Genomic DNA, 278,471 nt, shown 5'->3' with positions numbered 1-278,471 from the left:
TGGTCTTAGGCTGAGGGTGTAACTTCTCGTTTCATGACCGTTTGTGAACAGGGATGGGACACTGTAATCCATGTGCAGCCCACGTGGATGCCTGGACAGGGCAGGCATGTGGTGAGAGGCCGGGGGAGGGGCGAGAGGTAGGCCGGAGCTAGGGGGAGGTGCCGAGAGGTAGGCTGGAGCTAGGGGGAGGTGGTGGGGGGAGGAAGAGTCTGGAGAGGCCTGGAGGCAGGGATGCACACAGTCTGTGGTCAGCTGGCTGACCTGATGTACCTGGGGCCCTGAGTCCAGGGCCCTGTCACCGTCCCTCCAGTCCCTCTGGGAATCCAGAGCCGTAGCATCTGGGTGTCGGGAAAGTCTGATTGAGCCACATGCTTCCTGCTCTGATGGATACACACACACACACACACACACGACACCTGCTGCTGCTCCCAAGCACAGGGCTTCAGGCAGACTCGGCCCCGGAGAGCTTACTCTGTAACGGCCACCCACTCAGTGAGTGCTGCCTGGCTCAGCAGGGCAGCTCCAGCCCCGGGCTTTTGTAGGGGCCCAGTTGGGGAGAAATTTACTGTCACTGCTGGGTGAACACCGCTGGGCTGGTGGTGGGCACAGGACTCAGCAGCTCAGCTTAGGGCTGGAGGAGGGCTTCCTGGAACAGGCACTGGCACCCTGGTAGGCGGGCAGATGGGTGCAGGAGAGCGGGGCACAGCCCATCATCTCTCAGCCCCTCTCCCCCTGCACAGTCGTTGGTTCTTGAGCTTCGGCACTGGCCGGGGCAGGACACGGTGGCAGACAGATGCAGGAGAGTTTGGAACGCGCGTGTTTATTCGTCCACGTGAGAGGGCGAGCTTGTGTGGGAGAGCCTGCGTGCTTCTTCCTTGCTCAGCCGCGTCGATTCCCACTGCCCAGTAGCCACACTGCACAGGTGGGAGTTAGGTCAAGGTCAGCGGGGTTTTCCCGGTAACCCTGAGGCCCCGGGGCTGCAGCCGTGGTTGTATCAGACATGGCTCCCTCCTGCCAGTCGGAGCTCACGGGCCACAGCAGGCAGTGGCAAGGAAGTCTGTGGATCCAGTGAGCGTGAGCAGGGCTGGGCAGGGGGAGCCCCCAAAACCAGGGGTGTCCAGAGGCATTAGCCCAAGGAAGGGGCGAGGAAGAACGTTCCCAAGCAGGGGACGGATGCAGGAAGGGGCCAGGAACTTGTGTGCTGAGAGGAGGCAGCAGGGAGGGAGAGCCCCATGCGAGGGGACCGAGGCAGGGTGGGGGTGGGCAGGTGGGGCCCGAGCAGCAGAGGCTTGTGGGACACAGGAGACCCCGAGAGGGCTAAGCAACAGGGCCTGGGCGGGGGGGCTCCTTCTGAGTCTGGGGCTGTGTGAGCCTTCAGGCTGGTGCCAGCGGGTGGGCGGCAGAGGGGCCTGGGAAGGAGCAGGGGACGGTGGTGTGGACTGGGGGTGGAGAGCCTGAGGCCTCCAGACCCCGCAGGTGCCAAGAAGCCGGTTAGGTCTGGGTTGGGGACGGGGGAGACACAGAGGCCCCCAGGGAGGGAAGAGTGGGGGGCGGCCCTGCAGTCCCTGACCTCTCTCTCCTTCCCCCCAGAAGCCCCTGCAGCAGCTGTGGAACGCCATCCTGCTGGTGGCCATGCTCCTGTGCACAGGCCTTGTGGTCCAGGCCCAGCGACAGGCGTCGCGGCAGAGCCAGCAGGAGCCCGGAGGCCAGGTGGGAGCCAGCCCCGGGGCGCCCTGGTGCCTGGGGAGCGTGCCAGGCCTGGGGACTATGCCTCTGCTCCCCGTACAGGTGGACCTGTTCCAGCGGCGCGTGGTGCGGAGACTGGCATCCCTCAAGACGCGGCGCTGCCGCCTGGGCAGGGCTGCGCAGGGCCTGCCGGGGCCCGGCACCGAGACCTGTGCCGTGTGCCTGGACTACTTCTGCAACAAGCAGGTTGGCTTGGGCAGAGACCGCCATCAGCTGACCTGGGCTGCCCCCCACCCTGCTCCCGAGAGACCTCAGAACCTGCCCAGCAGCTGTTCTGCTCGCAGGCCCCACCAGAGCTCCAGGAAACAGAGCTGGGGGAGGGGTGCAGGCCACAGGAGCCTTCACCCTCCCAGCTCGGGCGCCGCTGCGGCCTGAGCCTTTGTCCTCTGCCTGCCCTGCAGTGGCTTCGGGTGCTGCCCTGTAAGCACGAGTTCCACCGGGACTGCGTGGACCCCTGGCTGATGCTCCAGCAGACCTGCCCGCTGTGCAAGTTCAACGTCCTGGGTGAGCACCAGGGGCGGGGCTCTGGCCCAGCCCGCCTGGTCCCCACCTGACGCCTCCCCTCCCTGTTCTTCCTCTTCCTGGCAGGGAACCGCTACCCAGACGATTAGCTGCCCGGGCAGGGACTCTGCACGTGGGGACGGACCCCTCTCGCCTGCACCCCGGCCTTCAGCCTGGGCTCCTGGGACAGGACAGCAAGCCCTGTGGATGGGAGGACTAGGGCCCTGCCACGGGGCAAGGCGTCCCACCTTGGGGCCTGCAGCCCCAGGCCAAGGATGGAGGGTCAAGACCCGCCGGAAAGGAAGAGGGGGCCATTCTCTGCAATCCTGAGACATCTGTCTGCCCCTCTCACAGCAGCTCCCGGATGACGTGGGGCTGGCGCCGCTGTCCCCTGTGGCCTGTCCGGGTGTTTGTGGGGGCTGAGGGTATGGCGGCCAGGTTTTAGGCTTATTTATTGGGGGTGAATTTGAAGCAAGAGCTGTCTGGCCTAGGGGCACTCTGGTCTGACCGTCTTCCAGGACACATCTTGGCCAAGGCTGTGATGTTGAATCCTGAGCTCCCCCTACCGCCTGCCGCCCTGGGCACTGGGAGCTGTGGGCCCCGCTGCCTGTCCAGCTGGGTCCCTTCTCAGGCTGGGTGGGACCAGAGGCCTTAGACACCATGCGGCCCTGGACCTGCTAAGTTGGGGCTGTGAGTTGCTGTCCGGGATACTTGAAGCCACAGGATCAATGTGGTGCGTCTTCCAGGGGCATCTGTTTTTGTTTTGTTTTTTAAGAGTTGCGGTAGGGAAGGTTTAATATTAAAATAAATATGGATATATTTTAACATAAGATGTGAAGTCTGTGTGGATGTTTTAAGATTTTGAAGGGCCTGGCATTCTGGCATAGTGGGTAAAGCCGCTGCCTGCAATCCCAGCATCCCATATGGGCATGTGGTTTAAGACCTAGCTGCTCCACTTCTGATCCAGCTCCCGGTTGATGGCCTGAAAAAGCAGCGGAAGATGGCCCAAGTGCTTCGGCCCCTGATACCCATGTGGGAGACCTGGAAGAAGCTCCTGACTCCTGGCTTTGGCCTGGCCCAGCCCTGGCCATTGCAGCCATCTGGGCAGTGAGCCAGCAGATGGAGGATGTCTCTAATTCTGATTAAAAAAAAAAAAAAAGATATTTGGGGCCGGCACTGTGGTGTAACAGGTAAGGCTGCCACCTGTGGTGCCAGCATCTAATAGGCGCCAGTTTAAGTCCTGGCTGCTCCTCTTCTGATCCAGCTCTCTACTATGGCCTGGGAAAGCAGTAGAAATGGCCCAAGTCCTTGATCCCCTGCATCCACCTGGGAGACCCCGAGGAAGCTCCTGGCTCCTGGCTTCAGATTGGCCCAGCTCCAGCTGTTGCAGCCATTTGGGGAGTGAACATGCAGGTGGAAGACCTTTCTATCTATCCCTCTCTCTGTCTGTAACTCTACCTCTCAAATAAATAAAATCTTTAAAAAAAAAAAAAGATCTTAAAAAAACATGTTGAGGGCTGGCACAGCGGGTTAATCCTCCACCTGTGGTGCCAGCATCCCATATGGGCACTGGTTCTAGTCCCGGCTGCTCCACTTCTGATCCATCGCTCTGCTATGGCCTAGGAAAGCAGTAGAAGACGGCCCAACTGCTTGGGCTCCTGCACTCGTGTGGGAGAGTAGAAGAAGCTCCTGGCCCCTGGCTTCAGCTCAGCTCTGGCCACTGCAGCCATTTGGGGAAATGAAACAGCGGATGGAAGACCTTTCTTCTCACTGTCTGTAACTCTGCCTCTCAAAATCTTTCTTAAAAAAAAAATCACCTTGGATTCCACTGCCTGTGGTAGCTGGAATTCTAGGATTGCCCCCCAAGACCCCCTAACCCACTTCACCGTGAGCACACCTCGTAGAATCTCTAGAATGGTGACCAAGGGATCTTACTCCCATCACTGGGTTATGTTACAGGGCACAGCAGACCTGCAACTAGGGGGGAATCGATGCAGGCGGAATTCTCTGCTGCCGGCTGGAGGGCCGAAGGGAGGCAGAAATGCAGACCCCAGTCCTCCAGCCACGAGCGCAGACCTCTGCCAGCCCCAGGATGACCTGGGAGTGAGTGCTTCCCCCAGGACCATCAGAAAGGAACGCAATCCTGTGGATGCCTTGATGTCAGCCATCTAGGACACCAAGCACAGGGCCCAGGTGCCCTACGGAACTGTGACCCAACAGACGGGTGCTGGGTAGGCAGGGGCTGAGGCAGCTGCCCCTGGGGGCCTAACCCACAGAGGGAGCCCCCTGGGGGGCCTAGCTCACAGAGGGAGCCCCCTTGGGGCTGGCCCTAGCTCACAGAGGGAGCCCCTGGGGACTGGCCCTAGCTCACAGAGGGAGCCCCTGGGGGCCTAGCTCACAGAGGGAGCCCCTGGGGGGCTGGCCCGCCCCGTGAGGGCATCCTGGCCTCTCAGATGCAGCAGTTGGCTAGCGCCTGCCATGCTGGCTTAGCCACACACAGCCCCTCGAGCCTTCTGCGTCCACTGAGCCACTCTACCTGGCAGCCTCCACGTCATGTGTGCACCTTGACAAGTCCCAAGCAAGGTCTCTGAGCCTGTCCCGAGGTGGCTCAGGGCAGGTGGCGGCTCCTGGAGGAACACCGGATTGCCGCACACTAGGCATCGTTAGTGGCACCAGTGCCCGGTCACAGGGCACCCTGGGGGGTAGGGCTTCAAGGTGGGTGGCCCAGTAAACGCAGGCCTGGTGAAGGGGTCCAGCTGTGTAGCTGGGCAGGGCCTGTCTCACCATCAGTGGCCTCCTGGGGTTCTGCCTTGCCAGGGCCCTGCTGGCTAATGACCTGCACGGCTCCCGGCCAGGACAGGGAAAGAAGGGCTTGTCCCAGGCTCAGCCACAGTGGGAGGAGGCCAAAGTCATGGTGGGCAGATGGCTGGGGCTTTTATTATCACGGGGGTTGCCAGCCACCTGTCCTCCAGGCCCACCCGTTGTAGGCTACATGGGCCGCTCCTGGGCCTGGTGAGCAGAGCTGGCCTGGCTCTGGCCCGGTGAGAGTCTCCTCCTCAGCCTGGCCAAGGCCCGGATGGGGTTCTGGGTGCAGATGGCCGAGTGGGTCCCCCCCTTCAGGGAGGACTTGCTGGGCTGCTGCGGTGGGGACGCTCGGGCCGGGCCTGGCAGGGGCCTGCCTGGACTGCCTGTTCTGCCAGGGAAGTGCCGCCTGCCCATGGGCCTAAGGGTGAAACAGACCACAGGGTCCTCTGTGAGCCAGGGGAGCCACCATTCTCCCCCTCCCCCGTGTGCCCGCCTCCCGCAAAGCCGCACTCACCCCGGGGAGGCTCTTGGGGCCTGGGAGCCCTTGCTGGGAGAGGACCGGAGCTGGTCCTGCGGGATCAGCTGCAAAGAAAGCCAAGTTCAGAGAGGCCGAGGAGTCTCCTCCCCGCTGCACGGGGAGAGCGTCCCAGCCAGGGAAGCGAGGGAGGGCCCGGTGGAGGGCTGCCTCCTGCCAAGGCTCCTGACTGCACTTGAAATAAAAGCAGGGAGGGATACAGGGGGCCTGGAACTGGAAGACACTGGATCAGCAGCACCTCACACCCTTTCCTCTTCCTTTTTTCTAAAGGTTTATTCGTTTATTTGAAAGGCAATTACAGAGAGAGACAGAGACCTTCCATCTGCTGGTTCACTTCCCAAATGGCCACAACAGCCAGGGCTGCTTCAAGCCAAAGCCAGAACTCCATCTGGGTCTCCTACACAGACGGCAGGGGCCCAAGCACTGGGGCCATCTTGTGCTGCTTTCTCAGGCGCATTAGCAGGGAGCTGGATTGGAAGCAGAGCAGCCGGGAAGCCAGTCGGCCCTCACATGGGATGCCGGTGTCACAGCTTAACCCGTGCACTCCAACGCTGGCCCTGCTCACTCCTTCCTGGAATGGGGAAGATGTCTCACAGAAGCGTGGCCTAGGAGCTGGCACCATGGCAACACTGGTTAAGCTGCTGCTTACAATGCTGGCATCCTCCATCAAGTGCCTGTTCAAGTCCTGGCTGTTCCACTTCCAATCCAGCTCCCTTCTAACACACCTGGGACAGCAATCAAAGATGGTCCAAGTGCTTGGGCTCTGGCCACCCATGCAGTCACTGGGGGAGTGATCCAGCAGGTAGATCTTTCTCTGTCTCTTCATCTCCCTCTCTGTCTCTCTCTGTCTCTGTCTCTCTCTCTCTCTCTCTGATGTTCTGCCTTCCAAATAAATAAATGGCCAGTGTTGTGGCACAGCAGTTGAAGTTGCCACCTGTGACGCCAGCATCCCATAATAGTGCCGGTTGGAGTCCCAGCTGCTTCATTTCTGATGCAGTTCCCTGTTAACATGCCTGGGAAAGTAGCAGGCGATGGCCCGAGTGCTTGAGTCCCTACCACCCACATGGGGAGACCCAGTGGAATTCTAGGCTCCTGGTTCAGCCCTGGCCATTGCAGTCATTTGGGGAATGAACCAGTAGAAGGAAGACCTCTCTTTGTTTTCGCTCTATACCTCTGCCTTTCAAATAAATACAGCTTTAAAATTAAATAAATAAATCTTCAAAAAAAAAAAAAAAAAAAGCCTGGCCTAAAGCCACCCGAGCAGAGGTGGGCTCTCCACAGGTTCCCAGGGTGCGACCTCTGCTGGGTAGGGGCCTCTTCCAAGTCCCCAAAAGCCCTGCCTCTCAGGCCCACCTTGAGGCCCCCCTGCTGGGCCACCTCATGGATTCTGGACAGCATCGACTGCAGCCGCTCGTTCTCCTCCTGCAGGACCCGGACGCGGACGCTGTTGGCCTGCACCTGTCTCTCCATGTCCTCGGTGACGTTGCCGGAGCCTGCAAGGACGTGACCCTGTGCCCGGTGGACCGGGGCCTTGGAGGGCAGGCCCAGGGCAGGTGACGGCGAGACCCCCCTCCACTTCCCCACCTCTGTGCCTGTTGGGAAAGTGACCACTGCCTTCTAGAATCTGAGAGCTCCTGGGCACCCTCGCAAGCTAGCTGGCGTGTGAACCTCTCCAGGGGCCACCTGCCTGGCAGGCCAGAGAGAGGAAGGCACTTGTCCAGAGTCACACAGGCCTGAGTCACAGAGTTCAGTGTGCGTGTTCTGCCTACTGCCTGGTGCTGCCCGTACCAGCTTCCCAGTTCCTGGTTTGTAAAAGAGGGGGCTGCTCCCCCTTGGGGCACGCAGTGCTCAAGGGTGACGATGTGACTCCCTAAATTGCAGGTCCCCCTGACAGCTCCCGCAGTGGGTTCACTGGTGGCTGCGGAGGGCTGGGGGGCCCGGGAGAGACCCAGGTCACTGGACGTCCACTATGGGTTCCTAGCAAAACTGTGCTGGGGTTGGGGGGTGGTTCTAGGATGCCAGACAGCTGGGGGCTGCATGCTGGGGACCAGCCCCGTGGAGTGGTTTAGGGAGACAGCAAGGGGAGGCAAGCAAGGACTGCACAGGCTGCCACACCTGGGTCTCGATTGTGGGCAGCCATGCCTCCTCTGAGTTTCCACGCCCCCATCTCCACAAAGGAGTGGACAACAGGGGAAGCCCATCAGGGCCTTGGCAGCTCTGGAGGGGCCACACTGCTGGCTGCCGCTGCCCCGGCTCTGCCCACCTCACGGCAGGCCAGGAGAGCCCTCGGCTGCCCTGCCCTGGCCCTGGCGTACCCCCGGCCGCACCCCTGGGCTCCTACTTTGGATCTGGGACTCCATGGGTCCGTGCAGGTCCGGAAAGGCCACCAGCAGCCGCTCCCTCTCCTTCAGCGCCGCCAGCTCCTGCTCCAGCTCCGAGATGGTCAGCCGCAGGTCTGTGGCCGTCTGCTCTAGCTCCTGCTTCTCCCGCTGCAGGCTCTGCAGCAGCTCCTGCGACAGGGGAAGGCTCCAACCTAGCCCTGAGGATACCCCAGACGAGGGGCGGGCCCACGGGCATTGCGCTGGCCGGAGGCTCCCATTGGCACCTGCTGGGCCTGGAGCTGGCACTGGCCCTGCTCCCTGTCACTCTGCAGCTGCTCCTCGGCCTGGACCCGCTGCACCTCGGCCTCATCCAGGCTGCCCCGCAGCTCCTCGCGCTCCTGGTCCAGGCTGTCCAGCTGCTGTAGCAGGGCTCGCTGTTTGGCCTGCAGGGACTAAGCAGGAATGGACAGGCAGGGAGCTGTGAGGCCCGTGGGGCTAGGCCCAGCCACGCTGGACCAGGGAGGCCATGCTATCCATGACATCTGCCACACCCTTCCCCTCATGCCGGGTGTCAGGAAGACAGCAGGCAGGTGCACACCCAACTGAGCCAAGGCCAGGACCCTGGCTTGCAGCGCCCACCCCACAGAAAGCAGGTGGCTGACGGTCGGCCATGTCCCCTTAGTTTCCACTCACAGAGGAATCCTGGGAAACAGGCTTGCTTTTCCTTAGGTCCCCAATGCCACATCGGCCTGTGTCGCCGAAACCCCCATTTCCCGACACCCCCCGAGTGTACGGCAGGAAGAGCCAATGCTGGTTTGCTCTGAGCCCTGTTGGCCCTATCTCTTGCTAGCTGTGTGGCCCTGGACAACTCCCCTAACCTCACTGAGCCTCAGCGTCTGCATCCATAAACTAGGGATGACAAGAGTCTCTGTTTCCTACGACTGTGGCAGGGAGCGAGAAGGAGCTTGGAGGCCTGTGTCCGGGTCCCAGCACACACCTAGGCGTGGCGGCCACGACTGTGTGCAGGGCACTGAAAAACACCTGCCTGGGATAGAAAGGCTGTCCCTCTACCGGGTCCACACCTGACCCTGAGGATGCCTGCCTTGTCACCAGCCACTGGCGTCCAGCTCAAAGGACACCTCTTCCCAGAAGCAGCCCTGGGGTCCCCTGAGCAGGTGTGTCCATCCCTCTGTGGACCGCCGCAGCACTGCCCTGCCTCCCTAGCCACACCTGCCCATCCCCACCAGGTAGGGGGCTTCACTGGGCAGCATCTGTCGCTGGGTCACTCTTCTCCCAGGGCCCAGCTTAGGGCAATCTCCAAAAAGGGTGTCAAACTAGAACCTGGGCGTGTGCTGGGGAGGCCTCAGCCCCGTGCAGCCCCCGGGAGCAGGCGCCCAGGGCTCGCCTCACCTCCTGGTGGCGGACCATGCTGTCCACGCGCGCCTTCTCCTTGTCCAGCTCTGTGCTGGCCCAGTGGATCTGCTGCCTGGCCCCGTCCAGCTGCGCCGCCAGCAGCTGCACCTGCTCCTCCAGCCGCTGCACCTGCCTCTCGGCCGCAGCCCTGTGTTTGCGCTCCTCCAGCATCTGCTGGGCCTTTGCCTCTGCAGGAGTGAGCTGGTATGGGAGGGGGCGGGGCAAGGGAGCCGGGGGTGCGAGTCCCTGAAGGGGAGGGTCGCACCACGTCTCTGCGACCACATCCTCGGCCACAGAGTGGCCCCTGCCTGAGGTGGGATTGCAAAGCAGAAAAGTGTAGTCTGGGTGGGAGGTGGCAGCTCAGCTCAGGTCACCGCCCACCCTCCCGTGGTTCAGTTTCTCTGCACTAGGAGCTCAGGGGGCGGAACTGGAGGATGCGGATCCAGCTGCACCACGGGGCTGTGACGTGGCGTCTGATGGGCTCCTTACCCACGGCCTGCGTGGACTCCTGCTGCTGCTTTAGCTCTCCCTCCAGGGCAGCCACCTTCATCTTTAGGTCACTTGTTTCTGCGGCAGCCAAGAGAGAGGCCCTTCAGGGAGTCCCCTGGCCCGGCTGGCGGCCTTCATGCCCAGGGCTCCCTGCTGAGTGGAGGCAGCCATCATGGTGCAGGGGCCCCCAGAGCTTGTGGAAGGAGACTCTGGGGAGGTGCCAGGAGCCCTGGGCCTCCTGCACCTGCTTCTCCCTGCCTAGCCACCGGGTGTCTCCATCTCTGTGGGCCTCGGTGTCCTTCAGAGGTGGGGGGCGTGAGTGACTTGCCCATGCCTCTGAGGCCAGGTATCGATGGGTACTGGCCGACTTCCAGTGCCAGGAGGTGCCAGGGAGTAAGCTCCCCAGAGTGACAGGCGTGGATCCACACCCCAGCTCCCCCCCTTTCTGATGGCACAAGCCTGGGGCGAGCAGCGCACCCCGTTTCCTGGTGCTCCCCAGCTGGACGGAGCTCTGGCTGCGGACCGAGTGCCCAGCTGAACACACACACGTACCTTTCTTTACTGCCTTCCCTGCCTGCCTCTTGTCCATCCCCAACCCAGGTCTCCTCCACACAACCCACGGGTCCTTGAAGCCCTGTCTCAGGGCTCGCTTCCGAGATGCCCAGGCCAGGGCTGCGGCAGAGACCCAGGGCTTCAGGGGCACAGACCTGCGAGGAGTTGCTGCCTGTTGTCCTCCCATGCGGCCAGGCGCTGCTCGGCCTCCTCCACCTGCTGCCGCCCCCGCTCTTGCTCCTGCCGCAGCGCCTGCTCCAGCTCGGCCACTCGCGTCCCCAGTCTGTCCTTCTGCCCCTCGGCCTCCTCCAGCTGAGCCCGGAGCGGGCTGACAAGTTGAGTGAGGGCTCCCACGTGTTTACTGATGCGTGCCAGGTCTTTGCTCTGCTCCGCTGCCCAGTGGCCCATGGTGGCAGCCGGCAGCGGCCTCAGCCCCATGCTGTCCTGCACCAGCTGCTGGAAGTGGCCTAAGGACGAGGGCAAGTTCTGGCTATGACACAGGCTGATGACCACCTTGCCCACCTCCTGCAGGCTGCCCTGGACGCTGGTGCACGCGTCACAGGGCACCAGGGCCGTCTCGATGGTCTGGGAGTGGACGCTCTTGGTGTTCTCGGAGGTTCCGGCTGGACACCGCAGGGAGGCGCTCCTGGACAGGCTCTCCGGCTCTTGGCAGGTGGGGGTTAAGCCTGGCATTGGGGAGGGGGGCTTGCTGAACTTGGCAGTCATATATTCGGGGCTCCTGGCCGGCTCGCCCTCGGCTGTGGGCTTGGAAGTCGGGGCCTCCCCTTGATTTGCCCTTTTCTGTGGTCAGGGTAGAATAAAAGGGAAATCGAGTGAGGGAGACGGACCAGGGCTGGTGCTCTGGGGATGTCCTGTGACAGCCTCACCCGGCGCTCAGGCCCTCAGGTGTCACCTGCCACCAACATGAGTAAGATGGAACCTTCTCCCCCTTCTCCACTGCCTCACCTTCCAAGTCCAGGCCTGCTCTCTGCTGCCCAGCCCCAGGCCTGACGTGACCACACGCCTGGGGATGGGAGGGCAACGGTGACAGCAGTGGCTACAGGTGACTGGGCTCTGTGCTATTCTTGGGCCCCTGTAATCACTCTCAGCTTTAGTTTCTTCACCATCATGGTGGCAGTGGGTCTTCCCCTCCAAGAGGATTATGGGATAGCACATAATAAGTGGGGATCATAGTGAGCCCATTGTACAAATGAACAAACTGAGGTTCGAGGTAGGTAGGATTTTCCCCCAACATCCTTACAACATAAGTGGTTTCCCACTGGGCTTCAACTGAGTGGGCTCTAGAGTGGGCCCTGTTCCTGTGGGCCATGGGGAGGCAGAGAAGGACGTGGTGCCGTGCACACGGCGGTGCCGAGGGGGCGGGCAGGGCGTGAGGGTGCCTGCAGCCAGGGGATGAGGTGAGAGTGGGGCCGACCCACCTGGGAGGCCGTCTGCTGGCAGAGGGCGCCCAGCCTCAGCAGGCTGCTCCAGAAACGTCGGGCCGTGAGCCCCACGGACATGCAGGGCCCTGTAGCCCGCGTGGGAGGTACCACTTGCTCCAAGCCCAGGTTCTCCAGGTAACTGGCGCAGCTCTGAAGCAGCAGCAGGAGCCTGTGGGTAGAGACAGGGTTGGCTCGGGTCCCGCCGCCCTCACTCCGCAATACTGGCAGCCACCAGTTCCGGGGAACTGGCCCAGGCGTCGGGGACTTGGAGTCTGAGGATACGCTCGGCCAGGCCAGCTCCAAACATGCCAGGGGCTGCTTCCTCCAGGAGGCCCTCCCTGGCCCCATGCTCAGCTCAGGGCCTTTCTGGGCCTCCTGGATGGCAGTACTTCTGCCTGGCCGTTCCCCACCCCCAGTGGACCAGGGAGCTGTGGGAGGCCAGGCCTCACTGCACCTCAGTTGTATCCTGTGGGGCTGGGAAGTCCCGGGTGAGCAGCCACCTAACATCAAGTGGCCCAGAGCCTTTGTTTCATGGATGATGGAGCTGAGACCCCCGAGCAGGGCTGGGGGTGGGGTGAGCAAGATGAGAAGGAGTGCGCGTGCCATCCCAGGGCTCCTCCATGCTGAGCCCCTTCTGGGACCATGGAGACTTGGGGTGGGGGGAATCTGGTCTCTGTCCTCACTTCCAAGTGCAACATTAAGAGTCGGGAGCTCATTTCAAGGTAAAGGGTTGTTGCAAAGATAAGTCTGCATTTGCACAGGCACCGAGCTATTTTAAAGGTAGAGGTGTTGCATTTCCAACACTCTCGGGGCAGTAGGGACCTCACCTTGTTGCAGGTGCAGGGAGGTCACCCCAAGGCCCTGGGAGGTTGGGCAGAGAGGGCCTAGGGGAGGAGATGCCAGCCACCTTCAGGCCCTGCCCGCTCCAGGCCAAGGTGTCCTCTGTGAACGGCACAACAGTGCTTGGAGAAAGAGAAAGCGTCTGGAAAGAGGACAGCGCGTGGCCCTGACAGACAGACTGCTGTGCTGTGACCTCAGCCGTGACGCCACCCTGACGTGACGGATCACTTCAGACACGCCACCGCCCTCCAGGCTTCCCGGGCTGCCCTGGCCTCAGACCCAGAAACCTCCGCCGAGGCTAAGAGCATAAGAGCCCAGGGGCAGCTCCCCCCGGGAACTCAGAGTGGGGCTGGGAGGCCGGCAGGGCAGAGGGCACGTCAGTGACAGCCTCCCGCAGGAGAGCTGGGCTAACTGGACCTTCCTGGACCAGGAGGAGGTGCGCGAGCACAGGCCAAGGCCACGGAGGAAGGATGGCGTGTCCTCTGCTCACAACATTCAGCCACCCCCCCCCCCCATTACAAGCGGCGCTTCTGAACGGAGGGAGCTGGCATGGTGGCGCAGTGGGTTAGGCCGCCGCTTGAGATGCCAGCATCCCATGTTGGAGGAGTTCCGGTCTGAGTTCCAGCTGCTCCATTTCTGTGAGCCAGCTCCCTGCTACTGCTCCTGGGAAGGCAGCGGTGGATGGTCCCAGTACTTGGGCCCCTGCTGCCCACGTGGGAGACCAAGATGGAGCTCCTGGTTCATCCTGGCTTCGGCCTGGCCCAGCCCCAGTTGTCGCAGCCATTTAGGGAGTGAGCCAGAGATGGAAGAATCTTTTTTTCTCTCTCTCAATTCCTTTGTCATTCTGCCTTTCAAATAAATCATAAGCTTTTATTTTTTATTTTTTTAGAAACAAAGAATGGTCACCCTGGTCTCTCCATCCCCAGGCAGGTCATCTCACAGCTGCTGGAGCCCCTCTCACATCTTGGCTCCCGGTCTGGCTCCCAGGGCTCGATTAGCCCCCGAGCTCATAGGCACCGGCAACCTGGGCTGCAGTCCCCAGAAGTGGAAGGCTGGGGACCCTGTGAACTTTAAGGATAGCGCAGAAGAGGTGGGGCTGCAGGGGTGTCTCCTAGGGTCTTCCCAGCAGTGCCAGGATTTGGAAAAACATACCATGTGTCTGAAATGGGATTTGCACAGTGAACAGGACAGCCCGTGAGATGCCAAAAAAGGGGGGCCGAGTACAGAAATTCTGAGTAGCAGCTATGGTGGTGGCCCTGACACACAGAAACCCTGAGGAGGCAGCCAGAGTGGCCGAGAGCAGCGGTCAGCACTGTGGTGCCGCACAGACCAACTGGGGCTCCCAGCAGCCCCCCGAGGGGGCAGAGCAGGGCAGCGTGGCACAGCGCAGCCAATAAAAGGTGGGATTGCTTCGAGGATCTGAGCGGATCTGGCTTCCAAGAGGTGACCAGTGGTGACTGCTGTGGCCATGCCATTGCCACACCTGCAAGGGACTGCTGCGGCTGCCTCTGGTTTACAGGGTGGGTGGCTACTTCCCGCGAGGGCCAGGTCCGATCGGGGGAGGTCCTCACCTGTCGATGACCAGCTCCAGCAGCACAGCATGGGACAGCTGCGTAAATTCAGGGTCTCCCGGCACGTGGTCATAGTGCTCCAGCAGGGCCACCATGTCGAGGTCACAGGCCACACGGTCAGGGAACTTCCAGGAGGGGAAGCGCACTGGCCCAGCGCGGGAGAACACGTCCACGATGGCGCCCTGCAGGTCGGTGAGGTCCTTACGCAGGCTGTCCATGCAGGCCTGGCTGCCCAGCAGGTGTGCCATCCTCACGGCCCCTGGGGGTAGGCGGATGGGAGCCCTGTGAGCCAGTGCCCTGTGGCTGCTGCTCGAGCAACTGTCTGCGAACCCCGGCCTGCAGGGTTCCTGAGGGTCTGCCCCAGGCCCTGGGGAGAAGTCTGTTCCCCCAGCCCTGGGGCACACGGCCCTTCAGGACCTGATTCTGGGTGGTGGTGCCAGCCTCCCTCTAACCCACCTTATCCCACCGTCCAGGCTGCCAGAAGCACCTCCCAAGATCCCAAGAGCCTGGGTGCGCCAGGCTCCTGCTGGTTGCTGGGTGGCTACCTGTGAACACGAACGTGCCAGCCACCCTCCCCTCCCCGGGGTCAACCCTGGACAGGTCCACGGCCAAGCAAAACACAGTCACGGCTGCCGCGTGCTGGCCCACAGCAGGTCAGTGTCATCCCCTGCCAGCACCACTGCAGTGGCTTCCAGCGGCACCCCAGGCCCGCTTGCCCCAGGCTGATCCACGCCAGCTCTAGACGTCTAGGCCAAAGGCTATCTGATGGCTCCATGCTGGCCAGCAACCCCTCAGGACTCCCACGCTGCCCCGGCTCTTCTGTGCGTATTCCGGAGCCTGTGCACATCTGAAGACAGCAATTCAGAGGAACTGCCCGTGGCCCTCGACTCAGAAGGTAGAGAAGCAAGACGCTGTCCAGGCCCATCCCGGGAGCTGCATGGCTGTGTACACACTGAGCCCCGGCCCTCCCCACCCTGCGGGCCAGGGTCCCTTGGGCTTCATGGATTCCTAAGCAGTAGAAAGAAACCCCCTCCCCTTGCCCTACACCTCTCCCTGAAGGCAGGAGCTGCCTGGTACCTATTTCAGTCCATGGCCTCTTTTGTCCCCAGCATGTCCAGGCCTGGCTGGGGAAACCTCTCCCACCGAATCCACCCCAACCCCTTCTCAGGAAAGGGCACCCCAGTGTGCACCCTGGGGCTTGGCCCATGCCCAGACCTCACTGGGAAGCCACGCTTCTCTGCGTGATTCTGCTCCAGACCCCGCCATCTCCCCAGAGCACTGAACGGTTGCCCGCGTGCCTCTGCCTGGCACCGCCTGCTTGGTACGTGGCACCTGCCCGGTCAAAGGGCAACTGACTCCGGCCAGAGCTCTTTCACAGCTCTCTCCAGCTCAGACACTGCCTGGGGCTCTGGCCACTTCAGCGTCTCACCACCCAGGACGGGCTCCCTCCCTGCACTTCGTCTGGGACAGCTTCCCGAGGTCTCCCCCAACATGTCCCTTTCCAGGGACGTGGTCCAGGCCCCCCAGCTGGGTGAGGTCCCCTGGTGCACACGCTCACTGTGTGTATTGTGTCCTTTAGCCACACTGCCACCAGAAGGAACCATTACTGGAGTGACTGTTCCACTGTCGGTCTAGCTCCCCGTGAGAGCATGCACTGTGTTTTGAGTTCAGTGCAGTATGGCCTGGCCTCCTGGGCTGAGCTGGGGAGTTCAGAGGCACCTAGAGGTAGTACCCCAGGGATATACTGGACTCTCCCAGAGGACTGGGCCTGCCCTCACCTCCGCACAGGTGGAACTGGAGTGTCTGTGTCTGGAGCTAGCGGTGGCCTTTGGGGCTCAGGGTCAGAGGCTCATTCCTGGTGCCTGGCTTCCTGTCTCTGGTGCAGAGCTGCCCCCAGCAGCCCTTCAGTCCCTAGGAAGAGATGAAGTGAGTGAGTGCACAGTCAGGCAGGACCTCCTAGGGGGCAGCGGGAGGCCACCTGGGGAGAAGAGTGGGGTAAGGCAAAGGGCAGGTGCCTTGAGCCTGCCTTGCAGCTGAGCACAGAGGGCGTGATCTAACAGTGCTGGGTCTGATTAAAGGACCTACTGCGGGAATCCACTTCCTTTATACAGAAGGGGAGACCGACCAGCTCTCTGCTGTGGCCCGGGAGTGCAGTGGAGGATGGCCCAAGTGCTTGGGCTCTGCACCGCATAGGAAACCAGGAGGAAGCACCTGGCTCCTGGCTTCGGATCAGCGCGGTGTGCCGGCCGCAGCAGCCATTGGGGGGTGAACCAACGGTGAAGGAAGACCTTTCTCTCTGTCTCTCTCTCTCACTGTCCACTCTGCCTGTCCAAAAAAAAAAAAAAAAAAAGGGGAGACCGAGGTGCTCCAAAGTCAGGAGGCTGGTCCAGGGTCACTCGGAGAGCTGGGATTCTCGGCTGGCATTTCTGCTCTGCCCTCAGGCCACGCTGCTTCTGGGGAAGCAGTGCCCGAAAGCAGATGTCTAATCAAGCCACGTCTGAGATTTTGTTAGGTTTTTCTACTCCGCCAAGATGGCGTGCAGGAGACGTTACCTGAAAACCTGGCCCCCTGGGGACTGGGAAAAGAGCAAAAGCAAAAGGCCACTCTCACCTTCCTCCCTGACACTGGCCACGACACCTCGAGAGGCTGAAGACCCTTTAGACCCCTCTCCCTGGAAGGACCTTGCGGGACCACGTCCAGCCTTACGCCCGGTGGGGAGGGAATGTCACAGTGCGATGCCAGCTAGAGTCTGCACAAACAGCCTTGCTAAGCCCCTCGCGCTTGTTACTGTGAGATCACACTCTTCCGTCCTCCACAAGTGTCCCTAAAAACACACGGATTTCCCCCTTTATCTGGGTCCTCGTCTCTTGGGGTCCCCTCGTCACGGGACACATTTATTGCACAAATGCACTTGCTCTCCCTTTGTCATGGAGGCCTCAGCCATGAAGTCTGCAATGGGTGAGACAAAGACTTCTTTCTCTCCCCTACACCGCATTAAAAAGAGTAAGAAGAAACAGGCAAATTAACAACATCTTATCTAACCACATACACCCAAAGCCTTATCTTTAAAAAAAAAAAAATCATGGGCAGCAGTTTTTTCTATGATTATTTGTTTGCTTTAATCTACTTGAAAGGCAGAATCAGAGAGACGGCTCTTCCATCCATTGGTTCGCTCTCTAAATGCCAGCGACAGCCGGGGCTGGATCAGGCTGAAGCCAGGAGCCGAGACGTCGACCCGAGTCTCCCTTGTGGGTGACAGAGGCCCGAGCACTTGAGCCATCACCTGCTGCCTCCCAGGACACCCCAGCAGGACGCTGAGCTGGAAGAACAGCCAGGAGGCGGGCATCCCAAACCTTGGCGTAACCCACTGCACCGCACCTGACCCGACCCAAACATTATCATTTCAACACAAAATCAATATAAAACTGTTAGGGAGGTTGTTGGTGCTTTTTTTTTTTTTTTTAACATTCTTTTCATTGTTGTTAAGTCTCAAAGTCCAGTGTCTATTCGACACAGCACATCTCAGTTCGGACCAGATACCATTTCAAACGCTCAGAAGTCACGCGGGGGAGGGGCAGGTGTTTGGCCTAGTGGCTAAGATGCCCCTTGGGATGCCTGCACCCCCACATCGGCTCCACTCCTGAGTCCAGCCCCCCGCGAGTGTACACCCCGGGAGGCAGCAGGTGATGGGTCCTCACCTGACACGGGAGCCTGGCTCGAGGCCCCAGTTCCTGGCTTCAGCTCAGCTCCCGCCCTGGACACTGCTGGCGTTTGGGGAGTGAACCAGTGGATGACGAGCTCTCTGTGTCTGTCTCTCCAACAAAAACAACGCTTTTAAAAAGCCACGTGAACTGGCAACGACTGTGTTGTACAGTGCCACTGTAGAGGGTCGGACGCTGTGTGCTCATTCAGCACTCAGCAAGGATTTACAACCTGCTGGGCACAGTGTCAAGACTAGGACGGGGCCGGCTCCATGGTGCAGCAGGCTAATCCTCCGGCTTTGGTGCCGGCATCCCATATGGGCGCCGGTTCCAGTCCCGGCTGCTCCTCTTCCGATCCAGCTCTCTGCTATGGCCTGGGAAAGCAGTAGACAGTAGGCGATGACCCAAGTCCTTGGACTCCTGCATCTGTGTGGGAGACCAGGAAGAAGCTCCTGACTCCTGGCTTCGGATCGGCGCAGCTCCGGCCGTTGTGGCCATTTGGGGAGTGAACCAATGGAAGGAAGACCTTTCTCTCTGTCTCTTCCTCTCACTGTCTGTAACTCTACCTCCCAAATAAATAAATGAAATCTTTAAAAACACACACACACACACACACACACACACTAGGGACAGAGCAGGACGCACAGGGCGCTGTCATCCAGAAACCACTTACATACAGACATACGAGCACACACATACTCACATTCCACACAGGTGTTGCCTTGGCAACTGCCTCTCATGCGCCATCACTGCCCAAGAGATCTCAGGTCCCCAAGGAGTGAGGCAGAAACAAGGAAAAGAACAGGGAGAAATGGTGTGGGTTTCCTCGCTGGAACAGATGTGGATGGAGATAATAAAGCCAGCAAGATGCCCCAAGCTGCGAGGAAGTGGCAAAGCACCTGGCGCTCACGAGCAGACTCAGGAAGGCACCAAGAAACCCTGCCTTGTTCTTCCAGTACCTAAAGCTGCCGTCTGGGGCCATCGTAGGTACCAGCTCCCGTGAGGTTCCGGCTCAGACAAACGGCAGCAAACGGCAGAGCGTGGACACTACCCAAAGTTAGCTGACATCATCTTTCCCCCTGAAAATGGAATTTAGGCAGGCAGAAGGATGGCTGGAGAAGCGCTATGGGTGTGCTGAGTGGAGGAGCACTTGATGTGGACTTTCTGGGTCATTCGAGGTTCTTAAGGGGACCCGCCACCTCAGGTTGCCAGTTCTGCAGTGACAGCATCAATTGGGCCAACACTACCTGTAGTCAGAGCAGTCATCAACTCTGCCCCTCTGTAGTCCCTTTCGACTCCCAGAGAAGGGCAGGGCACTTGCCTCCACTCCTGATCAATACGCAAGCCCTTTCTCTTTCTGAGAACTAGTGCAATTCCCCACTGGTAAAGATAATTCCTACCGGGGCGGCGCTATGGCGTAGCGGGTAAAGCCACCTTCTGCAGTGCCAGCATCCCATATGGGCACCAGTTCAAGTCCCGGCTGCTCCACTTCCGATGCAGCTCTCTGCTGTGGCCTGGGGAAGCAGCAGAAGATGGCCCAAGTCCTTGGGCCCCTGCACTGACGTGGGAGACCTGGAAGAAGCTCCTGGCTCCTGGCTTCGGATCAGTGCAGCTCCAGCCATTGCGGCCAATTGCGGAGTGAACCAGCGGATGGAAGATCTCTCTCTCTCTCTCTCTCTCTCTCTCTCTCTCTGCCTCTGCCTCTCTGTAACTCTGCCTTTCAAATAAATAAAAATCTTAAAAAGTTATGCCTACCTCCCACCCAGTGTGCCACTATGAAAACACTTTCCAAACTTTATTTTTTTTAGAAATCAGATAATTTAAGGTCATACATCTAGTAAGTATTATAACTAGTTTTTCAAAGTATTTCATTCAAATCTTTGTAATCCAGTTAGCTTGAGAATCCTTTTGTTTTCCTTTTTTTCTTTCCAAAATTTATTTTTTTAAATTTATTTGAGAGGTAGAGTTACAGACAGTGAGAGGAAGAGACAGCGAAAAAGGACTTCCATCCGCTGGTTCGCTCCCCAGATGGCTGCAATGGCCGGAGCTGAGCCGATCCAAAGCCAGGAACCAGGAGCTTCTTCTGAGTCTACCACATGGCTGCAGGGGCCCAAGCACTTGGGCCATCTCCCACTGCTTTCCCAGACCACAGCAGAGAGCTGGATCGGATGAGGAGCAGCCTGGACTCGAACCGGCGCCCATATGGGATGGCAGCGTCACAGGCTGAGGCTTAGGCCACTACACTTTCCAAACTTTAAAACCAACAGGACAGCATTGTCCGTCTCTGACCTGAGACTGTCCATGGCACGTGAAGACAAAGCAAGAAATAACTCCCCACAAGTAGAGGCGTTAAACTCGGCCTGGATCGGGGTTCCCACTACACCGACTCGGAACTTCACTGGCATCGCTACATCGGTTGCCATGGTTACTGTAAGGGATAAACGACCTCATTCATAACAACTCCACATTAGCCACTTGTGACTGAGTCAGAGAAGCCAGCGTAGGGGAGAGGCCCGGAGAGAACGAAGCTGGGGGAGCAACTTTTCCTATCACCGCCCCATTTCACAGGTAGGAAAACCGAAGCCCTGGTGGTGGTGGGGGGGGTCAGCGCTCATTCCCGCCTTTCCGGAGCGGGGGAGACAGGACAGAGCCCAGAGGAACCCCAAGAGCCAGACCAGCCGGCGGGATTTCAGGTGTGGGCGTGGTTTGCAGCGCCGCACCTGTGGGAGCGAGGGGAGGAGCCTAAAGCACCTGCCGGGATCTGGGAAGGGCCGGCTCAGGAGGCCGCCCGAGGGACCTATAAAAAAGGCAGGCCCTGGGGAGGGGGGTTCAGGAAGGGGCCGGTGGGAGCAGAGGCATGGGATTTGGGAGGCCTGGAGGGGGAGAGTCTGAAGCGAAAGAGGGGCTTGAGGCGGCGGTCCTGGGGGGAGGAGAACCCCCAAAGTTAGAGGCCAATGCGAGGGGACGGGGAGGGGGATAAGAAAGCGGGGCTGGAGGGGTAAAGTAGCGGTCGGAGCCGCGAGGTGACCGCTAGGCCCCTCCGGCGGGTGATGAGAACTTCTCATCTCACCTGTCTCCGGCGTCGCAGCCTAGCCTCTGCGTCTGACCGGCTCATGGAACGGCCCCCGCCGCACCTGCGACTCCTAGGCGTCTCCGAAACCCCGAGCCTGGCGCCCTGACTGCTGCCATGGTAACGGCGTCGCGCGCCGCCGTGCCCGCGGGAGGGGCGGGAAGCGCGCCCCGGCCAGGGGGCGGGACCGGAAGTACGTCAGTTTCGCCTCCGCGGCGACGTCTCGCTCACGGCGACGTCTCGCTCGGTCGCCGCCATCTTGCGAGCTCTTCGTACCTCCCGAGCGTGGAGGCTGTGTTCCTAGAGCAAGAGTTACCGACAACCAGGCGGGCTGGCTGCCCTGAGCGTCGCAGTCATGCCGGCCGGACCGGTGCAGGCGGTGCCTCCGCCGCCGCCGGTGGTCGCCGAGCCCAAACAGGTACTGCGCCCCCGGCACCCCGACTGGCAACCCTTGCAAGCCTGCCTAGGCCTCGGCCCTCCCCTCCGGCGCGGGCGTTCGTTATTTTTTGCGGGAAGAAGTGGCCGCTTTGGAGGACTTGGCGGGCTTGGCGGGACTGCAGATCCCAGGAGGCGGCGAAATGAGCGCTCTAGGGCAGGGGTCCTCGAAGTAGTTTGGGGTCAGCAGCAGCGGCCCTGCCTGCGGGCTTTGTAGAAACGCGAACTCTCCACCTTGGATCTCCTGAACTGGAGCCTGCATGTGCATAAGGTCCCGGAGTAATCCGCTCGGGTGTGAGATGCGTCCATCGCGCCCACCCACTGGTGTGCAGCGTTTGGGCTCAATGGTCCCCAGTCGCTGCCCACTGCCCCCCGATCTGGGTGTTAGTGCTCAGCATCAAGTTCACCCTCACCCTGAGCCAGGTTCCGTTTTGACCGGGGTGAGTCACGATCCAGCCTGGATAGACAGGCAGAGGTGAATACACACATGGTTATTGTCCGGTTTGCTTGTAAGCGGTAACGGTGCAAGCCAGCCTGTAAAAGCTGAGGGCAGAAGATGGCACGCAAATAATTGCCACGTGATACGCCCTATGATAAAAAGTATCACGCACACAGGTAGTTGCAGGATGGCATGATGAGCCCCGTGATAACAGTAGCAGACAGTAATGACGTCAGTGTGGCTTGCCAGGGTAGAGGGGAGATGGAGGCTGGGAGGCCCATAGGAGTGACAGGCGAATTGTTTTTATTAGGATAAGTAGTTCTCCAGGTAGGTGATTAAGAAAGGGAATTAGCGGTCTTGATGCATTCGCCGTACCAGTCACCGCTTTGGGTTCATAACACAGCGGGAGCATGACCCTTCCCCAGGTACGTAAGTGCCTCTGTGCGTGTCTGGCGTTTTCCCAGCCCCTAGGGAAAATTGTCAAGGTGATGCCAGACAACGAGTGTGACAGACAGCAAAGCAAGAGTAGCCGGGGGGAGTGAACCACAGTGTGGCTGGGAGAAAGGTGGCGGCAGGTGCGGGTCTTAGGATTTGAGCTTTTTTTTGTGGACGGTGTAGAAAAGGAAGGGTCGCAAGCTGGAGAGTGACGTGTGTTTCAGAGTTTCAGCCAGGCAGGCTGTGATGTGGCCCGTCAGTAGGAAGGCGAGGCATTGTGGAGATGGTGTTGGGGGCCGGGCCTGGCGGGGCGGTGGGAGGGAGGAGGGGATGGCAAGAAAGGAATGGCAGATGGTGCCCACCAGAGTGCTCCGTTGGGATCTGGTTCTGTTCAGAGCCGTTAAGCTCTCCAGTCCTCAGTTTTGTCATCTGTAATGTGGGGTGGTAGAGTACTTGCTCTGTAGTGCTCTCGTGAGAGTCAAAACGATGTAAAGAGCTGGGGCTGCTCTGTGCTTGAGAAACGGTATGCCAGCGAACGTGGAGCCTAGGAAGGGCGAGGGGCCCCAAGTTTCTGGTCCGATTGACTGGGTAGCCAAGAGGAGAGTGGTTAGCTTTGAAAGGGCCCAGTCCTGTGTCTGAGTCCAGCCTGACGCTCTGGGACACTGGTGTGGGCAGGACTGTTGAGCCCAGCCTGGGAGGGGAAGCGGAGGGCACGGCTGTGCGGGCTGAATGAGGACAAATACCGTGAAAAGAACCTAGAACAGAATTGTGGGGGTCTCCACATTGTAGGGAGCCAGTCGGGAAACTTGGGTGGAGGGAGGAGTGAGAAGGAAGGACGTGAGGATGAGGCTTTGGGGGATGCGAAGGAATGGTCCCCAGTCCCACCCGGACGACCACCGACCACCACAGTGTGTGGCAGGCTGTGGGGGGTGGTGTTGACCTGGGCAGGAGCCCTGGGCTGGGGATCAGCAGGCAGGGGAGGAAGTGGGCAGGAGGAGGCGGCGGCAGGGAGTTTTCTGAGCCGAGCGGCCTGGCCTTTGTTTTACAAGGGGAAAAGCTGCTGGGGAGAGACTCAGGGATAGTCGATGTTGACTGTTGCGGTGGCGTTTCACAGAACATCTAGGCCTGAATGGTGGCTGAGACTGGAAGAGGAAGAGGGCAAGGGCATTCAAGGCCGAAGGAATTTCCCGTTTTCTTTATTCAACAAACAACTGAATACTCCGCATGGCACACAGTGCTGGAGGCAGGGTTGCAACACGGCCACCTGGATATTGGAGCGTGTTTCTCAGACGGTGGTCAGAGGCCTGTGTCTGAGTCACCTGGGCACTTGGTCACAATGCAGATTCCCGGTCCCATGGAGACGGGTAGCTGCAGGGAACCAGGGAGGCTGCTCTCGTCCCGGCTTCCTCCGGGGCAGCCTGTGCCGGTGCCATGTGTTCTTGCAGACAGCATCTGGGGAAAACGGAACCATGGGGATCCTGCCCCAAGCCAAGACCTCATTTGTTCTTCCTGTTTCACAGCCACCAGAAGAAGATGCATCTTCAAAGGAGGATTCCACCCCGTCGAAGCCCGTGGTGGGGATTATTTACCCTCCGCCCGAGGTCAGGAATATCGTTGACAAGACTGCCAGCTTCGTGGCCAGGTAACGTGGCTGCTCTGCGCGGTGGACCAGCACTCGAGTTGGCGCAGGATGGTGTGGGGTTTACAGGGGTGCTGTTGGCTCAGGCTTGCTCATTCATCTGAAACCACAGCATGGCCGTGGCGTCTCTGACACAGCACCATGGCCAGGGTGCGAGTCACGCCCAGCGCCACAGTCACAGGAGCTTCTGCCTGCAGAACAGGCGTGAGGACGTCCCTAGAACCTGCTGTGGTGCGGACGGTGTTGGTGTCCGTGCTGGAGCCATTGGCTTGAGGAGATGCAGCGGGGAGGTGACCGTTATGGTGCCAGGATCGCGCCCCACAGAGCTTCATAAGCCCCATTTGCTGAAGCGCATAACGTGCCATCTTGGGATTGCTGAAACAGAAGGCAGGTGATGGGACTGAGCCGCTGAGGTGCACTGAGCAGGTGTTGCTGTCTTCCTCGGTGGCATAGACATAGAGTGCCTGCCCCAGCCCGGACACTACACGTGCCCACGCAGCCTTCGGTAGAATCTCCCTTACAGCCGTTGCATTCACAAGGGCTACACACACCCTACTTTAGGCAGCCAGCAGCCCTGTTAAGCCTTTGGATGTTTTGTTTGTCCTCATAGTTTTCTTTTTCTTTCTTTCTTTCTTTTTTTTTTAAAGGCAGAGTGACAGAGATCTTCCATCTGCTGGTTCACTTCTTAAATGGCCACACACAGCGGCCGGGGCTGGGCCAGGCTGAACCCAGGAGCCTAGAACTCAATCTGGGTGTCCCACGTTGGTGGCAGGGACCCAAGCACTTGAGCCATCTGCTGCTGCTTTCCCAGGCACGTTAGCAGGGAGCTGCGTCCGAAAGGGAGCAGCCAGGACTCAAACCTGCACTCATGGAATGCTGGCATCACAAGTGGTGGCTCGACCCACGGTGCCACAACGCTGCCCACATCTCCAGTTTTTTTTGTTTTTTAATTCCAGTTAGTTGCAGTTGTTTTGAAGTGAGGTATCATAAGAAGTCTAGATTTCTGGCTTCTTAGTGAACTAGACGGCTCCTCTCCTGGAAGCAGTAGCTGGCCCTGAACAGGGGGCTGCCCTCGTTGAAGGCAGCTGCCCTCCAGGGGCCACTCCTTGAAGCAGCATCCCCATCACCATACGTCGTTTCATAGATGTTCCTTCCCTCCCAGCCTCCTAATAAATACAGAAATTGATTTTTACCCTGCTTGGTCTGCTTTCACGAAACAACAGAGTAATTGTATGGATTCGTCCCAGCACGTTTCAAGGGCTTAGATCAACCTGAGAATTCTGTCACAAGCTGCTCTGTGCCTGATAGAACATTAGGCTGCATCCGATTCAGGGCAGCAGGTGTTGTGTTTAAGATCAACATCTAGGGACAGGCATTTGGCACAGTGGTTAAAAAGCCTCTTGGGACATTTGTATCCCATATTGGAGTGCATGAGTTCGAGCCCCTACTCCACTCCCAGTTCCAGCTACCTGCTGATGCACTCTGGGAGAAAGCAGGTAATGGCTCAAGTGCTTGGGCCCTGCCTCCCACATGGGGAAGCCCGATTGAGTTCTGGGCTTCTATCTTCAGCCTGACTCAGCCTTGGCCATTGCCGACATGTGAGGAGTACATCAGTGATGGGGACTGACTGTCTTTCAGATAAATAAATAAAAATAGGATAAAGATTGACTGTGTCAGCAGCACCCTTTTCCCCTGATACTTTAAAAACAGAGTAAGTAGGAAAAGAGTGCTTGGTGAAGAATCCTCTGTCTCGCCAGCAGATAATCTCTGCCAACTGTGTTCATGTGTTCCTCTAGCCCTTGGCCTGCTTTGTACATCCCTGAGATGCCCACAGGTTCTCTCACATCATGCTTCCCCTTCTGCCCTGTGTTGCGAGCACTTCTCCGTGTTGCCCTGTGGTCTCTCCCTCTGCGGGGGGGATGCGCCGTGGCCAGGTGACGGGCCTGCCTGGCTCAGCCGTCTCCTCTCTCTTTCCTTTGAGATCACTTCCAGTGTTTCCGTTTGCCAAATGAAGCTGCGCGGAGCCTCTGGGTATTTTCTTTCCTTTGTAGGTTGTTGCCTTAGAAGAAAATCCTGTGTGGTACTTTACGGGCTGAAAGCATTTTTTTAAAGATGTCTTGGGATCAGCATTGGGGCGCAGTGTGGTTCGGCCACTGCTTACAACGCCAGCTCCCCATTTCAGAGCACCCGTTCGAGTCTCAGCTGCCCTGCTTCCCGACAGCGCCCTGCTAATGTGCCTTTGGAAAGTGGTGACTGATGGCCCAAGTGCTTGGGCCCCTTGCCACTCATGTGGGCTACCAGGTGGAGTTCCAGGCTCCTGGCTTTTTGCAGCCAATTGGGCAGTAAACCATTGGATGGAAGATCTCTCTTTCTTTCATTCTCACTCTGCCTTCCAAACAAATAAGTAAATCTCATTTTTTTTTAATGATAGGCCTGCAGTTTAAGGGGGAGAAAAAAAAACACTTCTTAAACATTTTGCCAAATAGCTTTCTAGTAATTTTGTGCCATCTTTTGCTGCCATGGCAATAAAAATTTTATCTGTCAAAGTTTACTTAAAACTATGCATACACCCCTACCTCTAGATGTGGATGCGAGCGCTATGGTAATTGCATTTCTGGGCACTGCTCAAATTGGCAAGCGTGATTTTGTTCACGTTGCAGCAGAGGGACAGACCAGTGTCTCGCCCTGGGGCAAAGCCGGCAGAACCCGGCTGCATGTTTCCTGCCTCGTAGGAGCTCATGGGAAAGACAGTAGAAGTCGGCTGAGTGTGGTTTGCCAAAAGGAATTTTTTTCTCTGGGTTAGGTTTTCCCTTCCCTGTTTTTTTCCTGTCTAAAAACTGAAGTAGAAATTACCCTTGAAAAGTCCCCCTGACTAGGTTGAGTCAGAATCATGTCTTTTTCTGCTGAGATGGACTCCTTGTGTTAGAGGATGTCGTTCTAAAATTCACAGTGAGCGAATCAGCAGCAGCAGAGTAGCTGGGAAGGAACAGATGTGCCTTGTGGTCGGTTCATTGTTCCAGTTGTTCCCAGATGTGGGGAGGTTATGGCTTAGGAAGCAGTGATGGAGGAGACAGGCTGGGCCTTCCTCCTGCCTGGGCATCTGCTGTGTCCGGCAGCCTGGTGTAGTGGAGATTAAGTGGGCGCTCGCCTTCCTCGTGTGGTCTGCCTTATGTAAGGGGGAAACGCATCTTCCCAAAGCAGGAGGTTCCGCTGGACTAGTGCACTGCCACATTGAGACCTCATGGTGTCAATCCAAGTACTAACCAGGCCCGACCCTGCTTAGCTTCCGAGGTCAGACGAGATCGGGCGGGTTCAGGGTGGTATGGCCGTAGACGAGACCTTATGGTGTTGGTCACTCCACAGGATGTGACAGGAACTTGCTGAAGCGCTAGCTCAGGTGTTGCTGGCTTTCAGTGTGGTACTGTGGTAGGGGTTGATGTGATTTTTAATGTGGTGCGCAGTGTTGCCTGCAGCCTGTCTCTGGCCTTCTCTGGCAGGACCAGGGTTGCGCCGGTGTGAGGAGAGTGGAGTGACCTGGCCGGCAGCAGCCCCACCTGGGGCTAAATCAGAGCTCCCCAAATAACATACCAGGGACATTTTTTCCATCATCCTGAAGTTTCCGAGGTAGGCAGACTGGGGGCCCATCCCAGGGAGATAGACAGTGGAGACACAGCAGCAAGTCTTAGCGCTCCGACCAGGCATGATCAGGTCATCTAATTCTCGTGTGTCTCAGTCCTTCTCATCACCCACCCAGAGGGCAGAGTCTCCATCTGGGGCTAGTATTTCTTCAAGCTTCTCTAACACTTGCTGTATCTCCCCTGTTAACTAAGAGAATTAGTCTCAGGAAACTTGCGGCTGAACATTGACAGTATTGTTTTGTTCTCATTGTATTCACTTTTGCTTACCTTTTGTTATAAAGGGTTACTTCAAGAAGTAATATGTATCTTCCTTTTTTTAAACAGAATTTTCTTCTGACTTTGTTTATTTAAAGATTTATTTATTTATTTGAGAGGCAGAGGCAGAGAGAGAGAGGTCTTCCGTCCATTGGTTCACTCCCCAAATGGCCGTACTGGCCAGAGCTGCAACAGTCCAAAGCCAGGAGCTTCTTCCGGATCTCCCATGCAGGTTCAGGGACCCAAGGACTTGGATCATCTTCCACCACTTTCCCAGGGCATAGCACAGTGCTGGATCGGAAGTGGAGCAGCTGGGACTAACTGGTGCCCATATGGATGCTAGCACTGCAGGTGGCAGCTTTACCTACTACACCACAGCTCCAACCCTGTCTTTTTTTAAAAGACAAAAGCAGGGGTGGGTATTGTGTCATAGCATCTCATATGGACGCCAGTTCAAGTCCCAGGTATTCCACTTTGATCCAGCTCCCTGCTAATTCACCTAGGAAAGCAGGGATTGGGCCCCTGCACTCACATGGGAGACCTGGAAGAGGCTCCTGGCTTCTATCTTAGATCTGGCCCAGCCCTACCCATCGGGGTCACTTGGGGAGTGACCTTGCGGATAGAAGATCGATCTCTCTCTCTCTCTCTCTCTCTGATCTTCCTCTCTCTCTGCCTCTGTGTGACTGCCTTTCAAATAAACAAAATGAATCTTTGAAAGGTAAAGAAGACAAAAGCAGTAGCGGTGGAGGTTTTGGAAGTGGCTGAATTGGCTGAGGAGCAGAACACGATGGAGGGCCGGGGTGCACTGTGGTGGAGTCGTCGGCCAGGAGGCCCTGAGGCAGATGGCATTGGCCGCTGGTGCCTGGAGGCTTGAGGGGCCAGTGTTTTGTGTCTGAGCAGTCACAAGGGTTCTTTTTCCCTCCTTCCAGAAACGGGCCTGAGTTTGAAGCCAGGATACGACAGAATGAGATCAACAACCCCAAGTTCAACTTCCTGAACCCCAATGACCCTTACCATGCCTACTACCGCCACAAGGTCAGCGAGTTCAAGGAGGGGAAGGCCCAGGAGCCCTCAGCCGCCATCCCCAAGGTTATGCAGCAGCAGCAGCAGGCCACCCAGCAGCAGCTGCCCCAGAAGGTTTGGAGCTCAGCCCCTACCCTACACTTCCCCGGGGCCAAGAGGGAGGTGAGCACGGGGATGGGTGCATGATTAACTGTGCGGTCCAAGCTGTTAGCCACCTTACACAGGTAGACCCGTAGAGTCTCTCCGAGAGGTCCCAGTGACAGTTGGCATTCCCTGAGCCCTGCTCCCCAGGATCCACGATCAGTGCCCTAGGAGCCGTGTCAGTGACTTCCCAGGGGTTGCGTGAGGTCAGCAGAGCGATTCTTTGACAGTTGAGGGTTTGGGGGGTGTAGCTACCCAAGGCTTTGACCGTGAGTGCTGTGGTATGGGAAGGACCTCCTACCTGGCTTTGCTGAAGGGAGCAGTGGGGCCTGTGGGGCCCTCCTTGTGCCATCCCTTCCCTTCAGTCTTTCCCAGGGCCCTCCCCTCTGACCGCCGTGCTGCCAGCCTCCCTGCGCTGGGCTCAGGAGGGTTGAAGCCGGCCCTAGGGACTGTTAAGTTGTGAATGAAGACAGGAAGGGCCAGCATGCTTTGCCTCCTGTGTGGAACCGGACTGGTCCCTTCCACCTTGCTGTACTCCGAACCGTGGTGGAGAAGACAGCCCCTTGTTTTGTAGTGGGATGTAAAGGCTGAAGTCGGGTTCTAAAACCTTGTGTTGCAACTTCCTGCTCCGAGGGCCTCAGGCTGCCTCCGCGTCCTCATTTGTAAGGAGGATTCACGGTACCTGGTGTATCGCCTTGTGGTTCATGTAGAGCTAGAGAAGCACTTGCCCACTGGGATTCCCTGCGTGTACGTGGTCCTTAATGCATTTCCATCCCCCTGCTCTAATAAGCCACGTTCCTGTCAACTCTTCCACCACCCGTTTTAGCCCTCGGTTTCAGGGCAGGAGCAGAGTTACAGACAGCTAGTTAAAGCTGTTCAGGAAGTTGAGGCCACAGTTGGCTGAGAAATTGATGTTCTTTTGAGTGAGAGCACTCTCATGCCAAACACCAGTGCTGTGTGCGTGAGAACGGACACACAGGGCCCACAGCTCTCCTGCTCAGGCGTGCTCCTCCCCGCTCCCTGGAGCCAGTGCACCCTGCGCCTTACACTCCTTCTGGGTCTTAGGTCCAGGCTCAGGTGATCCAAGAGACCATCGTGCCCAAAGAACCGCCTCCTGAGTTTGAGTTCATCGCCGACCCCCCTTCCATCTCAGCCTTTGACCTGGATGTGGTGAAGCTCACGGCCCAGTTTGTGGCCAGGAACGGGCGCCAGTTCCTGACCCAGCTCATGCAGAAGGAGCAGCGCAACTACCAGTTTGACTTCCTGCGGCCGCAGCACAGCCTCTTCAACTACTTCACAAAGCTGGTGGAACAGTACACCAAGGTGCTGTGCGGGAAGGGGGGCGTCTCACCTCTGGGAGCACTCAGTCCACCGGGGCATGGCTTCTCTGTGGGGCAGCTGAGCAGACCAGCTGAAGAAACGTGACATCTGTAGATTGATTCAGCTTTTCCTTTAAATGCAAATCAAACTACTTTTTCTACATAGAAGTGTGCCTGAGTTCAACGCCAGCTCCAGCTCGTGTCTCCTCTTGCTAACGCAGACCCTGAGAGGCAGCAGTAGTGGCTCAAGTACTCGGGCCCCGGCCACCCGTGTGGAGACCTGGGTTGAGCTCCTGGCCTAGCTCTGGCCATCGTGGGCATTTGGAAAGAACCAATGGGATAGGAGCTTCCTTTCTGTCTCTGCTTCTGAATTAAATAAATTATTTTTTAAAAAGTTGTATCCTAACAATACTGATAATTAAAATCATCAGATCTTTAATTCATTGCAAAGGAAATCAGTAACGATTGGTTTTCTTGTTACATTTTTAAAGAGATTTGTATATTTGAAAGAGAGAGCGAGATCCTCCATCCACTGATAGACTCCCCAGATGGCTGCAGTGGCTGGCCGTGGGCCAGGCAGAATCTAGGAGCTTCTTCCAGGTCTCTCCTGTGAGTGGCATGAGCCATTTTCCACTGCTTTTCCAAGCTGGTAGCAGATAGCTGGGTTGGAAGTAGAGCAGCAGGGACTTGAACAGGTACCCGTATGGAATGCTGCATTGCAGGAAGTGGCCTTATCCTCTGTGCTACCACGCTGGCCCCACTTGCTACACTTAGTGGAGGTTGTTTTCCTTCTCATTTCAGGGGGTGATCTGCACATCTGTTCTTGGTATCCACCAACAATGTATTAAAAGTCTAACGTGAAAGGACTTGGATTTTCTCCAGCTTCAGTCATGCCAAGCATATAACTAGAAAGAACTGTAAAAATGTGTGTGTTTAGAAAATAACCAAATCTAGGAGCTGTGAAGGTAGCTGAAGTAACAATTATTGAAGGCCAAAGCGTGGCTGTAAATGCGCAGTATCGGTTTTCAGTGGCTCTGGCTTCATTTCTCCTTTAACACTTCACAGTGTTAAAGGTCTCCAGACCCCTTTTCGTTTACTTTTATTTATTTATTAGAGATCCCACCTGCTGGCTTATTCCCCAAATAACCTGCAATGAAACTGGGAGCCAGGAACCCAATCCTGATCTCCCGCATGTGTGGCGAGAGCTCAGTTATGTGAGCCACCGTTGTGCCTCACAGGGTCTCCATTAGCCAGAAATAGAGTCAGGAGCCAGAGCCAGGTCTCACACCCACCAGGTACCTTGGAGTGGGACGGGGGCGTCTTAGTTGGCATCTTTCCAGCTAGGCTAAGTGCCTGCTCCCAGAACCCTCTTCATTCTGTTACTTTCCGGGTTCTTTCCTTCACCTTGAGTGTTGGCGTTTACTGCTGTAATTTGAGGGCACAGGTGTGTCTCGAGCCGTGGAAGACTTGGAGCAGATACATCCCGGGGCAGAGGTAGCGAGAGTGGTAGGGCTGGGCCACTTTGCTTAGAACACAGGCTGCGTGCGCTCTTTCAGTAAATGCGCACTGAGTGTCAGCCAGCACTTAAGGCGCTGGGATGTAACTGAACAGAGCCCCAGTTCCTGTCCTAGTGGAGTCTCTAGCTTAGTGAGGAGGAGACAAGTGCAGTGCCCATGTGCCTCAGATGGTGCTGCACACTGTGGGGAAGAAGGCAGGGGTGGGGCGGGAGGGGTGCTCCGTGGAGTCAGCAGTAGCCTGAGGAGCACTTGCAGAGGGACAGCAGATGGGTCTCCTGAGAGCAGCTGTGTTCTGGGTGGTCTACCAGGCTTCAAGTACGTGTTCCTGCTAATCCTTGGAACGACCTTTTTAAGTCGACGGTGCTGACTTTAGGTGGGGTTGTTGCTATTTTATAGAAGGAAACCAAGTTCCTAGGGCTGAGTAACTTGGCCAGAGTCCCACAGCCAGCTGGAGCTGGGATTGGGACCCAGAATCCCCCGCTTTCCCATCTCCTGCACCTGAGCCCAGGCCAGGAAGGCCCCTTCTTTGTCCCCGGTTGACATGCTGACAGGGGCTTTAACTCTTCCGTTTCAGATTCTGATTCCACCCAAAGGCTTATTTACAAAGCTCAAGAAAGAGGCTGAAAACCCCCGAGAAGTTTTGGATCAGGTAAACTCGGTGTGATTTCTTGCAAGCAGTTACTAATGGTACGAGCTCCACCACATGAGTTCCGTTTGGTGCTTGGACACAGGCCAGGCGGCAGCGCCCTGTTCCGCTGCAGGCTTGGAATGCTGGGGTGAAAGGCCTTGTGGCCACAGAACCAAAGAAACCTGGATCCCCTGTGTTTCCCAGCGTGGCACTGCTTTCTGTTCCACTGTCAGTTTTAACAGAGCTCCCTCTTTCTTCTCTGTCTCGAAGGCCATCCCCGGCCCTCCAGTGGCAGATGCCCTTTGAAGCCCTCAGGTTGTCAGAGTCCAGGAGGCACATTGGTGCTGGCTGGTTTTAATTGCTATGTGAAGGCTTCTGTTTCTCCCACTGCTGTTTCTCTTGAGGCCACAGGCTTCCTGGAGGTTTTGCCACCCTGGGAGGCCTGAGCTCCTTGCCAACTCAAGCAGAAATCTTGGGTCCCAGATGGAGGGTTTCTGTAGCATTTAGAATTTCCGTCCTGTCCGGACTCTGGGCTTGCTGTAGTTTGCTTCAGGAAGTTTCCTTTGAGGGCAGAGGAGCATCCTGCTCTTAAGGAGTTGCTGGCTTTGGTGGAGGCCCTGGGGGTTAGAGCCTCCCTGGGGGCTGAGCCATCCACCTCTGTGCCATGCTGTTGCCCCTCCCTGCAGGTGTGTTACCGCGTGGAGTGGGCCAAGTTCCAGGAGCGCGAGAGGAAGAAGGAGGAGGAGGAGAAGGAGAAGGAGCGGGTGGCCTATGCCCAGATTGACTGGCATGATTTTGTGGTGGTGGAGACAGTGGACTTCCAGCCCAATGAGCAAGGTAGGTGTGAGGAGAGCCTCCAGACGGGAGCCAGGAGCTCGGCGCCGGCCCTGCCCTGGAGACCCGGTGGACGTGTTCCCTGGGAGCAGCGGGATCCCCAGCGGCTTTTTCAGTGTCTGTCTCCTCTCTGTTGCCGGAAGACTTCATTTCTACCGCTTTGCCTGAGCTAAATCCTATAAACCAGATCGTGCTGGGCATCTGAGGGCAGAGAAATCGGACACATTCCCAAGCTCTCGCCTCCAGACAGATGGGCAAGGGGTGGCCTTTGGTAGGGCAGCCCTTTGACTTCGGCTCTCCCTGTTCCAGGGAACTTCCCTCCCCCCACCACGCCGGAGGAGCTGGGTGCGCGCATCCTTATTCAGGAGCGATACGAGAAGTTCGGGGAGAGCGAGGAGGTTGAGATGGAGGTTGAGTCTGATGAGGAGGATGAGAAACAGGAGAAGGCAGAGGAGCCTCCTTCCCAGCTGGACCAGGACACCCAGGTGCAAGACATGGATGAGGTGAGCTCCCGGGCGGGCCTGCGGGTGACCTCTCCCCTGCAGCTCCCGGCGGTCGGGCTGACGTCCACCAGGACCAGCGATGGCCTGGGAGGCGCAGGCCCGGCACGAGGCCAGGCAGCTGCTCAAGCCCAGGCAACTCGGAGCCTCTCTGCAGCTCTGAAAACAGGTGCATTCGCAGGCCAGGATCTAGAAGCTGTGCCGACCCTGTTCTGTGGCCTTCCCCTCGACCCAGAGGCACTGCACTCCCTGCCCCACTGCAGCCCTCGCCTAGGAGCTCCCTGCACCACCCCATGCGGGTGCATTTAGCCAGCCCCGGATGATCAGCAGTTCCAGAGCTGTTCTAAACGTGGTGTGCACTCCTTCCAGACGGCCCTGCCCGTGCAGCCCAGGCCTTCCGAGCAGCATAGTCTCCAGAGCTACCCTGCTCTCCCCCCTCCAAAAAGAATTTGTGTGCAGCCCGAGAAGAAAGGGCCCCTGTGTCTGTGGGAATTGACTTTTTCGCTCCCTCCCAGCATTGCCCTGTGAGCGGCTGCATTGAGTACTGACTCACGCCTGACACCCCTCCCCAGTGTGTTAAGTGCCCTTGGCCTCTTGGGACTGCCTGGTGCCAACTGCTGGAAGTGCCTGGGAGGAGTGTTAGCGCATGGCCCCCAGCGCTCCCATTCATGCTGTGAGGAAGCAGCTTGGCCTGCTGCCGGCTGGCCTCGGCTGCCCTGCGAGGCTTAGCACGTGGACATGGCCTGGCGGGGGCCAAGACTCTTTGCTATCCTCGGCTTCCGGGGCTTAGCCACAGGGAGGTGGCTCTGTGCCCTCTCTGAGACCTACCATGGCTTTGCATTTCAGGGTTCAGATGATGAAGAAGAAGGGCAAAAAGTGCCCCCACCTCCAGAGACGCCCATGCCTCCACCTCTGCCCCCAACTCCAGACCAAGTCATCGTCCGCAAAGACTATGATCCCAAAGGTATGGCTGCTCCCAGACCTGTGTGCCCTGCTCATTCCATAGACCGGGAGGTCTCAAGGCAGCCTTGTACAAGCACTGATCGCCTTCTCTAGAACAGGCCTCGTCACTTTTGGTGCCCTGGTGCCAGGCTCGAGGGTGGCACTGAGTGGATGTGTCTCACTTGAATGATGCATGAATGAAATGCCACCTCTTCACCAGGCCACACACACACACACACACACACCCCTGCGGTGTTCTCAGAAGTCTTTTCCTTTTAGCTTCCAAGCCCCTGCCTCCGGCCCCTGCCCCGGATGAGTATCTCGTGTCTCCCATCACGGGGGAGAAGATCCCTGCCAGCAAGATGCAGGAACACATGCGCATCGGGCTCCTTGACCCCCGTTGGCTGGAGCAGCGGGACCGCTCCATCCGTGAGAAGCAGAGCGACGATGAGGTGTATGCGCCAGGTGAGCTGGGGCCCTGCCCAGCCCGTGGCAGTCTGCGGGTCGCAGTTGCGTTGCTTTAAGCAAACAGGAAGCAGTGATTACGGCTACCAGCAGCTTTTGAGGGTGGATGAAGCCTTCTGTGTTACACAGGAGCTCTCTCGGAATGTTCCAGAGGCAGGCGCTGGTATAGATGACGGGCCCCTTACGGCTAGGAGGGGTGCTCCCTTCCCATGCTGCCCTAGCATGAGGACGCTGATGGCTGGGACACCGAGCTCCTTGGGGTGAAACCTGGTGGGCTGGCGCCTGCAGCACCGTAGGGAGGGTGTTGTGCCAGCAAGGGACCAGGCTTTTCGTCCTGACTGCTGCTCAGTCGTCTTGGCATCCTGTCCTCACAGCTGCTTTCTCTGGCCCACCTTCCCGTGTGAGCCAGGGATCGGACAGGCGCTGGCGCTGGGTGTTGAGGCGTAGGGCCAACTGGACAGCCTTCCCCAGCGCATGGGAGTGCTGTGCTGGGGCCCAGAGTCTGCCGCCTCTGCCCTGCGCACGAGGCAAGTTGCTGCCTTGTCAGCAGGCACTGAGTTTAGTTCTCATCCCTGCTGCCTGCCCCCATGTGTGACTGCGTGCAGGTCTGGATATTGAGAGCAGCTTGAAGCAGCTGGCTGAGCGGCGAACTGACATCTTCGGTGTTGAGGAAACGGCCATCGGGAAGAAGATCGGCGAGGAGGAGATCCAGAAGCCGGAGGAGAAGGTGCGGCTGCAGGGGATCCTGGTGCCCTCCCTGCCCTGACCTGCCCCGTCCGGGCTTAAGTCCCAGGAGTCCTGACAATCTCTGGCGTTGCTCTCCCTGGCAGGTGACCTGGGATGGCCACTCGGGCAGCATGGCCCGCACTCAGCAGGCCGCGCAGGCCAACATCACCCTCCAGGAGCAGATTGAGGCCATCCACAAGGCCAAGGGCCTGGTGCCAGAGGACGACACCAAAGAGAAGATTGGCCCCAGCAAGCCCAATGAAATCCCCCAGCAGCCGCCACCTCCGTCTTCAGCCACGAACATCCCCAGCTCAGCCCCACCCATCACTTCAGTGCCTCGCCCACCCGCGGTAAGCCAGCAGCCAGCCTGTGACTCACTTTAAGATTTATTTAATTTATTTATTTGAAAGGCAGAGAGAGAGAGAGGTCTTCATCCGCTGGTTCACTCCCCAGTTGGCTGCAACGGCCAGAATGCACCGATCCGAAGCCAGGAGCCAGGAGCTTCTTCCAGATCTCCCACGTGGGTGCAGGGGCCCAAGGACTTGGGTTATCTTCTACTGCCTTCCCAGGCCAAGCAGAGAGCTGGATGGGAAGTGGAGCGCAAGGACTCAAACCAGCGCCCACATGGGATGCCGGCACCACAGGCGGTGGCTTTACCTGCTATGCCACAGTGCCGGCCCCTGTAATTGACTAAAGAGTTCAGTCCCCGGGGTTGAATTCTGCTGACTGAGCGTGGCTGCTCTTTAACAGCAATTCTGAGTGCTCGTGAGTCAAGTTAAAAAGAACCCTTTAAATGGAGCACCTCGAAGCCAGTCTTCCATCCACAGGGGAGGATTGGAATGGGCAGGGAGCGAGTGGCAGGTGAGGAGCAGATCTGAGGTGGACGGGCCTCAGGGCTTCCTGCGTCTCAGGCCTGCTGGCCTCCAGGAGGCTGAGTCAGGGTCAGTGATGGACTCCACTCCGATCGTCTGAGTCCCGCGTGGAGAAAGTGGCCCTGGTTCTGTCGTTGCAGAGTTTCTCTCAGATGCCCCGTGTGAGACTGCAGTCTCTGGGCCACGCGGGGCAGAATCGGAGCTGTCCAGCGCCCGTTCTCAGAGCTCCAGGTGGCTCACTGCCAGCTGCACGTGCCCTTGGGGCCCAGTCTTGGCTTCCTGTGACCTCTGGGTCTCTTCCTTCTCGCAGATGCCACCTCCCGTCCGTACTACAGTTGTGTCTGCGGTACCTGTCATGCCCCGGCCCCCGATGGCATCTGTGGTCCGGCTGCCCCCGGGCTCGGTGATTGCGCCCATGCCACCCATCATCCACGCACCCAGGATCAATGTGGTGCCCATGCCTCCCTCAGCACCTCCTATCATGGCACCCCGGCCACCACCCATGATCGTGCCAACAGGTCAGTGTGTTGTGTCGCTCTCGTGGCCATCGGGTTGGGCTTCAGGCCAAGCATTGTCTGCAGAGCAGTGGCTGCTGGGAGTAGTGCCAGCTCTTCAGCTGGGTGTGCGGCCCAGTGGAGCAGTAGGGGCCGCAGCTCCTGGGGGAGATAGACTGAATTGTGCCTGTGCACCTGGGTCAGGCCCCAGGCAGGTGCCTGCTCCATACATCGGTCCTGCCCTTCCTCCAGTCCCTCGCTGCACAGTCTGGGCAGCCTCCCTGGGCCCTCTGCCAGGGAACCTGCTGGCTGCCAGACTCAGTGGAGAGTGGCACCTCACACCTGATAGGCCAAAAGACCTCACATCCTCACTAGCCCTGAGTCTGGGCCCCTTGTCCCCACTCACGGGTCTGTCTGTTCCTGTCCTTGCAGCCTTTGTGCCTGCGCCACCTGTGGCCCCTGTCCCAGCTCCAGCCCCAATGCCCCCTGTTCACCCTCCACCTCCCATGGAGGATGAGCCTGCCTCCAAGAAACTCAAGACAGAGGACAGTCTCATGTCCGAGGAGGAGTTCCTGCGCAGGAACAAGGTATGTGACCCCTGGGTGCTACCTGTGGCCTGGGGTGTCTAGGGGAGGGGCTGCAGTCTCACCCTAGTCACGTGGTGCCCGGCTGACCTCATTGCACTCCCGTGGTGTTGGCCTCCGGGGTCTGGGTTAGCCAGTGGAAGCTTTTGACTGATGGGACGCCCAGTAAACGTGGGTTAACACCTAGAGGAGCTGAGTGTGACAGTGTTGCTGGTCCCCTGGTGTGGCATCTCTGGAGGCCATAGGGAGAGCCACTGCACAGGGGCACAGCTCGGTGAGAGGGCCCTGGACACCTGAAGCAAGCCCGGGTGTGGTTCATGAACTCAGTGTGGCCTTTGCTGCAGTCCTCGCCCTTGCTGGGGTGCTAGAGTAAAGGAAGGTGGGAACCGTGGTGCTGCTGCACCCCAGGGAAGCTGCTGGGCTCCAGTGAGGAGGCGAGAAACAGCCGCAGCCCCTGACGGCTCAGTGCGTTTGACCAAATCTTCTGTTTTCATTCTTAAGAGAGTCCTGTTTTGGGCACTTAGCGAAGTGCAGGGGTGGAGCTCACCTTGGGACGCTTTTCCGTGTGGGGCTCACCGCAGGGCTCTGCCGTCGCTCTGATCAGCTCTGTTGTACAGGCAGTGCTCAGGCAGGCTGAGACCTCACGAGCCGAGTTGGGAATCGGGTCTGGATTTTACAGGCCACTTTTTTTTACACTTGTGCTTCTTTGGTGTCACAGAGCGTTCTTACCCAACCTCTTCATTTCAGCTCTAGACTCGCAGGAGGACTTGAAAACAGAAAGCACATCTTGATATGGGAGTGTGACTTGTACAATATGACAAGTGTGTCAGTAGAGAATCAGGCCAGAGCCGGGTGCCCTCAGGATGGCAGAACATAGTTCCTGATTGGCTCAGGGGTCCCCAGGCATAATGATCCCCTTCTGTTTTGCAGGGTCCAGTGTCCATCAAAGTCCAGGTGCCCAACATGCAGGATAAGACGGAATGGAAGCTGAATGGGCAGGTGCTGGTCTTCACCCTGCCTCTCACAGACCAGGTAGGGGTTGCTGCCACCAGCGGTATCACGTGCATGGGGACCAAGGGTTCAAGGGACAGCTTCCTTCTGCTGGCCTTTGCAAGGGCACGAATGACCTCTCCTTGGCCCCACAGGTCTCTGTCATCAAAGTGAAGATTCACGAAGCTACAGGCATGCCTGCAGGGAAACAGAAACTGCAGTACGAGGTGCGTCAGAGCGTGCCAGTCCCTTCCCTTAGGTCCCAACACTGCTGTGCCAGAAGCTAAGTCCCCCATGCACAGGGAGATGGGCAGTGATCCTCTGAGTTGTCCCGGAAGTGAAGGTGCTGGCGGGGGTGCCAGGGCTGCAGAGCGTGCCAGTGTGAGGCTCCGGCAGTCCATCTTGTGTGGAGTCCAGGGAACCCTCTGCCCTGAGGACTGGGGACAGGGATCTGGGGGTGTGCCTCGGGAGTGCTGTGCTAGGTCATGGACCCAGAGCTGAGGCCATCCCAGTCAGGGCAACCTCAGGTGGTGTAGTCCAGCCTTGCCTGCTTCCTGGTGGGTCACATAGTAGTGCTGTGTTCACCCTTTTGGACTTGACCAAATCCCGCCTTGGGCTTCAGTTTCCTCCTGTAAAGCGAGGCTGTTGCTCAGGTGATCTCCAAAGGTCTCCATGGCCTTGGTCGGGCAGTTTCTTGGGAAGTTGAGCTTTGAGCCAAACATTGACAAAGGGGAAGAGCGTCCATCAGTTGATTGGAAGGAAGGAAAAAGCATTCTGGGTAGAGCCAGAGCCCTTCAGTCCCTTGCCCCCCGCCTTCCCTCAAGCCCTCATGTTTGCTAGGTGTGCCATGCAGATGGACAGGCTACGTTGTGTGTCCAAGGCCAGGGACCTCACGCCAAGGCACACTGTCTCTTTCCAGGGCATCTTCATCAAGGATTCCAACTCGCTGGCTTACTACAACATGGCCAATGGCGCCATCATCCACCTGGCCCTCAAGGAGAGAGGCGGCAGGAAGAAGTAGAAGAGAGAAACCTGCTGTCAGGTCCCTGCTGTTTTGTGTCTCCTGTCCCCCACTCCAGTCCTAGACACACAGGCCCTCTCCGGACATTCAGAATGTCCTGCCGCATTTCATTCCCCGGACTCCTTCCCATGTTAGTAATAGTAGCAAGACTTTTGAAGCTACTCCCTGGGATCCCATTGTGTTAGGGTCTTGATTTGAAGGCACTCGTTAGTTGGAGCTGAGATCCAGGGATGGCGTACAGGATAGGTGCATTGTGCCAAGAGGCACTTGACTGATTGAGTATGGCTTTTATGGTCGTTAATGATTTTCGTATTTTGCTGTGGTCTAATAAACTTCTTGGATCTTTCTTGTGAAATCGGTGTAATGAGACTTGTCTCTTGGCCCGCGTGCCCTGTGCACACTCCAGGCAGTGGGAACTTGGCACAGCGCCACGTCACTCCTCTCTGCTCTAAGGATTCCTAGGGTTTATAACTTACCACCATCATATCTTTCGTGTAATAGAATCTCCTTATGCTTTTCAGAAGTGTTTTATTGTGTTGTCCTTGGAAAACACTGGAGTCCTACAAAGGTGTAGCCCAGTGTGCTTAACCGATTCACACAGGATGCCTTCGGCATGCCATGGCCCACAGAACAAGGATGGTGATGTGGCTCTTGGTCCATGGGGAGCAGTGACACATACAGGCCAGGGTCACCCATCACCTGACTGATTCTGTGACCCTGGGTAAGTGCCTTGCCTGGTGAGAGCACAGGGATATGGAGAGATTTCTTTAAAATGTATTTATTTATTCAGAAGTCAGGGCAACAGGGAGAGAAAGAAATCTTTCATTGGCTAGTTCACTCCCCAAAATGGCCACAACAGCCATGTCTGGGCCAGACTGAAGCCAGGAGCTAGGAACTCCATCCAGTTCTTCCACATGGTTGGCAGGGGCCCAATTTGAGTCATCATCTGGTGCCTTCCCAGGCTCATTAGCAGGAAGCTGGATTGGAAGCAGAGTGGCCGAGACTTGAACTGGTGCTCTGATATATGCGATGCTGGTGTCACAAGCAGCAGCTTAACTCTGCACCGTGTATATTTATTTAGTAAATTTTTAATTGTGCCAAGATATGTACTGCTGTAGGAATTATAAAATTTCATTTATTCCATACTGGTTTTTTTCTTTCAAGATTTATTTATTTATTTGAAAGACAGTTGAGGAGAGGCAAAGGCAGAGAGAGAGGAGAGAGAGGTCTTCCATCCATTGGTTCACTCCCCAAATGACAGCAACAGCCGGAGCTGTGCCGATCCGAAGCCAGGAGTCAGGAGCTTCTTCCGGGTCTCCCACGTGGGTACAGGGGCCCAAGAACTTGGGCCATCTTCTACTGCTTTCCCAGGCCATAGCAGAGAGCTGGATCGGAAGTGGAACAGCCAGGACTTGAACCAGCACCTGTATGGGATGCCAGGACTGCGGGCGGCAGCTTTACCCCCTACACCACAGCACTGGCCCTGTTATTCTGTTTTAAAGTCCTTTAATAATTTAACTCTCATAACCCTTGTGTGAGTCCTCCTCTAACACACGCATTTACTGAGGCACAGAGAGGGTGAGTCGCATCCCTACAGTCACACAGTACAGAGATGACGAGAACGTGTGTAAAGCATTCGTTACCAGCTCCTTAGCACGTTGGGCCAGACACAGGCTCTTATTTTGGAGTCAAGCCATCACAGGGAGGGAGGCACTGCTGTGGCTGTCCAGAGCCTGTTGATAACTCTCCTGTTGTTTTTTTAAAGATGTATTTATTTATTTGAAAGGCAGAGTTACAGAGAGACAGAGGCAGAGAAGGAGAGAAGAGGTCTTCCACCCACTGGTTCACTCCCCAAATGGCTTCAACAGCTGGAGCTGGGCCAGTCTGAAACCGGGAGCTTCCTCCGGGTCTCCCACATGGGTGCAAGGGCCCAAGCAATTGGGCCATCTACTGCTTTCCCAGGCCACAGCAGAGAGCTGGATCAGAAGTGGAGCAGCCAGGACTTGAACCAGTGCCCATATGGGATGCCGGCACTGCGGATGGTGGTTTTACCTGCTGCACCATGGCACTGGCCCTGATTACTCCCCTGGTTTTGAGAATAAAGCTCATTTCTGGCTTCATCTCACACTTGTGTAACTGCTGAGCCCCCAGTGCCTTGCATTTGCTTTCCCCCTCCTGGCTGCACCAACAAGTCATCTCAGAGCACCCTCAACCAGGCTCAAAGCTTCCAACTCCAAAACCCAGGGCTCAGGCAGCCTCTGCAGTGCGGGTCGTGTGGCTCCTTTATAAATGGCTGGATCCTTACACTGTTGACTTTGTTGATGAGATGTCATTTCTCACCCTCTCTGATGTCACTCCTCACCCTTGCTAACACTTGGGTCCAGTCTGGTTGCTAGAAGTTTGCCCTGGGGCCAGAGCCAGAATGGCTTCCTGAGTAGGCTTCATGGTTTGGGTACCTAAATCAGTCCACTGCTGCTTGCTTCTCCATGGCTAACACCAAGAAACTCCCTGAGCACCACCTGGGTCTGGTTCTAAGAGGGAAGGGGGTCAGGAGGTACTCCAAGCCCTGTTCTCTGGGAGTCCGTTCTCAGGGCACTCAAATCTGCAGACTGGCAGACCCCATGGGGCCTCCTGGGCCCAGTCTGTGACCGCAGGCCAGGAATGCTGCTGGGCGGAATGTGAGTGAATGGGCCCTTTGAGCCGCCCTCTGGCGAGCATGCCCAGTTTCCCGGAACTCCTGAATGAACATCTGTCCTGGCTCACTCAGTCATAGGAGGCCCACTGACCATGAGTGCTTGTGACCACCAGTGGCTCAGCATGCAGCCCGGTACCGCACTGCCTGTAAGGAGCGCCTTGCTGTGTTCAGAGCTGTTTGCTCAACTTGGCTGATTCTTGCTGCAGCCTCCTGAGGATGATCTGCTGTGTGTGTGTGTGTGTGTGTGTGTGTGTGTGTGTGTGAACTGAAAGACAGAGGGGCCTGTGATGGAACACAGAGGTTAAGCCAGCGTTTGCAACAGTGGCATCCCATATAAGGGCCAGTTCGCATCCTGGCTGCTCTACTTCCAGTGCAGCTACCATGCCTAGGAAAGCACACCTGCCACCCACATGGGAGACCCAGATGGAATTCTTTTTTAAAAAGGAAAAAGTTGTGGGGCAGAGATCTCTTCATTCCCCAAATGTCCACAACACCCAGGACTGGCCAGGCGCAGACAGGAGCTATGAACTCAATCCGGGTCTCACCTGGGGGCAGGGACGCAGTTGCTTGAGTCATCACCTGCCTCTCCTAAGGATGTGCATCAGCAGGAAGCTGGAGTCAGAGCGGTGTCGGGACTCAACCCCAGGCACTCTGTCGTGGCTCGTGAGTATCCCGAGTGGCCGCTTAACCACTGTGCCAAACACCCAGGCCTGACCCAGTTTTAAAATGAGTGGCCTGCTCCAGGTCACGTGGGTGGCAAGCCCTTCAGAAAGCCTGAGCCCCTCATCTGCTGGCGACCACACTGCCCTGCCAGACCAGAATGAAATCGGAAATGTTCCTGTTGGGAATGCTGGCAATGGCTGAAAGGCAGACTTGACCTCAGGATTGAATGGCGTTGAGTGCAGAGGGTTCCGGGATGCATAGTCGTTAAGGAATTTCACTTCCAGTTCTTGCTGCTTGAGACAAGTACTTACAGCCCAACAGAGGCCACTAACAACTGGACTTTGTCTTAAAATCATGCTTGGCATTAAAGAATACACAGAGTGGTTGTGTCAGGCATATACTTGAGTGGAACAGCAGTCATAATAAAAGGGTTGCCAAGAACTGAAGGGGAATATGTATTACCAAAAAACTAGACATAGATTTAAAAAAAATTTTTTTTTTAAGATTTATTGATTTATCTGAAAGAGTTACAGAGAGGCAGAGGTCTTCCATCAGCTGATTCACTCCCCAGATGGCTGCAATGGCCGGAGCTGGGCTGATCCGAAGTCAGGTGCCAGGAGCTTCTGGGTTTCCCACGTGGGTGCAGGAGCCCAAGCACTTTGGCTGTCCTCGCTGCTTGCCCAGGTGCATTAGCAGGGAACTGATTGAAAGTGGAGCAGCCGGGACTCGAACTGGTGCCCACATCGGTGCCGGCACTGCAGGAGGTGGCTTTACCCTCTATGCCATAGTGCTGGCCCCAGATTCAAAATTTACAGCAAAATGATTTTGTCCTTGCATTTCATTTTCCATGAACTTTTCTTTGAAGTACCCTCATTTCATTTATCCCTCTAATTAAAAATTCAGAAAAGCAGGATCAGCCGTGTGATACAGTGCATTAAGCAGCACTGGCATCCCATATGGGCGCTGGTTGAAGTCCTGGCTGCTCTACTTCCCATACAGCTCCCAGCTGATGTGCCTGGGAAGGTGGCAGAAGATGGCCCAAGTGTTTGGGGCCCTGCATCCACATGAGAGACCCAGATGAAACTTCTGGCTCCTGGCTTTGGCTTGGCCTAGCCCTGGCCATTGTGGCCATTTGGGAGTGAACCAATGGATGGAAAATTGATAGATCTCTTTGTCTTTCTCTTTGTTCTTTGTGTCTTTCCTCTCCTCTCTGTAACTCTGACTTTCAAATAAATCTTTTTTTTTTTTTTTTTTTTTTTTTGACAGGTAGAGTTAGTGAGGGAGAGAGAGAGAGAGCAAAAGGTCTTCCTTTTTCCCTTGGTTCACCTCCCAAGTGGCTGCTACGGCCAGTGTGTTGCGGCCAGCGCGCTGCGCCGATCCGAAGCCAGGATCCAGGTGCTTCTCCTGGTCTCCCATGGGGTGCAGGGCCCAAGCACTTGGGCCATCCTCCACTGCACTCCCAGGCCACGGCAGAGAGCTGGCCTGGAAGAGGAGCAACCGGGACAGAATCTGGCGCCCCAACTGGGACTAGAACCTGGGGTGCCGGTGCCGCAGGCAGAGGATTAGCCTAGTGAGCTGCAGCGCCAGCCTCAAATAAATCTTAAGAAAAATAAAAATTTTAAAAACCCTGGGAAAGTAAGTATAATATAGCTCATATTTAAGGGTATATATGAAGGCCAGCATTGTGGCACAGTGGGTTAAGCTGCTGCTTAGGATGCCTGCATCCCGTATCAGAGTGCTTGTCTGAGTGCTGGGTGCTCCATTTCCAATCCTGCTTCCCAGGGGATGGCTCAGATAGTTGAGTTCTCGCCATCCGTATGGAAGACCAGATAGAGTTGCTGGCTCCTGGCTTCAGCCCGACCCAGTCCCAGCTGTTGTGGCCATTGGGGGAGTGAACTAGTGATTGGAAGAGCTCTGTCTCTTTATGTCATTCTGCCTTTAAAATAAATAAATAAATCTGTTATTTAAAAGGGTATCTATATCAGTACACATAACTGGCCTAGAAGGTTTTCACAGTCTGCTTTGTAAAGATACTCATAAAAGTAAGATCTTAGACAATCAGGGTATGCACTTAACCATTCTGCATTTTTTTTAAATCATGCAAGCAAGATACACGGGGCTGTGCAGGTCATGAAGTAGGATGAGGGGACGCTCCTGATCCTTGTTCTGTCATTACAGACAAGCTACTGCTGTTGCCTTGAGCTGAGTTCAGTTCACCTTGTCAGTGCTCCCTCTCCCTGAGCTGTGGGGATTAGATCAGGACAGGTGAGTGACAGCTCCAAATGCAAGCTCCTCTCCACTGAACAGAGCTTCAAAAAGACTGCGTGCATCTACAAGGAATGACGTGAGGCCAGGAGCTGCCGCCACGAGGGGGACTAGCTAGTAGATGGAACAGTAGGAGGGAGGACAGAGAAAAGGAAAAAGAAAAATGAGGTCCAGGCGCAAGTAGTTAAAAACCTCTGGATGAAACTGCTGCTGAAGTTTTAGGCCACGGGACCCACTAAATGCAGTTTTGGTTTAAGCCTATTCGAGTCGTGTTTTCCGTTCCTTGGGCCAAAAGATTCTCCATGATGGGGCCAGTGTTGTGGTGCGGTGAGTTAAGCTGTCACTTGCAACACAGCCTTCCCACATCGGAGTGCGGGTTCAAGTCCAATCCCGCTTCCTACTAATGCTCCTGAAAAGCAGCAGATGATGTTTAAGTGCTTGGGCCCCTCCCACCCAGGTTGGGCAACCAGGTGGGAGTTCCTGACTCCTGGCTGTAGGCTGGCCTAGACCCAGCTGTTGTGGCCATTTGGGGAGTGAACTGGCAGATGGAAGACCTCTCTGTCCCTATCTTTGTCTCTATCTATGTCTCTGTCACTCTGCCTTTCAAATAACTTTTTTTTTTTTTTTTAAGATTTATTTATTTATTTGGAAGGCAGAGCTACAGAGAGAGATGGAGACAGAGAGAGACCTTCCATCTGCTGGGTCACACCCTAGATGGCTGCAGAGGCTGGGGCTGGACCAAGCCAAAGCCAGGATCTTCTGGGTCTCCCATGTGGGTGCAGGGGTCCAAGCACTTGGGCCGTCTGCTGCTGCTTTCCCAGGAGCACTAGCAGGAAACCGGATCAGAAGGGAAGCAGCTGGGGACTCGAAATGCTGGCGTCACAGGCAGCAGCTCAGCTCTCTCTGCCACAACAGCAACCACACTAAGTAACTTAAAAGGAAGAAAGTGGTGTTCTGAAAAGCGAAGCTGCTTATTGCAATGCTGGCACCCCACGTGGGCAGTTTCAAATCCCAGCTGCTGCACTTCTGTCCAGCTCCCTACTGATGCACCTGGGAAAGCAGCAGAGGACGGTCCAAGTGCATGGGCCCCTGCCACCCAGGTGGGTGACCCGGATGGTGGTCCAGGTTCCTGGATTGTCCTGGCCCAGCTCCAGCCCTTGCAGCCATTTGGGGAATGACTAGTAGATGGATGATCTCTCTCTCTCTCTGAACACCCAGTTATTATTTAGTTTAAATATTTATTCATCTTGGCCGGCGCCATGGCTCACTAGGCTAATCCTCCATCTGCAGCGCCGGCACACCGGGTTCTAGTCCTGGTTGGGGCGCTGGATTCTGTCCCGGTTGCCCCTCTTCCAGTCCAGCTCTCTGCTGTGTCCCGGGAGTGCAGTGGAGGATGGCCCAAGTGCTTGGGCCCTGTACCTGCATGGGAGAACAGGAAGAAGCTCCTGGCTTCAGATCGGCACAGTGCACCAGCCATAGCAGCCATTTGGGGGGTGAACCAACAAAAAAAAAGGAAGACCTTTCTCTCTGTCTCTCTCCCTCTCACTAACTCTACCTGTCAAAAAATAAAATAAAATACATATTTATTCATCTACTTGAAAGGCGGGGTGAGAGAAAGAGAAACACAGAGAAATCTCTGGTCACTGGTTCACTCCCAAATGGCCACAACAGCCAGGGCTGGGCCAGGCCGGAGCTTGGAACTCCATATAGGTCTCACACACGGGGGCAGGGGCCCAAGCATTTGAGCCGTCATCTACAATGAAGCACAAAGATCTGCCTACGATGAATGCATTAGCAGGAAGCTGGCGGGAAGCAAAGCAGCCAGGACTCAAACCGGCACTACAAAATTACGGATTGTGGCTGCTGCAGGCGGTGGTTTAACTTGCTACACCACAATGCCCACCCCTATTTTTTTTATTTAAAAGCATTTTTAATAAATGAGAGACAGAAACTTCCCACCTGCTGGGTTACTCCCCAACTGCCAGGAAGCTGACGACTCAATCCAGGTTTTCCATGTGGGTGGCAGGTAGCCAGCGTCACCTGTTATCTCCCAGGCACTCTCAGTATGGGGTGCGGGCATCCCTAGTGGTGTCTTAGCCATTTCACCACATCCCACCTCCAACATCCAGTTATTGAGGGGCCCAGTCGTGAAGTTAAGACTCCCAGGCTGTGTGCGGGTGATCCCCTGCTGCAGCCACACGCTGTGGTGAGAAACACTCAAGGGGCCGGCGCTGTGGCTTAGCTTGTAAAGCCGTTGCCTGCAGGGCCAGCATCCTATATGGACACTGGTTCTAGACCCAGCTGTTCCACTTCCAATCCAGCTCTCTGCTATGGCCTGGGAAAGCAGTGGAAGATAGAACCTGCCTAGGAGACCTGGAAGAAGCTCCTGGCTCTTGGCTTCAGATCAGCGCAGCTCTGGCTGTTGTGGCCATCTGGGGAGTGAACCAGAGGATGGAAGACCTGTCTCCCTCCCCTTCTCCCTCTCCCCTCCCTCCCTCCTTCCCTCTGCCTCTCTGCCTTCAAATAAATAAAAAAAAAAAAAAAGAAGAAGACAATGAATTGGCAAGTGCTTTGGAGCCACCATTGCCAGCATCTCGCGGCGGCGTGGCAGATGCTTAGCTCTGAGCAACTCAGTGTTTCTGTTTTACAGATGAAGAGACTTGGAGAAGTGATTACTTCAAGGTCACAAAGCAGCAGTCTGCATCCTGGGTGGTCTGATGTAACAAAATTAGAAGCTGGGGTTTAAAGGCCTTAATTGGAGTAACATCTACCCAGTCTCCCAGAGATGAACACCCAGGGGCTGCTGCGGTAAAGATTTATTTCACTTGAAAGGCAGAGAGAGAAAGAGATCTTGCATTCTCTGGTTCACCTCCCAGATGGCTGAAACGGCTGGGCTGGACCAGGCTGAAACCAGGAGCCCAGAACTCCATCCGGGTGTCCAACATGGGTCGCAGGGGCCCAAGCCCTGGGCCATCTGCTGCTGCTTTCCCAGGCGCGTTAGGGAGCTAGATCGGAAGTGGAGCAGCCGAGACTCGAACTGGTGCTCCTACATGGGAAGCTGTGGTTGCCAGTGGCCGCTTAACCCTCTGCTCCACAACACCGGCCCCAGCCAAGGGGCTTCCCAGGTGCCCCCCGTCCCCACCTCAGTTACTCCCAGTGTGAACATCCGTGTGCCTGCTCCCTCACAGAGCTACAGACGCGTCTGGGATGTGACCCTAGACAAGAATTAGGAAGTCAGAGGGTTGTGGATACTTCGCCGTGCTCAGGGCTTCACATCTGCTGTAGGTGTGCCTGGCTTCTCTCTCCCTTCCCTGGGATAGGCCCACCCCCCAATGGGAGGCCCACTCTGCCCTTCCCAGGAGCTGGGAGTTCAAGCCCACCACTCTGGAGCCACTAGAAAGGAGGAACATCTTCCCAGACTGAGGGTTTAAGACCAAAATAGTCTGTGCCCACTCCCATGTCTGCTGTGGCCCTGTTTATGGAAAACCAGAAACCCATGGAATGTGAAGATTGCACAGCAAAGTCTTCAAGAATGTCTGAGCCACGTGCCATCAAAGAAACAGCTGGTGAAGTCACTCAAGGCTGAAGACCCCCACGAGGCTTGGCCCGGAGCTCTTAGCCTCTCCCAGGCCTTACAGCTCAGTCCTGATTGGTCCTCTCCCCTCTCCGAGCCTGTCTCTTCCATAGGTCTAGGGGACTTGTGGCCATGAAGGGCTACACAGAGAAGCCATCGTTATAGCTCCAAGAGTTGACAGTCCCTCGGGTTAGAACTAGGACGCCATGGGGCTAAGTCCTCGTAGGTAAAATTGGCCCTCCCAGTGTAAGCTGCATTGAAATCCTTAACTGTGACACAGGCCTAATAGTAGCATAGACCTCATCGCTGAAAGAACACAGGAGATGATGCAACCAGTTTGGAAAACAACTTGCCAGTTCTTCAGAAAGTTAAACAGAACCATATGACCCAGACGTTCCACTCCCAAGAATCTTCCCAAGAGAAACGATGGAAACGTGTGTGCACACAGATGCTTGTACCTGAGTGTTCAAACAGCGTTGTTCATGCCAGCCCCCACATGGAAACACGCAAACGGCCATCACTGCTGATGGGTGCACAGCGTGTCCCTGTGATGGGCTATTATCTAGCATAAGGAAGGGGAAGCGCTCATATGTGCTACAGTGTGGGTGAACCTTGGAAAACTAAAGGAGCTGGCCACAGGAGGCCACATAGTGTATGAACTGTCCAGAAAAGACAAATTATGGTGACAGAAAAGTGACCTCCCTGGGACTGGGCAAGGGGGACTGGGGACTGACGGCTGGGTGATGAAATGCTCCAACGTGAGTCGGCTGTGACTGCACAGCTCTGTGACACACGGAAAACCACTGAATTGTACACTTGAAACCCGAGTTTATGGTATGTTCATTATATCTCAGTAAAGCTGTGGGGTCAAAAAGATTACAAGAGAAAGCAGAACTTAGGGCAGTGTGGGAGGGCACAGTGAAGGTTGGTCCTTATGCCTTTTTTTTTTTTTTTTTTTTTTTAAGTTAAAGACTAGAGTTACAGAGGGAGAGACAGAAAGAACGGTCTTCCATTTCCTGGTTCACTCCCCAAATGGCTGCAACGGCCAGAGCTGGGCAGATCAGAAGCCAGGAGTCAGGAGCTTCTTCTAGGTCCCTCATGTGGATGCAAGGGCCCAATGGCTTGGGCCATCTTCCACTGCTTTCCCAGGTCATAGCAGAGAGCTAGAGTGGAAAAGGAGCAGCCAGGACTAGAACCAGTATCCACATGGCATTCTGGTGTGGCCAGTGGAGGCTTGACCCACTATGCTACAGCGCTGCCCCCTCCCCCCTCTTACTCTCTTTTAAAAATATTTAAGAGACAGGGAGAGGCAGAGTGGCAGAGAAAGAAAGATCTTCCATCCGCTGGTTCACTCTCCAAGTGTCTGCAACAGCAGGGACTGGACCAGGCTGAAGCCAGGAGCCAGGAACTCCATCTGGGTCTCCCACGTGGGTGGCAGGGACCCAAGGACCTGGCCATCATCTACTGCCTTCCAGGCGAGTTAGGGAGCTTGTTCCAAAGTGGATAGCAGGGAATCAACATGTGAGGCAGCTCAACCCCCTGCATCACCACTCCGGACCTGGTCCTTATTAATAATGAGGCGGGTAAAGCCGCTGCCTGCAGTGCTGGCATCCCACATGGGCGCCGGTTCGAGTCCCGGCCGCTCCACTTCTGATCCAGTTCTCTGTTGTGGCCTGGGAAAGCAGTAGAAGATGGCCCAGGTCCTTGGGCCCTTGCACCCGTGTGGGAGACCCAGAAGAAGCTCCTGGCTCCTGGCTTCGGATCAGCTCAGCTCCAGCCGTTGCGGCCATTTGGGGAGTGAACCAGATGATGGAAGACCTTTCTCTCTGCCTCTCCCTCTCTCTCTGTAACTCTACCTCTCAAATAAATAAAAATAAAATATTTAAAAAATAGGCCTTCCACGAGTTCATTTAAAGCCCCAGTAACAGTGAGGAAAACTTCTAACAGCCTTTCTGGCGCCCTGGTGCGTCCCTGAACCCGTTCGGATCTCCTCAGAGTTCCTTACAGGTTGAAGGGGTAAAGCAATCTCCATCCATGTCTCTGGGGTCTCATGAGGGGAGGGACTCGGGAGGCAGACGTGAAATCCCCGCAGAAGCTCTGGGCCACTTGGAGCGCCGCTGCAGGTGACAGGCACGGCCGGGGCCAACCCGGAAAAGCCATAGGAGCTGGTCCAGGTGAGTTCTTGTGATTGGCAGCCGAGTGGGGAGGGCTCGGAGTGACGGCTGTCCCGCCCCCTCAGGCGGGCCTGTTGGCGCCAGCTTGGGGGAGGTGGGCGGGGCCCGGGGTTCGCGGCGCCTATTGGGTGTGGGGGGAGCACCCCAGTGGGACTAGAGCCCCGCCTCTAGCCTTGCGGTGGCCAATGAGCGCGGCGTATGGGAGGGGCGTCGGCGGCGTCGGCGGCGGCCGGGAGGCTGAGGCGGCTGAGGTGGCTGAGGTGGCCGCTGGGGCTCGGGCGGCGGGCGCGGCCGGGATGGCGAAGAGCAGCGGAGAGAATGGGCCGCGCGCGCCCGCGGCCGCGGGGAGCCTCTCCGGGACCCGAGAGAGCCTGGCCCAGGGCCCCGACGCCGCAGCCGCGGACGAGCTCAGCTCTCTCGGCTCCGACTCGGAGGCCAACGGCTTCGCCGAGCGCCGCATCGACAAGTTCGGCTTCATCGTGGGCTCTCAAGGCGTGGAGGGCGCGTGAGTGCGGCCGGGGCCCTGGGCCGGGGGTCGGGATCGGGCGCGGGAGGCGCGCGGCCGGGCCTGGACTCGCACCGAGCCGCCCTCAGGACCTGCTGACCTGTCCCCCGCCCAGCCAGCGGCAACCGCCCCCTTCCCTCCGCGGCCCCAGCCCCCCCCCCCCCCGAGCCACCCCCACGGGGAGCCCTACTTCCGACCGGGGCCAGGCAGGCCCACTCCCCTCCCCCGCCCCAGACGGACTGACCCGCCCCTCGGGAGGGACCGACCGTGCCCTGTCCCTGTGGCGGGACAGAACGACAGATAGCACCCGAGACTTTCCACTGCCTCCTAGCCTTGGGGTTGGCTTTGCCACGCCTGACAGGCCCACGGATGGCTGCCCCTCTTCCAGACAGATAGTCGCCATCCCTATCCCCTCCCCCACGGGCCACAGCCCCCTCGCCTCCCACCCCACTGCCCTCCCCCCACACACACACACCAGGAGACCAGAGGCCTGCTCCGACCCCATCCCAGGACAAACTGACCCCTTCCTGAGGACACACAGGCCTCTGTGACCTGACACTGGTCAGCTCCCGGGTGGACAGCCCCATGCAGGGACAGACAGTCCCTTCATCCCTGTAGGGTCAGAGAGGGCTCCCCTCCACCTCCCCCACCCAAAGGCTCTTTCCCCCGCTGTCACTGGCAACAGGTGAGCAGACACTCCCCCTTCCTGGTGCCAGGCCACAGGCACCTGCGCCTCCTCCCGAACCCAGACCTGGGGCGTGGGAGGCAGGGAGGTGGCAGGGTCCTTGCTCATGGAGCACAGCCAGACGCCCCACCCCTAGAGCAAGCACCCAGGCACCCAGCTGGCCGGCGAGGGACTAGAGCAGCACCTTCCCTCCAAGCTGGGCAGCCAGGACAGCCTCACTCTGGCCCCGCAGAACCCCCTGAGCCCAATCCTAACAGGGGCTGTATGCGGGTCTGCTTAAGAAGCATGGACTCCAGACCCTCCTCTCGCGCCAGCTGTCTTGTCACATGAGACCGGTGCTGTGCGCAGAACGGGCTAGCCCCTCTCTGCTGTGCCTCCCATCCGACACAGGCAGCCCCTCACCGATGGCCCCCATGGGGCCCGCCAGGACCCTCCTCCAGCGGGGGGCCCCTCCTCCCCCCTTCTCCGACCCCGTGAGATTCCTCAAGGCTCTGCAGCCTCTCTCAGGACTATGGACATGCCTTGACTGTCTAGGAACCGCACCCCACACATCAGCCCCATGAAGGTCACTTCCGGGATTTTCCCCAGCCCCAAAGCCTCTCATTCACCAGGCCTCTCTCCCTCAGAGGAATCTGGCCACTCCCCTAAGGGGAGTTTCCTTCTTCCCACTGGCTCTGTCTCCTCCAGCCCCTCCCCAGCAGTCTAGTCCAACAGGGAGCCTCAGAGAGCACCCCTAGTTAGGATTCCCCATCCTGATTTGTTGCTTTCTCACAGCGCCCCAGGGAGGGATTCACTTGTGAGAACCCAAAGGGGACTTGGGGTGTGAGTTTTTGAACTGGGGAGCAGTCACTGAGGACCAGAGGCCAGGGAGGTGTGGTGTCATAAGAACAGAAAAACAAATTCTCGTTTTCGGCTGCGGGGTCTTGGAAGAAAGAGCTCGGGTTTGTTGGTGAATGCTAGGGTGTGAGGCTTTCTACTGTATGCTTCTCAGGCAGTTAACCAGGTCTCAGGGCGGGCGCAGAGCAGAGCAATATAGTGGGAAAAGGCCAGATTTAGAAATCACACTTGCTGGCTGTGCGACCTTGAACAAGCTCTGACTCTCTGGGCCTGTTTACTCACTATAAAGGGAGGAGCAACACTTCCACCGTCCCGTGGGGGATTACATGAGATCAGGTAAGGGGAGGAGCCTAGCACACTGCCTGGTGTACAGAGTGGCCCAGAAGATGTTGGTTTTCTTTATTTTTCCTTCGAAATATCTGAGAAATGAGGGCGTACCTCTGGTATTTGTGGGCAGAGAGAGGTCCCAGTGGGAGCACCTCCCTTTGGCTCTGGTTCCCAGCCTTGCAAGCCAGACATCTGCTTTCTCTACCCCCGAACCACAAACCCGGGCTGTGGCTCGCTCATGCCCTCCACTTCTCTGCAACACTGGGGCTGGGGCTGAGGAGGTGGGATTCCCAGCCCAACTCCTTCTCCCTACCTCACTTTCTTAAGCCTGTTGGTCAACCTAAAATCTCTGGTATCTGAAAGCTTGGCTGCTTCCTGCTTAGTTTATGTTGTGGTTCAAAAAAAAAAAGCCAAGAGTAAGTCCCAGCTCAAGGCCATGAAGGGGAAGTTATGGGAAGTTTCAGGGTGACCGCCCTGAGCCCAGTCTCGTGGCTGAGGGCTAGGAGTCCATGTGCCGTCCCAGGGAAGTGAAACATTAGCGCCGATGGCTGCCGTGGAGATGGAAGGGACTCTGGCTCCAGATTAAAGGTCTGTTTCAGCCACCCTGGGCCAAAGGTTGTCTCAAAACAGTCCATCTGGGGCCAACATTGTGGCACAGTGGGTTAAGCTGCCACTTGCAATGCTGGCATCCCCTATTGGAGTGCCAGTTTGAGTCCTGGCTGCTCTGCTTCTGATCTAGCTCTCTACTGGTGTGCCTGGGAAAGCAGCAGAGGATGGCCCAGGTACTTGGGCTCCTGCCACCTACATGGGAGATGTGAATGGAGTTCTGGGCTCCTAGCTTTGTCCTGGCCCAGTAACTATTTGTGGCTATTTGAGGAGTGAACTAGTGGTAGATGGTGGGAAGGCCTATCTTCTATCTATCTATCTATCTATTTCTATCTCTGTTGTTTTGCCTTTCAAATAAATACTTTAAAAAAAAAAGTAGTCAATCTTAGCAGTTGCCAGGGGCTGAAGGAATGGGGAAGAAAGTAGGTCAGATGGCTGTTTGGTACTTGGCACCAGTAAATCAAAAAATCATAGACTGGAGCTGGCACCTTGGCACAGTAGGTTAATTCTCCACCTGCAGTGCCAGCATCCCATATGGGTGCCAGTTCGGGTCCTGGCTGCTCCTCTTCCAATCCAGCTCTCTGCTGTGGTCTGGGAAAGCAGTAGAAGATGACCCAAGCCCTTAAGCCCCTGCACCCACATGGGAAACTGGGAAGAATCTCCTGGCTCCTGGCTTTGGATCAGCTCAGCTCCGGCCATTGCGGCCATTTGGGGAGTGAACCAGCGGAAGGAAGACCTTTCTCTCTGTCTCTCCCTTTCACTGTCTGTAGCTCAACCTCTCAAATAAATAAAATCTTAAAAAAAAAAAAAAGTCATAGACCGAGCTGCAAGGGAACCTAAGAGATTGCCCCACTTAGTCCTTATTTATTAAACATGAGGAGGTTGAGGCTTAGAGAGACTATCTTGGGCTGGTGTTGTGGCACAGCAGGTTAAGTTGCAGCTTGCCACACCTGCATCCCACATTGGAGTGCTGCTTCAAGACTCTGCTCCCAGCTGCTCTGCTTCCAGGTCAGCTTCCTGCTAATGCACCTGGAAAGATGGTGAATAATAACCCAAGTACTTAGGTCCCTGCCACCCATGTAGGAGACCTCGATGGAGTCCCTGGCCCCTGGCTTCAGCCTGACTCAGCCTTGGATGTTGGGCCATTTGTGGAATGAACCACTAGATGGAAGATCTCTCTTTCTCTCTCCCTCCTTCTGTCTCTGTCATTCTGCCTTTCACATGAATAAATCTTTAAAAAGAGGTCCTAGTCAGGCAGTTTCCATTGTGTTCACCATCCATAAATATGGCCGTGGCCCCAGCAGGAAATCAGGTGTCAGGTGTAACAGAAAGTGCCTCCTTCACCTTCCCTGGCTTAGCTCAGCACTTCTGAGTCCCCCAGCGATGTAGGAGGCTACAAGGGCTGGCACAGGAGGGCAAGAGTGTGTTGTCATTACCAGTCCATTACACTAATCTGTTTCAGGGCTAGGACCCAGCTGACGCACCTTTTCTGCTTAGGTCTGCAGTGGAATAAATCGCCAAGTGCTAGTTATTTACTAAATGATTTACTGGTAGACATGCCAACTCAGAAAGCTGAAAGTCACCCTAGAGATGGCCATCGTCATACAGCTGGTTAAACTGAGGCCTGAGAAGAGTGGCTAGCCTCCCCCTCTTCCATCTATTAGGAGCAGACCTGGGAATTGAACCCAGGATTCCCAATTCCTAGCCCCTAAAGCTTCCTACTCCTTCAGCTTGCCTGTCTTTTGTGCCTACTTCTACAGGGGATCCCTGGTGGGACTGACGTAGCCCCTACTGTTGAGCAGTAGCCAGAGGCATGAAAGCAGCTGGATAGCAGTGACTGTGGGTGGCACAGGCCAGACAGGGGTGCTGGTAGCAGTGGTTCTGGCTTGGCTGGAGGTTGAGCTGGGCACTGAAGCCCAGGAAGGACCAGGTAAGGAGAAAGAAGTATTCTCGGCAGGGGAGGGCAAGGGAGTGATGCTGCCCTCACTGTCACTTTGGGATAGGAAGAGCAGACTTGTTTGATGTCCCTTGGGCAGCAGAGAGGAGACAGTCAGGAAGGGAAAGAAGGATCAAGTTGGATACCACATCTCCTGGCCCAAAAGAGATGGCCTGAGAGGCGGGTCCCTGGCTTTCCTTTTCCCTGTGCTGTCAGGACTGGCTCCTGAGGCTGGGGCTTCCCACTGGGCCTCAGTCTGCAGGCCAGATGAGGCGAGGAGCTCTGTTCTCTGGGATCTCGTGGGTATTGGCTTCCTGTTGTGGGAGTGAGGGATCTGAGCTGGGCCCAGGGAAAAATAACTGGAACGGCAGTGTTGCCTTCTTCAGTTTCCCTATTTCCTGGGCCTTCTTTCTACTGTGGCCAATTATAACAGTGATGTGACTTTAGAAATCGTGGAACTGGCTTAATTGGCATCCCTGTAGATTGGTCTATGCCAGTTTTGGTTGGCATGGGGCCAAGGCCCTCTTGGCAAGCCAGAGCCTGCCTCCCTGTCTTCCCACCAACTTCCCTAGTTTGTAAAAGTCCAGAGCATCCACTTCTCTTGAGCTATTACAGATCCCAGGAGAGCATGGAGCAGGCAATGGAGTGGTCCCTGGGTGGCCCATCTGGAAGGAGTCAGCTACACATGTGGGCCCTGGTCTGTGACTCTAGACCACAGGCCCTCCCATTCTCTCTCCTTCTTCCCTTCTCTCAGCCTGAAAAGAAAATCTGGTTTGTTGACCCTGTGGGTGTTCCAGGGCCTCAGACAAGACCTGACTTGGTAAAGGAGGGGCCGACGCACCAGCTGCTGCTCGGGGAAGGTGCCTATGTGTCCGCCAGCTAGGAAACCCTAAGCTGTGGGAAAGAGATAAGGCGGTGGGCCCTGCCTGATGTTTTGTCCTCCCTGCATCTGGTCCTGAAACAAGGCCTCCACGGGGCAGTGAGTCCTGACCCTCGTCTAGCCATGCACTCTGCTTACACAGAGATGGAGGAAAGAGGGTGCTCTGGGCTCCCTCCTCACACGAGCTCTGGAGTCTGGCTGTCATTGTGACCTTGGATATGTTGCTTCTCCTCTGTAAACCTCAGTTTCTCAAATGCAACGTTGTGGTGATGATACCAACTTGGTAGGGTTGCTATGAGGGTTAAATAAACTGATGTTTGAAAAGAGCTTGGCACAGAGTAGGTGCCCTCTCTTACAGTCTGGGATAGACAGGGGCCCTGTTTTCCATTTTGACTTCCTATCTCTGGCTATGATAGAGTGTCAGCGAGACCCAGCCCCTGTGGGTGAGTGAACCCTCATCCACAGTGAACCCTCTCTTCCCTGTGAGGGGTAGGAATCCCTACTGTAGACAAGCACACTGAAGACTTGAGAGGAAACTGCCCGAAGTTTGCAGTGGTAAACTGGGCTTGAGCCTGTTTCCTGATGTCTAAATCCAGTGACTAAGCCTGGCTAAGGTGGCAGCAGGCAGGGTGCCAGGTCCTCACAATCCCTGAGGCCCCCATACTCAGGGTAGGAGTCAGCAGGAACCTGGCTACCTCCGCATCCCAGTGTGGAGGGTGAGGCACATCTTAGTTAAAGCTCGTGGCCATCCCAGTAGGGAAAAACCTAGAGAGGAAGGCCCTTGGGTTGAGGAGGCCCTAGAAACATGGTCAGATCAGACCTGGCCTAACTCTCCCTTAGGCTCAAGTCCACATATTGGTCTTGACCCGAAAATGCTGTCTAATGGCCATCTGACTGATATCCGGTCTGTGCCTTTTGGAAGAAGTGTTTATAGGCAAGGCAGGCATTACTCATGTGTTCCTCGTGAGGAATCTGAAGCTTGGAGAAGCAGAGTTAACAGTGGAGCCAGAGCAGAGAGGGATCCCAGGTCTTTCGACTCTCAGCCCAGCACTCTTGCCTGTTCTTCTCACTGTCAAGCCCAGTGAGCCTCCAGGCCTAGGAGGCCTTGCCCAGCAAAGCAGAGTGCTGCCGTCATCCACCTTTTGTCAGTACCCTAACTGATCACTGTATCCTGCAGGCAGCACACTTGCCCCTAGCTGCATAGTCGGCCCCCAGAAAATCTGCTGCTATCTTGGGCCCAGGGACCCCCTCTGGCAGGGAGAAAACTGTCCACCCCACTGGCAAACCCACATTCCTGATGCTTAACCTGCTTGGAAGCCACCTGTCGAGGACCTGGGGGCACCTGCCAACTTAGGCTTTGTCTAACTCATCTTTCCCTTCCTTGTACCTGCTAACCAAGCCTCCCCTCCTAAATCCATTCATGCCCTGTCCAGCTCCTCAGAGGCTGTGCCCTCCTTCAGGTAAGGAAATAGCAGCATCAGCCTCCTGGGAGAGCAAGCCACGGTCACTTGTTGCCAGCTTAGCCTTCTAGGCAGTGAGCTTATTTACCAAACATTTACTAAGCACCTACTCAGCCAGAACCTGGGACTGGGACAAGGGATACAGAACTGAACAAGATGTCGCCATTTTGTAGCACTCACGGGGCTCACAGACTATTTGGAAAATAGAACCACAGACATGTCTTTACAGTGTCAGGTGATGAAGGCCATAACTCAGGTGTGAAGTTACTCTGGAAAGTATGGAAAGAGGCAAGCAGCTGTGCTTACAGGAGTCTACATCCAGGCCTCAGCAGGGGCAGTGGATGGGAGGGGACCCCTGTGCCCAGTCCTTCCTCAAATGCCAGCTTTTTGCGACTGCCATGTGCTAGAGCAGAGGTAACCAGAAGGGTGAAAGGCGGGAGGATGGTGTGAAGCTAGGATAAGCAAGGAAAAGAAGTCGGGCAGTTGCCTCTAACCTTGACTGTCAGGCCTCCTGTGCTTCAGAAGGTAGTCTGGGTCTGGTGTGAAAGACGGCAGAGAGAGCTGGGTCACAGGCAGTGAGACCTGTCGGGAGAACCCAGGATAGCCCGAAAGAGCGACACTGAGGCCTGGACACAGATCTGGGGCCATGAGGAGAAAGCGGCTGGCAAATCAAGAGGGCTTGGTTCACGACTGGCTGTGTTGGCCAACACTGAGATGCTGAGGCCTCTCAGAGAACCTGTTCTGGAGCCTTCTGACTACAGGGAGGCAAGGCCAGCCACAGCCTTCCTCAGCAGTGGGCAGCAGGCTCTGTCACAGCCCTGGGCTCCCCAAGGCCTGGCGTGCCTGGCATGCCCAGGGCACATCAAGGGGTTCTTTGTCTCCCTCTAGCAGGAGAGCAGGTTGGCTGACCTGGTTAGGGAGGGAGTCGGGTGAGTGTTTCTGAGCTTTGTGGTTTCTTCCTGGTAAACATATTGGATGGCAAGAAGAATGCGAAGAAAGCTAGGCCCCTCCCCAAGGAGAGAGTGCCGAGGCCTTGAAGGCAGGGATAACAGCTTGCAGGATAGGTGTGAGTCTTTGGGCACGGCCTGAACTCTCAAGAGAGGTAGAGGGCATCTGAGATCTGGCATGACCTCACCTCGCATCTCTGTTCTGCTCTCGGATGTGGTGCCTCGGCTGGGACAGGTGGGTGCAAGTCCAGCACCTAGGAGAAGGCAAACACCTTTGTACTTAGCAGCTCTGCGGGACAAGAGATTCTGGCTGCAAATGTGGAATTGAGGCCTGTGTGTGGGAAGGGGCTCTAAACCAGGCACAGGGATCAGAGTTCTAGTGCCAGCTCCCCTACTTTCCTTTGTGGTTTGTGACTTGGGCATGTCACCTCATCTGGTCATGGGACTAATGTTCCCTGTTTTTCATCCAGCATTTATTGTGTATGCAGCCCTGTGCTAGGCTCAGGATAAAGGACAGGCCCTGCCCTCACAGGCCTTACAACTTAGAGGGAAGTCAGATATGAAACAGTTTAGTTACAGGTGTGGCTGTGTGCAGAGGCCTGTGAGGATCATATGAGATAACTGGATTAGGAGCATTGTATAAATAAAGACTGCTGAGCAAGGATTAGGACACCCAAGCCCCAGGCCTCACTGAGCCACTAACTAGCTGTGTGACCTTCAGAAAGTGGCTTAGTCTTTCTCCCACATAAAATAAGATATAAATGAGGTATTCTCTCTCTCTCTCTCTCTCTCTCTGTCTCTCTCTCTTTTAAAAGATTTATTTATATTTTTAAAGGCAGAGTAAAAGAGAGAGAAGAGAGAGAGATCTTCCATCCTCTGGTTCACTCCCCAAATGGCCACAATGCCCAGGGCCAGGCAAGGCTGAAGTCAGGAGCCAGGAACTTCTTCTGGATCTCTCATGTGGGTGCAGGGGCCCAATCAGTTGAGCCTCCTTCCACTGCTTTCCCAGGAGCCTTAGCAGGGAGCTGGATCAGAAGTAGAGCAGCCAGGACTCAAACCGGTGCCCTTATGGGGTACTGGCACTGGAGGCGGCAGCTTTACCCACTGTGCCACAGCACCAGGTCCTGTAAGACACTCTTAATGGGGCAATGTTAATGAGACCATCTACTTCTAACATTCTGCGACTGACTTCAAAGTAGAACCACGCTTGAAGAGGTTCTTTATGTGGTACCTACTACAAGAATGCAAGGGGTCCTCATGCACATCCCGCACAAGCCATGCTCCCAGCATGCTCTTTGCAGGACCAGGGACCCTCATGGCTTAGGGGTGTAATCAAAGGATGCTTTAATCCATGTAGCTCTTTAGTCTGCAGAGTACTTTCAGTTTCTTTACTTCGCAGTGATCCTTACGGTAGCAACGGGAAATTGGCAGGGTAAGCATTCTTTTGCACTATTAGACAAGGAAACCATGGCTGAGCAAGTGATGGAACTGGATCTGGACTCCTCCTTCCCACTTTTCCATCTTCCTAAGACTGGACCCACTTTGTGGCTTTTCCTTCCCCTCCTTGTCCCAGCCTTATGATTTCAGCCGAGCCTCAAACCTCTGCACTTCTAACAGGCTTCTCAGGTTGTTTTTGCCACTGAGTTGTTATGGCCCAACTCCTGTCCCAGGTCTGTACACGCAGCCCCTCACACGTACCCCAGGTTGAGACAGGTGCCGTTGGGTTATGAGGCACCCAGTGAGGCAGCGTAAGTGTGGGGAGCTCTTGTTCTTCCTCAGTGCACTCTGGGCGTTGGATGCCGCGTGTCTGGGGTGATCCTCCTGGCCAGCCCCTTTTGGAGGACGTTTCTTCCCCTTCCCTCTCCACCTTGGCTTCACAAAAAGAGAAAACTTAACCTGGGCCTGGGGAGCCCAGGTCGGTTCAAGACAGCAGCAAGACCGAGCTCTGACACCTGCCTCTGTCGCTTTCCGGGGATGTGATGTCTCTGTAAATAGATCAGTGGTGTCCTACAGTGGGATGGTAGGAGGATCAAGGGAGATGATGTTGGCACAGTGTCTGTCACAAAGTCAGGGCCCTGTGGTCCATGGCAAGTCTCATAATGCACATTGAATGACCCTCTGAGATTGCACTGCGGGCCTTTGGCATAATGGCGAGGGAGTGAGGTGGTGTGGGTAGGAAGATGAGGCTTCCCTCATGTGCTCTGCCCACTCACCCCATGGCCTTGGTCACACTCAGCTTGTAGCCAAGCCTGCCAGGGCAGGTTGGGAATCCCCCTTCAGTTCCTCATTGAGTCATGTGGAGCAGAGCCCTTTGGTAGCTCTGACTCTGAGGGCCTGATATCGCTCCCCTTAGCCCATGAAGAGAAAGCGGAAGTGAGAAAGCAGAGGTGGGCCTGCAAGCTTCATCCCCAGGCATGCACCAGAGATGCCTGGGGCCTCTGTCTTTCTGGGGAGGGGGGAGGGAGTCTGCTCTGTAACTGCCACCACCTTCCTCTGTGCACCTTCCAGACGTCATCCTGGGCTTGCAGTCTGCCTCTGAGTGACCCGCTCTGTCCTCTGAGCGCAGTCCGGTAATGCTGCTGCACAGGGGAGCCTGTACAGTAGGCGGACCTTCACGTATCCTGCCTCGTTTAATTCTGTGCAATAGTTATCATCGTAACCCCCATTTTACAGAGACAGAAACTCAACCCCAGAGCTGAAGTGGCTTGCCAAGCATCTCTCGGCTTGTGGCTCTGGGTTCACTGAGCTCTAAGCTCCCTGGGAACATGACCGTGCATGCAGCCAAATGGATAGCACCCAGTGGGAGAAGAACAGGGCCTGGATTCACTCCCGGAGCTGTGCCCTGCTCACTGTGGATCTTGGACAGTTACTGGCTTGCTGAGAACCTGTCTCATCATCCGCAAAGGGGGATAATTGGAGGATTGAGCTCAGGAGCTTGTTGCCAGAATTAAATGAAATAATTAAGTGCTGAGCACAGTGTCTGCACAGCAAGTGCCTGGTACATGTTATCACAACCATTCAGTTAAGTTAATTGAATATTAGAACTATAATGTTGTAAAAAGCCGTCATCAAACATATCCATGCTCAGTTCTGTGCTGGCCTTTGAGGAAGGTCTGGAGCTGGCCAGAGGGAGAGGCCTTTTATCAAGCCCTTGCTACGCTGTGTACGCACCTGGTTTCAAGGCAGAGGACTCTGGAACTCAGAGTTGCCGAGGTCACCAAGCCCATGGACACGGCCCCACACATTTACTGAGCGCCAGCTGGGTCCCAAGCTCTGTTCTCAGCGCAGGACACACTGCAGCGAAGGAGACCAGTGGAGCTGCCGCTCCTCCAGGAGCCCTGCCCTCCAGCAGCGCCCCTTCTCCTGAGTGCTGCCTCAGCAGAGCGGACAGACGGGTGGCACCCGCCCCGCTGGACTGCTCACATTCCCGAGCAAGCTCTCTCCCAGTAACTCACCCTTGCACACACCTGGGCCTTCTGCTTGGGTGTCCTTTCCCCTTGCTCAGCCTGGCCACTTCCTGTCACTCGTCAAACCCCAGCTCGACAGTCAGCTCCCCTTTGAGGCTTTCCCTCATCACCCTGGGGAGAGTCCCAGCACCCACGACATGCCTCTGTCCTGGCTTTTCTCTGTATGCTGTTTACCCACCCGCCTGTCTTTGCCAGAGTCACCCCCTCAAGGGCAGGAGTTGCATGTTATTCATCCGAGTGGGACACAAGCTCTAGAGAGAGGCGTGTGGAATGTAATGAGGGGCTGTGCTGTGTCTGCATGAAGATGAGAGGATCAGATTAGATACAGGAGGGGAAAGTTTGAAGGAGGGTGGCCCAGGGGGAGGGCACCTAGAGAGGGCTAGGGGAGAAAGGAGGCGTGTGCAGAGGAACAGGAGGGCCTGGGAGCCAGCGCCTGAGGTTTCTATTGGACAAGGAGGGCTGAGTGGAGGAGGGGCTTGTTTAAACAGTAAGTCAAGACTTATTTGGTAAAAATCTATCGATGCGATCTTACAATTAGATAAGGGTGGGTGGGCCATGTGAGTCATGGTGGTATCCACAGTGAGGTTGAGATCCAAGGACTCACTCTGAGGCCAGGAATTTCAAGCATCACTCTGCCTGGCAGGGGTTGGGGTTGGGGTTTGAGGGGGTGTATCTCCTGTTGACATAGTGTCCAGAGCTTTCTGTAGTCAATGAGAGACGAGCTGGGGGCTTCTACTGTGGTCTGCACTGTTGCTAGGTGAGTGTGATGGAGGGAGGATTCCTGGTTTTCTGGGGCCAGCGAGGCAGGTGCCTGGGAACCATTTCTTCCATCTCACTCAGAGCAGGGTGGAGCTGAGCAGAGTGGACAGCTGGGCAGAGGCCCAGGGCACCAAGGCCAGTGAAGGGTGGAGAGAACCTGTTTACCATTGTGCACTGACCCGGGGCTAGAGGGAGCAGAGCCAGGGAATTCCTCATGGGAGAGAGGCAGGCCCGGCACTGGCCTGCACCAGAACGACGGGGAGTGAAGCAAGCCACGCTCTCTCACCCAGACAGGGGAGCCGGGCCACCCGCCAGAGGGGGGCACCAGGCTGCAGCAACCATCGTCCTTTTTCACACTGATTCACGGCATGGCCCTGGGCAGGCCACTGCCCTCTGGGGGCCAGAGGCTTCCCCGGCTGTGGAGTGGACCTGCCTCCCAGCCCTGACAGTCAGCCATTTCACACCACCACCCTCCTGTCTCCCACATTCTGTTTTCCCATCAGCACTTCTTGTGGAACTGACCTAAAAGCTATTTATACTTTGAGTCATTATCACTTCTTAGGGTAATGAATTCCAGAGACTGTTACCAGTGTGCAAAGTAGGCCAGCCTTGTGTTTATCCTCGCTTCTCTTTTGAGTTCTGGGTGGGAGTGGGAAGCTGTCCCACCCGTGTTGTCCCTGGATTTGTGATTGGTGGCGCTCCCTCTGCACGCACTCTTTCCAGTTTTCCACACTTTGCTGGGACTTCCTTTGACTGTCTCCTCTCTGTCCCAGAGACTCAAATGTGAGAGGCCACTTCTCAGCACGTGAGATGGCGAAGGAGAGGGAAGGGAAGGTGATGGGTTGCTGCTCTTTATACATATTGGGTCATTCAGTGCTCAGGTAGCAGCCTGCACTTCTAGGCTGGGAAACCTTGGGCAGATTACTCAACTGTGCAGAATCGTAATGTTCCTGTCTATTAACAGAGGTAATACACGCTATTTCCTTGGGAGAGTTGTGTGTCTGTGTCGTGCTTGGTGGAGCTAGTGCTCAAAATGTATTGTCTCTTATTGCCCCCATGTCATCTTAACCGCTACTCTCTGAGGAGGTGGCATGGCCCCCGTGTTAGAGAACAGGAACCGGAAGATCAGAGTGGAGCAGCCCTGCCCTGTTTCACACAGCTGTAATGTGGTAGGGCTGGGTTCAGAAGCCAGCAGAGACAGTTTGTGTGTCATTGAGTAAATTACATAATTCCTTGGTGCTTTACCTGTTTCACGGGTAAGATGAGGCTAATTCTGCCCAGCCTACCTCAGAGGATTTGAAAGAGCTAGGCAAACTGCAAATGCTGGTCTCCCAATAGCTGCCATTTGCTGCCAACCTACCAGGCTGGGCCCTCGTACACACTTATTCCTCACTGCAGTTCCACAAAATATGAGGTCTGTATATTTAAAGGTGAAGAAGTTCAAGTTTAGGAGGTCAAGTGTTTTTCCCTATCTTCCAGCTACTAAATGGAGGACCCGGAATATCCTAGATTGGTTGACTGCAAGATCGCTACTTTTTAAATCCCGCCCTTCCCCCTCCCGCCCCATATTCCACCTGGCTTCCATGATGAGGATCAATCCTGTGACCTCAAGTTTTCTGTCTGGAGTGTGTTTTTCTTCATTTGGGCTGGTTTAGGGAGTGAAGCTTAGAGGAAGAGGTTAGACAAGTTCCTTGGGACCAAAGTTTATCTTCCACCAGAGGCTAAAGGGGTCATGGGCACGGGCATAGTGCCTCCAGGTTTGCCAAGCAGGAAGAGTTGAGGTATGCTAGAAGGACCAGGGAGAGAGAGCCCCAGCCTTTGGTCTCAGTAGCTTTGGGAACCATCTTGTCCCTCTGAGCTTCTGGGGGCCTCCGGCCTCCGGGTTTCAGGAGAAGGTCAGGGAACCAGAAGCCTATGGAGAGTGGTATCAGTGGACTATCACTGCTGCCTTGGGCCATGCCGGGGCCTGGGAGCCCAACAGGATTTGTGATCAGGCACTACCTTTGTGTCCTTTGAGTCTTCCTCCTCAGGGGAGGGGCAACCAGCCAATGGCAGATCACGCAGCCTCGCCATCTCCACCTGAGGCTGTGCTTGCGAGCAGTGCCCATCCAGCATATTGGCCTGACAGAGCTCGGTTAGGTATGGGCAGGCCACTCACAGGGGCAGTGAGAACACCAGGGGAGGGGGTTAGACTGTCTGCAGGGGGCTAGAGGTGGAGCCACACAGTGGCATCTGGATAAGAGCCTGATATCTGCAGAGTCTCTTGGGGAAGTCAGAGTCACTGTGGCAGAGGGAAGCCCTTGTTCAGCCACTTCCTTTTATCTTGTGGCTTTGCTCAGGTCATACAACCTATCTGATCAGCTCAAGTCTCATGAGCCAAATGGAAATAGTAATTACTCTGGGGCTGGCGTTGTTGCGTAGCAGGTAAAGCCTCCACCTGCAGTGCCAGCATCCCATATGGGCACCCATTTGTGTCCCAGCTGTTCCACTTCCAATCCAGCTCTCTGCTAATGGCCTGGGAAAAGCAGTGGAAGATGGCCATAGTGTTTGGGCCCCTGCCGCCCAAGTAGGAGACCCAGATGAACCTACTAGCTCCTGGCTTCAGACTGGCCCAGCCCTGGCTGTTGTAGCCATCTGGGGAGTGAACCAACAGATGAAAGAACTCTCTCTCTCTCTCTCTTTCTCACTCTGACTTTCAAAATAATTAAACAAATAAAAAATGAAATTTTAATTAATGGGTGAGGACTCCATGTCATTGGGCCTATTAGGAGGACAAAATTGCTGTAGACAGAAATAGCCCTGAATGGAGATGAAAGTAATGATGTCATGTAAAAAGCCAGGCAGGCACCTGTTAAGTACCTGTAAGGTATATGGTGAGGATTACAGAAGAAGTTCAAGACTTGGTTCAGTTAGGGAGGGACAGTGCTGAGCAAGTTATAATGAAGTGCTCATTTCAGACTTCATGTCCTGACCTGTTTGTGAATTGGTGCTGAAACTAGTTTTAGGGGATTGTGACCAGGATTTAAAAAAAAAAGAAGAAGAAAAGAAAGAAAGAGGAAATAGAATAATAAATATAAAATTGAACTGAAAATATCAGAGTGCCTACATATATATAGGGACAACTTGTTTCATAAAACAAACTTTCAGTTGTGTGTTGCATAAACTCAATAGGAAATATATTTCTTATTGTGTGTCTCAGTTTGAAACATGTGAGAAATAGTATTCTAATCCAAGGTGAAGGCCTTTAGTTGAACAGCTCTTGAGATCTGGGTAGGCAGGTGTGTACACTGTGGGCTTAGCCTGGGGAGGTAGAGAGTGGTGCATGGGTCAAGAGTGTGGGCAATGGAATCAGGCAGGCCTAGATTGGAGTCCCAGGTCTGCCTTTGTAGCTACATGGTCTTTAGCTAGGCCCTTCACCTTACTGAGTCTGGGCTTGTACTGTGAAAAGGGGAGAATGATTTTAGGGTATGATTTTTATGAAATGCTCATGTCATAAACATATGTGAAATGTTGAGAAGGAATTTGCTAAATAATAGATGTGTAACAGGTAACTGTTATTGCTGGGTCTATTATTCTAATCTTTTAAAAATTTATTTGAAATGCAGAGTGTCAGAGAAAGGAGGCAGAGAGAGAGAGAGACCTTCCATCTGCTGGTTCACTTCCCAAATGTCTGCAACAGCTGAGTCCCGGCCAGGCTGAAGCCAGGAGCCAGGAACTCCATCTGGGTCTCCATGTGGGTGACAGAGGCTCAAGCACTTGGACCATGATCTACTGCTTCCCAGTTGTATTAGCAGGGAGCTGGATGAGAAGCAAAGGAGCTGGGACTTGAACCAGCAATCTGATATGGGATGCAAATACCCCAAGAGGCAGCTTAACCACTGTTGGCATAATACCTGCCCCTGGTTCTAATTTTTAATGTTGTACTGGGTTCTGAAGGGTTGCTGTGGCTTGATGGGGGGAGAAGAAAGGGCATTCCAGGTAAGGATGGGTGGATGACAAGGGAATAAGTGTGGGTGTGCTTGATATGAGAGGGGTCTGGGAATTGTATGGCCTCTGAGGGTGTTGAGATTATAGCTAAAAGATACTGGGAAAGTCTGGACATAGCATGAGGAAGAATGTTTTAGCAGTAGAAACGGCTCAACAGTAGAGTGGCCTCAAGCAGATACAATGAGATCTCATCCCTGGAGGAGTTCCAGCAGAGACTGGGCCCCGAGAGATTGTTCTCATTAAGCTCTGAGACCACCCCAGGCCACCTAAAGAAAGGGGTTTTGGGGGCCAGCTCTGTGGCATAGCAGGTAAAGACACAGCCTGCGATACCAGCATCCCATATGGGCGCTAGTTCAAGTCCTCTTCTGATTCAGCTCCCTGCTAATTCGCCTGGGAAAGCAGTAGAGGATGACCCAAGTGCTTCAGCCCTGCACCCATGTAGGAGACCTGGAAGAGGCTCCTGGCTCCTAGCTTTGGACTGGCAAGCTGATTGTAGCCATCTGGGGGGGGGGGTGTGTGAACCCCAGATAGAAGATCAGTCTCTCTCTCTCTCTTTCCTGAAAATAAATAAATAAGTAAATAAATGGGGCAATGGGGCTGACCTTGTGGTGTAACAGGTAAAGCTACCACCTGCAATGCCAGCATACCATATGGGCACCAGTTCAGGTCCCAGCTGCTCCACTTCTAGTCCGGCTTCCTATAATGCACTTGGGAAAGCAGCAGAAGATGGCCCAAGAGCTTGGGCCCCTGCAGCCACATGGGAGACCCAGAAGAAGCTCCTGGTTCCTGCCTTTGACCTGGCCCAGCCCAGGCAGTTGTGGCCATTTGGGGAATGAACCAGTGGATGAAAGATTTCTCTCTGTCTCTCCCCTTTTCTCTGTAACTCTGCCTTTCAAGCAAATAAATAAATATTTTAAAAGAAAGTTTTAGGCCGGCCCCGTGGCTCAATAGGCTAATCCTCCGCCTTGCAGCGCCGGCACCCCAGGTTCTAGTCCCAGTTGAGGCGCCAGATTCTGTCCCGGTTGCCCCTCTTCCAGGCCAGCTCTCTGCTGTGGCCCGGGAGTGCAGTGGAGGATGGCCCAAGTCCTTGGGCCCTGCACCCACATGGGAGACCAGGAAAAGCACCTGGCTCCTGACTTCGGATCAGCGTGATGCGCTGGCCGCAGCGCACCGGCTGCAGCGGCCATTGGAGGGTGAACCAACGGCAAAGGAAGACCTTTCTCTCTGTCTCTCTCTCTCTCATTGTCCACTCTGCCTGTCAAAAAAAAAAAAAAGTTTTAGATGTAAAAAAATAAAAAAAAGAAAGGGTTGGGTTTTTTTTAAGATTTATTTATTTTTTTGAAAGTCAGAGTTACAGAGAGAGAGAGAGAGAGAGAGAGGATTTCCATCCATTGGTTCACTCCCCAATTGGCCGCAATGGCCGGAGCTGTGCCGATGCAAAGCCAGGAGCTTCTTCTGGGTCTCCCACATGGGTGCAGGGACCCAAGGACTTGGTCCATCTTCTACTGCTTTCCCAGGCCATAGCAGAGAGCTGGATCGGAAGTGGAGCAGCTGGGACTAGAACCGGCACCCATATGGAATGCTGGCACTGCAGAAGGCGGCTTTACCCACTATGCCACAGCACTGGCCCCAAGAAGGGGGTTTTCTAGAGAGCATGTAAGGCTCAGATGAGGCATCGCCCAGAGGCCATTTGGTCCCGTGTACTGGGTCAGCTTCTCTCCCACTAGTGACCAGCTCATGCCTTTGTCAGGAGGAAGTCACCCTAGAGCCTCTACACCATCACATGGTGCAGGGACCCCGGACCCCAACTTCATCTCACAGACCCTTCCTGAGCATCCTTTGACAATATCACATTTGGGTGGGCATTTGGAACAGCAGTTAAGATGCCACTTGTACCACATATTGGAGTGCCTGGGTTCAAGTCCCACTCCTGCTTCCTGCCAGTATACACCCTGGGAGCAGCAGGTGATGGTTCAGTACCTGGGTCCGGCCACCCATGTGGGAAGCCTAGAATGAGTTCTGGGCTCCTGGTGTTGGCATGACCTTGCCCTGGCTATTGGGGACATTTGAGTAGTGAACCAACAAATGGAAGATTTCTTCTGCCTCTTTTTCTCACTTTGTGTCTTTCTGCCTTGAAAATAAAATAAAAATTTTTTTAAACTCAAACTAGATCTTTTGATTGACGTGTTCATTAAAAGCAGCAGATTTTTGTTTCTAGGATGATCTTGCCAAATCAATGGTGTAATTTAAAATCAGTGGTGTCTTAGAATCCAGGAAGTATGGTCGTTTGTTTTGTACCCTATTGAAATTCTGGTTTGAGGTTTGGCACTGAGGCTTTGAAACTGCCAAAGCTGTTATCTGACATCAGTTAAAAAAAAAAAAACTCTCAACCTAGCATGTTCCTCGGTATGTCTGCACCTGGGAGAACTGGTGTCAGCCAGGCACTGCAGTTAGATTTTTACCAGAGCCAGACCCAGGACTTACTCACATAGGAATTCTTGATAAACTGGTCATCTCAAATGAAGGCCCTGCCATCTCCGAGCCTCAGTTTCCTCATCTGCGCCACGGGAGGATTGGCTCAAATATTATCTACAGCCAGAGCTTCCTGTTGACTCAATGTGGGCACCTTTTCCTTCAGTTAGCAAGGAGGCTGTCCCCTGACTTGTCGCAGAAGCAAGTGCATTGTGGGTCAGGGAAGGCGTAATGACAGGGGGACCGAGGGCCTTGGGTTTCTGCCCCCTGGATGTTTGGGGTTGCCTGGAAATGCACGTCCCTTTGTAAATTACCAGGCCGAAAACTTGGGCTCAGCTTTTCTCTTATCAGGGAGAAAAAGGAAGGGAGTGTCCTTGAGCCTCTCCACAGTGGCTCTAGGTGAGAGAGGAGCAGCAGCTCCAGGGGGTGATTGTGTCAGCATGAGGAGGGGGCCACTCAGCCCACGCTGACTCTTAGGCCTGGACAGTTCCCCTGATAGAGTGCCATGAAAAAGACAACCTGCTTTGCCGTGTCTTCAGGCCTTTGCTCTGCCAGGGCCCCTCCCTCTGCTTTCCAACCAGTACGTTTCCTTCCGGCAGCAAGAGAATCAGACTCAGGCCTGGGCCAAGGCCCAGCCCCACCACGTCCTGTTCCCGAGAGCGCCTCTGTGCCGCCCTCAGTGCCTCCGGCCCCCGCGCTCCTTTCTGGGAAGTTGGGCAGGACCGACTGCCGGCTCTGGACAGGGATCTGACCGGGAGCGGAGTCCAGGTTTTTTCACCAATTTTGACTCAACAAGATAACCCTCCCTGGGTATCTTACCCCTCTGAGCTTGTGCTTCCTTATCTGTCATTCTATTATTACTGTCAACCACCCTTTTTAAAATTAAAACACACACACAAAGCACGAAGAAGAAACATAAAAAGGTCTGTTGGAGCACCCTCTGGCTAAGCCGGGAATTCTCACCCCAGCCTGCCTCTGCCTGCTTTGGTGCTGGTCTGCCCGCCTGGGGTGAGTGCTGATGCCAAGACATTTTTCCCACACTCTGCGCCCACCAGAATGTCAACTCCATGAGGGTCAAGACTTTGTTTTGGTCACAGGAATGCAGCCCCACCACCACCCCTCCAGAGGCCCTGACCCTAGAACAATGCCAGCACAGTGTGCAAATTGCCCAGTCAGTGGATATTGTACAAATATGTACAAGCGGTGGCGTCTGATGGGGCTTTGAAGTGTGTGTAGGATTTCAATAGGTAGAGACAGTTTGGGGCGCATTCTGGCAAAGGGTCTGGCATGAGTAAAAGTGGCAAGGCAGGAAAGGCCCGAGGCATAACTGGGGAACTCTGCGTAAGTAGTCTGGCTCTAGCGAAGAGGTGAGCATGTTGTTTCTGTACTTGTTGGACTAGTTTTCGTGTCCAACTCCGCACCTTGCACACAGGCCCTCCCAAGAAGCTTATTTACCTAGGCAGACCCAGGGCAGGAATGGGTTGCTTTGCTTTTGTGCACAAACACAGACACTCTGCCTCTGCCCCAGAGAGGCATGGTGACCTTGGCCCCTCGACACACTGAGGGAGTAGGCACTTGAACTTCGTGTCTGTCTGGTCTGTGACCTCCAGGGAGGGGAAGCGTTCCTGTCATGTACACGAGGGTGTTTGTGAGTCCCAGAGGGAGCACAGCGGCAGTGCAGGGCTAAGCAGGCTGATGTCTAAGACCAGAGCCAGGGCCTTTGCTTCTCTTGGTGCATCTGACAGTCCTGCCTTCTGCTCCACAGGCTGGAGGAGGTCCCCCTGGAGGTGCTGAGGCAGAGGGAGTCCAAGTGGCTGGACATGCTCAACAACTGGGACAAATGGATGGCCAAGAAGCACAAAAAGGTGAGAGGCCTGGCCTCGGGCCTCGGGCCTCGGCTGGGAGGTGGCAGCCTGCAGAGGGGAGGAGGAGGGGAGGGAGGGGAACTTCACCAGCTTAGGAGACAGGGGCTTGCCTTAGGTGTCCTCCAGCGGCCGGCTAGAGGGCAGGGGGAAGGTTGGGATCTTGAGGACCCAAGTGAAGGCTGGGCCCTCACAGATGACATCAGATTCATGCAGGACTTGGTCCTGGGGCTAAACTTCAAAGCTGCTGTAGCCAACAGCTGTTATGGGCAGCTTTCCTGTAGCCCTCCTGGGAGAAGGCCAGAGTGCTGCCCATCACCCGTTAGCAGATGTGTGTGAGCATTTGCAGTGTGCGTAATCCTCACTGCACGCAGGTGAGGGCAGCGATGCTGAGGCCCCTCTGGAGGGATGGCCTGCAGAATCAAGAGCAGGGTAACTTTAGCACCTGCTCTCTTCACCACCACAGCAAGGGGCCTTCGCACCCGCTACACTACTTTGGTGACTTCCCTCTTGGCTCCTGGCGAAAGCAAAACAAAGCAAAGTTAGAACACAGTTTCCTGAGAGTCTGATGAAAGTGAAAACACCCAGTAGTCCTTCCTAGTCAGGCTGTCTATAAGCACTCGCCCTCTCACCCCATGAGAGCATGCTTGCCTCGACTCATAAGCTGTGTGGCCATGTTCTGGGTCACCCTTGGCAGAGTGCACTTACTGCCTGGACTGTGGAGGCCTGTCCATCGTCTCCCACTCGGGGTATCTCTGCGCTAGATCCCAGTCCACAGAGTGCACCCTTGGGCCCCGTCGTCAGCTGGGGCCAAATGCCCTGGTCTGGTCCAGACTGGCACACCTGGTGGCAAGTTCAAGACCCAGGTCAGGTAATGGCTTGGCCCAGCCCTGTTCTCTTCCTCCCTCCATGACTTTGCCTCGACGTGCAGCTGTGGGTAAGTCACTCACTCTCCATCCTCAGTTTCCCTCAAGTGCAAGTGATAATCCTGTTACAAGGCTCCCATGAGGTGGTGACCACAGGTCCTTCCTAGACTTGAAAGCCCTGGGCTGTGGGAGGAGGGGCTCACCCAGGCCTGGGCTCTTTCCTGCTGTCTAGGTGGGATTTGGGGCACTCAGTGTCTGCTTCTTAGAAAAACCTTCATCTCTGTCTCCTCTCTCTCTCTCTTAAGGCAGTTGTTCTTCAGCCGCTTCCTGCCTGGGTCTGAGGTCTGTTTTCCTGCCCTTTCACCCTCTCTGACTCAGCCTGGCTGAAGCTTGCTCTCTAGCTATTTGTCGTGCTGACTGGTGGTTGACAGGGCCTGTGGCTCTGTCCTTCTAGCCCCGGCCTACCTTGCAAATGGGGACTCCAGAGGGGTGCCTTGGGCGCTCTTGGCAGGGTGGCTGGCAGCACCTCCTCTTCCCCATCCTCCCCTGGCACTGTGGTGAGAGCCCAAGGGCGAAGGCGGCCCCTGCCCAGCGGAGGCCTCCCCAGGCGCACTGCAGTCCACGCGGCCCGGGACTGCGGAGGGCACTCTCCAGCAGCCTCTGCTCTGGCCACACCACGCACTGCCCTGCCAGCTCGTCCTGCCTGGCCGTGGAGGCTTGGGCTCCACTGGACGTCAGGGCTCAGATGCCGTACCTGTTTCAGAGTCGGAGTGTGGCCCAGACCCCACACTTCGCCTGGACTCCCTGGTCCTGCTGGGAGGGGGGCCTTCCTACCCCTCTCAGCTGCGTCCAGGACAGAAATCGGGGCCTGCCGAGAGGCAGGGCTGCGGCTGGAATGCTGTGTTCCTGTAGGGCCCTGCCCTGCCCAGGTTTGGCAGGCGAGGGTGCGGCTGCACTCAGCTATCATCAGAGACCTCCATTCCCAAGGCGTTGCCTCAGCGAATTCCTCTGTGCTTTTGGGGAGCACTTTCTCCCACTTCCTGCTGGCTGACCCTCACCTTTGTGCTGAGGACGCTGGAGGCCGGAGCAGGAAAGACCGGCTGCACTCCCGGCTCTCAGTCCGCAGTTCCCTGGCCCTGGGCCTGCGGCGAGGACAGGGCCTCTGGGGATCCAGTGGACGAGAGTGTCCCAGGCTCTATGGAGCTGCCAGTCAAGTATAGGGGAGCTGTGCTGATGGGGGTGCTCGTGCCAAGCCTGGCCCTAGGGGAAGCTTGGAGGGCTTGTGTCTGGGCTGTACCAAGCGCCTTTGCCAAAGCCTGCCCAGAGTGGCTTCCTGCAGGTAACCCTTGTCCCATAGCAGCAGGAAACAGTCCCCAGACCCTGGGGCAGTTCCCTTCTGCTGCCCCCTCTCTCCCTCCTTTCCAGGCAGCTCGGCTTCTGCGACAGCCCCTGCTGCTGTCCCCCAACTGCCCTTAGCCTGCTGCCTGGCCCCTTCCTGGTTCTTGACTGTCTCTGCCCCTTGGAAACTTTGCTCTTGTTTGCACTGTTCATCAGGAAGGCCAGCCTTCTGTGCTCCCCGCTGACGGCTTCCAGTGGGACTGCTGGAGGGGGTTTCCAGGTGAGGGGAAGTTAGGCATAAACTGAGGCCCTGGGCCTCTGTGTGGGCATCTCCCAGGGACGCAGGGTAGAGAAGCCTTCACTTGCTGGACACAGACCCCGCGCTCAGCACTTCCCCTCTTCTTAGTGGAACCCTTTCAGCGGGGCTGCAGAGAAGTAGGTCTTATCATCCCGACCTGATCTTGCAGTTAAGAGACGTGCTTGGCCTGAGGTCAGCACTGGATTCGAGCCCGTGATGAGGTGTTCTCCTCATGCTTTGAGAACCCAGCTCCTTGATCCCAGGCCAGACTGCTCAGTGCAGGAGCCCTGGGAGTGTCTCTGGCCACCGCCTGCCATCCCACGGGCCTTCCATGGGAGTGGTGCCGAGGCACCTCCGGGACCAGCCAGGGCGGGGCAGCTGCCTTCAGAGCCTCATTCTGTTCCCAAGCCCAGGGGAGCCCACCTGCCCACTCATCTCTGCGATGCCGGCACAGTGGGAACATACGGGGCTGGCTCCCTCCGGCCGGTGCAGTACGGTCAGAGAAGTAGTTGGGTCTCGGTGTGACCTTAATTTTTCCCACTCTATACCTCCTTTTCCGCATTCATAGTTTTCCCATTCATAAAAGATGATTGTCTCAACCTGGGTTTTGGTAGTGGAAGATGTTTTCTAGTAAGAACAGCTAGCCCAAATGGGCTACCGCAGCACGTCCTCCCTCGCTTTGCCCATTCAGTGAGTGGCAGGGGAGACCTGGGCCATCTGAGCAAGGTCTGGGGTCAGGACGGCCGCCTGTGCTCCAGGCTGGTGATCTTGGGAGCTCAGGGTCAAGGAGAAGAGGAGAGAAGAGAAGGAATTTTTGAAACCTCTGTTGAGATTTCTCCTCTCCAGTACACAGCTGCTGAAACCAACCCTCCCACTCCCCATGAAAGTGACTAGGTCACCCCGTGCAGTTCCTTCCCTGGTGATAAACCATGGGGTTGCCCCAATCTGTATGGTTCCCTTTTGATTTAGAAACCAGGTATGGGGCGGGGTCTGCAATTCTGTCAGAGACCTCAGGGCTGCCTGTGTTGTCACTGGACCAGGGGATAGACTCTACCCTCACCTGGGGGCAGCGTGTCTAATTGCAGTCACTCCTCTGCCCCCCAACACAGGATCTGCATTGTAGCAACAATGAGACAGTCCTCCTTTCTTCCCCTCTCTGCTCTTGCTGAAATGCTCGCTGAAGGCCCGCCCAGACCTGGCAGAGGGGCCAGGCGGGGGGCGCTGCTGGGGTGGGTGCGCGGGCACAGCTGTCCTTTTGACTTTCAGATCCGCTTGCGGTGCCAGAAGGGCATCCCACCTTCTCTGCGGGGCCGTGCGTGGCAGTACCTGTCAGGAGGCAAGGTGAAGCTACAGCAGAACCCAGGAAAGTTTGACGTGAGTCTCCCTGCCTTTGAGCCCTTCCTTCCGTATCTTCCCCGACAGCAATCCACGTGCTCATCTGGCCCTCGGCAGGATGAGCCATCGGCGGAACCTCCAGTCACGTGCCTGACTGCGCAGGCCCCGGCGGCCCAGAGCGGCCCAGATCAGGACGTGTAGCTCCTGGAGGCTCTGCTTTTCTGAGGCTTCAGCCCTCAGCAGACAGACCGCAGTGGGATGGACAGATGCTAACGCCGTTCCAACTCTCTCCGGGCACTCAGGTCCGCTTTCTTGGGCTCAGAAGCTGCCTCCCGGCTCGGTCATCAGGAGGAGCAGTCATCACTTCCCTGGCTGCCTTGGGCCTGCTCTGGGCCTCTGGGGGCTTGCCCAGCAGGACCTCAGGACCCTCAGCACTTCCTGGCTTCCCATCCTCTGCTCTTTGTCCCACCTCAGCCAAACTCAGCCCTACACAGTCCCCCGTATGGGGTCATCAGCTCTGGGGGTGTCAAACCCGTGTCCTCAAGGGGTCAGAAGCCACTCTGTGGCCAGAGAGGATTCCTTGTACAGTCCCGCCTCCCTCTGGCCCCATGGCATGCAGGAGAACAGTGCCTCCCCTGGGAAGCTGTGGGTTACCTACAGCTTACCTGGCCTGAGGCATCAGGGTTCTCCCAGGTCCTTGGGACTGGTGACAGGCAGACAGTGTGACAGAGCTGCCAGCCACCAACTCTTTGTTGACATACTTCATGCCTCAGTGAGCACTCCTGTCCTGCCAAACTTGTTCTCTGAGAGAGGTGAGTGGGGGCAGGGCAGCTCTGTTTATCCCAGTGAGCACCCATACCAGGCCCCACCAGAGTGGCCTTCAGACTCTGGAGTGGTCTCCCATCACTTCAGTCCAAGGGGCTGCATCCTGGGAGAACAGGAGGCTCACAGGTGGGAGCCCCACTCCAGTCCAGAGCCCCGGGATGAATGCCAGGGTGGGCGGGCCAGCCAGCCTCCTGGTGGCACAGCAAGCAGTCCACAGAGTATGATGCAGAGTGCAGAGCTGGGGCTGGCAGGTTACTGATGTGAGGAGGCACTTCTCAGTGCTCTGAGGCGGAGTGGAAGCTCCCTGCGGCTGTCGTGGGGCTGCGCACACACCAGGTCAGGCTTTGCCTGTGGGTGACCCAGAGGAAACAGATGGGGGTGAGCAGCTGCCATGGCTGTGTGAGCCAAGGGAGGGGCTGTGGTGGTAGCACATACCTGGTCCTGTGCTTCCCCCGCCATTAACCCACAGCCTGGTGGCTGACCCCATCTCAGCAGTCTGGCCAACTGCAGTGTCTGGTGGCTCCCTCTCCTCCACCTCTTGCTATTTCTAACTCTTCCTTGGACACACAGAACCTTCCTGCCTTTGTTGCCTGGTTCTCTTTGGCACCCCGTCATCAGGCACCTGCGCCTCTCAGGCTACAGAGGCTGCAGGCCCAGACAGTGACTGCAGTAGCAGTGGGTCTGCCAGAGCCCGCACCCAGCTCTTTCTCCCCGGGCACCCCACAGCCGCCCCCTGTCCTTTCTCAGCAGCCCTGTATGCGGTCAGGCACCTTGAGCTGCTGAGGGACCTAGAAATGACTTCTGGGGTTTTGAAGTCCCTATCTCATGGGAACCACAGAGAGAATTTGTGAGACCCACTTGCCCTTTCTTTTTTTGAACGATGTATTTATTTCTGTATTTGAAAGGCAGAGTGAAACAGAGAAGGAGAGACCAAGAGAGAAACCTTCCATCTGCTGGTTTATTCCCCAAGTGGCTGTTAACAGTCAGCAGCCAGGTCTGGGCCAGGCCAAAGCCAGGAGCCAGGAACTCCATCTGGATCTCCAAGTGTTGGAGACCGAAGCACTTGGCCCATCTTCTGCCACCTTCCCAACTGGATGGGAAATGGAGGTGCTGGGACTTGAACCCACATGTAGCAGCTTAACCCGCTGTGCCAGGAAGCCGGTCCCCCTCCTCCCCTTTCTGACAAAAGCAAACCTGAATTGTGTTCACACAGCAGCTAGGGTTGCACGGGAGACACACTGGCTCCTATCTTGAGTTGGGGGTGGGTGGGGGGCTTCAGGGGATGCACACCTGTCAACCTTCCCTCTGCCTACTCTCCTATTCCTGGCACCCTCAGTTCTTTAGTTTAATGCTGGGCCCTTCCTGCTCCCCCACTGAGGGGCATAAGGGGGCAAGGGGCTTGTATGAGGACACCTGCCAGCCAGGGCCAGGGCCTGGTCTGTTCTCGCTCGGTGTGTTTGCTGGGCCTCCCTCCCCAGGACCTGTCCTCAGGCCCCTTGTTCTTTCTTCCCTGGTCTGCCTTCTTTTTTAAAAAACACTTCAGTCCTGGGCATGCAGTTCAGTTCTGACACATGACAGAGCCCCACGTCACCACCATGCCAGTCAGGAGGGAGAGCCTTCCAATGACCAAGGAACGGTTTTGTTTTTTTGTAATAGCATTGTTGTTGTCGTAAAGGTACACATGCTAAAATGTTCCCGGAAGTTCAAAGAAAAGGAGCTTTGTTGAAGCCCCAGCACCCGGAGAAGCAGCTGAGGTTAATGGTTTGACAGATGTTGTGTCCTCCCCGACGGCGCTCTGGGCGGGTCACACACGGACACACACACCCCTTCCTGAGGCGGTGACGCCACCAGCGCAGAGGCAGGCAGCACAGGAGCTGGGATTGACGACGCTGGATCAGACCTGGCTCTCGTCCCAGCTCCACCATTTTTTCTAGCTACAAGGCCATGGGCAAGTGACTTTTCTTTGACCCCCCCGTTTCCTCATCTGTGAACAGGGTATAACAATAGGACCTGTCTTTCGGAGTGAGTGGGGCCCACAGGTGCTCCCTGCCTAGCACCTGGCTCAGAGTGGCAGCTAATGCTTGGATAAGCAGCTTTCCTTCTTACAGATGGGACATCCTGTGTGCGCCCGAGTCCTACCTGAAGTGCCTGGAGGCTATTTCCAGCCGCACCTAGGATGAGCACTCTGCCCACACAGGGCTTCCCAGAGCCAGGACCACGCTGTCTGGGTTCCAGGGCCCCGTCCTCCCTGCCCCTGCCCAGCCTTTCCTGTTCTCAGGCAGGCCCAGTCCTGTGTTGGAATCGGGTGGGCACTCCCAGGAGTAGGCTCTTCTGGTACCTGAGACGGTGGTACCTGGCACGAATGCCCTCTTCTGCTTTCCCCGGCCCCTAATGTGTACCCTTACCCTTGCTTCTAGGAGCTGGACATGTCCCCTGGGGACCCCAAGTGGCTGGATGTGATTGAACGTGACCTGCACCGGCAGTTCCCTTTCCATGAGATGTTTGTGTCCCGGGGGGGCCACGGGTGAGCCGCGGGCCTGTGGGCTGGGAGGTGACCCTGGGCCTGTCCTCCGGGGGCAAGGAAGTCTGGCAGGGCTCAGAAGCCGCGTGCCCAGCACTCCATTGTTAGCGTTTCCCTCCTTTGGTTTGAGTCTGAGGGATGCCCTCAGCCGCTTCTTTGACCTCTGCGGCTGCTTTCATCATTGACTTCTGAGCGCTAGAGCTGGCTCAGCCTGGCCCTCCCCTGGAAGCAGGCTTCATCAGAAAGGGCAGGGGGAGCTGAGAGGGTGGGAGGCTTGCAGGAGGAGAGATGAGGCAGGCAAGGGGACCAAGACAGACAGCTGGGGCAAAGCTGGCCTGGCTGAGGGGCGTGGCTGCCATGTAAGGGTCCCCCCACTCACAGGCCTCAGTACCTCCTTAGCCTGTGTCTGGCTGGCATCCTGCCCTGGCCTGGCTCCAGCCCCGCTCTCTTTGAGCCTGTGCCCTCCCTGTCACGTGGGAGCCCCTCACTGGTCACTTGAGGGTCCGTGTCCCACACTGGATACCGACCCCTTGGTGACAAGGGGAAGGCCGGATTCTGGGGCAGGTCTGGAGCAGCGGGCATCAGAGTCACGCCTGTCATTGCTGCCCTGCTTGGCCTCACTGTAGCCAGCAGGACCTGTTCCGCGTGCTGAAGGCCTACACGCTCTATCGGCCAGAGGAGGGCTACTGCCAGGCCCAGGCACCCATCGCTGCTGTCCTGCTCATGCACATGCCGGCTGAGGTGAGTGCCACCAAGCCCTGGGCGGGCAGGCGGGTGGGCGGGCAGGCAGGCGGGCAGCAAGGCCTTGCTCACGTCTCTCTCCCCCGCAGCAAGCCTTCTGGTGCCTGGTACAGATCTGTGAGAAGTACCTGCCCGGTTACTACAGTGAGAAGCTGGTGAGTGCTTGTCTGGCCTGGTGCCTGCTGCAACCTGGAGGCCTCCACTGCCCACTAGGCCTCTGCACGGGCCCAGGCCATGACCCCTGCCTGGAGCGCCGTCTCTCCTATCTGAGCTTTCCTCGGCCCTGACCAGCGGGCCCCTCGAGCCCACGCTCACGGAGTGACCCTGTGCCTGCCATGGCCCTGTCACCCCCTTGCCCCCACCTCTGCTCACGGGGCCTGGTGGTGGCCACCCCCACAGGCCACAGTCATGGCCCCGTGGCTTCTGTGTCGTGCCAGGAAGCGATCCAGCTGGACGGAGAAATCCTGTTCTCGCTGCTGCAGAAGGTGTCGCCGGTGGCCCACAAGCACCTGAGCCGCCAGAAGATCGACCCTCTGCTCTACATGACCGAGTGGTTCATGTGCGCCTTCGCCCGCACCCTGCCCTGGAGCTCCGTGCTTCGCGTCTGGGACATGTTCTTCTGCGAAGGTACCAGGCTGGGCTCCGGGGCCTCCAGCTTCAGAGAAGCCCCCTGAAGGCCCCCTTGCACTTACCACCTGCCCCCCCCTCCCCATGCAGGAGTCAAGATCATCTTCCGGGTCGGGCTGGTGCTGCTGAAACACGCACTGGGCTCCCCTGAGAAGCTCAAAGCCTGCCAGGGCCAGTACGAGACGATCGAGCGACTGCGGAGCCTCAGCCCCAAGATCATGCAGGAGGCCTTCCTGGTCCAGGAGGTGCGGCCCACCACTGGGAAGGGGACTTTGTAACTCTGCCCCACCCCCACCCCGTGCCAAGCCCACTGCTCGGCAGCCCAGGACAGTGTGGGTGGAGGCCTGGCTTGGCGGGGCATCCCTGTCTGACCCCTTGGGAGTCAGGAGGAGCTGCAGCCCCTAGCCCCCCTCCCTGTCCTACACTCAAGGCCACGGCTCTCTTCCTTTTTACTTCCTGTCTCTCAGGGCTGTAATGCGGTGGTGACACATGAGTGGCCAGCCTCTCTGGGGTGTGGTGAGGGCCAGACTGGGAACAGGGCTGAGGCCAGTGTTGGGGGCACAAAAGCAGAACACTAGCCCATCTCTGCACCTGGCTTCTCCAACGGCGGCCACAGGCCAAGGCATTATCCCCCCTTCACACAGGAGGAAGCGCAGGCCCGTGACGCCGCCAGCCAGAAAGCAGCAGGGCTGGAGCTCGAGCCCGCGTGGCCAGGCTGCTCTGGGAAGCTGTGGGGGGCGGTGGACACAGTGGCCGAGAGCAGGTTTTACCCCGGCTGGGCCTTACCCCTCCTGGACTCTGAGCTCACCTGGCACTCAGCCCTGGGACTTGTGCTCACAGCTTGGGACCAGACCCCATCCTTCCTGGTGTCAGTCTTTAGGGCTAGCAGGTGCCGAGGGAGCGTGGGAGCCCGGGCTGAGGGGCAGAAAGGGAAGGTCCTTCTTCCTGGTGCCCACCTGTCCTTCACTGCCCCCACAGATAGTGGAGCTGCCCGTGACCGAGCGCCAGATTGAGCGGGAGCACCTCATTCAGCTGCGGCGCTGGCAAGAAACCCGGGGTGAGCTTCAGTGCCGCTCCCCGCCCCGGCTGCACGGCGCCAAGGCCATCCTGGATGCAGAGCCCGGTCCCCGGCCCGCCCTGCAGCCTTCGCCATCCATCCGTCTGCCTCCGGACGCCCCCCTCCCCGGCTCCAAAGCCAAGCCCAAGCCACCCAAGGAGACCCAGAAGGAGCAGCGGAAGCGGACAAAGGCGAGTGGGCAGCTGGACAAGCCCCCAGCCCCAAATCAAGCCGCTGCGGGAGATGCACGTCCCCCACAGGATGCACCCCCAAAGGATCTGGCCCCACAGGAGCCAGCCCCCCAGGACTTGGCTCCCCAGGATTCAACACATCACCGCTCCCAGGAGAGCCTGACATCCCAGGAGAGTGAAGACACCTACTTGTAACCCCGGCAGCTCCGGCCTCCGGGGCGGGGTCTCCATACTGCTACACGGTTCACGGACGGACACTCCAGGGCCTGCCCACCCTCCTAGGGACCAGCCTCCTGGCCGCTGCACTGGGATAGAGTCTGGCAGGCCCAGCACAGATTCTGCCTGAGCCTCCTTATTTATTTTCTCTAGAGTTGGAGCTCGGGCTGGCCCAGCCAGTGCAGGCCAAAGCTAGGGCCAAGTGGGTGGGGCCCCACTCAGCCCCGCCTCCTGGGGGGGTTGCTCCCAGGGCTAGGGCTCTGCCGTGAGGGGAGAGGGTGGGGTGCTCTTTGTGTAAAATAGAAACATGGTTTTGTACAAAACAGAAATAAACAGCTTGTGTAGAGAGCTGGTGTGCAGCTGGGGGCTGGGAAAGGGGTGCCGCTCTGGCTCTCAGCATCCTCTCCACACCCTGCAGAGCCCCCCAGCTGGGCCCCCCAGCCCAGCACCAGAGACGCCAAGTCCAGGAGCAGCCTTGCCCCATCCCTGCGGCCCCTCCTCCACCGAGACTGGAACCTGGTGCTGGGCAAAGCAGCGGGTGTGCCCCAGGCCTGGTCCCTGACTACCTCCCAGGGGGAGCAGGCTCTCTGAGGGGGGCTGCAGGATCTTCCTCCTCCAGGCCTGGCCGGGACACCCCTCAGGCCCTGACCAGCTTCCAAATGCCCATTCTGGGTCACGGGCCGACACCAGGGCTGGGGCCCCTGAGTATCCTCACCCGTTCAGCCCAGGCCTCCCGCCCTCGGAGGCGGCGGGGAGAAGTCTGGGTGCTGGTCACTAGCCCTCACCGCGTGCCCGTGTGCCCGGCTGGGCTGGCTCTGTCAGCGGCTCATCAGGTAGCTCTGTGGTCGCCCACTTCTTAGAGCTGACGGGGAAGAAAGCAACTCCCCTGGAGAGGGGCGCCAACCTGGGTTACATCCTGAGCCCCTCAGCTCCTTCTCCCGGCCACCATCCCAGGCCCGGTGGTCACCCCTTGATGACTGGCAAGAGCCAGGACGGCGTGTCCCAGGGAGCGCCCCCCACCCCACCCCACTGCTGAGGAAGCGGCTTTCCCAGTCAAACAATAGCCACTGTTCCTGGCAGGGGCCCAGGCAGGGTTAGACATGGCAGGGGAGGGAGGGGCAGAGCCTCGCCGGGAGCTTGCAGGCATCTCCAGGGCCTGGAACATCTTGTCCCAGCCAAGCTGGGGATACTGAGGCCCAGGCAGGCCACCCACTTCCTGCCCCCTGCCCCCAGCCCCTGCTGTTTCCCACTCTAACTGCACCTGCCATTGATGAGCCGGGCCCAGTCTTTGAGAAACACCCCTCCTTCCCTGGTCCTCCAGGGGACAGGCAGCTGCTCTGTTGTCCACAGGAACCCAGAAGGCCAGGCAGGAGGCTTATCCATCTGCCTACAGTGCAGGCGCTGAGCGGGCAGGCGGCTTGCTCAGGCCTGCCCAGCCACCCTGAGGCCTGCCTCAACCTACTCGGTTCAAAGCCTCAAAGCAGAGGCCTGCAGATGATTTGGCCAGATAAGGGCCCCCTGGAGCGTGCCCTGCCCTGCTATGAAGCCCACCCTGGGCTTGCTGATGCCTGCTCAGCCTGCGGGGTCTTCTTAGACCTGCGGAGGCCGGGTAAGATCTAGAGTGTCTGCCAGTGCTGGCGGGGGGGAGGGGGCAGGGGGCTGGAGGCCTTGGGCCTGAAGCAGCTTAGATGGGGGTCCCAGGGGCCACAGGCTTCAGGAAGGCCCGAGCAGGCTCAAGGCTCTGGCCTGAAGTCGCTCTGGCACACGCCATGCACCCCTAGAGTGTGGCCCTGGGCCTTCCCGGCCCACACACCTAAAGCCCTTACCCCACCGTGGGTGGCTCAGGCACAGCCGGCCAGGACGCCCCTGGCCTCTCTGCCCCTGGTAGGGAGCCTCCTACTCTGAAGTCGGCTGAGAGCAACAAGTGAGGCCACCTGGGTTTCACCCGGTCAGCCCACGACGAGGTCGGGAGGTGTGGGGCCATATGGACACGGGTTTGAGTCCCCGCTGCCACCGTGGCCATGTGGGGTGTGAACCAGCAGATAGACATCTCCGTCCCTCTCCCTCCCTGTGACTCTGCCTTCCAAACATAAATAAAATCTTTAAAAATAAAGTGGGGAAGGGTATGTACCAAAACCAATCCCAGGAAGCCCCGGCTGTGGGGGACAAGGGGCTTCGGACACAGCCGCCCAGCCCGCTGCCCCGGCGTCCCCGCGCCTGCCGAACCGTGAGCAGACGGCACCGGGGCACGGCCGGGAACCCAGCACGGGGCCCGCCAGGACCGACGGCACACTGGCCCGCTGCCCCGCCACGCCCCTGCGGCCCGAGGGCAGCGTGCTGACCCCGCTGGCGGAGCTCCGCTTCGTCCCAGGCATAAAAACCACGTGCGGGCCTCAAGGCCAGAAACCGCCCCACCCACGTCCCCCCGCGCAGCGGAATGGGCGGGGCCGGGGGCGGGGCCGGGGTGGAGCCAGGCGGCGATCCCAGCCGGAGCCAACGCGGCGCGGCCGTCGGGGCGGGGCTTGCCGTGTCGGAGGCGGCGGGGCGGAGCCGCGGCGGGGAGGCGTGGCCATCCCGGATAGGCCGCGCGGCCCTCAGGGCGCGGCAGTCAAGGATCCGGACTCCGGGCCCGACGCCCGGCGGGGCGGGCCCGGGGCGTAGTTGGCGGCGTGGTCGCTGGCGCGCCGCGGCTCCTTTAAGCGCAGGGCACCACCCCTGCCGCCCCGCCTCCCGCTAGGCCTGGGTCGGGTGGACGGCGGGGTCGGGTCCACGCGATCCCCGATGGAGTTGCGCATCCTGGAGCACCGGGTGCGGGTGCTGAGCCTCGCCCGCCCCGGGCTCTGGCTCTACACGCACCCGCTCATCAAGCTGCTCTTCCTGTCCCACCGCAGCCGGTGCGTGCCCGGGCTCGGGGGTCCGGCCGCGGAGGACGAGGGCGACCCGAGACCGGGGGGCCGTGGCTGGGGAAGGCGCTCCCTCTCCGGCCGCCATCTGGCCCGGGCCTGCCCTCCCCGGGACCGCCGCCTATCCGGCCCGGCGAGGGCCCCTGTCCCAGGGCCTGTCCGGGCGCAGACAGCCCCAGCGAGGGCAGACAGTGCTGGACCCTGGCCCGCGGAGCCACCCCAGAGGGGCACGGGTCCGCCTCGGGCCGCTCCTGTCCTGCGGGGATGGAGGAGCCGGGGGCTCTCGGGGAGGCGGCCCCCTCCCCAGTGCCTTGGGGAGGAAACTTCAGCTTGGCGGAGGAGGGTACTCCTGGCCCCAGGACCGGGCCAAGGCGGGCCCCCTGCACTCCTGGCTGAGAATGCTTCCCGCCCGCCCCCAACCAGGTGCAAGTTTTTCAGCCTGACCGAGACGCCCGAGGACTACACGCTCATGGTGGACGACGAGGGCTTTAAAGGTGGGGGCTGCCCTGGGGAGGGGGCTGCGCTGGAGAGGGCGGGGCTGGACGCTGCAGGCTTCTCGCCAGATGCCGGGCTCTGATGTCCCAGGAGCTGCGGCCTTTTTCAAGGCTGATGGACCTGGGTTCAGGTCCTACTGCTCCACTCCCTGCCCCGTGAGCAACTGGCTGCCCCTCTCTGAGCTCCGTTCGCTGTATGAAAAGGGTGTAGACAGGGTTCTTCTGACCTAGGGGGATTTCTCCTCCGAGGCCTCTGCAGACTGTGTGTGAGGGAGGGGCCCCCGGCGGTCTTGGGCCTGCAGCAGGGTTGGGGTTCCCGGCGCTGTTGGAACCCCCGTGGGCGTTATATTTCCTTCCGAGTTTTATCGCCCACGTTCGGACCCGGCTGCTCAGGGAACTCTGGGAATCTGAGGGTGGCGGAAGGAATGCTAGAGCGTGTGGGCATCCCAGGGCAGGGCCCCCCTACCCCCCAGCTCAGGACTGAAAGCCAATCCTGGTCCCTGCCTGGCCCTGGAGCTGACTCTGGCTCCTGCAGTCCTGGCCGGTGTTCATCGGCCTGGGATCTCAGGCCAGCCAAGTGGGGCTTGGCCCCTGCCCCGGGTCTCTCCGAAAGGCCTTAGTTTACCTGTTTGTGCTGCAGGAAACCCTGGGTCTTGCCAAAAGGGGGCCAACCTGATCTGCTGGCGCCCCCTGGTGGTGCCACGTGGTGTAATGCCTCTTGGCCAATAGAGAGGAGTCCCGTGGAGCCCATTTCGGGGATGAGGAAACTCTCAAGTCGCTAGCCCCAGTGTCCCACAGCAAGTAAACGGCGAATCTGAGTTTGGGTCCAGATCTGAGCCTGGAGCTCTGGGCTTGCTGCGAAATTTCAGGCCCCAGCAGGCAGCCCTGACCAGGCACGTGCCCCCGCCCACAGAGCTGCCCCCTTCCGAGTTTCTGCAAGTGGCTGAGGCCACGTGGCTGGTGCTGAACGTGTCGTCTTCCAGCGGGGCGGCGGTGCAGGCCGCCGGGGTCACCAAGATCGCCCGCTCCGTCATCGCACCGCTGGCCGAGCATCACGTGTCCGTGCTGATGCTGTCCACCTACCAGACGGACTTCATCCTGGTGAGTCTCCCGCGGGGGCGTGGCGTGGCAGAGCAAGGGCGCCCGGGCCGGCACCCACTTGATGTGCCCGTCTGCCCGTGGCCCAGGTGCGGGAGCAGGACCTGTCCGTGGTGATCCACACGCTGGCCCAGGAGTTCGCCATTTACCGTGAGGTGGGCGGGGAAGCTGTGCCTGTTGTCAGGGACGATTCCAGCAACGGCTTCCCCCGCGCCCAGCATGGTGAGGGCTGCCCCCGGACACCCATACTGGAGCGGGGCCTGCCTTGTCCCACTGGGGCCCTGCAGGTGGGTCTGTGCACCTGCACCCCGACACTGACCCTGAGGAGCTGGGAGCTGACCGGGGCCGGTCCCTCCCTGATTGACCACCAGGGGGCGCGCTTGCTCCAGACACTGGTCACTGGCTGCCCTGTCTCCAGCAGGGCCCAGCCCCACGGTGCATCCCATCCAGAGCCCCCAGAACCGCTTCTGTGTCCTCACCTTGGACCCCGAGACGCTGCCGGCCATCGCCATCACCCTCATCGATGTCCTCTTCTACTCCCACAGGTGAGCCCTGTGTGCCCCTGTTTTCCACCCCCAACACCTTCCTCCATTGGTTCTGGGGGTCCACCCTGCCCTGTGTCCTGGGGGGGGGGGTTCCCGGCCCCCTGGGGTGCCCGTGGGCCCTCCGCCGATGCTCGGGGAAGCGCCGTCTCCACTGGCATTGCAGAGCGGCTCCCGAGCCAAACCCTGGCCAGGCCCTCTCTGCCAGGGTCCTGCAGGGCCCCACCCACAGCTACAGGAAGTCAGGCCCTTGGGCAGTGGAGCAGCGATGAGCGGTCCTGGCCCAGCACCACCCCTGCCAGTCCCTTCCCAGGGGGGCTGGAGGCTGCTGGGGAGCAGAAGGAGCGGGCTGGGGGCCCCTCAGAGCCCCTCACCCAGCTGGCCCTCCCCAGCACGCCCAAGGAGCCGGCCTCGGGTTCCCTGGAGTCCAGCTCCATCCCGTTCTTTGCCTTCTCCCTCATCGAGGGCTACATTTCTATTGTCATGGACGCCGAGACACAGAAAAAGTACGTGACCGCCCCCCCCCGCCCCCACCCCAGCCGGGGCCGCAGGCCTCACCAGAGGGAAGAGGTGGGACCTGCCCCGGGGACTTGGCTCAGACACAGCCCAGCTGCCCTGCCTTTCCCAGGTTCCCCAGCGACCTGCTGCTGACCAGCTCCTCCGGGGAGCTGTGGAGGATGGTGCGCATCGGCGGGCAGCCGCTGGGCTTTGGTGAGGGCCGCTGCCCAGGCTGGGGGTGGGGTGGGGCTGGGGTGGGGGCGGGCGGCCGGGGTGAGCCACTCCGGGCCCTCTTGCAACCCTCAGATGAGTGTGGCATCGTGGCCCAGATTGCTGGGCCCCTGGCGGCCGCCGACATCTCTGCCTACTACATCAGCACCTTCAATTTCGACCACGCCCTGGTGAGTGCCCCCGGCTGAGTGCGGGGTGGGGGGGGGTTGGGGGGGCAGGGCAGCTCTGGCCAGTGCTGACCCCCCTCCCTCCCGTCCACCTGCCTGCAGGTGCCAGAGGACGGAATTAGCAACGTCATCGAGGTGCTGCAGCGGCGGCAGGAGGGCCTGGCCCCATGAGGCCCCGCGGCGGCGAGGGGGGGGACCAGAGCTGGCTTCCTACCCCTCCCTCAGGCTCCCCCCACTCCCGGGAGTTGGGGAGGTTCCAAAGACTTCTCTAAGCTATTTCTTCAAGCTCTGGGATGAGCGCCCCCACCCCGTTCCTGCTAGGGGGCCCCTCATCCTGCTGTCCGTATGTATAAGCTGTGCCCAGGCACGCCAGCCCACACGTGGACACGTGTGCGTGCCCACGAGTGGAGTGGGCAGGTGGCAGTGGGAACACGGTGCTCGGGGGATCCGCCCCTCAACCCAGCCCTGCCTGTGCTGCCCTGGTCTTTGCACAGTCCCCGCCTGAGGCCTGAGCCAAGCCCCTCGCTGCCCTCCCGGGGCCGGCTGCCCCCCTGGGCGGGGCTTTGGTGTCCGTTCCTGCCTCTGGCTGGGATGCCTTCCCCGGCCAGGCAGCTTCTAGCAGTGCCTAACCCCTTCCAGGGCTTCCAAGAAAGTCTTTTTTACATTTATCGCTTTTTTTTTTTTTTAAATCTACAGTTAATAAAGGACTTGGCGGTGCCTGGGCTGGGCTTCTGTTCTTGGTTGGGTCTGACCTGGCCGGGCTGAGCCAGGGTCACGTAACTCCCACCAGGGGGCGCTGTCTGCCTCTGAGATGGGGGGTGCCTCTTCCTTGGTCCCTTGCTGCTTCCAGGAACAGCCCAGGAAGCTGTGGACCCCTGGGCAGAAACTGCCGGGGCGCCCCCTCCCTGCCGCGTGGGTGTGGCCAGGAGACCCCTCAAGGAAGGCACCAGAGGCACCTTTCCCCGCCCCGCCGCCTGCTTTCTTGGGGGCCTCGCCTGTGTTCTGAAAGTCGGCCCAGCCCTCCGTCAGTTCTTCCTGCCCTGGGTCTCTCCGGGCCTGGGTTTTCCTGCCACAGGGGCCGCCTGTGATGCACACTGGAGGTTATCAGGTGCCCTCAGCCCAGGCCCGCCCACGCTAGGCCCGGAGGGAAAAGGGTGTGACTTTTGTGTACTCAGAAGTCGTGGTGGCCTCCTGGAAAAAACTAGAACAGGGGGCTGGGCATCTGGCAGCCCGCCCGCCCGCCTTTGCCCCTGCGGCCCCCCGGGGGGCTGGAGCCTCAGGCTGCAGACTGGGGGAGCCGACGGTGAGGGTGAGCAGAGCGGAGGCCGGGTGAGTGAGCAGGGGGCTCCCGAGCCAGGTCGTCCCTCCAGCCTCAGTGTCCCCCGGGCCTGGAAACCTAGGAGGCAGCTCCTTCAGGAAGCCTGGGAAGGGGTTGGGGTGGGGAGTGCCTGCTTCCTCTCCCTCACTGTCTGTGGCTCTGGCGGGTGTCCTGGGCGTGACTGGGGTGGGGGCTTCGGGATCCACAGCCCTGGGGTAGCGTCCCCCACAGCCAGCCGGAGGCTCCTGGCCCTGTGTCTGGCTCGAGTGTCTGACCTCTGCTGGGCTGTGACAACGTGTCACTGCACCCCCGAGCCCCCACAGGTGTCTCTAAGCGGGTCCCAGCCCGGCCAGGCTGCCCGGAGGGGGCGGGGTCAGCATCAATGTCGCCTCTCTGAGTGTGCCTGTGCAGAGGGGCTGGTAGCTCCCAGGGGATTAGGGTCTTTGGGCCTTCAGCAACTCACACATGGATGGGAGGGTCTTCTCTGTGAGTGCCAGGGAGGGGGTAGCGGTTTAAAACCCGAAAGGAGTCTGGGCGCCCAGCTAAGGTGCAACCTTGGCCCTGGACCCAACCGATGCTCAGGGTCTGGTCAGTTAGGCCTTGCACTCTGCCGGGCTGGTGCGGAGCCCCAGGAAGTAAGACTGCAGATCCGGGCTCGGCACGGGGAGGGGGTGCAGCTCCCGGGTCACAGCCCATGTGGCAACCCCCCCCTCCCGCAGCCCTGGGAAGCCCCCATCTGCCCCATCAGTCGTGACGCCTGGGCCCCTGAGGCCTCAGACCCCCCCCCCCCCATGTCCAGCGTGTGTGGGAGGATGTGGGCGTGGCGGTGCGGGGAGGGGCAGCGACCTGTTCCCACCCCCTGTGATCTCCACGCTGATACAGAGGAAGTGACCGCTTACATCCAGGCCACACTCGGGCTGTGGGGTCTGTGTCTGTGAGGCGGAGCCACCTGCTGTCCCCTGCTTGCCAAGTTGCTCCCCAGTTGTTGGGAGCTGAGCAGGAGAGAGAGGAGAGGGGGTAGGGAGAATGGGGAGTTCTGTTGCAGCCGGCCCCCAGGGCGGGCACCGGGAAGCTCCTGCCTCATCCCTCTCCCCGCCCACACCCTCAACTCTGCAGCTGCCTGCATAGCTGTGTTCAGCATGTGCACCTGTGGTCCCAGCGACTCGTCCACGGCCACACAGCCTGGGCGTGGCCGCGACAGAATTCCACAAGGGCCGTGTGCCCGCAGGAACCCAGGGAGTTTCCCCAAGGGACGGTGACTCTCGAGCTGACCCCTGAGGGATCGGGACGATTTTGCAAGATCCCTTTGCAATCCCCCGCTGTCTGCGTTGGTGGCAATCCAGTGTCTGCTGCTGGTGGCCTCGGCCCTGGCTCCTCCCCCCCCTCCCCGGCCCCGGTGGGGTGGCTACGTGTTGGGCAATGGCCATGGTCTGGTCCTTGGTGCTGGGGGTTCCAAGATCAAGGCTGCCGCTGGTGGGGATGCCCAGAATTCCCCTCCGTGGGGCGGCAGGCGGGGTTGGTCCTGGTCCCCTATAGAGCGGCACTTGGCACTTGGCACTTGGCAATGAGCAGGGGCCGGGGTGTGTGTGTGTGTGAGAGAGAGAGTTCACATGCATGGCTGCACATGTGTGCAGCTGCAGGTCGGTTCCTTCTCTGCGTGTGTATCTGCTTGTGCCTGTGTGTGCGTGTGTGAGCATCGGGGCCTCTGGTTCCCAGTGTGTGTGCTGACGTGGGCCCGGCTCGTTTTGTATGTTGGAGTACATGGGAGGAACACGTGTCAGCATCCCTGGTGTCCTCATGGTCACGTGGGTGCCTGTGCGTGCCGCCCTGCCTCGCCCTGCCACATTTGCCGCCTCCCCCAGAGCCCAGCCCTCACCTGTGGCCACAGGGGCGTGGAGGCGCTGGACGGGTACCCGCCCCCCCCCGCCGCTTCTCACCCCCCCCCCCCCGCCCTCAGCCTCCCCAGTTTCCCTGCAGCCTCTCTGCCCACTCCTTCTCTGCCTCCCTCTTCTGTCTGCGGCTGAAGCCAGCCTGCCCCTGCCTGCTGCCCTGTGCCCAGAGCCGCCAATTCCGGGCTCCTGTCCTGACCCCGAAGGACCTGCCCCCGGCCCTCGCTCAGCCACACGGTTCCTCACCTGGGTTGCCGCCCCAGTGGTCTCCCCTGCACCCCCTGCCCCAGCCTCCATCACCCTGTCAGCACATGTCCCCTCCCTCCCCCATCACAGCCCCCTGCATGGGAGGGCCACACTGGAGACCCTCGCCAGCCGCCTGGCCCTCCAGGCCGCCCTGGGCCTGGGTCTAACACTGAAGCAAGCCTTGTCTGCCCCCACTGCCTGCCGCCTGTGGAACAGGAAGGGCCGTGGGAGGCCTGCGACTTTCTCCTGCCCCCGCCTGACTCACGGCATCCCAGCTCCATTAGGCTTCCTGGGGTTGATGTGTTTTCAAGTGAGTTAAGATTGATTGATTTGAAAGGCAGAGTTACAGAGAGAGGGAGAGAAAGAGAGACGGTCTTCTATCCGCTGGTTCACTCCCCAGATGGCCACAACGGCCGGAGCTGCGCCGATCCAAAGCCAGGAGCCAGGAGCTTCTTCCGGGTCTCCCACGCAGGTGCAAGCACTTGGGCCATCTGCTGCTGCCTTCCCAGGCCATAGCAGGGAGCTGGAGCGGAAGCAGAGCAGCCGGGACTCGAACCGGCGCTTTGGTCTGGAATGCTGGTGCCACAGGCAGTAGTTGAACCCTCTGTGCCACAACACCTGCTGCTAAAATGTGCCCTCCCACGGTGCACGTTAGTGGGACGCTGGAGAAGTAAGAGGAGCTAGGACCAGACTCAGGCGCTCTGGTGCCTGGCTACTGCACCCTTGCTCGGTTTGCCCTGTGACCTGTGGAAGCATCGCCTGTTGGCAGCTTTTGGCTTCCCTGCACCTGTGCAAAGCCAATGCCTTCCTTTCTCTACCTGCTTTCCCTGCGGGCTGCCTCTGGGGACAGCTCCCCTGACCCCAGCTGCTCACGCCCATCGTCCTTGGGTAGAGTAAGCTTCCATGGCCTTCTCTCCCCCTGGGAAATACGTGAAGATGAACGTCTGGGGACCAGGGTGGGGCACAGCGGGTTAACCCACCACCTGCCAGCCTCCCATGGGAGCACCAGCTCGAGTCCTGACTGCTCAGCTTCCAATCCAGCTCCCTGCTGATGTGCCTGGGAAAGCAATGGAAGATGGCCCAAATCTTTGGGGCCCCGCCACCCATATGGGAGACCTGGATGGGGTTTCTGGCTCCTGGCTGTGGCCTGGTCCAGACCTGGCTATTGGGGGCCATTTGGGGAGTGAACCAATGGATGGAGGATTTCTTTTTTTTTTTTTTTTTTTTTTGTTTCTCTGCCTTTAAAATAAATAAGGAAGTCTTTTTTTTTTTTTTTTTTTTTTTTTTTTTTAAGATTTATTTGAAAGAGCCAGAGAGAGAGAGAGAGAGAGAGAGAGAGAGAGGTTCTCCATCTGCTGGTTCACTCCCCAAATGACTGCAATGGCCAGAGTGGTGCTGATCGAAGCCAGGAGCCAGGAGCCTCTTCCAGGTCTCCCACGTGGGTGCAGGGGCCCAAGGACTTGGGCCATCTTCTACTGCTTTCCCAGGCCACAGCAGAGAGCTGGATCGGAAGTGGAGCAGCCAGGACTCAAACCGGTGCCCGTATGGGATGCCGGCACTGCAGGCCACGGCGTTAACCTGCTGCGCCACAGCGCCGGCCCCAGGAGTCTTAAGTACAATACAATGCATGCCCAAAGTTCCTGGGAACCTCCCCAAGAACAGGGTGGGGAGAAAGCATCCGTTCCAGACATCTGCTCCAGGTCACTTCCTCGTCCAGTGCGGCCGCCTGGGCGTCCCGACTCGCCGTGGGAGAGAGGCTGTCATTCCTCCACCCACAGCCCCGCCGGAAGCCAGGCCGGGCTCTTCCGAGCAGCTTTCTCCAGTTGCCTTTTCTGTTGAGCAAAGCTTTTGGTCTTTCCTGCTTACTGCATCCGAGTCGTGCACCGAGAGCGAGCTCTGTGCTGTCGCTTCTTCCTCCCCTCCACCCCCACCCGGCCTGCGCCCCAGACCCAGCCCTCCCAGCTCCCAGTGCCACAGGAAACAGATCCACGTGCAAAGACACCCCGCAAGGGGGCTTGCCTTGGGCTTGGCCCCCCACTCCTGCCCTGCAGGGTTGGGGGAGATGGCTTCCCAGGACGGTGATGTCATCCCAGCCCCGAGCCCACCCCCACCCCCCAGCTGAGTCACAGAGATCTGCTTCCCGCCCAGGACACAGGGACATTGCTAGACCCTGGGGTACCACGTGCATTCGCTCAGAACTTAGGTGTAAAACGGCACCCCCAGCGGATTCACCTGACACTGCACTTTCTTCTCGCTGAGTCATGCTCTGTCGCCAGCCCAGTGCCCAGCACACACAGCGTCTCTTAGGGACTTCCATAGAGGCTGAGCGTCTGCTTTAGTTTTGCGAGATGTCTTTGTTTTTTGCAAAACGCGGGCTTGTCCCGTGCCAGCGAGGACACAGCCTCGCTTCCAAGGAGCGGACCGGTGCAGCTCATGTGCCCTTGGCTCCGAATGAATTCCTTAAAGGAAGCCTGGGAAATGCATTGGCTTTCTTTTTTTTTTTTTTCTGGGGGGGAGGGGGTTTGATTTCCAGGAAAGTGTTGCAATCTGCAAGTAGACGAAGAAGCAGATCTTAAATTTGCTTTAAAAAAAAAAAAAGTAGCATAAAGGAAAAAGTCAGCATCTTCCCAGACGAGACTGTTCAGAAAGGACATCACGTGCCAGGCGAGCTGGAAGGAGCACGTGCGCACTTCCCTGGGGCGGGGTCCTCCTTTGAAGGAGGCTGCTCCTGGGCAACGGGCCCCGCCCCCCTAGAGCCCCGGCTGAGGCTGCCACAGGTGTGGGACGGACCACGCTGGGTCCCTGCAGGGGGAGCCACCACGCACCTGTCCTAAGGAGGCAGCGAATGGCAAGCCGCCAGCTTAATGCACATCTTCTTGGAATCTGCAGTCTGCGCCTCGGGAGAGTGCTACATGGAGAGGTGGGTAGTCCTCTAGGAGGGGTCCCAGGGGACAGGGACCAGCCAGGCTGGCGTGGAGGAAGGTCAGGTCTTCCCTGAAGAGGTCAAGCTTGGACTGGGCTTGCACGTCTGGGAGGCACCTCACTAGGTGGACTGTGCAGGAAGTGGACACCGGCTGTGCAAAGGCCCTGAGGTGAGCACTCAATTCCCCTAGGGACCAAAGATGGCCAGAGAAGGCAGCAGGTGAGAGAGGTAGGAGGGAGGCTGGGCAGGTGGACGGTCTTAGTGGCCATGGGAGCCAGGAGCCTGTCCTAAGCACAGGCTGTGTTGTATGAGCCCTTCCCACGGGGGGCTGCCGGGACCCCTCCCTCCAGGCTTCCTCCCCACCATTCTCTGACCTGCTTCTCCCTCCCCCTCTTCAGTGAAGCCCCTCCCACCACCCCAGAAGCCCGTGGGGCATGCTGGCTAATCTCGTCGCTCTAAGGCTCAGACCTGCCCTGAACTCTGCTTCCCAAGCCTCCACTTTCCCATCTATAGAATGGGGACAGTGATACTGGCTTCCTAAGGTGGTTGCAAAGATTCACCTGGAAGGCGTGGCACTGGGCCCGGCCCACAGAAGATTCCGGAAATGTGCCCCAAAACGTCCTTGGCAATGACCTGGTGTTTCAACATACGTGTTGCATCTCATCACCCTGAGAAGGGTGAGGGCTCCGTGGACTTCCTTCTCCTTGTTTAGTGTTTTTTTTTTTTTCTTGAGATTTACTTATTTGAAAGGCAGAGCAACAGAGAGACAGAGAGAGATCTTCCATCTGTTGGTTCACTCTGCCACTGTCTGCAATGGCAGGGGCTGGGCCAGGCCAAAGTCAGGAGCCAGGAGCTCCATCCGGGCCTCCCATGTGGGAAGCAGGGACCCAAGTCCTTGAGGTACCACCTGCTGCCCTACAGGTGCACTAGCACAAAGCTGGATTGGAAGTGGAGCAGCTGGGTCTTGAATCAGGCAATTCCTACAGGGGACACAGTGTTCCAGGCAGCAGCTTACACACTGCAGAGCCACAGCCGCCCCAGGGACTGATTTTTTTTTTAAGATTTATTTTTATTTATTTGAAAGACAGAGTTACAGAGAGAGGTAGAGACAGAGAGAGAGGTCTTGCATCCGCTGGTTCACTCCCCAGATGGCCGCAATGGCCAGAGCTGTGCTGATCCAGAGCCAGGAGCCAGGAGCTTCTTCTGGGTCCCCGACACGGGTGCAGGGGAGATGGCTTTACCAGGCCATGGCAGAGAGCTGGATCTGAAGAGGAGCAGCCAGGACTAGAACCGGCGCCCATATGGCCAGGGCTTTAACCGGCGCTTCAGGCCAGGGCTTTAACCCGCTGTGCCACAGCACTGGCCCCAGGGGGCCGCTTTTCTTTAGCGTTGATATCTCAGTGTGAGGGTTTGGCTCTGACCCCCCTGGGGTCATCGCTGGTCCCCACCTCACAGACAGGACCTGGGCTTGGAGACAACAGAAGGCCAGTGCTGCCTCCTGCCACCCTGCCTGCATGGTGGCGGTCACCCCACGGTCTGGGGGCTCCCCGTGACCAGCCTTGTCTGGGGTACAGCTGGGGTGAGTGGACAAGAAGAGGGAGGTCGCGGTGCAGCCCCTTAAGCCAGCGCTTGGGACCTCCACATCCATACGGGAATGCCTGGTTCGAATCCCAACTCTTCCGCCTCCGATCCAGCTCCCTGCTAATGTGCCTGGGCGACAGCAGAGGATGGACCTACATGCCTGTGTCCCTGCCACCGTGAGGGAGACCTGGATGGAGTTCCAGACCCCCAGCTTTGCCCTGGCTATTATGGGCATTTGGGGAGTGAATCAATGGGTAGAAAAATTCTCCCTCTCTGCCTTTCAATAAATAAATAAATAAACCTAAAAAAAGGGATCCCCCCCAATACCCCATACTATACTTCTCTGAATAGGTTTTCAAGCCCCTGGGAGGGGTCAATTACCCAGTCTGGGGGAAGCACTGGGAGCAGAGGGCAGGACAGGCCCCCGGGAGAACTCTGCATAGGCTGTGAGCCTGGGATTCCAAGGCCAGGAGTGACCTCACTGACCTCTCGGGGCAGGCGCCTGGTGGAGCCGCACTCACCCCGGGCGTTTATGTAACAAGGCCTTTCCCAACCGCCCTCGCAGCCACCCTGTGACATAAGCGAATGTGCGTCTTCATCTGCCACAGGGCCACTGGGTAGGTGTGTTTGGGTTACCTGCTGCGGGCCAGGCACTCACGCTCGGCCTCTCCCCGAAGATGCGGTTCGTCCTGAGCGGCCGCGCTGCCACCGCATTTTTCAAATCAAATTTCCGACGCGATTCGCACACCTGCAGCCGTGTGTCCGTGGGCCTGAGCATTTGCACGCAAGTGTGCAAGCACCACTGCAGTCTAACTCCAGAGTGTCTTCATCATCACTACAAAGAGCTCTGTGCCCACTGGCTGTCGCTCGCCAGCTCTGGATCCCCCGGCTCCCGCCGAGCGCGCAGCTGCGGTCCGTCTGCGGGTTTTCCTCTTCCGCATGTCTCATGTAAGTGGGACCACAGGGTGCGTGGACTGCTGGGTCTTGGCTTTTCCTACTTAACATCATCTTTTCAAGCTTCATTTCTATTGGAGCTTATCTCAGTTTTTAATTCCTTTTCGTGACTTGGCGACTTTTTCACTGGGGCGGGCGTTGAAAAACAGCAGGTTTAAGCCACCACTTAGGACTCTCGCACAGCCCACATCAGAGTGCAGGTTCAAGTCCCGGCTGCTCCACTTCTGATCCAGCTCCCTACTGATGCGCCTGGGAGGCAGCAGATGGCCCAAGTGCTCGAGGTCCTGCCTCCCATCACCCATGTGGGAGACCCGGATGGAGTTCATTGCAGCTTCAGCCTGGTTTAGCTGTTGTGGGCCTTTGGGGAGTGAACTTATGGATGGAAGTGCTCTCTTGCTCTCTCTCTCTCTTTCTCTCTCTGGCTTGCTCTGGCTTGCTCTGTGTTTCCAATAAATAAAATCTGTTTTTAAAAACCTTATGAGGCCGGCGCCGCGGCTCACTAGGCTAATCCTCTGCCTTGCGGCACCGGTACACCGGGTTCTAGTCCCGGTCGGGGCGCCGGATTCTGTCCCGGTTGCCCCTCTTCCAGGCCAGCTCTCTGCTGTGGCCTGGGAGTGCAGTGGAGGATGGCCCAGGTGCTTGGGCCCTGCACCCCATGGGAGACCAGGAGAAGTACCTGGCTCCTGCCATCCGATCAGCACGGTGCACCAGCTGCAGCGTGCCGGCTGTGGCGGCCATTGGAGGGTGAACCAACGGCAAAAGGAAGACCTTTCTCTCTCTCTCTCTCTCTCTCTCTCTCTCTCACTGTCCACTCTGCCTGTCAAAAAAAAAAAAAAAACTTATAAAAAACTGCGTTCCCACTGTGAGTCCACTTTCCACTGGCAGCCACGTGGGCCGCTTTCGATGCTGGCTGGCTGGCTGCCATGAATAGTTGCTCTCATGAACCTGTGTGGGTTTCCGTGCGCATGGCATTTCCAGGGTCTGTGTCTGGGAGTAGGGTCCTTGGGCTCCAGACTGCTCCACCTGTGACCCTTCCGGGAGCTCCAACTGCACCTCCCTGCCACTGACATCCGGGGCTCCAGCCTTGCGCGTGCTCACTGGTTTCCCACTGTGTGATGGTGTGTGCGGTGTGATGCGGGAGCTCGTAGTTTGGATTCCCCTCCCCTGCCCCCACCCCAGGCTGGATAAAAACACGTGAGCACCTTTCTACGTGGTTGTCGGCTGCTTGTCTGTCTTTCCGGGAGACGTGTCTCTTCAAAGCCTTTGTCCATTTTGTTTTTAAAAATTTATTTATTTAGGCCGGCGCCGCGGCTCACTAGGCTAATCCTCCACCTTGCGGCACCGGCACACCGGGGTTCTAGTCCCGGTCGGGGCGCCGGATTCTGTCCCGGTTGCCCCTCTTCCAGGCCAGCTCTCTGCTATGGCCAGGGAGTGCAGTGGAGGATGGCCCAGGTGCTTGGGCCCTGCACCCCATGGGAGACCAGGAGAAGCACCTGGATCCTGGCTCCTGCCATCGGATCAGCGCGGTGCGCCGGCTGCAGAGGCGGCCATTGGAGGGTGAACCAACGGCAAGGGAAGACCTTTCTCTCTCTGTCTCTCTCTCTCACTGTCCACTCTGCCTGTCAAAAATAAAAAAAAAAATTTATTTATTTATTTGAAAGTCAGAGTTACAGAGAGGCACAGAGAGAGAAAGAGAGAGAGAGAGATGTCTTCCATCCACTGGTTCACTCCCCAGACGGCCACAACAGCCGGAGCTGCGCCAATCCGAAGCCAGGGAGCCAGGAGCTTCTTCCAGGTCTCCCACATGGATGCAGGGCCCCAAGGACTTGGGCATCTTCACTGCTTTCCCAAGCCATAGCAGGGAGCTGGATCAGAAGCGGAGCAGCCGGGACTAGAACCGGTGCCCATATGGGATGCCGGCACTACAGGTGGCAGCTTTACCCACTAAGCCACAGCGCCGGCCCCTCCTTTGTCCATTTTTATTAAACAGGATTATCTGTCTTCGTTGTTATTGTTGATTGTGTCACAGAGGGGAAACTGAGGCTGAGACGGGGGTGGGGGTATGAGAGGGCAGAGAACAGCGGGCTCCCAAGCAGACTGCGTCTAGAGCCTGGAGTCTACCTCCATCTGACCGAGAAGCTGCCGAGCCACCTCCTCCCCACCCCCTCCAGCTCTGCCCGGACTCCTCCACCCCACCCTGACCCCCAGGCCCCTGCAGGTTCTGTCCTTGCCCCCACCGTGGGAGGGCGGGCCGGAAAAGCGAGCCAACAGTGATTCTGAGGAACCGAGCCGGGCCGCTCTTCCTCTCCAAATCACGCGGACCTGACTGACGTGGCGGGCAGAGGGGACAGCCCGGGGCCTGTGGTCGGGGAGCCTATTTATACTGGCTGCGCTGTGTTGCAAGGTTTTCCTGCTGGCGGCAGGGACGTCACTGGGCGCTGAGCTCACCAGCGCGGCTGACGCACCTTCCCTCACCCGCGCTGGTGCGGCTGCGAGGCCTCTTCCAGGCACCACCTAGCTCCCAGGCTCTGAGCCCCTCTCCCTGCAGCCCCCAACCACGCCTCCTTTGTAAGCTCTTAGGAGCCCAACCGGGTCCCCTCCAAGCTCCGACGTGGAAGCCCCCACCCTCATTATCTCGGAGAGTGGCCGTATTTGGACATGGGGCCCTGGAAAGAGATGGTTACAGTAGAAGGAGGTCATTGGGGGAGGCTCCATCCGACCTGGCTGGGGGCCTCAGAAGAGCAGATGAGAACCCGGATGCATAGATCAAAAGACAGTCATGTGAGGATGTGGCAAAGAGCCATCTTCAAACCAAAGACCAGGGTCTCCAGCCTGGCGCTGTGGTGTGGCAGGTAAAGCTGCCACCTGCAGTGCCGGCATCCCATATGGGCGCCGGTTCGAGTCCCAGCTGCTCCTCTTCCCATCCAGCTCTCTGCTGTGGCCTGGGAAAGCAGTAGCAGATGGCCCAAGTGCTTGGGCCCCTGCACCTACCTGGGAGACCAGGAAGAAGCTCCTGGCTCCTGGCTTCAGATCGGCGCAGCTCCGGCTGTTGTGGCCATCTGGGGAGTGAACCAGCAGACGGAAGACCTCTCTCTCTCTCTCTGTAACTCTGCCTTTCAAATAAATAAATCTTAAAAAAAAAAAAAAAAAGGCAGGGATGGGGGAGCTCAGCAGTCACCAGCGGCGCTCTGCTCAAATCTGATTCCAAGCCTCCAGGGTGGAAGAAATAGAATCTGAGCTGCTTAAGCTGCACCTGCTACCACTACTGCCCCTCCCCTCCCCCACTCCCCGCACCTGAGGGCTCTGCCTCCCCGGATTCACCCGAGAACGAAAAACATTCAGAAATAATCCCCTAAACCAATCAGCGTGACAGCTATTTACACAGTGGTTGCAATGTGTCAGGCATCATGGGTGATCTAGAGGTGATTTAAAGAACAGGGGAGGCGATGTGTAGTTTGATGCAAAGACTGCCTTTTTTTTTTTTTTTAAGATTTTTGAAAGGCAGAGTTACAGAGAGGCAGAGAGAGAGAGAGAGAGAGAGAAACAGAGAGAGGTCTTCCATCTGCTGGTTCATCCCCCAATTGGCCACAATGGCCGGAGTTGCGCTGATCCAAAGCCAGAAGCCAGGAGCTTCTTCCAGGTCTCCTACGTGGGTGCAGGGGCCCAAGCACCTGGGCCATCTTCCACTGCTTTCCCAGGCCATAGCAAAGAGCTGGATGGGAAGAGGAGCAGCCGGGACTCGAACCGGCCACCCATATGGGATGCTGACACTGTAGCCGGTGGCTTTACCTGCTATGCCACAGCGCCGGCCCCAAGACCATGCTGTTTTGCAGAAGAGACTTGAGCATCCATGGATTTGGGTATCTGGGGGGGGGGGTCCAGGGAACCGGCTCCTCGTGCAGAGTCCCCTAGCAAAGCCATATACAAGCTCTCCTGGCTTTTGGTGACGTGGGTATTGAGGGCTCTTAGTCCTGGGCTTGAAGCCCTCTCTTACCTGTCCACAAGGTGGCCTCCTGGGACTGCAGGGAGGGCAGAGCACTGGGTTCAAGTGCAGCCAGCCCAGCCACACCCGAGACGGGACAAGGAGCTCCGCAGCCCTGAACTTCTCAGTACTCGGGTTTCCTCTCTTTCTCCCAGGAGCGCTTGCAAGATGAGCTCAGGGATGTGAAATGGAGAAGAATCCCAGCTGGGCACAGGCCCCAGGGAACGGTGGGCAGGAGTAGGCGAAGACACAGGAATTTAGCGGATGAGAGTGGGCGTGGCCACGGTGGGTCCTGGGCCCCAAGCGGGGAGTCCCCCAGCGAGTGGACAGCACCAGGGAGCTGGTGTGGTCACATCCAGCTGTGGCTGGATGCACCTGCGAGTGGCTGGCACAGACGGCGGGGCGTGTGTGCGGAGGTGGAGGGCGGTGGGCACAGCCTCTGTCTAGCTAACTGGCCATTCCCAGTTCCGGCTCTGCAGGCCAGAGCAGCCCAGCCACCCCCGCCTCCCCGTGCAGCCCCAGGGACCCCAGCCTGGCTCCAGAGGGGGCGGGCCAGGGACCCCCTTCCGGGCCTGTGCGCGTGCTGAGGCCTCCGGGCATGGCCTGCACCTTGTCTGCTGTCCCCCGGGCCTCGTAGCACGGCGCAGCGGCACCTGGCTGGGGAGGTGCCTTCTCCAAGTTTCCTCTCTGATGTTCAGACAAGCGGAGAACCAACCCACGATCGCTATCTTTCAGAGAAAGTGAAACCTGGTCCCCAACCGTCACCGGGCGGGCGACTCCCCTCCCCAGCTTCCCCTCAGAGCTCGCCGCTTCCCCAAGTCCTCACCCACCCCCTCCATCCCGCCCCCCAGAGCAAATACTTGGAATTGGTTTCATCTTTCCTTTTCCTTTCAAAGGCCTTTTGCCTTTTATGTCCATGATAGCAGCAGCCCTAGGAAGTGGGCTGGCCAGGGCTTTTCTCCCTCATTCCACAGCAGCCCAGAGAGGGTAACTGCTTTGCCTCGGGTCACACAGCATGTCAGCCTCCTGTTTCCCTTGACCCAAGCCTCTTGTTCCCACTAGAGGACGTGGTGAGCAGAGAGGGGCCTGAGCAGGGGTGCATGGGAGAGGAGAGGGAGACAGCAACACAGCAGGAACCTGGCTGTGGTGATGCTGGTCCCAGGGCTGGAACCACAACACCAGGGGCTTTCGGCCTGGGTCTGGCTCCGTGCCCAGAGCCCAGTGGTTTCCGCTCACAGATGTCCCAACTGCCCCAGCAAGGGGGCGGGATAGGCACCCAAGAAGGAGGATGTCTCGCTGCCCTCAGCCCCAAACCTCCGTGACCGCGAGGCCGCCGGGTACTGAGCGGACATCGGCCCGGGGGCCTGCAGAGAGACGCGGCTCCCGGCCCCTCCCCTCACCGCTCCCGGCCTCCCCCGAGATGGCAGGGACCCCCTGCTCCCCGCTGTCACCCCAGAAGGGCTGAGGCTGCAGTTTGCATCACCCTTGGGCGTGGGGCTGACCTCGAAGAACGAATTCGAAGAAAAGAGGAGGAGGAGCGGGCACAGCACCGCGCCCAGCGCCCATTGGCCGCCCGTGGAAAGTTTGGTTTTTGGGGTCATGTTCCCAGAAGGCCTGCCCTCCCCCCACCCCCTCCCCACCCACCTCACGAGGTGTTGGCCAATCGCCCCGGCGGGCATAAAGTGGCTGCCAGCCCGCAGGGCTCCCAGCCGGGAGTCGTCACCCGCGGCGGGCACGGGCTCGAGCGCGGGCACCCAGCATGCGGGCACGGCTCACATGGAGGTCGCTGTTCAGTGAGTACTTCCTCCCGCCGGCTCGGCTCGCTGAGCCGGGGCCACCTGTCCCCTCCGGGAGCTGGGGAGACCGGGCACCAGGCAGAGGGATGCTGAGACCGGGAGAGAGCTAGGAGGCCAGGCAAACGGAGGGGTCCACGGGGAACCCAGCATCCCCACGGGTAGACAAGGGCTCTCCCTGGAAGGCTTCCTGGAGGAGATGTTGAGACAGCTCTGGGAGCGAGGAAGTGAAGGAAGCAGGAGAGAGAGGCAGATGGCAACTGGGAGCGGTGGGGTGGGGAAGCGGTGCACAGCATGGAGGGGCCCATGGGGCCTCCTTCTCCTCCCGACTGGATTTGAAGAGTCGGGGTGGGCAGGAAGGCAGCCAGGCCAGCGTCCCGAGCACACACAGTCAGGCAGCACACACACAGTAACAGGTGCATGGAGTCCCCTGAGGTCGCCCAGGCTGAGACCCTGGGCCCGGGTGAGCAGAGCAGGTGCACCCTTACAGATGCCTGCTCCCACGTGCATACACACACACACACACACAGCAGCCCCCCGCCCCCCAGGGGAGCAATGAGGGTGCCCCGTGGCTGGCCCCTCAGCCCTCCCCAGCAGCCTGTCTTCCCCACGGGGTTGAACGGTTTGTAGGAAGGGGACGATGGTGTCACCGCCTTCCGGCCCATTGCGCCACAGGCCTCTTCCGACCACGTGGTTGCTGGTGCACGGCGGGGGTGCGGTGAGAGCCGTAACTGGGCCCGCCCCCTGGGACCTTCTGAGTGGCTCGCAGCATCGCTGGGGGACCTGAGAGAAGTGGCTGTCCCTGCTGGAGAGAAGAGGGAGGCGTGGGAGGTCAGGGGAGCACCGGCTGGCTGAGCCTCATTGTAACTGTCGGGAACAGGGGCGTGTGCCCTGGGCAACCTGCCAGGTCCTTTCCAAACTTGACCTCCTGGGTCTGCAGACAGAGCACAGGCACCAGGCCCCTCCCAGGCTGCCTGCCCCACAGCTCTCTCAAGCCCACCTGTGGGGGGCAGGACCCAGGTCTCTTAAGGGGGTGCTGACAAGTTAGGGTCCTGAGGCAGTGGCCAGCACTCAGTGCTGAGGTCTTGGTGGGAGCCAGTCCCCTCCACAGGCTGCCCTCAGCCAGCTCCTGATCTTATGTATTTATTTACTTGAGAGGCAGAGTTACAGAGAGAGAGAGGTCTTCCATCCGCTGGTTCACTCCCCAGATGACCGCAAGTGCCAGAGCTGAACCAATGTGAAGCCAGGAGCCAGGAGTCTCCTCCAGGTCTCCCATGTGGGTGCAGGGGCCCAAGGACTTGGGCCATCTTCTACTGCTTCCCTAGACCATAGCAGAGAGCTGGATCGGAAGTGGAGCAGCCGGGACTCGAACCGGCGTCCATATGGGATGCCGACATTGCAGGCAGTGGCTTTAGCTGCTATGCCACAGTGCCTGCCTCCCAGCTCCTGGTTTTAGCACTGCAACCTCTGCTGAGAGACCGCCTTGGTGAGGGCCCTGTCCCCTCCCACATGGTTTCAGGTCCTGGCGAGTGACTCACTGGGGCGGCAGCCGGGGTGAGGGAGGCCCCAGTGCGGGTCCAGGGATGGGGGTTCCACCCTGCGAGGCCCTGAGTTAGGTGACACCTCCCCTCTCTCCCCAGGTGTGGTCCTTGGACTCTTGCTTCTGAGTACCACGGCCAGGTGCAGCTGCTCGCGCCGGTACCCGGAGCTCCTGGACCAGCTGCGGAACCAGGCGGACCTCCTGCAGAACCCTGAGAGCCTGCTGATCCCCTACGTGAGTTCCCAGCCCCGTGGTGTGTGTGTGCAGACATCAGCAAATCAGGGAGCTGCTGGGAGGGCCAGGCCCAGCCCCTACACACACCTGCCTCCACCGAGGTCCCCAGACCCCAGTCACCACGTGCAGGATGCCCCGCCCCGACCAGCGCCCTCGGGCCCCTTGGCCCTGCCTACCGTGACCTTCTAGGACCTTTCTGACTCTGTCCAACAGGAGTAGGGACAGGGGTGGGTCACAGGAATGGGGTGGGGAGCGGGCCTAGCATTTTTCTTTTTAAGATTTATTTATTGGCCGGCGCCGTGGCTCACTAGGCTAATCCTCCGCCTTGCAGCACCGGTACACCGGGTTCTAGTCCCGGTCGGGGCGCCGGATTCTGTCCCGGTTGCCCCTCTTCCAGGCCAGCTCTCTGCTGTGGCCTGGGAGTGTAGTGGAGGATGGCCCAAGTGCTGGGGCCCTGCACCCCATGGGAGACCAGGAGAAGTACCTGGCTCCTGCCATCGGATCAGCGCGGTGCGCCGGCTGCAGTGCGCCGGCCGCGGCGGCCATTGGAGGGTGAACCAACGGCAAAGGAAGACCTTTCTCTCTGTCTCTCTCTCTCACTGTCCACTCTGCCTGTCAAAAAAAAAAAAAAAAAGATTTATTTATTTATTTGAGAGGTGGAGTTACAGACAGTGAGAGGCAGAGAGAGACAGAGAGAGGTCTTCCATCTGCTGGTTAACCCCCCAGATGGCCACAATGGCCAGAGCTGCACCGACCCCAAACCAGGAGCTTCCTTGGGGTCTCCCGCACAGGTGCAGGGGCTCAAGGGCTTGGGCCATCTTCCACTGCTTTCCCAGACCATAGCAGAGAGATGGATTGGAAGTGGAGCAGCCAGGCCTCGAACCGGCATCCGTATGGGGTGTCTGCCCGCAGGTGGAGGATTAATTAATTGAGCCACAGTGCCAACCCCAGGTCTCCATTTTCAAGGCTGACCTGGTTATGGGGTGCCAGCGCTCACCCCGATTCTCCGGTTCCCTCCTCCCCCAGATCCAGTACCAAGGCCTGGAGGTGCCGGGGCCGAGTGAACCCTGCACGGAGCACCCCAGGGACTTCCCCAGTGAGGCTGCCCTGCAGCGGCTGAGCAGGCGCGGTTTCCTGTGGACCCTCAACGCCACGATAGACCACGTCCTGCCCAGACTGGAGACCATGAAGAAGGAACTGTTCGCGCCCACGGACTTGGAGCAGCTGCAGGCCACCGCCAACAACCTCCTGGGGCTCAGGAGCAACCTCTACTGCATGACCCGGCTGCTTCAGGGCTCCTCCGAGCCGGCCAAGCCCACCCAGGCTGGCTCCGAGCCCTCGCCGCCGCCGCCGCCGCCGCCACCGCCCACCCGCTCCCAGCACGTCTTCCAAGCTAAGCAGGAGAGCTGCAGGTTCCTGTGTGGCTACCACCGCTTCATGCGCTCTGCCCGCCGGATCTTCAGCGAGTGGCCGCACAGCCTGAACCCGAGCCCGACACACAGCCCCCCCGAGGACCTGCCGAAGCAGATCCCTGGCATCCGACCCTCCAGGAGGACCAAGAGACCAAAGCTCAGGGGGAAACTGCTCCTGTAGCCCGAGAGGGGCCGCCGTGATGGGCGATGCCCCAGGGATGCGAGTCCCTGCGGCTCAGAAGTGCACTTTCGCGGCTGTGGAACTGGGCGAGACCCTTCTACCTCCTCCAGGCTGGCCCCCCTGCCCTGAGTTCCCCAGTCGGGGCTGGCGCGGGGAGGGGGTGGGGTTGACCAGGTCAGGCCACGCGGGGCCGACTTTCCATTGATTCAGGGGTCTGATGACATAGGCTGACTCACGGCTGGGCTGACTGTCCCCCGATCTGCTCTCCGAGGCCCCCAGGACTTCCTCCTTTCACGGGGCCGGCCTGGTTCTCAGCGGGAGGTCAGGGCCTGGGCTGTGGGCCGCCTATGCCTTCTCGTATCCCAGGCCAGACCCCTGCACGCCTGTGTGACCTCACTGTAGGCAGCTGTAACAGGAGCAAGGTGTCTTAGACGGATGTGAGGGGCCCAGATCCCGCCGGGTGGGGACCGTGTAAGGCCCTCTCTGCCTGGCAGCGGCTGGGGCTCGGTGACACAGAGTGGATATCAGATTGTCCGTGTAAATCGGGACAGACATGCAAATGACCAAGGGCCAGGAGGCTGGGAAGCGGCCAGTCTTCAGGGAGCCTCGCTGCTGGTGCGCCCCCTGGTGGTGCCTCGGGGGACTTTTTTCCTGCTGAATCTATGGCCCTCCAGGCGGGGGTCCCAGAGCCGATTTCTGGAGTGATACGACTAATTTATTGATTTTTTATATCAGTTTTGAATCATTTTTATATTTATACGGCTTATTTATGATGCATATTTAATGTTAATATTGTGCTAACATATATTTAAAACTTGTCTGGTTTCTAAAGCCCTTGTGTCTCTCTGTTGTGGGAGAGGATGGGGGGAGGGGATTGGACTCTTTGAGAAGGGGGTTCTTACAGGGTGAGGCCGGAGATGTCGGGGGCTCTGGGGTGGGCTGCAGGCCAGGAAGGGGAGTCACACGCACCGCGGGACACCTCACACCTGCTAGGTCTGTCCCTTGAAGACTAGGGACAAGGGTGAGGAAAGCTGGTGGGTGTGGGCTGCTTGAGGACACCCCAGGTCCTGTGTGGCTGGAGTATAGGTGCTGTGTGTGTCTTTTCTTTTAAGATTTATTTTATGGGGGGGGGGGGGGAGAGAGAGATCTTTCAACCACTGGTTCACTCCCCAAATGGCCACATTGACCAGGGCTGGGCCAGGCTGAAGCCAGAAGCCCAGAGCCACATCCAGGTCTCCCACATGGGTGCAGGGACCCAAGCCCTTGGGCCATCCTCCACTGCTTTCCCGGGCACATTAGCAGGGAGCTGGATGGGAACTGGAGCAGCCGGGACTTGAACCAGTGCTCCAGTGAGATGCTGGTTTTGCAGGAGGCAGCTTAACCCACAGCACGGGTCCCTCTTATGTCATCTTGGATCCTAGACATCAGTGTCCTAGAGGGTGCTGTGTCTGTGGGCGTGAGCACGTGTGGACGGGTGTCTGGGTGTGTCTGCACAGGTGTCCATGCACGTGTGAGCACAGACATGTGTCGGTGGGTCCTCCTGTGAGTGTATGCTTGTGGGGCCCCCTGGAGGGACACAGGCACGTGCAGTGTGTGGGACCCAGGGGGCGCCCTAAGCACTTGTGGAGTGAACGGCTGTGGGCTTGCAGCCACACCTCTGCCACCAGCTCCCGCTTGGCACACGTGGGCAGGCGATAGGTACCCAGGAAGGAGCAGATGTCTGTGGGCACAGAGTAACAGGACACCTGGGGTAGGTGGAGGCAGGTCAAGGTGAGGTCAAAACCTCACCTCAGTCCCGTTCCATCTGTTCTGGGCGACCTGGGGCAAATCGCTGTCTCTGAGCCTTAGTTTTCCCATCTGTGAAATGGACGTGATAACAACAGATCCTGCCTCAGGCAGAGCATGGGACTTTGTGTGTGCTTCTGACTGCTCTCCGAGGAGCTCTGGGGTGGGTTAGAGCTCCCGTCTGTTTCCTCAGGACACCGGGCTCCCCCCTAACACCCAGGATCCCTTCTCGGAAGAGACCCCGCTAAGCCTGTAACTTGCAGAGGCAGCAGCCACACGGGAAGAACTTGCAGAGGCAGAGGAACTTGACCTGGGTCAGTCTCCGGCCACCCCTCACTTCCTGGAACGCGGCATCAGGATAGGAGCAGCACTGGGCACCAGGGACAGCGGGAGGCTCTGGTGCAGGACTCCAAACCCAGGGGACCCACTTCACAGATGCCAAGACTGGGGACAGGCGCGGTGAGACGGCAGTACCCTCCCCCACCCCGCCTCTGCGACTTGGCGGGCATGTTCACCAGTCCCTGGAGACGCGGAGCTCCGGAGCAAGGGGCGGACAGACAGTAGACAAACACAAGGGCCAACAGCAGCATCTGAGACTGCGGCGTGAGCTCAGCCAGAATGCAGTGGGTTGATGCAATAGAGACGGACAGAGTCGGGCGGTGTGGGTGGTCCGGGGTGTCTGGAGAGGTGACGTTCGGGCTGTGGTCTGACTGACGTGCAAGAGGGAGGGCGGGAGGAAGAGCTCCGGGCCAGGGCTCTGAGCAGAGTGAGTGAGGGCAGCCTGGTAGACCAGAGAACGCAGCTTTGGCTGAGCTCACAGCGCGAATCACCGCAGGGCTGGGGCTGGCATTTCGGGTCCCTGTCCTCCCAGCAGCTGCTGTTTGCTAAAGACCTAGTGAGGACCCGCCACTGCCCCCACTGCACCCCTCCCTGCTCAGGGAGCCCCTCCCCTCCAAGTGCTCAGGGCTCCCACCTACCGCGAGGTCTCCACCTATGCTGTTCCCTCTGTCTGGAATGCTGTTCCAGTGTTGTCAAGATCTCAGCCCAAGGGGGACATCCACAGCAGCTCTTCCCCCACCTGCTCCCGGTCTGGGTTCAACAACGCGGCTACACAGTGTCTCCAAACTGGCCCGTCTGGGGACCCCACGCCCACCCTACCCCACCCCCGCCGCCGCCCATGCACTCTGTGTGCTGTTTGTGCTCCCCTCGGCCTGAGCCACTGGGCTGGGCACGCCATCTACTGTGTTCTTGTCTGCATCTGGTACGGGGCCTGGAACACCGTAGGAGCTGGGTGAGGAGTAGGGCTATTGGGACCCAGCCCTTAAGGGAAGACAGACAGAGGCGAGTGTCTCCCCGTGGAGAGGGAAGGGTTTTCCTGGGGAGGAAGAGCTGGGAGGCCCCACACCCCCGGTTGCGCTCCCCACCTTCCCCTTACCTAGGAGATGGGGGGGCTCCAGACTCAGCTCTAAGGACCCCTCACCCCTGTAATGCACCTGCGAAGTCACAGGTATGACCCCAAGCAGCACCCCAAGCAGCCGGATCCTGTCCCAAGCCCAAACCGCAAACCCAGTTCCAGGAGCACCTACCTCTGGGGTGACCTGTGTGTGCCTCAAAGCCACCCCAACCCGGCCCCCACTCCCTGCCTTCTGCTTCCTGTTTGTCCAACGAAAGTTCCAGAGCCCAGCCTCTCCCCTGCTTCTCCCGAACGCTCGCCTCTCCCCCCGCAATCCACTCAGGGCTGCGAGGGCACTTTGAAAAGCCCCTGGAGACAGGAACCGAAAAGCCAGGTTCAGGGATGGGTGTTTCTGGCGGAACGCGTTCGGGAATCATCTGGGACACCCACATCCCATATCGAAGAGCCTGGGTTCGAGTCCCGGCTCTGTTTCTGATCCCTGCAAATGGTCATCCTGGGAGGCGGTGGCGATGGCTCAAGTACTTGGGTCCCTGCCACCCACGTGGAGGAGTTTTCTCTCTGACTCTCAAATAAATAGAATAAAATCATTTAAAAGAGAAATTCATTTGGGTGCAAAAATGTTTACATGTGTTTCACAAGGCCTCCTAGGTGTTCTTGGAAGGGCCCAGTGTGGCGGCACAGCAGGTTAAGCCGGCACTGCCTGTGACACCAGCGTCCCATGTGGATGCCGGTTCGAGTCCCGGCTGCTCCGATTCCGCTCCAGCTCCCTGCTAACGCGCCTGGGAAAGCAGCAGAAGATGGTCTCAGTGTGTGGGCCCCTGTCACTCACAGAGGAGCCCTGATGAAGCTCCTGGCTCCTGGCTTTGGCTTGGTCATTGCGGCCATCTGGAGAGTGAACCAGCACATCGCCCTCTCTCCCCCGCAGCGGAACTCTTTCAAATACATAAGCAAATCTTTCAAACAGATTTTTTTTTTAAGTTCACAGGAAATGCGTGTGGCGAAAACACTACACATGGATTTCAAAAAATCTTTGCACCAAAATAAACATCGTTTAATTCCATTTTCCATGACTTTTTGAAAGTTCCTGTGGATGTTTTTGGCCCAAACCGTCTGGCACATCTGCCTCCCTCTCTCCCTATCACCAGGCGGAGCCTGATCCTGGGATCGCGTTCTAAGGATCTCTCATCATAGCTTCTCCTGCTTGCAAACCTTCCACGGCTCCCTCCTGCCGGCAGCGGGCACCCCAAACTCCTCGTCCCACCCCCCAGCTCACGAACATCATCAGCTTTCCCAGCTCTTTTCTGCAATCCGCTGAGTGCCCAGCTGGTCCCCAGTGCATCCTGGCCCTTGCCTCGCCCCCACCCCCACCACCGCAAAAGCCCCAGGGACGAGGCACCAACAGCCAGGGCTGCTTGAATGCCCGAAACACCTCTGTTCCCTAAGGAGTGGAAACCAATCAGCGTGGTTCCCTCCACGGGTCCACGTCGAGGGTGGGAGCAGGAATCAGTGCTCTCTCTCGTGTCCCCTGTCCCTGGTCTTGGTGTCTCTCTGCACAGTTCTTTTTCCCTGTCCCTGCCTCCCAGCTTGCACGTCAGACCTGGGGCCTGGGTGCTCACAGAGCCCCCTCTCTGGTGTTGGCGGAAGGTCCACAGTTCACGGCTGGAGCAGGGAGGCCCTGGGCACCGCCAGCCCAGATCCCTGCTTCCTGGGGCGTCCCCGAGGGCTGGGCCGGCTCGGGGAGGGGCGAAGGTCTCCGAGGGAGGGGGTTGGGCAGGTGGGGCCCGGAGCCTGGGGCGGAGCTCCGATCAGACAGGCCTGTGGCTCCCAGGGCTCTGAGGTGGGTGCCGGGGACAGAGGGCGGTGGCTCGGGGGTGGGGGTCTGGGGGCCCTGTGTTTAGGGCGGCAGCTGCCACCCTGAGAACCTCCTGGGGACAGGGCCGAGGGGAGGATGGCCGTGGTGCACACGGCTTGTGGCAGGTCTGAGTCAAAACACCTAAGGCCCGGCCGGACGGTCATGCGGAGGGTGGCCCAGTCATCGCCTTATGCTGGCCTGGGTCACTCAGGCAGGCTGGGCGCGGCCCAGTCAGCGGTGACTCAGGTCCCAGAAGGCTTGCCACGCTGCCCGAGCAGGGGCATTGGGCACCCAGACGCCCCCTCCCCACGCCTCCGCCCCGCGTCTCCCCTGCCCTGGCCACCCTGAAGCCCCCGCCCCACCCCCGGCACCCTGAAGCCAGCGGCGGCCACCTGTGGCAGGCGGAGGCCTGGAGCTTTCTGGTCACCTGTCGTCCCCAGCCCTGGGCCTGGGGGGGGTGGGGTGGAAGTGGGGGGAGCCTGGGGCCTCTGGGCTCTGGACGGGAAGTCAAGTTGGGGGTGGGGTGAGGAGCCGTCTCCAGAAAGGATTCAGCTGCAGAAGGAAGCAGAGGGGGCCTGGCCCGGAAGACGGCGACATCCCGCAAGACCGCACAGGGGCGCGTGCGGCCACGGACCCCGGCCACGGTCACGGTAGGCTTCCCCGACAGGGCGTGCATCCCTTCCTCCCCCGGGGGCTCCAAGGGCTCCCAGCAGCCCCTACCGCCACCGTCAGGCCTCAGTTTCCCCATCTATGTAACAGGCTGGGAAAGCTGTGCCTTGAAGCCCAGCAGGGGAGGCAGGTGTGGCAGCATCAAGTGAGGCTGAGAAGGGTCATGGTCATGGCAGGGTCAGAGGGCAAAGAGACAGCACTGGCTGGGCCGGCTAGGAGGAGGCCTGGGTCTGCGTCCTGGCTCTGTGTGACTGCGGGCGATGTGGAGGGGTCAGCGTTCCCGGATTCCCAGGGACCCCCAGGGACCCCCAGGGACCCCCGACTACTTTTCTCCCTGGCACAGTGCAAAGTGCGGAGCCCATGGAGGTTTGCTTTCCCTCTGATGCGGACAGGGAGAGGGTCCTCGTCCCTCCATGGGGAGGGGGACTGCAATGGGCCCTGGGGTCCCTCCCGGGCCACTTGGGGGGGTGAGGCCAATCAAGGTCACGACCCCTATGCTTTCGACCTTGAGCTCATACAGGACTCAGGGAAGCTGTGCTCACTCTGTCTGTGAAGCGCCAGCTCGTGGAGCCCCCGTGGGGAGAAAGGAGAGACAGAAGCAGCCTCCGCACGCAGCCCGCCTGGGGGACAGGCGGGCACAGATCCTAAGAGGAGGGGCTCCAACTCCGCCTTGCTGTCCGCAGGGCCTGAGGACTGGACATTTGCAAGGGGTGGGGGACTGTGGGGGGATGGTCCGCAGGGCCTGTCCTGAGTCGGGGTGCAGGGATCAGCCAGGCACTTCTGAGCCCAGACCCCGGAGCTGGGTGCCTGACCCCGGGCGGAGTTCCTACTCTGCCGGTTGGTTGCCTCCTGGAGGCTTGCTTTGCCCTTCTTTAAAATCCTCATCTCAGAGAACGGCGAGGGTGGATGAGAAGGGGCCCCGAGATGGGGGGGGGGGGGCTCCCGCTCTCCTCTCCCCAACTCCTTCCCCACCTCCCAGAACCTCAGCTGGACAGGGGCAGGCTGACCCCTGCCCACCATGCGTGGTCCTGGCGCCCCCTTGTGGCCGATCCTTGCGCCTGTCCCCACCACCACCTGGGAGGTGCCGGACAAGGACACAGGTCTCCTCCAGACCCCTTCCCCTTCCTGGGCCCACGGCCTCTCCCACTTTACACCCCCCGTCTCGGGCACCCCCACTCACTTACTCATACCCCCAATCCCACCCTGTCCAACCCCAGCGGGGGGCACTGGCCCAGCCAGACCAAAGGCTAGCGGAGTTCTGGCCATGGCTGTGGCGACTGTTGCTGACTGGGCAGTGGAGGGCGCTGTTGCCCATGGCTTGGAGCTGGGCTGGGGGATGGGCGTCGGAGGTCCTGGTGACCCACAGCCCTGTGCCCTGCTTTCTGGTGGACCTGGGAGGCTGTCTATCCCCCACCACTCTGCCCTGCGATGCAGATCTTGGAGAGCCCTGTCTGGACTTCCTTAGGGCAGGAAAACTGAGTCTAAGAACTTTCTGGAATTCTCAGAAGCCAGTCAGCACTGAAACCCAGGGTTCCCAGCACTTCATCCAGGAGGCCAAGAGCTGTGAGCAGCCCACCTGCTCTTGGACACGTGCGACCGGTTTGCTGTGTGGCCTTGGAACAGTGACCCCCCTGCCCCGTCTCTCAGCCCCACCTTTGAAGTGTTAAACAGCTAAGGGAGTAACAGCAACAGAGAAGGGCTTCGGAGGGTGCTGCTGACCTCACAGGGGCACGACACTCTTCCCCCATTTTGCAGATGTTGAAACTGAGGCCTGAGCCGTAAGTACACCTGCCTGTGGTGCAGGGCTGACAGGTGGCAGAGCTGGGACTGAAGCGGTGCCTGACTGATTCCACAGCTCCCCCGTGGGGTCTCCCCCCCCCCCACCATGTAGCCCCTCTGCTCCAGACTTTTCCCTCTGCAAGTGGGGACACTGAGGAGGCCACAGTGGGCTCTAATTTCTCTCCTAGGTGGCCTTTCTGGGGCGAGGGAGGAGCCCAGGCCACCCTCCCCGCCTCGACAAGGGTCCCCCGCTGCCAGGGTGAGTTCTGCTGAGTGGCCACTTTGGGGACAGCCCACTGTGACGCCAGGGCCAGGCGTGGGGCCCAGAGAGGAGGGAGGAAACGGAAAGGGTCCAGGGGTGGGAAGGGGCGGAGGCCAGGCTGGGCAGGAGATCAGAGCGGGATTGGGTCATGGAGCCCGGGGCTGATAAGCAGCTGAGGAGCGCGGCCCCGGCAGGAGGAGGGGCCCCCGCGGACCCCCTGCTGCCCCTGAGCCAGAGCATTTTGTCTGCCCGGAACACGCCTGGGCCTCCATCCTCAGTCCTATTGGAGGGGAGCTGGGGCCGGGGTGGGGGCGAGGGGCCGCTCCCAGAGAACCGGCTCCGAGCCACACGCTGTGACCTCAGCAAATTCATTCAACTGCCTGAGCCTCAGTGTCCAAGTCTGTGAAATGGGAATTAGAGTGTTCTCCCACCCCCACCCCGGAGGTGGGGTAGCAGGGGATGCTGGTAGCCTTGGTAAGGATTCGTTTTTTTGGGGGGGGAGTGGTCTGCAGCGACCCAAGGGTACAGGGCTATGGGGCGTGGGCATCACATCCAGTGGTTCCAGCAGGATTCCATCCCCTCCACCCTCCCTACCTCTTAGGATAGCACCACTTCCTGCCTTGTCTGCACCACAGGGCCCGAGGCTCAGGTCACCGCCCACCCAGCATCGTCAGAATACTCCTTGGGGTCCCCCTGGTTCTCTCAGTCCAGGTGGGGTGGCCTCAGGGAGCTTGATGGGGGATGAGGAGGGAGAGGAGGCCAGGCACCCCCCCCCCATCCTGTGCATGGCCAGCTTCAGGCCGAGAGAGAGAGAGAGAGAGAGAGAGAGAGAGCGAGCCGCTTCCTGCTCCGAGATCAGGAAATCATTGAGGGACACAGTCCTGCCCCCTCCCCCCATTGGCTGCCCCGAGATTATTTAACAGGAGCTGCGCTGTGGTCTCTCTCTCTCTCTTTTGGAAAATCCAGTAGGAGAAGGAAGCTGTCAGCTCTGCTCTGACATCAGCGTCGTCCCTGTGCCAAGAGTCAGGGTGGCCAGGGCGGGGCGGGGGCGGGGCGGGGTGGGGAGGAAACCAGCTGCCGGTGGCCGCTGTGACGTGAGACTGCCACATGGTTCCCAGGGGCGGAGGCCGCAGAGAGAGAGGAGCCGGGATTGCTGGAGGCTGGGGCGCACACAGGGGCACTCCATGCACGGGGTCAGCGTGAGCCCCCCGCTCCACCCCGCCACCACCCAGCCCTCGTACCCTGGGACCCGCGGCACCACGCACGCTCATGCAGACGCATGCGTGCACAGAACTCATGCCCACACACACTCATGCCCGCAACCACACGGAGGGCGCGCAATGTCAGCCAGAGATGTGTGCAGGGTCAGCCCTCTCCCTGCCACACACACACACACACACACACACACACACACGGCACGCTGGGGCACACGCAGCTGCACATGCACACACTGAAGCACAGACGCCTACTACATACATGCACATGCGTGAGCACATCTGCACAAGCAAATGCCCACCCAGACCTGGTCAGACAGGCCGACCCAGCCGCACCCCAAGATGCACAGGGAGACCCCAAGGCTCTCCCAGTCACTCAGGCCGTGCTGGGAAGGCAGGCCGTGGCCACTTCCTCTTCCCACACTCCACCATAAGGGTGAAGGTTTCCGAGGCTGCGAGATGAAAGACCCAAGCCCCACCCGGGCGGGACAGGGCAGGGCCGGCAGCTCAGGGGTCTGGGGCTGGGAAACACTGGGCTCCGGGCACTGCCTGGCTTTGCCCCCCAGCATGGGCACCTGCCACACCCTGGGCCTCTCTGGTCCCTTCCTGTGTTGCAGCGGAAGGAGCCGCATGCTGGCAGCTGCGGAGGGGCTTGGCCAGTCCTTGTCCTTGCTGAGCCCCCATGGGCCTGGCTTTCATCACAGATCCCGGCAACTTAGAGACGTTTTTAACCATGACCCACCTTGCAGCCTGAGCGCGGGACAGACACTGGCAGGGGGCTGGGCGATGCTTTTGCTGTTCTGTTTCCCTTTTCAGCATTTTGTTTTAAGGCAGATTTATTATTTGAAAGGCAGAGAGAGAGAGAGAGAAAGAGAGAGAGATGTCTTCCACCTGCTGGTTCATTCCCCAAATGCCTGCAACAGCCAGGGCAGAAGCCAGGAGCCAGGAACTCCATCCTGGTCTCCCAGGTGGGCGGCAGGACCCCGAGCTCTTGGGCCATCATTTGATGCTTCCCGGGTGCATTAGCAGGGAGCTGGATCAGGAGTGGAACAGCCGGGACTCGAAGTGGTGCTCCGATATGGGACGCAGGCATCCCAAGCAGCCGGCTAACTGGCTGTACCACACAACACCACCCTCCCCTCCATTTCCTTTGCAAAAGTGCTGGCAGCAATCCCATACATTGCACCCGTGACCCACTAAGTGGTGGAGATCCAGGGCGTGAAACCGTCGCTCCACCTCTGCCTGTGTCAGTCTTGGGCTGCGTAGAGATTTAGGGAGAGCTGGACGCTGTAACCTAACAGTGCCTGCAGGCCCTATAATGCCACGTCCACGGACACCGAGACCCAACAGCCCATTCTACAGATGGAGATGCTGAGGGCAGAGCCCCGGCCCCTCTCCCCGCCCCATGCAGTGCTGCGGCCCGGCCTCTGCGGGTTGCTCCTTCCCTTGCCATTTCCAGGGAAGAGGAAGAAAAAGAATGCAGTGTCTCTGACTCACCCCCAGGGGGCTTGATTCCTGACGCAGAACCAGTCGGGAAATGTCAGGGTGGTGCTGGGGGCAGCTGGCGGGAGGCCAGGGTGGCTTCAGGCTTCTCGGTGGCCCCAGGGGGCTGTCGCTGGCAGATTGCAGACCTCACACCTGGGCCTCAGCACACAGCTGGGCTCTGCTGGGCCCTGAGGAGCCTCAAAGCATGGCTTATACCCCTGACGGGGCTCCCAGAAGATCCCCCTGGGGTAGGGGTGGGAACTGCTGCCCCAACTCTCAAACAATAGTACACAGTCGCTGGACCCAGGCCCCGTCCCAACCCCCCTCTACCCCAGGCTGGGGCGTGAGCCCCACGGGCGGCTGCGTGGAGCCCTGGTTAGAGCCCTGTCAAGCACACGCCCCCTGCACCCCAGCATGGGCTGTTCCCCACCATGCCTCCTGAGGCTGGTGCACCAGTGCCCCCCCCCCCCGCCATGTTCAGAGGGGAAGTCAAGGCTGGGAGAAGTCAGTTGCAGCAGACTTGCAAGCCCAAGGCGTCTGCAGGGCCCCATGGCACTGGGGGGCACAGGCAGGGGCAGGGGCTGGGGCTGGGGCAAGGAACACCCTTCTGTCTGAAGTGTCAAATGTGGAGGTGCTTTCGCCATTCTGGACAGGACACTCCTGGGGGCTGCACTTGTTGTGGGGGTCCCCGAGCTGCTCCAAGTGCCTCTGGCCACATCTTACCAGCTCTGATCTTTGGGGTGAGCCCCCCCACTCCCTCCCCAGACCTGTCCGATGGCCCTGGGTTTAGTTCCCAGGTGGGATATCAAGGCCAGGGAGAGAGCAGTTGCTGGTTGGGTTTTCAGAGAACTGAGATCCCAGCTGGGGAGCAGAGAGGGGGGGATGGGGAAGGGAGGCTGGGGGGGTGGGTGCTGGCCTTGGCGGTGGGGGTTGCCTGTGCGCTCAGTTTCTGGGTCACTGGTCTTGGGGAATTCCCGGCTGCCCGGGGAGCTGCCTACCTGGTGAGTAACTGAACTGCTGCCCACACAGGACGCCTGACTCCGAGGGTGCCTCCCCCCAACCCCTGCCAATGCCATTGCCATGCTGCCCTCTCTCCCCGGGGGCACCCCGGGGAAAGACAGAGACAGGCAGGCAGGCAGGGGGCTGGCTGCCGCCCCCGGATCCCCCTCCCGTCCCAGGGCTCTGCAGGGGGCGGCTGGTGATTCAAGTCCCCCTGAATTAAGGGTTCTTCCTTTTCAGATGGGGCCTGGGGTGAATCAGTTCCTGGGGGCGGTGAGGCCGGGTCAGCTGCTGTCCAGAGCTCAGGCCCGAGGTGGGGGGGGGTAGTGAGGGGCCGCCGCAGGGCACCGGGAAAGTGGACACCACACCCCCTGCCGCCACGTAGTTCTGGGTGTCCTGGGCCCGTTCACCAATGGCAGAGGGTCCTGAGAGGCCCCTGCCTTGCTCCTTGGCCGTGGACGGTGGTAGGGTCATCAGGAGAATGGGGGCAGGGATGCCTCCTTCACAGGGAAGTGGACATTACTCTGTACAGGGGGCTTCCGTGCCGAGCCCTGCGGTGCGCTAAGCCGACGCGGACATCACTCCTGTCTTGCAGAGAGACTGAGGCCCAGAGACAGTCAGCCACTCCTCCAAAGGCACACAGTTCCCAGCTGGCAGAACCAGGCCTCCCACCTGGTTCTGAATGAGACCAAAGTCCAGCCTTTAAACAGCCAGGGCTCCCCCACCCCACAGCCCGCCCCGCCTTCTCCCAGCGGCATGGGAGACTTGGCACCAAGAGCTTTTGGGAATTGTAAAATGTTTTCAAGAACTATTTAGCATCAGCTCTGGGTATAACCCCCAACCCATGGCCGCCCAGAGCACAAATGGGTATCAGACCGCCCCCCCCCCCCCGCCACTCCAGGCCTTCAAAGATGGAAGAAGGGGACACAGAGCCGGGGAAGGACGCTGGGGGCTGGGGGAGGCTGAGGAGGCTTCCTGGAGGAGGAGGGCCCGAGTGCTCTTGCTGTGCTCCCTGTGAGGTGCTGTGGGGCCTGGGGTCCAGACCAGCCTCACCTAACGGTAGCCCTGGTCAAGCGCCTTTGCCTCTCTGAGTCTGTTCCCCGCCCCCAAAAAACAAACAAACAGCAGTGACGTCCTAGGAGGGACTTGCACAGGGTGCGTGCGAAGCAGAAGGGGAGGGGCTGGGTGGGCTCACGTGCATGCAAGGTGCACGCCAGAGCCAACTCTGAGCACTGGACAGCGGAGCCATCTGGAGACGGCGGCCCTGCGCCCTGGCTGGCCGGGGGGGAAGCCCAGGGGGCCCCCGACAGCCCCCTTTACTGGGAGGCCGCTCGGATCCCCAGCAGGCCCAGGCTGCACATGAAGTCACAGCTGGAAGGGGCAGGGCTGGGGCTGCCACTCCAGGGTGGGGCCTGGGGTCATGACCTTGGGAGCAGGGAGCCAAGAAGGGAGGACGCCTTGTGTTGAGGGAGCTGGGGGGAAACGCACACCCTGCAGCACACAGAGGGAGGGAGCAAAACAAACTCCGGCCGCAGCCACGTTGCAGGCGGCTCCCGGGCTCGGACGAGCGGCTCCAAGACCCTGCGCGGCCGAGAGGCCCAGCGCACGTGCTGCCCGACATGGACAGGCCGGGGAGGCTGGGCCTGGGGCGCCGAGGGGCCCGGAGCACTTGGGGAGCACGGGCCACGTCAGGTACCGTGAGAGGGGAAACTGAGGCACAGGAGGGCGGGTAGAGCGGCCCTAGCATCAGAGTCTTCCAGGCCCTGATCCTACTTCCTGTTTCCTATGGAGTGGGTGGGGCTGTCAGTGGAGATTGGGAGTGGATTATAGGACATGCTATAGTGTCTGCTGAGCTAGAAGGCGGCTGCTGATATGCAACGGAGAGGCCGGGGGCAGAGCAGAGGACGGGCAGCGGCCCCCAGGAGAACCAGAGCATCTTGGGAGAGACCCAGGTCAGGGGACAGAGGACCCTGGTCAAATGGATTTGGGGTCCAGGTCAGGAGGGCCAGGTTGATCAGGTGGCCTGGGTCTTGAACCGGAGGTCAGGGTGATGGGAGTGCCAGGAGATGCTGGGGGCAGTGGGGGGTGGGGAGTGATAAGCTGGGGGGGTCCTGGGAGGGGGTGCTGCTGAGCCCCCGGGGCAGGTGTCTAGGCAAGAGCAGATAGCCAGCCACTTGCCACTTGCCTGCGGGCGTGCATACCAGAGACAGCCCTGAGGCCCTGGGAAGGCCCCAGGCCAACCCTCACTTCCCCAAGGAAGAGGTGTAGGGGGCAGGGAGCAGGAAGGCGAGCCAGGCTGGGCCCCGCAGCCTCCTCCCTGCTGCTGGGCAGTGCCAGCTGGGATGGGGACTTTTATCACCCCACATCCGATCTGAGGCCCTGCCGGGGAGCGGGGGAACAAGGGCCTGGATGGGGCAGGGTGTGTTGTGGGGCGGGGGTGGGGGGGATGGTGGCGGGCTCCAGGGCCCGTCCTGGCACGATGAGGGAGGAGCTCGTGGCTGGGCAGGTCCGGGATGTGGCAAGAGGCAGGAGCTAGGGGGCACGGAGGATGGGCGTGGGGGTGGGCAGGGGTGGCCAAATACCCCTCCTGGATCTCTCAGGCCAGGGCCATGGGGAGGGGGAAGGAGACGTCTCCTGGCACATGGGGGCCTTGGCAGATTTCAGGACAGTAATGAGCCAGTGTATCACGACTTTCTTTTTTTCTTTTTTTTTTTTTTTTAATGTTCTTGCTATCTTTCATTCTGTCCATGTCCCCACCACTAGTCCCCTACCTGTCCCCATGCATTCGCCAAAAGCAGACACCAGAACTGGGGACCCTACCTCCGAGACCCTAGGGATGTCTTTTGGGGCATCCCTCTGCCGTTCTTTAAGGCTGAGCTCCATGGGCTTCCATAGAGGGTCTAGGAGAGCCTGCCGCTCGCCGCCCCCCACCATGCCTCAGCACCCCGAGGAGGAAAGAGGGGTCTTTGCCATCAGGGGTCCCTTTCAGAATGTTAGTGGAAGCTGCCATGAAAATCCTCCCAGACTGCCCCCAAAGAACTGAGTCGCAGCCTGCCAGCCCCCTCTGCAGTTTCAAAACCAGGAGGCCGGGACCCTCCAGGGTCCCAGGCTGGGGTTTCCCTTTGGAGCCCCTCTTAGCCACCAGCGGCTTGGAGGCGTCCACCTCCGAGGTGGCTCCCAGTGCCCACGCTGTTTTCTGCTTTATTACTGTCTAAAGTCCAAGCTAGGCTCCAGCCCCTCTTTTCCGGAACCTCCTCTTCAGCTGGGCCCTAGCCCGCTTCTTCCCATTGCCCCCCCCCAAGAGCCCCCCGACCCCGCGTGGTGGGGGCCAAGGAGGCACTGGCCTCAGCTGCCTGTAGTCTCTGACCACCTCCCCTAACTCAGGTGAGTCGGGGCCGTCTGGGGTGTCCACCATGTCTGGGGGTGGGGATTGGGAGGAACCCCCCGCTGACCCAGCCTGGGGGACCCCTGCCCACTCTGGGCATCATCAAGTGAGTGCCAGGGCAAGCCACTGGGGAAAACCACAGAGCGTATGTTGAAGACTTCATTGTAATTTTATCAAATTCTTAGAAGAGGGAAAAAAGTCTGCTCTCCCCTCCCTCCCCCCTCTCTCGTCCCCCACCCCCCCACTCTCACTTTTCTTCCATTCATAATTTCCTATGATGCACCTCAAACAACTTCCTGGACTGGGGATCCCGGCTAAATATAGCTGTTTCTCTGTCTTACAACACAGGCTCCAGTATATAAATCCGGCAAATTCCCCATTTGAGCATGAACCTCTGAAAACGGCCGGCATCTGAGGTCTCGTCCAAGGTCCTCTGGAGCACACAGCCCATGATGAAGATCTTGGCGGCAGGTAAATGCGCCCGCCCCGCGCCGGCCGCGGCGGCCACTTGGGGCCCTGGGCCAGCGCAGACTCCCGGACGCTCGGGGCGCCCGCCGGGGGCGCTGGGTGGCGGCTGGGAGCCAGTGAGCGCAGGCACATGGTTCGGGCACCGTGCGCCCAGCTCGTCCCGGGCCAGCAGGTTGGCAGCAGGGAGGGGGCCACCGCAGCCTTCCTCCTCCTCCTCTTCCTCCTCCTCCTCCTCCTCCTAGCTCCCGCCGCTCGCCCGCGCTGCTCTTCCTTCTCTGCTCGCTCCCGGATTCACCCACCCTCTTTATTTTTCTTTCTTTCTTTCCGCTTTCTCTTTTCCAACCGCGTCCCGGGCTGCTCCCGGGGAGGGGCGCTGGCGGCCGAGCAGCCGAACAGCTCGCAAACTCCTGCCCGGCCCGCGGGGAGCAGGTGCCGCCTCCATCTGCCCGGTGCCTGAGCTAGGTGAGATGGGGGTGTCGGAGGAGGGGGGACCCTCTCCCCTCCCCAGCCGTCTCCCGGCCCCAGCACTGCCTGCAGATGCTGGGAGCAACCGGGGAGCCCAAGAGAAGTGAACTTGCGGGGCTCCACCATTCGTCGCGCTGCTGCAGCCGGGATGGGGGCTCTGGGGTGGGCTGACCCAGCCCCGACCACCCCCAGGTGCCCACTGCTGGGCCGTGGAAGGGCCGTGGTCTGAGGGTGCAGGGGGCGGGCGCCCGAGGGGAGGGCCGCTCCTGGACAAGCCCGGACAGCTCCCAGCTCCGAGCACCTTTTCCCTGCCCTCCCTCCCCGCCCACTGGGCTGCCTGCGACCTTTTCCCTCTTCTCTTTCCTGTTTGCACCATTTCCTCTCCCTCCCAATGCCGGCCTGGGGGCAGGTTGGGTATGTGTGTGTGTGTGCTAGTGTGTGGGACCCCCCCCCCAAATTCTCCCTGCCCTAACCCAAGGGACTGGACAAGGGACAGTAGAGGAGCAAAGAGTTCGCTAGGGCCTGGACCAGGATTTGGGGCTGGAGGGTGAGGACCTTGGAGAGGGGTGTGGCCCCACTGGGAAAGGACAGAGAGGGAGGAGGGAGGGAGGGTGGCAGAATTAGGGGACTATCGGCCCAAGGAGTCAGAATCAAGCAGCGGGCTTGGGAGGGAGAAGGGAGACCCTAGGAGCGCCCTCCCCCCTTCCCCAGCGTGCCCCATTTGGATGAGGTGCACTGCCTGGGGCTGGTGATGGGACAGCAAGCTCGGGAATCCCAGGCATCCTGGGAGGGGGGAGATAAGGCCTGGGAGGGGTTGATGCCTTCCAGCCAGAGGGCCAGGGGCTTTGACCTGTCTGGGGAAGGGGGTAGGGGTTGGATGTCTCCCTGCCCCTTGGCTCCTCCTCTTAACCCCAGAGACTGCAGAAGGAGAGGGGAAAGTGGAGAGAGAGAGAGAGAGAGAGAAGAGAGGCAGATGCTGAGACAAAGTGAAAACCCCACCCTGCCCAGGGAAGACAGAGGGGGGTCAGGGAGTCCCTCCCACTGGCATCCAGTGTGACCCCCAAGCACCCGTCCCACCTCTGCGCTCACGGCTCCTCCCTGCCTCTCCCCAGGAGTCGTGCCCCTGCTGCTGGTCTTGCACTGGAAACCCGGGGCGGGGAGCCCCCTTCCCATCAACCCCGTCAACGCCACCTGCAACACACACCACCCATGCCCCAGCAACCTCATGAGCCAGATCAGGAGCCAGCTGGCACAGCTCAATGGCACTGCCAACGCCCTCTTTATTCTCTATGTAAGTTAACCCCCAGGGGACAAGAAGGGAGGGAGGGCCCGGGAGGAGGGGCGAGGAACAGAAACCAGGCAGCAGGCAGACAGGAAGGTGCTGCCGAGAGGGCTGTGGGTGTCTCGGGGAGGGGGGGGAGTGTTGGGGGGGACGCCCAGGAAGAAGGTGAGGGCAGTGGGTGAAAGTGCAAGTGTGTGGTGCGCCCGCCGAGGCGAGACAGGCAAGACACCACATTTTCCTTTCTGTCCCCGTGTCGTCCTCGTGGTGCGGATGACGATGACAAGGCTTGCACGGCCCAGGCCTTGATGTCTAGCAGGTGCAGTCGCACCTACCACTGCTGCTGCTGGTTCCCACGCCAGTTCTAGCTGTCTCCAGGGCAAGGCGTTGGGTCCTCGTGCTATGGGTGGGCACACTGAGCACCCTCCAGCTCCTGCCCCAGGAGCTGGCTGGAGGCAGGGCCGGAACACTGCCCCCCCTGACTCCTGGGGTCACCTACCTTCCGTCCCTCTACTCCTCAGTACACAGCCCAAGGGGAGCCGTTCCCCAACAACCTGGACAAGCTGTGCGGCCCCAATGTGACGGACTTCCCGCCCTTCCACGCCAACGGCACGGAGAAGGTCAGGCTGGTGGAGCTGTACCGCATCGTGGCCTACCTTGGCACCGCCCTGGGCAACATCACCCGGGACCAGAAGACCCTCAACCCCACGGCGCACAGCCTGCACAGCAAACTCAACGCCACGGCGGACACGCTGCGGGGCCTGCTTAGCAACGTGCTGTGCCGCCTGTGCAGCAAGTACCACGTGGCCCACGTGGACGTGGCCTATGGCCCGGACACCTCGGGCAAGGACGTCTTCCAGAAGAAGAAGCTGGGGTGTCAGCTGCTGGGAAAATACAAGCAGGTCATGGCCGTGTTGGCGCAGGCCTTCTAGGTGGCCGGCCGTGAACTGATGGGTCCCAGGAGGGGGATCCGGAGGGGAGGGAGGAGAGGGGTCTCCAAACATGGTTGGGGCCCAGGGCGCCGCTCAGTGCAAATAGGGGCTGCTGGCAGACCCCAGGAGGTTTCTGGCCAGCCCTCTCCTGTCTGGGGTGGGCTGAGATGAAGCGGAGCCGAGTCTAAGTTTCCATAGGCAGGGCCTATTCGCCACATCCCGTCTCCTAGGAGACTGCAGCCAGGGTGTGGGACCAGGGCGGGGAGTAAGGGTCGAACTTCCGCCCCCCACTCGCTGTCCCCCCTCAAGTCCTGTGCCCCATGGGCAGATTGCACAAGGTATCTACCGCAGGGGTCAGGGGAGCTGCCCAACCCCAGGGGGTGACCCCAATGTGTGCCTTTGCTATCCTGTAAGTAGGTTTTGGAAGGCAGGGAGCTGTCCGGCTGGGACTCAGATAGGCCAGGGGGGCTGGAATCCAGATGGACTCCTGTCCCTGAGGAGTTGGGTCAGGGCAACACAGAGGAGAGACCCCAGGTGGGATGCTGCCTCCTCTCGGGCATGAGTGCAGAACTCAGGGTGAGCGGTGGTCAGGTGGAAGGTTCCAGACATTCAGGCTCTTGGAGAGGCAGCGAGGCCACCCTCAGGCCTGGGAAGGAGAAGAGCCCCCAGAGACCCTGGCGGGTCCCCCTTCTCCTCTTCCCCTGAGTCTTTCCTGCAGCCGGGGGTGGCCAGGGTCTGACAGCTGGACCCAGAGGTGTGGTATGTGGAGGTGGGCGGGGGCAAGAGCAGGAGCAGGTGCGAAGTCAGGCGAGGAGCTTTGGAGAGTACCTGGGGGGGGGGGTCTTCCTTCTGGGTGAGGGTCTGCAAGATGGGGAACGGGGGTAGCTCAGAGTAGCAGCTCACATCCGGGGCCCACGGAGGCCCTGGAAGGTCACAGGAGGATACCTGAGGGAGACCAGAGGCCACCTCGGGTCCTGAGAGCAAGGGGCAGCAGAACGTATGGTCAGGGTCTCAAGGATGCTTGAGATCCAAGAGCACTGTGTGTCTGACCCGGCGTGAGTGTCTATTTATTATGATGTCCTATTTATGTTAACTTATTGGTGCTTTAAATGGCAAGGTTAATTCCCCTTTCCCCGCTCCCTACTCAACAGAGATAATAGGATGGCTCCTTAGCACACACAGGAGCCAGGCTGATTTGGAAGTTGATGATGTTACAAATGAGATAAGGCTTAACGGGTGATGGTTGCGGAAGGGGCAGGATCCGAGAACATCGGCAGGCACCCTCGCCCCCACGGCCGCTCGCCCTCGGGGGCGTCGGGGCCCAGGCCAGTGTGTGCAGCGGCCTGGTGTTTGGCTGTGTTTTTTTTCTTGAGTGCAGGGAGCTTCCTTGGCACTGTGCTCCCTAGCGCCCCCTGGACTTGTGCTGCGAGGGGGCGCCCAGGAGTAGTGGGACCAGGCAGCCCTGTTGCTTTTGTACCCTCACTGCACTTGAGGGGTCCTTGAGTGAGCCTGACCCAGCACCCAGCACAACGGGGAAGCCTGGGTGGCCAGAACACCCACAGAGGGGTGCGCTGGCCTGGCAGGGCGAGCTGCTGCCCCCCGCTCCTGCAAGGAGAGGAGCAGCATGGCCCGAGATGCCTGGGACTCAGACCAGGAAGCTGTGGTCCCTTCTGCCCCGCCTCCCTCCCACTCCCACCCATGTCTGGGCTCCCAGGCACGGAACCCGATCTCTTCCTTTGTGTTGGGGCCAGGCGAGCGGGAGCAACGCCCTCCAGTCTGGGAGCCTGGGAGGGAGGCCGCCGAGCCGGGGCAGCTGCTCAGAGCAGCATCCTGGCTCCTGCCCAAACTCCAAGCGGGGCGGCGGTCCTAGCGGTTCAGCTAGAAACAGTTACGGTACCAGGGACGGTACTGGTACTTGACACTCACTTTGTACCTTTCTCTGTCGTTTCTCTACGCACTTTACCTGGATGGCAGGCGGGCAGGCCCTGCGGCCTGGGGGCGGGGTGGGGGAGGCTTAGGAGGTCCCCCACCCCACCCCACCAACCGCAAGACGAGGATAGGTCTCGTGTGGCCAAGGAGACCATGGCAGGTGCACCTTTTTGGAGGCCGTTGAAATGTGGGTCCTACGCACTGTCAGGCAGGATGGCAGCCTGCTGCCCTCCCACCTGTCTCCTCTGACGGCTCAGCTCTGGACAGCTGCACTTCTCCGAGCTGAGCCGCAAGAAAGACGCACTGGTCTGAACGCCAGAATGGATGCTTCCGTGGCCCAGGCCCGGCTGGATCACCTGTCAATCATCTCATCTCCCTGTGGACACCTGGCAGCCCCTGGCTCCGCGGTGCTCTCTCCGGCCAGCCTGGCCCCTGCCCCGTCAGCGCCATCATCATCCATCATCAATGCTCGTTCCAGATGTGATTCTGGCCGGCCGACGCCCACTGTGCGCGACATCGCCGAATTACAGATCTTCCGGGGGTGAGCAAGTCTGGTGGGGCAGGCGGCTGAGCCCCTCTGAGTTTCCGCCTGCTGGTGTTGGCCCGTACCTGGTGTCCTGGGCCAGAAGAGGGGGCAGCAGCGTGAGCACGCGCACGGGGTAGGAAGGACAGTCTTTTTGCAGTTTATCAAGGGAGAAGTAGTGGGGTCCTTATTTATTATTTAAAAATGTAAGCAAAAGCAATGCACTGCTGGTTTACCTGTCTCTCCTCCTCCTCACCCTCCTTCCTCGTCCTGCGCTGCGGAGTGGGGGAGGGGCTTCCCCTCTGACCAAAGCTCTGACTTGCTGGCCCCCACAGCCCAAATATGGCGAGGGGGCCCAGAGCCCTGGAATCCAGCGGGGTGGGGAGCAGTTCCACCTCACACCATACCGATGTGCCTGCCCTGGAATCCTCTCCAGCCCCTCGCCCCGCCCACCCCGCACCCCCACTGCGGGCTCAGTGGGCCCACCGTGTGGCCTTACTTCTGTTTCTCTCCTTTCCAATCCATTGGAAAGGACCTGGCAACGGATTCCTCTGTGATGAATGTACCCTGTGGGAATGTTTCATACTGACAGATTATTTTTTATTTATTCAATGTCATATTTAAAATATTTATTTTTTTATACCGAATGAATCCTTTTTTTTTAAGTAAAAAAGAAGAAATGAATAAAGAATCTGTTCTTGGTAAGCCTCCGCGAGTGTTCTGCTGGGGGGGACAGGGGCTGGGGGCACGGGGGCCAGTGCTGTCGTGGCACTCAGTGGAGAGGAGGCGGTAGGAGGGGGCTCCGTCCCTGGGCCGGGCAAAGCGAGGTGGGCGGTGCTCCGGTGGAGAGCTGAGTAGTTCTCATCCCCAGTGAACGAGGGGCAGACTGAGGCCCCAGGGAGACGAACCCACGCGCTTAGGGGCCCTCGCGGGGCTAGAGCCAGGCAGGGCTGGCCGTCCAGCTGTAGGTCGCCCACTTTTCCCCACTCTGTGTACCAAGGTCTCCGCCACGGGGAACAGGCCTAGGAAGGCCCAGGGAGGTGCCTGGAGTCACACAGGGTGCTGGGGCCAGAGCCAGGCCTGACTGCCGGCTCCCCTGGACTTTGGCGGTTTCCCCGAGTGACACCCTGGGGGACTCCCTTCCACGGCACTCCCAGCTTCCTGGAACCCCGTCTTTGAGGAATGACGGAGGTTGGCAGCAGGCGGCCACAAACATGGGGACCCGGTGTCCCCTTGATCCCTGCCCCCGGGGATTCCACAGGTAGCATGCACTCCGGGGGATGTGGCCATGTTTCCCAGGGGCCCCTCCTTGCGCGTTTAGGAATGTCTGTGAGTGTCAGGGCCTTCCGGAAGCTCCCAGGCTGGCGGGGACGTGAGACAGGCCCACGTCTGGCGGGCAGAGCAGCACAGCACCACCACCAGGGTCGGCAGGGGGCGGGGGCTGACGTCTCTGTCCCAGGAAGGGACTAGCCCACAACAGGGGCCCAACACTGGGGCCAATCAGAATTGTGCAATCTTGGCCTCACCCCTGCCCAGCCCCCCAGCCCCCCCAGCCCTGCCACCAGACGGTTCGTGTGCACGTTGCGGTGGGAGAAAAGCTACCCTATTCTTTCATGTCTGCCACACCAGGCACAAACCACCAAGGGCCACGCAGGCAGCTGCTAGGCAGGGCGAGACCAAGACCGAGACCGCCGGCCCCCAGCTGGTTCAAGGGCGGCTCCAGCGCCTCCCGCCCCTGCCCCTCGAGCAGCTGGCGGGTTCTTGGGCCAGGCCACACCCACCCAGGGGTGGGGACACCTCCCGCCCCCTTGCTCAGGGGAGACCAAGTGGAAGCTTCTCCAAAGAAACCTTTTTACTAGGAAACTAGAGGAAAACAAAACAAATAAGCTGGGAATGCTACAAGGTGGCGGGATCCTAACCGGCCCGAGGGCCTGGCTGGGTCTCCCTCTTCCCTCAGTCTGGGCAAGGCCCTGCCCTGGCCACAGAGAACAAAGGACTGTTAATTGGGTATTGGGTCACCCTCCAAGGGGGCGGGGAAAGCCATCATTTGGTGGGGGGGAAGGGAGCCCGGGTCCTCGCCTGGCTGCACCGCGTGCCGTCCGGGAGACCCTGGGTGAGCTCAGCTCTCTGATCTGTGATACTGCAAGAATCCCTGGTGACGGGTGCTGTTCTGTCTTACTCACATGGCTGCCCAGAGCAGCGAGCGAGCGAGTGAGCGAGCCAGAGAGAGAGAGAGAGAGAGAGAGAGGTGGGGGCTTTGGCTCTCGGCACCCAGCCCGCAGGTGGAGATGGGTTCAGCAGAGGGCGTCTCAGACACGTGGCGCCCTCTTGGCAACAGAAAAAGAAGTGGCTGCCCCCACGCAGTGTCTGTGGAAGGGAGGATCCTGACGGCTCTGAGTCCAAGGCCATGGCCAGGCTTGGTAGGGCAAGACGACAGTGACCCCTGATGGCAACCTGAGTCCCAGGCTGGGGGGGACCGACGGACGCCTGGCCAGAGAGGCTGCCGGACCTCAGGACGGAGTAGAGCTCTCAGGAGTTCAGCAGGAAGTGGTAAACCCTGTCCGCTGTCCCAAGGGGACAGTTGCCAAAAGCTGTCCCGCTGGAGCCACAAACCCGAGGGTTCAGGGGGCACCCGCACTTGACAGTTTACAAAGCATTTTCTCTCGCCCCCCCCATTAGATCCTCAGCCTCTGGGTTACTCTCCCCATTTCACAGATAAGGAAACTGAGGCCCGGAGAGTCCAGTGTTAGCAGGAGAAGAAAGACAATCCCCTAGGAAACCTTTGTTCTGGATTCAAAGACAGAAGGCAGAAGGGGAATTCACGTTCTTGGCAATAAATATTAACATCGTAGGGGGACCGCGCGCTGCCCTTTCTGATTCACGGCCCTCGCTGTTCGAAACAGCACGAGGAGGAGCGGCTCGCCATAGGAGGTACAGCGTGAAATTACTGATAAAATAGACGGAGACTCAGGACCAAGGAAGAGATAAACAGAGTGAGAAAACGGAGACCGCAAGAAGAAAGAAAATAAATGTTTCAGATCACAAGGGGCCACGTAATTACCGTGGCTGAACTTCAAAGTGGGCTCTGAGGTTCCTGGCAGCGAAAGGAAAAAGGGAAATTGTGATCTCGTTGTGAGATTCTCAGTGGCGGCGGCAGGGAGGGGGCTCTGGGAGAGCAGAGCCTGCCCTGGGGCTGGTTCTGGAAGGGAGTTTCTCCTTGTAGATAGGGGGTCGCTGGCAGTGTAGCCGGCCCCACCTGTGGTGACTCGGGGGTGCCTGTCCGCAAAAGCTGGAGTTCAATAGCCAGTGCAACACACTGGGGCATTGGCCCAGCCCAAGTATGGACTTTTAGGTCTCCTTTTTTTTTTTTTTTAATATTTATTCATTTTATTTATTTGAAAGGCAGAGCGACACACAGAAAGAAACTTCTATCACCGGTCACTCCCCAAATGTCCACGACAGCTGGGGCTGGGCCAGGCAGAAGCCAGGATCCCGGAACTCCTCTGGGTATCGCCTGTGGGTGGCAGGGAACCAGTTCCCTTGCACCAGCATCGACTGCCTCCCGGGTGCATCTGCAGGAAGCTGCATCAGAAGTGGAGCTGCTGGGGCTCGAACCGGGCACTGCGATGTGGGACGCCAGTGTCCCAAGTGCTGACTTTTGGGTCTTGAAGGTGGGGCAGTGGCCGGATATGCCTCAGAAGCGTCCACTGGCCCCCAGGGCTTGACAGACTTTTTTACTGAACTGTGACACCCCTCCCTTCTAGAAGGTTCTGCCAAGGCCTGAGAGATGAGGAAGGAAGTTGCACTGAGTGGGGTTGGGGGTGGCTTTGAATCTGCCCGTGCCTCCGTCTTAGGCCACTTGGATCCTCTGGCATCCAGAGAGAACGCTTCTGGCCGCTGGTGTCTGTGTCCAGGCTGCCTCCGGTGCCACCTCCTGCCACAGCTGGGGTCCCAGCCTGACTCCACCCCTCTGCCATGGGGGAAGCACTGCCCAGCTTCAGTTCCCTGCAGGGACCAAATATTTCACTTATGAGGACGTGGTCAAGCCCTGCCCACTCAGCCGGCCTCAAGGACCGGAGGCCAGGGTGTGTGTGTGTATATGTGTGTGTGTGTGTAAGGGAGGGCGTCTGGGGGCTCAGGGTGGGCGGAATGGATGTAGAGGGAGAGCCGCAGACGGGCCAGGGGCTGGAGGGCCGGGTGGGGCTAACGGAACAGGCCTCACTGGCTGAGGACAAAACCACTGGCAGAGAGGAAAGTATGTGTGAGACATTTTTGGAATTCCTAGCAGCTCGATCCAGCTCCTGCCCAGACGGTCAATGAATCAAAGTCGCGCAGGGCTCTACCTGTCAGCAGGGTCTCTCCTGGCCTCTCACCAAGGCCACCCCCTCCAGTCCGCACCCCAGCCAGCGGGAGCCCTCGCAGGTCCCCAAGGCGATCGCTGAGCAGGGTGTGTCCCAGGCCAAGGCCCATGGGTGCAGAGGCATGGCCTTCTTCTTCCAGGGCACCCCTGGCACTGCCTGCTGTCATCGTGTGGAATAGTGCCCCTCCCCCGCCCCAAAGCTAGCGCCCTGTCCAAGGAAGCTGGGCACATGACCGCATTTGGAAGAAAAGTCTTTGCAGGTGGAATGAAAGATTTACCGGTGCCAGCCCCCAGTCTGGACAAGAGAGGAGAGAAGAGGTTATGGTCATGGGAAGGCAGAGGCAGAGGCTGAAATGGCCACCACAAGGAAGGGTCTCCTCCCTGGAGCCTTTGGGGGGAAGGCTGGCTCTCATGATATCAAACTATGCATTTTTATTCATGTCAGAGGCAGAGAGACAGATTGAGAACCAGACAGATGGTCCATCTACTGGTTCACTCCCCAAATGCTTGCAATAGCCGGGGCTGGGCGAAGCTAAAATCAGGAGCCCGGAGCTCCATCCAGGTCTCCCGTGGGGGCGGCAGGGACCCAGGTACCTGAGGCTCCACCTGCTGCCTTCCAGGGGGTGCAGCAGCAGGAAGCTGGAGCCGGAAGCAGACCCGGGACTCACAGGAAATGGGATGCAGGCTTCCTAGGCGGCATCTTCAGTGAGTGCCATGCATCTACCTCTCTGGTGACATCTGGTGACAGAAGCCACTGCTTCAGTTTTAAGCCACTCTGCTTGTGGCATTTTGTTCAGGGGGCGCTAGGGCATCACGCCATCCTCCCACGCCTATCCAGTGCCTCCTGTGCCCTCTACAGCAAGTGTGTCCCAATCCGCCTCCGCGTGGCCCACGCCCATCCTGTCCTCTCTGCACCCAGCCCTGATTCTCTCCTGCCCAGCTGCACAGTTCTCACCACTCGCCTCTCAGCAGGCATCAAGGCTCTCATTCAAGCAAGCTTCTCACTTCAAAAGCCTTCAAAATGCCTGCTCAAGGACAGGAATGCCTTTCTGTGGACCACACGGTCAAATTTCCAACGTCAAGTGCATGCAGCCTGGGCATCCCATTCTGCTGAGACCCCAACCCAGCCAGAAGCAGCAAATGCGTCTCCTGTGGACTGTCCTCCTCGCCCAACACTTAGCCTGCCTTCTACTCTCCCTCCCTGTTATCCAGAGCCAATGTAGGTTCAATGTCAACAGCTATTCTTGGGGTTGGCTTAAGCTGCCACCTTCAACACCAGCATCCCATATTAGTGCTGGTTCGAGTCCCGGCTGCTCCGCTTGCAACCCAGCTCCCTGCTAATGCACCTGGGAAAGCAGTAGAAGATGGCCCAAGTGCTCGGGCCCCTGCCACCCATGTGGGAGACCCCAGTGGAGTTCCTGGCTCCTGGCTTTGGCCTGGCTCAGTCCATGGCTGTTGTGGCTATTTGGAGAGCGAGCCAGCAGATGGAAAAAAATCCCTCTCTGTCTGTCTGCCTTTCAAATAAATAAAATAAATCTTGTTAAAAAATGATGTTTTCTCTTCCCCACATTGTTCTTGTAAAATATTCCAGCTTTTTAGGTCCCGTAGCTTTCCAGTTTTCCCAACTGCCCCCTAACCTTGCCGCTGGTGGTTGCAGGAATTCGTCCCAGGACTGCTCCTTTTTTTTTTTTTTTTTTTTTTTTTTTTCTGGCTAGCGTCTGTGACAGCAGCAGCAGTAAACCCTTTTAATTTCTGAGAACCCTTGGTCTCCAGAGTTTTCGCTGAACGCCCCCCTTGCCGGCTTCCTTCTGGCCACAGCCGTGCTTTGGAATTCTGTTAAATGCCACATTCTCTCTCCTCTTGAGACCTTTGCCCTGGCTGTTTGCTTTTGTCCAGAAGCCCTTTCTCATTTGCTACAGGAAAAATATTTTCCTGCCCTTCAATGCCTTGCTCAAATGCCACCTCCTCCACGAAGCGCTCCTTGCCTCCTTCAGGGCTGACTCGGCCGAGTCCGCTTTAGGTCGACTGTATGTTCCTTCAGGGCTCGAGAATCCAACGTGCACATTCTTCGTGTGGATCCACAGTTTATCGAGCACCTGTTAGGCGCCTTAAAGGAAACAGCAGTAACAGCTTCCACCAGGACAGGTGTTTGGGCTGTGGTTAAGACGCTGCTTGGGATGCCTGAAACCCACACCAGAGTGCCTGGGTTCGAGTCCCGGCTCTGCTTCTCATTCCAGCTTCCTTTGGACGCACACCATGGGAGGCAGCAGGTGATGGCTCAGATGCTTGGGCTCCTGCCACCCACGCGGGAGACCCAGATGGAGTTCCTGGCCGCTGGCCTCAGCCTGGCCCGGCCCCGGCTGTTGCGGGCCAGACACTGAGCCATGCTATGCTGTGAGAATGTGGCGATTTTGGAGCAGTGCTGGCGCCCACATGCCTGGGAGCTCAGCAGGTTAGACTCTCGGCCCCCACTCAGGCTGGCCACGTCGGAATGTGTGTTTCCGTGTTACGGTCAGGCGAGGCTGATCGTTCCAGCTGGACGAGAGGCGATGGGCAGCGCCCCCTGGGGCCCGGCCTCCTCCCCTGGCTCTGTCTTTCCCAGCTGGGGGGGCTCTGGCCTCAGTTCCCTCTTCCGTCACATGCCCCTCCAGCCATGAAGGGAAGCTGACGGAATTAATGCCCGACACACAGGGTGAGTGAGCCAGAGTGTCTAAGTATCCCCTTCCCATCTACCCCTCCTACTCTACCCACAGGGGACATCCACTCTTGATTCATTCCAGGACTTTCTCATGGCCCCCACCACGGCGGCCCACCTAAGGGAACCCCCAGACCTTCTATCAGCAGCAGGGCAAGCATTGGGGTGGGCGGTCTTTCCATTTCTCCCACCCCAGCTCCAGGCCCCGATAGGGACCCAGCCCTCATTCCCTGCCCCCCTTCTCCACTTGCTTCCCCTTCTCCCAGACCCCCAGGGAGAGGATCCCACTTCCCAGCAGCCGGGAAGCCCCGTGAGAGGTACTAGAGGAGAGAGAGTCGGGCGTGAGGTCAGCCCCACGTCAGCCCCTCTCACTTTCCCCCGCGTGGCTGGGAAGAGGCCGCTGAGCCGGTGCCAGCCACGGGGGAGGTCTCTCCCCTGCTCCAGGGCCAGACCACAGGCAGCCGTGCTGGGCGGCAGCCAGGCTGGGGGGTGGGGAGGGAGGTGTTCTCAGCCCCTAAGCTCCTCTCTGTCTGGCCCGCAGGACCCCTCCCCGACCCCAGCTCCCAGCAGCCGCCACGGGCTCTTGCAAGCAGGTGAGGTCATCGTCTCCACCCGGCCAGCCTGACGCACAGAAGGCAGCCACCCACGGGGCAGGGTTCCTGCACCCCCAGACCCTCTCCCTTCCATCTCACCCCCTCTCCCAGCAGCCCCGGCTCCCCTGGGTTCTCTCAGCTTCTTCATTTCCTGCAAGACGCTCAGCCCCAGACACCTGCTGGGGGTTGGGGGGAGCTGAACCAGGAGAGAAAGGAACACAGAAGAGACGGGGTCCAAGGCCACGCTCCAGGACCTGCACAAGTGCTAGAGAGGGGGCCGCAGAATGAGCTCATGGGACGACCTGGACCCCAGATGGTGACCCAGGGGGTAGGGGGTGGGCCGCTGGCTCCGGCCATCACAGCTGCCTGCAGAACACGAGGCTGTGCTGTCCGCTGCTCGTCCCCAGCTTGCAGCGACTATGATCATGAATTTGACGATGACCTTGACTTTGGCCTGGCCCAGACACCCCTGACTTTTGCTCTTCAAGGCTTCCCAACTGCACCTGGCATTGTTCTGGATGCCCAGGAGGCTTCTGGGAAAGGCGTGGAGGAAAAGATGGGGGCAGGTTCCCCGGGGGAGCCCCTTGAGCAGGTCCAAACCCCAAGGGATCAAAAATCAGCAGAGGCCCTTCTGCCCCCAGGGGAGGCTGGGAGACGTCTGGGGACATTTCTGGCTGTCACACGCGGCTGGAGGGGTTGCTACCAGCGTCTCGTGGGTAGAGGTCAGGGCAGCTCCCCCAGCAAGGACTCATCCGGCCCAAACGGTTAGTCTTACTGAGGTTGGGAAGGGCATCTGGGCTAACAGTGAGGAGCCTGCATCCCACATCAGAGTCCCTGTGTTCGAGTCCTGGCTCCGGCTCCTGACTCCAGCTTCCAGCTAATGCAGACCCTGGGATGCAGAACGTGAGGTCTCAAGTCGTACGGTCCCAGCCTCTCACTTGGGAGACCTGGATTGGGTTCCAGGATCCTCCCGCAGCCAGGGACCATTGTAGGTAGGTAAGGCCTGAACCAGCAGATAAGAGCTCTTTTATCGCTCTCTCTCTCTCTCTCTCTCTCTCTCTGCCTCTCAGATGAACCCATTTCTAAAAACTTTGGGGAAAATATGCTTTGAACAGCTTTGGTCCAAATTCATCCAGCATCTCCCAGCATCCTCTCTGCTCCTAGACTCATGAGATACAAGACAAGATCCAGCTCTCTGAAACAAACTGGCTCCTAAGCTCCAGGTCCTGTGTGTGTGTGTGTGTGTGTGTGTGCGCGCGCGCACATACATACTCAAGTTCACACACAGAGGTAGCAGGCAGGGGCTGGCATCGCGGTGCAGAGGGTTAGTCTGCATCCCGTACTGCAGAGCCCACTGAGCATCCCAGCCGCTCTGCTTCTGACCCAGCTCCCTGCTAACGCACCTGGGAAAGCAGCGGAAGATAACTTCAGCGCGTGGGCCCCTGACACCCACGTGGGAGACCCGGAGGGAGTTCCAGGTTCCTGGCTTCTGCCTGGTCTACCTACAGTTGTTGTGGTTATTGGGGGGGGGTGTGAACCAGCAAATGGAAGATCTCTCTCTCTCTCCTACCCCCCCCCCCATCCCCACCGACACATCAGCAGGAAGCTGGATTGGAAACTGGACAGCTGGAATTCAAACCCGTGCTCCAATATGGATGCAAATGACAGCTTAGCCTGCTGCACCCCAACACCCAAGAGAAGCACCTTTCAGCTCAACCCCTGGTCTGCCCAGGTGGCCAGAGAGGGTGGGGTCATGGGGAGGGGAGGAGGCCCCCGTCCTGACCATGGCCAGCAGCTGCCTCCTTTCCTGTTTTCCCAGAGGGAGCATCCTGTCCCCAGCCCACAGCGGGCTGGGCTGGCCTGGCCCCGGTGGGAGGGCTGTGCCAGGCCGGCTTCCTGCAAAGACCCCTGGGCCAGAGGCTCCCTCTCCCAGCCACAAGCGGCAGCCTTGGCTGTCCTCATCCACGTCCGCAGGCTCAGTGGTGCAGGCCTGCCTGTGGAGCATGGTGGTGTGACAGAGTGCAGCCAGACCCCCGGGGCCCCCAGTGCCCAACAGCACAGCTTAAGGCTCCACATCCCCTCTCCCACGGGGGAGTTCTGGTTCCAAGTCTTTGCAGGGCCACCAGCACGCTGCTGGGTGACTCTGGCCAGGGAACTGTCAAATGATGATGACGTGAGGCCTGGGGGGGGTGCTGTCAGCCTGGGGGAAATGCCCCCCACCTGGTCACACGTTGCATTTTAATGAGGGCTTCAGGGCGTTCAAGGAAACAGTGACTCATGGTGCAATTTAGGCACAGGGCAAGTCAGTCGGGGGTAAGGTCTCTTGAAATAAAATGGCCATTAAAAATTAAAAAAAAAAAAAAAAAAGGATCCTTTGCAGGTGAATGGGGCTTTCAGGTTCACTGTCATTAAAGTCATGTCGCAAGCATTCGCTGAGCTCACTCCAGAACCACTCTGTTGGAGAGGCTCTCATTCACGATCCAGCCAGTGCCTGGCCTTGTGCCAGGTACTAGCACCCCCCCCCCCCCCACCAGGCTGGAAACACAGGGCTGGCCGGCAGGACAACTGAGGAATAGGAGGGGTCAGGAGGAAGGAGGAGGGCACTGGCGAAGACCCCGCCTGCCACAGGCTTCTCACTGCTGTGCCGAACTGGCGCCGCCCGCCCGAAGTGGGGCGTGTGGCTCTCCATGCGCAAGAAACTCCGTCGGTGCTCATAGAACAAAAGGATGTGGCGTCAAGGAAAGTTTGCTAGGAGCCGGCATGTGGCGCAGCCGGTGAAGCTGCCACCTGCCGTGCCACTGTTCTGTATCTGAGCACCAGTCTGAGTCCCGGCCGCTCTGCTTCCGATCCAGCTCCCTGCTAACGTGCCTGGGAAAGCCGCGGAAGATGGTCCCAGCGCTTGGGCCCCTGCACCCACGTGGGAGACCCGGATAGAGCTCCAGCCTCCTGGCTTTGGTCTGTTCTGGATCTGCTTGTTGCAGCCATTTGGGGAGTGAACCAGCAGATGGAGGACCTCTCCCCCCACCCTCTGCCTTGCAAATAAATAAATACATCTTTTTAAAAAATAATTTGGAAAATACTGCATTAGACAACATTAAAAAGATGTCTTTTTTTGCAGGAATTCTCAGAGCCCTGGGTGTGTGGCCCATCCAGGGTGCAGTCTTCCAGAGTGACAGGGCAATGCTGACCTGGTCACCACCTTCGATGTCCTGTTAGCATCTTTCCCACCAGCCACAAGCTCCCTGGCCCACATGGAAGTCGGCTGTCTGCTGAATTCTTTCTGTCGCACTTGGGCCATCTGGTACTGCTTCTCAGGCCATAGCAGAGAGCTGGATCGGAAGTAGAGCAGCCGGGTCTTGAACCGGTGCCCATATGGGATGCTGGCGCTTATGGCCAGGGCGTTAACCCGTTGCACCACAGCGCCGGCCCCCAGAGTCATCTTTCTTTCTATCTATCTCTTTAAAAGATTTGTTTATTTATTTGAGAGGCAGAGTTACACACATCAAGAGTGAGAGAGGTCTTCCACTCACTGGTTCACTCCCCAAATGGCCACAACAGCTGGAACTGGGCAGATCCGAAGCCAGGAGTTTCTTCCAGGTCTCCCACACAGGTGCAGGGGACCAAGAACTTGGACCATCTTCCACTGCTTTCCCAGGCCATAGCAGAGAGCTGGATCAGAAGAGGAGTGGCTGGGAATCGAACCGGTGCCCATATGGGATGCCAGCAATGCAGGTGGAGGCTTAGCCCATTATGCCCCATGCCAGCCCCACCCCCAGAATCGTCTTTTTAAAGTACGAACCAAACTGGACCATGGTAGCTCCTGCTTAAACCCGCAGTGGCTCCCCAGGACTCTCAGGATCAAGTTCAAAGCCTCTGCCTGTGCCCATCCCCCGCCACGGCCTGCTTCGTGCCCCACACTGGGCTCTTCCCGCATTCCCATCTCCTTGCCTTGAACTTGCCCGGTAGGCTTTTTCCCTGGGTCAGGTTCATTCCTTTTAGGAGGTTTAGCTCAGGCCTCTTTGCCTGCAAGAATTCCCTTGGCACCCCCAGGCAGGCCTCTCCCTTCTACAATCTAGGACATGATGTTGTACAAGGCTATCCCCATAGCTAGGCCACAGGCCCCCACCGCCCCCCACCGCCCCCCAGGCCTCAGAGCTGTGCAGAGTGTCACTCGCAAACGTGCGCTGTGCCGACTGACACGCGTCAGGACTATTCTGACACAGGAGGACATGTGGGCCTCCCAGCACAGAGCGCAGGCCATCGGGCTGGCTGTGTGGCCTCGGGCAAGTTCCTCTCTCTCTGTGCCTCTCTTCCTCCTCTGCAGAATGGGATTGCTCCTAATTGACTGATGTACAACCTTGACCGAGGTCTGGACGGTAGTGAGTGACACGCGTGCTGTGCTCTGAGGAAATCATGCTTTCAAAGGTTTGTTTGAAGGCCGGAGAGAGAGAGAGAGAGAGAGAGAGAGAGAGATCTCCCATCTGCTGGTTCTCTCCCCAAATGCCTGCAACAGTCAATGCTGGACCAGGCTGAAGCCAGGAGCCCAGAACTCCATCCAGGTCTCCCACGTGGTGCAGGGGCCCCAGCACTTGGGCCATCTTCCGCTGCTTTCCCAGGTGCATTAGCAGGGAGCTGGATGGGAAGTGGAGCAGCCGGGACTCAAACCAGCACCTATACGGGATGCCAGCTTTGCAAGTGGCAGCTTAACCTGCTGTGCCACAACACAAGCCATACAAATTTTTTTAAAAATGGTGGTTTCAATACCAGCCTCCTGGTGCACCCCAGAACACCTGTGTCATGGACCAGCTGCTTGGGGCAAGGGCCTTCTCCCACTGAGCCCCAGAATCCACTGCTCCAGAGCCAGGCTGCGGAAGGGAGGAATGAGCAGCCCCTGAAAGATACGGCCGCATCCTGGAATCTGTGAATGTGACCTTAGCGGCGACAGGGGCCCTTGTCTAGATGCGGACATCTGATTATCAGGGCCCTAAACCCAAGGACCAGCGTCATTACCAGGAGGCTGCTATCGGAGAGCACTGTCTTAACGCTATACCCCAGGGGGAGACGGGCGACGGGCGATCGGCAGAGAGGAGGCAGAGTGATGTAAGTGCAAGCCCAGGGATGCCTGGAGCCACCTGCTAGGAGTCACCTGGAAAGAAGCGAGGGAGGAGTCTTCCCCACACACAGGTGCAGCCCTGCTGGCCCATGATTTCTCACTCCAGGCCTTGAGTTCTCTGAGTCAACCAGTGGCTATTATATTAAGCCACTGAGGGCCACAGCCACAGAAAACTGATAAAATCCCCAAAGGACTCTCCCAGCTCCAACACGAACTGGTTCAGAGACTTCAGCAAATCTCAGAAATGTTCCCCCTGGCCAGCCCCAGGGTTCTGGAAGTCAGGGGCTTTGACTTTGAAAGAACAACCCACCTTCCGTCATTCTCCAAGATGCTGACCCCGGGTACCCACTGTTCTTCTCACCCGTACCTACGGCAGTTAGGGCGAGAGAAGTCCTGAGGTCGGGCCTCGTGCCTCCACCATTTAGCACAGGCTGTTCCCTCTGGGGAAATGCTGTTTCCTGCTGCATCCAGCTGTCACCTCACTCCTCAGCCTCCAGCCCAGCTCACCAAAACCTGCGTATGCGTGCCCACCAGCTGCCTGGCAGGGCCCGCCCACGGCCCTTTGTCCCTCTTACATAGCAGGGGCCCTGTCTTGATTCATTTGTCTGTTATCAGCATCAGACTCAATCCTGGGCCCGGAGCAATGGCTTGGGCCACTCAGGAAGCTGGGCTCTAGTCCAACACCACCAACTTGCAGGTCAGGAGCCTGAGCCCAGATCTGAAGTGGTCCCTCCATGGACATGGCGGAGGGAAGAGAGAGAGAGAGCGAGAGCGAGAGAGAGAGAGCGTGTGCTTCTCTCTGCTGATTCACTCCCCAAATGACCACCATGGCCAGGGCTGAAGCCAGGAGCTTCCTCCAGGTCTCCCACGTGGGTGCAGGGGACCAAGCACTTGGGTCATGTCCCACTGCACTAGCAGTGAGCTGGAAGGGATGTGGAGCATCACCCCTATGAGATGCCAACCCGACCTCATCTCTGAGCCTCAGTTTCCCCACTGGTATAAAAGGGACAAGAAAGTGCGGCAAACCTCAAAGGGATGAGAAAAGGCCTGTGCGGCTCCTAAGGCTGTGGCCTCGGGACAGCTGCTGTCTCAGGGCTGGGACAGACCTAGGTGTCCCTGCTCTGGGCTCTGTCATCCAAACAGAGCAGAGTCTGCCCGGGTGTGCTCGTGTCCTTGGCCTGTAACCCTTTCTGGGGTAATGAGTCCCATAAGTTTATCTTTGCTGGGTACTGAGAATTCCTGTTTACCCAGGGACCCACAGAAATAAACAGAATACTCGGATGACCAGAATTTTCCATCTCAGCATGTTCAAAGCTAACGCGGGTCACAGCCATCACCCCAGGCCTTGCGAGGGGGGCCTTTGTGTCGGGGTGCCTGCCAGGGGGAGGTGGGCTCAGACACAGGATCGTAGACCACCACGGCAGCAAAGGCCTTAAGAAAAAAACCCGTGAGTTTCAAAGTGGGCTTTCAGGAGCCCCATGGGGATGGGAGGTGACGCGGGGCGACTTTGGGGGTGGCATTTTATGCACTGGGACATCACGTGAGATTTTCCTTAAGAAGCAGGATACCCTTTTGCTGAAAACAAAATACAAACACCCACAACAGTTCTGAAACCACCCCTGCGGCTCGAATCTGCCGTAAGGGACAGAAGAAACTTGGGAAGATCGCCACCATCGTGGGCCACGGCGCCCGCTTAGCCACACATTCTGCTAGGAGCATCTTGTGCCTGACCGTTGCGCGGCTGGGCACAAGGCTGGGCTTCCCTCTGTCCCCGAGCGTCCTCCTTCCCGCTCTGAGGACACAGCTCGGGTGTCTGGGGTTTTGTGAACAAGGCTGTGGTCTTGGCTTTCCAGGTCATTTCCTCCTCCAGGGGACGGTTCTACCCACACGCGCCGCCCCTGCTCCTGCCTGTGCAGCGACTGCCAGCCAGCGTCTGGGTCAGAGACCTGGGCACAGGGGAACCAGGCAGCCCGGCCGCTTTCCGAGGGGGCATCCAGGGGGCGAGCAGGCAGCGCTGGGCTGTGGTCAGGTTCAGGCTGCGGGAGACAGGCTGGTGGGGGCAGGGGCAGTTTCCCGTCTCTGCCTCCGTCCCTTGGCCTATGCGTGTGTGGTCCTCACTAGACAGGAACCCAGAGCCGAGCAAGAACAGGGCAAGGAGGGGCTGCCGCTGGAGGGACACTGAATCTGGGGCACAGGAGAGGTCCAAGCAAGCCAGGCCAAGGGAGGAGAACAGTTTAAGAAGAAGTACTCAGGGGCCCGGCTTGGCGGCGCAGTGGGTTGGGCCACAGCTTGGGACAACTGCACCCCATATTGGGAGAGATGGTTCCAGCCCCGGCTGCTCCGATTCCCGTCCACATTCCTGCTAATGCGCCTCGGAGGCAGAGAGGATGGCCCAAGTCCTTGGGTTCCTGCTGTCTACGTGGGAGACCCGGATGGAGCTCCCGGCTCCTGGCTGTCCTGGCGCAGCCCTGGCCGATGCGGGCATCTGGGGAGTGGCTCAGTGGATGGAAGATTTCAGCAATGCAGTGGACAGCCCCCAGCTCGGGGTGCCAGTCACGTGGGAGGAGCCTGGCTCTAGGCTGACCTCCCTCTTGGAATTCGCTCCCCTCGGAACCGCCTTTGCCAAGTGGTTGTCAAGCTGCCCGTGGGCACCCGGTGGTGACAGGCAGCTCACTACGCACCGCAGCCTGGTCCGTCGGAGTTCAGAAGCTCGCCTTCCACGCTGAGCTGAGCTCCCTCTTCCGTGTCCTGGTGGCCTCCCAGGGCCTCTGTCTGCACTCTGCCCTCGTTCCCTGCCCGCGACTCCCGAACTCGCCTTCCAGCTATTCGAGGGCACGTTTGTGAAAGCTTCCCTGTCCCAGACCAAGCACCCCGAGCACCCGCCACGGCACCCAGGAAGCTGCAATCGTGATAAGCACAAGGACCCTCTGTACTCTCGTTCACGGGCCAACAGGGCCAGAAGAATGGAGAACCTGCTGGTGGTGATGCCCATGCCCCAAGGAGCCCAACATCCACCCTGCACCCCTTCCGGCCATGAGTCTCAGTTTTACCTCCTGTGAAATGGGTATAAAGACTCCCGTCTGGTGCTCTCCACTCAGAGCCGTGAAGCTCGGAGGACGCAACAGGCGGGAAAATGATCCACCGAGGTGGAAACGTGCACAGAGCAGTGGCCGGTGCTGTGCCCACGATTTTCTCTTCCCTTGGAGCTGGCGGCTGGCCCATCCCCTGGATTCTCGGGCAGCAGAGACGGAGCGGCTACGTGATTGCCATCTTACAGATGGGCAGACTGAGGGTCAGAGACCACAGCTGAGACCTGGCAGGGACAAAAGCCAAATCCAGACTCCGGTCCAGAAATGCAAGGACTGTGGCCACTCTGGGAGACCACAGAGCCTGCAGAAGAGACCACAGAGGATGGGAGGCTGACGGGGCGGTGGCTGGGAGGCACCTGCTGTCACCTCCGCCTGCGCCTTCTCCACACACATTTTTTATTATTTATTTATTTGAAAGGCAGAGTTTCAGAGAGAGGTAGAGACAGAGAGAGGTCTTCCATCCTTTGGTTCACTCCCCATTTGGCCGCAACGGCCGGAGCTGTGCTGATCTGAAGCCAGGGGTCAGGAGCTTCTTCCGGATCTCCCACATGGGTGCAGGGGCCCAAGGACTTGGGCCATCTTCTACTGCTTTCCCAGGCCACAGCAGAGAGCTGGATCGGAAGAGGAGCATCTGGGACTTGAACCGGTGCCCATATGGGATGCTGGCGCTTCAGGCCAGGGCGTTAACCCGCTGTGCCACAGCGCTGGCCACCCCTCCACACACACACACTTTTTAAAATAATTATTTATTTAGTTAGTTGAAAGGTAGGATGAGAGAGAGAGAGATATCTCCCATCTACTGGTTCAGTCCCCAAGTGCCCAAAACCAGGCAGGGCTGGGCCAGGCCAAAGCCAGGAGGCAGGAGCTCCCTCCAGGTCTCCCACATGGGTGGCAGGGACCCAGGTAGCTGAGCCATCACCTGGGACCTCTCAGGTGCACTAGCAGGAAGCCGGATCAGAAGCAGTGGTGGGATTGGATCCCAGGCACTGAGCTATAGGACACGGGCGCCCCAAGCGGCGGCCTAACCCCCTGAACCACAACATCCGCCCCCCCCCCAACTTCCTTTGCCCCTTGGAAGCTGCCCAGAGTCGGGTTTCCCTGAACCCACGTGGCAGGTGTTCAGGGCTGTGTGTGTGTGTGTGTGCGCGCACGCGCGTGCGCCCGGGGCACCTGCTTTTCTCTCATACTTACCCTGGTCTTCCACTTCCTCTTGCGGCTTGGGTTTCCTCCCCCCTTCAAAGCTCGCCACCTCTCTCCTGGAGAAGCCACTTTTTCTCCTTTCTTGGAACCTGCCCCGGGAGAGACACCGGTGTTTCTGTTTCGATTTCTCCCTAGGCCCCTGTGTTTCTCGGGAGGCCTGGAGGGTGCAGCGGATGTGGCCGGGGCACAGCGGGTCCCCCAGGTGGGGGCAGCTGGTGATGAGAGGCCCTGACACGGACAATGGCCTCCCTCCTGTCACACTGCCCCCCCCCCTTAAAGGATTTTATTTATTTATTTGAAAGTCAGAGTTACAGAGAGATGGAGACACACACACACACACAGATCTTGCACCTGCTGGTTCACTCCTCAAATGGCAGCAATGGCTGGGGCTGGGCCAGGCCATAGCCAGGAGCCAGGAGCTTCTTCTGGGTCTCCCGCATGGGTACATTGGCCCAAGGACTTGGGCCATCTTCCACTACTTTCCCAGATGCATCAGCAGGGAGCTGGATTGGAAGTGGAGCAGATGGGACTTGAACCGGCGCCCATATGGGATGCTGGCACCACAGGTGGTGCCCTTACCCACTATGCCACGGCGCTGGCCCCCTGCTCCTTTTTTTCTTTTCTTCAGGACCCAGCCCAACACCACTTGCTCCAGGAAGGCTTCCTGGATTGCCTCCCCTTTCACCCAGGCCTGTGCTTGCCGGTGTGGACTGGAATTATTTGCTTCTCTCCCCTCCCTCACTCTATCGAGATAGGATTTTCATACAACAGAATTCATCCTTTGAAAGTGTATGATTCGGTAGTTTTGAGTGTAATTATCACCATGGTCAATGTGAGAACATTTTCATCGCCTCAAAAAGGAAGCCCGGGCTGGGCATGGTGGTGCAGCAGGTAGAGTTCTGCCACTCGGGATCCTGCGTCCCCTGTAGGAGTGCTGGCTCCAGCCCAGGCTGCTCCACTTACAACCTAGATTCCTGCCTGCGAAGGCAGAGAATGGTGGCCCAAGTACTCGAGTCTCTGCCACCCACATGGGAGACCAGCGCTCCAACCATTTTTTTGGTCCTTTAGGAGCATCAAACTCAATCCAGGTCTCCCACGTGGGTGGCAGGGACCCAAGTGCTTGGGTCATCATCGCCTGTTGCCTCCCAGGGCTGCATGAGCAGGACTTAGGAATTGGGACTGGAGCTGGGACTGGAAACCAGCAGGCACGCTGACCTGGGGTGTGGGCATCTCAGCCGCTGTGCCCAACACTGCCCCCCGTCATTGGCTGTTTGAGTCCAGCCACCCTGGTCGGTGTGAGCCGGTGAGACTTCAACCGTCTCTTTCGCAGGCAGCAAGGCCTGGTCCTGGAGCCCTGGAGCCCTGGAGCCCTGGAGCCCTGGAGCCCTGGAGGCCTGGAGCCCTGGAGCCCTGGAGCCCTGGAGGCCTGGAGCCCTGGAGCCCTGGAGCCCTGGAGCCCTGGAGCCCTGGAGGCCTGGAGCCCTGGAGCCCTGGAGCCCTGGAGCCCTGGAGCCCTGGAGGCCTGGAGCCCTGGAGCCCTGAGCCCTGGAGGCAGATCGTGGGTAACTCTGGGCAAGACCCTTCCATCTGGCTGAGCCTTGCCCTCCTCCTCTGTGAAATGGAGCTGACAGCAGGGGCTTGGGTGCCAGCGCTAAGTACCTAGCACGCGGAGTGCTGGGTGAATGAGCACTACAGCAGCAGCCACCGAGCACTCCACAAGCCTCACGCTGCTTCTGACACCTAGTGGGGCCCCGCGTGGCCACCAGCTGCCGGCTGGGCATGAAGGAGCCTGCGGGGTGACCCCCCCACCGCCCCCTTGCGCCAGAGCCCCGGGCCGGCCCTGCTGGCTCTCGTCTGGTTTGGAGGGCGGTTTTCTTTCTGTGGTGCTCGGCGACTCGGCACATGTGAGCTCCTCCTGATGGTTTGAATTAGAAAGCAGTTGGCGCCTCCTCAAAAACCCAGGCAGAAACATTATTGCTGGAGAGCCCCGCGCTGGCAGAGCCCACGGCCCGGCCTGGCATTCTGGAGCACAAAAGCCTTTGCTGGCAGAATCGGAGCCTTCCCATTGGGGCTCCCCCTCCCTCCTCCCTCCTCCCTCCTCCCTCCTCCCTCCTCCCTCCTCCCTCCCCTCTCACTCAGCCTCCCCTGGGCCTGGCAAACAGCGGCTGCTTGATGGGAGCCAGGACAAGAATCCTCCGGCTGTCTGGGCTCATCCACCCCAACAGTGTGGCCGGGGGACCGAGGGCTGACTCAACTCTCGGCCTGGCGAGGGCCCGGGCGTCTGGTGCAGCCCGGAGGTGATGCCCTTTTGCTGAAACGGGGAGGCCCCCAACCCACCCCACCCCACCCCCGGGGGAGGGGGAGGGCGGGCCAGGACAGCCAGACGCTGAGCTTGGACAAGCACAGGCTGTGCTGTGGTTGTCTTGTTACAAATGGGGAAACTGAGGCCCAGCCTACAGTCACACAGCCAGCAGGTGGCGGGCGGCCTGAGGACGGCACTCCGGGCAGGCCCCGTGCCCATCACCACCCCTTTCCTCCCCATACCACCAACAGGGAGGGAAGTTGCCCAACTCTGCCCCGCCCCCCTGCCCCACTTCCCTGGCCTGAGCCCCCCAAGGGAGCAGATCAGAAGAGCGGGGGGGAGGGGGAGCCCTTCCTTCCCCCTGGTCGCCGGCCTTCCTGTGGCTTCTGCTTGGTCACCAACAGTTCCAGTCCCATGACCCGGGCTGCCTTATCTCTGGCCTGGGGCGGGGGAGGGGGGGGGCGGCGGCCATGTTCTTAGAAGCTGGGCTTCAGATGGGCAGAGGTGATTGCCAGCACCTGATAAAGTGGCACGGGATGGCGGAGCCAGCGCGCGGCGCCCTCCCCTCCCCTCCTGCAGGCCCATCTTCCGCTAGCAAGTCCATATTCCAGGCTTGGGAAGGAGCAGCCCTGAGGGCCAACCACAGCCACCAGGGATGGGGCCCTAGCTTCCTTGCCTGAAAAGGAGGCAACTCTTGCCCCCTACGCCCTGCGTTGTGGGGTAGACCAAATGAGGGGGCCCGGGCCCGCGACAGGTGCTCCCTACAGGAGCGTCGGCCACTCATGCACTGCTTCAGGCCTTCCGCCTCGTCTGGAATTCCTCCTCTTCCGCTGTGGTCTTTCCAAAGCCTGCGCCCCGTTTAAACCCAGGTCTGGATCCTTCAAAGCCAACCCAGGCCTCCCCCGTCCCAGGAACCTCCCTGACCTGGAATCAGCCCCTTTAGGGAACAACCAGCACCCTGGGAGGTGGTGTCCCGACAGGTGAGCCAGGGCCGCCATTGTGGGGAGCGCTGAATGACCTTGGGGTTTTCCCCCATTGTGTGTGTGTGTTTGCGGTGGCGACGGAGCCGGGGCGGGGCGAGGGGGCGCTCCGTGTCCCATTTTTTCCGGGTTGTGCATAATTTATTTCTATAATTAGAACAGAATCCCAAACAAATGCTATCTTCAAGGAGGATCAGCTTCTGCGGCCGAGCGCTTCGTGGGAAGACGCAGCTGCGCCCTCCTGACTGTGGTAAAGCTGACCGTGGGCTTGCAGGTGGCATGATCCCCGGGGGCAAGCGCCTGGGCCTCGCACAGGAAGCTGTGATCCCCGGTCCTCCGGGTGCCTCCTGCTGTCTGTGCCAGGCCCAGGGTCCTCCTTGACTTTCCCAGTTCACAAGTCCAAGTGTCTTTGCAAGTGCAGCTCCAATGCCATGGACGGCAGACTTCCCCTGCCGCACCTGCCCCCGAGATGCTGCAGGGCCCTGGTCCTCGTGTGGCGCTTCACTTGGGTTGAGAGTCACCTGCCTCCCCAGCTGGACGCCGAGGTTTCTCAAGAGCAGGAAATGCATCCTTCTCCCCCACCCCCACCCCGTCTCCCAGCCCCTGGCACGACGCCTGGCGCACAGCTGAGCAGGTGCTCGGGGAAGCCGAGCGTGGGACTCTCCCGAGTCCAGATTAGGGCTGGAATGATAATGACGGTAGCCACCGTTTGGCCTTGAGTCTTTACCTGCTCTTTCATTGGATTCTGTCCCCAGCAGCCTAGAGACCCCGGTGCTGGTCAGTGTCAGTGCATCTCACGGGAGAAAGGGAGAAAGGCCTGGGCCTTAGCCACCGCCGCCTTTTCCTGTCTCAGTTTCCTTCTCTGTCCTGGGACCTGACACCTGCTCTCCTTCCATCCTTCCTTCCTTCCTTCCTTCCTTCCTGGTGGTGGCAAAGGTGAACAGGACGGTCCGTGCCTGGACATTGGCGTCCAGCAGCCTGGGGAGGGAGGCGAGCCTTCTCTGGTCCCTGGGCCACGTGCTCTCTGAGGGTAGTGACGGCGAAGAGGAAGGGGAGCTCCCGTTGTGGAGGGAGGACTCGGCGGCACTGGGCAGGCTGGCGCTGGCCCGCCCCACCTGCGACACTGGCCTCCTCCCTGGCCAGCTGCAGCCTCGCGAGCTGTCTTTCCCCGCCTGCCTGGCTGTACCCTTACTCGGAATGTTCTGGGGCTTCCTGCCTCCTACCTGCCCTCGGGTCCGATTGCCCAGGACAATCCTCCTGTCCCAGCTGTACTGGTCGGTGCTGGTTAGAGGCAGACAGAGCCTTAACCTTCCTGGAGGCACTCCACTATGGTCTAATGAAAACAACTCCATCATTACGTTGTTACCATCTGCCTCTCCTGTCGCCAAAGGCTCCCCGGGGGCAGGGAGGGCCCTGCCTGCTCTGTCCTGGCTCTGTCCTAGAGCCACCAAGCCAAGCATCCCCGTGGGTCTCACGGACAGAAAGACTGAATGAAGGAAGGACAGATGCGTCCTTTGGCCCCTCCCTCACTCAGCCCACCGGCACGGTCCAGCCCACAGGCACGGTCCAGCCCACCGGCACGGTCTAGCCCATGGGCACGGTCCAGCCCACCGGCACGGTCTAGCCCACCGGCACGGTCCAGCCCACCGGCACGGTCTAGCCCATGGGCACAGTCCAGCCCACCAGCACGGTCCAGCCCACCGGCACAGTCTAGCCCACCGGCACAGTCCAGCCCACAGGCACGGTCCAGCCCACCGGCACGGTCCAGCCCATGGGCACAGTCCAGCCCACCATCACGGTCTAGCCCATGGGCACGGTCCAGCCCACCGGCACGGTCTAGCCCATGGGCACTGTCCAGCCCACGGGTACGGTCCAGCGGAGGATGTCGCTTGGACCTGAAACTTTTGCAGCAGGAACCAGAGGGAGTCTGAATCCTAGCTCTGCTACTTCTCAGCTGTGCAATGTTAAGAAAGTTACTCAACCTCTCTGTCCATCTGTATGACTCTATTAAGAAATATTAACAGGGGTCGGGGTTGTGGCGTAGTGGGTAAAGCCACTGCTCGTGACACTGGCATCCCATATGGCTGCTCCACTTCCAGTCCAGCTCTCTGCTGTGGCCTGGGAAAGCAGTAGAAGATGGCCCAAGTCCTTGGGCCCCTGCACCCACGTGCAGGACCTGGAAGAAGCTCCTGACTCCTTCCTGCCTTTGGCCTGGCCCAGTCCTAGGTGTTGCAGCCATTTGGGGAGTGAAACCAGTGGATGGAAGACCTCTCTCACTCTCTCTCTCTCTCTCTCTGTAATTCTGCCTTTCAAATAAATAAAATACTTGTTTTTGAAAAAAAGAAAAAGAGATACTAATTCTACCCCCCCACACACTGGTGTAATGGATGTGGGGATTACGTGAGTTAAAAATGACAACGAGTATGATTGTAATTATTGTTATGATTGTTGGTAATCACTCAAAGGGTTCCTCCTCCCAATTAATATCTTTGTCCTTTCTCCGCAGGAGCCAAGGTCTTGATGACAGGATGGGGACGGCCTGGGAGGGCAGCCAGGAGACTAGTTCAGCATGCCCCGGCCCTGTGACCCAGAGGAAGTCACTCCCCTCCGCCCGCCCGCCCGCTACCCAGATGACTAACCCGGCAGCAATCACATTTCCTAATTTGCTGCCTCCCAGGGGTGTGGGGGAAGATTAAACAGAGAAATGAATGAGATTATTCTCTGCACAAATATTTGCTGAACACCTACTGTGTTCTGGGGCTTGGGGGAGGACCCAGCCGGAACAAGCCGGCACAAGCCCTCTCTCCAGGCGCGGCGACAGGGCAGGGATTAGGGGGGGAAGTGCCTCCGCGCCCCAGAAAGCTCGGCTCTGCAGCAGAAGGGGCAGTGTGGGGTGGCTGAGGCTGCTCTGCGGGGCCAGCGGTGCAACCTAACGGTCTGGCCTCGCTCCCGCCTCTGCCTCTTGCCAGCCATGTCAGCTGGGCACCTCCCAAAGCCGCCCAGTCTTCCTTTATGAAACAGACTTGGAAATTCACGTTAGAAAAATAAAACAGCGCTTCCTCACGGTGCCGGAGTGAGGATTAAGTTCATGTGTACAGAGGGCTCAGCCCGGAGCCAGCCGCAGCTATGCCATCACCAGGTGGCGGTTTTGGTCAATGCCATGGCCTTGCCACCTGGCACCTGAGGATGCAGATGTGACACTGTCCTTCTAAGAGACGGGGAGAGTGGCTGCGATCTGGGGACCACGTCCACTGCCCACCTCAGGGTCTGTATTCTGCCCACGATCATACAGGAACATTAAAAGATTTAGAACGGATGTATTCCAAACTGTTAATAAGGGATGGGAGGGGCGTTAATGTGGAAGAGAAAGGCAAAGCAGTGGGGGTGGGGGTGGGGCGGAGGCAGACAGAGACAGAGAGATCTTCCACTTGCTGTTTCACTCCCCAAATGGCCGAGGCAGTTGGTACTGGGCCAGGTCAAAGCCAGAAACTCGGAAGCCCATCTGAGTCTCCCACATGGGTGACCTTGAGCCATCATCCACTGTGTCCCCAGGCACATCAGCAGGAAGCTGGATCGGAAGCGGAGCAACGGAACCAGTACTCCAACATGGGATGCTGGCGACGCAAGAAGACAGCCCAAGTCGGGCCCGGGGTAGCATTTTTGAGGACATCTAATTTTACACTTTATCTTTCATGTATTGTTTAGACAACAGATTACATCTTGCTTTCCTTTGTTGGGGCAAAATACGCCTACCATAAAGCTTTCCTCTATAACAATTTGTCGGTTCAGCGGCATTAAGTAGAGCCACAGGGCTGCAGACCCATCACTACCTCTCTGGGCCCATCTAACACCGACTTCCTAGCCCTCGATCCCAGACACCACCACTTGGTCCTACTTCCTGTCTCTATGATCTTTCTTTCTAGGTTTATTTATTTATTTACTTGAAAGGTAGAGCTATATATATATATATATATATATATAGAGAGAGAGAGAGAGAGAGAGAGAGACGAAGAAAAATCTTCCACCTGCTGGTTCACTCCCCAAATGGCCACAATGGCCAGGGCTGGGCCGAGCTGAAGCCAGGAGCCAGGAGCTTCATCCAGGTCTCTCACATGAGTTGACAGGGACCCAAGCACTTGGGCCATCTTCTACTGCTTTCCCAGGCCACAGCAGAGAGCTGGATGGGAAGTGGAGCAGCCGGGACTCAAACCGGTGCACATATGGGATGCCGTGCCATGGGTTGCGCCACAAAGCCAACCTTGAAGTTTCCTTTCTAGGTGCCTCTTATAAGTGGAATCACACAGTATTTGTCCTTTTGTGTCTGACTCAATGTCCTGAGATTTTTTTTCATGTTGCAGCATATGTCAGAATTTTATTCCTTTTGAAGGCTGAAAAGATATCGAATAGATTGAAATTGGAAATGAATATTGGGGGAAAAAACCAACCACAGAAAGGATAATTGTATGAGTAACCAAAGAAGGCAGGGGCGGAGGAGTGCCTGGGGTCGGTCTCCCAGGCGTGGCTGCCAGGAGTTGGGGGAGCAGTCAGTGGCAGCGTGAGAACGGGGTTAGGCACCTGTGAATCAGCCCTGGGCCTCCTTTATCACCAGAGGGGGTTGTCAGGGGACGCTGGCCCCCCCCCCCCGCTCCCTGGGGACAGTGGACAATGAAGAAGCTCAGCTGAGGGCTGTGACTCACCGACCGCTGAGGCCACGTCGAGCCCCCACGCTCAGCCCCCGTGGCCCCCGCCGTCCGACCTGGGCAGTGAGCAACATGGAGTTCCCGGTCCCCTTCTGATACCAGCCCTGCTCCCCGGGCTTGGGGGATGACCCAATTGGCCCGGTGAGAACAGAGGCGCCGGACAATCGCTCCTTTCATCAGCCTCCACCGCTGACTAATGCCTGGCGGTCACACTGGGCCCTGCACCTTCCAGCCTCCGACCAGCCCTTGCCCTGGAGCTGGCCCCTCGGGGTCTGGAGGGAGGCGCTGCTGTCCTTGGCTCCCCGCTTTGCACCCTGGTGCTACCCTAAGTCCTGCCCCGCCAAGCCCTGGGCCCTACAGTGGCGCACTCTCTCTTCCCGTCACCCCCAGCCCTCTGGCCCTGGCCAGCAACCGTCAGAACTTTGCCAAGAGGTTTCTTGTACAAGGGCATCTTCGGAAGTTCGTGGAAAATGAGAAGCACGAAGAATTGCGTGTGGATTTCTGCCTTCTTTTTTTTTTTTTTTCACCCAAATGAACTTGTCTTTTAATTCCAATGTCCACTTACTTATTCCTCCCCAACCCTTCTGCTTAGGGAGGGTTGGTGTCACCCGAGACAGGGCTACACTGAGGACATTTCTGGCACCTGGGCAGGCCGGTGGGAGCACCGAGCACGTGGCCAGGGACATCTCGAGATGCCTCCAGGTCCTCTGGCGAGACCTCATGGAGAGAGATGGGCTCCACAGTCAGACTCAGGTTCAAGTCCTTACTTGGCCACTACTGGGTGACCATGGGCAGGAAATGGGACCTCTCCAGGCCTCAATCTCCACAACTATTATCCATTTTTTTTATTTGACAGATAGAGTTAGACAGTGAGAGAGAGAGACAGAGAGAAAGGTCTTCCTTCCATTGGTTCACCCCCCCAAATGGCCGCCACAGCTAGAGCTACACCAATCTGAAGCCAGGAGCCAGGTGCTTCCTCCTGGTCTCCTATATGGGTGCAGGGGCCCAAGCACTTGGGCCATCCTCCACTCCTTCCCGGGTCACAGCAGGGAGCTAGACTGGAGGAGGAGCAACTGGGACTAGAACCCGGCACCCATATGGGATGCCGGCGCCACAGGCGGAGAATCAATCAAGTGAGCCACGGTGCCGGCCCCTATTATCTATTTTTTTTTAAGGAGTGGGGGTCATGATGCCACCCTTCCAGGAACCTGTCCACTGGGCCTGGGTGGAAGATGAGGGTCCCGGCACAGGGGTTCAGGAAATGGGGTCGAGACGCCCTGAGGGGAGGCCTGGGCTAAAGGAGGGTGTGTGTGACTGTAAGTTCCCAGCTGAGATCTGACCCATTGCGAGAGGGCCATGGCCGGCTCCTCTTCCTAACAAGGACTAACAGAGACCAGTCTGGAAGTGACCTGGTGTGTTCTGAGCGGCAGCTTGGAAAACTGGGTACAGCTCCGGCCTGGGAGGGAGGGAAGAGCCAGGGTCTGGTCCCAGCTGGGTCTCCCACCAGCCGTGTGGCCGTGGCTGAGTCCCAGTTCCTACGTGGCGTGTCCCCTATCTACCAAGGGAGGGGCGAGCCGGCTCTGCAGCCATTTCGTTCAAGATGAAAAGCAGAGATACTGAGCTAAAACAGATGTGGTGCTTAAGGCCAAGATAATCAGCACAGTGGTTTCTCTCTTGCCAGTGCCCTGCGTCAGCAGGGCCTTGGCGCAGTGCTGGCTTGGGCTCATTTTGATAGGCAATCAAGGCAACATCTGTGGACCCCAGCTTCCAGGAGACAGGCTAGCCAGCAGCTTCTAAGCCCCCAGCCCTTCGTCCTTGCCGAGGGACACGCGTGTGGCCGGGGACCTCCTGAACCCACGGGGTCCTGGCTGGCGCCGGATGCTGGGCAATTACTAAACATGGCTTCTTTGCTACCCGTGGCCGCCGTCTTCACAGCCTTCCGCTGTCAGCTATGGGCACCAAAATAAACCTTTCAGGGGCCCTTGGGAATGGCCACGTGGTGGCGTTGGTGCACACTTCCCGCCCTGGAGGGGTTCCCGATCCTGGCAGGGCCACACCCACAGGGCAAGGCGAGCGGACAAGGAGGAATTCCCAGAAAGGTGGGCGGACAAGGGAACCCGCATTGGGGAACGTAGCGAGGGACCTAAGGTCGCAGGGCAGGGGCGCGTGCTGGGTTCAGCGGGACAGATTCTGGCAGCACACAGCTCTGAGGGTTCAATGGCATCTTCGAGGGACCCCGTCTGCCCCAGCTTCCATCGCAGACCCGGTCTGTTCCCTTTGCCCCGCGGGCCGCGGTTGGTGTCGACGGGCTCACTGGCTTACTGACCCAAGACTTCCCTAGGAAGGCAAGCTGCATGTGGGGCGCACGAGGCCGCGTGAGCAGCGCCCGCAGGATCCTGGTCGCGTTGGAGGCTGGCAGCGCTGCGAGGCTGACTCATAGTTGGGCAAAGAGGTCAAAAGAGAGACTGGGACTTTTTCTTTTTTGCTTCCTAATCAGTGGTTTCTCGCCCTTCCCTGGAGCGTTGGGGCACGGAGCATCCGGAGGCCTGGAACGCGGACATGCGTGGGCGGGGCGGGGCTGCGAAACTGCGCCGGCAGCCCCGAGGAGAAGAATCAGTCTTTGTCCCCATCTTCACATGCACCTGTCGTCCCAAACCCTTGACAAACATTGTGTCATTCACCTTCCAAGGCTCTCTGTGCATTCGGCCTGGGGCGGTGGAGGCCAGTGGGGCAGGGGGAGGGCGGCTGAGGAGCGCGCATTCCACGCATTCCTGCCTCCTGACAGCTCCTGGTACCACGGAGGCCGCCGAGCGAGCGCACCGTGTCCAAAAATTCCAACTGACTCATCCGTGGGTGAAGGAAGCCGACACGAGGGGACAGGTGGAGCCTTCCGGGGCTCTGTCCCCTCTGGGTCTCCCAGACGCAGGAGCGAGGGTCGGGATTTGGGCCATTTCTGCTCCCGGGGCCGTCAGGTGTCCCTGGAGGTGTGAGGAAGTGGCGGCAGGTGCAGCGCCTGTGTTGCCGGCCGGCTCAGATCTCCGCTCTCTGGATTTGAGTTCCGGCTCCATTGGGAACAACTCTGTGACCTCATGGTCTGTGGCTCCAGTGATCGTGGGTAAATGAGGGTGGCCAGTGGTTGCTTCACAGCTCAGCAGAGGATGAAGCAAGAAAAATGCAAATTCTAAGCAGGGCTCCCTGGCATGCGGGAATTGCTCAGCCCTGGTGACTCCTTTTGATGCAATGACGTGAGACTCACTTCCCGGCTGGCGGGCAGGCGACTGTGTGACCCTCCCTCCTCCCTCCCTCCCTCCGGCCCAAGGATGAAGGCTGCAGAACTGCATGGTGGGAACGGCCCTGCCCCGTCTGGGGATCCGGGGTAGGATTTCTCTCTGAATTTCACCGCCAGGCCGGAGTTGGGCAGCGGCTGAGCCTCGCGTGCACGGAGGGCGGTGACCACACTCGGGCAGTGAGACCAAACTGAAAAGGGCAGTGGCTTTTCTGGTCCTCACGCCGGCCTCCAGATGGCTTCTAACCAGATTCCTGCCAAGTCCCTCTCACCCGCCCTGCCTCCCCGCCACCGGCCCGCCCTGAACTTGGCTGATGCCGAAGCGTTTCTCAAATGGGGGAAATACAGTCCTTCCGTCACCGCCTCATACTGGGTCACCAGACCCCCACCCCCACTCGCTGGCTCAGCCCACCTCCCAGCTGTCTTCCCAAGGGGAACTTTCTAAAGGTTTTTCCCCAGCTCTGTCTTGGGGCCGGCGGCGAGCGTGAAGTCCGGGAATGAGGAGCGGCTCCGGGTCGCAACGTGACCTTGGGCTGGTCCTGGTCGCTGCTCTTCCTCCGATCCCACTCTTCCTCGGATCCCTGTGCAACGAGGAGGCCGGCTGAGGTCATGCAGGCGGCAGTTTCCGGCAGCTGAGTTCTAGCTGTCCCGGGGCGGGGGAGCGCGGGCCAGATGAGCACCGTCCCGCCTGGGCAGGAGAGCTCTGGGTTCAAACGCTCCTCACATCCCTGTGTTGGCTCTCGCCCTCTCTGAGCCGGTCTAGCTGTAAAAATGGGTATGATTGTTGCCACTCCGGGGGCTGTTACAAGGGTCAGGAATAAAGGACCCTGTGCAGAACTGAGCACGGTGCCCGGCACGCGATGGTGGTTCCGTTTTTTATTTTTGTCTCCAAAGGCAGGGGATCGCCGAGCTTCGCTGCACTGCCCACCTTACAGAGGGGAAGGGTGAGGCTCTGGCGGAGGCTGGTGGGAAGCGAATTCAGAACATGTTTCCATGTTGAGGCCGCCACGCCAGGCCAGCTCCAAGAAGGAAGCTGCAATAAGTCAGGGGAAAAGTCCCAGAGTGTCTGCGCTCGCGGCCTCGGGCGGCTCTCAGAGCTCGTGCCAAGAGCTGGCTTGGCCGCTACTCGTTTCCCTTCATGCCTGCTCGCATAGTTCCAGATGTTCTAGGCAGCAGCCCTGCGCGCAGCGGTCAGTTTCTTTGGCTCGCTCTCCCTGCACTTTGTGTTTCCTCATAGCTTTACACATGGAGAACCGCATCTTTTTCCCGTCACCTTTGAAATCACCCAGACACTGTCTCCCGGCAGGTCCCTGCGAATGTCTTGGCCGGCTCGACTTCACGGAGGGAGGGCTGGGACGGCAGGATGCCTCACAAGATGCGCCTTGGACCAGCAATAGCACGAACCGCCTCTAGCAGTTTTGCACTTGGGGTTCATTAGTTCCTGTCCCCAGTGTGCCTGGAAAATGCTAGCCTGGGGAGAGCCAGTAGAACGAGCGAAATGGAAGGCGCTCTCTCCGCAGTGCCAGCCGCAAGCTGTCTCAGGCTTCCCAACACCTAGGGAGTAGGTGTTATGAGCTCCGCTTTTTGGATGAGAGGCTGAGCCTCGGAGAGGTTCTGTTACTTGTCAGTGGTGACCAAGCTGCTGGAGGACCAGAGGGTCCAGGTCCAAAGCCCAGCTCTTTCCGTGATGGGTGGATGGTGCGAGCGTGGCTCCGGGCCTTGGCTACTCTGTCTGCCATCCTAGTGCCAGGCCGTGAGCTTCAAACGGGAGCCCTGAAACCCGGCCCAACCAGAAGTCATTGGCCTTGCCTGGTCATGGAGGAGAGAATCAGACCCAAAAGGATCAGGAAAAGGAGTGTACACGTGCACGCATGTGCGTGCACAGGCATGCATCGGTGTGAGGGTGTGCATTTGCATAAGGACAGGTGTGTGCACACCCGTGTGAGTGTGAGAACATGTGCACACGTGTTTACATGGGAAGGTGCACGTGTGAGGTTGTGTGTGAGGGCGTGTGCACAGTAATGCATGTGTGTGCAGGCATAAGGATGAGGGAGTGTATGCTGTCTGTGTGAGGATGCGAGTGTGCGTGTACATTCATGCACGTGTGAGGATGAGCAAGTGAAGGCGCATGTGTGAGTCTGTGTGTGAGGGTGGATGCGTGTGGGTGTGTGCACCCACGTACAAGCATGCCAAAGGGTGTGCACGCGCCTAAGTGTATATGTGCACACAGACACAAATGTCCTGCATGTACGTGTGTGTAATGATGTGGACAGGGTGCATGTGTGCGCAGGGCTGTGTACCCATGCGTGTGCCCAGGCCTGCGGGCATGCTTGGGGAGGACGTGTGCACATGCTTACAGAAGACGGGAGGAGGCCGGACGATGGGAGCGGGGGCGCTGTGACCACACCAGGTGAATGGCTTTGCTTTCCAAGGCCTCCGTGGTGTTGAGTACCAGGTGTTCCCAGCACCAGCGACTGATCTGTTAAAAAATGTATTTGTCTTCCCCTATGGGCAAAGGGCAGCGTTCGGGCAAACAGAGGGCTTCCTTTTCCTGGATGACTGACCTGCGCTCACCTGGGCCCCGAGGATGGAGGTTTACCTTGGCCATGTGCACCTCCTCCGCCAGCCCAACTTCTGGGCCAGACAGCGCCGGGCTCGGAGCTGCCTCAGCTCAGGGAGCGGCTCGGCTCGCCTCTCTGCCTCTATCTCGGGCAGATTAGCTTCCCTGGCACTGGCTTTGTTTTGGCTCATTAAGGGGGAGGGACCCGCCGAGAGCCCAGGCCCAGGCCTCTCCCTTCAACCCCGGAGGCCTGGCTCTGCTGAAAACACCCTGATGCAGAGTTTCTCCATCCACTGCTTTCCCTGGCTGACTGTGCCGGGCAGTCGGGGAATCACCTAGGGCTGGGGCTATTTTGTCTGCTGGGATTTGTTTCCCTGCTGAGGTGGCGGCTGGCGGGGCGGGGTGGGGGGGGGGTCCCAGCAGCCATTGTGGGCCTGGGCTGTTTGTTTGTTGAGCGTTTGTTGCTCAGAGTGGGTGGGGTATGGCTGAGAACTCCGTAATGGGAAGCAGAAGGGAGGAATCCGACACTTGTGCAGATAAAATTCTTCTCTGAGGGTCGGCCGTGCCTGATGGTGTGCGAGGAGCCTGCTTGTTCGTCTGTGTCCCGCCAGGGAAAGCGCCTCTGTGTTCATTTCAATCTGGTTTTCATTCATTCTACCCCAAACCGGCCTTTCATTTCCATGCTGCCTCTCAGTGAGCATAAACACTGTGGTGCCTTAGTTCTTAAACCTTTAAAAAAAAAGATTTATTTATTTGAAAAGCAGACTCACAGAGAGAAGGACACACAGAGAGATTTTTCTATCTGCTGGTTCACTTCCAAAATGGTCACGATGACTGTGGCTGGGCCAGGCTGAAGTCAGGAGCCTAGAGCTCCATTCGGGTCTCCCACGTGGGTGGCAGAGGCCCAAGCACTTGGGCCATCTTCCACTGCTTTCCCAGGTGCGCTAGCAGAGAGCTGGATCAGAAGTGGAGCAGCCAAGACTCAAACCAATGCTCATATGGGATGCTGGTGGCATCATAGGCAGCTACTTACTCCCCTGAGCCACAACACCAGCCCCTAGCTTTTATTTATTTATTTTATTTGAAATGCAGAGTTACAGAGAGGCAGAGGCAGAGAGAGAGGTCTTCCATCCTCTGGTTCACTCTCCAAGTAGCCACAATGGCCACAGCTGCACCAATCCAAAGCCAGGAGCCAGGGGCTTCTTCTGGGTCTCCCACACAGGTGCAGGGGCCCAAGCACTTGAGCCATCTCCCACTGCCTTCCCAGGCCACAGCAGAGAGCTGGACTGGAAGAGGAGCATCCGGGACTCAAACCTGCGCCCATATGGGATGCCAGCACTGCAGGCAGCAGCTTTACCCGCTACGCCACAGCACCGGCCCCCAGCCCCTAGCTCTTAAACATCTTGACCAGTGCGCCCACTCAGCTTGCTTGGACCATTCTAGGGCCCAATAGACTACAAGCTTCCTGAGGGCAAGACCTGAGTTTCTTTTAAGCCCGCTGTTGCTCCCGTGTCTGGCCCAGCGCCTGCACTCTGAGGCAGAAGGGGGCTCCGACATATTTGTTGGATGAATGAAGGGTGAGGCGTAACTTGCTACTGCTGCAGGTATACGGGCCTTTGTAGGCAGCCTTAATCCAAAGATTCTTTAGATCTTTGGGCCAAAGTTACATTGAGCCAAAATCCCCTTCTCCCTGGAAAATACAATTAGGTGCACCATGAAATCCCTGGAGCTACGTGCAGGTGGACTCCTCCCAAGGCCTGGTTCCAACGTGAATACAGTTCCCATAACCATTCTGCAGGATCTTTCCCTACATGGCCACCCCTGAGAAAGGAATTTAAAACCAGATAAGATTGAGGCTCGCTAAAAAGGCACTGGCCCCAGGACACAGGCGAGTAGGAGACCCTGGTCGTGTGAGCCCCTGAAGCAGTGGCTAATCCTTGCTCAGTAGCTGAAGCCATGTCCACAGTAAATTGCCTAAGCACAGTGGATGTGCCCCAAACCCTTCAAGCAAAGGGCATGTTCCCGCTTACCGTGTTCCTCCAGGAGTAGCCATGCAGTAAGCAAATGGGCAATCAGCAAGCAAACGTGATCGCAACAAGCAATCTGTGGTCTCCCCCTACCCATTCACACTGCTCAGACGCCATCTTGCTCAGGTCACTAGACTCTATGGCCAGGTGGTCAAATAAACTCCTTTCCTCTCGTATTCACTGTGCCTCAGCTTGCTTTCTAGGTGGACGCCTTCGACAGGACACAGCAAGGTTTTCTTCTTCTTCTTCTTTTTTTTTTTTTTTTTTTTTTTTGACAGGCAGAGTGGACAGTGTGAGAGAGAGACAGAGAGAAAGGTCTTCCTTTGCCGTTGGTTCACCCTCCAATGGCCGCCGTGGCCGGCGCACCGCGCTGATCCAAAGGCAGGAGCCAGGTGCTTCTCCTGGTCTCCCATGGGGTGCAGGGCCCAAGCACTTGGGCCATCCTCCACTGCACTCCCTGGCCACAGCAGAGAGCTGGCCTGGAAGAGGGGCAACCGGGACAGAATCCGACGCCCCGACCAGGACTAGAACCCGGTGTGCCAGCGCTGCAAGGCAGAGGATTAGCCTAGTGAGCCACGGTGCTGGCCAAGGTTTTCAAACTTGAAGTGTCCTCCGTAAGCTGGACCCAGCATTCTAGGTGTAGCCCGTTCAGCCAGGCAAGTGCATGGATGTTGTGGGATGATTGGGTCCTAACCCCTAATCCTTGCGAATGAGACTTTTTATGGAGGTAGCGTCTTTGTAGAGGTAATCAAATCAAGATCGTACTGGGTTGAATCGTGCTGGCCCTCAATCTGATGACTGATATTAGGAGCAAGACTTCAACGCACATAGACCCACCCGGCATAAAGCCATATGGAGAGAGAGAGGTAGAGATTGGCCTGATGGATAAGAAGCCAAGGGTGACCAAGGATGGCCAGCAGCCGCAGGAAGCTAAGAGAGATGCATGGAGCCAGCGCTCCCTGGGAGCCTCCACAAAGAACCAACCTTGCCGACACTCTGGACGCCAGGCCTCCAGAGCTGTGAGAGAAGACGCTTCTCTGGTTTCAAGTCACCCAGCTGGGGACACTTTGTTATGGCGGCCCTAAGACACTGACATGTTGGACTCTGACCCTTTGCTTGCTCTGTACATCAGGGTAAAACATCGTTCTTTGCAAGCGTGTGGTTGCATCCTTCAGAAATGTAAAGAAACCAGCTTCAAAACTACTGGAATTATTAGAAGGATAGAGGGAAAGGACTAGCCCAGATAAACCCGCCAAGGTCAGGGCATTCAGAAGCTGCGGAGAGCTGCAATTGTAATCTAGCCTATTCACAGTAGCACTTGAAGCCATAAATCACTTAGCAATAAACCTATGTGGATTTTGATAAAGAACACCACATAGTTTTTAAACTGGGAAAGTCTGAGAGAGCGCGGAATAAAACAGGTGTTGTTAAGAGGGAAAATTAAATCTAGGAAACCTCCTCTAGCCTCGAATTACCTTGCTAATTATGATTCCAATTAAAGCCACAGTGAGATCCATCGAAGTGTTTCAGAAGTCAACATTTAATGAGGAAGAGAAAACAACAAAGACAATTCTGGAAAAGAGGAGTGGGATGGGTTTGGGAGAGGCTTGTCCTACCAGATATTAGAAGGTGTCAACTCAAAACACTCAGGCATATGACATAAAACAGTGCCATAAACCAACAGGTGTTGGCTCAATCTTCAGTGCTTCCTTCCAGAATCCAGCTCAGAGTGAGACGAGATGGGGAAGACAGGGCCCAAGAAGACAAAACAGTAATAGGGAGGATTTGGGGCACCTGGGTGCTGACAGACTGTAAATCTTTTTTCCCCCTTTTTAATTATTTATTTGAAATGCAGGATGACAGAAAGAGAAAGGGAACTCGAGGTAGGCCTCCCATGCAGGTGGCAGGGGCCCACGTACTTGGACCATCCCCTGCTGCCTTCCCAGGCACCTTAGCAGGGAGCTGGCTAGGAAGTGGAGCAGCTGGGACTTGAACTGGCACTCCGACATGGGATGCTGGGGTCGCAGGTGACGGCTTAACCCGCTGCACCACAATGCTGGCCCCTCCTGCCCGCTGTCTGTATCCACAATCTGGAGTGGGCCGTCCCCGCCTGCTCTGTAACTCGATTGCTTTCTCGGAGGAAGGCAGCCTCGGAGCCCCGTCTCAGCAATGACAGGACATGCTGCTCCCTGGGAGGAGCCGGGGAGGGACAGGCAGGGAGGGCGGCATGCCTGTGCCCATCTGCTGAGCCCTAGCTGCCTTCTCCAGCCACTCCTGCTCAGTGCAGTTGTTCGAATTTCTGGAATCAAATGAGGTTGGGAAAGCACCCTGAATTTGCAGATTTAATATTCTCGGTTTCATCAGAGCACCGACACGCCAAGCTCCGTGCCAGGCTCCAAAGCTTCCCGAAGGTTCCCAACACGCAGTTCTTTGTGCCTTGCCTGGGATGGAATTGCACTGACCCCTCGCGAAGCCGATAGGCAGACTCAGCTGGGGTGGGAGGGGAACATGGAGACAGCCATGCGTGGTGGACAGAGCCCTGTAGGTGATGCTGACATGGGGCAGGTCTGAGAACAGAGCTTGTCTACTTCTTGCTTGATTGCACCTGACCTGGTGCAACACACACACACACACACACACACACACGTATGTATGTGCCTATGCATACATACGTGCAGAAAACTGGTCACGCCTGCAATTTTATTTATGTATGCAAAACACACACACACACACACACACACAGATCTTCCATTTACTGGTTCACTCTCTACATGGCCACCATAGCTGGGGCTGGGCCAAGCCAAAGCCAGTGTCCGGGAACCCCATCTGGGTCTCCCACGTGGGTAGCAGGGGCCCAAGCACTTGGGCCATCTTCTGCTGTTTTCCCAGGTAGCAGGAAGCTGGATAGGAAGTGGAGCAGCCTGGACGCCAGTGTTAACAGGTGGCGGCTTGACCGGCTGTGCCACCACGCCAGGCCCGTGCTGCCTTGTTTAATCTATTCTGTTCTTCTCAGAGTTACGTTTCTGTGTTAGGCACCATCTTGCTGAGGCCACTTAGCCTGACACATCTGGACTTCAGGATCCTAGCCTGATGCTACAAATAGAAGCCAGTTACCATGTGACCCAGCCCAAGGGAAGCAGGATCATGACTTTGGGGGTCAGGCTTCCCTCTGCGTGGATCATAAGCAAATGAGGTCCAGATTGGGATGAAGAAACTGCAAACAGACAACCAAACCTGTTTTGGAAGACCCAACCCTGTCCCTTGGGCGGCCGTAACTTAACTCATCCCCCAGTGTCGCCTCCAGGAGAAAAGCTGCCTAACACTTAAGTCCTAAGAAAATCGCTGCTCTGAGAAAGAAATGAGGCAGCTGGGGCCGGGCTGCAGCTGCTGTCCTGGAAGGAGCCAGACCAAGGAGCTAGACCAGCAACAACAAGGCCGGCCGCGAGAAAAATCTTCCAAGGAGGTAAGCAGCGGAAAAAAAAAAAAATCAAGATTCCTCATTTACATTGAGAGTAAACTTCCTGTCCTATTAAACAATGAGGCATTCAAAATCCGCCTGGGTAAAAGTCCCCTGATGCAATGAGACGGTGAGCAATTTCATGTCAGGCTGTTGTTAGGGGATTTATACATGTCCTAGCGAGGGCTTGAGGTGAAAACCCGAGCCAAGAACAATAGCCCTAAACCCCCACAGGCACAGAAAGCTCATTCCAGTGGCGTTTCCTTAAGAGAGCAGGGCAGACTTTTCACAAACAAAGTGACTTCAAAGGTAGGCTTGCATCACAGGCCTCCCCCACTTGACACATCCCTCCAGCCCAGACCCGGCCCCCTCTCTCTTGCTTGGTTTCCTCCAGGAGGTTCTCACACACATTGCAAAGCCGTTCCCTGAGACGGCGGGAAAGTCGCTTTGTCAAGCGCTGACGCTGGCCACGGCTAGGTGCTCCAGGCAAATCAGCGAGCGGTGACATCACACACTCACACACTCACACACACACACACACACACGCACGCCGGAGGCTCCAGGGAGGAGGGTGCTGGTGGGATGGGGGAAATGGGGAAATTTTCTTACATCACTTGACGTGCTTGTTTTCACTCACAAAATCCTGAGTCATGACTGCACCCAGAGGTTATAGATTCGGAAACCTGACTCCATTGGCTGACTCCCTGTCCAGGGCACCAGAGGCCGCGTGTATTGGCTGAGCGGCCCCCTCTCTAAGCTGAAGTGCCCTCTCGCTGAGGGGATTACGTGCGGACAGTGGCTCTGGAGCGGCTTAGTAAGCCAATGCCAGGCTGCTGAACAATATTTGACATCCGATGAGTTTACAAAAAGGGCAGTCTCTCTGTTTGTTTAAACCAAGATTAAGTGAAAGGAAAAGTTTTTCTTTCCCATCCCGAGACAAATGTGAAACACATGTTTTCCCTTTTGACTCTGCGAAGGACAAGGCTCAGCCCGTTCTCCCCACCCCCCGGGGCGGCGCGTCTTCCAGGGGTGCAGGATGTTCCCTCTTTGGTGGCCAAAGCCAATACAGTGCGAGGCCTTGCGTGTCCAGACAGCGGAGCTGATGGTCAGGGCCGAGTGCATTCCAGGGGGTCCCGTGGGGTGTGCCGGGGCCTCCCATTCCACCGGTAGGCAGGACAGTGAGATTTAGGGCAAGGCAGAGCGGGTCCTAGGAAGATAAGCTTGTCCCCTTGGGCCTTCTCTAAGCTTCCTCTCCCTTATCTGCAATGTGAAATTGGTCGACCCTTCAATGTCTTGAGTTTCCCAAGAATGCTCACGCAGGTTGACTTTTGCTGGCGCATGGGAGACAGGGCAGGCGACGGCACCCTTAGCCTGGGCTCAGGGCCATGTGCAGCCCTGAAGGTTGGGAGACCTCAGGCCAGGAGCCCTCCCTGCCACTAACTCACGGCAACCTTGAGCAGCCCACTTCCCCTCCTTGCGGGCCCTGCTCCTTATCTAAGAGATGGGGTTTGACTATCTCACCCCTGCTACAGTAATTCAGACATGTGACAGCCCGGATGACACCAGGGTGTAAAGTACTTTGAGTTCCTTGCAATGAGAGTCATTCATCTTGCAAGATAAGTTTTTTTTTTTCTTTTTTTGAAATGCTAGCCCATAAATATTTTGGAGATTATCTCAAAAATAAAAAAGAAAGTCAATATTCTTCACTCTTGGCTTTCCTTAAATTGCTACTGGTTCTGGGAATAGAAACAGCAAATGCCAGGACATCTCCCCTACCCAGGGGGTGGGGGTGGGGGAGAGGGGGCACCTGGCTTTAAGCATGTCACTTTACAAACTTCTGAGACTCAATCCAAACTGCCATTTAGTTCTCATTAGGACCTGGCTTCAACCACCTCTCCTACCTAAGCTCCTAGAACACACTGGAATCTCCACCACGATGCCTGCGTCAGCCCTGCGGTGTCTCCTCCTGAGGCAGTGGCCAAGCCCCGGACATGGCGGCAGGGAGAAGCCCCTGATCCCCAAGGCCATCGGCCTCTTTCCAGTCACCTCTCATTGCTAGAAACTTCTTCCCTGTACTGAACCAGCATCCGCTTCAGCCTAAACCCCAACCACCCGTCAGTCCCACTGGAGCCACCCAAGCCAGCTTCATTCCTCCTGCTGGGTGTTGATGGACAGGCGTCGTGGCAACCCTGAGACAGCCCTCTTGCAGACTGACCAGTAGTGACAGCTGCCACAGATTTCCCTCGACATAGTTTTCAGTCACCTGAACGCCACTGTGGCTACCTTGCCCTTTTGGTGCTCCAAATGGTGAATGTAAGAGTGACCCGGGGGTGGGCACTGCCACTGGGGATGCCTGCCCACAGCCCGTATCAGAGCACCTGGGCACAGGCCCCGGCTTCCCTCCCGACTCCAGCTTCCTACCTACGCGCATGCTCAGAGACAGCAGGGGAGAGCTCACACAGCTGGATCCCTGCCATCCACAGGGGAGACTGGACTGAGTTTCTGGCTCCTGGCTTTGCATTTTGGGCATCTGCGGAATGAAACACCGGATGGGAGATCCCTGTCTGTCTCTCCCTTTGTCTTTTTCTCTGCCTTTCAAATAAATTAAATTTTTAAAAATAAAATTTTAAAAGTAGCTAAATGTAATGTCCCAGATATAGACTGGTCGCACTAGTATCTGTCGTGTCTATAACAGTTAGGTTAGGTAAGCAACACAGCAATAGTTCAGTGGCTTAAAGAATGTAGAATTTTTTCCCCCCTCAAGTAACTGTCCAAGGTCAATGAGCCAGGCTAGCAGGTGGTTCTGTTCTCTGCAGTCATTCAGCAACCCAGGCCCCTTCCAGCTGGGGCTCTGCTCGTCCATGGGGTATTCCTGTCCACGCTGGGCTGCTGCCAAGATCCAGATATGGTAGTCAAGTAAAGGAGAGTGTGGCGTAGCCAGTAAAGCTGCCGCCTGCAGTGCCGGCATCCCATATGGGCGCCAGTTCAAGTCCTGGCTGCTCCACTTCCGATCTAGCTCTCTGCTGTGGTCTGGGAAAGCAGTAGAAGATGGCCCAAGGCTTGGGCCCCTGCACCAATGTGGGAGACCCGGAAGAAGCTCCTGGCTCCTGGCTTTGGATCAGCGCAGTTCCAACCATTGCGGCCAACTGGGGAATGAACCAGCAGATGGAAGACCTCTCTCTCTCTCTCTCTCTCTCTCTCTCTCTGTAACTCTTATAAATAAATCTTTAAAAAAAATAGAAAAAGGGAGAGTGTGAGGAGAGGGGTTGTGCCTACCTCCTGAGGGCCCCGCTCCCAACATGGATGACTCAATAGCCTTCCACTAAGGAAAACTCAGTCCACGGCCACACCCATGAGCGAGGGAGGCGGGAAATGGCACAGCCAGGCAGCCCCGCGCTGGCGCTCCCATCACGGCAGAAACACAGCAGGATGGACGTCGGCAGCCACGACAGGGGCCAGTCTCATGGGCTCTCAGCTGTGAGAATGCATCGAGCTTCTTTTGGATTCAAGGTCGACGCACTCACTGTCCTGCTGGGAACTCCCCTCCCTGACTCTCTCTCCTGCCTTTGCCCATGGCCTTGGCTTCAATGCAGCTTCCTCAGGGAGGCCCCCCTGCCCACCCCATGGGGCCCCTCATCACTCTCTCCTACCTTCACTTCTGTCCCTCCAGGCCCCAACACGAATTCATTATTTTACATGGTCACCGTTTCTCGTGTGTGTGTGTGTGTGTGTGTGTGTGTGTGTGTGTGTGTGTTTCTCTCTCCTGCTACGCTGCAGGTTACGTGAAGGCAGGGACCCTGTCCATCTTGTTCTCCAGGGTGTATTCGCTGCCGAAGCCAGTGCCTGACCCCCTGGAGGGCTGAGCAAGCATTTACTGGATCCCAGGAGACGCAGGCACTATATGTTCACTAACTGCAATCTTGTTTGCCAAGCCTTTCACACCGCTGGGTCACGCTGTGGTCAACCAAAAGCCCCACGTCTCTTCACACATCAACCACTGTGAAAACACATTTCTCCATCTGCTTTTGAGAAACCGATTTTTTAAATCCTACCTATGATATTTGACATGCATATCTGTTGTGTTTCAGGTGTCTCTCACTCGAACCCCAAGAATCGTTTATTTTCTGATATGTCAACAAACAGACGTCTGTATCACATTCAGTTCTGTAGTATCTGAAGCTCCGACAGATGTAGTCAGAGCTCCTTTATGTCCTTGGCAGACAGGAATGAAGATGGAAGAAAGACGCGGGACACACACAGAGCCCTGTTTCAGGACGCGGCTCGCGGCTACCCTGCCACGGACCCGTCACCGGCTCTTTGCAGGGGCGAATGTTTGCTGAATGTTAGCTTGTGCAGACCACACTCTTACCAAGAACTTCACAGAGCCCGTGCCAGAGGCTCTGCTGGAACGAGAGGCCTAATAAAATTGAAGGTTTTCATTCTCCTCCCTCACAGGATCGTGAGAAAACACCACATTTCAGCTAATCACCAGGATCCCCTGACAACACTGTCCAGTTTACCAGTCTAGTAACCTTATAAAAAACAGGAAATGACTAGTTCTTAGTGAACCCATACTTGACTTTCAAAAATTATTGCTCTCTCGTAAGTGTTTACAAACTCCTAATTTGTAATTTGTTCTGAAACTTTTCCAGGGTCTCCTTTCTTCTCTCTCTCTTCTTCTTCTTCTTCTTTTTTTTTTTTAATATTTATTTATTTGCTAGCAAGAAAGAGAGATCAATGCCATCTCCTTCCGGCTCACTCCCTAAACGCCTGCACGCGCTGGGGCTGTGCTAGGCCGAAGCTGGGAACTCAACCCAGGCCTCCCAGGTGTGTGGCGGAGATCCAGCTGCTTGGGCCGTCGGTTGCAGCTTTCTGACACTAGCAGGGAGCTGGAAACAGGAGCCCAGCCAGGACTCAGACGCAGGCACTCCAACAGGGGAGGGCACGCAGGACTCCTCTCAGGCCAAACGCCTGCTCCGGGTCTCCCTTCTGAACACGCTGCTGCCTGGGTCCATTTTCTGTCACCGAATCCTGTTCCATTCTCACACTTCTGCACTTCCTGCCTGCCTGCCTGGGTGTCCGATTCTAGAGTCCCCCTGGCTGGAGCTCCCATCACCACGCTCCGAGTCCCGGTGCGATCCGTTCCCCCTGCCCCTCCTCAGGGCTTGTTGCTGCCTCCTAGGCTGGACCAGAGGCACAGCTCAGGCCTGCCTCTCCTGGGCCTCAGGCAGTGCCTTGCACAGACCGCGTCCCATGAGGGTTTGGCGTTGCTAAGACAACTGAACATCAGCATTGACATCTGTTCGGGGACTAGCCCCTCATGCGCTTCTCAACTAAAGCTGTGTCCCAAATGCGAGAGACCTGCACTGAGCTCCTGGCTTCAGTCTGCCGGGGCCCAGCCTGGGCTGTTGTGAGTTATTTTGGAGAGTGGACCAGCCGAGGGGAGATCTCTGTCTGTCTGTCTGTCTCCCTGTCGCTCAGCCCTTCAAGTAAGTAAGTGAATAGATAAATAAACATTTTTCAAAAAAGAATGAAGGCGTCCCAAGGAAACTACATATCACTGGATTTTTTTTTTACACTCCTAGCAACCAATTTGATGTAAGACTCTGGGATATAAGGGGGTTAGGGACAGATGAGAACCAATCTAAACGACAGCATTTGTACATCTTGAAGGCTCGCGTGGCAAAGGAGACAATGCAAAATTCATAGCTATAGTCACACTCCACAGGGAACGTTTTGGTCAGCAGCAGACCCCGTCTAACCCGTGTAAGCACAGCCTATGACGTTCTCACGTCGGAACACGTCTGCAACCTTTGAACACCACACGGCAGCACAAGCCAGGTGTTTTCACACGTGTCACTTTGCGGAAGCACGTTGAGATCTGCAGACGACATGGTCACCTTTGTAGGAGGACTCATCAGACCACTCGCGGAAGCGTCGCTGGGCTGGTGACGAGGCTGAGAGCCCTGGACTTGGGCCCCTGCCTCCCACATGGGGCATCTGCATGGGGTCCGGCTCCTGGCTTGGCCTGGTCCAGCCTTGGCTGTTGCAGGCATCTGAGAAGTGAACCAGTGCATGGAGGAGCTGCGTGCACATGTGTGTCTGTGTGTGTCTCCCTTTCTCTTAGTCACTCTTGCCTTTCAGATAAATAAAACATTTTTTTTTTTAAAGTGTGTGGGCCGGCACCGCGGCTCACTAGGCTAATCCTCCGCCTTGCAGCGCCGGCACACCGGGGTTCTAGTCCCGGTCGGGGCGCTGGATTCTGTCCCGGTTGCCCCTCTTCCAGGCCAGCTCTCTGCTGTTGCCCGGAAGTGCATTGGAGGATGGCCCAGGTGCTTGGGCCCTGCACCCCATGGGAGACCAGGATAAGTACCTGGCTCCTGCCTTCGGATCAGCGCGGTGCGCTGGCTGCAGCGCGCCAGCCACGGCGGCCATTGGAGGGTGAACCAACAGAAAAGGAAGACCTTTCTCTCTGTCTCTCTCTCTCTCTCTCTCACTGTCTGCTCTGCCTGTCAAAAAAAAAAAAAAAAAGTTTGTGGAAAATAGAATTACAAGGTGGTTTATTTTGAGGCAGAAATTTTGAAATCCATGCCTATTTTCTTTTTTTTAAACATTTATTTGCAAGTCAGTGTTACACACAGAGAGAGAGGAGAGGAAGGGAGGGAGGGGGAGAGAGAGAGTAAGAGAGAGAGAGAGGTCTCCCTCCGCTGGTTCACTCCCCAGTTGGCCACAATGGCTGGAATTGCACTGATCTGAAGCCAGAAGCCAGGAGCTTCTTCCGGGTCTCCCACGTGAGTGCAGGGGCCAAGGACTTGGGCCATCTTCTACTGCTTTCCCAGGCCACAGCAGAGAGCTGGATTGGAAGAGGAGCAGCTGGGACTAGAACCGGCGCCCATATGGGATGCCAGCGCTTCAGGCCAGGGCGTTAACCTGGTGTGCCACAGCGCAGGGCCCCGTGCCTATTTTCACAATATGCATTTTCCATGAACTTTTTGAAGACCCCTCATAGAATTAAAACATTTTCATGTGCATGTACATTCGGAAGGCTAAGTGACGTCCCTCTGCATTTCATTCCCTGCTAACGCTTCTGTATCTGGCAGAAATGGCGTATCTGAGAGGAACAAGTTAGCTCTATTGGATCATCGAGCCCAATTCCTCCCAATGGTACAAGAAGAGCTTGTACCTTAGAGGGGAGAGGAATGAATCTCCCACTGCCGGGGTCCCCCAGATGTGCCACGGCGCTCACAGGGGGAGCCCCCTCCCCTTCCCAGCCTTCGGAAAGCTCCGGGAGACAAGCCTTCCTTCCTATCAAATGCTAATGACTCTACTTGCAAAACCCTCATTATAGAAACCCTATTTGCTGCTTGCTTTCTGAGCTCTAAGACATCCTGGATTAGTAGGAAAGCCACCCAGGTACCGACTCCGCGTTTCCCGATGGGCTGACAGGAGCTGGCGGTTTCTTCCTGAGTAACATCTCCGAAGGTCTGGAACACCGCCCGATGCCAGCAACTTAGGGACCACCAGATGCACTTCCCAGAGCAGGAACGAGAACCCATCGAAAGCCGCGCCAACCTCTCCACCATGGTTTCTGTCTTGCTCTTTTCTTCGGCTTATAACAGAATCCTGGGGGTTCCGTTTTCTGGCCGAGGATGGGATTTGGGCTCCCAGGTGTCAGCTCACACTGACCTGTGAGTTTTCAGCCTACTCTTCCTTAGCGCCCCTCTGCGAGAGGCCGCTCAGTGACTTAGCAAAAAGCTTCTCTTCCGGGCCCTTCCATTCCGCGCCTCGCTGTCCTCTAAGACGTCCAGATTTCTAGGAACCCGCAGTGCGGCAGCCACATTCGGTTTCCAGCCACAACGTTTTTGCTGGCCTGCACTTCATGTGAGCTCACGGCCACTTTCAGAGTTTCCCAAATGTCTTTCCAGCCGCCACCTTCCCTTCGCTCATTTCCTCCTGCTCTGGCTTCCCTCCTGGGTGAGCCCCATGGACCAGTGCCTCGATCTGACTACAACACAGCTGCCCATCACACACACACACACACACACACACACACACACCCAGCAGGTGTTAGGCTGAGGCACGAGCAGACGCCCAGGAGGACTTCACAGTGACGTCACAGGGCAGCAGTTGGCAGTAACTCAACAGATAACCACGCCGGGGTGGCTGAAGTCCCACAGTGAAGGCCGTCCAGTGACTCGGAGCTGCGTCCAGCAGTCTCGTTCCAAAGCCGGGCCATTCGTAAGTGCATCTTTCCCGCTGCCAAGCGATACGGGAAACCTGCTTCAAGTGCAGAGAGAATTCTGATTCTGCTTTTTCTTTTTCCAGTTGTGCTAAAATACGTGTAACACGGAATTCACCATTTTAACTATTTTTACTTGTATTGAATACATGCACCTGTCAGGCAACCATCACCCCATCCGTTTTTCACCCTTAAAGCTGGACCTCTGTATACATTAATCACTAACTCCCTCTCCCCCCTCCCTGCAGCCCCTGCAACCACCATTCCACTTCCTGTCTCTCCATTTGCCTATTCTGGGCACTTCGCACAAGCAAAACCATACAGAACTTGTCCTTGTTCTAACTGGCTTATTTCACGTACCATAAGGGCCTCAAGTTTCACCAGTGTAGCAGGTGTCGGGATTCCCTTCCATTTTAAAGGTGGATGAAATTCATTGTACGTACCCACCATATTTTGCTTATCCAGTCACTGTCGCGAGATTCTGAGATTTTAAAGAGCGAAGCCTGTATTTTAACAATGGAGGAGGCCTGGAAGAGTCGGTGGCGTATGGTGGGATGAGCACTAAACAGGACACCAGGGAGCTGGATTTTAGTTCCTGTTCTGCCTTTGGCCCATGGCAGATGGCTCCCATCAGAGTGAGCTGGAGGAGTTCCTACATCAGAGCCGGCCGGCAGGTGGGCTTTCGGCAGAGGCTGACGCTGCTTTGGGACTCCGGCCTCCCACACTGGACTGTCTGGTTTGAGTCCCAGCTCCGCTTCCGAGTCCAGCTTCCTGCTAATGTGCACCTTGGACGGCAGTGGTGATGGTTCGGTGGTTGGTTTCCTATCACTCGCACGGAAGACCCGGATGGAGTTCCCGGCTCCTGGCTTCAGCCTGATCTAGCCCTGGCTGTTGTGGACATTTGGGGGCTGCAGCAGTGGATGGAAGACCTCTCTCTCTACGTGTCTCTACGTGATGTGTGTTTCTCTGCCTTTCTAATTATTAAAAATAAATAAATAACTTAAAACAAAAAGAGCCAGCTGAACTCCTGGGAGGAACGCAGATTCCTCGAGTTGGTCCCTGCATCAAGGCCTGAGACTCTGCGTGTCTAGAAGGAGTCTTGGCACACTTAGTTTCAGAACGGCTCTGGGCCTCATTCTCCCCACCTGGACTAGACCAGAGATTAAAGAAAATTATATCTGTGTCATTCTCTCTCTCTAACTTTTATGATTTGAGAGGCAGAGACACAGAAACCTCCCATCAGCTGGTTCACTCCCCAGTCGCCCTCAAGGACCCTTGGTTGAAGCCGAGAGCCAGGAGGTTAATCCAGCTCTCCCAGGCGGTGGCAGGAACCCAGTCATTTGAGCCATCCTCACTGCCTCCTGTGGTCTGCAATCAGCAGGAAGCTGGAGTCAGGAGCCAGAGCTGGGTTCAAACACAGGCCCTCTGATATCAGATGCCAGTGTCATCATAGCTAGGCCAAACGTCTGCCATCCCCCACTCCGATATTTTTAAAAATGGGGCTGCAGTCTTCCTCAGCAGAACACTGGGGTTTCAGAGAGAGAGAGAGAACAGGGACTCCTTGGGGGATGGGGGCCAGGCCCAGAGCAAAGGGGAAATCCAGTGGCAGGGCTCGGGTACCCCCCAACCCCCCCCCACATGCACTTCAACCAGACCAGCTACGCATTCTCTCTTTGCATTGAAGATTTCACAGAATGCTTAAAAGTAAACTTAGGGCCGGCACTGCGGCTCACTAGGCTAATCCTCCACCTGCAGCGTCGGCACACCGGGTTCTAGTCCCAGTCGGGGCACCAGATTCTGTCCCGGTTGCCCCTCTTCCAGGCCAGCTCTCTGCTGTGGCCAGGGAGTGCAGTGGAGGATGGCCCAAGTCCTTGGGTCCTGCACCCGCATGGGAGATCAGGAGAGGCACCTGGCTCCTGGCTTCGGATCAGCGCAGTGCGCCGGCCACAGCGCGCTGGCACCAGTGGCCATTGGAGGGTGAACCAACAGAAAAGGAAGACCTTTCTCTCTGTCTCTCTCTCTCTCTCACTGTCCACTCTGCCTGTCAAAAAAAAAAAAAAAAAAAAGTAAACTTAGAACCAATGGGCCAAAAAATGAATTGTAAATTTCATATGAAATGAAATGAATTTTTAAATTACTAAACAAGCTTTTGAAATGATCATTGATTTTCAAATATGATTGCTTTTGAAATTATCATTGATTTTCAAATATGATTATTTTATAAGCTTAATTGGCTTTTAACTCTCTTGTTTTGGGTTTAACATTTCTCATTTAATTTTAAGCTCTGGCAAAAGGTTTCATAGAGCTTTACATATCCTTCCTGCCAAGCTGTCAACAGGCCGTTTCTATAAAAGGGAATTTAGTATACCCAGCAGATGTGCACTATAGAATGCACGCATTGGTCCATATATCAAAACTATGCCTAATCTCAATATTTATCTAAAAAAAGCCGTATATCATTTGAAAGGCAGACACATACACGGGTCTCCGGTGCTGTATCTCTCCCCAGACGCCTGCAGTAGCCAGACTCAAGCTGGGGGCCCCACCCAGGTCCCCCACATGGGTGGCAGGAACTCAGCTGCCTGAGTCACCGCCGGCTGCCTTCAGGAAGCTGGAATCGGAACAGGGCTGGGAGCCAAACCCAGCCACTCAGATACGGGATGCGAGCAGCCCAGACAACATCCTAATCACCACCCAAATGCTGCCTTCAACAGTTCTGACTTGTGATTTTTAAGACTGATCTTCAGACCTGCGGGCTAGGCTGGTGTCTCCCTCCGAAGCTCTCACTTTGGCTCCATCTGTGGAGCTGTCAGACAAGTCCATTAACTCTTCATGGGGGGCCCTTGGAAACGTCCTTCCTCTCCCAGCCCCCCTCCTCATCTCCAGGCCAGGATGACAATGGACCCCTGTGCAGAGCAACTCCCACCCCATCCAGATCACTGGGGACACGCCCCCGCCTGACCCCGGGACCAGCAGATCACTTCCCGAGGGTCTGGGTCTGAGGGGCTACCTGCCAGCCTCTGCACGTGGCCAGATCTGCGACTGGGGGCTGCTGTCTTTGGCCAGTGGACTAGAAATCAGAAGACCATTATGAAGAGAGAGAGAGAGAGGAATCCATGTATATGTAGTCAGAAGCAGGAACAAACCCAGAAACCTTGGAATTTTGAAGGCTTTGCAATTTCTAGCTCCAGTCCCTTTCCAAAGACCAACCACGTGCTTGGGTTGCATGAGGCAACCCTGCAGTTACAACAGATTCACCTCTCCTTCCTTAGTATTATTTGCATATACTAACTCGAGATGGTTTCTGTCACTTGCGATTGGACACGTCTAACTAATATTCTGTGTAAAAGAGGAGTCCAGTCCAGTGTGCAGAGTACTGTAAGAGAAGTACGGATGCTAAGTTATCCTATGGTATTATTGTTTCCCTCTCCCCCTTTGGACTAAATATCAGGCTCACTGGCCAGGCTGATTGCTCCAAAGGTAGTCTTATTTGGAAGGAGGCATCAAAGACCAGAGGGCTTTTGAAATGCACACGAGGGTGGGGATTTTGAAATGCAAATATTTCCAAGAGTAACACACATGAAGAACAGCTGAGGCTTTCCGTGTTCCAGGAGAGGTGCCAGGAATATTCCTCCCTTCACTCCCTCCTTGCTTGCCCTGAGTCAGCACGGGGACCAGGGGCCTCTACTGTGGGAGGAAGGGGCAGTCCTGCAGTCACTGTGTGTCCTAGGTGCTGGGATGAGGACTGGAGACAGGTGTAGGGGAAGACATCTGCCCTGACTCACAAAGAGTTCTTGCTTAAGGGGAGATGGAGAGAATGGACAGAAGTCAGGCCACTGGGAGAGAAGACTGTTGGAAGCAGGGAACGGCCTGCTCGAAGTCCCAGAGGTAGATGGCGTGACTTGTCACGAGCCCGGCCCAGGGGGCGCTGGTGAGGCTCCTGGGTTGCTCACATCGAGGCTTCTGGACTTAGGCCCTGGGAGCGCTGGAGGTTTTAGGCAGGGGATAAACCTGGGCATGCTAACACTCTAGAAAGCAGGTTCAGTCTAGAGGCAGAGAGACTGGTCAGGGGCTGTGTGGCAGGAGAGGACACAGCCATGAAACTTGCTGTAGGAGAGGTCTGGGGGAGAGAAGGAATTGAGCTGGCGCATAGAGCATTGCAAGGATCTCAAACAGTCCTCACGTGTTACCTGTCCCCCCCCCCCCTTTTTTTTTTGACAGGCAGAGTGGACAGTGAGAGACACAGAGAGAAAGGTCTTCCTTTACCGTTGGTTCACCCTCCAATGGCCGCTGCGGCCAGCGTGCTGCGGCCAGCGCACCGCCCTGATCCGAAGCCAGGAGCCAGGTACTTCTCCTGGTCTCCCATGCGGGTGCAGGGCCCAAGCACTTGGGCCATCCTCCACTGCACTCCCTGGCCACAGCAGAGGGCTGGCCTGGAAGAGGGGCAACCGGGACAGAATCCGGCGCCCCAACCGGGACTAGAACCCGGTGTGCCGGTGCTGCAGGCAGATTAGCCTATTGAGCCACGGCACTGGCCTACCTGTCCCATTTTACAGGTGAATCTCGGCGGGGCTGAAGTGCTCATCCAAATTCACACAGTTAGCAAAGTGATGCTGAGGCGTCTGGAGTCTGAGACGACTATGCCACTGCCAGCTGTTGTCCCTTAGCACAAACTGGCCCCCCAGCAGGATTTAGAGAGATGAGACACAGGTCAAGTGAGTTTCATTGTGGGAGACGGGATCTGGGTTCAGGTCTTGGAAGATTTTCCAGGAGCGCAGGCCTGGGTGGGGCGTTGCCTCAGAGAGACCTGGGACAACTGTGGGGTATGGCCTAAGAGGGTGGGGATAGCAGGCAGCAAGGCTGTCAGGAGAGGATCCCCCAACTCCCCGGGACAGGGTAGAGTGACACCAAGACCAAATGTCGACTATTTCCAAGTTTCATTTACTGATCAGCGTGTTTGGAGAGAAACAGCTAAACAGTAGACTGAAATAGAATGCAGCACAGTATAGCTAGACAAGGAGTGGAGGAGACTGGGGATGGGGGGCGGGGTGTCAGGCCTCAGGACACGAGGCCGTGCAGACCCTCCAGGCGCTGCGATCTGGGGCAGCCGCCGCCTCTCCAGGCTGTAGACAATGGCTACTATCCAGTTGGCGAAATACTTGTGAAGCTTCGTTGAAGTGACATGCACAGAAACATTTGGTAAATCCTTTGTAAGGTGAGTTGTGCAGTCTCCCGAGTTGTAATTATTATCTACTGAAGCCTTCGCAGGAGACGGATTGTCTGTCAGTCTGCTTGTTGGCACTCTCTGCTCCCCGAGTCCCCAGCTCTTCCCTTGCAGGAGTCAGTGGATTCCGAATGAAGGGGTGACTTTTCAACAGCTAAGCTGCTGGTGGTTGGAAGAGCTGATCAGCTCCCTGTCCCAGAGCCTTGTCATCCTCCCAAGACCAGACGCAAAGGCTTAGAAAGAAAGAAAGAATTAGAACTAGTTTCCCAAACACCTGAGACAGAGAGACTTGACCTGCAGGTTAGGGTCAAAGAAACACGTCATTTGACCCAGCTGGCTGCCTGGTACCGCACCTTCAATCTCAAAGAGCGCCTGCCTTCCAGTGGCTCCGAGGGACCTGGGATCGGGGACTGTGCAGTGGGGGAAACGGTATTTAAAATGGGGAGATGAAGGGGGAGAGAGGACTAAGGGGCTCAAGTTCGTCAGTTTTGGTTTCCTGGAAAAGCTAAGTTTGACTTACAGCTGAGGTTCACCTGACTTTCTGGGAGCACAACTCAAGTTAGAACATCAGCCAGGAAGCCTGAAAGAGCTCACAAGCTGCGAGCAAATCCCAGCAGGTGCTTAGTGTGGAAATTTATTTGCATACGGGAAGTAATTCCCAGACAGGGCCCTTTGCGAAGTCTGGCCTGTGGCCCTTCTCTTTACTTACCTAAAAATAGGTAGAAAAGCTCAGGGACCCATGGGGGACTCAGATGGCTTTGGCCTGCCTGGCCGTTGTGACCATCTGGGGAGTGAACCAGATCTGTCTCTCTCTCTCTGTGTCTGTTCCTCTTTCTCTCTATAACTCTCTGCCTTTCAAATAAACATGTACATAAATCTTCTTTTTAAGATTTAGTTTATTTGAAAGGCAGAGTTACAGGCAGAGGAAGAATGAGAGAAAGAGGGAGGTCTTCCTTCCACTGGTTCACCTCCCAAACAGCCACAATGGCTGGGGCTGGGTCAGGCTGAAACCAGGAGTCTGGAACGCCATCTGGGTCTCCCATGTGGTGGTAGGGGCCCAAGTATTTGTGCCATTTTCCACTGTTTTCCCAGGCACCTTAGAAGGGAGCTGGATCAGAAGTGGAGCAGCCAGGACTCAAACCAGTGCTCACTCATACGGGACGCTGCTGCTGCAGGCAGCAACTCAACCCTCTGTGCCACGATGCTGGCCCCAGAGATACATAAATCTTTTTTTTTTTTTTTTTTTTTTTGGGAGGTAAAATAGCAAGGTTTAATAGGGCAGGGACATCCGTAAGGATGGATGGGCACCTCTCCAGACGGAGCCTGAGAGACTGGGGGGGGGTGGTGGTGGTGGTGGTGGTGGAGGTTACATGGTTGAGGAGAGATTACACCTGGCCAGACCAGGTGGGCGGCTCAGCAGAGAGGCAGAGGGCTGAGCGCGCCCATAAATCTTAAAAATAAAATAAAATCTCAGGGACTGAGGCGGGATCAAAGCAGTCCTGTTCTGATACTGGATGATTCCTTTTTCTTTTTTTGAGATGGGGGTCACTCTTTGATTTCCCCTTTCAAATATTTTCTGCTTCTGCCTCCTTAATTCGAGCCAGAAATTCAATTAACAAGGAGGAAAAAAGAGAAAGTCTTTTCGAGCCAGCTTCCTTGTGCTCCTGAGGGCTTTGGAGGTCAGGTCAGCACACGTCTGTGTTGCTTACCTCTCTGGCTGTAGACAGGGTGGCATGTGACTTGGCCGGGATAATGGCCGTGGTAATGACCACTACTATCTTGGATTCAAAGGCTGCTCTTTAGACACTGGCACAGTTGTCAGGCAGTTTTGTTTACTGAATAAAAATTTTATCAAACATATTGTCATTATTATTATGATCATAAGCCCTATCAAAGAAAGAGAAAGCAGCCAGGCCAAGGCACACGTAGGGGCCCGGTGCTGTATCAGGACTTGGGGTTTCCTGTTGACTAGCCTACATTCTCTGCACTGGGACTCACTCCCTCACCCCGCCCTCCAGAAAACGGAACAATACCAAGTGGACCTAACGTGAAATGCTTTGAAGGAAAACGGCACACCACGTTTCTGGGCTGCGACAATGTTTTCAGGCTGCCTCGAAGAAACTGTGTTTAGCCCACTTTTAGAGCAGCTCTTGAGTGTGGGGAAGTAAGGCACCTGTGAAATCAGGAGCCCCTCACCCTCCCACAGACCCCAGGTGCTTCTGAACTTAGCGGGGCTGGCATTCAGGAAGTAGACTAAGAAACTGAGTGGTCCATCAAGTGCACAGCTTTCTATGGGAGAAGGTTCACAAGGTGTAATTAATTGAAAAAATCAGGAAACTGATACATAGGGAAATACAGATACAGTCCACTAAATGAAATGCTTTAATACACACACACACACACACACACACATACACGATATGAGGTCGTTCTGAAAGTTCGTGGAAAATGGAATTAAAAGGTGGGTTTGTTCTGATGCATTCTGAAATCCATGCACAATTTTCCCATATTTATATTTTGAGTGAACTTTTTGAAGGCCCCTCATATACACGGATTTCAAAATTCCATGAAGTTATTGATGTACTCTCATATATTAAAATGAGTGGTGGGATTATGAGTAATTTTTTTACTTCCTTATGCTTTTATTTTCCCAAACTTTCTACTGTAAGCAGTTATTATACTCATAGCAGAGCATGGTGATTACAAAGACTTTGGAGCCAGACTCCTTGGTTGAAATCCTGGCTCCACCGTTTCCTACGACAGTGAGCAAATTACTTCTCTTTGCCTTAGTTTTCTCATGTGGAATAGTAGAAATAAATGTTGCACCAAAGGATTATCATGACAATTAAAAAAGGTTAATATGGATAAGATAAATTTAAAATTGTAAGGTTAGTTTTACTTATTTGAAAGGCATAGTTACACAGAGAGAAGTAGAGGCAGAGAGAGACAGACCTTTCATCCAATGGTTCACTTCCCAAATGGCCACAACACCCAGGGTTGGAAAGGCCAAAACCAAGAGCCTGGAACTCTGTCTGAGTGGGAGGGGCCCAAGGGCTTGGGCCATCTTCCACTGCCTTCCCCGGCGCATTAGCAGGGATCTGGATGGGAGAGCAGCAGCCAGGACCCTAACCTGTGCTCATACGCCAGTGTACCAGATGGCAGTTTAACCCTCTGCACTGTTGCCGTTGATTTCTCAACAATGTTGCAGTGGATTCGTTTCTGAGAGGAGCAGTGTGGTGGGGGCAAGAGGCACAGAGTCACCACACAGACCCCGGGAGTCGGGTGAGAGCAGGCTTGAGGCCAGCAGCCCGCAGACTCGTTTATTTCAGTTGGTACCACATCTTATATAGCCAAGTCCAGCCAATTTGGTCAAGGGGCAGTCTATGCCCCAACAATCACAGCCTGTTGCCAGGCAGTTTCAAATCCATCCAATCACAGCCTGTTGCCAGGCAGTTTCAAATCCATCCAATCACAGCCTGTTGCCAGGCAGGCTCCGTTGCCAGGTGGGTTTCAAAGCCATTCCTGAGTAACTGACGCTCGCTTGCCAGTGGCCACCTTGGCATGGCCTTCTCATTCCACCAACACTGCACCACACTGCCAGGACATTTTTTTAAATCAAGGGAGTGGGCCTTTGGGGCAGTGGTTAAGATGTTGCTTGGGGCCGGCACTGCGGCTCACTAGGCTAATCCTCCGCCTTGTGGCACCAGCACACCGGGTTCTAGTCCCGGTCGGGGCGCCGGATTCTGTCCCGGTTGCCCCTCTTCCAGGCCAGCTCTCTGCTGTGGCCAGGGAGTGCAGTGGAGGATGGCCCAAGTACTTGGGCCCTGCACCCCATGGGAGACCAGGATAAGTACCTGGCTCCTGCCATCGGATCAGGGCGGTGCGCCGGCCGCGGGGCCATTAGAGGGTGAACCAACAGCAAAGGAAGACCTTTCTCTCTGTCTCTCTCTCTTACTGTCCACTCTGCCTGTCCAAAAAAAAAAAAAAAAGAAAAAAAAAAAGATGTTGCTTGGGACACCTGCATCCCATATCAGAATGCCTGGTTCAAGTCCTGGATCTGTTTCTTTCTTTTTTTTTTTTTTTCTTTTTTTTAAGGTTTTTTATTTATTCAAAAGGCAGAGTTAGAGAGAGAGAGAGAGAAATCTTCTATCTACTGGTTTACTTCCTAAATGGCTACAACAGCTAGGGCTGGGCCAGGCCAAAGACAGAAGCTTCCTCCACATCTCCCATGGTGCAGGGGCCCAAACACTTGGGCCATGTTTCACTGCTTTCCCAGGCACATTAGCAGGTAGCTGGATCAGAAGTGGAGCAGCAGGGACTCAAACTGGCGCCTGTATGGAATACTGGCGAAGCGGGTAAACCAGCTGCCTGCACCAGCTCCCAGCTCTGTTTCTTACTAACAAGTACTTGGGGAAGCAGCTGGTGATGACGATGCTTGAATCTCTGCCACCCACGTAGGAGACCTAGATTAAATCCTGCCCTTTTGGCTTCAGCCTGGCCCAATCCTGGCTGTTACAGGCATTTGGGAGTGAAACATCAAATGGGGCCGGCGCAGTGGCTCACTAGGCTAATCCTCCGCCTTGCGGCGCCAGCACACCGGGTTCTAGTCCCAGTCGGGGCGCTGGATTCTGTCCCGGTTGCCCCTCTTCCAGGCCAGCTCTCTGCTGTGGCCAGGGAGTGCAGTGGAGGATGGCCCAAGTACTTGGGCCCTGCACCCCATGGGAGACCAGGATAAGTACCTGGCTCCTGCCATCGGATCAGGGCGGTGCGCCGGCCGCGGGGCCATTAGAGGGTGAACCAACAGCAAAGGAAGACCTTTCTCTCTGTCTCTCTCTCTTACTGTCCACTCTGCCTGTCCAAAAAAAAAAAAAAAAAAAAAAAGATGTTGCTTGGGACACCTGCATCCCATATCAGAATGCCTGGTTCAAGTCCTGGATCTGTTTCTTTCTTTTTTTTTTTTTTTTCTTTTTTTTAAGGTTTTTTATTTATTCAAAAGGCAGAGTTAGAGAGAGAGAGAGAGAAATCTTCTATCTACTGGTTTACTTCCTAAATGGCTACAACAGCTAGGGCTGGGCCAGGCCAAAGACAGAAGCTTCCTCCACATCTCCCATGGTGCAGGGGCCCAAACACTTGGGCCATGTTTCACTGCTTTCCCAGGCACATTAGCAGGTAGCTGGATCAGAAGTGGAGCAGCAGGGACTCAAACTGGCGCCTGTATGGAATACTGGCGAAGCGGGTAAACCAGCTGCCTGCACCAGCTCCCAGCTCTGTTTCTTACTAACAAGTACTTGGGGAAGCAGCTGGTGATGACGATGCTTGAATCTCTGCCACCCACGTAGGAGACCTAGATTAAATCCTGCCCTTTTGGCTTCAGCCTGGCCCAATCCTGGCTGTTACAGGCATTTGGGAGTGAAACATCAAATGGGGCCGGCGCAGTGGCTCACTAGGCTAATCCTCCGCCTTGCGGCGCCAGCACACCGGGTTCTAGTCCCAGTCGGGGCGCCGGATTCTGTCCCGGTTGCCCCTCTTCCAGGCCAGCTCTCTGCTGTGGCCAGGGAGTGCAGTGGAGGATGGCCCAAGTACTTGGGCCCTGCACCCCATGGGAGACCAGGATAAGTACCTGGCTCCTGCCATCGGATCAGGGCGGTGCGCCGGCCGCGGGGCCATTAGAGGGTGAACCAACAGCAAAGGAAGACCTTTCTCTCTGTCTCTCTCTCTTACTGTCCACTCTGCCTGTCCAAAAAAAAAAAAAAAAAAAAAAAGATGTTGCTTGGGACACCTGCATCCCATATCAGAATGCCTGGTTCAAGTCCTGGATCTGTTTCTTTCTTTTTTTTTTTTTTTTCTTTTTTTTAAGGTTTTTTATTTATTCAAAAGGCAGAGTTAGAGAGAGAGAGAGAGAAATCTTCTATCTACTGGTTTACTTCCTAAATGGCTACAACAGCTAGGGCTGGGCCAGGCCAAAGACAGAAGCTTCCTCCACATCTCCCATGGTGCAGGGGCCCAAACACTTGGGCCATGTTTCACTGCTTTCCCAGGCACATTAGCAGGTAGCTGGATCAGAAGTGGAGCAGCAGGGACTCAAACTGGCGCCTGTATGGAATACTGGCGAAGCGGGTAAACCAGCTGCCTGCACCAGCTCCCAGCTCTGTTTCTTACTAACAAGTACTTGGGGAAGCAGCTGGTGATGACGATGCTTGAATCTCTGCCACCCACGTAGGAGACCTAGATTAAATCCTGCCCTTTTGGCTTCAGCCTGGCCCAATCCTGGCTGTTACAGGCATTTGGGAGTGAAACATCAAATGGGGCCGGCGCAGTGGCTCACTAGGCTAATCCTCCGCCTTGCGGCGCCAGCACACCGGGTTCTAGTCCCAGTCGGGGCGCTGGATTCTGTCCCGGTTGCCCCTCTTCCAGGCCAGCTCTCTGCTGTGGCCCGGGAGTGCAGTGGAGGATGGCCCAAGTGCTTGGGCCCTGCACCCCATGGGAGACCAGGAGAAGCACCTGGCTCCTGCCATCGGATCGGCGTGGTGCGCCGGCCGCAGCGCGCCGGCTGCGGCGGCCATTGGAGGGTGAACCAACAGCAAAGGGAGACCTTTCTGTCTCTCTCTCTCACTGTCCACTCTGCCTGTCAAAAAAAAAAAAAAAAAAAAAACCCAAAAAACCATCAGATGGAAGATCTCTGTCACCTGTTTCTCTCTCGCTCTCTGACTTCCAAATAAAATGCAAATAAATAAATAAAAACTAAAACAAATAATTTATCTTAAAAATATATAAAGTGTTTGAAACACATACAGGACATAATAGACACTGCTTATTAAAGAAAGGGTCTATTTTAATTTAGTCAGATTGTGGTTAAGCTTCTCTGGAATGCTACTTATCATGTTTCTATGACGTTCATATTTTACAACGCAAGTATGTGTTGCTGGAGAGAGGACATGGATCTCTCTATGCCTATGTTTGTCTTCAATTAATACAGTCAGGGTGGGTGCATGACATTTGGTGGGTGGCTAAAATTTTTAGTTACTTGCCAGGCCATGACAAAGAGCAGACGTTTCTCAAGGATATACTGTGACCCCCCCACACCGGGTTTGGTCATAGATGAACTGGGGCAAGCCTAATTCTCTCCTACACCACAGGTTATATCATTAGAATTCGATTAATGACGTCCACAGAACTGGAAGCACCCTTGCCCTTTGGTGAAGTCTGTCCTCTGTCCCGGAGCTGAAATGCCTTGGGTAAACCTGTCTTCAGTGACCGCTCTCACGTAGGCCTGGCGGGAGCAGCGGGGAATGAGCCGGCTCTGTGGCAGATAGTCAAGTAATTGTGAAACTGTTAATGACTGATAGGAAAAGATGGAGGATGCAATGACGGGGCAGAATGACTCCAGGAGGATCTTTCCCCATCATCAGGAGAGTTTCCACAGAAAACAAATCCATAGCTTGAAAAAAAAATCCTAATGTGGAAAATGAGAAACATGTACTTTATTTTGTCTTGTGGACTAAAGAACTGACCGATTGAGCCAATTTTCTTTTGTAATAATAAAAAATGTTTGTGTTGGTGAGGTATAGACCCAGATCTGAGAGAATTAAGTAAATTTAAACAACACCACCACAAAAGGGGGTCTCCTGCCCAAGGGAGGGGGAGCAAGATAGCACCGAAAACCGTGTAAAACCATCCCTGTTGCTGCTTCCTTCCAAGCAATCAAAAATAGTTTAGAAAAAGGAAACTCCAAGTCTCTTGTTTACCCAGCTGTCTGTACAAAGTGAATTATTCATGATTAAATGTGAATAATAAACCTATGCAAATATTTGTTGTATTTCAAATTGGAAGAGGCTGGGGCCACAGCAGGAAGTGAGGTCACTGTAAAGTGACTGAATGACTTCTCTTCTCTAGTTAGAATCAACTGAATATGATTTGTATATGTCCCACCCCCAAAGAAGCCAGCTTATTTTTCCTTAGGAGGTTTTTATCCTCTTGGAAAAGATCATCAAAAGCTTTCTCTTAGTATCACGACCCTTACATGATTTCCTTAGAAACTCATTGTGAGTTTTTCCTCCTGATTTCAGAGGGTTAAAAACCTTACAGCTTGCATCAGCTCTCTAATGGGAAACCTTAACTGACAAGTTTCCAAGTACTTGCTGCTTACTGTAAATTCTTACCTATAAGCTTCAGTTATAGGTTTTTGATAAAGGGAATATTACAATAATACCGATACTTGGCAGTTTTAAGCTGGTTTAACAGTTTCCACCAGAACTGTTAGAGTAAAGTCTTTTAGCTAGAAATGTGTTACATTTTATTTAGCTTTCCATTCTCAGAAGTACTTACAATCTAAGCAACAGCAAGATACTGAAAAGTATCTTATCATCTCGTAACCTCTACCTTTTCTGTCACTTTACACAGCACATCATCACCGTAATGTCTTGTTGCAAGCAATGTTTCAATGCTGGAATTAGGAGTTTCGTTAACAAAAGCGACATCCCCCTGGGCCTCTCATCCTTAAGGCTCAGTTACTGCTGTCTGAGGCCCAGTTCAGGGAGCTACGGACAAGGTTCGGGTGAACCTTGCTTTTACTTAACGTACCCCAATGTTTAGAGAAAGGTCCAGAGACCCGGTCTGGTCTCCCCTGCTTCCTGGGTATAAAGCTGTCTCTGGAATAACTGAGGAAGGCACTGCCCCCACATCGCGCCCCCCACCCGCACCCCCACCCCACAAAGGTATCCCAGAGCCCAGGCAGAGGGATCCCAGGTACCACTCCGGATGTACAGTAGATGGTCACCATCTTGCTTGTGAAAAACCCTAGCCGGGAGGCAGGTTCACCACCCGCATTTTGCAGCTAAAGAGAGCTAAAGGACCTGTCCGGAAAAAAAGGTGAATCAAGATTAAGATTCAAATCTAGACTTTGACCAACAAATCTCTAACGAATTTTCCACAGCACACGGTGCTGCACCACCTTCCCCAGCGCACCTAGAAACCATGGACTGGTGGTTTGCCAGTTCCTAGCACAATGCTCAGCCCTACACTTAATCTCCTGCTGTTATCTTTTCCTCCTGCTACTGTCATTTCTGGAGATTCACGCAGTGTGAAAAAGGGATCAACCAGAGGAATATGTGATCAGAAAGTCATCTAATCTAATCCTCAGGTTGCAGGCAGCCCTATGCCAAAACCAACCTCGACTTTGAGAAAAAATAATTCTAGCACCTTCTCTTGAATTTGAATGCCACCAAATGCATCTCAAATCCATTTTCTTCTATTCTATGTTGCTGCAGATAACTACTGGCTTATTTTAAAAACATCAAAACACTAAAATTGCACTTCAAAGTTAATTGGCAAAATTAATAAGTAGAAAACATAGGTCTCACATAAAAATATTGAAATATTGAAATATTGGGGGCCGGCGCCGCGGCTCACTAGGCTAATCCTCCGCCTTGCGGCACCGGCACACTGGGTTCTAGTCCCGGTCGGGGCGCCGGATTCTGTCCCGGTTGCCCCTCTTCCAGGCCAGCTCTCTGCTGTGGCCCGGGAGTGCAGTGGAGGATGGCCCAAGTGCTTGGGCCCTGCACCCCATGGGAGACCAGGAGAAGTACCTGGCTCCTGCCATTGGATCAGCGCGGTGCGCCGGCCGCGGCGGCCATTGGAGGGTGAACCAACGGCAAAGGAAGACCTTTCTCTCTGTCTCTCTCTCTCACTGTCCACTCTGCCTGTCAAAAAAAATTAAAAAATAAAAAAAAAGAAATATTGGAAAAATAGGATCTACAATAAAATCCTATCTTAAGTGAAATTTAGTTTCATTATTAACATTTTCACTCTTTTAGGGTCTGCTATCTTAGCAACCTTTTATTTCACTCTATGGGAATTTGTCTCCATTATGATTTAGTTCATGGGGCCGGCACTGTAGTGCAGCAGGTAAAGCCGCCGCCTGCAGTGCGGGCGTCCCATAAGGGCACCAGTTCAAGTCCCAGTTGCTTCACTTCCGATTCAGCTCTCTGCTATGGCCTGAGAAAGCCGTAGAAAGAAGATGGGCCAAGTCTTTGGGCCCCTGCACCTGTGTGGGAGATCCAGAGGAAGCTCCTGGCTCCTGGCTTTAAACTGCTGCAGCTTCAACCGTTGTGGCCAATTGGGGAGTGAACCAGCAGAGAGGAGACCTCTATCTGTCTCAGCCTCTCCTCTCTCTGTGTAACTCTGACTTTCAAATAAATAAATAAATCTTAAAAAAAAGATTTACTTCAATGGTTTCCTGCTCACACTGTTCTAGCTGGGGAGCCATTTATTATGCTGGGATGTTTCTGGATATGCAATGTAATTAATTCCTTTAATAGGTTCCTTTTTAGGGAAGTCCCATTAGTGGACATCACTATGAGCTAACATCTTAGTCCAGGAGAAAAGCTCTTCGGAGGCAACAGTGAAACAGATCAATCTTTGTGGAGAGCTGTGACCAGGGGCCTTAACCACATTCCTTGCAGTTTCAGAATGACATGTGATTCTGGGAGCACAGATAGGCAGATAGTTGTTCTCAGTAATGCCCTGACCACACCAGTTCTTTAACATAGATAGTTGTAAATGTTATAACTTCTCAGAAACCAGCAGCCCGGCAGGTGTGCACAAAGGGCGGGGATGAGGTGCAGTTCTGCTCACTGACTAACAGTTTTGGAGAAAGGCTACAGCTGTTTAAGGCACACTTGAAGGCTGCTGCACAAATTCTTTCTATATTAACCCACTAAGGATTGTTTTCTGTTCTTGATGTTGCTGAATAGGAGTGAAGTCTTTCCACTGGGGTTTCACTATGCTCTTCATGATCTTCACAGGTGGCCCCTGGAAATAGATGGCTTTGGGTTCAACATTCTGGCTCTGCAGTCTACTAGTTGTATGAGCCTGTGCAAGTGCTTTTTTTTTTTTTTTAAGATTTATTTGTTTATTTGAAAGACAGAGTTAGAGTGAGACAGAAAGAGAGGGAGAAATAGATAAATCTTCCATCCACTGGTTCACTCCTTGAATGGACACAATGGCCAGAGCTGAGCCAATCCAAAGCCAGGAGCCAGGAGCTTCTTCTCGGCCTCCCATGTGGGTACAGGGGCCCAAGGACTCGGGCCATCTTCTGCTGCTTTCCCAGGCCCATAAGCAGGGAGCTGGGTCGGAAGTGTAGCAGCCAGGACCCAAACCAGTACCCATATGGTATGCTGGCATTGTAGGCAGTGGCTGAACCTGTTCCACCACAACAGCCAGGCAAGTGTTTTAACTTCTCTGTTAGCCATCTCACCTGAGCTGGTGTGGTGAGGATGAGAAGAGCACGGGTATGGCCGCAGCCAAGCGCCTGGCCTACAGTGAGTGCCTTTGATGCTGAATAGCACCGTGACTCGCCCTGCTGAGTGGAGGTCCCACCACGGCCAGACAGGCTTGGAACACAAAAGCTGAAACACTCTGCCAAAGCAAAGCTGGGTGTGGGGTGCCGCTGTGCAGGGACACAAGGGAGCTCTTGGGGGTGACAAAAATGCTCCACATCTTGATCATAGTGGTGTTTACTCTGGCGTAAGCTACAAAAATTCAATTCTTTTCCTGGTTAACCACCTTAATCTACTAGTGCAGCTCATAATCACTTCACCTCTATATTCATACACCAGTCTCCTGATCGAATCTTCTGTCCCTGAACTCCTTCTCTCATTCTTCCCTCTTAGTGTACCCAGGCTCACACCCACCCCTCCTGGGGCCACTTCAATAATCGTGCCTAGAACAGTGTATGATGCCATTTGTTTAAACAGGAGGGAGAGAAATGAATGTGCGTAAGCAAGTGCAAGAATGTTTGCTTGTTTATGCCTAAAATAGCTCTGGAAAGATATATGAGAAAGTGGTTATGTTAGCTACCTATGGGGAAGGGAGCTAGGAGACAGGGAGGGAGGGGTGTTTTTGTCTTCATACCCTTTTGTTCCTTTTCAATTTTAAATCATGTGAATGTTATTACCTAATCAAAAATAAATACATAAAATGTAGGAAATAATACTTGTGAGAATGCTGCCAAGTTCATCTATTCATTAAACAAATATGTACTGGATATCTAGCACTTGCCAGACACATAGCAGAGCTAGGGTGTCCACAGCCACGACTGTGTCCCACTGCTAGGAGCTTCACAACCAGCAAGCGCACAGGCCCTGCCTGCTTTTGGGCTTTCCGGGCTGCTTCCTGTGATTGAAAGTGAGCCATCTGCAGCTGGCGTCTGGCCCAGCAGCTACGATGCCTGTGCCCCATATCCAAGCACCTGGATTCAACCCCCAGCTCTGCTCCCCATTTCAGCTTCCTGCTAATATGCACCATGGGAGGCAGCACGTGTATTTACGGGTCTGTGCCACCCATGTGTGAGACATGAATTATGTTCCACACTCCTAGCTTTGGCCTTAACATCTCTGTCTCTCTGCCTTTGAAATCAATAATAAAAATTTTTAGAAAAGTACACTGGTTAATCACACTGGTCAAGGCTGGCATATGATTTGGGAAAAAGCAAGGTTAGGATTAATTATGCTACAAAAGATGCCCAACCACATACTTGAGAAGACATAAAAAGCTTAGAAGTGGCAAGGATATCAGACAATATTTCATAACTAGCATTACTGGCCATGAACTCCCTCTGTGCCAGACATTCTTCTAAGCATTTTGCATGTATTACAGTAACTCATTTGGCTCCTGCAATAACTGTGAGACACTATTATTGCCCCATTTTATAGACGAGGAGACTGAAGCAGAGGGAACACATAACTTGCCAGCCACACAACTAGTAAGACAGGAGAACCAGGGCTCCAACTAAGGTGATGTCCAGCTCCAGAACTCTCAGTCTTAAACACTTTAGTGCTTTTTGGAAAAGGGATTATGAAATATTCACTTTCTCCAAAATACCTCTGTGGAAATTCTACCATTAATCAAAATGTCACAGGATTTTTACAGCTAGAAGAGACTTCAGTACTCAGTTGGTTCAATGTTTATCCAAGGGCCATCCTGCACGAGGCCTGAGCATCTCCAGTGCTCCAGTGACGGGGAGCTCGGGGAGGCAGAAGCACTCACCAGCTGGCAGCTCAAACTGCTAACAAAAACCGCAACTTACTGATGGCCCCTCGCGTTCCAGGCGCTCTGCTACTGCATGGAGGAGAAACGCTTTAACGTGTTGCAGCCAAATCTGCCTCCCTGAGACTTCCTCCCGCTGCCTCTGTCCTCTGTTCTTTGGAGCAACACAGAATTAGTGGCTCCCTGCATTTTATGCTAGCCCATCATGCGAGTGAAGACAGCGACAAAGTTCTCCTTAAACGTTCTTTTCCCCTGTTTATTCAACCTGCTCTCATACTGCAGTCCCTAGGTAAGAGTCATTTTCCTCATTGACAGGTTTCTGCTTTAAAATGCAAGTGTGGGAGCCGGTGCATTCTGTGCAGTCTGCTGTTTCCCTGCCACTCAACTGTCTTGAAGGAAAGGGAGTCTGAATTTGGGGAAAGGGGTGGGGAGGGAGCTGAGGACAGAGGCAACTGAGGGTGAAGTTCAAGTACTGGCCCTCGGAATGGACAGGAATTTGATGCAGGAGCTCTGGGGAGGCAAAAAGCAGCTCTACAATACTAAGCTGCTGGAGACCAAGACCATGTTAAAGTCCTGAAACAGCAGTACTGATGAACATCTGCTGAGCACTGCCTATGTGCTGCTGGGCCATTTGCTTCAATCACTTCTGTCAATCCGCACAACTGCGAGGATCTGTCAGTTTTAGGCTAAGTTTATAGCAACTGTAAATATAAATTGAGAGCTAAATTCTTTTATTTTTAAAATGTTTTGAAAGATTTATTTATTTGGGAAGCAGCATTACAGAAAGAGAAGGAGATACAGAGACAGAAAGAGAGGGGCCGGAGCTGTGGCGCAGTGGCCTGAAGCACCGGCATCCCATATGGGCGCCGGTTCAAGACCTGGCTGCTCCACTTCCCATCCAGCTCTCTGCTATGGCCTGGGAAAGCAGTATAAGATGGCCCAAGTCCTTGAGCCCCTGCACCCATGTGGGAGACCCGGAGGAAGCTCCTGGCTCCTGGCTCCTGGCTTCAAATCGGCGCAGCTCTGGCTGTTGCAGCCAACTGGGGAGTGACCCAACGGAAGGAAGACCTCTCTCTCTCTCTCTCTCTCTGACTTTCAAATAAAATAAATACATTTTTAAAAGAGAGAGAAAGAGAGTTCTTTCATCTTTTGGTTCACTTCCCAAAAGGCTACACTGGCCAGGGCTGGGCCAGGCTGAAGTCAGGAACCTGAAACTCCCTCTGGGTGTCCCAGGTGGGTGGCAGGGTCCCAAGCACTTGGGCTAGCTTCCAGTTTTCCCAGGTGCACTAACAGGGAGCTGGATGGGAAGTGCAGTGGTTGGGACATGAACCAGCGCTCACATATGGGATGCTGCTGTTGCAGGCAGCAGCTTAACACGCTGTGCCACAACACTGGCCCCTAAATTCCCCTTTTAAACAAAAGATTCCTTCCAAAACCCAGACTGACTAATTACTCTGTAAAACTAATCTACTTTGAGTCAAAGACTCCTAAAGTTTTTGTAAAGCTCCTTTATATTCAAACACCTGCAGAGAAGGTACGTTCAAGACCTCACAAGGAAGCCCATTTCAAAGCTCTGACAACCTATGGAGTTGAAAAGCTCCTCCTTACATAGCTGAGCCAAATTGACCTCCTGAAGCTTTTACCAATTTGGTCTTAGATCTGCCCTCTGGAGAGACACAACATAAACCTAATCCCCCTACTAGACAGCTAATCTCCATGTGGCTCCCTTCGAAGCAGTTCCGGTGACTCAGGCTCCAGTGCTAGCAAGAACAGAATCAAAGCAACACCTCCCACCCCTTCTCCCTTCAGTGGCAGAGCCCACCAAACATGCTGAGAGGCAGGCCCTGTGCTAGCCCCATTTGAGGCTCCAGGAGACAGACTGCCCTGAACAGTCAGAAACGCGGAAGAGTGTGGCAGGGGCAATGCTGGACCGGCAGGCTTCCTTTCATTTTCCCATTGCCATCGCACATAGCCCATTGCTGGCTGACGTGAATACTGGGTCCAGGGATTCTCCTTGGTCTGGATAGGAGTCCCACGTTCTCAGGTTTTCGTGTGCATTAGAGTCCAGAGAGCTTTCCACAGGGCCCACCCCCTGAGACTTTGATTTAGTAAAAATGAGCCAGGTACAGTAGTCCATACTTTAACAAGTACTCCAGGCTCTGAGGTCCTCACCATCCATTGAGTTGAAGAAACACTGATCTAGGTGAAGAAGCTTTTCCTGATATGAAAAAGGAGAAGAAAAAATACCTTGCATTTTGTTTTTATTTAACCATAATGCACATACACTTAACATTTGACTCACTGGTCTTACTCATTTAAATCATTAAATCCCATGTTGCTAAATAATAACACTTTAAGTCATTTATTCTTCATTGCATACTCATCAGTAAGTCCACCAACATTCGTCCAGAACAAGGAGGGGGCTAAGAGCATCATCTGTGGGTTAGAGACCGGGAAGTGAAGAACTCGTTGGGAATGTTCCACACTGGCCGTGCAAAGGGAGCCAGCCTCCTGCAGTGCAGCTCTGCTGTGTAGCAGGTGCTCTGCCTTGGACTGGACAACAGAACAGGGCCTGGGAAGCTTTCTAAGGAGAGCACATTTTGGTTGCACACTTAGGTGATCAACCTGTGACAGAAGTTAACACATAAATCAAACCTAGATATCACACCCTCTGCAATTCTATGGGAATTTTAATAAAGCTATTAGAGGGATTCCAGGACACAGGTTACAACAAGTTAAAACATTTCACAGTAGTCTAAATACCTGGAGAGTTTAATCATGCAAGGAAAACCCTTCTTTCCTTTGAAAACAGCTCCTCTCTTTTCAAACAGCTGCCGTGGCTACACTTTCAAAGGTTGTTGCAGCTCTAACTCAGGTGTAAAGTGATACCATGCCAAGGCAGCCCTGGTGACCTTGTCTCCTTGTGGCAAAGTGAATGCATGTCATACTCAGTAATTTAACACTTAACAAATTTAAAAAAGAGTTGAGCACCAAACTTAGAAAAAGGTTTTGGTAATAGGAACTTCCTTTCCTGCCAAGACACTTCATGCATGTTTTTGTAAAATAAAATTTTCTTAAAGTAAATGTGACTAACGCATCTAAGTTTCATTTGCTGTGAGGACTGAAGACTTTCACTGGTTCGCTGATCTTCTTCTTCTTCCTGGAGCTCTCGGAACTTTGCTGACTGTACTCAAAATTCACTCTCTGAATCTGTAAGAATTACCAGAGAGAGGCACAATTCAGCAGAGATTTTGACATCTGCACAAGACATATAAAAGACAGGTAGACCAAGCATTAATCCCGCAAGCTGCAGAACGGATCCAAACCTGCTCTCCTGCAGGCTGGGTTGGCCCTGCTGCCAGTATCAGAGTCTGGTACTCCAGGTTTCAGGAGCTGAGGTCCCCTGGAGACAGCTAGTTCCTGGGCCAGGTTCTTTGCTCTCTCCAGTGCGTTCAGTACAGCCAGCTCTTGAGGGAAGGGTCACTGAAGGCAGGGCCGACAGGGAGCAATGAAGGGCAGCAGAGATCTAGGGCGCTGGCTGCTTCAGCGGCAAGTGTAACCTAAGTCCCATGTCAGCTACTGCACACAGACAGCCTTGCCTTTTCCAGCACTTCTCCAGCACTTGCCTTTTCTAGCCTTCAGACTAATGAGTTTAGAAGCCCCATGCCCACAGGGCTGGAGCTGTGGCGTAATGGGAAAGCCACTGGCTATGGCGCCAGCATCCCATATGGGCTCTTGTTTGAGCCCCGCTTGCTCAATTTTTGATCCAGCTCCCTGGACGTGCCTGAGAAAGCAACGGGAGAGGGATGAGTGCTGGTACCCGTCACCCACCTGGGAGACCTGGACAGAGCTCTGCTCCTGGCTTTGACATGGTCCAGCCCTGGCTGTTGTGGCCATTTGGGGAGTGAGCCAGCTGATGGAAGATCTCTTTCTCTCTGTGTGTCTTTTTCTCTCTCACTCTGCCTTTCAAATTAATAAGTCTTTTAAATTTTTCTTTTAAAAAAGCATGTTGTTTTTTTAACTAAAGTAAACTTATCTTTTAGTTTCATTTTCCATGAACATACTGACATACCCTTGTATTTTTCCACTGGGTTTAGTTTAGGTAAATATTTTAGAACTTATTTTCATTTAACTGAGTGAATAATCCATCAAATAATCCCTACTTCCAAGAAACAAAGAGGGCATTTATATATTGTCCAGCTACTAGATGGAAGGAAAGGTTTTCCCTGTCCTCTGTCCTTTCTTTGGAGGGAAAATGGAATAAGGTATGAGAGCACTTCAGAAAGTTCAAGGAAAATAAAATTAAAAGATAAATGTATTTTTTGGTGCAAAAATTTTTGAAATCCATGCATACTTATATTTTAAAGCAAGAGTTTTCAGAATATCTAGTAGCAGTTTCAACACTATTTTTTTATTCTTTTGTTTTAAAATTTTAAAATTTATTTCATTTATTTATTTGAAAGGCAGAGAGAGGGAATGAGAGAGAGAGAGAGATGTAGACAGAGGGCTCCCATTAGCTAGCTTACTTCTCAAATGCCTGCAACAGCCAGGGCTAGCCAGGTCAAAACCAGGAGTCAGGAACTCAATCCAGATCTCCGATATGGGTGGCAGGAACCCAACTACTTGAGCCATCACCTGCTGCCTCCTAGGGTGCACATTTGCAAGAAGCTGGAATTGGGAGTGGAACCCAAGCACTCCAATACAAGATTACCTGTGTCCCACACAGAATCATTTTAAAAAAAGATTTATTTATTCATTTGAGAGGCAGAGTTATAGAAAAGAGAGGGAGGGAGGGGATAGAGGAAGAAGGAGAAGAGAGGGGAGAGAGAGAGAGAGAGTGAGAGAGAGAGATGATCTTCCATTTGTTGGGTCACTCCCCAAATGGCTGCAACGACTGGGGCTTACCAAACCAAAGCCAGGAGTCAGGAACTTCTGGGTCTCCCACACGGGTTCAGGAGCCCAAGTACTTGGGCCATATTCCACTGCTTTCCCAGATGCATGAAAGGGAGCTGGATTGGAAATGGAGCAGCCAGGACTCAAACTGGCACCCATATGGAATGCTGGTATTGCGAGAGGAGGCTTGACCTGTTACGCCACAATGCAGGCCTCCCAAGAAGCATCTTAACCACTGCACTTAAAACCTACCCTTCCTCCTTTTTCTTTTATAGTAGATGCATGTTATTATTATTGATAGATTAATACTTTTAAATAGTGAGAATGTCAATAAAGCATTTAAATGCTACTTAGAAATAAAGATTGGGGCTAAAAATGGCAATTTAAGCATCAATTTAGCCTTCAGTTTTAGAAAGCAGTTAAATTCCTGATCTCAGAAACCACAGATTCCCTTTGGCTTAAACCAGCATATTGACTATATAAAACAGCCAACTCTGAGGAAGTAAATAGAGCTGCTCATCAAATGACTGGTTTGCTTACACATATGAAAGTTTGAAATGGACTGTCCCAAAGCAAACAGCAACATAAAAACCCAAAGCCCAAAACACCTGGGACATCCATTTGTTAAAGGTTGGTTGTAAGAAATAGTACTCGGTAAAACTCAGTTTGTTTAGAAAGATTGTTGGGTCGCACTTTCCACTCAAACCAAACTATTCTCAGTTCTTTCAAGTCTGCACACACTTGAAAGAAGAGGAGCGTATAACTTCTCAAAGGACAACTGGCCTGATGGCTTAACAGTTTTACTCTTGTCCCCTTTTATTGCTCAAGTAAATCAGACTTCTATGACAAGTTGCAGAACTGCAGTTTTATTGTAGTGCAGGAGTCAATACATCTTCAATAATGTATTCCAGGCAATCAGTGAGGTCTGGGAACTTTCAAGGGTTAATAGAAAACAAATGAATTCAAAAGCAAGTATGTTATCAGTCAGGGGACACTTCCTAACACCGATGAATAATCTACATGGCCTATCTAAACTAGCAAATTTATCCACACTAATGAATATTTGAGAAACATTTTTTCAGGTGTATTCCAACCGGCTGGGTTTGCATATGTGACACCAAAGCCAAGCAGCCCAGCAACCAGGCCAGCAATCAGGCATGCTACACTGATTATGTGGATGTTCTGAGCACCATCAGATGATCACCAAATGGTTTCGAATGCATTTCATATTCCATGAACATTTCACAGAGCTGCACACATACACACATACGTACGTTAAAGCTTTCCCTGAATGCAGAGGCTACTGCAATCCGTTTGCCAATAAAGGCTCAAGAGTACAATGTCTACATCTACGTCTGAAGAAAAGCCCTGAAGGATGCTTTCTGCTCTGCCATTCACCTGCTTTGCAGTTTTGGCTTAGTAACTTTTTTGGTTTGAGAACCCAGGGAGCAGGCTCAGTGTTAAGCGGATAAGATAGCCAGCAGATTCGCTAGCAGTATTTTGATAGCCCTGAGAGACAGCCCTTCTTCCAAGACTCTAGTTATCACTTTTTCCTTTATGCATTCCCAAAACAATGCTCGGTACTTGAATGTTCTCCCAGAGTTCTGTCTTTGTTGTCTTTTCTCCTCATTCTCCACACTCCCTCTGAGTGATCTCATTCACTCCCTGGACTCAATTACCATTCACAAGCAAAGACCTTCATATTTATGTGTTCAACCTGGATCCTCCTTCCGATCTCCAGATCCGTGTTATGTATCCAGTTGTCTCCAGTCTCCACATCAGTGCTGGGAAGGGAATGCCAATGCAGCGTGTCCCATGGGAACTCCATCCTGACTTTTTATGCCAGCTCCCAGTCTTTACTGTCTCTCACCCAAGCTGTCCAAGTTAAATCCAAAGTTACCCATGATATTCCACTTATTGTCACCTAATATTCTAATTATTCACTAATTCCTCTTGAGCTTACCTCCTTAATATCTCCCAGATCCATCTATTTTTCTCTATTTTCACTACCTCTATTTTAATGCAGATCAACGTCATTTCTCCCAATTACTGGGCCCCCACCTGCTCCTGCTATTACTGCTTCTCCAATCATTCTCCACTCTGAGTAGTCTTCTGTGCAAATCTGACCACAATATTCTTCTGCTTTGTCATTCATCCATTAATGACTTCCCATTGTCTTCAGGATAAAGCCCACATGCCTTATGGCCCTGGTCCATCTCTGCAGTTTCATCCTACCCCATATTTACTTAATCACTTGTGGTTCTCTAAATGGGCCCTGCTTGTTCCCCACTGGATTTTGCATTTAATTCTCACTCACATGCTCTGCTCCCCACCTCTTCATCTGGCACACCGGTAGCCTGCTGGCCTTCTGCTAGAGCTGTGCTGTTTTTGCCTGTTTTGTAACATTTTCTACACAGTACCATCAGGCCCACTTCCTGATCTAGGTTGTAAACTCCTTGAGGTTAGTGAGAATACTCAGATTTTACTTACTTATTTATTTTAAATGATTTATTTGAAAGGGAGAGTTACAACGATAGAGGGAGAGACAGAGAGAGAGAGAGAGAGAGAGAGAGAGAGAGAGATTTCATCTACGGGTTCATTCCCCAAATACCTACAATGGTTGGCACTGGGCCAGGCTGAAGCCAGGAGCCTGGAACTCCCTCTGGGTCCCTCACATAGAAGGCAGGGTCCCAAGCACTTGGGCCATCTTCCCAGGTACACTAGCAGGGAACTGGATCAGAGTGGTGCAGCTAGGACTTGAACCAATGCCCATGTGGGATGCCATCGCTGCAGGCGGTGGCTTAACCCACTGCTCCATGCCAGCCCATATACTCAGATTTTAATAGTCTTTATATTCTCAGCTCCTGGCATATAGTAGATCCTCTTTAAGTACTGCTGAATGAATGAATGAATGAATGAAACTGATTTTGAGTCAGGCACTGTGTTAGGCATTAGTATCATATCTCCAGTGCTATAACACTGAGTGAGACATGGTTGATTTTCCAAGACTGAATTTTGTAAAGGACAGGATACACACACACACACACACGCACACATTATATAAAGACAGGCATTATATATGTACATAATATACAACATAATACAATATAATGCCATAATACACATTCATACATTCAGCAATGGATTAGGTGCCAGCTATGTGCACAGCCCTGTTCTAAGTGCTTGGGATATATCAGTGAGCAAAAGAGATAAAAATCCCTGCCCTATGGATTTACAATCTGGCCATGTTACTTTTCGGTTTAATAATTTCCAGTGACAATATTGCTTTTAGGACAGAGTCCAAATTCCCTGCCTTGGCCTTTCATATCCCAGAAATGGCTCTTTATTTTCAGGGAAAGGAAAGATGTCACAGACTGGCTGTGAGACCTTGATGAAAACTGCACACCCTCCGCAGAGGAATGTTCACCTTCTGCTCTCAGTCCTCTCCCATGGCAACTCACTGGAGGGAGCTGCTACGCCCTGGAGGGCCTCCTACGGGGAGGCCCAGCCTCGCAGCTTGCACTGTGCCTCTCACTCTGCTCTCGAGGCCCGGATGGCCCAGCCTCACGCCTTGCTTCTTCCCGATTCTGGACCTTTGTACGTAATGTTCCTTCTGCCTAAAATGCCCTTTTCCTGCCCTCAGTTCTCTTGGCTAGTTAATTTCACCTCATTCTTCAGATCAGATGAAAGCGTATTTCCTCAAAGAAGCTTTCCCTACTTTCATCCCAATAAAGTTAGGTCCCTAGTATAAACTCTATCAGAGTTCCAGGAGATCAGGAACGCACCCATCTTGGTCACATTTCTATCACCAAAACCTAGCAAGTGCCTTGCACATAGCAGGGGCTCGTGAAACATCTTTCAGTGAGTGACATTTCAAGAGCACTATGCCTGCAATGTAGAAATATAATGGAGGCAAGCAGATTCAAGGAGAAGAATCTGCTATCATAGTGTTCAGGCAGTAACTTGGGTGGGAGCAGAGATGGAGGGAAGTCAACATTGAGAGACATATTTAGGGGCCGGCGCCATGGTGCAGTAGGTTAATCCTCCACCTGCGGCACCGGCATCATATATGGGTGCCTTTTCTAGTCTCGGCTGCTCCTCTTCCCATCCAGCTCTCTGCTATGGCCTGGGAAAGCAGTAGAAGATGGCCCAAGTCCTTGGGCCCCTGCACCCGCATGGGAGACCAGGAAGAGGCACCTGGCTCCTGGCTTCAGATCGGTGTAGCTCCGGCTGTTGTGGCCATTTGGAGAGTGAACCAATGGAAGGGAGACCTTTGTCTCTGTCTCTCCCTCTCACTGTCTGTAACTCTACCTCTCAAATAAATAAAATAAAATCTTTTTTTAAAAAAGGAGAAATATTTAGAAAGTGGTTAGAAGGATGGCCCATTGTATATGCTGGTAAGGGAGATAACTCTCTTGTTTCTAGTTTGGCTAACTACATAGAATGAGGTGCTGTATTCTCAGGTAGAAAACAATGGGAGTTTGGAGCCTGCTGAGTCTGGCGTTCTTGTAAAACCAAGCACATGTGGACGTGTTGAAGTCTGAAGCTCAGGAGAGCAGTCTGGGTTAGAGATGTAAATGTGAGAGTCATCAGCATATGGAGGATAATTAACGCGATGGGTGTGGAAGTGTTTGCTTACTGAGAGATCAGAGCGTGAGAAGGGAAAGGGGCCAGGCCATAGCCTTAAGGAACTCCAACATTTAGAGATTAGGTGGAGAATGTGTCAACAAAGGAGACTTCGAAGGAGAGGGAGAGAGAAAAAAGACTAGCAGATTGTTCTGTCAAGATCAAGGGCTGGGGTGAAGAAATTCAACAGCGGTGGGCAGTGGCACAAGCGTCTCTGAGAAGCCAAGGAAGATGAGGCCTGAGGTAGGCCCACTTGACTTAGCCAGACGGAGCCCACAGCTGCACTGGACTGGCAAGGGCAGAGGTCACTTAGAAGTCAAACAGTGTGTAACAGACACAAGAGATCAAGACAAGTACAGGGCGTTTCATAGAGTCCAAAGGGAGTGATCCACTTGGCCTGGAGAGTGCGGGCAGACTCCTTAGAAGAGCGACACTGAGCTGGGTCTTGAGCAGTCTGCCAGACTGGATGTGCTGTGGGAGCAGGGGAGGTCATTCCAGGCAGAAGTTCAGCGTATTTAGAGATATTGGATCATGAGGAGACACGGAAGGTGTAAGGGACAGTGAGAAATGTCCCTTTATTAGATTAGCTCTTGGGGTTAGCTGTTGTATATCCAACAGACGCCTGCTAACAACTGGGCATGGGCATTTGGGTGCGTGGTTCAGATGCCAGTGAAGACAGCCTTCTGCCAATGCAAGGCCTCAGAGACAGTGGTGATGGCTCAAGCAGCTGGGCCACTGAGTGGAGTTCCCGGCTCCTGGCTCCAGTCTGGAACATCCCCAGCTGTTGCAGGTATTTGAGTAGTGAACCCGAGGATGAGAGCTCTCTCTATCTGCCTCTTACATTTTAAATGCTTTTTTTTTAAAGACACAAATCCAATCAAGACAGACTTTACATCCTTAGAGAGGGCCTGGCAGGGGAAAACAAACAAGTAACAGATGAAATGACAGAGTCATGGATAGGGTACAGCAAGGGTTCCAAAAAGATCTTATCGGCTCTTCCTGGGGGGGCCTGGCAAGCCTTTAGAGCAATGTCAAGCTTGAAGTAAGCAGTGCATAAGAGCAGACACTCACCAGCGAAATGGCAGTAGAGGTTGCTGAGAAAACGTTCTAGACAGAAGGACCACAGGTACAGGGATATACAGCAGAACACCTCTGGGGAACTAGGGAACAGCTCAGTGGGACTAACAGGAAGGGGTGATGGGCTGGGTCAGACAATGCAATTTTTCTAACCTTTGGATTTACCCTAGAATGGAGTGTCAGTGAAGGATTCCAGGAGCAAATCTGCTTTAGAAAGATCCCGATGGCAGCAGTGTGAAGGGTGATTAGACAGGAGTGAGACGAGAAGTAATGAAGCTATTGCAGATGAGAACAAGAGCAGCAGCAGCAGAAGCGAGGTTAGAGGGAAAGCACTAAGAGAACAGAGAGCCAAGGAGAGAGAAAGTAAAGCCCTGAACCTTCGCCCTACCACGACTTGGTCACTAACTGGAATGGGAACACGGATAGAAAAGAAAGTAAAAAATGACAAAAATCATTCAAGATTCTTGTAATGCCTCTGACCAAGTCAGAAAATAGAGTAAAGAATGGAAACCCTGTGGAGAGGGTGGGTGAAAAAACAATTGGCTCTGCTTCCCAGATTCTGAACTGGAGAGAAGATATCCAAATGCTGATGTTCACTGAAGGGCTGACTAAGTGACTGAGAGCTAAGGAGGGAGGAAACTGCATTAAGAGCACATAGACCAGCGCTGTGGTGCAGTGGGTTAAAGCCCCGGCCTGCAGTGCTGGCATCCCATTTGGGTGCTGGTTCAAGTCCTGGCTGCTCCACTTCCTATCCAGCTCTCTGCTGTGGCCTGGGAAAGCCCAAGTCCTTGGGCCCCTGCACTGGCATGGGAGACCTGGAAGAAGCTCCTGGCTCCTGGCTTTAGTTTGGCTCAATTCCGGACATTGCAGTCATTTGGGGAGTGAACCAGAGGATGGAGGACTTCTCTGTGTGTGTGTGTGTGCGTGTATGTGTGTCTACCTCTCTCTGTAACTCTGTCAAATAAATAAAATAAATCTTTAAAGCAAAAAAAGAGCACATAGAAAAAGAAGTATTCACTTTGGACAAAAGAACTGGTATAAGGAGGGCACTTCATACATTTTTTTGAAAAATGAGATTAAAAGATAAGTTTATTTTGGAGGTGGGCATTTGGCACAGTAATTAGTTAAGTCACTGCTTCATATGCCTGCATCCCATTTTAGAGCACGAGGTTAGTCTCAGCTACTGCACTTCCAATCCAACCTCCTACAGAGCGCCCTGGAAGGCAGCAGATGATGGCTCAAATACTTTGGTCCCTGCCACCCGTGTGGGAGACCCGGATAGAACTCTGGACTCCTGGCTTTGGCCTGGCCTCGCCCTAACTACTGCGGGCATTTGGGAGTAAGACAATGGATGGAAGATTTTTCTCCATCTCTTTCTTTCTATTTCAAATAAAATGGAAAAGAAACAAGATTTTTTAAAATCTAAGTTTATTTTAGTGCAAAAAAATTTGAAATCCATGTAACTTTTTCCATAATCTTTTTGAAGCTCCCCTGAATGCGTGTATTGCACCAAAATAAACATGTTTTAATTCCATTTTCCATTAACTTTTTTAAAAATTAATTAATTTTTTTTTGACAGGCAGAGTAGACAGTGAGAGAGAGAGACAGAGAGAAAGGTCTTCCTTTTTGCTGCTGTTTCACCCTCCAATGGCGCCGCGGCCGGTGTACCACGCTGATCCGATGGCAGGAGCCAGGTGCTTCTCCTGGTCTCCCATGGGGTGCAGGGCCCAAGCACTTGGGCCATCCTCCACTGCACTCCCTGGCCACAGCAGAGAGCTGGCCTGGAAGAGGGGCAACCGGGACAGAATCCGACGCCCCGACCGGGACTAGAACCCGGTGTGCTGGCGCCACAGGTGGAGGATTAGCCTAGCGAGCCGTGGCGCCGGCCTCCATTAACTTTTGAAGTACCTGTACACTTCTGAGGTTTGAAAGGAAAGATAGAAAGTAAATATACAGATGCTCTTTGACTTATGCTGGGGTTATGTCTTGATAAACCCATCATTAAGTTGAAAATATTGGAAAAGGGGTAGGAGGGCAGGTATGGGAGAAGAATCACTGTGTTCCTAGAGATGAAATGCATGAAATCTGTACTCCTTAAATAAAAAGGTTTCTTTGGGGAAAAATATGAAAATATCATGGGCCAGCATTGTGGAGCAGCGGAATATGCCACTGCCTATGATACCACAATCCCATATGAGTCCTGGCTGCTCCACTTCAGATCCAGTTTCCTGCTAACACGCCTGGGAAAGTAGCAGAAGATGACCCAAGTGTATTTGGGTCCTGCCACCCATGTGGGACACTGGGATAGAGTTCCTGGCTCCCAGCTTTGGCCTGCTCCAGTCCTGCCTGTTGAGGAATGAACCAGCAGATGAAGATCTCTCTCTCTCTTTCTCTCTCTCTCTCCTTCTCTTTGTGTGTCTGCCTCTCAAATAAATAACATCAGTCTGTAAAAAATCATATCCAACTAATCTACTAAACAGCACAGCTTGGGAATTCAATCCACTGCAGAGTACTGATTCTCTTCCCTCATGATCACAGGGATGGACTGGGAGTTGCAGCTCCTGGTCCTGCCACTGCCCAGCATGAGAGGGGACAATACTATATAACACTGGCCCAGTAAAAGATCTAAACGCAAAATTTGAATGTATATCACTTTCGCGCATGGTTAAAAACATTGTCCATATCACTTTTACACTATGGTTTAAAAAACCTAAGTCAAACCATTATAAGTTGGAGATTATCTAGGTAAATCTTTAAGGGGACAAAAAGGTAAATAATTCATGCTTGATGTTCTTAATTATTTCTATGAAGCAGAGTTTAGACCATCTGCTAAAAGGAAAGGAACTGGTCTTAGGTGGCACTTAAGACACTTGAATGGTGAAAGTATGGAATGGCCATTTGGACAATGGGAAAGGGAGATGAAGATGGACTTGCGTAAGCAATGTTAGGGGTGAGTTGTGGCACCTGCAAGCTGCCACTTCCAACATCTGAATCCCATATCAGAGGTCCTGGCTATCCACTTTCGATCCGGCTTCCTGCTGATGCATCCTGGGAGCACATAATGGCTCAAATGGCTGGGCCCTTACCACCCACACAGGGGATACAGGTGGAGCTTCAGCTCGGTTCAGCCCTGGCTATTGCAGGCATCTGGAGGCACTGACCCAGAGGGTGGGAAGACCTCTCTGTTTCTGACTCTTTTTCTCTGCCTTTTGAGCAGATGAAGATAAATTTAAAAGTAAACATTAATAAAAAGTAATACTGTTACTCCAGATAGCTTTAAGATATACTACCTTCACACTAAAAGACGTAAGGCTGACTTACTAAAATTTTTGCTCTTATTTTAACAAACATTTGAATGCTTTCAACAGACCATATATAAAGAACATCATATACATCATTTATTCCTCACAATAACTGTGTGAGATTAGGGAAGGGGTTTTAGTCCATTTTATAGATGTGGAAACTGAAGTTCAGAGAAGTGAAATGATTTATCCACTTCACACATTTAATAAGCAGAAGTCTTGAACCTAGGTCTCTTGATTTCAAATTTAGTGCTCCTTATAATTCGCTTTTTAAATTTATTTTTTATTTATTTGAACGAGTTACACAGAGAGGTAGAGCCAGAGAGAGAGGTCTTCCATCCACAGGTTTACTCCCCAAATGACCACAATGGCCAGAGCTGAGCTGATCCAAAGTCAGGAGCCAGGAGCTTCTTCCAGGTCTCCTATGCAACTGCAGAGGCTCAAGGACTTGGGCCATCTTCCACTGCTTTCCCAGGCCATAGCAGAGAGCTGGGTCGGAAGTGGAGCAGCTGGGACTTGAACCGCAGCCCACATGGGATGCCGGCGCTGCAGGCCGGGGCTTTAACCTGCTGCGCCACAGCGACAGTCCCATAATTTGCTTTTTGACCTAAAGGTAGGAGGGGCCACCAGAAATCTTTGTAGGGCTTGTGCACTGGCATTTGCGATTCTCATTTTGACATAGCCTACAGAACCCTTAAACTAAGTGCAACCAAGCCAAATTTATTGTTTTTCCTTTGTAACTAATTTTTCCTCATGACTTTTCAATTTCTGTTAATCATCATTTCCCAGCCACCAGAGGTGGAAAACATGGTCACCTGAGATACCTACGTCGCCTCCTGATGCCTACACAGCATTCTGGTAATGAGTAAATGCAATAGCACAGATAAAACACCCTAGGCAAGCACTCACGTGTGCAAGTCATTCAGTGACTGACACTTGTTATCGTTCCTGCTGCCACTGGAACCCCTGCTTCAGTCAAACTGGATCTTCATGATGGACCGGAAAATGGGCCCCTATAAGACGTTCACATCTCAATCTCTGGAGCTTGTGTGTGCTACCTTAGTAAGCAGAAGGGGAACGGGGAGCTTTGCAGACGTGGTGAAGGACCCTGAGATAAAGAGTGGGCCCTAAATGGAGCCATCCATATCCTAGTAAGAAAGAGACAAAGGAGATTCGAACACAAAGAGGAAAATGCAATGTGACAACACAGACTGGAACTATGTAGCCACAAGCCAAGGAATGCCAGCAGCTATTAGGAGACAGAACAAGTAAAGGACAGAACCTCCCTTCCGGCCCCCAGAGGGAGTGTGAGGCCTTGATTTAATCCTAGTGATGCTTATTTTAGGCTTCCGGCCTCTCAAGTTGTGAGAGAAGACATTTCTGTTGTGTTAAGCAACCAATTTACAGGAATCTGTCACAGCAGCCACAGGAGATTAATGCAGTCACAATTCCCAAAAGATACTTCATCCTTTTTCCTATTTCCTCCACATTTCACAAAACAGAAAATCTTCATCATTTCCTTCTTGTAATTTTGTACAGTTCCTTCAAGGCCACTTTCTAACTGCATTTCATCCACAAAACCTTTCTTGATCCTTTATTCTGATATGAGCTTTCTTCCTAAAGAGTGCCTACCACATTTTTAAAGATTTTACTTCTTTATTTGAAAGTCAGAGTGACACAGACACACACACACACACACACACACACACACACAGAAAGAGAGAGAGAGAGATCTTCCATCCACAGATTCAGTCCCTGATTCAGACCCAGCAAGGTCTGGGTCGAGGTGAAGTCAGGAGGCAGGAAGTCCATCCAGGTTTCCCACGTGAGCAGCAGGGGCCCAAGTGCTTGGGCCATCTGCTGCTGCTGCTGCTTTCCCAGGCGCATTAGCAGGAAGCTAGATGAGAGGTGCAGCAGCCGGGCCTCAAACGGGCACTCCAGTACAGAATGCTGGCGCTGCAGGTGACAGTTTAATCTGCTATGCCACAATGCCAGCCACCCGCAGCACATTTTTGTCATTGAATTTTTCTAATGTAGATATTTGTAAATAATCCATCCTATATCTAGTGCTAGACTTTATAAATTATTTAGGAATTCATCTGTGGGCTGGTATTGCAGTACAGTGTGTTAAACCGCTGCCTATGAAGACAGTTTCCCAAACTAGACCACTGGTTCCAGTTTTAGCTGCTCTACTTCCAATTCAGCTTTTTGCTAATGCACCTGGAAAAGCAGTGGAAGATGGTCCAAATACTTGGGCCTCTGTCACTCATTTGGGATACTTGGATGGAGTTCTGGCTCCAGGCTTTGACCTGGCCCAGTCCCAGCCATTGTTGCCATTTGGGGAATAAACTAGCAATGGAAGATCTTCTCCTCCTCTGTCACTCTGCCTTTCAAAAACAAAAGGAATTCATTTAAGTTGATTTTATTATATTTAGCTTTCCTACAATGCCTTATGCAGTGTCTTTCACACACTAGATACCAATAATTATTTACTACTCTACCTCTATTTATAAGTGTCCAGTTACACAGTTATTCATATAGTCAAAAGCTGCACTTTCTAATATGACAGCCATTTGCCACATGTGGCTACTAAAACATAATTTAATCAAAACTAAGCAAAATGTAAAATTCTGTTAATTAATTGGATTTCAGGTGTCCAATAGCCACATGTGGTGAGTGCCTCCGTTTCGACATCACAGATACAGAACATTTTAATTATCACAGAAAGCTCTATTGAACAGAGCTGCCCTACAGAGGCAATCAAAGTATAATACAAGTAAGGAGAAAATGTCCTAGGGACTACAGGAGCATAGTTATTAGAAATAATGTTTGGGGCTGGTGCTGTGGTGCAGCGGGTTAAAGTCCTGGCCTGAGGTGCCGGCATCCCATATGGGCGCCGGTTCTAGTCCCAGCTGCTTCTCTTCTGATCCAGCTCTCTGCTGGAACTTTATCAAATTCAAGACCATAAAGGCACACCAAACAAGATAAGGTGACACTGTGGTAAAGACAGGTGGATAAATCAGTGGAACAGAATGAAGAGTTCAGAATTACACCCACGCAGACATAGTCAACTTTTTATAAAAATACCAAGGTAGAAGATAATCTTTTAAGGGCTGGTGCTATGGTGACAGGAAAAGCCGACCCTGTGGTGCCAGCATTCCACATAGGCATTGTTTGAGTTCTGGCTGCTCCACTTCTGCTCTAGCTCCCTGTTAATGGCCTGGGAAAGCAGCAGAAGATGACCCAAGTGCTTGGGCCCCTGCATCCACGTGGGAGACCCGGAAGAAGCTCCTGACTCCTGGCTTCGGATCGGCTCAGCTCTGGCCATTGCAGCCATTTGAGGAGTGAACCAGCGGATGGAAGATTTCTCTCTCTGTCTCTACCTCTCTCTGTAACTCTTTCAAATAAATAAAATAAATGTTAAAAAAAAAGAAAGAAATAATGTTTTTCAAAATGCAGTCTTTTAAAAATGTCAATTTTCCCAAATTTAACTTAGTAAATCAATGCAATCCCAAGCAAAATTCAATGATACGTTAGAATTTGTTAAGCTGATTCTAATAGTTATCTAGATGAGAAAATTAACAGAGAAAACCTTAAAAACACTGAAGAAGAAGAGTAATGAGAGTTGCCTTTTCAGATATCAAATACACTATAAAGTTGGAGTAATTAAAATATGATAGTAGTAGCATATGAGTGGGTATATGGGTCAGTGAACTAGAAGAGGAAGCCTAATAACAAATTTATATATAGGGGAATTTGATTTATGGTAAATGTGGCATTTCAATGATCAGGGAAATGGAAATCGCATATTCATGTGGTACCAATCCAGTGGGAAGTTCTCATACCAAACACACACACACACACACACACACAGAGAGAGAGAGAGAGAGAGAGAGAGAGAGAGGAAATATAAACTTATTAGAAGAAAATGTAGAAAAAATATTAAATAACTTTAGTATTTGGAAGACCTTCCTAAACAACATATAAAATGATGAAACCATGAAGAGATGTGCTTCATTCATAGACTGTAAGACTTACTACTGTTAAAATAGCAATACTACCTTCAGCAACCTCCAGATTAAAAGCAATCCCTGTCAAATTCCAATAACATTTTTTGCAGAAATAGAAAAACCCATTTGAAACTTCATATGGAATCCGAAGGGATTCTAAATAGCAAAAACAATCTAAATGAGAACAAAGTTGAAAGTCTTACACTTTCCGCTTTCAAAACCTACTTCAGGGGCCGGTGTTGTGGTGCAGAAAGTTAAACCACTGCTTGCAACTGGCATCCTATATGGGTGCCCGTTTGAGTCCCAACTGCTCCATTCCAATCCAACTCTGTGAAAGTGCTTGGGAAAGCAGAGGAAGATGGCCCACGTGCTTGGGCCCCCGCACCCACGTGGAAGACCTGAAGTTCTAGGCTCCTGACTTTAGCCTGACCCAGCCTCGGCTTTGGTGGCCGTTTGGGTGTGAACCAGCAGATAGAAGAACTCTTTCGTTTCTCTGTCTCTTCCTCTAACTCTGCCTTTCAAATAAATATGTAAATATATAAACATTTTTTAAAAATTACTACAAAGTTACAGTAACCAAAACCATGTGGTACCAACATAAAGACAGATATACAGACCAATGGAATACAGTCCAGAAATAAGCCCTCATGTATATGCTCAAATTATTTTCGACAAGGCTGCTAAGAATACTCCATAGGGTTAAATGCGAAGTGTTAAGAAAACTGAATCCTCATATGCTTTGCCCACTATGACACAGCACCAGCCCCTGGACCTTTTTCTTAAATCATATGTAAAAAATAACTCAGAATGGAACAAAGATCAAAAGAAGAGCCAAACTGTACAACTTTTAAAAAACACAGGATTTGAAAAGGATTTCTTGGCTATGATACCAAAAAAGATTTCTTAGATGTGATACCAGGCAATAAAAGAAAAAAAAAAAAACAGGTAAAATGGACTTCATCAAAATTTAAAACTGTTCAGCAAAGGTCAATATCAATCAAAAGACAACCATAGAATGGTTGAAAATATCTTAAAATCCTACATCGGATAAGGGATTAATATCCACAGTAAAGAACTCCTATAACTTACCAATAACAACAACAAACTTGACCTGATTTAAAAAACGTTTGGGGGCCAGTGGTGTTGTGGTGCAGCGGGTTAAACTGCCAGTTTGTCCTGGTTGCCTTACTTCAGATCCAGCTTCTGGATTTGGGGAAGCAGCAGAGGATGATCCAAGTGCTTGGGCCCCTGCCACTCACATGGGAGACCAGGATGGAGTTTCTGACTCCTGGCTTCAGCCTGGCCCAGCCCTAGCCATTGCAGTCATTTGGGATGTGAACCAGTGGATATAAAATCCCTACCCTATCCCCACCCCTGCCCCTTCTCTGTAATGCTGCCTTTCAAATAGAATAAATAAGTCTTTAAAAATAAAACAAAAGAAAATGGGCAAAGAACTTAAGAGACATTTCGCCACAGAAGACACCCAGAGGTGGGCAATGTGGAGCAATGAAGCCACTGTTTGGGATGGGCACCTCCCATACTGGAGTGCAGTCTGAGTCCTGGCTCCTGGGTTCTCTGATTCAGCTCTCTGCTAATGCACCTGGGAAGGCAGTGGACAATGGCTCAAGTACTTGGGATCCTGCTACCCACGTGGGAGACCTAGATGGGAGTCCTGGGATCCTGACTTTGGCCTGGCACAGCTCTGGCTGTGTGGTCACTTGGGGAGTGAATCAGTTGATGGAAGATCTCTCTCCCCTTCTCTGTCACTTTGCCTTTCAAATAAATAAATAAATCTTAAAAAAAAAAACCAAAGATGTACAAAAGGCCAATAAGTACATGAAAAGATGTTCAACATCATTAGTCATTAGAGAAATGCAAAACCACAATGAGCCACTTTATACCCATTAGGATGGGGCTATTATTTAAAAGCAAGAGAGAAGGGGAGGGAGGGAGGGAGAATGGGAGGATCATTATATTAGATTGTATCCATGAACTATACTGAATCTGCTAAAAACTATAAAAAAATAGATAAGTACATAAGTAAAAGCAAAACAAAGCAACAAGCCAGAAAATAATAAGTGTCAGAGACGACGAAGAAATTGGAACACTTGGTACATTGCTGGTAAGCATATAAAATGGTACAGTTTCTGTGGAAAACAAAAAGGGAGTTCCTCAAAAAATTAGAAGTAGAATACCATATGATTCAGCAATTCTACTTCTTTTTAATACCCAAAAGGAGTGAAAGCAGGAACTCCCAACAAATATTTATACAATCATGGTCATAGCAGAATTATTCATAATAGGTAAAAGGTGTAAACCCTGATATCCTTTGATGGATAAATGGATAAACAAAGTATTATATATGGAATATTATTCAGGAAATTCTGACAAATGTGACAACATGGATGAGTCTTGGGACATTATACTTAGTGAAACAAGCCCATCACAAAAGTACAAATATTGAACGATGACACTTGCATAAGGTATTTAGAGTTATCAAATTCATAGACAGGACAGGTGTGCGGCACAGCCATTAAAATGCCACCTGAAACATCTGGCTTTGTCCCATTTCTGCTCCGAATTCCAGGTTCCTGCTAATGCAGACACCAGGAGGCAGCAAATAATGGCTCCAGTAGTTGGGTCCCTGCTACCCAAGTGGGGGACTCAGACTGAGTTCCTGGCTCTTGGCTTTGGTCTGGCCCAGTCTCAGCTGTTGTGAGCATTTGGGCAGTGAACCAGCAGATGGGAGATCACTGTCTCTTTCTCTACCTTTCAAATAAAATAATAAAAATAACAGTAAATTTCACAGAGAAAGTAGAATGATAGCTGCCAGGGGCTGAAGGGGTTGGGAAATGGAGAGTAACTGGTTAATGGCAAGTTCCAATTTGGGAAGATCAACAAAGTTCTGGAGATGAGTGGCAGCAATGGTTGCCAATGTGAATATACTTAATGCCACTGAACCAGACACTTAAAAATGGTTAAGATGGTAAGTTCTACATCGTTTAGATTTTATTATAATAAAAATAAAACAAAAAACAAAAGCAGCACATGACATTCTTTTTTTAACAAAACAAAAACAAAACAGGTTTATGGGGCCAACGCTGTGGTACAGCGGGTTAAAGCCCTGGCCTGAAGCACCAGCATCCCATATGGGTGCCAGTTCTAGTCCCAGCTCTCCTCTTCCAATCCAGCTCTCTGTTGTGGCCTGGGAAAGCAGTAGAAGATGGCCCAAGGCCTTGGGCCTCTGCACCCGTGTAGGAAGTGGGAAGACCTGGAGGAGGCTCCTGGATCCTGGCTTTGGATTGGCTCAGCTCTGGCCATTGTGGCCATCTGGGGAGTGAACCAGAAGATGGAAGACCTCTCTCTTTGCCTCTCTCTGTAACTCTATCTTTCAAATAAATAAAATAAATCTATAAAAAAGGTTTATTTTATTTATTTGAAAGTCAGATAGAGTAATGGAGAGGGAAAGATAGAGAAGCAAACTCTTCATCTGCTGGTTCACTCCTCAAATGCTCACAACAGCCAGGGCTGGGCCAGGCTGAAGTCAGGAGTCAGAAATCCCATCCAAGTCTCCCATGTGAGTGGCAGGGGCCCAGGCACCTGGGCCATCCTCCTCTGCCTTCCCGGGTGCATTAGCAGAAGCAGAACAGTCGGGACATGAACCAGCACTCCAACATCAGAGTGACAGGCAATGGCTTAACCCACTACACCACAATGCTAGCCCAAGCACTTGACTATTTAAAAATGGATGAAACTAGGGCTGGTGAAGTGGGTTAAGCCAACACATGCATCGTTGGCATCCCATATGAGCACCAGTTCGAGTCCCAGCTGTTCCACTTCCAATCCTGCTCCCTGCTTATGTGCCTGGGAAAGTAGCAGAAGAATTCAAGTGTTTGGACCCCTGCCACCCACGTGGGAGACCTGAATGGAGTTCCTGGCTCCTGGCCTGTTGTAACCGGATGGGGAGTGAACCAATGGATGGAAGCTTTCTCTCTCTCTCTCTCTTTCTCTCTCTACTTTTTCAAATACATAAAGAAAAAAATTTTTTTTAAAAAGGATGAAACCATGAAGGAAAATGTATCTCCTGTGGTAGTAGTTTCTGAACAGGACAATCTGGATAATCTATTAAAAACTTCAAATGATCGTATCTTCTGACTCGTAGGCATCTATCCTAGAAAAATGCTCCCATATGTGCACAAAGACTCATGTTCAAAGATATTCCCTGAAGCAATGTTCCTACAGAAAAGCAAAAACAAATGTTCCATCATTTAACTTGAAACATATTGGGTATTTAATACTAAGGAATGCTATGCCACAGTTAAAATGAATGAAGTTTATCTAAAAGTACTGATGAAAGACATATATTAGGGGTCAGCGATGTGGTGCAGCGGGTTAAGGCCCTGGCCTGAAGCGCCAGCATCCCATGTGGGTGCCAGTTCTAGTCCTGGCTGCTCCTCTTCTGATCCAGCTCTCTGCTATGGTCTGGGAAAGCTGTAGAAGATGGCCCAAGTCCTTGGGCCCCTGCACCCATGTGGGAGACCTGGAAGTGGCTCCTGGTTCCTGGCTTTGGATCGGCACAGCTCTGGCTATTTTGGCCATCTGGGGGGTGAACTAGCAGATGGAAGACCTATATATCTCTCTCTCTACCTCTCTCTGTAACTCTTTCAAATAAATACAATAAATCTTAAAAAAAAGGACATACATTAAGTGAAGAAATCAAGTTTCAGAAAAAGACAGTATTATCCCATTTATGTTTTTAAGACGTCCACAAATCAAATATATGCATAAATAAATCTCAGCCCAATAGAAATATAATGTAAGATATAATTATAAGCGCATATATAATTTTAAATTTCATGCATTTTATAAGTAAAAACAAATACAATTTTAATATTTTAACACAAATCAAAAATAATTTTTTTATTAGACAGGTAGAGTTATAGACAGTGAGAGAGACAGAGAGAAAGGTCTTCCTTCCACTGGTTCACTCCCCTAATGGCCACTACGGCCGTCGCTGCGCCGATCTGAAGCCAGAAGCAAGGTGTTTCCTCCCGGTCTCCCATGTGGGTGCAGGGACCCAAGCACTTGGGCCATCCTCTGCTGCCCTCCCAGGCCATAGCAGAGAGCTGGACTGAAAGAGGAGTAACCTGGACTAGTACCCAGCGCCCCAACCGGGACTAGAACCAGGTTGCTGGTGTCGCAGGCAGAGGATTAGCCTAGTGAACCACGGCGCTGGCCACAAATCAAAAACAATTGTTTCAACATGTGAGCAACAGAAAAACTATTGAGATATTTCACATAATTTTTGTAGTACATTTTATTTTATTTTTTAAAGATGTGTTTATTTGAGAAGTAGAGTTACAGAGAGAGAGAGGCTAACAGAGAGGGCTTCCATCAACTGGTTCACTCCCCAAAAGGCCGCAACGGCCAGAGCTGAGATGATCCAAAGCCAGGAACTTCTTTTAAGTCTCTCACTTGGATACAGAGGCCCAAGCACTTGAATCATCTTCCACTGCTTTCCCAGGCCATCAGCAGAGAGCTGGATCAGAAGAGGAGCAGCCAGGATACCACCTGGCACTCACATTGGATGCTGGCACTGCAGGTGGAGGCTTTGCCTACTATGCCACAGTGCCAGCCCCTGTAGCACACCTTTAAAATTCAGTGAATATTTTATACTTACAACACATCTCAATTTGAACTAGTCAAATTTAAAGTGCATAACTGCAATAGGTAGCTAGTGGCTGCCCATATGGGACAGTGCATGTGTGTGTACACTATATATATGTAAAATGTATATTCTTTTACATATATATGTATTGTGTGTATGTGTGTGGTTTAACTGCAAAGTAAAAACTATGGTAGGTCTTTACTAGTAGTTTATAAATTATCTATGAAAATATATTCATGTATAACTTGTATCACTAAAGTTAAATAAAAATAAAAAAAAATATGAAGTTCAGGGTAGGAGTCGTAGTACAGCAAGCTGAGCCACCACTTAGGACGCCTGTGTCCCATGCCACAGTGTCTCTTCAAATCCTGATGCTCCACTTCCCATTCAGTGCCCTGCTAGTGCACCTGTGAAGCAGTGGAGGATGGCCCAAGTACTTGAGTTCTTGCCACTCATGTGGGAGACTGCAATGAAGTTCCTGGTTCCTGGCTTTAGCCTGGCCCAGTCCTGGCTGTGTGGCCAACTGGGGAGGGAACCAGCAGACACATCTCACTGTCTTTTTTTCTCTGTCACTCTGCCTTTCAAATCAATAAAATAAATCTTTAAAAATATGTAAGTTCATATTGCTTTATAAATTCTGTTAAAATGCTTTTTATTACTTGTTATGTTCATAATCAACAAGTTTATTACTTTCATCTCTGTTTTCATTCATTTCAACTTTTTACTTGCTAATTAGAAAGGTAATTCACATTTTTAAAAAACCTTGAGTTTCTTTAGCTTCTTAAAATTATTCTAAAATTCTAAAATACCAATAGATACCTTTAAACAGAAAAATGTTACTTACTTCCCTACTTTGAAATGCCTGAGTAATTAACTATGAATTCTGTGGTAGCTAAAGATGGACACACAAAGCATATAAACATACTCAAGCATATACTTGAAGTAATTACACAAGTGAAAAGGTATCTCTTGGTTTGTGGTGTGAATGAGGGAATCAACAGGCAATGACATGACGGTGTTATTAGATGTACTAAACTTGACTTAAGTTTGCTGATTCTTCAAAAAAGAGATGAACAGATAATAGATTCAGATTTGGAAATCTGATACCTTGCTTCTCACAGACTTGCTATGTAGGTCATTTGTATCTGAGTCTATAAACTGCTTTAGCAGGTGTTGAAAGGAACAGAGTATAACTGTAAGTACAGAAATGACTACAGTGACAGGTCCTATAAAATATACAGAAAAAGACCACTTTGCTAGGAAGATTGTCTGAAATGAAAGAACCTTATTGGTGTGATAGATACCCTTGAGTCATAATTGCCTACTCTCACAGCAGGAAGGAGAGAGCAAAGTAGATGACAACTACTCTTAGTAATCAAAGTAGATGGAACTCTGGCATCCAATAAAAAGTTTTTCCACACAAGGCAGAGGAAGAGTTAAAATATATGCTCACTAAGAAGTCATGTTTTCACTTTAAGTTGACCCCACATTCACTTGAGGAAAAACACCTGAAGAGAAGTAGTTGAGTATTTAGCGTAAGGCCATGTATTACATGGGGTGGGGGTGGGGGCGGCACACCTGAACTCAATCTTTAATAATTCCTCCAGCAAGCAATGTAATATTTCAGTGTTTTCTCACATTAAGTGAAAACCATCATACCTCTTTTCCTGATCTACTTGTTTTTTTGAAACATTCAAACCATTTCTAATAATTAACAGAAATTTCCATGGCATCAATTTAGTTTGAATTTAATTATGTAATTGCCTGCTTCCATTTTTTGTTTTATTGATCTATTTTGACAGCTAATTCACACAGTATACAACTCAAACAGTAACACAAAGCTATACAGTGAGACTTCTTGCCTTTACAAAGCCACCCAATTCCCCTCCTGTAGACAATCACTATTGTCTAGTTTCCTGTACATCCTTGCAAAAACCACCTGTCTTGTCTTTTCTCTAAAATTAACAGCCCCATTAAAAATAAGAACTGCTGTAAAATTCCTGATGTCACACTCTTCAAATCGTTTTATTAAAGCTGGCCAGACTTGGCCATAGCAAGAGTAAGTAAGGAAGCCTTTTGGAATCAACACAGAGAGGAAAAACTAAGAATATTGCATATACCCAAAAAATTAGAAATAACAAAAACCCCATGGCAGCTTGCAACTGGTCTTCAGCTCAGCTGTGAATCAGAGAACAGAGGAGCATTTTCAAAAGTTGTTAAGGGGACGGCGCTGTGGTGCTGCTTCTCTTCCGATCCAATTCTCTGCTATGGCCTAGAAGGGCAGTGGAGGATGATCCAAGTGCTTGGGCCCCTGCACTTACATGGGAGACCTGGAAGATGCTCCTGGCTCCTGGCTTCGGATTGGCCCAGCTCTGGCTATCACAGCTACCAATGGAGAACCAACCTCTCTCTCTCTCTCTCTTTTTCTCTGCCTCTGCCTCTCTGTAACTCTGCCTTTCAAATAAATAAATAAATAAATCTTAAAAAAAAAAAAAAAAGTTAAGGACCCAGTGCTGTGGCGCTGCCCGCAGTGCCAGCATCCCATATAGGCACCAATTCAAGTCCTGGCTGATCCACTCCTGATCCAGCTCTCTACTGTGGCCCGGGAAAGCAGTAGAAGATGGCCCAAGTCCTTGGGCCCCTGCACCCACATAGGAGACCTGGCTCCTGGTTTTCAATGGACCCAGCTCCAGCCATTGTGCCATTTGGGGAGTGAACCAGTGGATGGAAGACCTCTCTCTCTGCCTCTGTCTTTCTGTAACTCTACCTATAAAATAAATAAATAAATCTTTTTTAAAAAAGTTAAATTAAAGTCAGGGCTGTAAGTGGTGGATATACAGCACAGAGATTAAGTTGCTGTTTGAGATGTCCACATCCCATAAGAGTAATTGGTTCGAATTCCAAATGCTCAGCTTCCGATCCACCTTCCTGCTAATACACACACTAGAAGTGTGATAGTTCAAGTACTTGGATCTTGGGTCCAGTATTGTGGGGTAATAGGTTAAGCTGCCACCTATGACTCCAGCATCCCATACAGGCACCGGTTTGAGACGTGGCTGCTTCACTCCTGATCCAGCCCCCTGCTAATGCACATGAGAAAGCAGTGGAAGATGGCCCAAGTGTTTGAGCCTCTGCACCCACATGGGAGACCTGGAAGGTGCTCCTGGCTTTGGTTTAGCACAGCCTGGGCTGTTGCAGTCATCTGGGGAGTGAACCAGCAGACATTAGTATGTTCTTGCTCTCTGCTCTCCCCTGCCTCTTCCTGGGCAACTCTTTCTTTTAAGTACTTGGATCTCTGCCACCCATGTGGGAGACCAACATAGAGTTCCAGGATCCTGACTTCAGCCTGTCCCAGCCCTGGCTGTTATGGGCATTTGGGGAGTGAATGAGCAGATGAAAGATCTCTCCATCTGTCCCTCTTTCAAATAAAATGAAAATGAAGAAAAAAAAAAAAAAACCAACCAACCAATGCTGTCAGAACAGTGCTCCAAAAGGTGTCATTCCATTTCTACATTTTAGCCATCTTTAGAATTGTGCAGTGGGGCTAGTGCTGTGGCATAGTGGGTAAAGCCACTACCTGTATTGTCAGCATCCCACATGGGTGCCGGTTTGAGTCCCAGCTGCTCCACTTCTGATCCAGCTCCCTGCTAATGCGCCTGGGAAAGCAGTGGAAGATGGCCCAAGTCCTTGGGCCCCTGCACCCATGTGGGAGACCTGGAAGAAGCTCCTGGCTCCTGGCTTTGGATCTGCCCAGCTCCACTGTTGCGGCCATCTGGGGAGTGCACCAGTGGAAGGAAGATTTTCTGTCTGTCTCTGCCTCTGGCTCTCTGTAACTCTGCCTTTCAAATAAATAAGCTTAAAAAAAAAAAAAAAAAGACTTGTGTAGTGCATAATCAGCACAGTCAGGTAACCCTGCTAGGGTAAACATCAGTTTTTTGACTGACACTTCATAAATTTCTTGCCATCACTAAATTTTACTTGGGATATAGGGTATTCATTTTGGCTAAGATTTCTTATGACAAGGAAAAACAAATGTTTGGAATGTTATGAATATGTTTTCTTTAAAACCTAAGGTTTTTAAGAATAAACTACAGTGTAGCTATGCTGCAGAGTATAGCTAGATTATGTATCTAAAGTATGACAAACTATACATATTTTCCAACCTATAAAGATTTTCCATGATGTGGTAGGGCTGCTCAGTTTCAAATAAAACACTATTTATTTTAAAATGTAGGGCAATTTCAAATCTAGCTGGGCTAGAGAGCAGAGTAGAATAGTATTGTTGTGGGCCATAAGGCACAGTTTCACCCTGAGGTTTTAAGAATTTAATGACTGAAAGTTCAAAGTTACTGCCTTGTTTTAGAAGAGCTTTTCTGATTTCTCCCCCAGTATCTCTCATTTCAACACCATTATCTAATTCAACAAGGTACAGACACAATCCACCAACTTGGAAAACAACATGGTAGATTATATAAAAGTTTAAAAATGAGATGTGAAGTTTATTTTTGTTAGTATTTAAAGTTATGCCACTATAATTCTTTTTTTTTTTTTTTTTGAGATCTTTTTATTTTTTTGAGAGGTAGAGGGAGAGACAAAGAGAGAGAGAGAGAAGTCTTCTATCTGCTGGATCACTCCCCAAATGGCTACAATGGCCAGAGCTGGGCCAATCCACAGCCAGGAGCCAGGAGCTTCTTCTGGGTCTCCCACATGGGTGCAGGGGCCCAAGGACTTGGGCCATCTTCTACTGCTTTCCCAGGCCATAGCAGAGAGCTGGATCAGAAGTGGAGGAGCTAGGACATAAACTGGTGCCCATATGGGACGCCAGCACTGCAGGCAGAGGCTTAACCTACTATCCACAGCACTGGCCTTGCTGCTATAATTCTTAATCCTAACTAGGAAGTGTCTAACCAAGTGAAATCAAGAAAAAGATGCTGTTCTTACATATGGTTGTGTTTTGTTTTCTTTTCTGTGCTTTACATTGTTGAATGTGCAGGAATCTTGTAGGGTTTTTTTGTTTTGTTTTGTTTTAAATTTTGTGAGTATTTAGCCATTTTCTTTTTTTGTGAAAATACACTGAGGAGAGCCGGCGCCGCGGCTCAGTAGGCTAATCCTCCGCCTTGCGGCGCCGGCACACCGGGTTCTAGTCCCGGTCGGGGTGCCGGATTCTGTCCGGGTTGCCCCTCTTCCAGGCCAGCTCTCTGCTGTGGCCCGGGAGTGCAGTGGAGGATGGCCCAAGTACTTGGGCCCTGCACCCCATGGGAGACCAGGAAAAGCACCTGGCTCCTGGCTCCTGCCATCGGATCAGCGCGGCCGCAGCGCGCTGGCCACAGCGGCCATTGGAGAGTGAACCAACGGCAAAGGAAGACCTTTCTCTCTGTCTCTCTCTCACTATCCACTCTGCCTGTCAAAAAAAATAAAAATAAATAAATAAATAAAATAAAAAAGAAAATACACTGGGGAATCCATGAAAGAATGATAACTACTTAGGGGAGTCTTTTTGGGGATATAGGAGCTGAATCCGTATTGTTATTAGTGCCTCTTTTTTTTCCTGCCCTACTCTATAGAAGTGTTCCTTCTCCTGGGGCCAGTGCTGTGGCACAGCTTGGTAAGCCTCCACCTGTAGCGTCAGCATCCCATATAGGCACCAAGTCCCGGCTGTTCCACTTCTAAACCAGTTCCCTGCTAATGGGCCTGGGAAAGCAGTGGAAGGTGACCCAAGTGCTTGGACCTTTGTACCCACATGGGAAATTTGGAGGAAGCTCCTGGATCCTAGCTTTAGTCTGGCCCAGCCCTGGCCTTTGTTGCCATTTGGGGAGTGAATCAGCAGATGGAAGATCTCTCTCTCTTTGCTTCTCTTTCTCTGTAACTCTGCCTTTCAAATAAATAAATAAAATCTCGGAGAAAAATATAGACATTTTAAAAAAAAAAGAAAAAAATGTTTCCATACACATAGGACTTAAATCAAACAGGTTCTCAAGGAATACTATATTTGTAATGTAAAACCATGTATTTGAATATGTTTGGCACAAAATCTGATGCATGTTAATCATTCAATTCAAATTGGCTGTATCTAGTGGAACATTATCTGATTTTGGTGAACATGTGGTTATTAATGAAATGTGTCCTGAACTGGCAAGGTGATTTAAAAACCAAACCAATTTGTTGAACTCCTTACTTAGTATACAGTTAACTGCATGTGTTATGAAGTTAATTGAAAATAGATCTTAACAAAAAAAAAAAAAGAATGGGAATAGGAGTGGGAAGAGGAAGAGAGTGGGAGTGTGGGTGAGAAGGCGGGTATGGTGAGAAGAATCACTATGTTCCTAAAGTTGGATTTATGAAATGCATGAAGTTTGTCTTCCTTAAATAAAAAGTTTCTGGGGAAAAAAACGAAACCAGATGAACCTAACTTATTTGGGAGTATGAAAGGTATAAAAGATCTCTGGGGGGGGGGGGGTAAGTGAAATTACATACAAGTAGCCTTCCATTTCCAATGTCAGCTGCAAACCTCTAGCGTTCTCACAGATGCAACAGTGGAAGATAAACTACCTATGCTTGAATATACTTAACTTACACAGGAAGGAAGAAAGGAGAACAGGGGCTAGAGATATTAAAAACTGAAATGCAATTAAACTGAGGAATCCTCTCAAATCCCACCCAAGAAGCAGTTAATAACCTTGAGAAGTATTCGTCTGGCCTTTTTCATGGTACAGTACATGTACTAAGAAGCAGGGGACTGGGTTCCATCACTGACTTGCAAGTTTCCATCACAGTGAAAAAAAAAAGGAGGGGGATCATTTTTGCCATGTACCAAACAGGGATGCTTTGAGGATTAATGACATAATGTCTGTAAAGATGCTGGAGTTCCTTGGAAAAAAGACACTTACATAAATATAAAGTAGTATTAATATTTAGGCTTAGTCCATAATGTGAGACCTGATTTCTCTGGCTCATGAGGTCATCGTTTTGTAGAATGTGCTCAAACACCCACAGAGAAGCCTTGTTAGCCTCCTTCTAAGTGGACTGTACAGCTAATCTGACCCACCTGGCTAGAGAAGTCACAGAGGCTCTTTTCCCTTTTCAACCTCCAAGAGGGTACAGACGGAAAGTGCCGACTCCCTAAAGGAGGGAGGCACAGCCAAGAAAGCACTTGAACAGCATTTAGGACTTCCAAAGAATGCAGTGGGAGTTTGGGATGTTTTGGCTTAGAATTAAACAAAAGTCCAGTCATATCATATCTTGATTTTGAAGACAGGCTAAATTTGCCACTCAGACAAGGAAAGTATGAAGAGTAGGAATGAGAAAGCTACTTCTTGGAATGGTTACTTTATGCCTTGAACAGATCTGGAGGTAAATTTGGGCATGGTATTTTTGTCCTGGGAAAGTCATGGCCTCCAGGCATTTAATTTCTTTGATGCCAATGTCCTGATCCTCTTCAGCTCTTCATCTCTACGAAAACGTTCTGAGAGTGAACTTGCAGACGTTCTAGTTCTGAAACCTCAAGGGACAATCAATTCAATGTAGCCACTGACTTACAAACTCTTGTGATATAACTGAATGACAGTAATGTTATTGTGACTAAATATTTGCATTTCAAAGCTTTAAAAGATAAAATTAATTTTGATCCAAGGGCCTAAAGCATCAGAACGCACCTTACAGGTTCATGAAGTTACCATTATTATACAAATTTTATATATATTAAACATATATATAAAAATATATGAAGGAATCTTTCTTTTTTAAAAAATTTATTTGTTTTCATTTATTAGAGACGGAGAGGGTGGGGAGGGAGAGAGACAAAGAGGTATCTTCCATCTACTGGTCCACCCTCCAGCTGCCTGCAAGAACAGGGGCTGGGCCAGGCCAAAGGCAGAAGCCAGGAACTCAATCCTGGTCTCCCTTGTGGATGATATGCACGTAAATATTTCAGCCCTGAGCTGCTTTCTGCCTCCCGCGGTGCATAATCAGCAGGAAGCTGAAATTAAAAGCAGAGCTGGGACTCAAACTCTGATACTGCTGGCATCCCAAGTGGAGTCCTAGCCACCAGGCCAAATGCCTGGCCCAGAATCTTTCTTTTTTAATCTGGTTGTTTTATTTTGACATTGATTTAGATTGGGTGTTCTTTTAGAAATTATTTGATGCCTTGTCCATTCATTGCTATGGTATGTTAGACTGATGTTGAAAATAAATGCTTTTTAGGGGAATGAGAACAAAAATATTATAGCCTTCTCCACGCAGTCAGCACTATGTAGAAAACATTTTCTAAATGAAATATTGGTCTTAATTTTTCTTCCTCTTCCCAACCCTTCATGACCAGTGCAGTCCTAAACCCACTGTTAGAAATGGTAGAGTGAGGAATGCACCTTTGTGGAGGCCGGCTGTGGTGTGAGGAGTCAGCACCCCGAGCAAGGAGGGTACTGTCAGTGTGGGCGACCCATACTGGGTGTCCCAGAGCCTGAGCACGGAGGGGAAAAAGCCTCCCGTAGAATATCAAAGCTCAAGAAGTCCATCAGTTGCAGACTGGATAAAGAAATTATGGTGTATATATACACTATGAAATACTACACAGCGGTTAAAAAAAATCCTGTCATTTGCAACAAAATGGATGCAACTAGAAACCATTATACTTAATGAAATAAGCCAGTCACAAAAAGACAAACACCATAGGGTCTCTCTGATCTGTGGTAACTAACAGAGTACTTAAAATGTAAAATATGGGACTGGCGCTGTGGCGAAGTAGGTTAATCCTCCGCCTGCGGCGCCGGCATCCCATATAGGCGCCAGTTCTAATCCCGGCTGCTCCTCTTTCAATCCAGCTCTCTGCTGTGGCCTGGGAAAGCAGAAGATGACCCAAGTCCTTGGGCCCCTGCACCCACATGGGAGACCCGGAAGAAGCTCCTAGCTCCTGGCTTTGGATCGGCACAGCTCTGGCCGTTGCGGCCATTTAGGGAGTGAACTAACAGATGGAAGACCTTTCTCTGTCTCTCCCTCTCACTGTCTGCAACTCTACCTCTCAAATAAATAAATAAAATGTAAAATACAGGAGCAAGGCTGACACTTTTGAGATGTCATGATTTTGAACAGCCCTTGGCTTGACTGTCGGGGAACTCCATGCATTTCATAAGTACAACTTTAGGAATATAGTGATTCTTCCCACCCCTCCTCCTCCTCTTCCTCCCTCTCCCATTTCCAGTTCCATTCTCCACTAAGATCCATTTTCAATTAATTTGTTTGTTTTTGTTCTTTTTTTTCTTCTTCACACAAATCTGTGAACTCTTTACTTAGTGAAGGGTTAATCTTATGAGTATAAAAATTCACTGGCCAGCGCTGCGGCTCACTAGGCTAATCCTCCACCTGAAGTGCCGGCACACCGGGTTCTAGTCCCAGTCGGGGTGCCGGATTCTGTTCCGGTTGCTCCTCTTCCAGTCCAGCTCTCTGCTGTGGCCCGGGAAGGCAGTGGAGGATGGCCCAGGTGCTTGGGCCCTGCACCTAGGTGGGAGACCAGGAGGAAGCACCTGGCTCCTGGTTTCAGATCATCGCAGCGCCGGCTGTAGCGGCAATTTGGGGGGGTGAACCAACAGAAAAAGGAAGACCTTTCTCTCTGTCTCTCTCTCTCACTGTCTAACTCTGCCTGTCAAAAAAAAAATCACTGAAAATTGATCTCTGTAAAAAAAATGGGAAAGAAAGAGGGAGGAGGAAGAAAGGCGGGAGTATAGGTGGGTGGGTGGGGGAGAGGCATCATGTCCCCAAATCTGTATATATTAAATGCATGCAGTTGTATTCCTTAAACAAAATAAATAAATACATAAAAAAGAAAGCTCAAGCAGGATCAGGAGGCAGTCTGAGGATGCCAGAGTCCTAGACAGCGAGATGCGGAGCTAAACTGAAGGCTGAGAGGATGTGAATTTGGTTATATTTGAGGGACAATGGGAGCCAGATTTGTCACTAATGTACAAATTACAATATGTAAATATGTAAAGAGAAAAGTAAAAATGATCTCTACAGTAATGAGTTGGAATCAAATTATAGGTGAGAACTCAGATTTCCATACAGAGAAATATAAATGTTTATATGTATGTACAAACATATATTATTTGGTTCTTCCCACTGAGAGAACCTGCATCTTAACTACTCAAAGAAGCCACTAAAAATCAAGGAGGTCCTAGGAGAAACAGCTGGTTCCTGAATTGGAAGGGGGAAGTAAAGACAAGTCTGGAACATCCTGTCATGCCAGAATATAAGGAGGTGATCAAAGAGCTAGGAGGACAGGTCAAAGAACAGCAGAGCCAACTCGAAGGGGCTACCACTAGCAAAACCTGAAGGAAAGTGAGCATCAGATAAATGACGTTAATGGACAAAATAAGACTCCTGATCCATGCCGATATAAATAAATATCTGGGAAGTTAGATGAGGATCAGGATAATTTACATAGTTTCCAAGAGCTTCCCTATAACCTACTTATTAATTACAAAGGGAAAAAGAGTAACTTCACCGTACAGAAGCCTGGCAGACATCACCTTAATCAGCTGCTCAAGTACCATCAGTAATGCGACAATTCAAAATCATGTACCACTTGAGGGAAGTAACGATTACTCAGCACCACTTCTGTGATCATTAAAAAGATGTATACCCTGGGGGCTGGTGCTGTGGCACAGTGAGTTAAAGCCCTGGCCTGATGCGCCAGCACCCCATATGGGCACTGGTTCATGTCCCAGCTATTCCTCTTCTGCTCCAGCTCTCTGCTATGGCCTGGGAAAGCAGTAGAAGATGGCCCAAGTCCTTGGGCCCCTGCACCCATGTGGGAGACCCAGAAAAAGCTCCTGACTCCTGCCTTCGGATCAGCGCAGCTCAGTGCAGTTCTGGCCGTTACAGCCATCTGGGGAGTGAATGAGAGGATGGAAGACCTCTCTCTCTCTCTCTGCCTCTCTATAACTCTTTCAAATAAATAAAATAAATCTTAAAAAAAAAAGTATACCCTGAATCAAATCAGGAGAAAACATCAGGCAAACCCAAACTGAAAGATAGTCTACTAAATAACTGATCTGGGGGTCCAGTGTTGTGGCATAGCGGAGTAAGCCACCGCCTGCAATGCCAACATCTCATATGGGCACAGGTTCAGGTCCTGGCTGCTCCATTTCCAATCCAGCACCCTGCTAATGCACCTGGGAAGGCAGCAGAGGACAGCCTAACTGCTTGGGCCCCTGTACCCATGTGGGATACCTGAAAGAAGTTCCTGACTTCAGCCTGGCCTAGGAGGCCATTTAGGGAGTGAACCAGTGGATGCAAGACCTCTCTCTCCGCCTCTCCCTCTCTCTAACTCTGCCTTTCAAATAAATAGAATAAAAAGGCTTAAAAAAAAAAAAAAAACAACCTGACCTGTTCTATTAAAACATGTCAAGGTTATGAATCAAGGAAAGACTGAGGATCTGTTTCAAGAAAATGGAGGCTAAAGAAATTTAAGAACTGAAAGCAACACATGATTCTGACCTGGATCTTTCTGCTATAATGAACATTATTGGAACGACTGGCAAACCCTGAATAGAGTCATGATTAAATTACAGTAAAGCATCAGAGTCAAATGCCCAGTTTTGATGTTTGTATTGTGATTAAGTAGGAAAATGTTCTTGATTCTAGGAATTGCATACCCAAGGGTGGTGAAGCAAGAGTTCAGAAAAAGGGGCCGGTGCTGTGGAATGGTAGGTAAGGCTTCTGCTTGCAGTGTCGGCATTACACATGGCTGCTCCACTTACAATCCTGCTCCCTGCTAGTGACCTGGGAAAGCAGTGTAAGAGGGCCCACGTCCATGGGTCCCTGCACAAATGTGGGAGACCCAGAAGAAGCTCCTGGCTCCTGGCTTCAGATTGGCCCAGCTCTGGCTGTTGCGGCCATTTGAGGAGTGAACTAACAGATGGAAGACCTCTCTGTCTTTCCCTCTCGCCATCTCTCTACCTCTGTATCTCTGACTCTCAAGTAAATAAATAAAGCTCTTTTTAAAAAGATATTAAGGGGCTGGCGCTGTGGCATAGCAGGTAAAGCTGCTGCCTGCAGTGCACAACCCATATGGGCGCTGGTTCAAGTCCTTACTGCTCCACTTCCGGTCCAGCTCTCTGCTATGGCCTGAGAAAGCAGTAGAAGATGGCCCAAGTCCTTGGCGCCTGCACCCAGGGAGACCTGGGAAAAGCTCCTGGCTCCTGGCTTCAGATCAACATAGCTCCGGTCGTTACAGCCATCTGAGGAGTGAACCAGCGGATGGAAGACCTCTCTCTCTCTCTGCTTCCCCCCTCTCTCTGTGTAACTCTGACTTTCAAATAAATAAATACATCTTTGAAAAAAAGATATTTAAAAAACTCCTAATGTATTAATGTATTTTAAAAATAGTTCAGAAATGATTTGTGCTGCACTTAATGGCATCTTGTAAGCTTGAGATTATTTTTAAAAAATAAACTTTTAGGGGCTGGTGCTTTGTTTTTTCTTTTATTCTTTTTTTTTTTTTTATTTTTTTATAGAGCTAGACAGTGGGGGGGAGAGAGAGAGCGACAGAGAGAAAGGTCTTTACATTGGTTAACCCCCCAAATGGCCACTATGGCTGGAACTGTGCCGATCCGAAGCCAGGAGCCAGGTGCCTCTTCCTGGTCTCCCATGTGGGTGCAGGGGCCCAAGCACTTGGGCCATCCTCCACTGCCCTCCCGGGCCACAGCAGAGAGCTGGACTGGAAGAAGAGCAACCGGGACCAGAACCCGGCACCCATATGGGATGCTGGCACCGCAGGAGGAGGATTAACCTACGGTCCCAAGGTGGGGGCTGGTGCTGTGGTGCAGTGTAACCAGTTAGGCCTCTGCCTGCAGTGCCGGCATCCCATATGGGTGCTAGTTCTAGTCCCAGCTGCTCCCCTTCTGATCCAGCTCTCTGCTGTGGCCGGGGAGGGCAGTGGAGGATGGTCCAAACCACAGCAGAGAGCTTGGGCCCCTACACCCCACGTGGGAGACCAGAAGAAGCTCCTGGCTCCTGCCTTCAGATGGGTGCAGCTCTGGCAGTTGGTGGCCACTTGGGGAGTGAACCAGTGGATGGAAGACCCTTCTCTCTGTTTCTCCCTCTCACTGTCTGTAACTCTACCTCTCAAATAAATAAATAAATAAATACATAAATTTTTTTAAAAAATAAACTTTTACAAAATACTGATTTTTAGAAAGTTTTAGGAAAAAGACTTTTGTTTTCCTGTTGATAGAACACATATTTTCTGAAAAATGTTATGAAGTTGAGGATCGTTGTTCTTTTCTAGCTTACTTAGTGACCACTCTGAAACATGTCTGTGTGTAGGTGAGGTGTCAATAAGGTTAGTTTGCTCTAGAATCAGACAGCAAGCCAGAGAAACCAGAGATAAGGGAATGAGGAGAGAGTGGAAGCTCCAGCCTGAGGCTAGAACGGATCTGGTGAAGCTTTAAAGGCCACAGTGAGTGAGTGACAGGGACAGAACACATCTCTGAAGGATGACTCTGGATGCTCTGTGTCAGGTTAACCCAGCAAGCGAACTAATGAAAGCAGAAGGGCACTGCAGAGGCACTGCTGCCTTACTAGAGTGGTGGCAGGTGAGATGTGAGTGGTCAGACTCCCAATCTATGTTGAACAGAAGTTACTGGACTTCACTGCTGGATGGGATGTGGGTTATGAGAGGGAAGATGCAAGGATGGCTCCTAAGGTCTTGATTATAGCAACTGAATAAATGGTAGTGCCATTTACTAACATGGGGAAGACTGAACAAGTGACTACTGACAGGAAAATAATAATTGTGGAGTGGACAGTGGAGTTACAGGGATGAGAGCCTGATTAAAATGAGTAACACAGAATAGAAAGTAGGGAAGTGACGTAGGAAACGTACACAACTCTCACAAGGTGAACATGATTTGAGTCAGTAGGAAAAAGGCATTCTGCATGAAAGGGAGTGTATTTGTTAACATTGCAGAAATGAACTTGGCTTGTTCTGGTGACAATGAGAAGGGGAACATGTTGGGTAATAGAGGGAAATAAGACAAGTAAGGTGGAGTCAGATTATCAGCAGCCTTGAAAGCCAAGCAGAGGTGTTTAGACTTGATGTAGTAGGAAATAGGAGTCATGAGATATTGTTGATTAGGGAAGTGATATGATGAAAGTTATATTTAAAGCAGATTAGACGGCAGTGGTATGTGGGATAGAGCAGGAGGTGGTGGGAGAGCCTGCAGGCGGTGGCAGCAATTCAAATGGGTGAGGATGAAGGTTTGGACTCGAGTTCTGGCTGTAGGAACAAGTGAAAAGGGAAGGCTTTGGGAATTCTGATACCTGATTAAATAAGGAAAATTCAGGGGAATGATTTCAAGATTTTGAACTTAAGACAAAAGATAAAGGTGATACTCAGATTTAGGAAAACTTGTTCTGAGTGTGGAAGGCAAAGTAGTGAAAAAACAATATGCATGCTGCATTTGACATGATAATGGGACATCAAAGTGAAAATGCCCAATCAGAGGTTAAACACACAGCACTAAAATTCCTGGGCATGGTCAGGACTCAGTATAAGATGTCTGGGGGCTGGTGCTGTGGCATAGTGGATAAAGCCACCGCCTGCAGTGTCGGCATCCCATATGGGTGCCGGTTTGTGTCCCGGCTGCTCCACTTACAATCCAGCTCTCTGCTATAACCTGGGAAAGCAGTGGAAGATGGTCCAAGTGCTTGGGCCCCTGCACCCATGTGAGAGATCCAGAAAAAACTCCTGGCTCCTGGCTTCGGATCGGAGCAGCTCCAGTTGTTGCGGCCAATTGGGGAGTGATCTAGTAGTTGGAAGACGCTTCTCTCTCTCTCTCTCTCTCTCTCTCTCTCTATCTCTGCCTCTGCCTCTGCCTCTGCCTCTGCCTCTCCTTCTCTCTGTGTGTAATTCTGACTTCCAAATAAATAAAAAAGATGTCTGGCAGCCAAAAGCATATGTGTTTTGCTTGAAGCCCTGAGGATGAATGAACCATCTAAAGAAAAGCATGTAGAGCTGATGAGCACATGGTTAAAGACTCTGCAGGTGTCGGGAGAGGCCCACACTAGAGGTAGGAGGAAGGAGCAAAAAGGGTGAAAAACAGATGACTTACAAGATGAAAGGAAAGTGAGAGCAACATTACAGAAATAAAGAAGGGCTGATGTTGTGGCACAGTGGGTAAAGCCACCGCCTCTGATGCTGGCATCCATGCGGGCACCACTTCAAGTCTTGGCTGTTCCACTTCCGACTCAGCTCCCTGCTAACGGCCTGGGAAAGCAGCAGATAATTGCCCAACTACCTGGGCCCCTGCCACCCACATGGGAGACTTGGAAGAAGCTCCTGGATCCTGGCTTCAGCCTGGCCCAGCACTGGCTATTGTGGCCGCCTGTGGAGTGAACCAGATGATTTCTCTCTCTGTAACTCTTTCAAAATAAATAAAGAAACCTTTTTATTTCTTTCTTTCTTTCTGTCTGTCTTTCTGTCTTTCTGTCTCTCTTTTTTTTTTTTTTTTTTTTTTTTTTTACAGGCAGAGTGGAAAGTGAGAGAGAGAGAGACAGAGAGAAAGGTCTTTCTTTGCCATTGGTTCACCCTCCAATGGCCGCCACGGCCGGCGCACCAGCTGATCCAAAGGCAGGAGCCAGGTGCTTTTCCTGGTCTCCCATGGGGTGCAGGGCCCAAGCACTTGGGCCATCCTCCACTGCCCTCCCGGGCCACAGCAGAGAGCTGGCCTGGAAGAGGGGCAACTGGGACAGAATCCGGCGCCCCGACCGGGACTAGACCCCCATGTGCCGGCGCCACAGGCGGAGAATTAGCCTATTGAGCCACGACGCCGGCCTAAACCTTTTTTTTTTAAGGAAACTATTTTTGTGTTTAATGTTTATTTGATTGATTGAGAGAGAGGGCTCCCATCTGTTCACTCCCCAAATGCCATGAATCCTGGGCAGCATCTTACATGCTGTGCCAAATGCCTACCCTCAAGATATTTGAAAAGCAGAAATCTGGGGCAGGTATTATGGCACAGCAGGTTAAACCACTACTTGCAGTGCTAAGACTGGTATTCCATATCAAGTCTCAGCTGCTCTGCTCTGACCCAGCTTCCTGTTAATGTGCCTGGGAAGGCAGTGGACAATGGCCCAAGAACATTGTTTTCCCATATGATGTCCAGTTTCTGCAACAAACTTTATTTAAAAGATTATCTTTTTTAAAAAAATGTATTTATGTATTTGAAAGCCAGAGTTACAGAGAGAGAGAGAGAGAGAGAGAGAAATATCTTCCATCCACTGGTTCATTCCTCAAATGGCCACAACGACCAGAGCTGGGCCAATCTGAAGCCAGGAGCCAGGAGCTTCTTCTGGGTCTCCCACATGGATGCAGAGACCCAAGGACTTGGGCCATCTTCTGCTGCTTTCCCAGGCCATTAACAGGGAGCTAGATCAGAAGTGGAGCAGTCAGTACTCAAACAGTGCCTATGTGGAATGCTGGCGCCACAGAGGCAGCTTTACCTGTCACCATAGCACCAGCCCTTAAAAGATTATCTTCTACCTTGGTATTTTTATAAAAAGTTGACTATGGGCCGGCGCCGCAGCTCACTAGGTTAATCCTCCGCATGCAGCGCCAGCACATAGGGTTCTAGTCCCGGTCGGGGTGCTGGATTCTGTCCCAGTTGCCCCTCTTCCAGGCCAGCTCTCTGCTGTGGCCCGGGAGTGCAGCGGAGGATGGGCCACGTGCTTGGGCCCCTGCACCCGCAGGGGAGACCAGGAGGAAGCTTCAGCCCTTGCATCCACGTGGGAGACCTGGAAGAAGCTCTTGGCTCTTGGCTTCAGATCGGCTCAGCTCTGGCCGTTGCAGCCATCTTGGGAGTGGTATGGTAGACCTCTCTCTCTGTCTCTATGACTTTAAAATAAATTAAATAAATCTTAAAAAAAAAAGAGTATCTGATATCTGAGCTGGAAGACAAAGCTTTTGAAATATCTTAATCAGACACACACACACATACAAAAAACAAAAAAGAAAAAGAAAAAGAATGAGAACAAAAGTGTTTAGGACCTATGGCATACCATCAAACAACAAAATATACATGTCTTAGGCAATCCTGAAAGAGTGAAAAGCAGAATGACTTAGAAAACTTATTCATTGAAATAATAGCAGAAAATTTCCTTAATTTAGACAAAGTTATGGATATGCAAGTACAGGAAGCACACAGAACACCAAATAAACACAATCAGAGAAGATCTTCACCATAATAGATTACATTCAAACTTCAAAAGTAAAACACAAAGAAAATATCCTAAAATCCGTGAGAGAAATGCCAGATTACATTAAAGGATCTTCAATTAGAATAACAGCAGATTTCTCATCAGAAAAGTAAAGAATGGAGAAATATAGAAAAAACTGTTAGCCAAGAATACCGTGCCCAATGAAGCTCTCATTTATAAATAAAGGTGAAATAAAGACCTTCCAAAACAAACAGAAATTAAAAGAATTTGTCACCACCCATTCAGCCTTACAAATGATACTTAAGGATGTACTACACACAGAAAGAGAGGAAGATAACCAACATCATGAAAGAGTTATTAATAGTACAACAGAGATCCAAAACAAACAATAGGAATCTTTATGGAAAAATGCCAAGATCAAGCCACCATACATCAATAATAACCTTAAATGTAAATGGATTAAACTCTCCAATTAAAAAGACACAGACTGGCTGAATGGATTATAAAGACAGACCAACCAATATGCTGCCTATAAGAAACATCTCACTAACAAAGATATACACAGACTGAAAGCAGAAGGTAGAAAAAAGACATTCAGGGGGCGGCGCTGTGGTGTAGTGGGTAAAGCTGCCACCTGCAGTGCCAGCATCCCACAAGGGCCCCAGTTCAGGTCCTGGCTGCTCCACTTCCAATCCAGCTCTCTGCTATGGCCTGGGAAAGCAGTAGAAGATGATGTGAGAGACCCAGAGGAAACTCCTAGCTCCTGGCTCAGGCCGTTGTGGAAAACTGAGGAGTGAATCAGCAGATGGAAGACCTCTCTCTCTCTGCCTCTCCTCTCTCTGTGTAACTCTGACTTTCAAATAAATAAACAAATCTTTAAAGAAAAAAGATATGCAAATGAAAATTAAAAACAAGCAGGAGTGGCTATCTTAATATTAGATAAAATAGACTTCAAGGCAAAAACTGTTAAAAGGCACAAAGAAGGTCATTCTATAGTGATTAAGAGATCAACTCAACAGGAAGATGTGACTACAGCAAATGTATATACACCCAGTTATTTAAAAGAAATGCTAATGGATCTAAAGGGAGACATATGCTCCAATACTATCATAAAGGGAGACTTCAACACCCTACTTTCTGGGGTGCCACCTGTGGCACCAGCATCCCATATGGGCACTGGTTCAAGTCCTGGCCCAAGTACTTACACCTCTGAACCCACTTGAGAGACCTGGATGAAGCTCCTAGCTCCTGGCTCAGATTTGGCCCAGCTCCAGCTGTTGCAGCCATTTGGACAGTGAATCAGCAGATGGAAGCTCTCTCTGAATAACTCTGCCTTTCAAATAAATAAGTCTTTAAAAAAATCCCACTTTCATCAATGGACAGATCAACTAAGCAAAAAATCAACAAAGAAACAAAAAAGCCAATCTACATTTCAACACAGTGGATCTAACTGATATCTACAGAACATTTCATCCCAAAGGCACAGGATACACATTTTTTTTTCATCAGTACATGGAACAATCTCTAGTAAAGACCATATGCTAGGTCATAAAACAAGTCTCAACAAATTAAAAACATTGAACTCATACCATGTATCTTTTCTTTTTCTTTTTTTCTTTTTTTCTTTTTTTTTTTTTTTTGACAGGCAGAGTTAGACAGTGAGAGAGAGAGACAGAGAGAAAAGTCTTCCTTCCATTGGTTCACTCCCCAGATGGCCACCATGGCCGGTGCACTGTGCTGATCCAAAGCCAGGAGCCAGGTGCTCCTCTTGGTCTCCCATGTGGGTGCAGGGCCCAAGGACTCCACTGCCCTCCTGAGCCACAGCAGAGAGCTGGACTGGAAGAGGAGCCACCGGGACAGAAACGGCGCCCTGACCGGGACTAGAACCCAGGGTGCTGGCACCACAGGCAGAGGATTAGCCTAGTGAGCAGTGGCGTCAGCCAACCATATATCTTTTCTGACCACAATGAAATAAAGTTGGAAATTAATAACATAAGAAACTCTAGAAAATATACAATACCTGGCGACTGAACTATATGGTCCTGAATGAACATTGGGTCATGGAAGAAATCAAAATAGAAACTAGGGGCTGGTGTTGTGGTGTTGTGCTGCAGCCTGCAGTGCCAGCATCCTGTTTAAGCACCATTTTGAGTCCTGGCTGCTCTTCTTCCAACCCAGTCCCTTGCTAATATGCCTAGGAAAGCAGCAAAGGATGGCCCAAGTGCTTGGGCCCCTGCATCCATGTGGGAGACCTGGAAGAAGCTCCTGGCTCCTGGCTTTGGTCTGGCCTAACCCCAACTGTTGCGGCCATTTGGGGAGTGAACTAGAGGATGGAAGATCACACACTCTCTCTCTTCCCTGATTTCTCTCTCTCTAACTCTTCCTTTCAAATAATAAAATAAATCTTTTAAAAATAATAATAAAGAAAAATGCTCAAGATCACTAGTCATCAGGGAAATACAAGTACAAAACACAATGTTTTACCTTACTCCTATTAGAATGGCTATCATCCAAAAAAATCAAAAATAAAAATGCTGGCAAAGATAGGGAGATAAAGGTACCCTAATATATTCGTATGAATGTAAATCAGTACAATCTTATGGAACAGTATGGGGATTCCTCAGAAATCTACCACATAATTCAGCTATCCCACTCCTGGGAATTTATCCAAACAAAATGAAATCAACATATGAAAGAGTTATTTCTACCTCCATGTTTACTGCAGCTGAATTTACAACATTTGAAATATCAAATCAACCCAGATATCCATCAACTGATGACTAGATAAAGAAAATGTGGTGGGGCCAGCGCCGTGGCTCACTTGGCTAATCCTCTGCTTGTGGCGCCGGCATCCCATATGGGCGCTGGGTTCTAGTCCTGGTTGCTCCTCTTCCAGTCCAGCTCTCTGCTGTGGCCCCAGGAAGGCAGTGGAGGATGGTTCTGTGGGGAGCAGCCCGGACTGGACTGAGTTACTGGAATTAAGACTTATTCTATGCATCTGCTCTCCCACAATATGGCGCTGGGAGAGAAGTAAACAGCTTCCGCACAGCTGCCTCCAGTTCAGCTAATAAACTGTAGGACTTGCTCCTGATTGGAGGAGAGCAGCATACTCGGCGTGTGGGCAGCCGAGTTGGGATTGGCGGAGGAGGACTATAAAGGAGGAGAGAGACGGCATGCACCGGGAACATCTATGGGGAACATCTAAGGGGAACATCTAGCTGAAGGAACACCTGTGCAGCCCCCGAGAAGAGCCGGCCGGCGGTGTGCCGCTCCCCTGCGGAAGTGGGGAATGCGGCCAGGGGGAACTGCCCTTCCACGGAGGTGGAAGGGATAGTAGCCAACCCGGGAAGAACCAGCAACAAACCCGGGGAGGGCCGAGCAGACGAAAGAACAGCGCAGGGTCCTGTGTCGTTCCTCCACGAAGAGGGGGAGCGACAGGTTCAAGTGCTTAGGCCCCGGCACCCACGTGGGAGACCGGGAGGAAGCACCTGGCTCCTGGCTTCTGATCAGCTGTAGCTCCGGCCGGCCATAGTGGCCATTTTGGAGGGTGAACCAACGGAAGGAAGACCATTCTCTCTGTCTCTCTCTCTCACTGCTAACTCTGTCAATTTTTTTTAAAAAAAAAAAGAAAATGTGGTATATATACCCCACGGACTACTATTCAGCCATAAAAAAGAATGAAATCCTGTCTTTTTCAACAAAATGAATGCCTCTGGAAACCATAACGCTTAGTGAAATAAGCCAGTCCCAAAAAGACAAATATCATTATGTTTTCTCTCCTATGTGGAGGTTAATATATAATTCTGCCTTTCAAATAAATAGTCTTTAAAAAAATCCCACTTTCGGGCTGGCGCCGCGGCTCACTAGGCTAATCCTCCGCCTAGCGGCGCCGGCACACTGGGTTCTAGTCCCGGTTGGGGCGCCGGATTCTGTCCCGGTTGCCCCTCTTCCAGGCCAGCTCTCTGCTGTGGCCAGGGAGTGCAGTGGAGGATGGCCCAGGTGCTTGGGCCCTGCACCCCATGGGAGACCAGGAAAAGCACCTGGCTCCTGGCTCCTGCCATCGGATCAGCGCGGTGCGCCGGCCGCAGCGGCCATTGGAGGGTGAACCAATGGCAAAGGAAGACCTTTCTGTCTGTCTCTCTCTCTCACTGTCCACTCTGCCTGTCAAAAAAAAAAAAAAATCCCACTTTCATCAATAGACAGAATAATTAAGCAAAAAATCAACATGAATATATATTCAAAATAATACATTTTTAAAACGTATAAGAATGAAATGGACATGTTATAATTTGATTATTCTTTTTAGCTCGTGCCTATATGCCTATGGAACAGTGATCTTTCTACTTTTTACTTGTTGAATATTATAGCTAGCAGTGCACTAAGCCTGTGATTATAAAGCAAATTTAAATTATATTTTTGTAAACATTAAAGAAAAAAGGAAGGAGGGGGCTTGAGGGAGGGAGAGGGGAAGGGAGGGAAGTATAGTTATCTTCCTAGAATTGTCTCTATGAAATCTATTCTCTTTATATTAACAAAAAAATTTTTTTTTTGAAAGGCAGAGTGGACAGTGAGAGAGAGAGACAGAGAGAAAGGTCTTCCTTTTGCTGTTGGTTCACCCTCCAATGGCCGCCGCAGCCAGCGCGCTGCGGCCGGCGCACCGCGCTGATCCGATGGCAGGAGCCAGGTACTTCTCCTGGTCTCCCATGGGGTGCAGGGCCCAAGCACTTGGGCCATCCTCCACTGCACTCCCGGGCCACAGCAGAGAGCTGGCCTGGAAGAGGGGCAACCGGGACAGAATCCGGTGCCCCGACCGGGACTAGAACCCAGTGTGCCAGTGCCGCAAGGCGGAAGATTTTAAAAACAGAAATGTGAATGAAAAAGCAAACAACAAAAGTGATCAGTACAATCAAAAGATGACTTTTTTAAGAGATAATAAAACACTAATTTTTAGTAAATATAATCAAGGAAAACAAATAGGATACAAATAAATAGTACCATATATGAAGAGGAAAATAAATGTAGAAACAGAAGAAATTTTTAAAATCATAGGGGATCTCCATGAATAACTTCATACCAAAATCTAGGAATACCTAAATGTGCCTATGAATACCTGAAGATGGGGGACAGAAAGGAAAGCATTCATATTCTTTGGAAGTTTTTATAATGTAAAATATCTCTTCTGTTTTCGTATTTATCCCCCTCCCCCATTTTGGTTTTAAAAAGATATATTCATTGACTTGAGAGGCAGAGTTACAGGCAGAGAGGGAGAGACAGAGAGATCTTCCATCTGCTATTTCACTCTCAAAATGGCCACAATGGCTGGAGCTGGGCCACTGGGAAGCCAGGAGCCAGGAGCTTCTTCCGGGTCTCCCACTTGGGTGCAGGGGCCCAAGCACTTTGGCCATCCTCCATTGCTTTTCCAGGCTGGGACTTGAACTGGCTCCCATATGGGCTGCCAGCATGACAGGCAGAGCTCAACTTACTACGTCACAGCACCGGCCCCTTTATTCCCCTCTTTTAATTAAAAACTCTATAGAGAGTATCTCTCTGAAACTTTGTAATAAACAAAAATTTCTTAAGCAGTATCAGAACTGTTGAACACAGCTGAAAAGATTGATAAAATGGACCATATTAAATTAAGAACTTCTGGAGGCAGGCATTTGGTGCACAAGTTAAGCCACTGCTTAGGCCACCTGCATCCTATTATTGAGTACCTGGGTTCAAGTCTCATCTCAGCTGCCAATTCCAGCTTCTTGCTAAAGTGCACCCTAGGAGGCAGCAGTGATGGCTCAAGTAGGGCTCATCACTGCCACCCATGTGGGAGACCTGGATTGAACTCTTGGCTCCCAGGGAGCATCTGGGGAGTGAACTTGTGGGTTTCTTTCCCCACAAATCCCCAACCTTTCTTTCACTCTCACTCTCACCTTCTCAAATAAAATAAAATTTTAATTAAGAACTTCTGTTCATAAAATATCTCATTAAGAGAGTAAAAGGCCAACTCATAAAATTTAAGAAGATATTCTCAATATATGTATCTGACAAAGGACACGTATGCAGGATACACATGCAGAACTCTGTATAAATCAGTAAGAATGAAAGAATGCAGTAGAAAGCATGGCAAACAATTTGAACAGAAACTTCACGAAAGAAGATATCCAACATGGCCAATAGAATATAAAAACACCTTCATTAGTCATAAAGGAAACTAAAATTAAAACCACAATGACAGGGCCGGCGCCGCGGCTCAATAGGCTAATCCTCCGCCTAGCGGCGCCGGCACACCGGGTTCTAGTCCCGGTCGGGGCGCCGGATTCTGTCCCGGTTGCCCCTCTTCCAGGCCAGCCCTCTGCTGTGGCCAGGGAGTGCAGTGGAGGATGGCCTAGGTGCTTGGGCCCTGCACCCCATGGGAGACCAGGAAAAGCACCTGGCTCCTGGCTCCTGCCATCGGATCAACGCGGTGCGCCGGCTGCAGCGCGCCGGCCGCGGCGGCCATTGGAGGGTGAACCAACGGCAAAGGAAGACCTTTCTCTCTGTCTCTCTCTCTCACTGTCCACTCTGCCTGTCAAAAAAAAAAAAAAAAAAAAAAAAAAAAAAAAAAAAAAAAAAAACCACAATGACATACCATTGCACACCCACCATAATAGCCAAAATTTAAAACATGAAAAATGCCAAAAGTTTGAAAGGATGTGGAACAACCACAACTCTTAAATGTTGTTGATAGAAGTATAAATTGCCACAACCTTTCTGGAAACTGTTTTGCAGCATTTATTAAAGCTAAATGTGTACACACCCTTTGACCCAGCAATTCTATTCCCATCAGAAATGTATACGTATTTTACTAAAAAAACATTTTCCAGGGGCAGGCATTTGGCACAGCAGTTAAGATACCACTTGAGACATGCACATCCTACATCAGTGTATCTGGGTTCTGGTCCTGCCTTAGCTACTGATCCAGCTTTCTGCTAATAATACCCTGGGAGGCAGGGTGCTGGCTCAAATACTTGGGGCCCTGTCACCTAAGTGAGATCCTGATTGAATTCTGGGTTCCTGGCTTCAAGCTGGCCCAGCAGCCCCAGCTCTTGTGGGCATTTGGGGAGTGAAATAGTGGAGAGAAGATCACTCTCTCTGCCATTCAAATAAAGTAAAAATAATTTTTTAAAGCTCCAGAATGTTTAGAGTAGTACTATTAAAAATAATAGTTGAAGCTGGAAACTGTCCAAATGTACATCAACAGTAGAATGAATAAACAAATTCTGAGACTGGCCTATAACAACATGTAAAAATATGGATAAATCTCGGACCACAATGTTAACTGAATAAACAGTTTATACTGTATGATTCCATGTCTATAAAACAAACAGAAGAAATTAATCCATGTGAATAGAAGTCAGGATAGCAACATTCTTGTTGAGAATAGTGAGAGCAAAGTAAGACTGGATTCCCACCGGGGGACTGGTAGTATTCTGTTCTTGACCTGAGTGCTGACTTCACATATACATATACATATACATTATACATTATACATTATACATTATACATTATACATTATACATTATATATTATACATATACATATACAGTAGGCAAGGAACAGAGTGACGCAAGAAAGGTACCCAGGGAGCAGAAGTGAAGGATGCTCTTATTCTTGGAACCTGTGAGCCTCCTTCAATGTGCTCCCTGGATACCATACTTGCCTTATCTTCATCTTGGACACAGTGTTCACCTTGTGAATATTTATTAAGCTATATCACTATGATACACATTTTTTGTATGTACATTATATTTGAATCAAAAAATGTTGAAGGGGTCAGGTCCAGATCACACCACAGATGAAAATAAAGTGTAAAATACCCAAATGTGAAAAGAAAAACTCTAAAAATTTTATATTTTAAAACATAGGAGGCCGGCGCCGTGGCTGAACAGGCTAATCCTCCGCCTTTCGGCGCCGGCACACCGGGTTCTAGTCCCGGTCGGGGCGCCGGATTCTGTCCCGGTTGCCCCTCTTCCAGGCCAGCTCTCTGCTGTGGCCCGGGAGTGCAGTGGAGGATGGCCCAAGTGCTTGGGCCCTGCACCCCATGGGAGACCAGGAGAAGCACCTGGCTCCTGCCATCAGATCAGCGCGGTGCACCGGCCGTGGCAGCCATTGGAGGGTGAACCAACAGCAAAGGAAGACCTTTCTCTCTGTCTCTCTCTCTCACTGTCCACTCTGCCTGTAAAAAAAAAAAAAAAACCATAGGAGAATATTACCAATGAGTCAAGTGAAAAAGGACTTAAGGATACCCTAAACCTAAAGCATATCTTAAAAGAATTAATCAATCTACATTAAAATGAAGAAATTCTCATTAAAGATATCTTAAAGAAAGTGAAAAGATAAGCTAAAAATCTGAAAGAAAAATATATGAAAAAGAATGATTATTAAGAACTTTTTAAAAAGATTTATTTATTTGAAAGGCAGAGTGGGGGGGGGGGGTGGAGATCTTACATCTCCAAATATCCATAACAGCCAGAGCTGGGCCAGGCTGAAGTGAGGAGCCCAGATCTCCAACCAGGTCTCCTACACGGGTGGCAGGAACCCAAGCACTGGGGCCATCATTCACTACCTCTCAGGTGTATAAGCAGGAAGATGGATCAGAAACATGGAGTACCCAGGACTTGAACCAGGCACTCCCAGCATGCAGGCATCCCCAGTGGAAGCTTAACATGTTGCATCCCAATGCCTGCTTCCAGAATGTTTTGAAAACTAGATGAAAGACTTAAAAAGCTTCTTTATAAATAAGAAAATCCAAACAGCCAATGAAACAATGTTCAAAATCACTAAAGAAAATATGCTCAAAGTCACTAACAGAGAAATTCAAATTAAAATAATGAGGTGTTACCACTTCATACAGAGCAGACTAGCAGAGAACATGAACTCTGACAATATTAAATGCCAGCAAAACTATAAGGCAACAAACATTATTGCTGGTACAGCCAATGAAACAATGTTCAAAATCACTAAAGAAAATATGCTCAAAGTCACTAACAGAGAAATTCAAATTAAAATAATGAGGTGTTACCACTTCATACAGAGCAGACTAGCAGAGAACATGAACTCTGACAATATTAAATGCCAGCAAAACTATAAGGCAACAAACATTATTGCTGGTAATGTATAAATTGGTGCAACCTTTTTGGAAAATGGTATTTTATTATCTTAAAACTCTTTGGTATATTTCCTAGGGACACTCTTTTACATGTATACCAGGAGGTATATACATTAAAGTTTAAAATGATTAAAAGGAAAAAAATGTCAGGGCCGCTATTATGGTATAGCAGGTAAAGCTGCCGCCTGAGATGCTGGCATCCCACATGGGCGCTGTTTTTTTCCCCCCAAAGAAACCTTTTATTTAAGGAATACAGACTTCATACATTTCTTAAGTACAACTTTAGGAATACAGTGATTCTTCCCACCATACCCACCCTCCCACCCTTCCTTCTCCTCCCTCTCCCATTCCTAGTCTCATTCTCCACTAAGATCCATTTTCAATTAACTTCATACACAGAAGACCAACTCTATATTAAGTAAAGAGTTCAATAATTTGCACACACACACACACACACACAAAACCCCACAAAACTGTTCCTCAACAATCGAGACAAGGGCTGTTCAAAGTCACTGCATCTCAAAGTTACTTTCACTTTTTTTTGAGAAATTTAATTAACTTTAAAGAAGCAATGGACGCTGGTTTGAGTCCCAGCTGTTCCACTTCCAATTCAGCTCCCTGCTAACTAGCCTAGGAGTGTCCACTGAAGCAACCAGGACTTTAACGGGGCCCATATGGGATGCTGACATTGCAGGCGGAGGCTTATGCCACAGCACTGCCCCATCTAGTCTAAAAATATTCCTGAAAAGATTTTACAGCATCACTCCTCACTAAAGAGTCAGAAAGCTTTTGTCTCAGAACATTTCTAATACAATGTTGGCACACAGAAAACACTACTATCAAGACCATGGCCAGTAGATGGTGCAGATTTTACCTAGAGCACAATAGGCGCCTACCACGTCTCCAAGTCCATCTGGAATAGGAAGGCAAGGTAGTCGGAGTCCTGCACATCTGGCCCCGGCTTCGATCTTACCCACTCCTTTGGCTTCCCCAGGATCTAGCCCCAGGGCTTCTCTCTCTACAGAGTCAAGGGCTGACTATCATTTTGTTTGACCGTGACTTGAGATAATCCACAAACTTCTTCTCCTGATCCTTCCACACAGTTACTCTAGCAATCAAGGGCTGGTTTAAGTTTCCAGGAAGTATGAACAAACACGCAGAATGTTTTAGAATGATTTTTCAGTCCTAAAAATGCTACTAATAAATGTAAGGTAGAAAAGCACAATTTTTCTAAATTTATAGGAACCTTTAATATAAATATGTTGGAAGATCCCTTTTTTCTCCTAGTCATGCACAATTTCATCTAGCAACACACATTCCCTTCTTGTAGACTGTACTGTATGGACTAAAAACTCCTTGACACAGGGGCTAGTTTTATTTCAGTTTGTGTACCTGACACGCTCCCATGCACACTGTTACTGTGACATGACTCTTGTAGGAAGCGAAAAATGTCAATTGCATTTAATTCAATTGAATTTAAAGCCTCCCCTTACTTGACTGCTGCATGCCTCTTCTTCCTCATCGCAGTCCAGACCCTGATGGACAATCTCAGTCGTGTTGTTCTTGTAGAAGAGATTGTTATCCAACGCAGACACTCTGGTGGCTTCAGTTGTCACTTTTACTTTCATACTGTGAAAGCCGGTGGAGGCCAACCCCACCTGAACGCTGGCAGGTTCCCCCTCAAACAGCAAATAGTGTGAGTTCACTCCTTCTTTAAAACCCGGGGGTTGGTAATCATGTGGGGTCACTGCAAAATAAAAAGGGGAAAAACCATGAAAAGGATTTTCAATAAAATTAGTCGGATTAATCCTTCATGTATAGCAACAGACATTGTCTAGTTGCTTATACAAATGCTCTGTTGATATAGAAAAAGTCAGTTCAGCACTTAGGAAGGAGCTGGCTAGAGAGCTCACCCACCTGCGTTATAGTAGTGGAGTCTCATAGAAAGTATCACGTTGTTAGGAAGGGGCCCCAGGTCCTGCATCAGCATGTACAACTTACGGAGCAGGAGAATGCTGACTTTCTTCGCATTTTCATTCTTTGTCTTACTTTCAAAGCTTGAATTACTGCTATAACCACAGGAAAAAAAATACACTTTTCAATCACATACAATCTATTGACAATCTATTCCAAAAAAGAATAAAATGGCCATAAGATCAACTAAATAGACACTAAACAGCAGCGTATTTTTGGAACTATATTTACAAATAATCACATCTTAACAGTGAGAACAACAGACTTGGCATTCGGCGACCTGGCTTTCAGTAGGGGCTCTGCTGCTAACCAGTGAATGACCTCCGTCAAGCCATTCAGACACACTCCAGTCAGTTAGCTCTTGGTGAGATAATCTCACGGACACTCCCACAGCTTTCCAAGTACAGAATCAGTCGCCAACTCTGGGCTTATCGACTACCTCAAAAGCATTCTCTCCTCACCCTTGCACGCATTATCACTGTGGCTACCTAACTGTTCTTGTTCACACTGCAGAACATTCTACATACCTCTGCCAAATCATATTCCTAACAGGAAAATCTGCTCATGTCACCGTCTTGCTTAAAATTCCTCTATTACATTCATCACTTTCCAGTCAAACAGAAGAGTGATATGTGTCCAATACCTTTCCTAACCGGCCAGATCATCAGTCCACCCTCATCTGCAGCTACTACCCAGTCACCTCTTACCCATGTCTATCTGCATATGCTCTCCACCTTGCTTATTTTGTGCTTTTATTCTTCTCTTTATGACTCTCCCAAATCATCCTTTAATACCTAGTTCAAGTGCCACTTCTTCCAGGAAGTCTTCCCTGATAATCCCCATACTTTACCCCATCAGGATAACTGTCTGTCCCCCTTGAGCCTGTGAGTAGATTTCTATTTCATATCCACAGTATTGACTTTGGTGTACAGCTACTCAATAAATATTTTATGGAATTAATGAATAAATGAGCAAACTGTACCAAATGACTTTTTTTTAATTAATCTCCAAAGTTTTCTTGCCCAGTTTCACATTTGAGCAGTTTCCAGGAAACACTATGACTGCCATATGTTTGCATAGTGCTTTCCACAGAGTGAGTGTTCAATACTGAAAAATCCCAAGTAATTGCGCTTTTGGGTTTTTATCTAACATATCATGGGAGGAAATATGAATTCATAAAGTGAGTGAGTTAAGTACCTCCTTTTACAATCTTAAACCACTTAAGGTTTTGTCTACCATGATTTAACCAATTTGAACACAGGTAAACAGAGAGAGTCTAGAGCCTTGTAGCTTCTGGGACTCTAGGATACATCGGTACACACACTCAGGATCCTCACTTAGTCAAAGGCCTCTGGTTCCTAGGAAATCAGTAATAGGCATTACCTTCCTGCTTCCTCTGTATCAAAGATTTGGGTATTTCTGTTTTATGGCTTACCTCCTGGGACATGTGCCTTCAAAACAAAAAATAATCTGGCTGCCAGTAGTAATTTTAGTTGAGTTTTGAAAAGTAAAATGTTAACTGATTTATGTAACAAATATGCATGGAAAGAGCTGTATAATCCGTAAAGCACTATAAAAATGTTAGCTCATGATAGTTAATATTTTAATTCTTATTTCTGTAATTGATTTCTCCTCACATACCAGTGCTATCTGTAAGTTTTACAAATGAGAAGATAATTAAGGAAGTGAATCTTGGAGGGCAATGTTCAAACTCAGGGTTAATGACAAACCAACTAATAGTAGGAAAGAATGAGAAGTAAGCCACATTTCTCTCCAGAGTCATTCCATCTCCCTTACCTAGAGCCCTCCTCTACCCAGGGCTTTTCACTATCATCCGTACTTTCCACTTCTATTCCATCTCATCAACAATACCCAGCTCTGTATGCCTCCTGACTAATCTGAATGCAAAAGCTACTGGAAGTAGAATAAATTCTGCTCCTCAACAAAATAGCTGTATCTGTAACAGGGAACCTACTTAAGCAAATGTCCTTGCTTTTGGTATTTAATCCATTAGGATAACTAAAACCTAGAATTTTAGTGAAAAACACAGTGGTTTCCAGTCTTTTCCATATAGGGACACAATAGAAATTGATAAGTATATGAAACTGTGGGAGAATCAGATGAGAACATTTGTAAATGCAGGCAAACAGTCCAGGGTTTTATCTACCCTAGGCCTATCCTAATTATATTTCGGGTAGAGAGGATCAATTAGTATCTAGGCATATCAATCAAGAAATTCTGGATTAATGGCTACAATTAACATTGGGTTACAATTTCTACTACTGTACTACCTACCACTGCTTCTATTCTCACAAGTTTAATCCATGAATTTCGGTAATCTAAACAGTCATAGCCTCTTTTTGTAACAGTAGTTTTTTTTGTATAGTTTTGAGGGAAATTACCAAAGATGTTTATGGCCTTTTCTCTGGCTTCAGAATTTTATGTTTACTTCAATCCTGTATATTTCTCATGTTCATTAAACAATTAGATTTTACCTGTCAAAATCCATAGTAACTCCTTTTTTCGTGTATTTGAATTTGAACTGGTATATCTCAATCACCTTCTAGAAAAACCAAAGGACACAGAGAAACAAATTAATTTCAAAAAGAAATCTAGAATCTTATCTGATAATAAATAAGAAGCATTTTTGTTGTATACCTACTCTATTTCCTATATACTTGCTTGACATCATTGCATTATTCACAAATAATATTTCCAGATACAAAGATAACTTTATTTTTCTCCTCCTTGCTAAAAATGCATGAGATGGCAAATATTACAGTACCATCTTAAAGATATAAAAACTAAGGCTCACAGTCAAGTAGCTAAATGACAATGGAAACAGCTGCAAACCCACTTGTTCATGTTACAAATATTTCACTGAATGTCTACTTTGTACCAGGCCCTGAAATCACCATGATAGATGAGACAGAAAAGATTGTTTTCTGGAATATATAGTTTGGCCAGGAAACAGTTAATAAGTAAGCAAATAAAATAATTTCAGGTGGTTCTGTGAACATTAAGAAGCAGATGTTGCAACAGAGAGCACATGAAGGGGAGAAGTGCTTTTCTGACATGGATGGGCCCAGAGAGGCCTCTCCAAAGAGATAATGCTTGAATTGAGCCTCAAGCGGGACCAGTCATGTGCAAACTTTGGGGTAGGGTACCCCAGGCAAAGGGAACAGAAACACAAAGGGTCTAAAGTGGGAAGGGATGCTTCTTTCAGGATCACAGAGGAGATCAAGTGTCTGGAGATGAGAGAGCAAGGGGAGAATGTAGATGAGATTATAGAGGGGGTTGTAGGGCCTTGTCTTGCCATGGTAAGGCAAACAAGGGATTTGGTAAGGGATTTGGATTTTCTACATCAAGGCTATCTGAAGGGTTTTAAGTAGGGGACTGAGTTATATATATATTTTTAAGATCACCATAGCTAGTTTAAAAGCACAGAGAGGGACATGGGCATTTGGTGTAGGGATTAAGCTATAGGTTAAGATGCCTCACCCCACATCAGAGTACCTGACTTCAATCCCTGGCTCTGGTTCCTGCTTCCCTGCTAATGTGCCTGGGTATTAGGAGCAGATGACCTATGTCCTTGGGCCCCTGCACCACGTGGGAGACCTGCTAGGAGCCAGGAGCAGGGTGCAGGGGCCCAAGGACTTGGGCCATCCTCTACTGCTTTCCCAGGCCATAGGAAAGTGCTAGATGGGAAGTGGTGCAGCCAGAACTGGAACCGGCATCCATTTGGGATGCTACCTCAAGGAACTGGGTCCCTGTAACTCATATGGGAGACCTGGACTGATTCCCAATTCCTGGCACTGGCTCTGGCTGTTGCAGGCATTTGGGGGAGTAAATCAGCAGACAGGAATTCACTCTCACTTCTTTGTTTCTCAAAGAAACAAAAATTTAAGAGAGAAAGAAGTGGGATCCATGAGAAAAAAAAATGATACTGTGCACTGATTCGCAGAAGATGAGAATAGAAACAGGAAAATTAGAAAAGGAAGCAGGATTTATGACATTAAGTCATATGTTTTCAATTCTGCACTAAAAACTAGAAACAACTGCTATCTGCTCTCCTCACTATTAAGAAAGCTAGAAAGGAAGAGAAACAAATTTCCTCATGAAAGATTTCCTCCATTTAAAATAATACCATCATTTAGTGGCTGAAGGAAACGTTTGGCCTAGATATGTTCTCAGTTTGTCCACGGCGCAGGAGAAGGTGCTGAAGATGGGTCAAGGGTATGAGTCAGAAAACACACACACAAAATGCTTCTTATTCATCTGCTTCAGTCCTTGGATCCTTAACAATGTGTGTTCCTGTTACTTTACTCAAAGATTTGGTCTCCCAACTCTGCTAATTTTTTTTTTAAAGATAAGAATTAGTACATTTTATTTATTGATTTATCTTCATTTGAAAGGCAGACAGAGTAAGAGGGAGAGAGAGAATGAGAGAGATCTTGTATATTCCATTTCACTCCCCCAAATGCCTGCAACAGCCAGGGCTAGGCCAGGCTGGAGCTTGAAGCCAGAAATTCAACTTGATTCTCACACATGGGCGAGAGGGATGTAAGTACTCGAGCCATCATCTGCTGCCTCCCAGTGTGTGCAATAACAGCAATCTGGACCCAGAAGTGGGACTAGGGCTCAAAGCCAGGCACCCCAACAGATGACGCAGGTGTCCCAAAAGAGCACTTTAACTGCTGCACCAAATGCCCATTCCTCTGCTAATCTTAAACCTTAACTTACATCTCTATCACAAGTGATCAGGTCCTGGGAAAATGGTCTCATTCAACTTAAATGCTAAGGGGAGTAATTTGTATTAGAGTTAACTCAAAAAGATAAGTATTTTTGGGGCCAGCGCTGTGGCATAACGGGTAAAGCCGCCGCCTGCAGTGCCGGCATCCCCTATGGGTACCACTTCGAGTCCCAGCTGCTCCACTTCTGATCCCGCTCTCTGCTGTGGCCTGGAAAAGCAGTAGAAGATGGCCCAAGTCCTTGGGCCCCTGCACCCAAGTGGGAGACCCAGAAGAAGCTCCTGGCTCCTGGCTTCAGATTGGCCCAGCTTTGGCCATTGTGGCCATCTGGGGAATGAACCAGCAGATGGAAGACCTCTCTCTCTCTCTCTGCCTCTCCTGTTCTGAGTAACTCTTTTAAGTAAATAAATAAATCTTTTTAAAAAAGTATTTTTATAGCAAGAAGCCTATTTGAGAAATAAAAGTTCAGAAGGTTGTTTTGTGAATACAGTAGGAGAGATGGGTGAGGTGAGAGGGGTCTACTGGTCCTTAATAGTCACAGGCTCACTCTCTTGCCCAATTCTGGGCATCATCGCCCTGTCAAGCAAACAATGCTTATTCTTCCTGTCTGCCTATGTTTCTCAGTCAATGCTAACTGGTTTTTTTTTTTTTTTTTTTTTTTTTTTTTTTTTATGTTTTAAGTTGTATCAAGAGCATATCCTGTAGTAGTTGGAAATTGTACTTACATTTTATTAGCTGCTCCCTGAAGCAACTAATAAAAGTTAAGTCTGTAATTGTTTTATAGAAGATGGTAATCCTTAACAACTTCAATCTGAAGGTATATTACAGCAGGCACGGTCCCTTCCTTAGGCCTCATAGGATGTTCTCCTGCTTCAGACTACTGTGTTACCCAACAAAGATGAGCCTTTAAGCTGCTCACCAGTGGTTTCTGTTCATCACAGTGAATTTATTCACACAGACAACGCTACAGCTAAATAGGCAGCCTTCCCTTCTTTCTCCAATCCACTGGCAAACTGCAAATCCATCTGATAGTCATTTTCTATGATACAGTTAAAAAATGTTTTGAAAACGCAAATTAGACCATGTCACTCTTTTGCTTAAACCTTTGCTTAAATCCTTCCTCTACCCCAAATGACTTTACACAGCCCTTAAAATAAAATCTAAAAGTTATCTTGGCCCCAAAGCCCTATGTATCTGACTCCTATCTACCTCTCTTACCTAGCTCCTGCCACTTTCCCTCCCACTCACTAAGTGCCAGACTCATGGCACCTTCTCTGTCCACAACACGCAAAGTTCCTTACTGCCTTAGGGCTCTTCTGCAGCTATACGCTGGGACATGCTGTTTCCAGTTGATGGTAATATTTGAGCACGCCTAATGCTTTACATCACTCCTCTGTACCCAACATTCTGAAGTAGGTATTATTATTATTGAGGAAGTGAGAAAGTGGTAGAGCCAGGATTCCCCTGCAGTGCCTATAGCGTTAACTACTGTGTCATTCTACCTATCACCTACCACTGCTTTTCACAGCCCTGCACAGCATGACTCCTTCCGGTTATTGGGTCTTAGTTCAAATAGTGGCCCCACTGGGAGGCTTCTGTGAACTGCCCAATGTAATACAGCCATCCAATTCCTCCTTCTCCATTCCTATCCCAGTCTCTAGCATACTGTCTTTTTATTTCCTTCACAAATTATGACTATCTGAAACATTTTTTTGCCAATTTTTGTTTATTTATTGTCTATCCCAATAAGAATATATGCTTCTAGAAAGCAAGGACCTTGTCTATTCCATTCACTCTGTGTTTTTATACCTTGTACAGCGCTAAGCACAATAAAGAAATCCAATTGATATAATACTCAGCCAGGATAGAATTCACCTTAATCAGGATTTCACCCTACAGGGATTTTTTTTTAAAGCCTCTAAAAGTGGGGCTGGAGCCGCGGCTCACTAGGCTAATCCTCTGCCTGTGGCACCGGCACCCCGGGTTCTAGTCCCGGCCAGGGTGCCAGATTCTGTCCCAGTTGCTCCTCTTCCAGTCCACCTCTCTGCTGTGGCTGGGGAAGGCAGTGGAGGATGGCCCAAGTCCTTGGGCCCTGCACCCACATGGGAGACCAGGAGAAGCATCTGGCTCCTGGCTTCGAATCAGCACAGTGTGCCGGCCCCAGCGGCCATTGAGGGGTGAACCAACGGAAAAGACCTTTCTCTGTGTCTCTCTCTCTCACTGTCCACTCTGCCTGTCAAAAAAAAAAAAAAAAAAAGCCTCTAAAAGGAGCCAGTACTGTGGCGTAGTGAGTAAAGCCGCCGCCAGTAGTGCCGGCATCCATGTGGGCACCAGTTTGAGTCCCGGCTGCTCCGCTTCTGATCCAGCTCTCTGCCAATGTGTCTGGGAAAGCAGGAGCAGATGATCCATGTCCTTGGGTCCCTGCACCATGTGGGAGACCTGCTAGCAGCCAGGGGCAGGGTGCAGGAGCCCAAGGACTTGGGCCATCCTCTACTGCTTTCCCAGGCTATCAGCAGGGAGCGGGATCAGAAGTAGAGCAGCTGGGACTTGAACTGGCACCCATTTGTGATGCCAGCGCCGTAGGCAGAGGCTTAACTTCCTGCGCCACAGCGCTGGCCAGCTTCCACATCTTCTTAATGGCCGCTGCACATTACTCAGTGTGTACCTGTAGGAAAGCTGCATTATTGCTCTTCACTACTTGAGAAGTTCTACTTTGAAAAAGAACTATTTTGTCAGTTCGTCTTTTTCAAGAAACGGAGCAACCAGAACAAAATTCTAAGTGCCGAAGCTGCACACGTGGTGCAATGCCTAAAACTGCTGGCCTTCTGTGCTAGAGAATGAACTTGTCTGATTTAAGGCAGGGGTTCTCAACTTTTGTGCCATGACATGCTCTTCACAAGAGGGCTGCAAATTTTAAGCCATATGTAAAGTGTATTTTTGCTTCAGGTAAATATTAACATTGTTATTGTTTTGCAACTTTGTTTAGGGAAGGATATACTTCTAGGGATATGACTCAAGTGTTTGGCACAATGTCAGATAAATGCCAAGGACTATGTTTATGTGAGAATGTTGTTTTGTGAGTACACAAGAGAATGAGATCAGGGAGGTAAACAGTTGTACCCGTGACTTGATCTAAGCAGGAACCATAAAACACTATAACTTTCATGCTTTAAGGATCTCTGAACATTGCTATACCATAGTAGTAGTTATACTATAATTATTGTTTGCTATTATTTTGAGTCTTTTAATATAATCAAACATGCCATCAAATTTTTAGTAATCAAATGTGCGCCATGATCACAGAGTTAAAGGAACTACTTACAGGGAAAAATCTGTTCTTGGTCATAAATGATAGCTCAGGAGTTATACACGGTATCATTTCCCAACTTAATTATTACATACACCTGTATCAAAATTAGTTAACAGTGTTCTTTCCATTCTAAGATTTTTCTGTAGTTAAGTCCAATTTTCTCTGCATTTCACTATCCTAAAAACCACTGGTTCTTGCAGGTGCAAGAAAACATGAAACACTGCACTAAGAAAATGACTAATTTATTAACAATTTGTCAAGAAGTTATAGTTGGAAAAATTCCCCAAAAACCTATAGGGAGAAAAAAAAAGCACTTTGAAACTAATCAAGAGACAAAATAAAAAGAGGCAGATAAGAGTTCAGGCACTAAGGAATTGTTACCCATCTAAACGCAATAGTTTTCTCTCCCTTGCTTAAGTGGGTATTTGTAATCATACAAAGAAAGGATATTAAGGGCTAAAACCGCAATTTAACCTTGCACCAGGTAGGTTAAATCCACAGACTTGAAAAAGAAAAACTGAAAAAGGAAGAAAACTGGAAGGCAAAGAAAACAGGAAGAATAGAGGCTTCCCTCTCCATTCCTGTGCATAGCCACAGAAGCCACACAAAGTGGCACAAGTAACTGTCCTGTGTCCAGGACTGATATTCACTCTAGGACACAGAAAACATGACAAGACTTTTGTCCTTTAGAATTCACAGTCTGGTTGGAGAGATAAAGCATTTATTTTGCATGAACCAACTGAGAATGTTAAACTATGGGGTTCCACTAGAAAACAAATTTAGAGAAGGAAGAAGTCTGTGCAGGCAGAGTAGCCAGAGAGGCTTTTGTTAAAGAATTGAACAACAGCTGGTCTTGAGGAATCATAGGATTCCCTAAGCAGAGGAAAGAAATCCAAAGAGAAGCAAGGAAATAAAGCTCTAAAAATCTACAAAAACGTCAAAGAGCAAAGAACTGGCAAAAAAAATGTTTAAGGGGCCAGCATTGTGGCACAGCAGGTTAAGCTACCATTTGTGATACCAGATTCTAGTCCCAACTGTTCGGTTTCCAATTCAGCTCTCTGCTGATACACCTAGGAAAGCAGCAGACAATGGCCCAAGTACTTGGGCCCCTGCACCCATGTGGGACATGCAGGTGGAGTTCCAAGATCCTGATTTCAGCCTAGCCCAGTCCCTGCAGTTGTGGCCCACTTGGATAGTGAACCAACAGATGGAAAATACCTCCCTCTCTTTCTTTTTGCCTCTGTCTCTGCCTTTCAAATAAATAAATACATACATCTTTTAAAAAGTGTTTAGAATTAGGTCACATCTCAGGCCGATGTGTGGCACAGCAGGTTAAAGCCACAGCCTGCTGCGTGGTTGCAGTCCCAGTTGCTCTACTTCAAATCCAGCTCCCTGCTCATGACCTGGGAAAGCAGTAGAAGATGGCCCAAGTGCTTGGGCCCCTGCATCCACATGGGAGACCTGGAAGAAGCTCCTGGTTCCTGGCCCAGGCCTGGTCCAACCCAGGCCATTGTAGCTATCTGGGGATTGAACCAGCAGATGAGAGAGCTCTCTCTCTGTCTCTCCTCTCTCTAACTCAGCCTTTCAAATAAATCTTTAAGGGGAAAAAAAATTAAGACATATCTTATTTAGTTTCTGGAAGACAACAAACAGAAACAATTCAAAATCAATTAAAATAAATAAAATGTGTTTTCTATATATTTATACATAAAGGATCTCTTCATATAAACATGTTAGGGAATAAGTTCAGTTCTAATCAGTACCTTTTTTTTCTTCTAATACTTCTAGATAAATATTGAAAATCTGATGACAAAGAATTGATGACATTTATAGCAAAATTCTCAAAGAATTCATGATGAGTTAATTCTATTTGTGGTAGTCTAGTACATTAGCTATAGCCTCACCACAGTTAAACGTATTTAAATATAATATACATACACAATTCAACTATGTGTGTATTTTCTTACCTCAGGTTCCCTGGGATTTGTGTAAAGCTGTTTAGCAGAAAACAGACAGCATTTAATTTCTGAAACTTACTGATTACTTTTCATGGAATACATTTTCTATATAAAGAACTGAATTTATGCTCCATCGGTTGAGTATTGACATATATTTAAATTGGAGATAAGCTCATATTTCACAAGCATGGAGGAATCTTCAGGATTCTGTGGGGACAGGCATTTGGCTTAGCAGTTAAGAGACCGGTTGAGAGATGCATGCCCCATATTGGAGTCCCTGAGTTCAACTCCCAGCTCCAGCTCCCAAGTGTAGCCTCCTATCAGTGCACTGGGTTCCTCACTCACAGCTTCAGGCCTTGCCTAGCATTCACTACTGTGGGTATTTGGGAAGTGAGCCAGCACTGTCTGTCTCTTTGCCTTTCAAATAAATTTTTAAGAAGAATATTCTATGAACAATAAATATAAGGACATTCTATATAAGGTATTTATAATTCCTGTGACTGAGTTATAAATCAATTCTAAGTAATTTTCTATGGTTTAAATTTTTTGTTGGAAACAGAGATATTGGTATCACAGAGGGATTCACAATGATGATCATGATGCAGTCAAAAGAGTGCGTCGTCACTTACATGGCGTGATTCAGGGAAGCAGTATCTATAACTAAACACCCAATGATACAACATCCACTCGATTTTTATACCATATATAGCAACTTCCACAAATAAGAGAAAATGTCATATATTTCTTTCTGGGTTTGGCTTATTTAGCATAAGGATCTGTAGTTCCATAAAGGATTTAAATTTTTTAATAAATCATATATCTAGGCCAGTGCTGTGGCTCATTAGGCTAATCCTCCGCCTGTGGTGCCGGCACCCCAGGTTCTAGTCCTGGTTGGGGCATCAGGTACTAGTCCCAGTTGCTCCTCTTCCAATCCAGCTCTCTGCTGTGGCCCAGGAGGGCAGTGGAGGATGGCCCAGGTGCTTGGGCCCCTGTACCCACATGGGAGACCGGGAAGAAGCACCCGGCTCCTGGCTTCGGTTCGGCACAATGCCAGCTGTGGTGGCCATTAGGGGAGTGAACCAACAGAAGGAAGACCTTTTTCTCTCTCTCTCTCGCATTGTCTATAATTCTCTCTCTGTCTCTCTCTCTTACTGTCTAACTCTGTCAAAAAATAAATAAACAGGGCCGGCGCCGTGGCTCAATAGGCTAATCCTCCACCTTGCGGCGCCGGCACACCGGGTTCTAGTCCCGGTTGGGGCGCCGGATTCTGTCCCGGTTGCCCCTCTTCCAGGCCAGCTCTCTGCTATGGCCAGGGAGTGCAGTGGAGGATGGCCCAGGTGCTTGGGCCCTGCACCCCATGGGAGACCAGGAAAAAGCACCTGGATCCTGGCTCCTGCCATCGGATCAGCGCGGTGCGCCGGCTGCAGCGGCGGCCATTGGAGGGTGAACCAACGGCAAAGGAAGACCTTTCTCTCTCTGTCTCTCTCTCTCACTGTCCACTCTGCCTGTCAAAAAAAAAAAATAATAAAAAAAATAAATAAATAAATAAATAAATAAACAAATCATATATCTAAGAGTCTCAATGGTATGCTCTATTTTTAACTATGTCTACCATGTCATACTCAGGCATACAAAACTTTAACAATGTCTTCAAGCTTCAGAAACCTTTGTATCTGTAAAGTAACATCAAAATGAAATTCTAGGAACCAACAGATGAAGGAGATAGAATATCCTACGTTTTTCCATGTACTGTAATACAAGGATTCTTCAAAAAGTTCGTGGAGGGGATGGTGTTATGCACAGCAGGTAAAGCTGCTGCCTGCAGTGCTAGCATCCAATATGGTCACCAGCTCGAGTCCTGGCTACTCCACTTCCATCCAGCTCTCTGCTATGTCCTGGGAAAGCAGCAAAAGATGGACCAGGTCCTTGGGGCCCTGCACCTGTGTGGAGACCCAGAAGAAGCTCCTGGCTCCTGGCTTCGGATTGGCCCCACTCTGGCCATTGCAGCCATTTGGGGAGTGAACCAGAAGATGAAAGACCTCTCTCCCAGTGCCGCGGTTCACTAGGCTAATCCTCCGTTCTAGTCCCGGTCGGGGTGCCGGATTCTGTCCCGGTTGCTCCTCTTCCTGTCCAGTTCTCTGATCTGGCCAGGGAGTGCAGTGGAGGATGGCCCAGGTCCTTGAGCCCTGCACCCACATGGGAGACCAGGAGGAAGCACCTGGCTCCTGCCTTCGGATCAGCGTGGTGCGCCAGCCACGGTGGCCATTGGAGGGTGAACCAACGGTAAAGGAAGACCTTTCTCTCTGTCTCTCTCTCTCACTGTCCACTCTGCCTGTCAAAAAACAAAAACAAAAACAAAAAAAACCTCTCTCTCTCTCTCTGCCTCTCTGTAACTCTGCCTTTCAAATAAATCTTGTTTAAAAAAAGTTTGTGGAATATAGAATTAAGAGAAACTTGTCTTGGTATAAAATATTTCTGAAATTATGCATAGTTTCATAATATACACTTCCATGAACTTTTGAGGTCCTTTTGCATGCCAAAGATATATAAACTGTTTGTAATCTATTATAAAAGTTCTTGATAGTTACTATTTTTTCAAATTATAAAATGTCATAAGACAGATTAAAGAGAGCCAGGGAGAAAGGAGATAAAAATGTCTTAATGTTTCATTTGTCAAAAGACAATAAAGTAGAGAAAGCTTTGGTCTTCAATGTGTACTTACCGTAAGTATTGCCATCTGTAGCTACAAGAGAAAAAAAACTATTGTTATTATATACTTGTACCTATAATTATTATGTTCAATAGAGGCTAGTTAAAATATAATTTCACAGAGGCTCCAAAGATTTGGGTAGAAAATAATATTATTTAGAAGGTCAGAAAACTTATTACTAACTATTATTCATGCAAATGCATGCCTATTACAAATATAGGGCTCTATTGGAAGGGAGAGGGATACAAGAAAAGAAGACAACAACCCCTACTTTCAAAAATTATATTTTTACGGGGCAAGCATTGTTGCGAAGCAGGTAAAGCTGCCACCTGCAGTGTTGGTATCCCATATGGGCACCGGTTTGAGACCTGGCTGCTCCACTTCTGATCCAGCACTCTGCTATGGCTTGGGAAAGCGGCAGAAAATGGCCCAAGTTCTTGAACCCCTGTATCAGTGTGGGAGACCTGGAAGAAGCTCCTGGCTCCTGGCTTTAGATCAGCGCAACTCCAGCTGTTGCAGCCAATTGGGGAGTGAACCAGCAGATGGAAAACCTCTTTCTCTGTCTCTCCTTCTCTCTCTGTATAAATCTGACTTTCAAATACATAAATAAATATTTTTAAAAATTATATTTTTATTTTAGAAAGCAAAAAACTCACAAAATAATTCATTGCTACTAGAAATTAAATATGCCACAAGTATCTGAAAGAAGCAATTCCTTTTTTTTTTTTAAAGATTTATTTATTTATTTATTTGAAAGTCAGAGTTACACACAGAGAAGGAGAGGCAGAGAGAGAGGTCTTCCATCTGCTGGTTCATTCTCCAATTGGCCGCAACAGCTGGAGCTGCAACGATCCAAAGCCAGGAGCCAGGAGCTTCTTCTGGGTCTCCCATGTGTGTGCCAAGTCCCAAGCACTTGGGCCATCTTCTGTTTTTTCCAGGCCATAAGCAGAGAGCTGGATAGGAACAGGAGCAGCCAGAACTCGAACTGATAGCCATATGGGATGCCAATGCCACAGGCGGAGGCTTAGCCTACTGCACCACAGCGCCAGCCCCAAGAAGCAACTCTGGAAATTAATCTACTATAGTAAAAATCTGAAAGTCTAATGTCTATAAAAGTCTTGTCCTCCATATAAAAAGTACTGTGAAAAGGTTCTCTCTTTTTGAAAGAGTAATAGAATATACAGATATCTATTCAAGGCTATGATAATTTTTTTTTTAAACTAGAAGATAAATCAGAAAATTCTGGACTGATTTCCTATCGAAGGACTAAAACCTCAGTGCCATCATGTGGTTATTTTGGTTACTGCATATAACTGATTTTAAGATAGTAAGTTATTTAGCTAACAGTTCATTCATTTATTCAGAAATAGACATGGCCAGGTTGGTGTTGTGGTGGAGGAGATAAAGCTGTCACCTTCGACACCAGCATCCCGCATTGGCACGGTTCATGTCCTGGCTACACCACATCCGATCCAGCTCCCTGCTAATGGACTGAGAAAAGCAATGGAACATGCCCCAGTGCTTGAGTCCCTACAGCCATGTAGGAGAAACTCCTGTCTCCTGGCTTCAACCTGACCTAGCCCCAGCTATTGTGGCCATCTGAGTACTGAATTAGCAGTGGAAGACCTCTCTCTCCCCTTTCTGACTTTAACACACACACACACACACACACACACAACAGACATGGCCCTTGATATAAGTGGACATGCAGACTAGCTGAACAGTAAGCAAAAACACAGCAGCAATATCTACATCTCTACATCACAATTGTGTTAGTGGTCATGAAGAAGCACTATGGGGTGCTAACAAGAACACACTAAGCACAGGACAATCTAGGCTGGGAAAGGGGGAGTGTCAGAAAAAGCTTTCATGGAGAAGTAAATATGTAAGCTGAGACCTGAAAGATAACTTGGATTTAGCCAGGATAAGTGAATGTGGTAGGGGAGAGAACCTTCCAGGCAAAAGGAAAAATATATATAAAAGTAAAAGTAGCATGGTTCTAGAATCCTCATGTAGCTTGAACATGGGAATGAGCATGACCGTGGAAGGGAGACAGGGTGTCTTGCAGATAATGAGAAGGACCCTAGGCCAGCGCCGTGGCTCACTTGGCTAATCCTCCGCCTGCAGCGCCGGCACCCCAGGTTCTAGTCCTAGTTGGGGCGCCGGGTAGTAGTCCCGGTTGCTCCTCTTCCAATCCAGCTCTCTGCTGTGGCCCAGGAAGACAGTGGAGGATGGCCAAGTGCTTGGGCCCTGCACCCGCATGGGAAACCAGGAGGAAGCACCTCCCGGGCCACAGCAGAGAGTTGTGGAACCAGAACCTGGCACCCATATAGGATGCCGGCGCCGCAGGCAGAGGATTAACCAAGTGAGCCACAGCGCCAGCGCCAGAAAAACATTTTTATGATCACTCTATATTAAAACTTGAAGTTACTGAAATTAATTTTAAAGCATTTTTCCTATTAGCAATGAGATCAACCGAGAAAAGTCATAAGATACTAACTGAAAACAATAAAAATACTATTTACTTTGAAGCCTAAGTCATCGATAAGGTTCTGTTTTTTGATATGCCCAAAAAGTTAATTGAATTTTTGTTTTATATTTATCCAGCAAAATAAATTAATCATGCAAGTTAATATTCTTTGTACATTACACTGATATTTTAGCACATGTAATACTGCAGTTATTTCAGAACTGACTATATTAGACTGCAACTATTCCCTGGGAAGAAAAATCACTTCTTACTTTCATTTTTACCTCATCTAGTGCCTAGGCACGATGTGTGGCACAAATTAAACAGCCAGTGTATAAATAAATGAAAGCACAGTCAACATTTACAGTTTTTATTATGTGTCAGGCATTCTAAACATTTTCGATCCAAATGTGGTTCTTTAAGTAAGGTCCTCAGACCAATGGTCAGAAAATCACCCAGAATTTATCTGAAATACAAATTCTCACATCATAAATTTTGAAGTGGGGCTTGGAAATCTGTGTTTTAACAATTCTTCAGGTGAAGGAGAGGTTAGGGGTTAAAGGTTAAGGGGAGGATACTGGGGACACACACATGGAAACTCAGAAAAGCAGTTATTGGTTTTGTTTTTGATTACTTGTTTGAATATTTTAACAGATACAGCTGGGCCAGTATCATATCATCAGGCCTGCATATGAGTATCTCCAACCTTCTGCTAAGGTCTAGAGGCCCTTTCCCACATCTCTTTTATCTGTGTATCCCTCAGTCTCCCAGGTAAGTGTGAATAAATCCTAAGTAGTGAATCTTCAGTGGAAACAGAAATGTATGAATGCACTGAATATTCCAATGCAAGGCTTACTCACCTAAAACTTCTTAAAAGAATAGGAACCATGAAGCAGTAAAAAGCAGACAGGCAAGGTAGGGGTAGGGGGAAACGGGAGTAGAAATTTCATTTATATACATCCTATTTCTTCACCTAGAACCAGGTCTCCATTTTCGACACTCTTCACAGCTGTCTAAGGCAGCAAGAAAGAACAGATATGCTTGAAACTGAAGCTCTATTTCTGAAACATTCAAGGTACAATTCTATCTATTTTGAGGGAACAGCTTATAAACACAAACCAAAACATAAACACAGTTACCAAAATAACTAAGATGGAATAAAAACTAAGTATTCAAGTCAATCTTTTCCTCTCCTATCTGCAAACTGAACTGCCACTGTTTCATACACATTCAATGTGCTAAAGGCCAGATTCTCGTCTCCTCTGTCCCACATCCTGTGGATCTCTTCCAGTGACTGCAGAGGACATTCTGTGGTCAGAAAGATGTGAGTACATAAAGCAGAAAAACAAAAGGTTCATTTCAAACTGATGTAAAGGAGATATCAATGAAACAATAAAGATATAAAATGAAAGGAGACTGGTTCATGAATGCAACTGTTAAGTACTAGCACACTGTTAAACACAACAAAATAAAATTCTAAACTTTCTTTAAGGGACAAAAGATGAGTCTTTAATCTTGGTGTAAATTTTAAAACATTCTTACGTATCTCTTTTCCAAAGCATCAAAACAACCTTGAATCCTGTCAAGAAATAAATGTTTGATGTCAACTTGGACCACACATAAAACCAAAAGAAAATTCAAGTACAGAATTCATTTACCTTTTTTGCCTTAAGTACATTAAATTAATAAGCATTTTATCTCTCCCATTTAGTCACTTTTAAAAATTACCAGCATCTGGGGGCCAGCTGTCGCACAGCAGGTTAAAGCCCTGGTCTGCAACAGCAGCATCCCATATGAGTGCCAGTTCAAGTCCTGGCTGCTCCCCTTCTGATCCAGCTCCCAGCTAATGCGCCTGGGAAAGCAGTGGAGGATGGCCAAAGTCCTTCAGGCCCTGAACCCTTGTGAGAGGCCAGGAAGAAGCTCCTGGCTTCAGATCAGCTCAGCTCTAGCGGTTGCAGCCATTTGGGGAGTGAACCAGTGGATAGAAGACCTCTCTGTCTATAACTCTCTCTATAACTGTCTTTCAAATAAACAAAATAAGTATTTTAAAAAATTACCAGGATCTTTTAATATGTTAATAGAACTTTATAAATAATAGGTAAGCGGCCGGCGCCGCGGCTCAATAGGCTAATCCTCCACCTTGCGGCGCCGGCACACCGGGTTCTAGTCCCGGTCGGGGCGCCGGATTCTGTCCCGGTTGCCCCTCTTCCAGGCCAGCTCTCTGCTGTGGCCAGGGAGTGCAGTGGAGGATGGCCCAAGTGCTTGGGCCCTGCACCTACATGGGAGACCAGGAGAAGCACCTGGCTCCTGCCTTCAGATCAGCATGGTGCACCAGCCACAGCGGCCATTGGAGGGTGAACCAAGGGCAAAGGAAGACCTTTCTTTCTGTCTCTCTCTCTCACTGTCCACTCTGCTTGTCAAATAAATAAATAAATAAATAATAGGTAAGCAATTTGAGGTAGGGAGCCATATCCTATTTTTTTGAGGGGGGCTCCTATAATTTTTAGTACACTGACATAAGTTTTAACTGATTTTCTTCTTTACACAGTCCATTTTCTTTCAAAACCAAAACTAATTTGGGGTCAATGCTGTGGCGTAGGAGGTAAAGTTGCCACATACAGTGCTGGCATCCCATATAGATGGTGGTTCATGACCTGGCTGCTCCACTTGTGATCCACCTCTCAGCTATGGCCTGGGAAAGTAGTAGAAGATGACCCAAGTGCTTGGGTCCCTGCACCAGCGTGGGAGACCTCGAAGAAGTTCCTGGCTCCTAGCTGCAGATCGGCCCAGCTCTGGCTGTTGCAGCCATTTGGGGAGTGAATTAGCAGATGGAAGATTCTGTCTGCCTCTGCCTCTCTGTAACTCTGCCTTTCAAATAAATAAGTAAATCTTTCCAAAAAAAAAAAAAAAACTAAATCAATCTTAATATTCAATAATTTAAAAATTTCAAGGAAATCATAAGAAAAAAGAAAGAGGGTAGGAAAGAAATACTTTTAAGGAATGATCGTAGCAAAGTCTTATAGGTAGTTTCAACTAAGATAAAATTTTCTTTGTTTAAACTTTGATGGAATTTCAATTGCTTACCATCTGATAATATGCAGTGACCCAGGACATCTTTTGTCTTCTCGGAGGATTTTTAAAATGAAATCTACAAAAACAGAAATACAATCTATTTTCATCTATTAAACCACTGTTATGCTGAAACTGTCCATGCTAAGTAGGGTATTTCCTGTAACTTTTTAATTTACAAAACTGATTTAGTTTTATAGTTCATAAAAACACTTTAAATATCTACTTTAAAGATAATCCTACATTGATAATTAGCTTAGTTTCAATTTTGATTACAATCTCCTACAATGTAGCATGATTTAGTTGGTTGCAAAAATCAGTTTGTGTTGGGGCCGGCGCTGTGGCACAGTAGGTTAATCTTCTGCCTGCAGTGCCAGCATCCCATATGGGCACCAGTTCTAATTCCTGGTTGCTCCTCTTCTGATCCAGCTCTCTGCTATGGCCTGAGAAAGCAGTAGAAGATGGCCCAAGTCCTTGGACCCCTGCACCTGTATGGAGACCCAGAAGAAGTTCCTGGCTCCTGGCTTCATATTGGCTCAGTTCCAGCTGTTGTAGGCATTTTGGGAGTGAACCAGCAGATGGAAGACCATTCTCTCTGTCTCTTCCTCTAACTCTACTTCTCAAACAAATAAATTAATTTAAAAAAATCAGTTTGTGTTACTTATAACTACTACCTCTATTAAAGGATATGAAAATTGTTCCATGTTGGCGTAACATTTAGAGATTACCAGAAAAATTGGCATTTTTTTTATTTTTTGACAGGCAGAGTGGACAGTGAGAGAGAGAGACAGAGAGAAAGGTCTTCCTTTTGCCGTTGGTTCACCCTCCAATGGCCGCCGCGGCCGGCGCGCTGCGGCCGGCGCACCGCGCTGATCCGATGGCAGGAGCCAGGAGCCAGGTGCTTCTCCTGGTCTCCCATGGGGTGCAGGGCCCAAGCACCTGGGCCATCCTCCACTGCACTCCCTGGCCACAGCAGAGGGCTGGCCTGGAAGAGGGGCAACCGGGACAGAACCCGGCGCCCCGACCAGGACTAGAACCCGGTGTGCCGGCGCCGCTAGGCGGAAGATTAGCCTAGTGAGTCACGGCGCCGGCCTAAAAATTGGTAATTTTTAATGTATGTTACTTTAACTATAAATATTGAGAGGGAGACATATATCTTCCACTGTAACTATCACAAAAAATAAAGCTATCGGGAATTATATGATTCCCTATGCTTAGGGTAGTGACTGGTATACAATAAATGCTTTATTAACCAACAGCTGTCTTTTTCAATTCTATGTTCCTAACAAGAGGGGAAACTGCAACTGTATACTACATATAAACATATTCACTATTACAGACTTATAGCTCACAGACTAAAAGAGGTCATATAATACAAATGAGGTTGTCATGCTTATATATTTATAGCACATATGCATTTCACTGGTACGCATATAGAGAATCAAATATTGCTTAAAATTAAATTGGAATGAGGCCAAGGTATATCATTCAATACAGATATGAGAAATTTAAAATTAGATTTTGAAAAATAGAATCTTACAAGGAAACCCATGGCTCTATTAATTTTCCAAATGATACATATTTTCAAAATGATATTTCAGTGACAATCAACAAGGTTCACATTTGATCTTTTTTAAACAAGTTATACAATTTTTAAAAATTGAGGAGCCTTGAGCACATTTTTTTTTTTTTTTTTTTTTTTTTTTTTTTTTTTGGACAGGCAGAGTGGACAGTGAGAGAGAGAGACAGAGAGAAAGGTCTTCCTATGGCCGCCGCGGCCGGCGCGCTGCGGCCGGCGCACCGCGCTGATCCGATGGCAGGAGCCAGGAGCCAGGTGCTTTTCCTGGTCTCCCATGGGGTGCAGGGCCCAAGCACCTGGGCCATCCTCCACTGCACTCCCTGGCCACAGCAGAGGGCTGGCCTGGAAGAGGGGCAACCGGGACAGAATCCGGCGCCCCGACCGGGACTAGAACCCGGTGTGCCGGCGCCGCTAGGCGGAGGATTAGCCTAGTGAGCCGCGGCGCCGGCCTGAGCACATTTTTTTTAAGACATAAAAAGGAAAGGAGCCAAAGCAGCCTGTAATATGTCGCAGTGAGACGACAAATGTAAGGGCACAAGCAACACAAGGAATCAACGTAGAAGACCTGGCGATTGAGAGAGGAATGAAGCTAAACAGAATATTGGTTGTCTAAACCTCCCTGCTAGTCAACAGACGGGCTCGGCATTTTCCCCACAGCAGAGGAAAGCATTTCAAAAAGTCTAGAATTAAAAGATAAGTTTATTTTGAGGGGGAAAAATTGAAATACATGAATAGTCTTTTCATAATACACATTTCCAGGAACTTTTCGAAGACCTCTCGTATTTATATATGTTAACAGAAATGAGAGTTTTCACCTGTTTCCTTTGAACTTCCTCAATGCCAAAGAACAAATCTCACTGAGGCACACAACAGTGCAAATCCTCTAGCATTCATCAAGATTTTGATGTAGCTATTGCTTTTACAGGTCTAGTTTGGAATTACTAGGCTTGTCCGTACAGATTTCTTTTTTCTTCAGTTTGTCATTTGGTATCTAGCCAGGAGACAATGGTTCATGTAAGTACCACTAACCATAGTGAAATTAAAATGGAAAATGGATTAGCAACCTGGTCTTGAAGAACAGACCTATAAGCTGGATTTACCACACTCTGAAAAATCAAAGATTTACTCCTGCTAAGCAGAGAAAAGGGCTACAACAGACAAAGCAATCATGTAGTTAAATTTTACCATCCAAATGGCGCTCTCCATAAGAGCTCTCAGGAAACAGGCCCCTTAGATAGGTTATACATGAGACACAGGCTGCAAACAGTTTCTTCACCATTATCAATGATTCATTCTCATTAGTGACCTGGGATGGGAAAATAGTTTCCTGGGGAAAAAAAAAGGGTGAAAAAGATTAAATTCTTTAATAAATTCAGTCCATCCTATCATCACCACAGATATCATGGGAAAGACTTCAAATCTGATATATTTACAGGTCATCAAATGGAAACAGGACTTTGAATATTGCATAAAATTTCATCTTCACTGACAAGGCACAGCAGAAGGGGGAACAATTATCTATGTAATTCAGACAAAAACAATTTATTTCACAGTGATCTATGGATTTGAGGCAAAATTGAAGTTTTACTATGATTATCTAATCTCCTTCCCTCCCATACACTCCTGAGCCCCGCACTGTAATCTGGCTTTTGTCTCTCTCCATTCTACACTGTTCTTGCCCAAATCACCAAGAACACTTTCTCACTGAGCTCTTTTCATTCCTCATGATGTATAAATTCTTTGCAGCATGACACTGCTGCATACACACTCTCTTCTCCCTCAAACTACCCTTTCACTAGTTCCATTATTTTACCTGTCCCTACATAGATATCACACTCTTATTTTTTCCAGTTGTTTTGCCCTTCAAATATTGTTTCTCCCCCACTATTCTGTTACTGGTCCTTTTTTCTCTTCATCTCTCTCTTTTCGGATAGTCTCACAGAATCAGTTACAGCCTTCAAGCTCCTGTTTCTGAGTTCTATTTCTATATTTCTATTTTTTTAAGTTTTATTTATTTATTTGAAAGGCAGAGTCACACAGAGAGAGGAAGACACAGAAAGATCTTGCATCCACTGGTTCACTCCACAATGGCTGCAAAAGCCAGAGCTGGGCCAAGCCAAAACCAGGAGGCAGGAACTCCATCTGAGATTCCCACATGGGAGTCAGGGACTCAAGCACTTGTGCCATCATATGTTGCCTCCCAGGATTCATAGGCAGGAAGGTGAATGGAAAGAGGAGCAGCCAAGACTCAATCTTGAGCATTCCAACATGGAATGTGATCCAGCCATTGCACCACAACGCCTGCCTCCATTCAATTGTTTAAAAGGCATATTAAAAATATTAATACTGGCCGGTGCCATGGCTCACTTGGCTAATCCTCCGCCTGCAGCGCCGACACCCTGGGTTCTAGTCCCGGCTGGCACGCCAGGTACTAGTCCCGGTTGCTCCTCTTCCAGTCCAGCTCTCTGCTCTGGCCCAGGAGGACAGCGGAGGATGGCCCAGGTGCTTGGGCCCCTGCACCCACATGGGAGACCGGGAGGAAGCACCTGGCTCCTGACTTCGGATCGGCGCAGAGCTGGCCATGGCATCCATTAGGGGAGTGAACCAACAGAAGGAAGACCTTTCTCTCTGTTTCTCTCTCACTGTCTATAACTCTCTCTCTGTCTCTTTCTTTCACTGTCTAACTCTGCCTGTCAAAAAAATTTAAAATAAAATATTAATATTGGGGCCAGTGCTGTGGTGTAGTGGGCTAAGCCTCTGCCTGCGGCACCAGAATCCCACATGAGCACTGGTTCGTATCCTGGCTGCTCCTCTTCCAGTCTAGCTCTCTGCAGTGGCCTGGGAAAGCAGTAGAAGATGGCCCAAATGTTTGGGCCCCTGCACCCCCCAGGAGACGCTGAAGAAGCTCCTGGTTCCTGGCTTCACATCAGCTCAGCTCTGGCTGTTGAGGCTCTCTGGGGAGTGAACCAGCAGATGGAAGACCTCTTTCTCTCTGCCTCTGCCTCTCTGTAATTTTACCTCTCAAATGAATAAATAAAATCTTAAAAAAAACTCAAAAAACAAAAAAAATTATTGCACATATTATTATACATTTGAGTATTTGTGTGTGTGGGTATATATAAATTCTTCAGAGAGCCGTATTATATAACCATAGATCCTGAGAAATGACAGCTCTTTTGGGTAAATTAGGTTATGGTAGGCATGGCATGCATATAGTAACTTATTGAAAACATTCCAAAACTTAGAGGCAATACTTGAATAACCCATTTGTAAAACTAAACAACTTGAAAGTACAAAGACATTTATTTTAAATTTTGAATATAAAAAAAATTTGTAGTAATGAAAATCAATGGTTGGAAAAGGCCTCTATAATCTTATTTACTTCTCTGTACTCCAGAGATTTTTCCCTAGTTCAGTTGGTCTAATACTTTAAGGGTTATTGTTTTTTTGTTTTTTTGTTTTTTTTTTTAAGATTTTATTTATTTGAGTAGTGTTATAGACAGTGAGAAGGACAGAGAGAAAGATCTTCCATCTGCTGGTTCCCTCCCCAAATGGCCACAACGGCCAGAGCTGTGTCTATCCGAAGCCAGGAGCCAGGAGCGTCTTCCAGGTCTCCCACACGAGTGCAGGGGCCCAGGTGCTTGGGCATCTTCTACTGCTTTCCCAGGCCATAGCAGAGAGCTGGACTAGAAGAGGAGCAGCCGGGACTAGAACCAGAGCCCATATGGGATGCTGGCATCGCAGGCAGAGGATTAACCTACTGTGCTACAACGCTAGTCCCTGTTGATGTTTTTATACATGTCTAACACATGAAAATGCTATGGTTTGATAACAAAATATCATTATAAATTATTTAATAGCTAGTGTTCTAATGCCATAAGAGATGTTTCACATGATCTTGGGCAGGTTACTTTATTTCTAGAGTTTTGGTCTCCTCCTTATTGAAATAATCACATAAATAAGCCCTTGATAGAGTGCCTAGAACATGGTAAGTGCTGAATAAATGCTAGCCTCTGTCATTATTTTCTTTTGTTTTAGTATTAAATAGAAAAATCACACACTCAAAATTTACAGGGAGAAGTAGTTTATGCAGTTCAAATGACAAAGATTTGTTTGTTATCAAAAGGTCAATTTGTAAATTTACATTGAGAAAAACAGCTACCAAGCTGACTGTAATTCATATCCCCAGCTCAGCATTTTCTTTCCAGGAAGGAAGTGCACTTAAGAAATCAAATGAGCACACTGATTTCAAGCAGAAAGATGTCAGCTTTCTCTGCTCTAATTCTCCTTCACCTTTAACCTTTTCTACTCCTTCTACAGCTTACTATTCCTAAAACAATTGTTTTATTTACTATTCTGATGAAATGCATTAACTTCTTCATTGACTACAGAGTAAAGCATAAATTCCTTGGGCTGGCTTTTAAGGTCATATTAATTTGTCCCCAAGCTCCTTTCCAATTTTGTTTCCTCCTTCTGTCCAACATGATGAGCCCTCTACTCCAGTAAGGGTAGGTTTTTATTATTCTCTGAAACATGCCATGTTTATTTCTTATTCTGAGCTAAGGCATATGCTGAGTTTCCCCTCACAGAATTTTCTCTCCTCTTTTCAAATTCTTTTCATAATTCAAGGTCCACCTTAAGTCCCACCTCCTTCGTGAGGATTATATAAACCATTTCAGTTCACACTAAATCTCTAACCTCCTAGCATCTGAATTGCCTTACTCTTCTTCACATATATGTAAATCATTTACTGCCTTGCATATTTAGTCCCGTAAATCCATGAATTTCCCTAACTGGGTTATAAATCTCTAGAAGGTGATTTTTAAAAAATTATTTCAGAGAACACAGTACTACCTACATTTTATATAATGCTGAATTGCAATAAATAAATGAATGATACATAAATGAAAGTCATGGGACAAGTTAAACTCGCCCAGGGGAATCTAGCAGGATTGCCTGGCCCTGGTATTCTCCCGCAGGCTCCCAGCAACCAAGTTTCTCAGTCCTGTCCCCTTCAGTTCTTTTTTTTTTTTTTTTTACAGGCAGAGTGGACAGTGAGAGAGAGACAGAGAGAAAGGTCTTCCTTTGCCGTTGGTTCACCCTCCAATGGCTGCCGCGGCCAGCACGCTGGGGCCGGCACACCGCGCTGATCCAAAGGCAGGAGCCAGGTGCTTCTCCTGGTCTCCCATGGGGTGCAGGGCCCAAGCACTAGGGCCATCCTCCACTGCACTCCCGGGCCACAGCAGAGAGCTGGGCTGGAAGAGGGGCAACCGGGACAGAATCTGGCACCCCGACCGGGACTAGAACCCGGTGTGCCGGCGCCTCTAGGCGGAGGATTAGCCTTTTGAGCCGCGGCGCCGGCCCACTTCAGTTCTTCTATCATCATGTGCAACACAGTTTCCTAATTTCTTCAGGAAGTGAATGTCTAACAAAGAACCACTCTCTTTAAATGTCTTTTTGTTTCTGATTTCTTTTATTCTAGAAAATCTAAATCCATAGATATAACACAAGCACCCAGTTAAGTTCCTTACTAGGGGTCTAATTTTCTGAATATCCTTAGTCCACTAGACAGTTAAAATGTAGACACATTTTCTCCCAGAATATTACGTGCCAATTAACCGATAAGCCTGCTGCTTAAAGAAAAAAAAAAAAAAGATTAAAGTCATGATTCTCAACAACTCACTAAATGGTCATTGATTTTGTTTTAATTCTTAACAAATACCTTAGATGTTTTACAAACTCTGCTGGAGTGAAGCAGCTGAGCAGTAGCCATTGTGGGAATGTATCAGGATTCTCAACGACTCTGACCTGTTCAAAAAGAAATCATTAGAGACCTTACCTAACATATTATTTCCTATCTTACTGTACCCAAAGATGAAACTGAAACATTCTAAAAGCAAACAAGAACCAAAGACAATTCCTTTAAATCATATCCCAGAATGCTCGGTTCATAGAGAAACTTATCAAGCTCAATTTTGAAAACACAAAGGAATAACGACTGATAGTTTTATTAGGCCTCTTCTAAATCATAAAATGAATATCAGTTATAAAATTCCTTATTGTGAATTTTCCAGAGAACTATATAAGTTGATCATATTCTTGGGGAAATAAGTTTAATAAACATTTTGATCTCCACTACCAGTTTTCTATAAATTTGGCACAAGGATTAATATTTCCAACCATTCAATGAAACTTATGCTTATTCACAAACACATTTAGAAGAAAAAATTAAACTGTAAATCATCTAAAGACTCAACAATGTATCTTGCTCATCTATGTCATTCAGAGTGTAACAGTGCATTATATACAGCAGAGACTATATGTTTATTGATTGAACTTCATGTGTAACTTATTTGCAAATTCAATGCAAAAAATGTTTATACTTCATATTCATTAAGACAACTATTCAAAAAATGGAAAGTAAGATGTTTTGGTGAGGATGCGAAGAAATTAAAATCCTTGTGCCCTGCTTGCAGAATGTAAAATGGTCTGGCTTTTGTGAAAAACAGTGTGGCAGAACAGGCAATGTGGTGTAGCAGGTTAAACTGTCACTTGGGATATAGGCACCCTGTATGGGAATGGCAGATCGATTCCCAGCTACTCTACTTCCAGCTCCCCTTTAAGCAAGGAAGTCTGGGAAGCAGTGGTTGATGGTGCATGTACTTGAACGGCTGCCACCCATGTAAGAGATCTGAATGGAATTCCTGGCTCCTGGCTTCAGCCTGGCCTCACCCCAGCTGTTGTGGCCATTTGGGGAGTAAACCAGTGTATGGAAGATCGACCTTTCTCTGTCTCTCTCTCTTTCACTCTGTCTTCAAGTAAATAAATTAATCTTTTTAAAAACACAGTATAGGTAAGGCCACCGCCTGTGATGCTGCCATCCCATATGGGCACTGGTTCGAGTCCTGGCCGTTCCACTTCTGTTCCAACTCTCTGCTGTGGCCTGGAGGGTAGTAGAGGATGAACCAGGTCCCTGAGCCCTGCACTCGCATGGGAGACCTGGAGGAGGCTCCTGGTTTCTGGCTTCAGATTGGCTCAGCTCCGGCCATTGTGGCCATTTGCAGAGTGAACCAGTGGGTGGAAGACCTCCCCCCCCCCATCTCTGCCTTTCAAATAAAATAAATAAATCTTAACAAAAAGACTGCTTTTAAAAAATAAAATAAAAATAAAAACACAGTATGGCAGTTTTTCAAAAAGTTAAACAGAATCATCATTTTATCTAGCAATTCCATTTCTAGGTAAATACCCAAAAGAATTTAGAGCACAGACTAAGTAGTTAATTACTAAGTAGTTAATGTTCACATCAGCCTTATTTACGATAGCCAAAGATAGAAACAATCCAAATGTCTATCAACAGAAAATTAATAAACACACTGTAGTATATATAACGGAACATTATTCAATCATAGAAAATAAATTCTGGCCGGCGCCGCGGCTCACTAGGCTAATCCTCCGCCTAGCGGCGCTGGCACACCGGGTTCTAGTCCCGGTCGGGGCACCGGATTCTGTCCCGGTTGCCCCTCTTCCAGGCCAGCCCTCTGCTGTGGCCCGGGAGTGCAGTGGAGGATGGCCCAGGTGCTTGGGCCCTGCACCCCATGGGAGACCAGGAAAAGCACCTGGCTCCTGGCTCCTGCCATCGGATCAGCGCGGTGCGCCGGCCACATCGCGCTGGCCGCGGCGGCCATTGGAGGGTGAACCAACGGCAAAAGAAGACCTTTCTCTCTGTCTCTCTCTCACACTGTCCACTCTGCCTGTCAAAAAAAAAAAAAAAAAAAAAAGAAAATAAATTCTGATACCTGCTAAAGAATGAACCCTGAAAATATTATGCCAAGTAAAAAGAGACACAAAAGAACAAACACTGTATGATTCCACATATGAGGCATCAACAGTAGACAAATTCATAGATAGAAAGTAGAAGAGAGGTTATCAGGGACTAGGGTATAGAAGAAATGGAAAGTTTAATGGGGACAGCATTTTTATTCAGAATGTTTTAGTTTTTATGTTTTGGAAATGGTTTCTGGTGATAGCTGCACAACACTGGGAAGTGTTTAGCGCCACTGAATTGCATACTTGAGAATGGCAGGGATAGAGAATTTTACGTATAGTTTACCACAATAAAAAATTAATGTTTACCACATCTAGTTTTTACTTCTGTTGTTTCACTAACAACAACAAAGAAAAGAGTACACCTTCCCTTTTCTTTTCTAATAAGATCTTAATTTCAACTGAGGCTTCTTTTCCAGGTTTTATAGAGTTCTAACCAAAATAATTGTAAAATAATCCATCTAAAGAGATTCCCTTCTGGATCACTCAGGATAGCCCATGAACTGTTTTTGTATACTGATTAATGCGCGATTCTGGAAGATTTTTGCCAATAAAAGAGTACAGAACTATTTGAGGACTCTGCCACAAGGTGGTGACAGAGATTATAAACCGGTAATATTTGAATTACTTTCTCAGAGTAGCACTAGGGGACACTCTTTCACAGTATTTTATATATGAGACTGAATATCACCTAACAGTCCTTTGGGTCTTAACAGATTCCAAGGTACCTTTTATGGACTTCAGGATATAACCTTCATCTGACTCAACGTATCTATTGCCTCCTTTAAATTTCAAAGAATAAAATGGAACTGGTAGGATGAGTTTAAGCTCTAGCTCTCACCCATTAAGCTATCGTAAATATCCCATACTGGGGTATTCACTTTAGAGACAATAAATAAGAAGAATAATGATTTTTAAAATCACAGTACATATTGGTGGAGTTTTTTATGTCTTTATGATCACAGACATTGTTGACAGCATTCCAGACAACCAATCCCTGAAAATAGCATTAGCTAATTACAACACACATGTATATTCTATATAAAACATATAACATATTTTATATATATTTTTTGGAATGTATGGATAGCCTGGATTAAATTGATATTATCACTGACAACTCTGAGATACCCAGGGCACTTGCTTTTGAGACAGAATTCAAACTAGTTACTAGTTAGCATTTGGTAAATCCTCTAGGAATTAACATTTGCAAAATAAGTTAAATGTTATACACACATATGTATGTCTACAAAGAAAAATAACCAGCAGTATACTCTAACAGAGGCTTTGGAGTTAAGGAAAGTGCATTCCAGTTCTGACTAATACCTAGCAACTACCTGACTCTGGTGAAGTTATTTCATCTCTCTGGGCTTTAGTTTCCTTTTGGGAAAACAAATAAATGAACTTCTCAGGGCTCTCTCTGTCAGTGCTGGTCTTTATCTGGAGCAGCAGCACAGAACAGTGTTTAAGCACATAGACTGTCTGCAGCCAAACTGCCAAGGATCTAATCTCAGTCTGCAACTCATTTGCCATGTGACCTTGGAGAAGCTGTGTGCCTCTGTTTTCCCATCTGTGAAACAGACATAATACTTCATATGGAGTTGTTTTGAGGATTACATTAGTCAATATTTGTAAAGCACTTAGAGTACTTCCCGACACACATTCTATGTCACAAAGCATGCTTGTCTTTTAAAAATCTGATATTAGTGCTCAGTTTCCTGGTTTTCCTCCAGGCTCCCAGTCATTCCTCCCAGTCCTCTTCAGACTGCTTCTCTGCCCCTTCGTTCCCTGCAATTTTGGTGTCCTTTGGGATTCTGTCCTGGGAGCTCTTCATTTTTCCTTCCAAACACACTCCCTGGATAAATGAGCACACTTCCATTGTTTCAACTATTATTTCTTTTTTAAAAAATATTTATTTATTTGAAAGGCAGGGGAATAGAGAGAGAGAGAGACAGGAGGGGGAGGGATAAGGGAGGGAGGGGGAAGGGGGAGAGAGGGAGAGAAAGAGAGAAGGAGAGAGGAGGCATTGATTTTCTATCGACTGCTTCATTCCTCAAGTGGCTGTAACCGACTGGGCCTGGTCCAGACTGAAGACAGGAGTCTACAACTCCAACCAGGTCTTAAATAACAGTCAGTTCTTAAATAACAGGGGCCCAAGTACTTGTCATTGTCTGCTGCTTGCCCAGGTGCCTAGCAGGGAGCGGGAACGCAAGTGAACAGCCTGGATTCAAATCGGTGCCCTGATACAGAATTACGGGCAGCAGCTTAGCTCCCTGTGCCACAAGGCCCAGTCCCCTCCACTATTATTTCTAGTGTTTCCTATATGTACGTGTCTAGAATAGGTTTCTATTCAGAGTTGCTGATTTGTACCTCTAAACACAGTTCCATTTTGATGTCCTCAACACATCCATATGTGAATTATTTCCCCCAACCCTACTTCTGTTCCTTAGCTCAGTGAATCATCAGACTCAATTGCTCAGCCTGAAGCCCGTGACTCACCCTGCTCCTTCCTCATTCCCACGTCCAGTCATCTTAAACATGTCCACTCCTCACTTTACCCACGTTCTGTCAGCTCTACTTCACATCAAAGCAGCCTCGTCTTCTGCCTGCATTGCCGCGACCACTCCGCCTGTCAGTGATCTTGCCCTGCTCTGGTCTGTTTTTTATATTGCTGTGAGAGTTTTCTTTTTAATTACAAACCTGATGTGTAATTTCCCAGACTGAAACACTTCCGTGGTCTCACATTACCCTCTGGATAAAATCCAAACTTCTTACCGTGGCTTAAACCTCCCTAGCCTCACTCTAACCATTTCCCCTGACCCCTTTAGGCACCGGCCATTCTGTCTACTTCAATTAGCCAAAAGGCCTATATTCGCTATGGCTTTCAGACTTTAGAAATATTACCTGTTTGAAACATCTTCCATGTCCAATAGCTACGAATCTCTTAGACATGGCTCAGTATAACTTTCTTCAGGAATGATTTCCTGATGCCTACTTCCACAACTCCCAAACCCAAGTTATGTACTCATTGTAACAAATACTATATCATAGTTCCCTCTTTGTATTCCACCACCTACTGTCAGCTAACATGAGGACAAAGCTGTATTGATCTAGTTCATTCTTTATTTTTTTAAAGGTACAATTTAGTGTTCTTTTGCATATACAAAAAGTTGTACAACCATCACCACTATCAAATGCCAAAACATTGTCATAATCCCTGAAAGGTACCCCATGCTCACTAGCAGTCACTCCCATTTTCTTCCTCCCTGGCAACCGCTAATCTACTTCTCATCTCTATGGTTGTGCTTGTTATGGACATTTCATATCAATGGAATCATACAACATGACCTTCTCTATTTTGTATAACTCATTCTTAAATCTTCAGCACCATCACAGTACTGAATTTGAACAACGTGGGTGCTGTATAAATATCTGTTGAGTCAATGGATAATTCTACACTATATGAATAAGAAAGAATTAAGAGTCTAAAAAAAGAATCACAAAATTTTAGAGGTAGGAGCAACTTAAATGTCATCTGTCCAAATATCCAATGTTCTATATGAGGAAAGAGCCAGAGAAGTAACAGAATTACCGTGGGTCAGACAGCCTTGTAGTAGCAGAACTGGAACAAAAACATGTTTAACTCACAATTTGCGATTTTTTTATAGAATGACTCTCAAAAATGTAATCCCTCTTTTCTTTCTTTCATTTATTTATTTGAAAAGCATAGAGAGAGGCAGAGAGAGAGGAAGAGGGAGAGATCTTCCACCCGCTGGTTCACTCCCCAAATGGCTACGACAGCCAGAGCTGAGTAGAGCCAATCCTATCTCAAGCCAGGAGCTTCTTCCAGGTTTCCCACGCGGGTGCAGGAGCCCAAGGACTTGGCTCATCTTCCACTACTTTCCCAGGCCACAGCAGAGAGCTGGATCGGAAGAGGAGCAGCCAGGACTAGAACCGGCACCCGTATGGGGTGCCCGGCTTCAGGCCAAGGTTTTAACCCTCTGCGCCACAGCACTGGCCCAACACTTTTCTTTCATTCCATCTAACATGCTGCACTGTTAGGGCCTCCCTAACTGTTGAGCTTGCTTGCTCATTTCTCAACATGATAGAGTCTCCTTCTAGTATTCTAAAATGAGTTTGCTTCAGGAAGGTAAAAACATCCAAATCATTTTTCAAAATGGCCAGACTCCTTTCAACCTCTTACTATTCTGTTGCTATTATTGTTTTTCTCTGAACAGGTATTTTGTGGTGGTGTTCTATTCAAGTACAGAATCTGCTTAATTTTGAAAGCTCACAAGCTGAAGATCCAGGAGAAGTAACTATAGAGACCATGGACTCTCAGAGAATGGCTTTTTTAAGTCACCTTGTTCTGACTCATTATCTAAAAACCTAGGAGAGATCTTGTAATTTAAAAAAAAATTGAGGGGCTCAGCACTGTGGTGCAGAGGGTTAAAGCCCTGGTCTGAAATGCCGGCATCCCAAATGGGCGCCGGTTCTAGTCCCAGCTGCTCCTCTTCCGATCCAACTCTCTGCTATGGTCTGGGAAAGCAGTAGAAGATGGCCCAAGTCCTTGGGCCCCTGCACCCATGTGGGAGACCTGGAAGAAGCTCCTGGCTCCTGCCTTCAGATCTGCGCAGCACTGGCCGGCGCGGCCATCTGGGGAGTGAACCAGCGGATGGAAGACCACTCTCTCTCTCTCTCTACCTCTCTCTGTAACTCCGTCTCTCAAATCAATAAAATAAATCTTTAAAAAAAAAAAAATGGGACCAGCGCAGTGGTGCAGGTTAGTCCTCCACCTGTGGCGCCAGCATCTCATATGGCTGCCAGTTCTAGTCCTGGCTGCTCCTCTTCTGATCTAGCTCTCTGCTGTGGCCTGGGAGAACAGCAGAGGATGGGACAAGTCCTTGGGTCCCTGCACCCGTGTGGGAGACCAAAAGAAGCTCCCGGCTCCTGGCTTCGGATTGGTACGGCTCCAGCCATGGTGGCCATTTGGAGAGTGAACCAATGGATGGAAGACCTCTCTCTCTGTCTCTCCTTCTCACTGTCTGTAACTCTATCTCTCGAATAAATAAATAAAATCTTTAAAAAAATTTTTTTAATTATTTATTTCAAAGGCAGAGATAGAAGGCGAAACAGAGAGAGATCTTCCATCCACTGGTTCACTCCCCAAATGGCCACAACGGCCAGGGCTGAGCCAGGCCGAAGCCAGGATCTTCTTCCGGGTCTCCCACGTGGGTGCAGGGGCTCAGGCACTTGGGCCATTGAGTTGTTTTCCCAGGCACATTAGCAGGGAGCCGGACTGGAAGTGGAGCAGCTGGGACTAGAATTGGCACTGCAGGCAGAGGCTTAGCCTTCTACACCACAGCGCTGTCCCATAAACTACAGATTTTAGGAACAAAACTCATTGTGGCTCAGCAGGTTAAACAGTCGCATAAAATCTCCTTCCCTCCTTCTCTGTCACTCTACCTTTCAAAATAAATAAGTAAGTCTCAAAAAATCGTCTTAACAGAACTCTTTCAAATGTCTTTTGCTTATATATTTGCTTGCATATTGGATCCACAAACATCTGAAACTCCACACAGCACCAAAACCACTTTATAAAAAATCTATATTTTAAAAAAAGATGTAATTAATTAATTTATTTGAAAGAGTGACAGAGACGGGGGGGGAGGGGGAGAGAGAGAGAGAGAGAGAGAGAGAGAGATCTTCCACCTACTCATTCATTCCCCAAATGGCCATAACAGCCAGGTCTGCCCCACGCTGAAGCCTGAGGTCAGGACCTCCATCCTGGTCTCCTACTTGGGTGGTCCAAGCACTGGGCCATCATCTGTTGCCTTCCCAGGTGCATTAGCTGGGAGTTGGATTGGAAACAGAATAGCCAGGACATGAACTGGCACGCCCACATGAGATGTGGGAGTTGCAAGCAGTGGCTTAACTGGTTGCACCAACACCCCGGCCCTACTGCTTTATTATTCAGTATGTCCACTCTGTGACAAGGATTATGATCTTCTGGAGAAAGACCGGAGACTTCTGTTTTCTTTCTGATAATCACACTATACTTCCTCTTGGCCCACATTTCAACTGCCCTATTTTAAACAGAGCTCGATGATTTACCATCTTACTTCTTTTATGTGTGGGTTCAGATAAAGATTACCAGCTGTGTGTTTAAGGCCTAAACCACACTTTATACGTTCTTTTTTGTCATTCCAAGTGAAGCAAAAACCAAAGTTTATTATATTTGTCCAAAGATAACCACAGCTGATTCACTAAAGCTCTCTATCCACCTTTCTCAATCTTTCAACCCCCCCCCCTTCTTTTTTTTTACAAGAAAATACCACTTCTAACACAACATCCAGTAGCTGGATTCTGAAATACAACTAGACGATCTTCCTTACACATGCATGCTATGAAAGATGGTCTCAGTCAGAGGAGTGCATGTCAACATAAATAAGTCAATAAAGCTAGAATGGGCAGAGACAGCCTGTACTGCTAATCCAACCTCTTCCTGTTACAGAAGAGGAAATTCAGTTCCGTGGAGGAAGCATAGGGTTTTCAACCAGTGGTGCTGGAACAAAAGGACATCTTACAGACAGGGAAGGGAAGGAGGGAGGGGGGAGGAGAGAGGGTAGGAAGGAGGGGAAAAGATAATAAAAAGTCTCAATCTAAATCTCATATCATATACAGCTATTAATTCAAAAGGATCAGAGATGTAAAGTAAGACACAAGACTAAGTGCCGCTCAGCCAGGGAGCCTGGTTTGCCCAAGCTCACAGGCTCACTCAGAACAGAGCTTCCTTCAACACATCATTATTCACCATTTTCACAAATTCCACTTGGCCTTGCTAATTCCCCTGCTCAGTGCTCAACCGGAGTAAATGACCTCCACTGTATTAATTGGGTATTTGTGCATGCTCTTTTGATTTTATAATATCTTGCTCATGCTACTTCAATAATTCATTCATTCAACAGGGACTCCACAACCACAACGTGCCAGGCATGGTGCAGGATCTCAAAAATGGAAAATACTTTTCCCATCCCAAGAGAGTTCTGGTCCAGCGGGGAAGAAATTAGATTATAACCCTCATGCAATGTTAAAAACCCCATTCAGGGCCAAGGGGTAAACTTGAACTTCCTCTCTGCTAGCCGAGTACGGCAGGCATCGCGATGATCGCTAACCTTGGACGATGCTGTCTCTCCTAAGCCGATCGGGGACCTAAAGCCCACAGAGGTCAAATGGCAAAACCAAGCCCCAGAGGGGTCGGCCCTTGCGGCCTGCAATGCCAGCAATCCTATATGGACACCGGTTCCCGGCCCGCCGGCGGCTCCACCTCCGACCCGGCTCCCTGCTAATGGCCCAGATGACCGAAATGGTTGCCCCTGGCCCCTACCCCCGACTTGGGAGACCCGGATGAAGCCCCCGGCTCAGGCCTGGCCCATGTTACAGCCATCTGGGGAGCGACCAAGCGGACGGGAGATCTCTCTCTCTCTCTCCCCTCTGTCTCTGCAACGTTTTCACATAAATAAATCTTTAAAAACAAAGCCAAAGAGAAACTGAGGTCAATCCCGGGGGGTGGGGGGGTGCGGGCGGGCTCATCCCTCGCCCCCTGGTCTCAACCACGCATCCATGATGACCAAACGCCTCAAAGGAGGGAGAAGACCCGACCCAGGGCACAGAAAGCCCCAAAGCTGTCCCAGGACTCCCCCGGCTGCAGACGCCATCTCCGCGACCACTGCCGAGCGGCTGACGGCGGCGGCCGCTTCATTTCCAAATCGAATCATTTCCCCCCAAAAGCCACCGTAGCGGGTAAAATGCTATCGAGAGCCTCCCTTTCGTCTTTCTTCTCAGCTCCAGCGAAATACTCTATCAGAGCCTCTAAGTAATCAATACAGATAACCTCAAGTAACTAAAAAAAAAAATTTCAAAAACAACAAAAAAATTTTTACGTAATGCCATAATTAACAGCACCCAAGCGCCCAATTCCTCGGGAGACGTCGCAAAGGCGCAAAACGCTCACCTTCGCTGGACGACGCCAACCTCGCCCTGATCCGGACTCAACCGCCTATTTCCAGCCCAGACCGGCTCTTTGCACTCATGAATAATTAACGGTGCCATCCTGGGCGGGACTAGGCACGCCTTTATGAATAATTCATTATCTCTCCCCGGCTGGTCCCAGCGACAGGCCTCGGCCAGCTTCATGAATATGCAAAAGACGGGGCGTGTCCCCAGCCGGCCCAGCCCCGTGGACGCGCGGGCTCCCGGAGGTTTCGACTCCGGCCCGCAGGCGGCTTCAGCCTCCCGGTCTCTCGCCGCGCTTCGCGCTCTTTGCTGGCCGGTACCGCTCGGCTCCCAGTCCTGAGGGACGCGAGTGACCTCGTGACTCCCTGGGAACCCGAAAACGGCCTGCGAGGTGAGGCGCAGGGCCTGGCTTAAGGGTAGGGCCGGAGGGGCCTGGGAGCTAATGTGGGCCAGGGCGGGGGTCCCAGAGAAACCTCAGGTCGGCGCTGGGATCCAGGGGGAGGGGAGCCCCAACCCTGGAGGGACCGGAGCCCGACATCAGGGGTGAGAGAGAGAGGTCCCCAGGGCGAGGGCGTCGCCAACCCCTTCCCTGGCCCCAACTTGGCCGTCTTTTTTGCTGTAATTTCTATACAAATAATTATACAAATGGAACACACCTGCCCCTACTCTGGGCACCGCGTTTCCGCAAGGGGTGACTCCTGGGAGTAGTTGGGACCTGCCTCTTCAGAGTCTTTTCCACCTGCTTAGTAACAGCCAAGGGGCTTCTAAAAGAAATTGGAAATTGGGATAGAAAAAAAAAATTTTTTTGGTACAATAAATCTTGGAATCCACGCGTAGTTTGTTTTTTTTTTTTTTTTTTTTGTAGTACATATTTTCCACGAGTTTTTTTGAAGATTCTGCGTATTCATGGATTTCAAAAATTTTTGAACCAAAATAAACTATTTTTCCACGAACTGTTTAAAATACTCTCGTATTTAGTACCCTGTGGAACTTTTCAGAGGATTCCTTGGGCCCTAACGGAAATTTCCTAAGAAAGTTAACCAATGACTGAGCCACTTGACACCTGTTCATCTTTATTTTTTCTGTAGAAAAGGGGAAAAACAAAGGATTCAGGCTGGGGAGAACATGGATTTAGGACTTAAAAATGACTACAAGCACAATTTGGACTGAAATATTCCCTTAGTGCAGGTCCTTTTTTTTTTTTTCAGCTTCTGCAATAAATATCCCCCTCTTATATGCTACACCCCCAATCATGACAACCAAAAATGTTTTCAGATTTTGCCAAATGCCCTTTGGGAAACAAAATTATCCTCAGCTGAGAACTACTACTTTTTTTTTTTTTTTGACAGATAGTGAGAGAGACAGAGAGAAAGGTCTTCCTTCTGTTGGTTCACTCCCCAAAGGCCACAACGGTCGGAGCTACACCAATCCGAAGCCAGGAGCCAGGTGCTTCTCCTGGTCTCCCATGGGGTGCAGGGCCCAAGGACTTGGGCCATCCTCCACTGCACTCCTGGGCCACAGCAGAGAGCTGGCCTGGAAGAGGAGCAACTGGGACTAGAAGCCAGCACCCATATGGGATTCGGGCGCCGC

The 278,471-nt window shown here is 52.8% G+C and overlaps 8 protein-coding genes and 2 long non-coding RNA genes across 30 annotated transcripts in view; 7 read left to right on the top strand and 3 right to left on the bottom strand.

Annotated features, from left to right (window-relative positions):
• The window catches only part of RNF215 (ring finger protein 215), a 7,517-nt gene extending 4,440 nt beyond the window's left edge, over positions 1–3,077 (top strand). For 2 of the 3 annotated variants that reach the window (XM_051826684.3, XM_051826682.3), the window contains exons 6-9: positions 1,591–1,710; positions 1,789–1,932; positions 2,148–2,250; positions 2,335–3,077. In XM_051826684.3, coding sequence (XP_051682644.3) covers positions 1,591–1,710; positions 1,789–1,932; positions 2,148–2,250; positions 2,335–2,357 — 390 coding nt within the window. In that variant the 3' untranslated portion in view covers positions 2,358–3,077. The remainder of the gene's footprint in view (positions 1–1,590; positions 1,711–1,788; positions 1,933–2,147; positions 2,251–2,334) is intronic. The other variant, XM_051826683.3, reaches the window with a different exon arrangement.
• Positions 3,078–5,172: 2,095 nt separating this feature from the next.
• Positions 5,173–21,161, bottom strand: CCDC157 (coiled-coil domain containing 157). Of its 6 annotated transcripts, none has more exons than XM_070065813.2 (11): positions 20,987–21,161; positions 14,216–14,397; positions 11,802–11,973; positions 10,518–11,163; positions 9,811–9,888; positions 9,319–9,509; positions 8,193–8,360; positions 7,929–8,097; positions 6,941–7,080; positions 5,567–5,634; positions 5,173–5,470 (listed from the first exon to the last, which is right to left on the bottom strand). In XM_070065813.2, exons 1-11 carry the CDS (start codon positions 21,029–21,031, stop codon positions 5,236–5,238), a joined length of 2,094 nt encoding a protein of 697 aa, XP_069921914.2. In that variant the 5' UTR covers positions 21,032–21,161; the 3' UTR covers positions 5,173–5,235. The 6 variants fall into 6 exon arrangements, with proteins under 6 accessions (XP_069921914.2, XP_002721232.3, XP_089179069.1 ...); XM_002721186.6 differs by having other exon boundaries at positions 14,216–14,474; positions 20,987–21,123; XM_089322943.1 differs by lacking the exon at positions 20,987–21,161 and adding an exon at positions 15,994–16,128 and having other exon boundaries at positions 14,216–14,474.
• Positions 21,162–21,232: 71 nt separating this feature from the next.
• Positions 21,233–40,238, top strand: SF3A1 (splicing factor 3a subunit 1). Its single transcript, XM_002721169.6, has 16 exons — positions 21,233–21,404; positions 23,816–23,937; positions 28,757–28,964; positions 30,057–30,314; positions 32,402–32,476; positions 33,142–33,292; positions 33,599–33,792; positions 34,636–34,753; positions 35,011–35,196; positions 35,802–35,923; positions 36,027–36,272; positions 37,105–37,312; positions 37,721–37,875; positions 38,803–38,904; positions 39,018–39,089; positions 39,782–40,238. Exons 1-16 carry the CDS (start codon positions 21,342–21,344, stop codon positions 39,881–39,883), a joined length of 2,382 nt encoding a protein of 793 aa, XP_002721215.1. The 5' UTR covers positions 21,233–21,341; the 3' UTR covers positions 39,884–40,238.
• An 11,223-nt stretch (positions 40,239–51,461) lies between these two features.
• TBC1D10A (TBC1 domain family member 10A) lies at positions 51,462–82,347 on the top strand. Of its 2 annotated transcripts, XM_008274706.5 has the most exons (9): positions 51,462–51,759; positions 71,888–71,987; positions 75,753–75,860; positions 79,064–79,170; positions 79,794–79,908; positions 79,998–80,063; positions 80,346–80,535; positions 80,626–80,780; positions 81,514–82,347. In XM_008274706.5, the coding sequence occupies exons 1-9, from the start codon at positions 51,551–51,553 to the stop codon at positions 81,976–81,978; spliced, it is 1,515 nt and encodes a 504-aa protein (XP_008272928.3). In that variant the 5' UTR covers positions 51,462–51,550; the 3' UTR covers positions 81,979–82,347. The 2 variants fall into 2 exon arrangements, with proteins under 2 accessions (XP_008272928.3, XP_089179068.1); XM_089322942.1 differs by lacking the exons at positions 51,462–51,759; positions 71,888–71,987 and adding an exon at positions 72,697–72,921.
• A 2,258-nt stretch (positions 82,348–84,605) lies between these two features.
• Positions 84,606–88,649, top strand: CASTOR1 (cytosolic arginine sensor for mTORC1 subunit 1). 4 transcript variants are annotated; one of them, XR_016227039.1, is made up of 9 exons: positions 84,606–84,893; positions 85,326–85,396; positions 86,310–86,497; positions 86,584–86,649; positions 86,916–87,039; positions 87,429–87,542; positions 87,665–87,747; positions 87,841–87,935; positions 88,035–88,649. XR_016227039.1 is itself a non-coding variant. In XM_051826686.3 (9 exons), exons 1-9 carry the CDS (start codon positions 84,781–84,783, stop codon positions 88,101–88,103), a joined length of 990 nt encoding a protein of 329 aa, XP_051682646.2. In that variant the 5' UTR covers positions 84,606–84,780; the 3' UTR covers positions 88,104–88,649. The 4 variants fall into 4 exon arrangements, 2 of the variants coding, with proteins under 2 accessions (XP_051682646.2, XP_051682645.2); XM_051826686.3 differs by having other exon boundaries at positions 86,584–86,716; XM_051826685.3 differs by having other exon boundaries at positions 86,584–86,716; positions 86,913–87,039.
• Positions 88,650–102,482: 13,833 nt separating this feature from the next.
• On the top strand, positions 102,483–106,819 carry OSM (oncostatin M). The gene is made up of 3 exons (XM_008274704.5): positions 102,483–102,618; positions 104,259–104,392; positions 105,419–106,819. The coding sequence occupies exons 1-3, from the start codon at positions 102,585–102,587 to the stop codon at positions 105,983–105,985; spliced, it is 735 nt and encodes a 244-aa protein (XP_008272926.2). The 5' UTR covers positions 102,483–102,584; the 3' UTR covers positions 105,986–106,819.
• Positions 106,820–111,504: 4,685 nt separating this feature from the next.
• LIF (LIF interleukin 6 family cytokine) lies at positions 111,505–127,130 on the top strand. 6 transcript variants are annotated; one of them, XM_070065686.2, is made up of 4 exons: positions 111,505–111,686; positions 121,178–121,300; positions 122,875–123,053; positions 123,563–127,130. In XM_070065686.2, the coding sequence occupies exons 2-4, from the start codon at positions 121,279–121,281 to the stop codon at positions 123,971–123,973; spliced, it is 612 nt and encodes a 203-aa protein (XP_069921787.2). In that variant the 5' UTR covers positions 111,505–111,686; positions 121,178–121,278; the 3' UTR covers positions 123,974–127,130.
• Positions 127,131–142,702: 15,572 nt separating this feature from the next.
• LOC127484731 (uncharacterized) lies at positions 142,703–145,757 on the bottom strand. 2 transcript variants are annotated; one of them, XR_007911932.3, is made up of 4 exons: positions 145,611–145,757; positions 143,827–143,978; positions 143,467–143,564; positions 142,703–142,886 (listed from the first exon to the last, which is right to left on the bottom strand). It is a non-coding gene; the product is annotated as an uncharacterized LOC127484731 (long non-coding RNA). The 2 variants fall into 2 exon arrangements; XR_016227207.1 differs by lacking the exon at positions 143,827–143,978.
• A 16,697-nt stretch (positions 145,758–162,454) lies between these two features.
• LOC138847369 (uncharacterized) lies at positions 162,455–165,411 on the top strand. Its single transcript, XR_011385121.2, has 2 exons — positions 162,455–162,793; positions 164,653–165,411. It is a non-coding gene; the product is annotated as an uncharacterized LOC138847369 (long non-coding RNA).
• A 26,129-nt stretch (positions 165,412–191,540) lies between these two features.
• HORMAD2 (HORMA domain containing 2) lies at positions 191,541–277,018 on the bottom strand. Of its 4 annotated transcripts, XM_002721183.5 has the most exons (11): positions 276,880–277,018; positions 266,764–266,849; positions 262,227–262,368; positions 259,478–259,541; positions 257,936–257,972; positions 253,936–253,956; positions 251,223–251,249; positions 243,690–243,757; positions 241,138–241,289; positions 240,714–240,967; positions 191,541–192,504 (listed from the first exon to the last, which is right to left on the bottom strand). In XM_002721183.5, the coding sequence occupies exons 2-11, from the start codon at positions 266,812–266,814 to the stop codon at positions 192,400–192,402; spliced, it is 921 nt and encodes a 306-aa protein (XP_002721229.1). In that variant the 5' UTR covers positions 266,815–266,849; positions 276,880–277,018; the 3' UTR covers positions 191,541–192,399. The 4 variants fall into 4 exon arrangements, with proteins under 4 accessions (XP_002721229.1, XP_008272925.1, XP_089179500.1 ...); XM_008274703.4 differs by lacking the exon at positions 251,223–251,249; XM_089323374.1 differs by lacking the exons at positions 257,936–257,972; positions 276,880–277,018 and having other exon boundaries at positions 266,764–266,844.
• Positions 277,019–278,471: the final 1,453 nt, after the last annotated feature.

This window comes from Oryctolagus cuniculus, chromosome 21, assembly GCF_051225735.1.
Source record: "Oryctolagus cuniculus isolate XC-2025 breed Fujian yellow rabbit chromosome 21, ASM5122573v1, whole genome shotgun sequence".
Lineage (NCBI taxonomy): Eukaryota > Metazoa > Chordata > Mammalia > Lagomorpha > Leporidae > Oryctolagus > Oryctolagus cuniculus.
The sequence above is the reverse complement of the archived record's forward strand: the minus strand, read 5'-3'. Positions and strand labels throughout refer to the sequence as shown.

Excerpts from the sequence above, each read along its gene's own strand:
- TBC1D10A (XM_008274706.5), top strand. The coding sequence starts at position 51,551 with ATGGCGAAGAGCAGCGGAGAGAATGGGCCGCGCGCGCCCGCGGCCGCG. Across the intron at positions 79,171-79,793 it reads GTGTCCCGGGGGGGCCACGG|CCAGCAGGACCTGTTCCGCG; the intron begins GTGAGCCGCGGG and ends GCCTCACTGTAG. Across the intron at positions 80,536-80,625 it reads GGACATGTTCTTCTGCGAAG|GAGTCAAGATCATCTTCCGG; the intron begins GTACCAGGCTGG and ends CTCCCCATGCAG.
- SF3A1 (XM_002721169.6), top strand. The coding sequence starts at position 21,342 with ATGCCGGCCGGACCGGTGCAGGCGGTGCCTCCGCCGCCGCCGGTGGTC. Across the intron at positions 36,273-37,104 it reads CAGTGCCTCGCCCACCCGCG|ATGCCACCTCCCGTCCGTAC; the intron begins GTAAGCCAGCAG and ends TCCTTCTCGCAG. Across the intron at positions 39,090-39,781 it reads AACAGAAACTGCAGTACGAG|GGCATCTTCATCAAGGATTC; the intron begins GTGCGTCAGAGC and ends GTCTCTTTCCAG.
- LIF (XM_070065686.2), top strand. The coding sequence starts at position 121,279 with ATGATGAAGATCTTGGCGGCAG. Across the intron at positions 121,301-122,874 it reads GATGAAGATCTTGGCGGCAG|GAGTCGTGCCCCTGCTGCTG; the intron begins GTAAATGCGCCC and ends GCCTCTCCCCAG. Across the intron at positions 123,054-123,562 it reads ACGCCCTCTTTATTCTCTAT|TACACAGCCCAAGGGGAGCC; the intron begins GTAAGTTAACCC and ends TCTACTCCTCAG.
- OSM (XM_008274704.5), top strand. The coding sequence starts at position 102,585 with ATGCGGGCACGGCTCACATGGAGGTCGCTGTTCA. Across the intron at positions 102,619-104,258 it reads CACATGGAGGTCGCTGTTCA|GTGTGGTCCTTGGACTCTTG; the intron begins GTGAGTACTTCC and ends CTCTCTCCCCAG. Across the intron at positions 104,393-105,418 it reads AGAGCCTGCTGATCCCCTAC|ATCCAGTACCAAGGCCTGGA; the intron begins GTGAGTTCCCAG and ends CTCCTCCCCCAG.
- CCDC157 (XM_002721186.6), bottom strand. The coding sequence starts at position 14,463 with ATGGCACACCTGCTGGGCAGCCAGGCCTGCATGGACAGCCTGCGTAAG. Across the intron at positions 8,361-9,318 it reads GCATGGTCCGCCACCAGGAG|TCCCTGCAGGCCAAACAGCG; the intron begins GTGAGGCGAGCC and ends ATTCCTGCTTAG. Across the intron at positions 5,635-6,940 it reads CCCAGCAGGGGGGCCTCAAG|CTGATCCCGCAGGACCAGCT; the intron begins GTGGGCCTGAGA and ends CTTTCTTTGCAG.
- HORMAD2 (XM_002721183.5), bottom strand. The coding sequence starts at position 266,814 with ATGGCTACTGCTCAGCTGCTTCACTCCAGCAGAGTTTGTAAAACATCT. Across the intron at positions 251,250-253,935 it reads TACAGATGGCAATACTTACG|CTTTACACAAATCCCAGGGA; the intron begins GTAAGTACACAT and ends TCTGCTAAACAG. Across the intron at positions 243,758-251,222 it reads CAAATCCCAGGGAACCTGAG|AAGGTGATTGAGATATACCA; the intron begins GTAAGAAAATAC and ends TGGTTTTTCTAG.
- CASTOR1 (XM_051826685.3), top strand. The coding sequence starts at position 84,781 with ATGGAGTTGCGCATCCTGGAGCACCGGGTGCGGGTGCTGAGCCTCGCC. Across the intron at positions 87,040-87,428 it reads GTCCTCTTCTACTCCCACAG|CACGCCCAAGGAGCCGGCCT; the intron begins GTGAGCCCTGTG and ends GGCCCTCCCCAG. Across the intron at positions 87,543-87,664 it reads GACGCCGAGACACAGAAAAA|GTTCCCCAGCGACCTGCTGC; the intron begins GTACGTGACCGC and ends TGCCTTTCCCAG.